This window comes from Microcebus murinus, chromosome 10 (genome assembly GCF_040939455.1).
Source record: "Microcebus murinus isolate Inina chromosome 10, M.murinus_Inina_mat1.0, whole genome shotgun sequence".
In the NCBI taxonomy this organism is placed as follows: domain Eukaryota; kingdom Metazoa; phylum Chordata; class Mammalia; order Primates; family Cheirogaleidae; genus Microcebus; species Microcebus murinus.
This window is the reverse complement of record NC_134113.1, coordinates 22,212,627-22,500,984: the sequence shown is the minus strand read 5'-3', so window position 1 is coordinate 22,500,984 and position 288,358 is coordinate 22,212,627. Positions and strand designations below refer to the sequence as shown.

At 39.2% G+C, this 288,358-nt stretch overlaps 1 long non-coding RNA gene and 1 pseudogene across 2 annotated transcripts; one reads left to right on the top strand and one right to left on the bottom strand.

The window, feature by feature from the left end:
- Window positions 1-100,862: 100,862 nt before the first annotated feature.
- Window positions 100,863-233,728, bottom strand: LOC105883968 (uncharacterized). Of its 2 annotated transcripts, none has more exons than XR_012921402.1 (5): window positions 232,808-233,728; window positions 188,698-188,773; window positions 187,047-187,146; window positions 101,868-101,927; window positions 100,863-101,530 (listed from the first exon to the last, which is right to left on the bottom strand). It is a non-coding gene; the product is annotated as an uncharacterized LOC105883968 (long non-coding RNA). The 2 variants fall into 2 exon arrangements; XR_012921401.1 differs by lacking the exon at window positions 232,808-233,728 and adding an exon at window positions 192,566-192,910.
- A 13,897-nt stretch (window positions 233,729-247,625) lies between these two features.
- On the top strand, window positions 247,626-248,460 carry LOC105883966 (putative elongation factor 1-alpha-like 3; annotated as a pseudogene).
- The last annotated feature ends 39,898 nt before the right edge of the window (window positions 248,461-288,358 follow it).

Here is a 288,358-nt window from a genome sequence, read left to right as displayed (position 1 = left end):
ATAAACTTCGAGTCAGAAATCTTTTTTTTTTTTTGAGACAGAGTCTTGCTTTGTTGTCCAGGCTAGAGTGAGTGCCGTGGCATCAGCCTAGCTCACAGCAACCTCAAACTCCTGGGCTCAAGCGATCCTTCTGCCTCAGCCTCCCGAGTAGCTGGGACTACAGGCATGCGCCACCATGCCTGGCTAATTGTTTATATATATATCAGTTGGCCAATTAATTTCTTTCTATTCATAGTAGAGACAGGGTCTCGCTCTTGCTCAGGCTGGTTTTGAACTTCTGACCTTGAGCAATCCGCCCGCCTTGGCCTCCCAGAGAGCTAGGATTACAGGCGTGAGCCACTGCGCCCGGCCAAGTCAGAAATCTTTATAAGAGACAAAGAAGGTCATAATATAATAATAAAGAGGTCACTTTATCAAAAGGATATAACAATTGTAAATACATATGCACCCAATATTGGGCACCTAAACATATAAAACAAATACTAACAGACCTGAAGGGAGAAATAATGATACAATAATAGTAGGAGACTTCACTATTCCACTTTCAGCAATGAATAAATTATCTAGACAGAAAATCAATAAGGAAACAGTGGACTTGAACAATACTGTGCATCAAATGTCTTGCAACAGGATTGGCTTGTCTCTATTGACCAATTTCTGCTGCTTAATCACAAGCATCCTCATCATTTCATCCACTTGGTTGTAGTAGACATCTGCTGTAATCAACTGACCAGGTTTCATGAAGCTGTAGTAGATAATACCAGCCCTGGACCACCAAACAGATAACCATTAGCTTTTTTTGATGAACATTCAGTTTTGAAATATGTTTCAGCACTTCATCTTTATCCAACCACCAGATGGTTTGCCTTTATGTCCTGACAGTGAAGAAAGTCAAACATTGAGACAATTTCTCTTCTGATGCTTATTTAATACATGTGGTACCCATCTATCCAGCTTCTTTACCTCGCCAATTTGTTTCAAATATTCCAATATTGCTGGAATAGTAATGTCAAACCTTGCTGCTACTTCACATGTAGGTTGAGATAGATTTGCTTCCACTGCAGCTTTAAGCTCATCATTATCTACCTTGGTCTCAGGCCACACACATGGCTCATTTTCAAGATTAAAATCACCAGAATGGAACTTCTCAAACCATGGACGCACTGTGTGTTCATTAGCCACATCCTTTCCAAGCACTTTATTGCTATTTTGAGCTGTCTGCACTGCATTGGCTCCACAATGGAACTCATATTCAAAAATATAATAAAACGGCCATACCACCCAGAGAAATCTACAGATTCAATGCAATTGCTATTGAAATACCAATGGTATTCTTCAGAGAAATTGAAAAAGCAATTCTAAAATTTATAAGGAACTACAAAAGAACTGGATGAAATAGCCAAAAAGCAATCTTCAGCAAAAAGTACAAAGTTGGAGGCATCACGCTGTCTGATTTCAAAATATATTAATACTACAAAGCTATAGTAATCAAAACATCATATTACTGGCATAAAAATAGACACATAACAATGGAACAGAAGAGAGAGCTCAGAAATAATTCATACATTTATAATCAATGTGTGAAAATATATATGTATGTGTGTGTATATATGTATATGTATTTATATATTATAGGTAATATTATTCATCCTTAAAAAATGAGGGAGTCTTGCATTTGCAACAACATAGATGAACCTGGAGGACATTAATGCTAAATAAAATATGCCAAGCACAGAAAGACAAATACTGTATGATCTCACTTATATGTGGAATCTAAAAATGTTGAACTCATATAAGCAGAGAGTAGAATAGTGGTTTCCAGGGGCCTGGGAGTGTGGGGGAAATAGGAAGATATTGGTCAAAGTGCACAATTTTTAAATTTTACAGAGTGAATAAGTTCTGGAGGTCTAATGTACAACATGATGACTATATTTAGTAATACTGTATTGTATAACTTGAAATTTGCAGAGAGAGTAGATCTTAAATGTTCTTATCACACGCACTTCAAAAAAATGATGAGTATGTGAGATATTGGATATGTTAATTAGTTTGATAGTGATTATCATTACATGCATTAAAACATCATGTTGTACACTTTAAATATATATAATTTTTGTTCACAAATTATACCTCAATAAAGCTGGGAAATAAATTAATAAATAAGTAATTAAAAAAAAAAACTTATGGCTGATTTTATTCACTGGGGGCCAAAGATCAAAGGTAAGAGTGCCAGGCAGGAACAAGAGTGCTATGGTGTGTATCTTACTGGACTCACCTGATACTTTAAGATGCAAGCTAACTACTCAAGGCTTCCATTATAGGAATGTGGCAAGCAAGTGAAAATGGGAACCCATCACTAGCCAAATCCTGATTCAAAAAGAGTTATTGTATCACATCCAGTGCCATCTACTTTCTTCCTGAGAAAGAATCTCCAGGTTGTAAGAATGGGTGGTTATAGGCCAGAAATAAAAGAAAGGGATGAGCTAATGAGTGCCACATCTACATTTTCCTTTTGGTCCATCAGTAGGCTTCTTTTCCTTTTGTTAAAATTTCTTTGTTTACAAATGCTGAACTGAAACAGATAGTTGGACTATATTCCAAGCAGCCTAAAAACCATTTGCAAAAATAGAATTTTTTAGCAGTGTATAGGCTCATTTGCCTGGCTAGTGGGCCCTCATGTTTGGATATTATAAGAGTGCCTTATTGTATTAGTTTCCTATTGCTACTATAACAAATTACCATATTCTTAATGGTTTAAAACAGAAGAAGCTTATTCTTTCACAGTTTGGGAGGTCAGAAGTCCAAAGTCAGTATCATTGGACCAAAATCAAAGTGTCATATAGGCCATACTTCCTCCAGAAGCTCTAGGGGAGAATTCATTCCTTGCCTCTTGTAACTTCTGATAGCTGCCAACATTCCTTGGCTTATGGACACATCACTATAATCTTCAAAGCCACTCTAATCTTGAAATCTTTCTCTGTTCCATCTTTATATCACCATCTTCATTGTGTGTGTCAAATTTCCCACTGCTTTCCTGTTAGAAAGATATATGCAATCATAGGTATTCTTAAAAGGATCCTTAGGGAATAACTAGATAATCTGAGATAATTTCCCATCAGACACATCTTAACTAAATCACATTCACAAAGACTCTTTTTGCTATATAAGTTAACGTTCACAGGTTTTAGAGATTAGGACATGAAGATCTTTGAAGGACCATTTTTTAGACTACCATACCAATATCCTACCTATTATTTACCACATACAAATTCACATAGACAGAAGTAGAGATAAAACCCAAAACCAACTGGCAAATTGTTGGTCTATTCTACTTCAAACTTTGCCATACAAGTAGTAATATTGAGTTATCTGGAAAATTCACCTGAGAGTAATTCATTATTCATACAGTATAGGATGTATAAGATGCTTTAAAAATAAAATAAAATAAACTCTTCAGTAGTTTGATTTCAAAATACAGCATTTAGTTGAGTTCTCTATTTTGTATCAGCTTTAGAAAGAATTTAGAGGAAGGAAATAGCAGAAGATGTAAACAGGTAAAAGATAATACCATGCTCGTGGGTCAGCAGAATCAACATTGTTAAAATGTCTATAATACCCAAAGTAATCTACAGAGTCAATGCAATCCCTATTAAAATACCATCATCATTTTTCACAGATATAGGAAAAATAATTTTATGCTTCATATGGAACCAGAGAAGACCCTGTATACCAAAAGCAATCCTAGACAATAAAAACAAAATGGGAAGTATCATTTTACCAGACTTCAAACTATACTACAAGGCTATAGTAATTAAAACTTCTTTGTACTGGCAGAAGAACAGGGTCATTGACCAGTGGAATAGAACAGAGAACCCAGATACAAAGCCATCCTCATTGGCCATCTAATCTTTGACAAAACAGAAAAAAAGCATACACTGGAGAAAAGAATCCTTATTCAGTAAATGGTGCTGTGAAAACTGAATAGCCACATGTAGAAGACTGAAACAGGATCCCCATTTTTCACCTCTCACAAAAATCAACCCACACTGGGTAACAGACTTAAACCTAAGGTGTGAAACTATTAGAATTCTAGAGGAAAGCATTGGAAATACTCTTCTAGACATTGGCCTAGGCAAAGAATTTATGAAGAAGACCCCAAAGGCAATCACAGCATCAACAAAAATAAATTAATGGGATCTGATCAAATTAAAAAGCTTCTGCACAGCCAAAGAAACTGTCACAAGAGCAAACAGACCACCTATAGAATGGGAGAAAATTTTCGCAAGCTACACATCTGATAAAGGGCTGACAACTAGAATCTATTTAGAACTCAGGAAAATCAGCAAGGAAAAATCAAACAACCCTATCAAAAAGTAGGCAAAAGTTTCTTTTGCCTACTTGAACAGAAACTTTCCAAAAGAAGACAGAATGATGGCCAACAAACATATGAAAAAATGCTCAACATCTCTAATCATTAGGGAAATGCAAATCAAAACCACAATGAGATATCACTTATCTCCAGTGAGAATGGCTTTTATCAAAAAGTCCCAAAACAATAAATGTTGGTGTGGATGAGGAGAGATAGGAACACTCCAACACTCCTGGTGGGATTGCAAACTAGTGTAACCTTTGTGGAAAGCAATATGGAGATTCTTTAAAGCGATACAAGTAGATCTACCATTTGATCCAGCAATCCCATTCCTGGGCATCTACCCAAAAGAACAAATGACACTCTATGAAAAAGAACCCTGCACTCGAATGTTTATAGCAGCACAATTCACAATTGCAAAGATGTGGAAACAACCCAGATGCCCATCAATCCATGAGTGCATTAATAAAATGTGGTATATGTATACCATGGAGTACTATTCAGCTATAAGAAACAATGCTGAGATAGCACCTGTCGTATTTCCCTGGATAGAGCTGGAACTCATTCTACCAAGTGAAGTATCCCAAGAATGGAAAAATAAGTACCACATGTACTCACCAGCAAATTGGTATTAACTGATCAACACCTAAGTGAATATATAGGAATAACAATTATCGGGCATTGGGCAGATGGGAGGGGAGAGAAGGGGATGGGTATATTCATGCAGAATGAGTGAGATGCATACCAACTGGGGGATGGACCCGCTTGAAGCTCTGACTCCGGCGGGGGGGGGGGGGAGGAAAGGCAACACATGTAACCTAAACATTTGTACCCCTATAATATGCTGAAATTAAAAAAAGAAAGAATTTAATAAAGAAATAAGGGTGAAAACAGAGAACTAGAATCATGCTCCAGCCTCTAATTATGATACATTTACTTTCCCAATCTGTCAATTTAGGAAGGTATGTGAGGAGAGGAGAAATAGTGGAGTTGTCCACACTTGGCCTTCAGTGTATCCTTAAATTCCCTGTAGAAACTGTGTGACAAAGTGAACACCATTTGCTTCTGTATTGGAAGAGGACATGAATCCCTGGGGTAATAAAACTCAACTCAATTCAATTCACAGCCCAAGAGAGTATATAGAATTAGATTCAGAAATAAACCCTTGAGAATTTAAATACATTTTAATATCCTAAAATGTCACGTTGATGAGTGATCCATGCAAGATCGTGCAGTGGACAAGATTAAAGGGTGGAGATAGATTGGAAGCAAACATATGACCTTAAGAGTCTGCAACTCCAGAGGAAGCCAAAATGATCCTGAACCTCAAAGAAAGTGAGTAGGAGAATTGTTGCCCATAAAGCCTTCAAAAGGAAATCTTTGCTTTTTGTTTTCACCTTTTATTAATATTTCCACTGTTTTTTCTCTCCTATTAAATATTTTCTAGTCCTGTAATAAATTACATGTTCTGAGTGGGTATGGGTAAGAGGAGGGTGGGTAAGAGACATTCTGAGATTTAAACCAAAAAGTTACTCAACAGAGCACACACACACACACACTCTCTCTCTTTCTCTCTCACACACACACACTCCCACATAGCTCAGGAAAACTGCATTAGGACATCCATGTACTACACCTAGGGTAAAGTGACTCACAAAGCTAAATCGTGCCAACGATTTCTAATCCCAGCTCGCCAGGGATTTAAATTGTACAATGAGGAAATGACTTGTTGGATAACTTCCAGAGTTCTTCTTAAAATTTAATTGCAGCATACCTAACACTTTTATAAAATATATACATTTCACTTATGTTTCTTAGTCAAAATATTCTTCTAACCTATTTTTTTTAGTAAGTGACAAAAGTGTTCTTGTTGTAATTAATGAAGTACAAAAATATTGGGGAAACATGCCTAAAGGCTTTAACTATAATTCTATTACTAATATATTCCCTTGGCTTGCCTTTTGAACTCTGCTGCCTCTTGCCTTGCAGCTGTGTTTAATGAGTAGAGAGATTATTCAAATGAGTCCACGGCAGAGCATTATTTCTGAGGCTCTAGCTTTCCTGAGCAGGCATCTTCTCTTACAATCAAGCAATAAGAGCAGACCATCACTCTTTAGTTACCAGGTCATGTATGTGGTAAAATAATTCCATAGACGCCAGATCACATCCCTAGATTGGGAGAGAAGCTGCTAATGATCCCATGACCAGACAAAAGGACAGCAGAAACAGCCTTCAAGGTGAAAAATGAAAAGGCACCTACACTAGCCTCTACTGTGCATCAGCTTTCAATTTGTCACTACCTATCAGTGATGGAGACTGTTAGGGTCTAATAATGAAAACATGCAAGCTTACAAAATAGTCTCTTTAAAAATCACTGTTTGTGGGCACATGGCCTTGGCTCCAACTCACATTTAGGAGACCCACTACAAATAGGCCAATGTTTAATTATTTTTAGGATGTTAAAGTGACTTTCTACTCATGTAAGATTTAAAAGTAAGAATAACTCTCCAGGGGAGAAACCCCTGAGACGATTACAAAGTTGCCAAGAAAATTTAATAAGAACTAATTTTGAACTGATAAGTATTCAATCCAATATGGTTGGATTAAGCAATAAGAATTCTTCCTGGGAATTTACAGAGAGATAAGCATCTCATGAATAAGTAAATTCTGAAACAGGAGGCTATGGGGTGTTTATTGATTCTGAAATCATTTGTTTGAGAAATTGCCCTTGAGGAAAAACTATTATGGCTGATAATATAATAGTTATATTCAGAGACAACCCACATCTTTGACTGATGGCAGAATAGAATAGAATAGAATAGAATAGGAAGATTGCCCACACAATGCAAAATTTATAAGCAAAAGTTTGATCTTCAAAATCCAATCATTATAATCTTTCATTTCCTAATTCCTATAAGTTAATTTTCAGATGTAATTTTAAAAAGTCAAAAATAATAAGTAAAAGCTAAATAACCAGGGTCCTCAATTTACTAAGTACTTTTGCCACAACTGGACTTGAAATATTTTTGCAAAAAGGCTGACTCTGGGGACATTTGAAGGTCCATACCCATTCACATCTACCCTTTACATCATCTGCATCTCCTTCTGCAACTCAGGATAATTAGTATTATTAATAAAATTTAAAGCTATTTTTTATTTTCAAAAATTTTATCATTTTCAAAACAAATTCTTTTTTAGTTTACCATTCTTATTAGAGTAAAAAACAGGAAAAATGTAGTCACTTTTAATAATAGGAGAAACACAGGTTTTTTGGTAGATTCTAAGCTAGCCAAAATATTCCATAATAGTACGCTGTGCTTTCTAATTGGGTGGGTTTTTTTTCCTAAACATTCCTCTTAAAGGACACCTCCTGGTTGCCACCTTTAAAAACTGCTATCTAACATAAAGTGAGGTAACAGAATTCAATTTAGTTTCCAATAAAAACTCAGTTGCTATAACAAGACTGTCTTCTATGACAGTATTCTTGACAAATCAGCACCTGCACTGGGTTCCACATGAGGGGTGAACTGCCCATCCTCTCCTGCCTACTTCTAGTCTCTGAGGAAAAGTGAGTTCTCTTCAGAGCAAACTCTCCCTTTCTCTGTCCTCTGAAACTCATCCTTCCTATGTCTTCCAGGACCACATTGCATCAATTATTCCCTCTTCTAGGTTTATTCTTGCCTCTTCCACTTGCTTGTTCTCCTTAGCCTACTAACAAGTGACCTGACTTCATTGAATATTAAGACCATCTCATCTCAGGTTGCCAGCTCATCTCCATCTGCCCACAATTTGACAGATTCTTCAGTAACTATGTGCTGGTGGCTACACTGTCACTCAACAGACTGTGTCATCCTTTGATCCATTTTCCACCAGCATCAACATATGGAAATATCTCCTAAACTTCAATTATGGTCATCTGCCTCAGGTTCTCATCAACATGTGATGCTGTTGGTCATCAACCCTGCTCTCTGCCTTCCATGATCTGCATACTCCTGGTTCTCCTACTCCTGTCAGATCCTCTTGCTGGGCTCTAAGCCTGAAATGCCTTCCCATCTCCTCCTTCTAAAGAAACACTGTACATACTTTGGAGTCACTCTAAAATGCCACATTATTTGGAAATTTTCCTGACTCTATCCAAGAAAGGAGTTATCCGCAACTTGCAAACACTTCTGTGATAGCTCTTCATACATCAAACGTAATTTCCATTTGTTAATTCACCAAATATTACTGAGCACCTTTTTGGTGCCAGGTACTGGTCTAGGCACATGAGACATTTTTTCAGAAAATGATACCACTACTTAAAATGCCCTTTTCCTCCATCTTATCAGGTATTCTCCTCCAGGTTATGATTCAAAGCCACCTTTTCTATGGACATCCAATGCTCAACCAAAGCAACATTTTACATTCCAAATGCTTGGAACCATTAATTTGCATCTCCAACTCTAACTTGCTTTCTTCTATTTGTCAGTATTACCTGAATGCAGAAGTTTTACTCCCTGTCTATCTCTCTGACCTCATCTCTGACCTTCTACTTCCTCAAAGGATTTTGACTTCTTTCTGCTCCTTGAAGTTGCTTGCTCCTTCTTCTGCCCCGGACTTGCTCCCTCCAGATCTTCACTTGACTGTTCCCTTTGCATCATTTAGATCTGGGGCTCATAGAAGCATCCCAGAACACCTTTCCTGTCTTAGCCACTCTCTGCCACATTACTTCTCTCTTTATTTCTTTATGGCACTCAGCATCAGTACCACCTATTTTATAAATGTGTTTACTTGAGTGAAAGCTCGGTGGAGGAAGGGACCTGGTCTGTCTTGCTCACTGCTGACTCCCCAATGCTCACAACACATAGTAGGACTCAATAAATACATATGGAATGAAAGAAAACCCCATGGCCTCTATAAACTTTCCAGCTACTTGGAGAAATTCCTTTATAAATCCTAGAATCCCCCACAGTACATGGTCCCTTTCTTGATAGTAGTCATTCAAATATTTATTGAGTGAATAAATGAATAAATGAAAAAAGGATTCTTTGGATATATTCTGATGATAAAAGACTTTAAAAACCACTGGCTTATAACCCTCACTGCCCATTAGAATTATCTGAGGAGTTTTTTAAAAATGCCAGTGCCCTGTTCCCACCCCCCAGAGACACTGATTTAATTAATCAGGGAAGAGGCTTGGGCATCAGTACTATTTAAAGTTCCCCAGATTGTTCTAATAGGAAGCCAAGGTTGAGAACTACTGGTGTAAACCCTGCAGAAGAATGTCAAGCCTAAATAAAATGTTGAATTCTGAACAAGCTTTAGGACATAGCCATTGATTTGATTCTTGAATTGCTCTTCATGAGGAATTGTGAGCAAGTGCCCTCTTTTGCAAAGGCCTACTGAAAGAGAACACTTTGAAGAAAAAAAAAAAACTACTTTGGTGCCATACACTGAAGGAGGTGGCCTTTCAATGCAAACACTACTGAGACCATCTACTGTTCACGATTTCTTTGGGAAAAATTGTTGCAGGCCGCCACAAGTCAGAGCAGAAAAATGCATACTATGTCATAAAAGCATTTAGTATTACTTTGGAGACTTACATCCTATATGCAAAGGGGTAGTTTATACCTTTCTATCATGGTATTAATATAAATGTTGCAAGCCTATTGTGTTCAGGATTCAATAGACCTGCAATGATTTAGGCAGACAGGGTATTTGCAAAGCAGAAGAAAGCCTGCCTAATTTGAAAACACGGAACAGGAAAATAAATAAAGGGGTTGAACAAAGTCAGCTCTGGCTCTAATTTGCCTGGAGACATCCTAACACTCACTGCAAAATAAATCGAATTTTTGCTATATATATTCAATATTTGTTAATAAGCTGACAGTTAGCGATTTTCTGAATTTCCTGCGCAGGCAAGGAGTGGTGTGTGTATTGCCAGGCTAGCACATGCAATGAGCCACATGGAGGCAACTTTCAGTCTGAGGAGGCACAGCCTGTGCTGCAAGTTCCCCCAACTTGCACACCAGAGAGGAAAAATACTACACAGGTGAGATCCATGGGCTTCACATACTGTCTTGGGAAGGAAAATAATAATTTTTAGAAGCCATTTGACAAGAAATTTCTACCCTGCTAGTCTGGGTTAGCATTTCTGAATGTGATAAATAACAGGGCTCTTGGACAGCCCATTTTTTCTGTATTTTGATACACTTACAGCAGTAATCATGCCCCTTGTCAGGTGTTATAAAGATAAAGACAAATGTTCCCTATTGCTATTCTGTCAATGCAGCTCAACCCAAGCCAAAGAAAGACACCCCTGCCAGATGTGGGGAAAGTACCATTTGTCTTGTCTCTATCACAAATGGAAGCACATCCTGTCCCAACAGGATCCTCAGGTCAGAAAAATAGAAATCTGCTGCCAACACTGCTAGAAACTAGCACCCCTTATGCGTTCCCTCTGCACCAACACTAAGATTTATTTTCTTGTGCTGGGACTATTGATTAGACTGTGCAACATATCTGTAAGGTCAAATAGGAAAACAATTCCTTTATCAAATAAGACAGGCCTTGGCATTAGTGATTTTTTTTTTAATCAGAAAGACTACACACCATCATTTATTGATGGTAGCAATATTTGAATAACATGAAATGATTTCCAAAGATGTGGTTCAGGAACCCATCTGAAACATTGTTTATGCCAAAACAGATGGAGTTTGGCTTAATTGTTGAAATAAATTGCCATATGGAACAAAACACAGCTGATTATTGCATTAACACTAATGTTAATATGTTTCATCATTCTGTTGTCATTGTAGGCTACAGTTGTCACCGCATTTTAATCAATATGCTTACAAGTGAACACAAATTGTGAAATTTGGGACCCAAAGGAAACTTAAGAGATGTCCTAGTCATTTTAGAGATGAGCAAACTGAGGCCCACAGAAGATGAGTGGTTTGTATTTAATATAAAGGTATATTCCCTATAACCCAGAAATGACAGAGAGTTTGAGAACATATGGGCATATAAGCAAGGCATTCAGAAAGGGCAAGACCATTGTAACTCAAGGTGAAAATTATCACTACTGCAAATTAACAATGAGATGAAATAGACCCAATTCCACAAGATTCTTTCTCATGCTAAGCATCTCTTAGTTAATACCCACAGTACTCTATATGTTATTTTCTTGAACTTTTGCAATGGTTTCTCACTTATTATCTTCTTTCTGAGAATATTCTCCATATGAAATAAAAGCCATTATGGATGAGAGCAGGAAAACACAAATAAGTCACAAAAGATGGTGGGAGAAATAAAACTGGACCCAAGAACAAAGAGTTCCATTCCATTTCCAGGTGTGGTGAGTGGGAGTTTTTTCCTCTTCGTTTCTCTCATAACTGTTGATCCTTCCATGGTCCTCTCTTCTCTGTAAAGTGGGAATTGAATGAGAATTGATCTGAAAAGCTATTTCAAAAGTTATTACAGGATTGTCAGTAATCCTTCTAAACCTAACCTCCATCTCGACTGCCACCCCTAAACCCGACACACAAAACCCTTTGAAAAGCTAGTGTTGGAAGTCTGAAGTGAGAAAACAGTAAGCCAGTGGCCACCCCCTACCCCTGCCCCAGCTCAAGGTCACTGACCCAGAAACAAGTGAGAGGAGGCCTCCAAATTCTGTGAAAGTAATTGTACAGGTGCACTGAATGGAGGCTTCGTTTCATGATTTGTGTTTCATCCCACTGCAGCAAACTTTTAAGAGATGTCCAAATCCTTTCATTTTCTCTGGCTACCACCCCTGACAGAGTTCTCTGTTACAGTACTCTTCACCTTTAATTTCCCTTTTTTATTATTTTTTTAATCTCTTTCCCAGCTAGTTTGTCAGCTCTTGGCCGAAAGAGAGGAAAAAAAAATGGAATTATCTATGCAACTCTGTGACTAACGCACAGTAGGCAGTAAGTGATACTGAATAAGTCATGAATATAGCATTTATTGAGCTCCTGAGATCTAAGTGCTGTAATAGGCATTGTGTGTTTCTGTCCTTTTGTCTGCTGTGTATTTGCAAAGTATGTGTTAGAGTAAAAGTCAAGCTGCTATAACACAGAGACCTGAAAATATAGTGGCATATATAAGAAATTTATTTTTCTCTCAAATAACAGGCCAGTGGTAGGTGAGTAGCCTTAGGTGGGCAAATGGTTCCAGTCTGCAAAGTCATTCTGGGACCTGAGCGGGTGGATTATATCTGTCACTGCCAACATATGGTTTCTGTCTCTGAGTCTAAGGTGTCTCCATTTCCCAGCCTGAGGAAATGGGAAGGGAAAAACAAGACAGGAAAAGAGAGTGGAGAGCAAGTAGCTCTTTCACAACACATTTCTTCTACTCATATTCTATTGGCCAAAATTTTGTCACATGACCACACCTTAGCTGCAAGAGAAGCTGGGAAATTTAGTCTCCAGCTGGACAGCCATGTGTCCAGATAAAACTCAAATGTGGGGTGTGGGGAAATTTATTGTTAGGTCTCTGCAAGACCTAGCTGTTTCTCTGATTCTGTCTCCTATCATCTCCTTCTCCCTCTCTGCTCCCACTACCCTGGCTTAGTGCTGTTCCTCAAAGACACCAAGACATCCCTCCTTAGAACTGTGCACCTCCTGCCCCTCTAGTTGGGCCATTTTTCCTTTCCAGGCCTTCCTTCAAGTCTTAGCTCAAATATCACCTTAGGAAGGCCTTTCCTAAACATACTATATGAAACCCAACCCTCCCTCTCTGCCTTTCATTCTCTGTCTCCTTAACATGCTCTTTTTATTTCAAGCACTTATCATCACTTCATTTGATATATATGTATTGCCTGTCTCTCCTATTGGAATATAAGCTCTTCAAGACTTGGTCTATTTTGTTCACTATTTTATCGCCAGCACCTAGGACAGTGTCCAGCACATAGTAAGTATTTAATAACATTTGTTGAATGAAATATTCTTCACTGACATATATGCATATATTATTAATATATTATGGAAATACATGTATACATATATGTATAAATGTATATATACATACATAGTTATTTGCACCAATGAAGAACAACTGCTACAGTGTGGTCCTAGTTAATGATCTATTCTCATCAGAGCAAGACCATCTTTCTAAAAATTGCTAACTTTATGTTCTGATCTCCTTTTGTTAATCTGTAGCATCAGTGTTCCCTGATTGGTTTCTGATTTATATTTCACACAAACACATGAACTCAACCTTTTTTGTCAGACCAGGCAGAATTTATTAAAGAGAATCCTCACGACCTACAATTGCTTAAAATGCATTCTATCAAGTAAAGAGAATTTCTTCCTTGGAATACATAGATGTTGACTATAATAGTTATTTCTATTGATCTATATGATCCTTTTTCTATTTGCTATTACCCAAACCCAGACAATAATGAAAGACAATACTCTCCATACCACAGATGGTGCATTATAAAATGCCCACCCTCAAATCACTGCTACACAATATTTCTATTATAAGGGTCTAAATTGGAGAAGTGGTTGCCCAGGTGGCAGAGAGAAGGGCTTAGAATTGAGAGCTGGAAGGTATAACAGATGCTGTCTTATAAATTTTCCTAGTGTCCATTGTGCCTTTTCTCCTTGCTATCGCCTCTTCTGTTGACCTTCCTACGTTCCACAGAGTTCCTTCTGTGGTAATATCTATTGCATATATATAATGAAGAGGTTTAACACATTTCCTAATCTTTTTGTTTCCTGTAAGAAAAATAAGTCTTTCAGATTAATTACTGCTTGGAAGCTTCTCACACATTGAACAAAAGCTATTTGTTGTGTGACTATTTTCTGCCTTTAAAATATCCCTCACCTAGGCAACAAGTGGGATTAAAAGCTGTTGGCTTCCTAGATGACTGATGGTTGACATTTAATTGTGCCATGCTTAGATACATGTAGGTTGCTGAGTACAAGTGAATTACCACAGAGGAAACTCCCTGGAACCTTCGAAGGTCAATAGAAAGGCTATCGTAAAGAAAAAAAGCCACAACAGGCAGGTAGGAAAATTTATAAGACAGTATTTATTATACCTTCTAGCTCTCAATTCTGAGCCCTTGTCTCCACCACTTGGACAAACACTCCTCCAATTTAGACCCTTATAATATCTCACCTAGACCAGGGGTCTCCAACCTATGGTGAGTTGTATAATTATTTCAATATATATTACAATGTAATAATAGTAAAAATAAAATGCACAATAAATGTAATGTACTTGAATCACCCCGAAGCCATCTCCCCCCTCCCCAGTCCATGGAAAAATTTTCTCCCATGAAAATTATCCCCAGCGCCAAAAGGTTAGAGACCGCTGGCCTAAACTATTCCAAAACCCTATAACTGTTCTTCCTGACTTCAGTTTCTCCTCTAATTTTTCCTTGACAGAATCACCAGTGTCTTCTTCCTAACTCACACAAGGGATCAAATCACTTCAATACCCTTCAATGCTTCCTCCACCCCTTAGCAAAGCACTGAACCTTCTTCTGATTTAATCCCAGGCTACTGTCCCAACTTCATCCCCCACTTACACACCATCATTTCATGTCAACATTCCAGCTCAAGGGAGCTACACATTAGCAACTTCCTGTGATTTCCCATGCTGGCTCCTTTTGTTTCTTCCATTAGGAATCCCTTCCCTTGACACCAGCTCACTTCTCAATGTCCAGACCACAGTCAATCTAATGCATGAGACTGTCCCTAGTCCTTTCAGCTGGAATTAGTTGCTCCATCTTCTGTGCTCCAGCAGGTTCTGCAAATGCTCCTCTATTGTATACGTATCAGACTCTGCTTTATCAGTGCAGTATCTGTTTTTATCTCTCTAAATTGTCAGCTCTTTAAAAATATATTCATTTATGTATCCTTTATGGGGATTTTACTATATATTAGGCCTGATTTCAAATGCTCTAGGTGTGTTAGTACATTTTTAATCCTCACCACAATACTAGGGAAGTAGGTACTTTTATCCCCACTTTACAAATCAGTAGACCAAGGTACAGGCAAGTTAGGCAATTTGTGTCTACACTCACAGAGCTGGTAAGTGTTGCAGCCCATCAGTCTGACTCCAGAATCCATATACTTTAACAATACGCTAAGTATATATTTAAAGTTATCCAATCAAAGGCATTTACATAGTTTTAAAGACTGTTAGAAAATGCCATGAAATCAGGGGATAGAAATACTAATGAGGAACCCAGATAAAAGCACAAAGGAGAAAGCTGCTTGCTCTAAGTTGACACAGTAAGTTACTAGCAGAGACAAAATGATATCTGGGTCTCCAGAGGCTGGTCCAGTCCCCCCTGAACCAGATACATGATGGCTCTTCTGTGGTTCCTGTGGAGTGAATGGGCAAGAAAAAAAGATAAGAAATGTAGTCAAATTTAGCGTAACTGAAAGAAGTAGGGAGGAATCCAGGCAAGGACAGGTCTCAAGACACTGTACATTCACTCCCTAATAAACACATCTCTGCAGATGAATTTCTTAAACTATAAAATGCAAAAACCTAAATCTATGGATCTAAGTAACAAAAACCAACGGCAAACCATTTCTTCAGGACTTAACCATATGCTGGGAGCTGTGTTAGCACTTGATCCAATTTAATCCTCACAACCAAACCTTCTTTATTACTATTATCCTTGTTTTACACAGAAGCAAACAGTCTCAGAGAAATTGAGTAACTTTTCCAAGGTCAACAAGTGGGTAAGAAGTAGCTCTGCATTGCATAGTCCAAATAACTGAATTTTTCAGATAATAGAAGCTTATTCCTAAAAGCCCTAAAACCATTTTGGATTTCAGCACTCTCCTATGTAGGACATACTTCCCTACCTCCTCAAATAAGGGACTGGAATATATTTTAATCTTTTGCTTGGTCCCCAAAGTCGTCCTTATGCATGTCCCCGTGCACCAGCTCCTTTCAAAATTGTTGTAAAGACAATGCCTTACTGAGGCAGGTATGTCTAGTGTCTGATGATAAATCATCTCTTAAATACTGTCTTCTTAGTCCCTTTGCCTGCCTTTATAGTTTTCCTATCCTTTCTCTCATCAAAGTACAGCATGTGTTACTTCTTGCAGTTGTATGTCTTCATCATCTCCACCTCTTTCTGCCATGGCCTGGGCATTGCCAGGATTTGGTCAGAATTTAGAGTTATCAGCATGTGAGTGAAGGTCTGAGATACTGCACCCAGAAGAAAGTACCTGAGCAGAAGTGCAGCCATGCCTTTTCTTTTGCCTGGTCAGAAGCCCTTTCTTTAGCTGTGTTTAAAAATTAAATAAATGGTGAAGGGGATGATGCTGGAGGGCTATGGGCAATGAGGGGACAAAATTACTTTGTAATGATAAATTTTTTAGGGCAAATAAAAAAGAAACCATTTTAAAGCAAAAGAATAGAATATTTTAATAGAATCAGATTATAAAAATTCAAATGTTGCTTTTAATTTTCATTAAATATTTAAGGAGGTGCTATGATGAGATATAAGAGCCTGGACTTTAGACCTAGAAATACCTAAGCTATAATATCTCTCCACTGCTTTCTGATAATTGACTTTGGACAAGTTACTTAATTTCTCTGAGCCTCCTTTTCTTATTTGCATATCTTAAACTGTGGATAATGATAAAATCTATCTCATAAAGTATGGAAAGTACCTGACACATAACAGCTTTAAAATCCCACATGATGGAGTTAAGATCATATTTTCATTACTTGAACTTAACATATACTTAGCCTCAAAGTTACACTCATGGTCTAGAATTTATAATTCATAATTTTATAGCAAAAAGATAAAGAATTCATGTTGTCTTCTTAGGAAGTCTGAATTTGGCAGAATTTTATGTTCAGAGTATTTGTATGACTTGAATTTACCAATCATAATTTAAGCCCGAAGGCTTAAATTTAGAAGTTTCTTGTTAAATATCTATTGAGTGGATGGATGGATGAATGGATGGATGGACAGAGGGATGGATAGATGGATGGAAAAAAACACTTGCACATAAAGTTAATGTTTAAAATGGTGGGATTTTCAATTTCCACATGCATGTATGGAAATCCATCTTTGCTAAATATTCTAACTGGATTAGAAGCCTTCGTTGATAAAAGAAGATCAATTTGGCAATACACAAATACTCACCTGGAGTTGAGCTTGAAGTGTGAGGGACTTCAGCAACATGGAGCTTGAAACAAGACAACAGAAGCCAGGAGGGTTAGGAATGGAAGCAGGAGTTGTACAGAATCTGCCCCAGCTACAGACGTTGGTCCAGGGAAAGGCAGCTAGTCTAAGGCTTAAAATTTAAGGAGTATAGCAAATTTTGCACAGTTCAAGAAAATTATTACTCCCAGGTAAGCTAATCTGACAAAGCTCACAGCAATGGAAAATTCAAAAAAGCGGAGAGCAAGTAACTTCGCGAAATGAGAGGACAGTAATGGCGGTTCTGGGAGATGTATTCATTTCCTATAGATCCAGGGCCTGCAGCCTGAGATTCCAGGTTGATGCTTCAGCCCTCAGTGGAAGGGATTGGAAGGAACCAAACAGGCTGATGCTTGAGGCCAGAGGGCTAAAGGAAATGGGCAGAGAGATATGGCTAACAAGAGTGGGGACCACAGTAAAAGCCCAAAGGAAGGAAGGTGCCAGGAAAGTGCCACATAAGAAAGACAGAGTAGCAAATACCATAACTCTAGCCATGTGACAAAACAATGCTCATCCAAAGTTTAACTGTTAGGAGAAGATTCAAAAAAAGCAATGCAGCCCAGCACCTATAGCTGGGCTGTGGGGTATATGCATCTGAGGCCCAAGAGTGGGACACATTTTCAAGTGCCCCTGAATAGTGAAAGTGAAGCTGAGGCTGTATATGTGTGCCTCACTCAGGATTAGCTTTAGAAACAGGACATACCTGATGCCAGGTAGAGAGAATCAACAGTCCTAGTAATGTGAAATAGGTAAGGCAGGAGCAAGGGAAACAGTGCTGATACTGATGTAAAGATATTTTGAAAAGCTCCTTGAGGGCAGGAATCGAGTCTTCTTTATCCATTCATCCCTTATAAGGCATTTCACGTAGGTGGGCCCTGTAGTTAATCCTTAGCAAAGGTTAAAAGGAATCTGTACTCATGAGTACAAGTTAAATACTCCAGTCACTACTTAACTGTTACAAGCCTCACTTACCTTTTTTCCCCTCTATACCTATAAACAAGAATATTCTGCTGTGTCTCCTTTGCTACTCAAATATATTTTCATAGCTTCCAACCTTATCTCTGTGCCTTTACTGCAGCTCAAAGAAAAGTGCTCATTATTTCCATAGTATTTATCTGTTTTAATCTTAAATCCTCTTATCAAAAATATTTTAACCCATAGAGCTTAGAGCCCTGAGCTTCTGCATAATTTTCTCTTCATAGTAGTGTTAAATTTAATTGAACAAATATTTTCTTAGCAACTACTATCAGTATTAAGTACAAAGTCAAAAGAATAGCAGGTAGCAGGTATTTGGAGCAAATACGACTATGACAAGGTCCCTGTCCTCAAGAAGCTTAAAAAGTAGTCAGATAAGCAAATGCAAATAATGAGAGATGAACCAGCTAAAAAATGAATGAAACAAATAATATAATGAAGATGCAAAGAACATGGAAGCAGAAGTGATTAATGCCTACTCAAAGTATATGTATTATCAATTTCAATATCACCTCCCTTATGCATTTCCTGGTAACTCAAACAAATTGTATTTATTCTCTAATCTGACACTTATTCCAACTTTTCTGAAGGGACTTTCTTAGACTTTCTCCCATCTTAGTCACATGTCACCCACCCTCCAAGTAGACTGAAAGCTGTTGGAGGACTTTGTGTCTCTGGCACAGGTTCTTAAACATAGGGAGCACTTAATCTGCATTTCTTGAGCCGAATAAAAACACACATACACACACAATGAATATCTATTGTTTGGGGAAATAATAATTATTCTTAATACTTTGATTCTGAAATATTCCCCCCAAGCATCCGTGATTAACATGTTGAATTAGAGATGGTTCATCTCCCACCAGTTTCAAAACAACTGCTTCAGCTATTTTTAATAAAGAAAATTACAAAATCATTATTCAATTTCCTGATGCAGCAGCACAAATAATTTGGGGAAAAGATATAAACAAATCACTACTTTAAGATATACAATGTATAATATCTATAAAATGAAATTTTATCTGTAGGCAATAAAGTTATGAACAGATAACAAAAACCTACTCTTCACAAAAAATAATGACTACAGTCACTTGGTTACTGGTTTAGACCAATATTTAAATTTGTTAAAAGGTAATAATGTATATCATCTGTATTAATTTAAAAGAATTAAAATCTTGGGGCCAAATCCATAATGTGGAACACTGAAACCAATAAATGCATAATTTCCGCTAAGATATATTCCTCTAAGGCACAGAACCCAGAAGATTATATAAGACCAGACTGACACTATAAACCAACTCGACCTACCAGACATTTATAGAACATTCTACCCAGCAAAGCACAATATACATTCTTCTCAAGAACATATGGATCACTCTTGAGGATAGACTATTAAAAAAGCCTCAATAAAAATAAAAGAATTGAAAATGTACAAAGAATGTTTTCCAGCCACAATGATGAAGTTAAAAACCAATAATAGAAAGAAATTTTGGAAAATCATACATATGTGGAAATTAATAACACATTTCTAAATTACCAATAGTTCAAAATTAGAAAATACTTGGAAATGATGAAAATCAAAAATAGGACACAGCAAAATGTATGGAATGCAGGCAGTATTTGAAAGGAAATTATAATAAATGCCCATTTTTTTAAACATCTCAAATTAACAATCTAAACTTTCACCTCAGAAAACTGGACAAAGAAAAGTAAACTAAACCTAAAGCAGAAAGGACCTTCCTCACCCTGATAAAGAACATCTACAAAACACCCACAGCTAATACTATACTTAATGTGAAAGACTGAATGCCTTACTCCTAAGATCGAGAACAAGAAAAGGATGTCAGTTCTCACCATGTCTATTCAATATTGTACTAGAAGTTCTAACTAGGGCAATTGGGCAAGAAAAAAAAATAAAAAGCATCAATATTTTCAAGGTAGAAGTAAAAGTATCTCTATTTGCAGATGACATAATCTTTTATGTAGAAAATCTTAATAAATCCACTAAAAAACTATTAGAACTAATAAATAAGTTCAGTAAGGTTTCAAAACACAAGGTCAATATGCAAAAATCAATTATATTTTGATAAACAAGCAATGAACAATCTGAAAGTAAAATGTAGAAGACCATTCCATTTAAAATAGCATTGAAAAGAATAAAACACCTAGAAATATATTTAACAAAAGAAGTACCAAAATTTATAGTCTGAAAACTATAACACATAAAAGACAGACTCAAATAAATGGAAAGACTTTCTATATTCATGAATTGGAAAACTTAAGATGGTCACACTCCTCAAACTAATCTACAGATTCAATGCAATCTCTATAAAAATCTGAGCTGGACTTTATGAAGAAATTGACAAGCTTATCCTAAAATTCATATGAAAATACAAGGGTCATAGAACAGTCAAAGCAATCTTTAAAAAGAACTAAGTTTGCAGACTCACACTTCCTGATTTTAATACGTACCGCAGCAATCAAGACAGTGTGGTGGGCCGGGCGTGGTGGCTCACGCTTGTAATCCTAGCACTCTGGGAGGCCGAGGCCGGCGGATTGCTCAAGGTCAGGAGTTCAAAACCAGCCTGAGCAAGACCCTGTCTCTACTATAAAAATAGAAAGAAATTAATTGGCCAACTAATATATATATATATAAAATTAGCCGGGCATGGTGGCGCGTGCCTGTAGTCCCAGCTACTTGGGAGGCTGAGGCAGAGGATTGCTTGAGCCCAGGAGTTTGAGGTTGCTGTGAGCTAGGCTGACGCCACGGCACTCACTCTAGCCTGGGCAACAAAGCGAGACTCTGTCTCAAAAAAAAAAAAAAAAGACAGTGTGGTAACTATGTAAGGATAGACATATAGGTCATGGAATAGAATTAAGGGTACATAAATAAACCTTTAATTTATAATTAACTGATTTCTGACAAGGAAACAAAGACAACTCAATGGGAAAGCAGAAGTCTTCTCAAGAAATGGTGCCAAAACAACTGGATACCCATATGCAAGAGAATAAAATTGGACCACTTCTTACACTACACAAGAATTCCTAAAAATGGATGATAAACCCAAATGTAAGAGCTGAAATTATAAAACTCTTAGAAGAAATTATAAGAGTAAATCATCATGACCTTGCGTTAGACAAAAGCTGTTTAGATAAAACACCAAAAGCACAAGTAACAAAATAAAAAATAAATAAGTTGGTCTTCATCAAAATTTAAAAATTTCGTGCTTCAAAAAATAACATCAAGAAAGTGAAAAGACAACTTATAGAAGACAATATTTGCAAGTCAATTGGTTCACAAGAAATGATAAAGGTAATTTTAAAAATTGCAAATCATGTACCCGGTAAGGGACTTGTATTCAGAATATATAAAGAATACTTACAACTCAAAATAGAAAGAAATTAATTGCCCAACTGATATATATAAAAAATTAGACGGGCGTGGTGGCGCATGCCTGTAGTCCCAGCTACTAGGGAGGCTGAGGCAGAAGGATCGCTCGAGCCCAGGAGTTTGAGGTTGCTGTGAGCTAGGCTGACGCCACGGCACTCACTCTAGCCTGGACAACAAAGCGTCTCTGTCTCAAAAAAAAAAGAATACTTACAACTCAATAATCAAAACACAAATAATTTTAAAATGGGCAAAGGACCTAAAAAATATCTTCAAAATAACCAACAACATAATGAAAAAATGTTTGGCATCATGGAAATGCAAATAAAAACCACAATGACATACTACTTCCCGCCTACTAGGATGGCTATAATCAAGAAGACAGATAACCACAAGCATTCGCAAGAATGCAGAGAAATCAGAACCTTCTTATTCTGCCAGTAGGAATACAAAATGGTGCATCCACTTTGAAATACAGTTTGGCAGTTTTTCAACAATTTAAACATATTATTAATAATAGCATTACCCTTTAACCTAGCAATTCTACTTTTAAGTTTACACCCAAGAAAAATAAAAACATACATCTGCACAAAAACTTGTCTATGAATGTGAGGTAGCAGCATTATTCATAAATAGCCAAAAAGTAAAAACACCTCGAATGTCCATCAACTAAAGAATGAAAAGATACAATGTAGTATATCAATGCAATAGGTTTTTATTTGATAATGAGAAGGAATGAAGTACTGATGCACGCTACAACCTGGATGAACCTTGGAAATACTATGTTTAGTGAAAGAAGCTACAAAAAAGCACATATTTCATTATTCTATTTGTATGAAATGTCCAGAATAGTCAAATCTATAAAGACAGAAAGTAGACTGATTAGTGGTAGTTTACAGCTAGGGGAGAATACGGACTGACTGTAAATGGGTATGGAGTTTCTCTGGGCGATGAGGAAAGTTTTAGAATTAGATGGTGAGCATGGTGACGCAATCCTATGAAGCTACTAAAAAACACTGAAGTGTATATTTTCAATAGATGAATTGTATGGTATATGGATTATGTCTCTGTAAATCTGTTAAAAAAATCTTTAGATGAAGTTTTAAACCAAACTATGCTTTCAACAACTGAAGATGCCCCGAAGGTGACAGACTATCTCCAGACATCGCTACAGCAATAAAAGAACTGTAACAGCGTTCCCTGGGTGCACGCCACGGTTTCTCCCCTCACTGGCTTAGAAACTCTTTTTTGTCTTAGTCTCTTTCTCTGTCAGTGAGGTTGATAAGAATATATATGTCAAAGATTTGGTGATTATCAAAGATAATAATAGGAAAAGATAACTAGAATAGCTCAATAAATATTAATTTTTAAGGAAATAGAAAACAAGTTCCAAAATAGCACAGTTGAGGTTGCAATTGGGAAAAAATAAAAACTGTTTTATGTTTATACCCTACGTAGGTGAGGCTCTTCAATAATCTGGTTGCAAATATAAAAGTCATCACACACAAAATTAAACATTAAGGTAGAGAAACAGGAGACACAAAAGACAATCAGCAGACAAGGAAAATATTAGAAAAATTGAATGTGGACCATGTTGAGATAGAGACAGATGTAGCTGAGGATTACCTAAATTCTTCACATGGAGCCCAACAGGATTTTAACATCAGAGACTCACTCAGAATTAATTAAAGTTTCCTTTACAGTCATGCAACTAGTTATAGTAATTGTTTTAATAATCTGCATATAGTAATTCCACCCCTCCCTGACATGTGAACTGATTTATTACCAAAGAATGTATTTTGCATATTTGTAAGTATAAATTATTTTTATACTCCCATCTTCCTAAAAGGAAAATAGCATTTTCTTGCAAGACTACATGAATAACCACAATAAGTTTTGGGAAGTGGGTATAAAAAATTAAAAAAGAAAAAAAAAAAAGAAATGTAAATGTAAAGACATAAACCAGAGCCAAAGAAATAAGAAGGATTCAAAATGTTAAACCATGACATCCTATGTACTTGTTCCAGGTAGAACAAAATTTGATTCTTTTTTTTTTTTTTTTATTTCAGCATATTATGGGGGTACAGATTTTAAGGTTTCAATAAATGCCCATTTCCTCCCCTCCCCCCAAAAGTCTGAGTCTCCATCATGACCATCCCCTAGATGGTGCACATCTCACTCATTATGTATGTATATACCCGCCCCCCTCCCCCCTCCCACCTGCCCAATACCCTATTACTGTAGCACCTATGTGTCCACTTAGGTGCTACTCAGTTAATACCAGTTTGCTGGAGAATATATCTGGTGCTTGTTTTTCCATTCTTGGGATACTTCACTTAGTAGTATGGGTTCCAGCTCTAACCAGGAAAATATAAGATGTGCTATATCACCATTGTTTCTTAGAGCTGAATAGTACTCCATGGTATACATATACCACATTTTATTAATCCATTCTTGGATTGATGGGCACTTGGGCTGTTTCCACAGCCTTGCAATTATGAATTGTGCTGCTATAAACATTCGAGTGCAGGTGTCTTTTTTGTAGAGTGTCATTGGATCATTTGGGTAGATGCCCAGCAATGGGATTGCTGGATCAAATGGTAGATTCACTTGTATCGCTTTAAGGTATCTCCATATTGCTTTCCACAGAGGTTGAACTAGTTTGCAGTCCCACCAGCAGTGTAGGAGTGTTCCTCTCTCTCCGCAACCACGCCAGCATTTATTGTTTGGAGATTTTTTGATAAAGGCCATTCTCACAGGGGTTAAGTGATATCTCATTATGGTTTTGATTTGCATTTCCCTGATGATTAGAGATGTTGAGCATTTTTTTCATATGTTTGTTGGCCATTCTTCTGTCTTCTTTAGAAAAGTTTCTGTTCAAGTCCTTTGCCCACTTTTTAATGGGGTTATTTGATTTTTTCTTCCTGATTTTTGTGAGTTCTAAGTATATTCTAGTTATCAGTCCCTTATCAGATGCATAGGATGCAAAAATTTTCTCCCATTCTGTAGGTTGTCTGTTTACTTTCATGACTATTTCTTTGGCTGTGCAGAAGCTTTGTAGTTTGATCATGTCCCATTTATTTATTTTTGTTGCTGCTGTGATTGCCTTTGGGGACTTCTTCATAAACTCTTTGCCCAGGCCAATGTCTAGGAGAGTGTTTCCAACTTTTTCCTCTAGAGTTCTAATACTTTCATACATTAGGTTTAAGTCTGTTATCCAGCGTGAGTTGGTTTTTGTGAGAGGTGAAAGGTGTGGGTCCTGTTTTAGCCTTCTACAGGTAGCTATCCAGTTTCCCCAGCACCATTTATTGAAGAGGGATTCTTATCCCCAGCGTATGTTTTTGTCTGCTTTGTCAAAGATTAGATGGCTATATGAGGATGGTTTTATAACAGGATTCTCACATCTGTTCCACTGGTCAATATTCCTATTTTTGTGCCAATACCATATTGTTTTAATTACTACAGCTTTGTAGTATAGTTTGATATCTGGCATATTAATGCCTCCCATTTTGTTTTTGTTGCCTAAAATTGCTCTTGATATTCAAGATCTTCTTTGGTTCCATACGACGCGTAAAATTATTTTTTCTATATCTGTGAAGAATGCTGATGGGATTTTAATAGGTATTGCATTGAATCTGTAGATCAGTTTGGGTAGTATAGACATTTTGATGATATTGAGTCTGCCGATCCACGAGCATGGTATGGATTTCCATCTGTTTACATCCTCTGCTATTTCCTTCCTCAGTGTTTCATAGTTCTCCCTGTAGAGGTCTTTTACCTCCTTAGTTAAGTATATTCCTAGGTACTTTAATTTCTTTGTTGCTATTGTGAAGGGAATTGAGTCTTTGATTTGGTTCTCAATTAGATTGTTGTTGGCATATATGAATGCCTCTGATTTCTGTGTATTGATTTTGTATCCTGAGACTTTACTAAATTCATTGATCAGTTCCAGGAGTTTCTTGGTTGAATCCTTGGGGTTTTCTAGATACAATATCATATCATCAGCAAACAGTGAAATTTTGATCACTTCTGCCCCTATTTGGATACTTTTGATTCCATTTTCCTGTCTCATTGCTGTAGCCAAGACTTCCAGCACTATGTTGAACAGAAGTGGAGATAGTGGGCAGCCTTGTCTGGTTCCAGTTCTAAGTGGGAATGATTTCAATTTTTCCCCATTCAGTATGATGTTGGCTATGGGTCTGTCATAGATGGCTTGTATCATTTTTAGGTATGTCCCTTCTATGCCTATTTTCTTGAGTGTTCGTATCATGAAAGGGTGTTGAATTTTGTCAAAAGCTTTTTCTGCATCTATTGAAAGAATCATGTGGTCTTTGTTTTTGCTTCTGTTTATGTGGTGAATTGCATTTATAGATTTACCTATGTTGAACCATCCCTGCATCCCTGGGATGAAGCCCACTTGGTCGTGGTGGATTATTTGTTTGATAAGTGTCTGGATTCGGTTAGCTAAGATTTTGTTGAAAATTTTTGCATCTATATTCATTAGGGATATTGGTCTGTAGTTTTCTTTTTTTGTTGCATCCTTTCCTGGTTTTGGTATCAGAGTAATATTCGCTTCATAAAAGGTGTCGGGGAGGTTTCCAGTCTTCTCGATGTTGTGGAATAGTTTCTGCAAGATAGGTACTAGTTCTTCTTTGTAAGTGTGGTAAAATTCGGGTATGAAGCCATCTGGACCGGGACTTTTCTTTTTAGGGAGATTTTTAATTGCTGTTTCTATTTCAGCTGTTGAGATTGGTCTGTTCAGGGAATCTATTTCTTCCTGGTTGAGCCTAGGGAGGCTGTGTGTTTCTAGAAATTTGTCCATTTCCTCCACATTTTCCAGTTTGTGTGCATAAAGATTTTTGTAGTATTCATAAATTATATATTTTATCTCTTTGGGATCAGTTGTGATATCTCCTCTTTTATTCCTGATGGAGCTTATTAGAGATTTCTCTTTTCTGCTTTTCATTAGCTTAGCCAATGGTGTGTCAATTTTGTTTATTTTTTCAAAGAACCAATTTTTTGTTTTATTAATCTCCTGAATAGCTTCCCTGTTTTGAATTTCATTTAGTTCTGATTTGATCTTGTTGATTTCACTTCTTCTGCTGTATTTCAGGTTGGTCTGTTCTTCTTTTTCCAGCTCTTTGAGTCGTTTCATTAGATTGTCTATTTGTGATCTTCTTGCCTTTTGGTTATAGGCATTTATGGAGATAAACTTTCCTCTCAGAACTGCTTTAGCTGTGTCCCAGAGGAGTTGATAACTTGTCTCTCCATTGTCGTTTTCTTCATAGAACTTTTTTATTTCCATCTTGATTTCTTCATTTACGAAGTAATCATTTAGTAGGAGGTTGTTTAATTTCCACGTTTTTGTGTAGAAATGTGAGTTTCTGTTAGGGTTGATTTCTGCTTTTATTCCACTGTGATCTGAGAAGGTACATGGTATAATTTCTATTTTTCTAAATTTCCTGAGATTTTCTTTGTGTCCTAGGATATGGTCAATCTTAGAGAATGTCCCGTGAGCTGATGAGAAAAATGTATATTCAGTGGATTTTGGGTAGAATGTTCTGTAGATGTCTGTCAGACTCAATTGTTCTAGAGTTTTGTTTAAGTCCATTATTTCTTTATTAATTTTCTGTTTGGAGGATCTGTCTGGTGCCGTCAGTGGAGTGTTGAAATCTCCGGCAATTATGGAGTTGCTATTAATCCATTTTCTTAGCTCCAGTAAGGTTTGCTTTATGAATCTGGGTGCACCTAAGTTGGGTGCATATATATTTAAAATAGTTATCTCTTCTTGTTGGACTATGCCCTTCACCATTATATAATGACCCTCTTTGTCTTTTACTGCTTTTGTTGGTTTAAAAACTAAATCATCTGAAATTAGAACTGCCACACCAGCCTTCTTTTGGCTTCTATTTGCTTGGAATATTGATCTCCACCCTTTTATTTTTAGTCTATATGCATCCTTGCAGGTTAGATGTGTTTCCTGAAGACAGCATAGACTTGGCCTGTATTTTCTTATCCATTCAGCCAGCCTATGTCTCTTGAGTGGAGAGTTTAAGCCATTCACATTTATTCAGAGAACTGATAGGTAAGGTAGATTACTGATCATTCTGTTGGGTTGGATGTTGTTGCTATGATTTCTGTCTTGAGCCATTGTAATATCTGGCCTTTAATATCTTTGGGTTTTGGTTGTTTTTATATTCGTGGGTTATTATTATGAAGTTCCGTGCGTAACGCTGTTTTAAGTACTTCTTGTAGGGCTGGTCTTGTCTTGGTAAATTCTCTGAGCCTTTGCTTGTCTGAGAATGTTTTTATTTCTCCTTCATGTACGAAGCTTAGTTTTGCAGGGAATAATATTCTAGGCTGGGCATTGTTTTGTTTCAAAAGAGTGAGAATGGGGCCCCAGTCTCTCCTTGCTTGTAAAGTCTCATTAGAGAAGTCTGGTATTATTCGAATTGGCTTTCCCTTGTATGTTACTTGCTTCTTTTGTCTTACAGCTCTTAGAAGGGCCTCTTTAGTTGATACTTTGGCCAGTCTGATGACTGCATGTCGTGACGTCTTCCTGTTTGCATTGAATCTCCCAGGGGTCCTCTGAGCTTCTTGAACTTGTATATCAAGATTTTGAGCAAGGCCTGGGAAATTTTCCTCTATTATATCTTCAAACAGCTTGTCCAACCCTTGAGTGTTGTCTTCTTCCCCTTCTTGTAAGCCTATGACCCTCACATTATGTTTCTTCACATAATCCCACAGCTCTTGTAGGCTTTGCTCTTTTCTCTTGTTTCTCTGCTCTATTTCTGTGATTGATTTATTTAATTGGAGGGTGTTATCTTCAAGCTCTGAGAGTCTTTCTTCTGTTTGATCTACCCTGTTCTTGAGACTTTCCACTGTATTTTGTAGTTCCTTGAATTGATTCTTCATTTCCAGGAGTTCAGTTACACTTTTCTTCATTGTGTCTATTTCTTTTCCCATATCCTGGAGGCTTTTTGTGGTTTCTTTGTGTTGGTTATTGAGTTGTTGTTGCAGCTGGGTGAGTGTTCTTATGATCCACATACGAAATTCCTCTTCTGTCATATTGGTTGCCTGATTTTGGTTGGTGTCCGTTTCTAGGGGGCTGGTGCTCCTCTTTGGGGGTGTGTTTTCCGTTTGGTTCTTCATATTTCCTGAGTTCTTTCGCTGATTTCCTCCCATGTCGATCAGTTGTTGTTTCTTTCCTTAAGTTATTGTTTGGGTATTCACACACCTTGTTTAGTTTCTGAGGCGTTAGGTGGTGTCTGTGGGTGAAATTGGACCACTCCCTGTATACTGAGTCAGTGGGTGCCGTGGAAAGGCTGTGCAAGATGCTGTCCCTGTCAGTAGGTGGCGTTTGCTGGAGGAACAGGCTATACTGTTGATTTTGTGTCCTGTTAACAGCTCTTGTTCTGGGTGGAGCTGGGATGGGTAAGCCTGCCCTCAGGCCATTAGCAGGGGTCAAAGTTCTGTTCTCTGCTTCCAGGGAAAGCTGTCAGGGCGGGGCTGGAATGGTCCCGCTCAGCCAGAAAGTCTGTGTGTGGGGGTGGGGCTGTCTGAGACCCGCAGTCTGTAGCAGGCCTCGCTTCTTTCCACCCTCCCCAACTCCGCAGCTACTCCTGGGCCTCTGCCAACAGGCCAGACCACAAGCAACCAGGCCTCCCCGGACTGTGATGCCGGTGGGGAGGTTCCCTGCACAAGAACGCCACCTGGGTTGGGCGCACAGCCTCCTCCTGGGAGGAGGGTTGCCCTCTAGGACGCTGATCTGCCCCTGGAGGCACACACACCTCAGTAGGCTGTTCTCGTATAACCCTTCTGTGCCCCGGGCAATGCTAGCCCTCGGTGTAGGGGATCTGGTCTGCAGGTCCGACCTCTGGGTCCCAGAGTTCAAACTGTATCCCCACCAGGGAGAGGATTTCCGGTCCCAATTCACCCACAGGGAGCCCAAGCTGGGTCTATGTCTATCAGCCTCTGAGTCGGCACCGTTCTCCTGGGAACACGGTGCCAACAGCACCTGGGAGGGCAGGCGGGTAGGGAGCTCACAGTCTGAGTTCCCCTGAGTCAGGTGTAGGGTCCCAAACGGGAAGGTCCCGTTCCCTGGAGGTGCCTCCGGCTGGTGGCTGTATTGTTTCTCTGGGCAGCCACGGGTAGGGTCAGCGGAGGGGAAGGGGAGGCAATATGGCGCCTGCTGCGTGGCTCGGGTCTGTGCACACGGAGGTGCCCGGAGGAAGTTGGGAACCTGGTGCCACGTCTGCTACAGGCTCACTGTTGGCAGCCGTCGGCGGTCTCTGGGCTGGTGTCCGCAGGTCTCTCCACCCACTGGGGAGCCCAGCAGCAGTCTCAAATGCAGGGGAGGGGAAACAGCAAATCCACCTACGCTTGCCGCTGGTCTCCAGGCTGCTCCGGTGGTCTCAGCCTCCAGTTCTCCCCCGCAGCCTCCTCCCGTGGAGTCTCCCGGGGTCTCAGGTACCCCTCCTTCTGGCCCTTGTCCGCTGTATGCTCGTCTTCTTGCTTCTTTCTTCTAATTTCTGCTAGACTCTGTCTTTTCTGCAGAGACACTCTGTCTGGCGGTGTTATTCGTCCGCCATCTTGCTCCGACCCCCCAAAATTTGATTCTGATCTAAGCCTTTCAGTAGCTACTGGGAAAGGCAAAACCTGATTTTTCACACAAGTTTGTTTCCCAGCCTTTCCATGTATCACTTAGACCAAACCCTTCTTTAAGCCATAGTATATTGGCAAGATCATGGGCCCTGAAAACATGTTCCTCAGTATGATCACTCTTCTAGTAATATACTAGCTATATCACTTTGGGCAAGCAACTTAACTTCTCTGAACCTATCTCTCTACCTGTACGGTATAAATAATGCATCTCTCTCAACGTTTTTGCACAGAGTGGCTGAGATAATGTACATTGCAGCTCCCATGGCTTCCCAGCCCAAAACGGCGACTCAATACTTGCTACAACCCATCTTCCTCATTCCTTTCTTCATTCCCTTCCTTATCTCTCCTGGTTCAGTTTGGATGAAATATAAATAGATTCACAAATAATGTTGTCCCTTGGTATCCATGGGAGATTGGTTCCAGGAACCCCATGGATACCAAAATCACAGATGCTCACATCCCTGCTATGAAATGGTGTTGTATTTGCATATAACTTTTCACATCCTCCTATAAACTTTAAATCATCCCTAGATTACTTATAATACAATGCAAATGCTATGTAAATAGCAGTTACACTATATTGGTTTTTTATTATTGTATTGTCATTTTTATTATTTTTTTGGATAATTTTCTATCCATAGTTGGTTGTATCCCTGGCTGCAGAACTCACAGATACAGAGAACTAACTGTATTTCCATTCATTGGATGTTATTGTTGTTGTTTTTAAGAGCAGAATAACAGACAGTTGGTCAACTTACTTTTTTTTTTTACTTGTCAAACTAAAAGGATGGCAAGGCAGCAGGCATAATCAATGGATTTCCATTCTTAAATCAATTCTGAGTGGTGAATTTTGTCTTCCTGAAACACTGAGAAGGCACACACAAGCCCATCAAGAAAAAAAGTACTTTATGCCTTGGTTGCCCCATCTATAAAATGGGAATAGTTATAATTAATCTATCTGCCAAATAATATTTATATAATAATCAAATGAGTTGGAAAATATTTAGAAAAATATAAAGACATTATACTAAAGCTCCTCTTGCACCTACTCACATGCTCCACTCAATGAAAAACTGAATTTAAAACAAGAAATGCACCTACTCCCTCACATCCTCCACTCACACCTTTCCTAACCCAAGCCAAAATGTTATCAACCATTCTTGAATTGAATGAGGATTTCATTTACTCATTAGAGGAGTATGCTATGTTAGAGCAAGAGTAATAATTCATTCATATCTCACTATTAGCATGTCCAAAATTTTCAAAGTTAGAACTACGGGATTTATAGCAGCTTTAGGCAATGCTGAAGGTGCCCCCACAACAATAATTGATGCCTCTGAAAGCACACACAGAGAAAAAAATAATCTGAACTATTTCAAGCTGTTTCTCTTCAAATTCATGAAATATTGATAGAAAAAAAATAAGCAGGTATTAATGTTTTAGTAAAGATTTGGACTGGTGGGGAGAGAGCATAATTTATCTTCAGCCTAAAGGATTAATACTAGAGTTGCCACTGATTCTGCATTAATAGCCAAAGGCAAGTTTCATAAACATCTGTGCTCCAGGTTCCTAAGGCAGGAAACGAGCACCGAATACCCTAAGGTATGTCTGGGCTATACCTGCCATACTCAGTGTCTCCAGTGCCACAACTGGTAGCCATGCACAGTTTCAGAGTGACTGCACGTGATGTTTAACTTACCTGACAAATTGGATGGGCCATGGGATGCCCAGATATCTGATTAAATGTTATTTCTGGGTGTGTTTATGAGGGTGTTTCCAGAAAAAATTGTTATTTGAATTAGTGGATTGAGTAAAGCAGATGGCCCTCCCCAATGTGGCTGGGCATCATCCAATCCATTGATGGCTTGAATAGTACAAAAAGGCAGAGGGAAGTTGGGTCCTCTTGCTCTGTCTCTCATTCTGGCTCTCACTCTCTGCCTGACTGTTGAGCTGACATGGATCTTTTCCTGCCCTGAGTGCTCCTGGTCCTCAGGACTTCAGGCTCAAGACTAAATCAGCCCTTCAGCTCTCAGGCTTTCAAATGACACCACCGGCTTTCACGGGTCTCCAGCCTGCAGATGGTAAATGGCAGATCATGGAACTTCTCAGCCTCTGGAACTACATGAGCCCATCCTTGTAATAAATAAATAAATATATATATGTACATATGTATGTATCTCCTACTGGTTCTGTTTCTCTGAACCCTGACTAATACATTTCACATGTCTGATGCCTGCAATGAATATCAAACATGGCCCTGGTTCAGTCATAAGAAATTGCACCAGAGCCTGGGTATTATATTTGGATGACATGCAGGTGGTACAAGAGGCTTGGTAAGTTCCCTTTCAGGACTTTCTGATACCCAGTGGTCTCCACCCTCAACAGGTACCTAGAGTCATAAATGCCACACCATTAAATCACTCACAAGGGAGGTGGGGGACTCCAGAACCTCTGCTCACCTACACCCCCCAAGCTTGAAGCCATCTGGTGTTCTTTGTCAAAAATCCTGCCATTTGTAAAATCCTGAGCTTAGGAAGTCATAACTTGTAGAAGGAAATGTGTCAGAGGTAGGACACCTTCAAGGCCAGGGGCCATGCCTGTCTTTTCCTGAAGCAGAACCAGCTCTGAGCCAGCTCTGGTGGACATGGAGTGAGCACAGTTGCCGTGAGGAAGTCATAAATGTTTTTTTTTTCTGCCTCTGCCCCTTTAGCTGGGACCTTGTCCGTTTCTCAAGAAGACAAAAATCTAGGGGTACACAGAGTTTGCTTTCCTTCTTTGTTTCCTACATTTCTTCTTCTTCCCTCCTTTCTTTCTTTCTTTCTTTCAAATTTATGTTTGATTTCCCATAAGAATTTTCTATAAATTAGGCCTGATCTAAGGCCTAAAATACAGGAAACTCTGATCTAAAGAAATAAGAAAACCCCCTAGCAGTCAAAATATACAAAGCAGTTAAATACTTGTCTTTATAAAATAATTAAAACATATACTACTTTTTTACTGTAAAATAAATCCCAGTGGGTTAGAAATTTGAAGCAGTTATTCAAGAATCTCCTCAGTAAGATAAGCCTCCTCTTGTTTGCAAAATGTATTAATAACTGATTGCTGTAAGAACTCCAGTCAAAAACATAAAGTCAGCAAGGTCCTCAGATAAGAGGACATTAGTTATGTTATAAAGGTAGCAGTGACAGGAAGTGCATAACAGGCATATTACATACATCTTCAAGCACCAGTCAAGGAAACGGTTCCCATATGGCTGGATTTGAAAGAATATGTATATATATGATCTGCTTAAATTTATCTTTCCTTTTGTGCTCTGAAAATTCACCATTGGACATTCAGTCCTTTGCCATACATATTGCCCACTCCCTGTATTTAACATGTAGCTATTTCTGAAAGAATTAACATATTCAACGTCTAAGAAAGCATGAGTATATAAGAGTGAGATTGAAATGAGAAGCAAGATGCAACAAAGACTCAACCCCAATGTTTACTCTGGAGTGTTTTTAATTACACTTTTTTTTTTTTTGCAAATTAAAAGTAATTAAAATAGAAATTGAGTAAAGGCTTCCATCAAACATTTTTAAAAATGGAAAGAACAATGAACATTCACAAAGATATTTGATTAGCATTTTCATTACCAAGTTGCCTTTATCCTTGTCTACAAATGTCAACATCTAAACTGGGCCTGTTTGGTTTTGCTTTTCCTTCATAGCTTCATGTTTTAAGCCCAGAAAATCTGGCCATTAGAAATTTATTTTTAAATGGATTAAGCGCTCTCCCAGGAGTAATCTTTAAACTTTTCCATCTATATTTTGATAAAACTTCACATGAAGTCAATAACAAATTAGAACATAAATATTTAAATAGCTCAAAGATAAAATGAGAGCTTCTCTCTTTCTCTCTTTTTTATGTTGTTAGTAATGTGCCAAATATAGAGGAATTAAGGGTCTTGGGGAATATGTCAAAAGCCTTTGCTTGTGCAAACAAAAAAAACCAAGCAAAAGGTCATGAATCCAAGAGAGGTTGGTGTCACCTTCAAGTTCATTTCATTCACTTGAGGAATCCCTAATACTCTCAACACCTTCCTCCTATCTTCTTCCTAGGTGTTTTGAATGCAATAGGAAGAGCAATAATAATTTTCTGTGGGCCTCTTGCCCTTAATGAAGGCATACTATTAGAACTCTATTTTTTTTTTAACTTACAGGAAATTCTATTTATTTTCAAAGGAAGTCTAAAGAAGAAAAGGGCTCTCCGTTTCAAAAGCAAACAGATGAAACGAGGCGCAGACAGAGCATCCCCCATCAAAAGAAGCAAAGAATCAGTGAAATGAAACTAAACCAATATGCTAATATAGGCGAATATGATTTCAGAAAGTGATGAACTTAACAGATAAACCCCAGCATAAGCCACCCATTTGTTAAGAGTCACTCCAAAAAGACTGTTTACTGAGATCACCTATGCACGGAGATTGTCTATCAAGGAATGAATCTTATCTGTTCTGTATGCCTGCCGAGATAAGATCTCATGCCAGGAAGGATTTTTCTCAGGCTTTCATGGTAATTTTAAATATTTGATTGTAAATCAGAATGTTTGTTCTACCTAATGAACAAAAGCACTGGATTAGTCATAGCTGGTATTAAAAGTTATTTTTGTTTACAGCATGGTTTAGACTTTAATGTTCTCTGAGTACTCAAAGAACATTCTCAAATGTCATATCTGTATGACATGCAAATAGTGAGCTGGAAACCAAAAAATTAAGTCTCTGACTGCTTTTGACTCAGTGGAGCATCTCCATACTGTGCTCTGTTTAATAGGCAAGTATTGGGGGACAGTCCTGGAGGCAGTGCTTTGTTCTGATTCACCTCCATTTCATTACAGACGGGAAAAGGCATTTGGTGTCATATTACTGAAGATGTACTTTTTCAGAAGTAACTTAACAATGTTTTAATCTAGCCTAAAAATAAAAGCACAAGGGATACTGAATGGGAAGCCCAGCCAATCTCTTTAATCTATGTCCACGGAAGACAGAATGACTAGAATTCATTCATTCATTCACTCATTCATTCAACAAATATTATTTAAAGCACATACCAGGCACTGGACTTGATGTTGCAGGTGTAACAATGAGCAGGAGAAACACATTCCCTGACCACTTCTTTGCCACGCACATCTGAGCTTACATTATCCAGTTGTATGAAATTTGAACAAAAATGAACATAAAGGCAACAGTTTTTATATACAACCATCAGTTATTAGCAAAGTAGGGAGTTAGTATCTACCTTACAGAAATAAGAATGTTAGCACTACTTTAGATGATGAAATAGGATCAGAAAGGTGAAAGATCTCATGTGGCTGTCAAGACTAGACCTCAGACTTTCTACTCTTCATCATGGTTTCTACACCATCCCATGGGGCCTCCCTCTCCCTGCCACCATCAAATTTGCTTCAGAAAGAAAGAGAAGGTCTAATTTTTTAATGATGGCTGCACAGCTTACATCATGATGTAGTTAATGATAAAAGCAAGACTTCAGCACATGCATACTTTAAATAACGCATTAGGCTTATCACTGATGCTATCTTTAATTATGCCAAGGCAGAGCTCGAGACGGTCTAATGGGAAATACAGATTACTTGTTAAAATTATTAACAGAGTTAATGTGCTTACATTTGTTTATGTGTACTGGAATCTGCTCAAATATTTGACTGCAATGACAATATGTATAAAAATCAATTAAAAGTCATAGAGATGAGATATTGGATTTCCAGACCTTAATAGGATTTCATCTGCACTTGCTATATTATGTTATACAATTATAATTGAGCTTCCATCAAATCACAGAATCTGTCACCTCACCAATTTATTTTCCAAACACTAATGAAACTTATTTCCTGTTGAGAATGCTTTTAAAAGCATAACCCTGAAGAAGGGAGGTGGCTCACAGGGCAATAGGCTTCTATTTACTTAGCAAACCTAAGTAAAAACTTGGACATAAGTAAAATGAATTTGACAGCTCTAGGAGGGTCCTTAGTAACCATTTGTTCTTATTATAAAGAGCACGTAAGTGCTCTCTAAAGGAATTGTAAACAACACGTATAACTCATGCTCACTTTGAGCCCTAACATCGGATTGATTCTCTGCCTCTGTTAGGTAGTCAAGCTAGAGGCAAAATTGATATAATATTTTCCTCTGGAATTTTCTCTCTTTTTTCCCCAAATGGAAATCATGCATTGAATTATAAAATAAACTTCTCTGAGAGAGAACCAAGTGAGGTAGCTTTCTCTTGAAAAGATGTGAATTCTCATTCCAGTTTTGTTTAGACAAAGATAATATCTAGAGACCATAGTGTAATACAGCTATAAGATGGCAAATTCTGGAATGACAGAACCGATGATACTCTTTGGAAAGATTATTATCACTCCTGTGATAATAATCTCATGCTCCTCACACTGGCTTGAGACAGTACAGACATGAGTGAGAGGGACTCTTCTCCTGGGAAGTAAGGAATGGAATTCCTTAGAACTATTTATGGACTGTTGTAGGACAGTCCTGAACTGTTGAAGACAGTCATAAGAGGCCCTAGAGATCACAGGCTGGGAGCTTTCAACAGGAAGCCCCTGCATGACAGATGTGTGGCCAGATCTGCTTCAACATATCCAGGGGTGAGGAGCTCACCTCATTGAAACAACTGCCAGACAACTGTCAGAAAGTTCTTCAGGTCTTATGCCATCTGTCTCCTGTAACTTTAACCCTACCCTCTGCAGCCACTTCTGTTCAGTTCCAGAAGCACATCCTCTGCACCTCTCTGTGCCCAGCAGAGGCATCAGATGGCTGGAGCTCAGCTGCTCTTTCCTTTAGTGGCCTCAACTCATCCTCCTCACCCTGTGGCTATCATGGAGAACAACTGGGCCTCTCCCAACTCCATAATGCAAGGCATGTATTTATAGAACATCTTTACAAGGCCCACATTGTTGTGTCAACATGATATTTTAATAGGTGCACTCTTAGCTGGCCACCCTTTCAGAGGCAGAAATAAAATTAATCAAAACATTGTAAAAGCTATACTGTACTAAATATTTAAAAATCCCTCTCATGCTTTCTCTTCACTCTACCTCTCTAGACTAAAGATACTCGATCCCCTTAATGTTTCCTTCTAAAGAGAGTTTCCTAAGGCATCCTGGTCACCCCTCACATGCAGTCAGTTGCTGAGTTCTACTGATTGCAACTCGGAAATATCTCATCTAGTAGATATCCCATAGCCCCACCCTGGTCCACGCCTCTGCTACATGTGTCATCTGATGGCCACAAAATCTCCCTCATGCCTTTCTCTCTCTGCCTCTATCCTTGTTCCCTTCCAATTACCATGATATACTGTCACCAGAGTGATCTTTCTAAAATGTAAACCTCACCGTGCCACACCCCTGCTGAGATCCCTCAATACCTCCCTCTATGGCTCTAGGCATGAAGTTCAAACCCTTTTTCATCTCTACCATTAACTCTTTATAATCTGATCTCACCTTAATTTCTCCCTTCTCCTCTCTCTCCAATTTCCCCTTTGGAAATGCTAATCCTAGGCATAGAAAATGTCTTTCAATTTCTACAGCAAGCCACCCTCTATCTTGCCTGTAGGCCTTTGTCCATGCTTATGCCTATACCTGAAACAGTGTCTCCTAAGGCTTCACCCACAAGTCCACCAGTGCTCCAAGTCTTGGCATAGATGGCAATTCCTTAAGGATATCTTCCTTGAACCTTAGGATGCCCATTCCTGCACTCCCATGGCGCTCTCTCTATTTCCCCAGGCTCACTGCATATATTTGATGATTATTTATCATATTGCCTCTTTTTCTCACTAGAACATTAGCTCTCTGAGGGCAAAGCCCAATGTCATCTCGTTTACTGCTGAACTCTCAGAGCTTAGCATGTTGCTTGACACATAGCATGGATTTAATAAATACTTTTGAATGGAAAAGGAGGGAGAGGATAATAAAAGAAGGAGGAAGAAAGGCAGGCTAGGAAATGAAGAGGGTGGGGAGGGAAGAAGAAATGTCATATGCCATTTGAAACATCACCCAGAGCTAAGGATAGTGTGGACAGTGTTCTAAACAGGATCTGCTAAGAAAAGTAAGAAAGGGATATCAGGCAATTCTCTCTCTAGGTCTGATGATGCTATCCCCAGAAGACACAAAGATTTAGAGATTTATGTGACAAATATTTATGAAGCATATTATTAAAAATTTTCATATTCATAAATACAGTTTAGAATGGTGGTTTAGAATGGATTCCAGAGCCAGAATGTGTAGGTTCCAACAACAGTTCCAGCACGTACTGTGTGACATTGAGCATGTTACTTAACCTTTCTGGGCCTCATTTTTCTCATGTGTAAAATGTCAGTAACAGCAAGGACTTTTTAGTAGTTGTGATGACTAAAGCAATTCACATATGCAAAGCCCTTGGAACTGTGCCTGCCTCATAGTAAGTGCTTTACAAGTGTTTGTTTTTAGTGTTAGAGAACACCTCACATGGTGCCCAGCCAATAAGAGCCCTCAACAAACAGTAGAGGTTTTCTCTTGAGAAGCAGTATCATGAACTAAAAATATCAAATACAGTGCCTTTTATATGATCTGTGCTCAATAAATTACATCTACCATTATTATTTTATTTATATATTATATTTATATATTGTTTTCTACATATATCATAATTTATATTATAAAAATTAACATTGTTATATTATATTATTTTGTTATAATTATATATTTACTTATTTAATATGTCCAAAATAAAATCAGATCAAGTTAAAATTTTTAAAACTATTGTGCATACAAATGAACAGATCAAGAATGCAGAGATGTCAAACCAAAAATGACAAGAAGCTCAGCTCACAATAGTTACAGCACACCCTATAAATCATAACAGAGAAAGTATTTTGACCTTTTTGTGATGAGCTGTTATACTTCCATGTTCTTTTTAAGGTAAACAGAACTATTTAAGTTGATTCATCTATAGGTGATTGGCTTAATTTCACTGAAGTATGCTGACACAGATGAAAAGCTTAGGTTTTGTGTTTTGCTTAAAATTAAAGCCATTACTTTAGGGATATCAAGATGACTTAAGTTTTGGCTAACTGGCTATGGCAGTGGGCCTTTGGATATCAAAACTGCAGCCTTCCCTTTTATTTCATTGATTTTTAACAAAAATAAAGTGTAATTTGAATCACTGGTACTGTCTCATACACTTCTTGCAACAATTTTCTGAGACAGAATCAGCAGGTATCATCATTCTCATTTTATAAATGAAGAAAACTAGTCTAAAACTTGAACCACCAGGACTCTGTCACCTATAGATGCTCCAGGTTTAATTCCATGTTCCTTCCTCTCGAAGTCATGACACAGCTGACATGCTGGGCTCAACTGGCTGTGTAAATACCTCACTGAATTCTCACAACCATCTTGAGAGACTGGCACTGCTAGTACCATTTCACAGATACAGAAACTGAGGCAGAGAAGTTAACTACTGTCTTAGCTCAGAATGCCATAACAAACTACCAAAAATTGGGTGGCTTAAATAACAGACATTTATTTCTCACCATTCTGGAGGCCGGGAAGTCCAAGTGCAAGGTGCCTACAGATTCAGTGCCCGATGAGGGCTCATGTCCTGCCTTGTATGCAGCCACCTTCTCCCTGTGAGCTCACATGGCCTTTCCTGGTGCCTTCACATGGAAAGAGAGAGGGTTGTCATGACTCTTCTTCTTATAAGTACACATGAGGGCCACATGAGGGCCCCATCGTCATGATCTAATCTAAACTTAATTACTTCCTAAAGGCCTCACCTTCTATTGTCATTACATTAGGGGTTAGTGCTTCAATATATGAATTTTTGGGGGACACAAACATGTAGCCCATAAACAATGACTTTGCCCATGTTGCCTTGTGGGCCAGCTGCAGAGCTTGTGCTCTCAACTGCCTCACTTCACCCATGGTTTCCAGAGCCAGCTGGGTGTCAGAATTCCTTGGGAAGCACAGGGAGCTCCTCAACTCTCAAGACTCCAATTCGGGTCTAGACTGAGATCCAGGAATGCAATTTTACAAAGCCCTTTAGTGATCCTGAGGCAGTGATTAGGAACCACTGAGCATCCACTTCAGTGTAATGGGCCTGCTGCTGTAAGATCTCAAGTGTCCAAAGGATAGAGGACAGGGACAAGGGCAAAGCTGAAGTCAAACTCTCCCACACCATCTTGCCCAGAGCTGACACAGCTACTTCCTATATCTTATTGAACTACAAATCTTTAAAGTTGAATTGTCAGCAAGAATTCAAGTGTTATCTATTGAATTTCAGCAGAGCTCAATTCCCCTGACATGCACTGTTTATTTAGGTTTAGTTTACCTTTCTCTCTCTTTTAATCTATTAGCCAAAGCATTGTAAGAAAAAAAAAAAAAAAGGAACATCGCTGATAACTGTGGGTGCTATTTGTCTTTCAATTTTACCTCAAAGCCACGGATATGTGTATGTGTTGGTGTTGTTGAAAACATCCTTATGTGCACGATTCATGGGTGGGGAAAGAATACTGGTTACCGTGTTTCTATGGTTCACTTGAAATTCTGCAATGGTATTGGATACACTGTCACAGAAATTTCTCTCTGGCCTCCAATGACTTGGATGGAATCAGGATGAGGACTGTGAGATTTAATAACATCATGGTTACAACTGTAGTTTAAACTCATAAACCACAAATGCATGTCTGACCGGAAATAAAAAGGATCTGAGCATTACATCCTCCTAAGTGGATTCTTCCATAGAATAATGTTGGAGAAGAGTCTAGCCCCAAGTGCTTAACTTTGCAATTCAAAAGAGTTGTGACTTAGCTTCCCTTATATAACATGGGCAGCTTTTCATTATGTTTATTTGATGCAGTGTTATTGAGGCAATATTTCATATGAATAATTCATTTCTACTCCAACTTTATCTAGCAAAGTCAAAAGCAGAATCCTAAATTTCAACAGAGATCAAACAGTTTTTTAAATAAAATGGAAATGCCTTGAGTTGCCTGCTCTCTGAATCTCCCTGTCTTGTCTATGCATTAAGCAAGCACTTACTATGAGCGGTTGGATACTGAAGTTATTAAATGTTCACAGTTCTTCCTGAATTTTCTTGAGCAAAGATGACTTTTAGTGTGCCCCAGTTTTGCAGTTTCCTCTTGTTCTTATCCAGAAATTGGGTACTATGAAAGCAAATCAAATTCAAGTATTTTTTTTTTTTTACATATTTTTAACTTTGGTTGTGCGTGCCTGAATTTCTGAGATGGTTGCGGCCCTGATTACCTTCTGTTCCACTGGGCAGTCTGATGAACACAGCAGGCAGGCTGCGGTGAATAAAATAGAGCAATTACATTTGGGTGCTCAAGACTGCCAGCTGCCTGGGGATGCCTCACCATTGTGGTTATCCTCCTTTCAGATCTTACCAAGTCATGCAAGAAAGTCGCCCTTCAAAATGATTGACATCCAAAGAATTGCCCTGGCTTTATCCAGCCACAGGAGCTGCAAACAAGAGTGAAGCAGTCAGAGAGAAAAATTAAACATGGAAGGAAATAAAAGTATTCAGAACCACTGAATCATATGTAAGCACACTTCTTTATAAAAATGGTTTTAGACCAATGGGATAAAAAAAATAACTAGAAGATCTTTAAAGCCATTAAAGAAAGCTCACGTCATACATAACTGTTGGAAAGGACCTCAGAGGCAGTAATTTTGCCATCTTACTGCCTCTGAGAGGAATATCATCTTTCCTGGCTGGGGCAGGTGGACAGTTGGGAAAGAACGGGAAGGGGGTAACAGTATAAACACAGAAGTCAGAAAAATCTAGCTTCAATTCCAAGATGGGTCACTTACTAGCTAGGAGACTGCTATGGTTTAGATATGGCTTGTCCCCACCAAAATTCATGTTAAAATTTGATCCACACTGTGGCAGTGTTGGGAGGTGGGTCCTACTAGTGGGAGGTGTTTGGGTCATGGGTGTGTATCCCTTGTGAATAGCTTAGTTACATTATCAAGGTAGTGAGAGTTCTCACTCTGGGGAGACTGGATTAGTTCCCCTGGGAATAAATTAGTTCCCAAGAGAGTGGGTTGTTATAAAGCCGGGATGCCCCTTGTATTTTGCCTCTTCACAAATGTCCTTCTCTGCCATGTTATGACAAGCACGAAAGCCCATGCCCTTGAACTCCCCAGCCTGTAGAACTGTGACCTAAATAAACCTCTTTTCTTTATCCAGTCTCAGATATTCTGTTGTAGCAACACAAAATAAACTAAAGCAAGGACCTTTGGCAACTTCCTATGCATTTCTAAATCTCTGTAATGAGAGAATAATGCTGTCTTCTTTATGAGATGTTGTTGGACAAATGTAAATATGTTTGTGAAGTGTCTAGTATATAGTAGGAAATGGTAACTCTTACTCAGTAACCTGGATGAAAAGTTTACTCTTCAGAATTACATAATGATTTTCTAGTGTTGTCTACTATGCCTTGTCAACACTACATGTTGAAGATGAATGAAAATATCCTAACAAAGCATTCCTTTAGTCGCTTGATCTCTGAGGTAAATATTATTTAGCTGTCTTATCATCAGCCAGTTCTATCCTTTGCTTTCTACAGGTGGAGTCTGCTCCTGTGATGGAGGCATGAAATGACATATACTAATTTCCCACAACCCCTTGGAGCTAAGCACAGGCTAACGCTGCGAGAGACTTCTGGGAAGGAATTTCTTCCTTGATGAAACAAAGAGGAATGTGAGGAGAAAACCCTTTTCCAATCTCCATCCTCTCTATCATATAAGGATAGATTGTTCAAGCTGCTGCAGCCATCTTAAATCTTGAGGAAAAGAACCAAAACAGACTCTGACCTTGCTCACTAACATCGTTGAGCTACTGAACTAACCCTGAAATGACCTAGTGCCAGACTTGTCGAGATAATGAAGTGCTTTTGTTATTTAAACCCCTCATTATTTATAACTGAACAAGTACAGCCTTGTTTCCTTGTCCGTCCCCCCCACCGCACATTAAGAGACTCTTTTTATTTTGTGTCGGAGTCATTGAGCAAGCACATGCAGATGTTATTCAACAGAGGTTCATCTTTATGAATAGCACTAATTCACTTTCAGAGAGGTGGAGCAACTCATCCAATACCACACAGCCAAGAAGCAGCAGAAAAGAACCAGAACCCAGGCCAGTCTGTCTCAAAGGTCAATCTCTCAGCACATCACTAGCCAGTTTACTGGGAAATATTTTAAGCAAGTCAGTTTTCTATTTTTTCTCTTCAAATTATATTCTCAGCTGCATAATTCCACATCTCCCAAATTTTGACCTCCTTAAATAACCTCATGTTCTGAACCTTTCCCTTCTTTTTCCTCCTTCCCACCAAAATCTGCCTGTTCTGGGCTCTACTTTCTCAAGAGGCCAATATGCCTTATAAGATTAAAGCTAGATAATAAGTAAAAGAAATTTCTTTTACTTGGATTCTAGTTTGGAAGATTCCTTCCATGGAAGTTCTCAATACTCTAGTGGACCGGAAGGTAAGATGGTCCTTTAACTTCACAGGATCAAATATTTCCTCATACACAAAGGGCTGGTCCTGCCAATAAGAGCTAGCTGGGATCAGGAGCATGATTAGAATTTATTTATTACTTAAGCAGATACTTATTAAGTACCTCACTTACTATACCAGCAGTACTCTAGGTGTTGGGAATATAGCACTAAAAAATACACACACACGAATTCTCTCCCTTCATGAAATTTAAATTCTAGTTGGGGGGAGGTAATTAAGGAATAAATGTTTTCACCACTTGAAAATGTTATAATGAAAAATAAAGCAGGGTAAAGAGGATAGACTGGTGGGTGTAGACTGTCTCATTGAGAGTCATAAGGACACACTATATATAGAAGGGAAGTAAATGTTAATAACATGAAAATATAAAAATCATGGGAGAAGAAAAGTAGAATCATAAAGGAGAGATTAAAGAAACTATAAGAAAGCTAATACTCTCTTCTTATAAAGTGGGAAATCAAGAAATACTGCTAAAACTTGATCGAACAAAAAAAAGGGAATTTAATCATATTATTTAAAGTTTCAAAGATAATCAGCAGAAAAACAAAGATTTGAGAGAAGAGTAGGAGAAGGAATAGGGTAAGTGAGCTATATCCTCATTTTTCATTTCTAGGAGTCAATAAAAACTGCTAGATTGGCAAAATAGATTTTAGCTCAGATGCTCACTTTCACTGATCATTGGTGGCTGCCCTGGCACTCCCGAGCAGAATTCCACATAGAAGACCCAGCTCATTGAGGTGTGCTGTGATCAGTTAGTGCTGTCTGCATGGGTGCAGAAAGGATCGATTACACCTTGTATGTCATCTCCACTTGGAAAAATACTGGGCCATCTGGAAAGAGAATAGCCAAGAGCAAGGTGAAAGTATTAGCAGCAGTAAGAATGAGTTATATCAGAATATAGAAAGAGAAACACAATGGTGAGCTATGATAAATTCTTTTGTCATGCTTTTTGTTTGGCCTGACAACATTCTGCAATGTACACAGGAGATAAGCTGCAGAGAACCGACAAAAAAAGAGTTATCTTTATATGTCTAATGTAAGAGTTGGATATCCTAGGTTGCAAATTCTGTCATTCTTCAAGCCTTACAGAAGAATTGAAGCAACAGAGTTTTCAAGATATGCGCCTTCCTTGGCTGGATTATATCCAGCGACTCATTTAAAGTCAGTGAAATGTATTTTGAGTATTGGAAACCTTCAGTGAAGAAAATGTACGGTTGGTCCAATAAAGCCCTCCCTGCTGTACCAATTACCTAAACAGAGGAAGCCGAGATTCCACAGTCCCAGCTGTACCATCATGCCAAATCCTGGGAACACAAACAAAGCTTGAAATCTTGTCTCTAATTAAATCATGTGGAGCCTGGTGACTTTACTGGCCTCCTGCACAGCAGCAAACCATGTGAAACCCTGAGCAGGCTCCCTTGGTGGCTAATGTCTCTAATAAAGACACAACCCCCAGCCTGTGTCTATGCTCCCAAAGACTGGCACCAAATGAAGAGGACAGGAACACTTGCAGTTATCAGAAAGGAACAGTTAGAGAGCTGTCTGCTCACTAAATGAAGCAAGAGTGAAACTTCATATTCCTCCATCTTCCCCACCTTATTGCAAAGAAGCACCCAGAGAGGTGGATATTGCAAAGAGCTCTGCACTAGAGTTCTCATTCACATCTCCAGCTCTGATGCCTTTACTGATGCATTCAACCAGTACTCTGTCCAAACCTGTGATGAATGATGGAGGACCCAGTCACCTCCACCCCAGTACTCCAGGCTCCACCGGTAGCCAGGGCACTGCACTCTCCAGTATTAATTCCAACAGGCATGGATTGTTTCCAGAGGGCTAGACGGGCTGCACCCATGCTGAGAATCTGACTGCCCGTGTGGAATGATCAGAGGATTCCTGACCACATACACTTTTCCCACTTGGTCCAGAAATTCTAAAATTCTAAAATTAGAGACTCATTCCTTTAGGTTCCTTATTAAATGTCCCTTTAGAAATGTCTTGGCACACTTAGCAGTCATTAACACCTTAGCATGACATGTTTCCAGATGAGATCCTACTGTGTGCCAAGAGCTGTGCTTGGATGCCTTAGATTCTATAATCCTCAAAACATTCTAGCAAGGTCTAACCATTCAATATTCATACATACACATGCAAATACATACACACAATACACACACATATTTTTGAGGACCTACTATATATTGGACATCGTGTTCAACTGCTGAGCAGGTAAAGGATGGTTTGGTGTGCAATAGATAACGGCAAATCACATACAGCCCTGAGCACCATCTAGTAAGAGAGAGAAAATGTATACATTAAGTAAATATAATGTATGGTGAATTATTGCCATGAAAAGGGTACAAAGACATAAGAAGGAGCAGGAAGAGTATTCTGGGCTAGAACCTAGCCATTCATTTACCACATATTTATTGAACATGAACAGATTCATTCATGCTAGAAATGATGCTGGATCAAAGATTTTGAGGTGAGAAAGAACAGGATATGTGTGGCATACATATGCAGGTGAGAGGTAAAGAAGGAGTGTATGTAGAGATTCATAAGCAATTCACAGTCAAGATAGGAAGCATGAAAGAGAGAAATGAGATATAAAACTAGAAAGATAGAGTGGAACCAGATCATGAAAGTTTTGTATGTCACACTAGAGAGTTTAGACCTTATTCTACAATCAATAGGGAGCCAGAGATTTAGAGCTAGAAATTGATGTCATCAGGACTCTGCTTTACAAAGACTAACTTGGCAACAATATATGGAAGAAATTAAACTAAAGATAGACATGGTAGCAGGCCATCAAGGAAATTACTGAGTGTTGTAGGAGGGATAAGGGCATGATCTGGAACACTAAATTATGGAAACAGGGAGAGGAGGATAAATGCTAGCACTACTGGTTTCTGAAATTGGCAACATGATGTCATTAAGGCCAAGTCCTGGGTCATATTCCTACCAAGTATATTGTACAGTGCCCGGCACAGAGTAAGCATAGTATAAATGTCAGCATGTGGATAAATGGATGAATGGGGGACAGGGAAGAATTAAAAAATGACTGATGTTTGGAGCTACATGTCTGTGAACATTTTTGGAACAGGTTAGAGAAACCGGACCATCGTGAATCAATGCTGTTGACTAAGGGAGATAGATGGGAGGTAAGAAAACATCTGGATCACTGGTCTTGGCAACAGCAACAGGGCCTGGGTGTTGAATAAAAGGAGAGAAGGCAGGAAAGAAAAAACAGCAAGGAACTGCTGCTGGGCTGCCTCCCAGGACAGGGTGTGCAGACTGACAGCCTGTGGTTTGGGGGCATGGCTGACCCTATCAGGTATCCTGAAGAAGATCAGGACAAGTGCTAGCATGAGGCCCTGGTTACAAACATGAGATCTGCAGTCAAAAAGAGTTCATATAGGCCTGTGCAGGAATTCTGATTATGCCACTTACTAATCAGGTCACATCATCAGAATGTTCTGAGTCTTGATTTGCTCTTCAATAGATAGAGATACTCTTACCAAATAGAGTCACTTAGGAGATGGGACAAGACAGCAAATGTCCACCAAAAACTCACGCTCCCCCAAAACTTGCAAAATATGAATTGTTACTGGGAGGAAACTGCCCAGCCAGGCACTGCATTCCCCAGCTCCCCCTGTGCTCAGGTATGGCCACATTTGGGACAATAAAATGTGAGCAGAAATGATCCATGCTGCTTCTGGCTGGGATTTTTGAGGAGCAGGTAAACCTCCTCTACTTGCTTTTCCCCAACCAACAGGATGCATGCAGAGAAGTCTGGGGTCATCTGGGTTTCTAGGGGATGGTGGAGCAGCGCCAGGGACAAAGCCTGGGTGGCAGACCATCCAGGGAGAGAAAGCCACTCTGAGATCAGGGCTTGGCACCAGAGGGTCATGTGAACAAGAAATAAGCCTCTATGGGGTCGAACCACTGAAATGTTGTGATTTGTTTCAGCAGGAGGCCTTGTGCTAACAAATACAGCAAGGATTATAAGATAAATAACAGATAAAGCATGCAGCACTCTATCTCATCATGGCAAATATTCAATAAAAGTTAGCCAGAACAAAAGGAAAGAAACAAGAAACACCTAGAACTTGTGATAATGAACAAAGACCCTGGCTCACAGCTTTTTGGGGGGCTCTGAGATCTAGGGGGCCCAGCTGCTCTTTCTTTTCTTTGGTACCTGAGGCATAGGTTTTCACCTAGTAGAAATAGAGCAATGTTTTCTAATTTAAAGAAAGGAGCATTGTTATAGGAATGAATGAATGAATGAATGAACGAATAAATAAATAAATAAATAAATAAATAAATAAATAAATAAATAAATAAATAAATAAATGGGGGGCAGTTCATGGGCCTCCTGAATCCTATCTTTGTACAACCTGTGAACACATGCATAAGAGCACACATGCACACACACACACACACACACATACAGACACATATATGCCCACCCATCTCATCTCCCCACCTCCAAGCCAGGTTAAGAACCCTTGGATTAGAATTTGAGCTGTTGACTACCTGCTGTATCCTGGCCCTAGAGACCACCAGCCTTCTCTCCTGTGATGGGTAGAATAATGGCTCCTCGAAATACGTCATATCCCAGTCCCCAGGACCTGTGACTGTGTTACCTTACATAGCAAAAGGGACTTCACAGGTGTGATTAAGTCAAGAATTTTGCCATGACATTATCCAAGTGGGCCCAATGTCATCACATGGTCCTTATAAGTAAAAGTGGGAAGCAGGAGAATCAAAGTGAGAGAGAAGATGTAAGGATTGAAGCAAAGGTCAGAGAATCAGAAAGAGGAAGACGCTATGCTGCTGGATTTGACGATGGAAGAAGGGGCCACTAGCCCAGGAATGCAGGTGGCCCACAGAAGCTAGAAAAAGCAAGGAAACAGATTTCTTCCCTAGAACCTCCAAAAGGAACTAGCCCTTCTGACAATTTGACTTTAGCCCCACGGGACTGATTTAAGACTTCAGATTGCTAGAAATGTAAGATAACAAATATTTCAAGCCACCAAGTGTGTGGTCATTTGTTACAGCAGCAAGTGGAAACTCACACACCTCCCCAGAAACAGCCCCCATGGCACAGCTGCTGGGTTCCTCCTTGCCTTGGCTTGCTATGCTGGCCACACAGAGATAAGAGGCCACTCTGGGCTCCCAAGCCTTAGTCCCTAGAGCTGAAAAGCAAGTCCCAATACTGATGTACAGAGCCCGTTCCCAGCACAGCTATCCAACCCTAAGATCCAGCCATTATCCATCACGGGCCAAACCAACCATGACAGTGCACTAGATAACTACCAGCTCTATTAAGCTGGGAAATGACTTCTCAGCAACCTAAAGGATTTCACAGTCATCAGACTACTAATCCATTACTGGGAAGGCTTGACATTTTTTCTTTAATTCTTCACTGGGTAGCCAATTAGGCAGAGGACATTGTCAGATAATAATATTTTTATTGCAATTTCTTTGTTCTCTAGAATTATTTCATGTGTTCGGCAATATAATGGGTGGGTTTCCAAATTCACTTCATCTTTTAAAAGATTATAATGAGCACACAGCAGCTCCTTGAGTGGAATCAGGCTCTTCTTATCCCTCTCTGTTGCTGAAACAAGGGTGTCAGGTAGGGAGGTGTTATAGGCTTGCTTGTGTCTCCCCAAAATTCATCATTGAAGTCCTAACCCCCAGTACCTTAGAATGTGACTGTATTTGGAGACAGGGTCTCTAAAGAGGTAATTAAAGTTAAATGCAGTCATTAGGATGGGCTATGACCCAATATGCTGATGCCCTTATAAGAAGAGATTAGGACATCAACACACACAGAGGGAGAAGACAGTCACCTAAAGCCAAGGAGAGAGATCTCGGAAGAAACAACCTTGCTGACACCTTGATCTCAGACTTCTAGTCTCCAGAACTGTAAAAAAATAAATTTCTGTTGTTTAAGCCACCCAGTCTGTGATACTTTGTTATGGTAGCCTTAGCAAACTAACACAGGGAGATATCTCCATCAGCACTCTACAATTGCACTAAAGATTTCTCTACTAGGCGAAGAGCCAGAATTAATGTGCTAAGACCTTGTTTCTATCATAGTCAACTCTTTTATAAAAGTAGCAAATCAATATCTTATATTTTATTCCTGCATAATCTAATTAGGTGAAGGGAATTAACATTTTTCAAGTCCCTGCTATCCACTGGTCACTGTAATAAGCTTTTCTAATCTGCTATCTCATTTAATCCTCACAAGAGGCATTGTTGTTCCTTAAACAGACAAATGAAAACACAGAGGAGGAAACTAAGGCTCAAAGCAGTTAAATAACCCACCCAAGGTTACATGGATACTTGGTGGTACTTATATCCAGGTCTCCATGGGTCTCAAGTTTATACCATTCCCCAACATTTTGCAGTTGTTTCCAGACAGCTGCATGTTATCTTTGTACTGAAAGGGGTAAGAGCTCCAAAAGAGATATGGAGATTCAAAGAAGCCCTATTCAGTGTCCTTTGAGGTAGCCAGCTATTTCTGGGAAGGGGGTACAAAGTGGTCTGAGGACAAGAAAGAAAAAAGCACCACGCTTCTTTGTAATGTAGACAACAGGAAACAAAAATCTGGCTGCCTACTGAGAGGGTATGCGCATCATTTCCCCTCCCTTGGTAACGCTGTTGATGCTGCTGCTGCTGCTTCGGAGTGTGATAAACAAGTTGTAATATATTAGCACGAGCAGTTGCAGCAGCATGCTTCCATAGCCAGCAGAATTCCTGAGAAATGGCTTTTATGGCACCAATCTCCTTGGAGACCTTAAATAACAGCCTAAAATGTATGGTACAGAGATCACAGGGCTTATTACTTTAGTTTCAGTCTGGTGTTCTGCAATTTATAGTTTTCCTGATAAATTGGGATCCATTCGGCTGGTACACATTATGTAGGATGGTGAGATTGTCTCTTCTGCATTGAAGATTTAGAAATGGGCAGATGCCTGGAGTGGGTAATAACAGTGCCAGCCCAAGCTGTCTGTGTCAGACAAGGCTTGGCTGAGGGCTTGGATTCATTTTACAAAGGAACAGGCTCCCACAGTAGGGCTGTACCACTTCCTCCACCTCCTAATGCCTTCCAGTCTCAGAGGACCTAGGCACTGACATTCGTTATCTCATGCTTCCATCAGAACCTGGCTGAGGGCAAGCAAATGCCACATATCATTGTCCCTTTTGGGGGAGGTGTGGAGGGATCCTGTACTAAAATATGCAAATTAAAATTTCACTTCAGAACCCAGCAATAAAGGGAAGACTTTTTATACAGAACCTAGGAATATATCGCTTCCTATTTTCCATGGATTAAGTAAAAATAAAATCCACTTTTAGTGGCTGTTTTACATATACTTAATTAATCTGATGTTATTCGAAATCAGATTTTACAGGCCATGAACAAAGAACATTTGAGAGAAAGCTATGAGTTTTGTGTTCCTGATTTTCATCCAATTAATCAGAATCTGTTAGTTTCAAAAAAAATTTTAAGAAAAGGGACAGAAATTGAATTTTGTTATTGTTGTTATTGTTGTTCCAGTTTTTTGTTTTTTTTTAAATCAAGCTAGTATGCAGGAACAGTAACTTTCTTTCAGCTAAAAATCTGGTATAGATTTTAGCATTTGAACTTTGGAGCCCTTCCAGATCCTATCTGGCTGTTAATCTGCAAAGGATGAAGGATTTACACAAAGGGCCTCAACTCTGAAGTGTCATTAAGTTCTATTGGGTCAATAACTCCTGAAAATGAATTAAAACAACAAAAGTTCAATAATTTTATAGGCATTGTTAGCCTGTTTCTTTGGAGGAAAAGAAAAGAAATGGTCTTGGGCATGAGAAATTGGAAAAATGGTTAGGAGAAAAGAGCCTCATCCCCAATAAATTCCGGATATGCCTTTGAGCTCAGAAGCTACCCAGTTTCCTGTAGTGAGAATTGCTTTTCAGTGTATGAATGCATATTACAGCTCCCTCCTGGGTAGCCAACTTTTTCAATAATGGGTCTTTCTAAGGAAAGTAAACCACCACCTCCCCTTGAAGTTATTGGGCTCCTGATAAAGGAGATGGGGCAGGTGATTAAATAGACGTCACTGTTGAGAGTTGCTGCATCCTATGCCTCAGTAACAGCAACTGCTGCTACAGAACCAGAGCTGGGTCTATGGAAGGCTCATGCCAAGCCAGGTACAAGGTCATGAGCATCCTCACAGGAGTTTCTATCAAACATCAAGCTAACGATTCTTGATAAATGGAAAGACAACCCAGGTTGCTTGCAGTTTTAAAACTTATCACAAGATTCTCAGTGGTCTTGTCTCTTGGGAAAGATGCATTCTGGAAATGCAAGGTCCCGTGTACAGTAGCCACCCAGATAGAAAGGGAGTCAGGGGGAAGTTAACAAGGCTGGGGCAGATGGGGGCAGTGACTGGCCTGGACAGACTGTCCTAAGTGCCAGGCAGGAAGCACTTCTCCTGGGTCCCCGAGTTTCCACAACAACCCTGCAAGGTAAGAATTGCTACTATTATTCCCATTTCACCCACGAAGAAACTGACACTTTGACAAAATGACTTTCTCCAAGATCCACAAGCATTAAGTGATAGAAGCAGGGTTTGAAATCCAGGAATCTTCCTCCAGGGTGCATGTTTTAAGCACTACAGTATAGCCCTTGCTGGAGAAACCTGGGTTGATTAAGCTCACCAACCAACCTGAGACTGAATTTGGGGAGCATAGTTCATTTGCCATTAGGGACTACCTATACAGTCCTTGTAATTTAAGACAAATTCAGAATCAAAACCTATTGATGTAGCCACACACAAGAAAAGACCCACTGGAAGCTCAAGCATCTTATGGTCAACAGCCAGATGATTTACAGTGGTCATTTAAGCTTTGCTGTGGGACCATCAAAAGTGAAGCTGATTCTTTAAAAACATCCTCCTCTGTGATATTTTCAGTAACCTTCCCACATCTTCCTGTCCCCAACTCCCAGTTATCCCTCAATGGCTAATCCCTTCCTCTTGTCACTGGTTCCTTGCACTCTGAACACTTCCAATTACTAGGCTGTTAACTGGAATAAAACCACTTCACAGGCCCTTTGGGGTAAACCCGGAGAAATGGCAATCATTGCTGCAAGCAAGAAATGGCTTCACCTTAAAAGAGAACAAATCAAAACCACGCAGACCTCATACCCTGATTACCTCTCAGAGGAGAGCCAGTCTTCCGTTGGAGCAAGTCTATTCTTTTTTTCTTCTTTCTTTCTTTCAAGTAAAACTTGTAGCAGCCGTGCTCATAGAGATAGATAAGCACAGCTGGGAAAACCATTAAAATCGCAACCAACTGCTTGCAGAACTGAGGATCCTTCCAGCTCTCAAGACAATGTAAAATAGCCACTTCCTGAAGAAGACACAGTTAGAGGCCTTCTGTGACCAGAGGGTGAGAAGATGCAACCCATGTACATTAGTGGTCATGCCTGGCCTTCCATTCCATCCATGGGGAAACTTGGAGGGAAAAGGTTATACATCAAGGTCTTTGTCATTGACAGCTTACCCACACTCAAAATTTGGGTGAGGGTTGGGGGGAAGAAGCCTGTTATTGTTTCCTCAATGTTGGAACAGGAGAGAGCACCAGACACTCACCCCAAGAAGGCCCCCCAGCCTGACACTCTTCTATCAAATGCTCCCACATTTTCTTGGGGTTTCTTTGAAGGGATCATGTAGAATGACCCTCCTAGCCTCTGGAGACAACTCTGATATGCATTCAGATTATTTACAAATTTCTACAGCAAAGATCTAAATGGAGCACCCATGACATACCAAGCAGTAAGAGTGGGGATCAAAACACCAAAGACTTGGTCCCCGCCATGGCAAGGAGCTCACAGACTGACTGGGGAGAGAGATAAACGAACAGAGTAGTATAGTAAATATAATAAAGGTCATGACAAAGTCAGGCATGGATTTCATGGGCACAAATGATGGGGCGGGGGGGTTAGAAAATCAGTCTAGTGTTAAGAACTAAGAACAGGCACCTGGAGGTGAAGACTAAACTGAATCTTAAAAGGCAAACAGAGAGTTTGGAAAGAAGGAGGTGCCATAAACAGATGGCTCAATTACTATACCTAACTTAGATGTAACATCACCCTCTAAGAGAGAAACTAATGAAAGTCAGTATATCACAAGAATGTCTCCATAAGAGCGGTGATCTTGTCTCCCTTGTTAACAATTCTACTCTAGCACTTTAGAATTGGTACAGGGCAAGTGCCCCATAAATATCTATTCCCTAAACATGCCAAGCACACCTGGCCTCAGGACATTTGCATGTGGTGTTATTTCTGCTACCCTGAATGTTTCCACCTCCATCTGCACTGCTTACTCTCTCTCTTCCTTCCAATCCTTCTAAATGTCTTTTCCCTACTTGAGCTTTTCTCAGAGCACCTACCAACTGACATAGCACATGGTTGTTTGTTTATTGTCTGTCCCTCCTGCTGGAATATGAGCTCCATAAAAGTAGAAACTTTATCTTTCTTGTTCAGTTGTTATCTTCAGCAACTAAACAGTACCTGGCATGTAGTAAACACTCAATAAATACTTGTTGAACAAAGGAATTCACATGACTACTCCCTGAAAGCCATCCTAATTTCTGTTCATCAAACTACTCTGTAGTTCCTAATTCAGTTATCTTAACATCAGGAGGATAACACTCTGAAGGATGTCTTTGTTTTTTTTAAATGTTCATGCAAAGGCCCAGTTTTATAGATGGGTGCTAACAAACATGAAATGGTTGCCATTGTCCACAAGGTCAAGTCCAGACCTTTTGGCATACCATACTAATGGCTCTCCGTGATTGGGTTCCTGCTTTCTCCTCTGGCCTCCCTCCCTCCATTCTCCATTCTCCATTCTCCATTTCTACATTAGACTTTAGTGCCGCAGTGAATGGCTCCATTCAATCACCAAACACTGGGAAGAACCTACAGGCCCAACACAGTAGTTCCCTGTACCTTTGCACGAGTTGTTTCTTCTTCCTTACTAACCTCCCTCTCACTTTGCCAAGTTAATACACATGTATTCTTTAATGGGAAGATTATTGCAGCCAGACAGAGAGGACCATGCAGAGGAAGATCAGAGAAGACCACCAAGCAGGTTTATCTCTGGGTAACAGGGGAGCTTTCAGATCATAAAACCTATCCACAAATAAGGCAGAAGAGACCAAAGAGAGCTGGTTTATTTCATATGGTCACTTGATGTCAAGTTTTTGCCTGTGCTGTCCTTTATATCTGTCCCCATCAATGTTTGAGGTGGTAAATTTATAAAAATGACCAGGATCACATAGAGCTGGTACGTGAAGGTCTGGTCCTAGCATCACATGCTGGAGGGAATGGTGCCATCCTGAATCACAAATCTTATGATCCAAGTCATTTATCATGGTGCATGAGACTAAAAGTCCATGTATTTTCAGTTCAAGAAGAAGTTAGAAAATGAGTTTCCCAGACGCCCAGACATCTGTGGCAAGGGGATTCTCCAGGCCACTGGGTTCTTTGAAGTGATGGTAGTGTTTATGGTCATTGCTTCACTATGAGAAAAGGGGCAATGGCTCCATGGACAGGGAGAGCAACTTTCTGAAGCTGATGGCTGCTATCAAAGCCACCTTCAGAGCTAAGTTCCCCAAGGGCAGAGTCCAGAGACCTTGGCCCAGCCTTTTTGACAAATGCTTCACGACAGGAAGGACTGAAATTTCTCCTGGATGCCTGGTCTTTCCCTGATGTTCTCATAGCCATGGGGGCAAAGGCACAGACGAACACTCCTGGGTTTTGCCTCTGTGTGTGTATATGTGTGTGTGTGTCTCAGGAATCAAGCTTTGCACACTGGCCCTGCTACCCTCGTATTCCCCCCACTTCATCATCTCATCAAGCGTCCCCCATGTCTCCCTGTTATCCACTGGAATTTTGGAGGGGTCCTGCCTCAAGCTTTCTTCTCAAGGAAGAGCCAAGAAATGGAGCAGGATGTGGGGGTGAGTGAGTGTCTCAGACTGCCACATCATGGGCAATAGCTCACAATTCAATAAATACCAGATAGATTGAACAAATAATAATAATAATGTTAATAATAACAATGGGTTATAGCCATTTAACTCTATGCATTTCACCCAAAATAGTGAATAAATAAGCATTTTATAAAAACTTGATTGGCATTAAATAACTGCAAGATACCATCTTTCATTCATGAGATGGGCAAAATGCATAAAATTCAGATGATATCAAGCCTCGGGAAGGAGGTACAGAAGTGAGTACTCTTGTACCTGCTCCTGAAGAACTGGAACATTCTTGGAGGGGAATTGGTTCGGCAGTCTCGCCTCTTAGCATATATCCTAGAGAAATACACACATGTGCCCAAGAAGGCACATATGAGGGTGCTCATGGTAATATTGTTTATCATAGCAGAACACTGGAAAAGACCTAAATGTCCATCAATACAGGAATAGCTAATACATTTTGACATACCTATACTATGGGATGCTACGCAGTCATTGAAAAGCAGGGGATATATGTATTTGTACTATGGGAATAGATTGCTTATATAAACTCTATGAACTCAGGGGTTTTGATTTTTTTTCTGTTAGTTATCCAGTGCATTCCCAATAATTTGGAACAGTGCCTGGCACCTAGTAGCCACCCAATAAATATTTGTTGAATACATGCAAGGTAAGTAAAAAGCATGTTACAGAATATATATAGAATACTTTTATAGTGATAATTTTTATTAAAAACAGTAAAACAATAGTTTGCATTTTCTATGAATGCATATATATGTGTTAAGGCTTAGAAAAGGATCTGGAAGGGTACAAATAAACACAATTCCCTGGGAGCAAGTAGAGAGGGTTCATAGGGACTTTAGCTTTAATGATAATGTTTTAATTTTTATGAGGAAAATATTCACATATTAATTGGCTAATAAAAAATTAATTTAACATTTTTTAAAATACATGATTAAAACTGTGGTGCTTGTTTTTGAGGGGAAGTAAAACAATTAGTCCAGTGCTTCTTAATTTTCCCTTGTATGAAAATGAGATGAGTTCCAAGACTTGAAGATAGAACCTAGTCTGTACTGCAGAAATTTGGGGTCTAGGAGGGTAGGAATTAGGTAGGCCATTGCTGGGCTAGAATGATGTTCATGGAAATTGGGATGAATAAATAGGTCTCAGAAATTTTACCCAGGAAAAAATTAATGGCCGAACTTACAAAGGGATAAAGAAGAGAGAAGGATGACAAAGGACCCAACACAAAGATGACTAGCATTGTCAAGTTACCAGCAGATGAACTGTTTGGGAGAAAGAGCTTACTTTGAAGGGAGATAATTAGCTTGATTTTGGAAAATCTGGGCTTGGAGCAATTGTGAGATGTCCATTTGAAATCTCTGGTGGGCAGGAGATATTTGTAGAAAGAAAGCATGGGTGATGACTATTTGGAAGTTGTTTGCATAGAGGAGATAATGGAGCAATGGAAATTTCAATCAGTTCTCCATTTGGGAGAGTATGAGGACTAAATAGGAGGGGGCAGGTATCTAATCTTCCTCCACCCCAGTTAGAGGAATGCCCAGGTAGTGTGCTTGTCTGTCAGTACTTCTGCCATGTCACTCAAAAGTAATCTCAATGACTGAACTTGGACCAATGTGAGTCAACAGGAAGCATCTAGTAACAAATCCATTAACAAGAGTCCTGTTTATATCACTGCTGTCAATTGCAATCAATTGACTGGACAAAGATGTCCTTAATTGGTAAGTCATCCCTGACTGTAAGAGTTACAGTTTGTGTGAAATACATCAATCTTGTATTTCCTGGAAGTGACCTTTTCCCCTTTATGTAATATTAAGACTAGGTATTGTACTGTACCACCAGGAAGGATTATCCACTGAGGAATACAAAATTGCTGCTTCTATTCCATAATTTCAGGATGAGGAGTCCTCAAAAATAGCATCAGCTTGATGCCCAGAACTCTACTGAAAGGCTAGGTCCCTTCTGCTTAAGACCCTGCTCTCGGTTAAAATGCACATAACGCCCATAGTGATGGCACTTTGGAAAGTACACTAACTTAATAGTCAATTCAACTGAGAGTCAAATCCCAATTTAACCACTTCAGCTCTTTGAACTTGCCTAAGTCTCTTTTTGCATATCTGTAAATTGGCATGATAATGTCTCACAGAATTGTTAGAAATTTTTTAAATGTTGTATATAGATCACATGACCCATGATAGCCCCAGAATAAATATCAGTACTACTTTCCCCTGCCACTCTCTGAGGGAACGAAAGCAGATAATTCCTGAGAGATAGGGATGAAAGACACACACCTCATCTACCACATGAATTTGCTTCCCCATAGAACTCCACACTACTCTAAAGATGGGTTTGCTGATAACTAAACTTTGATAAGGTAGGTGTATGCTCATTTGCATCTTGTATAAAACCAAAATTTATTCTGTATTAAAAAAAAATCAACCTACCTGACACTAAGAAAGGAATACATAAACTGAGTGGCATCGTAAATCTTGTTCCCAGAATCCTAGGTATGAGAAGAGAACAAAAGAAAAGTGGAAGAGTTCCTTCCTGGAAGAGGACGGTCCCACAGCATCCACCATTTCACATTTGAACACTAACCCACTCAGCTTCTCCTCTTGCTCTCTGTGATGGGGCCACTCAGGGCATGTGCTGGAAGCAGAGAGGATTTAGGAAGACAAGAGGAGTGGCAAGAATGGTGATTCGAGTGGAGCCAGGAACTCTGAGCCTGCTGCCTCACTGCACCTGCACGGTGCCAGAGCACCTGGCTACATGGTAGAATAGTTCAACCGTCAGTATGCTGCATCCACATGAGGCCAGAGGCTTGGGTAGCTGCCTGAACTTTTCATGCTGTGTTTGCGTGCTTGGCTGTCAGATGGACCCAGTCATTCCAGAGGGTTGGAAATAAATTAAAGGTGGTGGGAAAAAAGGATGTCCTCCTCATGTACCTTTCCCAATATCTCCTGGCCAGAAAGTGAAACACACATCCTACTCACCCACACACTTTTTTCAGAACCATTGCAAGCAATCCTCCCAGCCTTCCTTAAATTATATGTAGCCGAACACATGGTCATATTTAAGTAAATTTTGATCATTACATGAAGGTTAAAAGAATGAGTTCTGGAGCAACCTAAATTCCACAGTCCAATCCTCACTGAGCCCTTTATTAGCTGTGTAACATTAGGCATATTATGAACACTTAGTTTCTCCGCTCAGTTTCTTCATCTGTAAAATGGTAAATGGATAATATTAGTATTTACTTTATTATTAGTATCTATGTCATAGGTTTATTTTGAGGACTAAATAAGTGAATAGACATATAGCTCTTAGAACAGTAGATTGTACTAATACAAAACATATCATTCATTTAGTTAGAGCCCAGTAACATTTGTTATTATTATTGTTGTTATTAACACAAGTTTACTATCATGAGATTGTGAGGCATCATAAGAGACCATCTAATCCCTGCACTCTGAGTATTTTTCAACTCTATTTCTCATCAATTACTCCACGATCTCACTTAATTCCAAGATTTAATCCTCATTTTTAGGATATTCTTGAGAGTGCGTGTGTGTGTGTGTATTATTTAAAGATGGCTTTTAGTAACACTAATAAAGCATAGCACAGTGACTATGTGTCTCAGATTTTCTTAGATAACCAATTTTATTCTTTTTTTTTTCATGAAAGGACTTGATTGGCTAAATGCATAGCTAAGTTGGATTTAATTCTGTATCATTGCAAGATTTCTAAATATATAATTTTACAAATCAAGCACAAATCTTTTGCTCCTGACTTTTCATCTGAAATGATTATAATGAGCATATATAATTCTAAAAGAATAGGTTCTAATGATCCTCATGTTGGTAACAACACATCTAAGAATTACAAAAATTGTGGTGAGGACTTTTGACCTAGCAATTCACTTTGTCGCTAAGGAAAATGGTTTGCACCTTGGTCAACAGAGTGCTTTACACAGGGAGTAAGCAATTAGAGTGCAACCTTTCTGATTCACCCTAATGACCACAGGACCCAAGGAACACATGATCTACTGACTTGCTTATTAGTGAGAATGTGAAAAGATGAGATGAAAAACAAATAGGCTATTTTTATATATATACTTTTAAATTGACAAATAACATTTTGTGTTTTTATAGTATACAACATGAGATGTTTTGGAGTGTGTGTGTGTGTGTGTGTGTGTGTGTGTGTGTGTGTATAGTAGAAAGATTAAATCTAGCTAATTAACAAATGCATTATCTCACATGGTTATGGTTTTTGTGATGATAGCATATAACATCCACTCTCTTTACATTTTCAAGAATACAATATATCATCAGCTATGGTCACCCTGCTATACAACAGATCTCTCAAAATTTATTCATCCTAATTACTTAATCTTTGACCAACACTTCCTCATCCCCCGCAACCACCCCAGCTTCTAATAACGACCATCATACTTTCTACTTTTATGCAATCAATATTTTTTTAAATTTCAGCATATTATGGAGGTACAAATGTTTAGGTTACGTGTGTTGCCTGTCTCCCCCTTCCCCCCCTGGAGTCAGCTTCAAGCGTGTGCATCCCTCAGATGGTGCACATCTCATTCATTATGTATGTATATACCCATTCCCTACTCCCCCATCCCATCTGCCCGATGCCCGATAAATGTTATTCCTATGTGTCCACTTAGGTGTTGATCAATTAATATCAATTTTCTGGTGAGTACATGTGGTGCTTATTTTTCCATTCTTGGGACACTTCACTTAGTAGAATGGGTTCCAGCTCTATCCAGGAAAATATAAGTGGTGCTATATCACTGTTGTTTTTCATAGCTGAATGGTGCTCCATGGTATACATATACCACATTTAATTAATCCACTCATGGATTGATGGGCACTTGGGTTGTTTCCACATCTTTGCAATTGTGAATTGTGCTGCTATAAACATTTGCGTGCAGGTATCTTTTTTATAGAGTGTCTTTTGTTCTTTTGGGTAAATGCCCAGTAATAGAATTGCTGGATTAAATGGTAGATCTACTTATATCACTTTAAAGAATCTCCATATTGCTTTCCACAAAGGTTACACTAGTTTGCAGTCCCACCAGCAGTGTAGGAGTGTTCCTATCTCTCCTCATCCACGCCAACATTTATTGTTTTGGGACTTTTTGATAAAGGCCATTCTCACTGGAGATAAGTGATATCTCATTGGGGTTTTGATTTGCATTTCCCTAATGATTAGAGATGTTGAGCATTTTTTCATATGTTTATTGGCCATTATTCTGTCTTCTTTTGGAAAGTTTCTGTTCATTTTCACATATGAGTGAAATCATATAGTACTTATCTTTTTGTGCCTGGTTTATTTCACTTAACATAATGTCCTCTAGGCACATCCACATTGTTGCAAATGGCAGGATTTCATTCTTTTCATGGCTGAATAGTATTCCATTGTGTATATATACCATATTTTTTCTTTATCCATTTATCCACTGATGGATACTTAAGTTGGTTTCATGTCTTAAGCTATCAAGAATAGTGCTATAATAAACATCACAGACAAAATATATAAGGAACTCAAATAACTCAATAGCAAAAAAAAAAAAAACTTGATTTTAAAAATAAGCAAAAGACCTGAATAGACATTTCTCAAAAGAAGACATACATATGGCCAACCAGTATATGAAAAAACTGTTTGAGATCATTAATCATCAGGAAAATGCAAATCAAAACCACAATGAGATATCACCTTATCACACTTAGAATGACTACTATCAAAAAAGATTAAAAAAAAAAAAACATGAGTTGGCAAGGATGTGGAGAAAAGGAAACCTGTTTACACTGGTGGTAGGAATGTGAACTAGTTCAGCCATTATGGAAAACAGTATGGAGGTTCTTCAAAAAATTAAAAGTAGAACTAACTACCACATGACCCAGCAATCCCACTACTGGGTATATATCCAAAGGAAATGAAATCAGTATGTCAAAGAGATATCTGCAAACAGGCTATTTTATATATTAAAAATGTGAGAAGTACATCTCAGTGTTATTTGTACCTGTTTATTTTCCAATTTAGTATATTCATGCTAAAGGCATTCAGGAATCTTTAAAACAACATAGATTTTTTTCATCCTTGCTATTAGAGTGTGGAAGGATTTACAGAAGGAGATTTAATTGGCTATATCTCAACAGAAAAATACTAGAAGAAACTGCTCTTTAGATTTTGAATGAGAAGACATAGAATCTTCATTCCTGGCTCTGCAATGGACCAGCTGTATAGCTTTGGGCAAAGTGCACACTCATCATTATGATTGGACTGAAATACACACTGAGCTCTTTTAGTGCCTAGAAGTCTCTGATTTTAAGAGTGTTCCACTTTGTTAAAAAAAAAAAAAAAAAAAAAAAAAGCCTGGTACTGGGTGCAGGTGTTTCCAAAGAATTATTCTTTTGACATTTTACCTTTGTCTTCAAGATTTAATGGAGATTGCTTAATTGCTTTACCTTGTTTAAACTGCACTTTTCTCCCAAAAGCTCCCACCTGAGTAGAGCAAAAGAGATCATCGCCCCCACCAGCACCAGCACATAGAGATTCCCACTATCCATCCAGGGACCTGGAATTGCCCATGGTAAACCTATGCCTTTATAGTCCATCCAATTCAGCTAATGCATAAATAACTCCAACTTGGAAGTCTCCAGTAGGGGATACAAACGTAGTCTTATTCTCAAAAACCAAAAGTCTCATGGAGAAGAAAGATAGTTTTATAAATATTTCTCTCTCAAGGCACATTATGTTAAATTCTATTAGAGAGATACAAGGCATTCTGGAAGTTTGAAAAAGACAGGAATTCTAGGGCACTCTGGGGAAACCCTGTGGAAAAACTGTGATTTGGTCTAGGTTCCAAAACTGGGTTGGATTTAGACAAGCTAGAACATGAGGGAGAGCATTCCATGGGAAGGGTCATTATTATACTATAAAGAAGCAGATTCAGAAAATGGAGTTAGGTGTACTGGGTGGAATTATGACCCCCAGGAAAATATGTCCTAGTCCTAACCTCTGGTACCAGTGAATGTGACCTTCAGAAATAGAGTCTGTACAGATGCAATTAAGTTAAGGATCTCAAGATGAGATCATTCTGGGTTTATAGTGGAGCCTAAATCCAAAGACAGGTATCCTTCGACAGAAAAGGAGAAGGCACACAGGGACACAGAGAAGGTGGCTATGTGCAGACAAAGGCAGAGATGGGAATGATGCTGCCATAAGCCAAGGGACGGGGGGAGCTGCCCAAAGCTGGAAGAAGCAAGAAAGGACTCTCCTCCACAGCCCTCAGAAAGAATGTAGCCCTGCCAGCAACTTGACTTTGGACTGATGGTCTCAGAATTGTGAGAGAATAAATTTCTGTTGTCTTATGCCATGCATGTGGTGATTTGTTGTGATCACCTCAGAGAACTCATGCATGAGGTGTTTTCAGAAATATAACAGGAGGGGCCCATCTGGCTCTCTCTGAAATGGTGTTTATTAGAGGTGTAGAGACTGAAGGCAGAAGGGCAAGAGAATAGTAAAAGGATAGGATTTCAAAGACAATTGGTGTCGCAGGCTCTTTGACTAGAAATGGAGAAATACAAAGACATCTGAGGCATAATAGGAACAGCATCAAGACTGGCTCACTCAAATTGTGTGTGAGGTAGACGTGCAGGGGAAGAGACTAGAGACAGGAAACCTTGCAAACGTTCAAGGAAAAGTAGCAAGAGATGAAATCAAAGCCATGGAGATGCGGTGAGACTTGGTAGATGTTGGACTGAGTAATTTTTTATTAGCTGGATGGGTTAGGGAACAGAAGAGAAATGTCCAAGTGAGTCTTGTGGAAACTCCAGTCATAAGGATTCAGACAAAGGAAGACTGTTAATGAGAGCAAGAATTCATCAAAGAAGGAGAAAGAGAACCAGTGGCATACCAAAGGAGGTTGGGGATTTGAGTAGAAGGCAGTGTCTAATAATACAAATAGCTCAAATGGGCTCAACAAAGGGAGCATGGTGATTAGGTTGTTTCTGATGCTTCATTCTTTCTTTTTTGTTTGTTTGGGTTTTTTTTGAGAGAGTCTTGCTCTGTTGCCCAGGCTAGAGTGCCATGGCATCAGCCTAGCTCACAACACTCTCAAATTCCTGGGCTGGAATGATTCTCCTGCCTCAGCCTCCTGAATAGCTGGGAATACAGGCATGCATCATCATGCCCAGCTAATTTTTCTATTTTTAGTAGAGACAGAGTTTCATTCTTATTCAGGCTAGTCTCTAATTCCTAAGCTCAAGCAATCCTTCCTCCTCAGCCTTCCAGAGTGCTAAGATTATAGGTATGAGCCACCACGTCTGGCTAGTTTCTGATGATTTTTGAGAGTCCACTAACCATGGAATACCAGAAAGGTAATATAAATTATAAGGGTACAAAAAAGGAAATGAATGTATCAAGTACAATGTACCCCTTCAAGATTATTTTAGATAAAAGTGATAAACTGTAAGATATAGTGTCATATATAGTGATAAAATGTAAGATATAACTTGAAGTGAAGCAGTGTGAAGAAAAGGTTCTTTAGATTTCGACCAGGCTTCAGCATGTTAACCTACTGTCTCCAGAGAGCCCCTGGTAACCTGCAAATGATATGGGAACCACTAATTCAACAGTGACGATACATTTGCCAAATGAGCTTAAAAAGGTACTATCATTCAGGAAGGCTGCCTGAGGAATTGGAATATTGCATGACTCTGTGTTTACTCTATGCTTTAGTCAGGCGTACAGCTGATGATCCTACAGAGCTGGGGGACGGGAAGGAGGTAGCTGGAACCCACAGGAAAACTAGAGGAGGGAAGCAGAGATGGGCTAGGGCAAAACAAATGCACCAAATGACAACTTTGCCTGTTTTGCTATTCTGTCTAGGGACAGACTTTGGCTTGCGGGCCCTCCAGTCACTTGGTGATTTGTTCTGGTAATTATCTAGCAAGTATCCTCCAAAGAGAATTCAAGGAATGGGTAATAATCCGAAAGTACACATTGCCTCTGATTTCTGGGCCTTTTCATATACTCAAGAGTATTTTTCAAGAGTTTTCGAGAAGGGGCCAGACAATTGCTGCCAGTCCAAGATGTTGTGCAAAGATCTTCACAGAGCATCAGAGACAGGATTTCTAAGTGGAAGAGATCAGAGGTCACCCAGCCTGTGCTCTGCACGATGCAGGTCATTAGCCCACATGTATTCCACAGCACAAGTCCTCAGCCCCTCATTCTCTCCTGATTTTTATCACCCTAAATATCAGGGCCTATAATGTACAATTTTCCTGATAGCAGAGAGTCTTCAGAAATATCATTTGTACTTACAGAGAAACATAAGGTTAGAAAATTCGGGATGCCTGAAAGACACCTCAGCCTTTCCTCCTCCCATCCCAGCGACTCTACCTAAACCCTCAAAGACTTGGAAGAACTTACTATAGCTTTAAAATCTTTTCTTCAAAATTACATAGCCATATTTACTAGCTGAGGATTACATGGAGAATGGAGGTATGAAAAAAATAGATGGTTTCCATTTTGTAGAAGATCAGGTAATTCACAATAATGGTTGGCTTGGTTATTGTACAGTTTGAATTGACAGCATAATTTGAATGACCTATGAACTCTGGGCTTTCATAGGATACAGGAGATGCCTCAATTTCCTGAGAGCCTCAGTGAAAAAGACATCAGGGTCGACAGTAAAGGTCTTGTGACAATAAGGTTAAGATCTGAACAAAGAAGGGAAATAAATATTTACCCCAACTTCAGAAGTCATTGACTCAACAAATATTTACTGACTTCTAACAGACACTTAGCTAGAAAGGCAAGGAATTTATTATAGGTTAAGAATGAGCCAAAATATTCAGCTCTTATTACACCTATGAATTGTTTTCAATGCAACACTATGCTTCCCAAACGTGGAAAGAATTTTCCTCAAGTTTCATAAATGGTGAAGTGTGAGGGCAGTGACAGAGGCTATGGAGCAGATAGTGGCAATGGCCCAACTATGCCATAATTATGAATTGCCTGGAGTGCCTGGAGATGAGGGAGAGTTCTGCATTCCCCAGCAGTAGGAGCCTCCATTGGAAGAGCAGGGCCTGGGACTTACAGAGGAGTACACCTTGAGTCCTTGTCAATGAGAACTCTGGTTGTTTGGTTGCCCAAAGCCCAGGTCCTGCATGGATGGTACAATGGATAGCTTTCACTTTTCCTACACAATATTTCTTCTCCTTTCTTTTGCTAACAGAACCTCCATCTCCTCTAGGAAAGCCATTCCACGTGACTCAAATGAGGCTACCAGAGGCTTAAACTTGCCATCTCCCTGGTTCCCATGACCAGACCTGGCCCCTGTGATCAGAGTCCTTAAATGGACTTTTCTATCAGAGCCCTCTTTATACTGGACTAAAGAAAGAGCTTGTCCTCAAGGTAAAGAGAAATATGGAGCCATTAAGACATTGTTGGAGCACTTGGATCCAGCCTTACCTGAAGCTGGCCAGATCTATCCTTGGACTTTTTCATTACTTGAGGTTTGGCTGCTTTGAATTGGATTTCTGTTATTTGAAACTGCACAAAGCCTATTTATTAATAATACAAAAGAGAGCATGCTCCAGGTATACTCCTAAACCAGTCTTGATGAAAAATAATTAAGAAGTAGTAGGAAACTGAAGTTGTAGAGTCCCATCTCCAAGCCAGCAAACTCGTAAGCCTTTTGAAAGAAGTTCTGCTTGATGCATAGCTGAAACTGATCCACTACTAGCAACTCTGCTCAGTATCAAGCTCTTCTATTTATTTTTATGATTTTAATGACATGTATTAGAATTTGTTCCACTAAAAAAGTTACATATTTTTATCACAGAAAATTTTGAAAAACATACATTCCCACCACCCAGAGACAAACAGCACTAAGCACTCTAACTTGCTTTTAGCCTTTTTAATATAAAGTTTTTCAATTACTCTTCCCCTGACCTTTTAATTATATATAACATGAACATTTTCTCAGGTCAACTAATATTTTTATGCAACATAATTTTAATGAATGATCATATTCAATGAAACAGATGTTCTCTAATTCATTTATCCAGAACCCTATTGCCAAAACTTTAGATTATTTCCAATTTTGTGCTAGTATACATAACATTATAAGCATTACAATCTTTTACATAAATCTTCATTCTTAAGATAGATTCCTAGAAGCATAATTGCTTGTCAAGGGGTATGATGTTTCCAAGGTTTTTGATAAATGGCAGTGAGATTTTTAAAAGACTCCCAAAGAAGTTCTCTCTTTGCCCTCTTTGTACCAGTGTGAAAAAAGATTCACTACCAAGCTGCATTTCTGACAGAGGAGTTCTGGAGTATGTATCAGTTTCCTATTACCATAATACCAAGTTGCTACCAACGTGGTGGTTTACAGCACCCAGTTATTATCACAGTTCTCTAGGTCAGAAGTCTAGCAGGCTTGGCTGTGTACTCTGCTTAGGATCTCATGAGGCCAAAATCAAGGTGTCAGTTGACCTGGTCTCTTATCTGGAAGCTCTAGGGGAGAATTCCAGGCTTATTCCAGGCTCATCAGTGTTGTTAGAACAATTTATTTCCTTCTCATGGTTTCCATATGATCCCCCCCATCAGCAAACCAACAATGTGGGTTGAGTTGTTCTCACACTTGGAACGTCTCTGACGTCTCCCTGTGCCACACGTCTCTGACTCCAGCCCAGAAAGTTCTCTGTCTTTAAGGGCTCATGAGATTAAATTGGGCCCATGCAGATTATCCAGTATAATCTCCCTATTTTAAGGTCCACAACCTCAATTACATCCAAAAAGTCCCTTTAGCCATGTAACGCAATGTATTCACAGGTTCCAGGGATTAGTGTGGACACTTTTAGGGTGGTCATCCTGTCTACCAAAGGATAGACTTACAAAACTGCATTAAATAACTCTATCATATACAGTCACCTGACTAACCATCTTTCATCCCAAGGCAATATTTGGAGAGAGTAGTCCAGTCTTTTCAAGCATGGTGTCAGGAATTGTTCTCTTCACACCTATTGCTCACTACCCTGCATATTCCCAATTAGTCAAAAGGATTGTCTTGCTAGGAAACTGTTTCCTGTTTTCTTGAGGGGCAGACTTCCCTTCAGATTTATATCAATGCTGTACCATTGTAACAAACTACGTTGTGTCATGTGCTCAGGCTGTTTCCAGTCAAAACAGAAAGCAAAAATTCAAGTGAGTTTATATACAAATATAGGCCCATGCATGGTACCTGTGCCCCAACACATGTATAGGTGTCTATATATATTTAAATGTTTCTGAAACCTACTAAGTTGATTTTATTTTCTGCTTAATTGTAACTCATTTATTCCTTATTAGTTTTCTGCAAAGATTTTCTTCTCTATGGCTAATTTCGAAGAAAATAGTGTGAGAGTTTTCAGCAAAAGCAGTTTCCATGGTTACACTGAAGTCTTACTAAAAATAGTCCATGATGTAATCAGCAAAACTTTTGCTACTAAAGTAACTAGACAAAATGGATCTGCATTACTGTATGAAGTTTGTTCTGTCGTTCAAGCTGTGTCTATGACACATAAAGAGAATAGTCTGTGAATTATTTTTATTGCCCCGAGATTCCAGCTCCTCAAACACTACTGTGGGCAGCTCACAAGCTGTTCCAGTTCTGGAATTATTTCTAATGTTGTGTGAGGGAGAGAGACAGAGATGAGGAGGAAAGGAGAGAAGGGAAAGAAAGGAGATAAGTACTTACTTCATCTTGAGGTAAATACTATACTCACTTTGTGCTTCCCTTTTCCCCATGGGATAGCTCCCTTTTCCCAAACAGACCCTTTAAATTCACTATCATGCTGCCCGATAGAAGGAAAAGGTATTACTCTGATTTGATTAGTCTACACCCTCTAAGTTCTGCAGCTAGCTACCCACTCCATCATTCTCACTTGGTCTTGTGGGCTTTCTTCTCAAGTGATTGATTCAAGGCTTTGTACCAGAAGGAACTACAAGGGGGGAACCCGCTCATTTTATTATTTCTCTTCCATTATTTCTGCTCGCTCTCTTGTATATAATGATAGAAGAGTGCAGGCACCTGAGATTAAAACAGCTTCCCTTTTGCGTTCAGAGTTCTTTGTCCTCATCGTGTTTGAACTGTCACTGGGCACAGCTGGGTCTCTATTTCCAATATCCTTTTTCCACACTTCATATAATTAGAAAAGAGAATCAAGGATGGCAGTTCCACCTGCTTCCAAGGCCATTTCCCTTCTGAATGATTGAAGCTGGAAGTCAATGGAGCGGCCACAGGGGTCCTCGTTCCCCTGTTGGGGACCACACTCACCGTAGTCTTCTATCAGACCACAGAGCCAACTCCAACCCTGAGAATACCTGTTTGTTATTTCTGCCACGTTGTCATCCTCTATGCCATTTCTTCTCTTCTGCTCCTATAGTTGTTCAAGGCGGGGTACTCATCAAAACAAAATTCAATCCCAAAACCAAGTTCTTTTTACTTTGCCTTCATCTAGAAAAGCCCTAGAAATATTCTTGGTTGCCTTTGAAGCCAAAATAGCAGTGCTTATTTCTTGTCAGTGTGGGGACTCAGAGGGTCCCTCTCAAAGAACACCATCACTTTATTTAGAGTCACAGTACTGGAGAAAGAAGGCTGGAAATGTTTTTTAAAACACCATGGCTATCACATATGTTGGCAATTTCTTAAATGTGTTTCTATATTAGGAACATTATTCACCACTGTAGGGCCAGAGCAATTTAAAAATCTATAGATTATTGGTGACCTGAACTAACTTGACAGTGTTCCTTTAAAAATGCTGTCTTCTTGAGCATCTGGCTTTAGAAGAGCACTTGGAGCTGACGTTTTTAAATGGCTTTTTATGATATAGCTTTAAGATTCATTTGTTTCTCATTACCTTCTATGGAACACTAACTCCCAAATATAGTCTCAGAGATGGTACCGTACCTGGTGCAGGAACTCTCAAAGTGATACGCACAAGCAGTGTAATTCAAACATAAAGCACATCCGGTAAGGACGAGATGTGGTGAGTTGAATGTATTAAGTTCCTACAGTTTTATTTATTTATTTAGCTACTTGGATAGAGACATTCAGTAAAGCGTTCTCATCTGAAGCCTAATTATAGAAATCCATTTAAAAGAAAGATGGAGGCGAGAGGAGAAAAGATAAATGAGGGCTGAAGGCCAATGTTACACAGTGGTAGTAGTCCAGGTGTTCCAGGTGGGTGGATCAGAAGATAGAAAGGGCCGCTTCCTACAGGAGATGTTTGTATTGAGAGCAGGTGTTCAGTAGAGAAGTCCCAAAACAGGTATTGTGTCAGATATTTTTACCAAGTTACTGAATCCCTCCAAATATACTCTGCATCCTCCCCTATCCTGCTCCCTGCCTGGGAGGGTGCCATCCCTGGATGGTGTTGACCATATCAGCAGGCTCCTGCATCCTCTGGCTTCTGGCTGGGTTAGACAACAGGGCTCCCGAACAGGAGATGTGGGGTGTGGGACTAGGAGGAGAGTGAGGCTAAGATAATTATTTCCCTCATTCCTTAACTGTGTGGTTTTCTTGGGCTACAATCAATCATCAATTGCTTTTTCCCTTCATCTCTTCATACCTGGGGGTCTTAGCAGAGTCATGGCTGATAGCCCTGGGTTATTTCACTATCTTTTGTGGTCCCCACCCCTTCATGAATGAAAACAATAAAAGAAAAACAGGAAAAATAAAAAACTTCCTCAAATTATTTTGTGTGTCATCTGTTTCTTTTTTGTACTCTAATGCCAGTAACATTAGCAAATAAACGAACCCTTGATTATCTAAGTTTTAGCGGATGTCTTTTATTAAAGTGGGATATTAAAAAATCAACCTGCTTCAGAGAAAGAAGTTACATGGGAGGATCTAAAAGTGATCTTGAACTTGAAAGAGGGATGCTGTCAGTAACTAAGAGCAGCTGGAAATAAGCAGACAGGAAGAGGAGAGGGTAAAAATCAGTAGGATTCATTGGCACTGGGTGTGAAATATATAGAATTGATTAAAGTACAAAGAAAGAAGAGTAAGGATGTGTGGATGTCTAAAAATATTATTTCATGAGGGATTTATTATTGTCACTATTAAGCCCAATTACTTACATTACAGTCTTTTTTGGAGACAGATATTCCCAACATGTTATTCTTTAAAAATAAGTTCAATACTTTGGGACACTATGATGCACTGTTGTTTGTCCTGATGTTGATGATGGTAATAAATGCCATAACTGTAATCCCAGCTGCCAGCCACTGAGTTCTTATTCTGCTCAAGATGCTGGGCTTAGCTGTATGCACTCCTTTTTCCTCACAACAGTCCTTAGAAATGGGCACTGCTGTTGTCTACATGGTCAAGGAAGTGAAGTTGAGAAAGGCTGCAGGCTCTAGCATGGAAGTAGGGAGCCAGAGGAAGATACACACTGTGCTAACCTGTATTACCTTAACGACCACAAAGCTTAGAGGGTGTGCAGTACCAATGCCCAGCAGGCAGTTCACTTTCCCTCTTTCCAGTGTTGACTCCTGGCCTCCATGGATAAACTTCCATAAGCTGATCATTTCCAAAGTTTTATATCTGGGCCCGACTTCTTCCTAAAATTCCAGTCTCAGATATCCAACTGCCTTCAAAACATCTCCACTTGGATCTCTAATGGATGAATCCAATGTGTCCAAAATTTCTCTTTATTTCACCACTACCCAAAATCTATTCCTTCCCAATATTTACCATCTCTATGTCTGAATGCAGGTTCATTTACCCAGTTGTTCAAGCTGAAAACATAAGACATGTCCTTGGTCCCTCTCTTTCCTCTGTACACCCTACAGCCCCTATCTCCCAGAATAGGATCCCATTAGGCCTTAGAGTACCTGACTGTTGCTGCCTCCCTGTTCTCATCTCTCACCAATTTCTGCCCCATTCACTTCATTCTACGCATGCTGACTATATATTGCTGTTTCTCCAAAATGCCAATCTTTCTTACACCATGGTTTTTGAACTTGCCATTCCTTCTGCCTAGAATGCTTATCTCTGAGATCCCTCACTTCATGTAAGTTTTTGCTCAACAGTTGTCTTCTTAGAGTGGCCACCTAACCACTATCAAAAATCAGCACACATTCCCTGGCCACGTTACTCTCCACCCTCTCTCCTTATTTTCCTGATCTTCAGGATACATTCTACAACCTGACATTCTGTCACAGATACATTTGTTGGTTTATTGTTCATCTCCTCCACTAGAATATAAGCTCCATGTGCATACGGACCCAGTGGGTTAAGAAAGTTCTCTGCTATACCCCCAGAACCTAGAACCATGCTTCAACCATAGAGGCACTCATAAGTATTTGCTCTATAGACAAAAAAAGGAAGGAAGGAAGGAAGGAAGGAAGGAAGGAAGGAAGGAAGGAAGGAAGGAAGGAAGGAAGGAAGGAAGGGAGGGAGGGAGGGAGGGAGGGAGGGAGGGAGGGAGGGAGGGAGGGAGGGAGGGAGGGAGGGAGGGAGGGAGGGAGGGAGGGAGGGAGACTCTGGAGTCTACTGTGGGAGGCAGAGTAACTGCCCCTCAAAGATATCCACATTCTATTCATTGGATCTTGTGACTATGTTACAGTTGGAATCAAGGTTGCAAATAAAATGACCTTAAAATAAGGAGCTTATCCTGGATTATCCAAGAGGGCCCAATGTAATCACAAAAGTACATAACACTGGAAGAGAGAGGCAGAAAAGGAGGTCAAAGTGATGTGTAATGATGAAGGAGAAGGACCAGAACAACTGTTGTTTGAAGATGGAAGAAGAAATGACCCAAGGAATATGGGTGGCCTTTAAATGCTGAAAAAGGTAAGGAACCAGATTCTCCCTAGAGCCTCCAGAAGGAAATACAACTCTTAATTTTAGCCAGTAAAACCCATGTTGGACTTCTAACTTTCAGAACTATAAAGACAAAAATTTGTACTGTTTCCAGCCACTTAGTTTGTAATAACTTGTTACAGCAGCAATAGGAAACTAATACACTTTTTACTCTTATGTTCTAGTCTACACCACCTCTCCTGACTTCCCCCATTACTCTGTCAGTGATTTCGGGCTATTCATTTGTCAATATAATTGTATAATTATATTCTTCTCTTTTCCAGCACACATAAAGCACAACCTCTATCTCCTGCCTTTATATCAGCTAGTAAACATTATAACCATATTTTTCCATCAAAAATAAAACATCAAAATGAAAAATGTATGTATGTTTCTTAGATAAGTGACCTTGGTCAAGTTACTTAACCTCTCTATGCTTCAGTTTCCTCACTTGTGAAATATATAAGAATAGCTAACTGTTTCCCAGACACTTAATAGATAAAAAATACTCAATAAATATTAGATATTATTATCAATGCATCCAATAGGAGAGAATACTGAAGTCAAGCCTGTTCCAACAAAGAAAACAAGAAGCATAGACTCTACACTGTTAAGCCATGTTGCCACAAAATTCTATTCTTTTCAGAAATGGCTATAAGTATTTTTGCAGGTGATAGCTTTCTCATGCTTTCAAAAATGATTTAACTTGTCACCCAATCAAAGATTTAAGTTTGACACTACTCAATATGAGCAAAGGTATATAGGAAAATGGGCACTCTCACACTATTTTAGCCTGAGTGTTAGATTTAAGCCAACTAACCTTTTATCTTACTTTTGCTTTTCTGTATTGCTTAAATTTTGTGTAATAAATATAAATTATTTTTAACATTAAAATTAAAAAGCTGTTTTTATTTTGAATAAAACAAAACCAATTTAGCTTCAATGATAACAATTTGGTAATTATCTCTTAGCCTTCTCTGGACTGTATTTGTTGCAGAAAAAATAAAACCATGACACATTCAATGTTCTTGTCCTTAACCCAGATCAAGGACTAGTACTTTGAATTTCCAAGAAGTGCGAGCACGCACACACACACACACACAAATAAAACCTGATCACCATAGGCTGTGAATATGTATGGAGAAATAATAAAATCTATAGTATTTTTCCCACACATAATAAGGTTGATATAAAACTTAGTAAAGTGGTTCTTTATTGAGTGATGCAAAGAGCCTATGGGCTACATTGTCCCAATTTTTAAAAAAACAGCAATTAAAAACAAACTAGACATTTGTTTCCATTGTTTGAATGAATGAACTCTCCTCTTTTGAGTGAACAAAATTCATTAACATGTATTATGAGGATATGCAGATTCTACAGCTGCTTCCCACATTTCAAATTTGACACTGGATGGTGCTTATGACAGGATTTTGATGAGTTCTTCCAACTTTTGGAAATTAAAAAATCACCTTCCATGGCTATTCTAATATCATTAGGGAGGAGAGAACTCAGGGCATTGAATTGATCAGCAGGAGTTTTTTGATTTTTTTTAAACACTGACCCTTTTCTATTGGAGTTATTATTTTATTCACTCATTTAATCATTCATTCAATAGTTATTCGCAGGCCAAACATTGTGCTAGATGGTGGCAATGTAGCAGTGGGCATTCAGGATTCCTTACCCTTCATGTAAAAATGGAAAGAAAGAATTAAAACCTAAATTTCCCTGAAACCTGTTGAAAAAGACCAGTGAAAATTCACAATCCACATTCTTTGATTCTTCATATTCTATCGACTTTATTAGGAAGAAAGGAGATAAAACCTTTACAAGTCTTCCAAAAATGACATTATAGATATCTGACAAAATGCAGTAAAAAGAGACCAAAGGCAGGCATTTTGTCCATTTATTAATCATTTCTTCTTTCGACAAAATTTCCTTGAGCATCTACTTTGTATTAGGGACTTTTCTAGGTGGTAGGGATATAGGAGTGAACAGATAAAATGCCCATTCTACCAGAGCTTAATATTCCAAGGAATAGCATTAACTACAGTTGGCCCTCTGTATCTATGGGTTATACATCCATAGTTTCAAGCAACCTGAATTGAAAATATGTTTTTTAAACTGGTCTGTACTGACCATATATAGACTTTTTACCTTGTCATTATTTCCTTAAAAATACAGTGTAACAACTCTTTACATGGTACCTACATTGCATTAGGTATGAGTTATCTAGAGATGTGCATACATTAGATTAAAATATTTTATAATTGATATCAGGGACTTGATGGTTCAAGGGTTTTGGTATCTGTGGGGTAGGGGCTTGTCCTGGAACCAATCCCTGGTGGATATTTACAATTAGGAAGATTAAATATTAACTTTTAGTAAGAGAATCAAAAATTTAGGAAAATAGTTCTCTGAGTGCCCTCCCCCTTCCATTTTTGCCTGTTGAAATATTGCCCTTTCATCAATACTCAGCTCAAATGACCATTTTCCCTCCTCTATATATTCTTTGTATCTTGCTAATTACAAGTTATTTATGCTTTATGTGTATTCCTTATGCTTTAAGCCCATTATAGATTACAAATCCCTTGTCATCCTCATCTCCTAACACAGCCCCTCATTCATAGCATGACCTCAATAAATTCTCCTTCAATTAAGCATATGTAAATGAAAGGATAAATAAATATCAAAATGATTAAGCATTTACAAAAGGAAAATTAGAATAACATTCCTCCAGTCCTTAAATAAAATAATTTTTATGATAAAAGTTTCAATCTGCTTTCTATATAGTAATATTGGTGTCAATTATATTTGATGATTCTGCCAAATGCAACAGAGTCAAAACTCAACGTTTTCCTTTGTTTCCAAAACCTGCTTGTCCTTTTGTTTTCCGTGTATCATTTAATGGCACTGATAGCTTCCTGGTTGCTCGAGTCAGAAACTTCAGTCCTTGGTTCATCAAACTCTTTTTTGTTTTTTACCTTTCCAGTTCTCACCAAATCCTTTTTATTCTCCCTCATCAATATTGATCCCATTACTTAGCCCTTTCTCTTCCTCCTGGTCTCCATTGCCACCACCTTAGCAGCCTAAATTATCTCTTGCTTGAACTGTTGAAGTAGCTTCCAATAATCTCTCAACCAACATTCTTTACCATCTTCAATTTCACCTGGAGTTGTCTTTCAAAACACACATTTTAAGTCATTCTCTTATAAAAATCTTCAATGACTCTCAAATCACATTGCAAAAAGGTGTTTCATTGAGAAAGTATCCTATGGCTAAGTATTATAATTGGGTGTAACATTGGCTTAAATACATTTAAACAGGTTTCTTTGCTGCGAGCCTTCTCAGAGACTTTGATACCCTACTCTGCATGATAAGTCTCCAAGATGAAGCAAGCATTTCCCAAAATACTTGATTCAAGACTGAGGAAAACTGAGTTGGATACTGCAGGGTGTAGCAACCCCCTTTTCTACTTTTCTCTAGAATAGAAGTTAGAAAAATAAAAATACCCATTTCCTAGACTCCCTGGCTGCCAGGTGTGTCCAAGTGACAACTCTGGTCAATATGATGCAGACATAAGTCCTGGAGAGCACTTCCCTTTGACCTGTTTCCCATGTTCCTCTTCCTGCCTACAATAAAGTAAGAGGTGTGGCAGCTACCATACACTTCTACTAAGGATGGCCGAGCAGGAAGATGGGAAGAGTCTGTCTCCCTAAAGACATCATTGACTCATGAACCAACCCTGAACTTCCCATAAGAAAAGTAAACTCCTTTATCATCTAAGCTACTACTTGCAGCTGAATGCAATCCTAATGAATACAAACATCTCACAGACACTGAGCACAGCTTAGGAAATAATGAAACACAAAATAAAGTTTAGATTTCTAAGCATAGCGTACAACCTACTGCTTCCCATCCATCTCCCTTGCTTCAGACACTTCAAGGACACTAATATTCCCAAGTCTTTCTATGGCTTTATGTAAATTATATAATGTATATGTCGCTTACCAGGTCTGTCCACTATGGGCACCAGAATCTTGACTGCAGTCATTAGTTGTGTTCTTCTGGTTTAGGGGTCTCTCTGCAATAACACCTGTAAATACTGTTTATTGAACTAACTATAGCCACGTCTGCTGTTGATGGTGACTGCTGATCAGCGCACGTTTGGGAACTTCAGTGAATACATCTTTCCTTTCCTGTTCACTCTGAACACTACACCAGCTACAACAGTAGAGAAATACCTTCTATTCCCTAGTGAGTGAGAAGTTTTGTTGCCCACCCACATTCTGTGCAGATAGACCCTTCTGGTGTTCTGCCATGGTCTGCTATTGTCTGCTCAGACACAATCTCTGTGCTGCACCATCAAACCACCCACAGTCTGTAGAGGCCTAGATTTGGCTTTACAGTCATTTTGTACCCATTAGCTTTCTCCGTCAGTCTGGCCTGCCCTTTTCTTCATCCACTGGGTAAACAACTCCTCATTCTGGGGAAAAATAAAAAATGAGCTGAAATTTCACCTCCCTTGTGAAGCCCTTCCCACAACATCAAGAGTTTTTTTCTCAAGCCTATTTCTTCCTATAGCATGTTGAACATACCTCTGTTGAAGCACTAATCACAAGGTAATGTGATTTTCTATTGATATGACTCTCCATCCTAATAATCTATAAATTCTTTAAGAAAAGCCATCACATCACCTTTATATTGAAACCCCACCATCCTATGCAGTGCTTACTATATGCCAGATATTCAATAAATGTTTAATCAATGAATGAATAAATGATTCAACCAATAAATGATACATAGTTGATAATAATATGGTACTTGCAAAGGCTTCGATTTGGCCAAGGGTGAATTCCCTTGCCAAGATTATGTTAGTGACCAAAAAGTCTACTGAAAGGATAGAACCCAATTCTAACCTGACTACATAGTCATAGCTTTATCATTATATATTAGGCAACACATTAATTTTATGAAATGTCTATAATCCTATGAAATATAGCATAATGTTATAAAGATATAAAAATTTGCACCTACCTGAAAGAACACGTAAGTTATAAGTTGAAATATAATTTATGTTAAATGTCACTGATAAAAAAATGCTCCAAAAGATAACAGTACAAGTAAAATCACATCTCTTTTATGAGTACGAATAATCATTTGAGTTAACCCCGTCATACAAGCAGGAAGGTCAATATTTTTCTATCAAGGTGTCCCTGCCAATTGTCCAAGAATCCCCCAGAGCTTCTCCAGAGGTAACTAACTCATCCTTTTTCAGGTGCACAGAGGACTCTGCAGGTCACCACCACCCCATGTCACTGCTTCTCACCACCACATGGTATTGATGTTCATGCTTATCCTTACACAGTCCCACAGTCCACAGGCTTGTGTCAGTTCTACGTGAGGCCATGGCCAGTTTCTATGGTTCCACCCTCTCAGTGATCTAAGGGTGGAATGCTAGTGGACAGCTTTTTCAGTTCACATAATTCCCACTTCCTAGAGCACAAGTCAACACAAGAGCATCTAAATCCATGTCTTCACCCACCCAACCCAGGGAGATGAAGCCAGCACCATCCCTACATCTAAAACCATCTCTGCATCTCACAAAGGATGAATCCCCTTCCCTGGCACTCAAAGTACAAACATTTTCTTTACACTTTTCTTTCCTGATTGATCATTCAGGCTACCTTTCCTATATAACTCTGCCAAGAGAAGCTGTCAGTGTTTCTAAGATTCCCAAAGCTACCTTTCTGAGAGAGCTAAATTTAGTAAATACAATACGATGTTCAGCCCTTGCATAGTCTGGACCTGTATTGAGAGCTCCCAATTATACCGGGGTTCTAGTACCAGAGCAGCTAGCAGCCCTACCCTAACAGGAAATGAAGGGGAACTGGGTGTGAGTGTTGACAGCATGCCTTTCATGGGCTACTTCTGGCATAATTAGTGGATGGCCTGATGCCTAGTTGTCCTAGCTGTGACCTCACACAGGAAACTTGTTTACACTGTCAGATGCTCTTGTGGCTCCTGCCTGACCTGTGTCCAGTTTATGCCTGCCTGACCATCTCTCTGATGCTGGAGCCCACCCTTGTGTTCTCCCTGGAGTCCTTTGGAAAACCCAGCCTGAGGCAGGTCCTGGTTGGTTCTTCAGATGAAAAGTACAAATTTAATATACCACTACCATAGGGAATACATTCAAAGATTTATTACTTACAGGTCCTAAGCAGGGAGGATGCAGTGAGTCACGAGGGCAGTCCTCCATCCCTGGGTTGCATGAGGCATGAAGGAGGAGGATGGGGTGGGGCAACTAGCTGTATATTTAAGGGAATAAGGCCATTTTAAGTTCACAGGCAAGTAAGTACCTGAATGGTCCTTTAAAAGGAAAAGTGGGGAGCCCGGTCTGCTACGTAGGAAAAATGGCTCTAAGTTCTTATCTCTGGCAACTGGCTTGAGCCATTTGTGTGTAGTGCAGAACTGGAAACTGTATCCAGAGTGACTGAGCCCTGCTTCTGGTATGAGAACATTGAACTTGTATTCAAAATGAATGCTGAGGCAACATAAAATTATAAGAATTCACTACAGGCTCCTAACAGGAAACTTCTATAGCTAAAGAAGAGGTAGGGGAGGTGTAGGGGGTGGTCACATATTTAATCTCAGGCATGACCTGAGAAAGGTAAGGCATCCAGCTACATAAGAAAAACATCAGGCCTTGGAGGAAGCTGAGTTTATTTCCACAGGGGATAGGAGAAAGAAGCATATCAAGAGATGGTATCCAGGCCAAGCAGTGATGGGTCTTTCTTTGCAACAGCACAGTGTACCTAGTGTGCCTACACAAAGCACCATGTTAACTTTGGGCAACATTCCTGGCTAATTGTGCTTTAACAACTATGTATCTTTGGAAAGATGAAGTCAAGCTCATTGTTTAAAAAAAAAACACTGACTAATATTCTCATCAGCATCTAGTTTTCCCTGCTCAAATCTGATTTGAATTGTCTAGAAACAGAGATTGTGCAATGAGATATTGATATGTGTCATTATATGTGATTTACTTGTCAGGCACCTTTGCTTGAAAAATAGAATCTTTTCAGATAGTAAGATACAGAGTGGACTTGGTAATATTTTACCCCCTGATAAACATTGATAATTTCACTATCCATAAATAGAGTCTTCAAGAAAGATGCTCTTGGGTGAATGAAATCTCTCTGTATGAAATTCTATTTATTGGCTGAAGAGTCTTAAAAATGATCCTATTTTTTAAGTCTCTCTTAGGTGAGCCATCACCCAGAAGCTATAGGCTGTGAATGGGGGATCTTTTTCATTCTTTTGATAATGCTCTTTGCAGTTGGCAGGTGTGTTGTGCCTAAGGGAGCCTTTTTCCTACAAATCTTCACAAAATAGTTCCAGAACCAAAAATAAAAATTAAGACACATGTCCATTCTCTTTATCTGTCTCTCTATCTCTATCTTTTTCTTCTTCTCATTCTGTCCTTCATTTATTTTCTTCAATAATCTTATTAAGATCCTTATCCCTTCAAGTCCATGAACTCCCAAAATCCTATAGAAATTTCCTGTGGAAGCAAGAAAGGTAAGGGCAAAGTTTTGATATTGGTACTTATAGAGCTAATTCTAACAAACTGAAAGGCCTCAGCATACACTAGGAAATCTCCAGATGGACTGTATTCTCCTTGAGAGCTATGGCTATATTTGTAGTACACTTTTCTTTGCTGTCCCCAAACCATTTCCCCACTGCTGGTACTGATTTCTTTATCTGGTAAGGTTCTTTGGTTGCAATAAACAAAAGCCAACTCTGCTACCTTTAAGCAAAAAGGATTTTACTTGAAATCTAGGGAGCAACTCCTGGATGGAGGACATGCTTTGAAAAAGTCAGAAACCAGAGTAGTTCTGGAAGCCTAGTTTGAGCACCTAAAAACTAACTCAGCTTTTGGAGCTTTTTGTTATTTTGCTCAGGATTCAAATTCCAAAGAGAGAACATACAATTGCCTGTGCTTTGGCATGTGCCCACTCTTTATAAAAGAAATCAAGAAGCCTTGATTAGTAATCCCTCCACACTATATCCAATAAGTAAACTGTAGTTAATCAAAATAAAAAGGGGTGCTGTTATTACAAAAAAGGAAAACAGATGCTGAGGTGCAAGAAGGGGGGATGGTAAATGACACGTGCTCTGAATGCCTCTCAAAGGGATTTACTGTGTCATATTTCTCTGGCATTCCCCAGAGGACAAGTCACAAAGTGAGTGCCGAACACAGTCGTTTAATACTCAATGTACACTTTGTTGACTGGTCCCTGTCACCAATACCTCCATGAGGTGGGGACTGCATCTTTTATGTATTATGACATCCTCAATGCCTAGCAAAGTATCTAGAACAGTGAGCCTTTAATAAATATTTTGAAAACAAATAAATTTTAAAAGCTATCTCAAGTATTTAGATGATTTCCTTTCCTTCCTCTTAGCCCATTTTTCATCTTTCTCTATCTATTTTTCTCATTTGTTCTTTTTGTTGTTATTGTTGTTCTTCTTCTTAGCTTTAGCCTGGGGCCAGTTGTTAGATCAGAGATATAAACCCCCTTAAATGTCCAAATGTTAGGAAAAGGAAATCCAAAAGACCAAAGAGATTTGCATGATACCACATTGGTAGCAGTATGGATTATTTGATCAATCTGATCATCATCTGATTATTTGATCATCTGAGTGAGAGAGTCTGGCATAATACATTTTTTTTTAAAAAATCAGCTTTTAGGCAAATTAAACGCTCTTAAAAATTTGCTTTTAGCAATTCACCACAGGTGGACCACATTCTCCATATGCTTATAACAATCCCAGGATTCAGAAAAGCTGCTTATTATAGGAGATAGTAACTTGGAAAACCCCTTTTAGTAGAGAAACCCCAAACCAGAAATGCCATATAGATCTGATATCTGAATTTGGCCTTTAATGTAGCCCAACTTGCTACATTAGAGAATGACAGAGAGAGAGAGAAATAATTATGTTCTTCACAGTTCATTTAGTAGTTCAAATTTTAATTATATTTTCTTATTTGGAAAGATATATATTCTTAAGGAATGTTCCTCTGTATAGCTGTTGGCCTTCCAGCCACAATCAGCCTAACCAGCCTTTTGTACAAACCATAGAAGTCTCTGGACCATCGCTACCACTTGGTGTGGCCTCTGTGTTTTGACAATGCAACTTCTATTATGTCTAGACTTACTAATCCATGAGGTGGAATCTTAGGCAAAAAGGTCTAGAGAAAGCTTCATTAGAGAGTCTAAGCTTTTGTCTTTCTTCTTTTAAAGAAAAAAAAAATGTTTTCCAGATAATATAGGCCTTAGGTATCTCTGCAATTTCACTGTGTGGTGGATTTGGTAAATAAGTCATGGAAGGAAAAGATGAAAAATTTAACAACTCCAAAAGACAAAGCACTAGACGACATCAGAACTTCTGAAGTTTTAATGTGAACACAAGACACCTAGAGATTTTGTTAAAAAAAAAATGCAGACTCTGATCTTGTGGAGCTGGCCAATAAGGCTGCATGTCTAACAAGCTCACACGTGGCGCATCTGCTACTGGTCCAAAGACCTCAATTTGAGTAGCAAGAACATGGATAATGAGTTCTGATCCACCCAAAGTATTATAAATTGATATGCTTAGAACCTTTTCCTTTTTTGCTAAAACTTTTGACACATGATACTTGCACACCTCAATTTTCTTTCAGACTTCAGACTGTGAAAATTAGCAGATAAAAAAATTTCTTCTTCAATCCATTATCCCCACACCTTTTTGTTCCCGAGTTTCCACATCCCACCCTCCTTTTGCATGAGCTATGAACCTACCCTTACATAATTCTCATTTGCCTCACACCTCAAATTTAATATGAATTTGCAATTCATCATGGAGTATAGTAATACTTTATTCTTTTCATGATTTCTTTCCTAATAGAATTCTCTTCACTTCTTATAAGGATAAAGGGCACTCTCACATATACATAGGGTATTATTTAAACTATTTCCTCTATTAACAAGAAAAAAATGAATGCAGGAGCAGTCAGTGTGCCCAACAAGAAGAGCCATGATGGTTAGTTTTATTATTTTTAAATTTCAACCTATATCCACTGAGGGCAATAGAATCTATGCTTAACTTTCAGTTCTCCCATCTTTTACAACTTACTATTATGCAGCGGCACTTTTTCATATCTGTTCAGAAATGGAGATGGCATTCTACCCACCAGTGAACTTCTTTCCACAATGCAAAGGAGTCATTTCAAAGAGGCTCATTAGCTCCTGCCAGGTTTTGTGCTAAAGTTGGGCTGAGACAAAAAAAAAAAACTTTTCCTCAAGCTGCTGGCTGATCAGCCTACAAGTCCTGGGAGATTTCCCAGAGTCCTCCTGGGACCAGAATAGTCGAGTTCATGGCTCCTCCTGCCCTCTCTCACAGAGTAGATTGATGGCATGCTGCTTTTTTCCTCTCCAAAGATGATGTTTGTCACCAGACAGGGGATCAGAATTGTAATCCTTCTTAGATTCTGTTGAATTGGAGTTTACTGCTTTGACCTTTACAACGATACATATTTTTTAAATGACTGCATGTTCCCTTTCTTCAGGGGATTTGAAGCAATGGGGCCAAGGAGCTGCTGTGGAGGGGAGGGATGCTGGAGGAGAAATCTAGAGTGACGGTGATGTGGTTTTTACCTTCTAGACCAGAGATTTGTACTCTCGTGACTGAAGATATCCCGTGGCTATACAGATTAACATTGCAGAGGTTAAACAGCAAGCCTGAAGTGCATGTAGCAAAAAACTATGGAATTTTTCAAGTTCAACCAATACTGAATAAAGGCCAATGATGTCATCCATAATGGCTATCCGGCACACCAAGTCTGCCCAGACTATTTTTCTCTGTTTTATCCTCTCTGCCCTAACAATCACACTGGGCTCCTCCAAATGCCAGGATGGGACATTATTTCACCAGCTAAGAAGCCAACTAATGCCAGCAGAGGTTCAGCAGAAAGTAGACACACTAGCCATAGATGCTTTTGTCACTATCACTGGGTAACATAAGCCAAGCTAGAGAACATAAAGCCACAACATGGCACTTCTAATTGCATTCTCTTCTCATACTCCTTGATTTTTCAGGTCTGACCCTGCAGGGGAAAACATCCCAATTCTGAGTCTAGAAGTTTTTGTTAAGTCCATTCTGTGTCTAGCACTTTCCTAGGTCCAGAGAGGTCTAATAGGCTCCAAAGCCAGGTGGCCTGGGGGTTCACAGATCTCCTTAGCACATGATATTGGGCAACTACTAACTGGGTTCAGTAATTCTGTTAATTCTCTCTTTCATTAAAAAGAGAAAATTATTTTCTACCTCACAGGGTGGTGTGAGGATTAAAGGATTTGATAGATAGATAGGCAGGTAGATATAGATCTTAGAATACTAACATGAGCTATTATTATTATGAATGTTACATTTAATTCTTACAACATTAAAGTTAGACTTTGTTGTACCCATTTTACATATGAGGAAACTGAGCCTCAGACAGATTGAAGGGAATTGTATTAACTCTTTCAAGCCATTTGATGTCCCAGAGTTAATAAATCCAAAGGAAGTCCTCCAAAAGGAATAAAGGACTTTGCAACAGTGCCAGAAGTTGCTGAATATTCCAAAATCCTGGACTAGATAGTGTTCTGTAAAACTATCCTGTTGGGTACATGCATCCTTGGCTACTCACTAAGGCTTGGTTAGTTTGAGGGATATAGTAAGATAAAGGGAATTCTTCCGCCCAGACTGTCACCTACCTATCATGATATCTAGTCCCATGTATTCTAGTTGTCAAAATCTCCCAGGGAAAAGTTACTCAGGGAAACACTAAAATGCATAACCTGAATAAGATTCAGTCTAACTGGACTTTGTTTTTTGTGTTTGTTTATTTTCCTTACCCTGCTCAGCACCAACTCAGAGAGTAAATATCGGCTTTACTACGGATTCTCATACTTGCAAAATAAATCCGAAATTGCAAAATAAGTCTTGGGTGGATTGCAATATAACTAAGCCTGTAGGAACCTGAAAAAGTTAGGAAGGAGAGATGCATTATTTATGGCTACAAAGTTCTTGTTGGAATGTTGGCAACAAAGTGAGAAATAAGGTTAGAAATAAGGGATCAGCTTCAAAGCTTGGGGTAATGGAATCGCACTGGGCTAGGAGTCCATAGTCTAGCTCCTTTCTTTACTCAACAGATAATCATTGAGCTCCTGCTCTCTGGAACCCTGTGCTAGGAGCATATTGAGAGTAAAGAAGTAAATAAGACAATTCCCCATTCTCCTCGAGGTGGGGGATATATCAGCCACATAACTGTTAGAAAAGAGGGTCCTACCCTCCCAGTTCATCTCCCAATTCCAGCCCACTATTTCTCAATTCTTCTCTAAGCTTTAACCACACAAAGAGAACCATGTGTTCTACCCTATGATTCAGCTCAGCACATAGCAATGACTGGCATGGCTTTGGCTGGGCTGCTGGTTTTGTCATTCAGTAGCTGTATTACTTTGGGCAACCTGCTTAAACTCACTGAATTTCAGCTTCCTTATCTGAAAAGTGGGGTTTATAACACTTACTTCTTCAGAAGATTCTTAGGAGTATTAAAAATAGTTTGTGTGAAGAACTTAGGATAGTATTTGGTATATACTAAAAGGTCAACACATGTTACAGTTATTAATATGCCCACTGTAGCCAGACTTTTGAGTTACTAACAATAAGCAAACCAGTAGTATGTATTGCAAGAAACACTCAGTCCATCTTAAGGAAATGGAGTTATTTGAAGGATACAAATCTGAAGCTCACACAAGTAGGTTGTTACACAAACAGCAGCATGCAGGGCGGTGACAAGCTCTGAGTCTCAGTCATTCTGCCCAGCTTTGAATCCCTGCTGCTGCACTCACCAGCTGGGAGACCTTGAACATATCGCAGACCGTCTCTCTCTCTGAGTTTCCTCCACTGTAAGATAAGATTAATCCTTATGTGCAATGAGGATAGTGACATCATCCAAAGAGCTTATTGCCCAGCACCCAGCACAGAGTATAGGCACTCCAATAAATGTTAACCAGGTCACATTTTACAAAGTTTTGTTGCATGGGATAATACTTGCTTGGAAGTGAAAAGAGTTACGACATGGAAGTATAAACCAAGTGCCTTTCAGAGTCAAAGGTGGCAATGATTTATGTGTGGGTGCAGAAACCAGAAAGGCTCAGTCATTTCTCCTTTCCTGCTTTGGCCCCATCACCTGTGGATTAACAGACCAGCTGGATGAGATGGTCTCTGAAGACCTACAGCATCCCAGGTTTCCTATGATTTTAAGACATGCCCAGGAGGAGCATGAACTTTTCAGACTCAATTGCAGGGAGATTCTGGTTGGGATGGGTGAGAAGGAGGGTTGTTGTGGGGCTCAGAAAAAGGGGCCATATGAATGACCACTGCCTTTGACAGTTCAACCCCCACCCCTGGCCAACACAGCTCACATCGTCAGCATCCTCATTGCATGTGTGCTCATTACTTCAAAGAAATAACTTGAAACACCTTTTAGCCAAAATGCAGAGTTTTGTGACATTATAGAAAAGCAAGACAATATACCACCTGTAAATTGAATAGTGAGACCAAATTCTGGCCTGGTTTTAGTTATGATGCAAAACACACACACACACACATACACACACACACAAACACAGGCCAAGAAATCAGCAGATTATAAGCCAACCCCTAGTCAACACAATAAGATGGTGCTTAGAGCAGAGACTCTGGCCTGCTCCTGAAGAACAAAGTCTTCACAGACAGAAAAAGGAGCACAGGCCCTTCTACATGGCCTCCCCTGAGCCACAATGCCAGCGCACAACTCATATCTCTGCTTCCATTACCCTTTCAGGGATTTGGGGGTGGTTTCGTTTTTATTGTGATTTGAAATGATTCCGTGGCTCAATTCTATTGTTGTTTTGTGGATGGTGAGTAATGAAACATTTTTTAACAGCATCTTTTGGGCACCTTTTCCTTTGATTTTCCCAGCTTAATGACATTATCGGGCGGGCTTCTGGGACTGTTATGCAGATGTACTTCCTGGCGAAGTTGCTGCTTCAGGAGAAGTCATTACTTTTTGTGGGCCCCACAGGCACTCAAGAGGCTGCTCCTACCAAAGGCTTCTTGCGACAGTTACCTCATGAAAAATATGTTGTGTGTCAAATTAACTTCACAGTGTAGACCTCAGCTAAGCAGACCCAGGAAATCTCCCTAACGGAACTTGAAAGGTACCCAGAGTTTTAATTAAAATCAAGAACATAATTGTGCTTGGTTTACTCCTCAGAGACTATCCACGAAATCATATGACGCTTTCTCCTTCAGTTTCTGACAGAATAAATGAAACTTGATTTGTTACTCCCTGTAATGTTTATTACCAGGGAAACTACATTTTAATTGTTGTTGACAAATATTCTGATTTATGGGGTGCGTAAAGTGGAACACAGTCTACATAGCATGTGTCTACTTAACTTTTTCTTTGCAAAATTTTGCTTCAGGATGCTGTGCTAGCTGTCTGTCATGGGTTTTCTTTAGGCCAAAGCAAATTAAAGTAAATCACCAGATTGGATCTTGACTAGTAAAAAGAACCATCTGTTAGGGAAAGATGTGAGCAGTAGGCAACAGAGTTGGTACTTGCCAACAAAGAGAGGGCAAAAAGATCAACTGGAAGAATGGCAGTGTCCAGGGTATTCTATCCAGAAACTGGTTAGCTTTCCAGCATCCAAATCATGCATTTTTAATTCATTGCATGGCAAAAAGACAAGTCAGACACTAATTGGCACCATAAAAGCAAATTCGCACCATACCAAGAACAGTCAAAAGGACTTTGCATCCCTTTCCACATAGACCATTTTGTATTCTTTTTAAAGTTTACAACTGAAACCTGAGGACATAGAGGTGGTTAAAGAATCCATTTAAATTGCAGAGTCCATTCATTCATAATGCACGTTTCACTAGAAAAATATCTGTAGGTAAATATACACAGGACCTTTCTCCAAACAAAGAATATAGTAAGTAACTGGTATATGTGGAGTCTCAATTCACACACACATATAATATTTCTTTAGCTATGTGTATAATTTTTCAGGCATTAATGACAGAAAATATTTGCTACCATATAAAAAATATGTCGGTTCTGATAGTGAACATTATTTTATGTGTGATTTTAAGGAAACTAGAATAACTATTAACTTTAACAGTATATGTTAAAATATACATGAATATATTTGAGAATTATTAAGTGAAAGAATCTTAAGACCCAAATGGTTTCTTTCCACTGGGGATTGTTAAGCCTTAATAATACACAAAATTACTTTTCTTTTCTTCCAGCTCCTTGTCCTAGAAAAAGCAAAATGGATGTTAATGGAAGGTCTTCATTGCCTTCAGTATGGAGATGGGTGATTACAGACTTTGCATACTTTCGTTTCAAGAGTTGTCTTATGGCTGCTTTCTCAAACTTTCATCTGGGCACACTTGGCTTTTGTTGCATTTTTAGCTCAAAAAGCTCTTTCAGGCATAATTAAATCATTTAATGTTCCTGAATGTTATTTCCCTTTTTAAGAAATGCAATTTCAAGTCATTTCTTTAATTTGAACTTCTATTAGTGTTTCTGCCTTAAAACATACCTGTCTTTATGAAGTTCCTGCAGGTATATTTCCAATGCTTGGGATTTTAAGAAGTTAACTCATGACTGCCCCAATGCAGATGGACAGGAAGGGACCACTAAATCCCTCTAGTGTATTTTCTTTGGTACATTCTGAGATTTGAACATCATTGTGGGGACTCAGCCTTACATCTCAGCCCAATTCTTTATCCCTGTCTCCTGGGGAGGGACCAATGAGACAATCAAGCCTTTTCGTCCACTTGTAAGGTCCAAACAGAAAAATGTATTTTCTCTTTTTTTTCTTGGCCTTGAAACTTTTCAAATCTTATGGCAAGTCTGGAAAAAAAGTTAAAGAATTTTGGTCAAAGAGGCATGAAGGAATGGTCAGGGGCCAGGAGGTGTCATTGAAGAATCTGGAGAATTTGGGGATAATTGCTCAATGTGGCAACTTTACCCAAAGTGAAGCAGTATCATAAACAGCTGCCATATTAGCCTTTTTGGGGCTGCTATAACAAAATACCACAGATTGGGTGGCTTAAATGACAGAAATTTATTTTCTAGCAGTCCTGGAGGCTGTAAGTCCAAAATCAAGGAGTTAGTGGGTTTGGTTTCTCCTGAAGCTTCTCTCTTTGGCTTGCAGATGACTCTCTTCTTGCTGTGTGCTCACATGGCCTTGCCTCTATCCATGTGCATCCCGGTGTCTCTTTCTCTTCTTATAAGGACACCAGTAATATTGAATTAGGAACCACTCATAGACCTCATTTACCCTTAATTACCCTTTTAAACACTCTACTTCCAAACACAATTGTATTCTAAGGTACTAGGGGTTAAGACTTCAACATATGAATTTCAGGGAGACACAATTCAGTCTTTAGCAGCAGCAAATGTTCTTAAGTATAGAGGGAGGAGCCAGTGGGGGGGAGGTATTAATTAAATATGCCCAAGATACAAAGTACCCCACTGGGCAATGTGAATAAAGGAAAGCCCATCCTTTGGACTTGAAGTATTTGTTCTGAGCCTGAATGAGCTACATATGGAATTCACAGCCCAAGACAATATTTTCAAGAAAGGCAAAGATTCAAGAAATAGGTAATCAAAGCTAAGTAACTGTTCCCAGGATGTTCCTGATTAATTTAGCTTCAAATTCATTCTAAGCCCAGAATTAAGGCATCAGATAAATCCTCTCCAGGTGGCTCTAGACTGTGAGCTCCTCCAAGACGGACTTTGTGTCAAACATGCCCTGGAGTTCCTTGTGCCCAGCAAAGGACTGGACACATTCTGGGGGAATATGAGTGTTTTCTAAACGGAAGTAAAGCCTTTGTTAGCAGAGCAAATGAGGAGATCGTGGAGAGCCTCAAGTCCTGCTGATTTCATTATAATAGGTGGAACTATCTGGTGTTTCTTGCAAATTAGAGCTTTTTCTGCCAGAGTGGTATTTGAAATAAAATGCGTGACAACTGTGAATAAAATAAAGAATTCACTTTAAAATTCAATTTATTCATTTCTGGTGTTTACTCAGAAAGTATCTGCAGAACATATTAAGGCATTAAAAGTTTCAGAGGGATTAACAGCCCCTTGGAACATCAGGGGCCCCATGGAAATGATCTAAATATCTCCCAAAAACTGTCATCAAATTTCAGCACACTACTCCTTTTAAATGTATATCCTTTCTTAAAGAAACATATGATAAGCTTTTCACTGCCCTGTTTCTATATCTCTTTTCAATTGTGCCAAATGGAAATTACCCAATTTTGTCCATTATTAGTTTTATATACCAGCCATCCAACCAACTCACCCTCAGAAAAATAATTGTTTTTTATAATGAACTCTGATTTCACATATTCACATAATGAGAAAGGGAATCCTAGATGTTCTAGGCCTATCGAATCAACTTTTTAGTTGAAGACTTAGCATGATACAGATGAGCATGATACAGAACTCTGAAAGAAACAGCCCTACCCTGGCACTCCCGGTATTCTCTTAAAGGAATAGCTACTATAAACCTTGGCTCTGATATCCAAAGTTTCTTTCACTTTTTCTAGAAGCTCAAAGAAATTTCACATGTTCTCTTTCATCTTTACAATATCTCTTTCAGAAAAACCAGTCATGGTGCTTCTGTTTTACAAACGGGAACACTCACACGAGAAGATGTTAAGTGTTTTCCTACAAGCTATCATGTCCACAGAGCTGGGCTCACACTCCAGGTCTTCGCTGGCTCCAGTGGCAGAGCTGACTTTAACAGCTTGGAATGGGACCATCTTGAAGGCACCTGTAATCTGCAGAGCTTCTGGCATCTTATGGGCACTCAATACAAAACAACTTGGTATGGTAATAGATTTCAAATCAACTAAGCTTTGATGAAAAATTCTCTACAGTGATTCAGGATCACTTATTTAAAAAAAAAAACTCTCCTGTAAATATTGTTTTCATGTTAGAAAATTACCAGGAAGAGTCACATTTAACAACCTGGAGATAACAGTGAGATAACAGTTGAGCAGTGTTGATAATCCCTGCTCTATAAGGAACAGAATAGTGACAATAATTTGAGAGATGGAAGTGACTTCTCTCACTATAGATAAGTCATGCATGGTCCACCACAGGACTCTGTGTTCAGTGCCTTTGTTGACACTATCTCTAGATGAGGTTTAAGTTAGAACCATGTGATCATAGTCTTAGGGCTATAAGGGGTGTTAAGAGGCATCTTATCCAGCATTCTCCCCAGTGCTTGAATACCCTCCATAATAGTCCCAAATGATGGTCACTCACTCTTGCTTAAACATCTCCAGTGCTGTAAGGGGCCATTTCTCCTTTGCATGCCTCTGACTGATGAGCAACTTCTATACATTCCAGTGTCATACAATAAACAGAAATGTCTTACTGTGACTTCAACCTATTTATTCCATTTTCACCTTATAAGGTCCCAAAGAACTGATCCAATCCTTCTACAAAACAGTTCTTGAAATGATTGGTGATATCCATCCTGTCTCCTTTGCTCCTTGTTAAACAATTCCAGCTTCAACCACCCTTAACTGGGCATGGATTCAGGTCACCATCACTCCTTGTGGTCATTCCACTGAACATATACATGTCAATATTTATTCATGCGACATTATTTATTGAGTGCCTACTGTATGCCAAAAACTTTCCCAGTGTGTCCATGTCCTCTTGTGTGAAACCAAGAATCAAGAATGCTATAGATGTGGTTTATACCTTTGCTATTACTAACAGACTACAAAAACTTAGTCCAGTCACTTAGCTTCTTCCTGGATGACTGTCTTCCAGAATTTCATTTCCCATTGTCTGGACAATATACATCTATTAATATAACTGAGGAATGCATCAGTTTTGTTTTATTTTTAATTTTGATTGTTGTTTCTAGTTAGGAAGGATGATGGTCACCATGGTAACAATCCCCAAACCTCCATGACTTAACCCATTAATGGTTTGTTTCTTGCTTATTTTTCAGGTGACATGAGGTCACAGGTCAAGAGGCAAGGGCAAGGGAGGGGCTCTGCTCCACACAGTCTTTCATGGACCCAGACTTGAGCACCTCCTGGAGCCTCAGAGTCCCCCACTGGATCCAGCCCTAAGTCAAGGGAAAAGTGAAAGTGTGCAGAAAGCTTAATGCTCTTAACCACCTTGGCCCAGAGGTGACCCACATCACTTCTTTTTATATTCCATTGTCAAGAAACAGTCACAAGCGAGATTTGGGAAATGTAGTCTAAAGGGGTAGCCAGAAAGAAGAGAGATACATGGATTATGTTGATTATAACAGTGTTTGCCACAGCTTTTTTGGCAGCTGTCTCCCACCATGGCCTTTAATTGAGTGTATTATCTGATTTAGCCTTAAGTCTCTTATGAAAAGCCACATGAATTGCACTGTCATGAATTTGTGCAGTTGGTTTATTAGACTCAAAAATAGAACACTGTTCCTTATACTTATTAAATTTATCTGATTATATTCAGACCATTTGTTTTTGTTTTCAATCTTTATTCAGTCATGGGTTATATTTACTATTACTTCCAGGTTCATACCATTTTATCATCATATTTTATAAAATTGTTATGGCCTCATCAAAGACATCAATTGCAAAGTTAAACTACCTGGGGCAGAGAACAGAACTTTACAGCACATTATCAGAAACCCCCTCTCAACGTGACAGAATTGAGCATCATTTATAGTTATTCATCCAATTATAAAACCATATATATATATATAATGTGTAGCTATTGACACACACACATATATATGTATATATATAGTTATCCTGCCAAAATCTACATATCTTCATCATTACCTTGCTTGAAATACATCCTTGATTAATTGAATGAATCATTATTTATTAACCTTTACTCTGGGCCAGGTATCTTGCTAAGTTTTTAATATATTTCTCTTTAATCATAACTACCTGGAAGGTAGTTATGCTCATCTTATAAAGAAACTAAAACCAAAGGAGATAAAGAAATCCACTCAAGCTCTGTAATGTGAGTCTGAACTTCAACCCTGGTGTTTGCCTCCAAAGCCTGCTTTTGCATGGACTTTGCTGCTTTCTATATCTCAGTGGATCTTCTCTGTTCTCTTCCCTCTCTGGGATCTAAGGGGACAGGTTTGAGAGAGAAGAACCTCAAAAGTACATATCTAGTTCATTCTCCAGGAATTGTTATGTTCATTATTGTTCATTATTTCTCGAAGGTCCAGTGTCAAATAAACCAAACCATGGATTTCTCCATATCCATAGACTTTTTGCTAGCCTTATCTCTAGGCACACTTTGACACTGTTGGCGATTCATGCTTTCTTGAAATATTTCTTTCCTTGGCTTCAGTGACACCTCACTCTCCTGGTTTCCTTTTTTCTCTCCATCCATTCTTTCTTTGGCTACTCATCTACTTAGTCATGCAATGTTGTTCCTTAAAGTTATATTCTAAGCCCTCAATTTCTCATTATGCCTGTGTCTACCTCACCACATATATGCAGAAAAGTCCAAATGTACATGTACCATTTCAGACTTTCCTCTCATCTCCAGACTCAAATTCCCAGCTACTTTGTTGGCTCATCACATTCCAAAGACCAAAAGCAGACACAAATTTTCCCAACAAACCTGGTTCTCCCCCAGGATTCCCACAGCTCAATGAACAGAACCCCTGTGTACACCAGAATATGAAGATCACCTCTCTGCCCCTTACCAATCACCTCCTACCATTCATTATGTCATTCATTCATTCTCTCCACCTCTACTACTTGTACCCTAATCCAGCCCCTCCACACTATGTCTTCTGACACAGCTTGCTTGCTCGTCTGCTTATATCCATCCTGGTCTGAAAATCTACACCCCACACTGCGAGATGAGAGTGATACTGCCAAAACCTAAATCTATTTGCCTCTTCCCCCACTTCAAACTCCTCAATGGCTCTCCATGGAAGATGATGTGAAGACCACAAGCTATACAGACCTTTTCTTGGCCCCCTCCTTTACATGCCATGCTCACTCCTGCCACAAGGCATTTGCACATGTTATTCCTGTTGCCTGAAATGCCCTTTTCTATCCATCCTACCCCTTATCTGAGTTAAGTCATATTCCCACCTCACCTCAAGCAAGCACTATTTCCCAGGGAAGACTAAGTCAGTTTCCCTACTTCATGTTCATGCTTACATGTCTTATTGCTTTCTTTTTTAAGTTATTACATTGTCATTTTACATTTATTCTTGTGATTCTTTTAATTAATATCTCTCTGCCCCACCATGGGAGGCAAGGCTTACATCTCCTGTTATACCCTGTTGTATTCCCAGTGTTTAACAGAGTGCCTAGCAGATTTTTGTTCCAAAAATGACTGATCCAACAACCCATGCTCTAACTCTAATCATTTGATTTCCAGGAAACAGTCCTGATTTCATTAAAACTAAAATATCCACTGGAAATAGGGTCCACCGAGAAGTCTCTTCCCCCTTCTGGGTCCATTTGCAGTCTTGATGCCCAATACTGTCTGCCAGAATAATTGGTCACTGACTGTCACTCATAGTGAACCATTATTCCTTCCAGTTAGGGTTTTCTCATTCGGTAGATATAGACGACCAATAAAATACAGTGATTTGACTGTATTTTACTGTATTTTACTGAAAATACTATGCAAAAAAAAAAAAACAACTAAAATATCTACTTCATTATTAAATTTGGTCTTAATGAAAATTCACTGGGGATAGGCTAAAGCTAACATTTCACGTAACCAATAGAAGCAAACACATTCTTATACATAAAAATCTACCAGATTAGCTGCACACTGCATAGTGAAACATAAACTTCAATGCTGAGATGTTTTCCAATCATGAGCTATTAATAATTTAACAAAATTAATTCAAAACACTTCACTCAACAGTGAAACAGAGATGAGGGGGAAATTATGCATGTGCCAGTCTTCCAGGGTTGGATTAAATATGGCAAACAAGAAAAAAGGGAAAGAAAACTCCAATATTTGCTTGAGTACAAGTCTCCATTTAGAGTTTAATACAAATTTTATGTCTTTCTAAAGATATTAAAGAACAAACATCAGAGACATAAATAAAAATCTTTGCTTTACACAGGTGAATGATTTAACATGGTAATAGTCATTTGTCAGGCCTCAAAGAAGCAAAGAAAAATTGAAGGGATTTCTTTTTCCTTCAGCATGAAACAGTAGTCAAGTCAAACAAAAGCTTTCAGTAATTATTATCATTAGGAGGATAAAGTGAGGCAGACAATCCAGGGAACACAGAATTAGCCCCTACCTAGAGGATCCTACAATTTTCACTGCAACAGCATGGGGAGGCAGGTCACATGAGAAAAACAGGTGAGCCAGTACTAGAGCTAAGTTTCTCAGCGGAAATTATTCTTTGGCTAGGGAAGCCAGTTGAACTCTCTACCCCAGACACCAAGAGTGAAGGAGAGAACAATGATGGACAAGCTGCTGTGATTGTTATCCAGAAGAAGGAAGATGAAGGGAAAAATAGATGTGTAGTAGTCAAAACATAACTCTTACATAGATAAGAAATACTGGCCTGTAGACTAGTGATTCCCAAGCATTAGAGCATTCCAATCCCCTGAGGGCTTGTTCAGATGCAGAGGACTGGGACCCACCCCCAGAACTTCTGATTTCAGTAAAGACGGGGTGGACCCAGGAATAATGAAGACAACCAGGATGTCATTCACGTTCCCAGGTGCTGCTGCTGTGCTGAGGGTCACTCTTTTAAAACCACACGCAAAATTTCTGATAATGAGTTCTCAATGTGTGCCTGCCACTGTGCTAAGGGTTTTACGTAAGTCATCTCATTTAGTCACTCTAACAACACTGGGAAGGAGGATAAACATTCCCCATCCTACAAGAGGAGATAGAAGCTGAGACATTAGGTGGCCGGTGACCCCAATAGTGGAAAATTCTGTCTAATTCTAAAGCCGTGATCTGCCATGCTACAGTCTTCTCGGCATTCAATCCAGCTTTAAGAACCTACTTTCAAAGTAGGGCACTGTCAACGCCAAACAAAGCATCATTACCCACTCCCTCAAAAAAAATTAAAAATCACTAAATTGACTTCTGAAGTCTCTATCAATGGTAAGCCCACAAACACACCTTAAGATGGTGATGGGTGAACATGCTTCAATAAAGCATTGTAAAAGGGAGAGTTACAGATGTTGCAGACATCAACTAGATGTATGTGCCATGCCTATCAATAAGTTAGAGAAATTTCTTTTTGACAAAATGACTTTTTTTTTCCTTTGGGTAAAAACCCAATAATGGAATAAGAGAATGGAAGGCTCCAGTGGAATTGCATTAGAGACTGAGGGCTGACCACAGCAGTGTGGACTTCACAGATGAGTAATAGTGAAGACATCCCTGGCCCTGAAGAAAAGATGGAGACATTCAAAATAGAAAGAAATTAGGATTGATTATAAGAGTCTAGGACATGAAGACTACAGCCAAAGTAAAACCATGACCCAAGCAGGAGCTGGGGGATAAGCAATAGGGAGGTTGTAGAGGTGCTGATATCTCAAATAAATGAATTCTTCTCACATTACTCTGCACTGCCCTCCAAAGAAGCATATATACTATAGAAAACTGAGTAATTAGGAGAACAGTGTTTTGTGACATTGGTTACAAAATCCCTCTGTACCTCAATTCCTCATCTGTTTAATGGACCTGATAATTCCTACCTCAAAGGGTATTAAATGAGACAATGTATATAAAGCACTTTGTATTAATACCTGGGGCATCGTACTAGCTCGGAATATGCTGGCTCTTTTATTATTATTACCATTGTTGCTTCGTTATTATCATTGTTAATATTATCATTCTCAAAGGAGGAGCAATTATTTCAAAGAAAAAATATAATGGCCTAGATAATCTCCAGCAAAAAGTTCATTTGTACCCCTCCTGTTAATCACAAACTTGGCAGTTTGGGTCATGCAGCATCTAATGACACAGGTGCTCATGACAGAATTAGCAAAAAAGTAAAATAAAATAAATAAAGCAGTATTTGGTGCCCTACTTTTCTCCAATACTGTTTACGTGTTCTCCTAATTAAATTTTTTAGTAAACTCAGTTCCACAGCCGTGCTGGGCTCACTCGGATGCACTATAGAATGATTCACAGCATCGATATAAACTTCTCCGCTCTGAGTGCCAAATTCCTTGCTGTAGGTGTGATATCTGAATTCATTTATTATTTCACTCTCGCTTAATTAATTCCATTGCCAGCTACCTGTTGATGATGGAGTTCTGTTGACAGTGCTGAACAAAGTTTTAAGCTGAATAGTTTTAATAACTTGTTTACTGCCAGTTTGTCTGCCACTTTTGATTAAACTTCATGAGGATTTATAACTATCTTTTCTCCCACATGTCTGTAACCTTTAAGGGATGTCTGATAAAAAGCAAAGGTCGCGGATTTCAAAAGCCCTTGTTCTAATAAATGTGTTAGACAGCTGACCCAGAACATGGCAGCTGTTTCTCATCCTTTCCCTATCCCTCCCTCGCCCCCACTTATTTTTAACAGTGATTCCCAACAAGGATAAAAACTAACATGAATAGAATCAAGGGTTTAATTTCACAATAGAAAGGAGAGAGTTTACGATGTCTCACTGGGGAAAGGGCTTCTGTCTATGCTCATGACCCAAACATGCCTGCCAAGGAGAAATATGGTGTCCAGCCTCCCATTGAACTGCCGCAGGAATGGATTGGCCATGGCAACTGGCTTGACAGGTGCAATACATATTAATTAGTGTGCTTGGCTACAGAGGGAGTAATGATATACACTGCTTCTCTGGAGCGTTAAATTGTAGAGTTAGTCTTGATGATGCCTCATCTTCTCTATCACGGCAGGAAAACATTTTGAGTTACACGCATCCCTGTATCAGCAAAGAATAAAGGTTGTCGGGAATTACAGGTGCAAAAACCAGGGGCTAAGACTGATCATGAGTCAGACACTAAGCACTCCCTGTGTAATTGTTTGGGTTTTTTGTTTTTTTTTTTACCAGCATTTCAGGTAGCACAAACTAATTCTAAAATGTTTGCTTTTCTTAAGGGATAAAGCAGAAATATATTCCTATCGTCAATATATTACCTTGGAGATGGATTTGAAAACTCCTTGTCTACAATAACTCCCAGGAATATGCATTAAATATTAGAGAAAATTTGCTTATTAGATTATGAGTAAGTGGTAGGTTTATGAAGTTGGGTTGAATTATTGGGATGTTCCCCAGTATTTGCAAATAAATACCTATAACAGCTTGAGAACAAGATGGTTGTATGTGGGAAATGAAGATAAATTGCTCTTAAAATTTAGCTCTGATCAGAAACAAACAAACAAAAATTCTCAAGGAAGTCATGATAAGTAAATTAACTTTAGCACTGATTCTAGGCTTGCAACAAAACACATTTTTGAAATGGGTATGTTCAGTTGTTTACACCTGAAGTTACAGCAAAACAACAGCGTTTCACCAAGAAAAGAGGTTCTAATTAAATACTGATATTTTCCAAATCCTTAATTATAATGGCTTACAGTTCTGCCTAAGGGCTTCTCTAGGAGCTAATTTGCTAGAATATTACCATTTACACTTTTTCATTTGTTGAGTATTTTGCTCCCTCGTGAATTGCCTTTTTTAGTTTGTTGTAACTTCATTTGGCATTCTCTTTCTGGGAATGCTTCCTACCCCCTGTATAGAAAAGACTAGCAAGAAACTTGGCACACAAAGTTTCATACAGGGTGGAATTCTTTCCCCTCCTGCATGGCTTAAATGTGTTGATGTCTGTTTCTGTAGTGCAGCTGCAAAGAAATGGTTTTTGGCAATGTGAATACACACACATTTCTTATTCTCTCCTGGAGCCCTGGGTTCTAGCAACATATCCCCAAGCAAATTATTTCTGGAGCTACAGCTAGCACAGGGAAGCAGCACCCAACAGGCACTGAAATGGAAACTAATGATGAGTTTTCCCTGAATCAGCAGGTATCTGGGGACTAGGGATTGACCATTTCTGCAAAGTACTCCAGGCAATCTCCCAGGACACAGGCAGCTCTAGTCAGTGGGGCATGCTGGGCCCCTACACCCTCTTCTCCTTCTGTAATTCCACCTGCTTTCCTAGGGAAAAGCAGAGTACATCTTCCCCCTTAGGCCCTTAGAAAATGTTTGTCTATCCCTGGAAGTGGATTCTACAATTATAGTCCTCTATATCTCCTGCCTGCCAGATACTTCAACACAGGTACCAGTGTGTATAGGTAGCTGGCAGGGAGTAGGAACTACCAGGTGAATAGTTACCTCTTCTCCCCAGAATGGAATTCGATCTCTAGAGCTTTATCCTTGGCAGGGTGGACCAAGAGGTGGATGAGTTGACCAATGAGATAAAAGCAGGTGTTATTCTGTAGCCTCAGGTAAAATTGTGCTCCTCTATAATCACCTGGACTAGAATGTGCTATCTATCTGTTATGAAACAACTCATAGAAGTGACTACATTTCTGCTGTCACACTACAGGTAATCAATGGGATCCTTAAAGAAGCTTCGAATGTGGATGCTATGATCACATTATTAAACACTGTCTTACTGGTATGCACTTCTACATACTTCAAAAAATTTCTAAGTTCAATGCCCTGAACAAAAATCAAGGTATATCCAACGGCAAGCCAGAAGATAGTATTCAGGAACATATTGTTCCCATGAAAATTTAACGTTCACCAACTAAATATTGATAAAAGTATATCAAAAACCAAGCAAGCTTTGATTCTTTCCTGTGAGCTCCAGAGAGTCTTTAAAACTCTATCTCAAATCTGAGGTGCCATATCTGCCCTAGACCTGGGCTATGACCTAAAAAATGGAATTCCAAAGCTTTCCCTAGGCATGGTTAAGGGTCAAACAGAAAAACATTATATACAATCATGCTTTTGCCCATAAGAAGACAAAAGTCCCTGTTGGAACCTCTAGAAATATATATATATCTTGAAGGCATGTCTAAAATAAGGGGGACCTTAAAATAAAAATGCTGATAAAATTTAGAACCAGACAGATCAGGGTTTAAATATGGATTTGCCAGGAAATGTGTGGTCTTGGGTAAGTCACTTGAACTCTAAAGCTTCAATTTCCTCATCTGTAAATTGAGTATAATGGTACTTCTCTAAAAGGGCTCTGAGGAGTATCAAATGAGATGATGTTTATAATGTTGGCAGAGTGTTGAGTGCTACTAAATAGATATTATATTAACACATAGCAGTTATGTGATAATAGTAATTATTATAATTATCACCATTAAACTAAATTCTAAAATCTTTACCATGGCTCATAATGTCCTACATCATCAGAACCCTCTCCACAATCATCCTACCATGTGGTAGGCAGAATTATAGCCATTGAGAAGCTTCCACTCTCCAATCCCTGAGGTTGAATCTAATGAGATCTCACATCCATGCATATGTTACAGTGAATGTGTTTAAGGAGCTAATCAATTGACTTTAAAATAGGTAGATAATCCTATATTATTCAGATGGGCCCAATCTAATCACATGAGCCCTCAAAAGCAGAGGCAGAGAAGGCAGAGAGATATAAAACCTATGTAGGATTTGACTTGCTGTGGCTTGAAGATGGAGAGGGCCCTATGTATACTATGAAAAAGAAACAAATTCTGCCAACAATCACTGAAGACCCCCACCCCCAGATGGAAACTGTAGCCTGACCACTATCTTGATTTTGGCCTTGAGAGACCCTAAGCAGAGAATTTAGTTGTGCCCAGACCTCTGAACCACAGAAACTGTGTGATAATACATGAGTGCTGTTTTAGGCAACTAAGTTTGTGGCAATTTGTTATGGCAGCAATAGAAAACAACTACTGCCATCTACCTGTTTGTTACCAAACACTTTTTGAACATGCTGTGCTCTTCTACCTCAGGTCCTTTGCACAAGCTGCTCCCTCTGTCTATAATCTCTTTCTCCAAGTCTTCATCTGGCTAACACCTGTTCATCCTTTTGGTATCAGATTGAATTTCATCTCTTGACAGCAGTCCTTGGATTTCTTATCTAAAGTGGTTCCTATCCATTTAATCTCTATTTCAAGACCCTGTTGTCAGAGTTTGTAACTATCTGTCTTTTTTCTTGTTTAGTTTTCCCTACTTGGCTATAAGTGCAGCACATCCCATGACTCAATAAATAGTCATTGAATAAACATAAATTAATACCTTACCTCACTCAATCCTTATTAGCATTCCTTAAGGTAGATACTGTTATTATCTCTGCTGTACAGATGAGGAACCTGAAAAGTATAAAGATTAAGTAATATTCCCAAGATCACACAGTCCCTCAGTGATTGAGCCCAAGCCTGATGCCCAAAATTCATATTCTCAATCTTTGAGCTCTCCTACCTCTCTACTGTACGTTCTACAAGTGGGAAAATAGCGACATCAGAGCTAGCCAGCAGACTGCATTCCCCAAATTCAGATGTTTGAAGCACTCTAAGATGTAACGGATCCTTAAATTTGGAATTTTGCCTTATGCCACAGCAGTTGAATCATAATCTCTGTATTAGTGCCCTAGGACTGCTATAACAAAGTACCCAGTTAGCTTAAAACAACAAAAATTTAACGTCTCACAGTTTTAGAGGCTAGAAGTCCAAAATCAAGGTATCAGCCAAGCCATTTTCCTTCTGAAACCTGTAGAGGAAAATCCTTCATTAGATCTTCTTAGCTCCTGACAAGTTGCTGCAGTCTTTGGCATTCCTTGACTTACGCATGCATCACTTTGATCTCTCTGCCTCCATCATCACATGGCCTTCTTCCTGTGTGTCTATGTCTCTTTTCCTCTTTTTATAAGGATACCAGTCATATTGGACTAAGAGCCCATTCTACTCCAGTATGACCTCATCTTGACTTAACTAATCATACCTGCAATATACTTGGACTCAAGCAACCCTCCCACCTCAGTCTCTTGAGCAGCTGGGACTACAGGTGCATGCCACTGTGCCCTGTTAATCTTTAAGTTTTTTGTAGAGGTCTTGCAATATTGTCCAGGCTGGTCTCAAACTCCTGACTTCAAGCGATCCTCCTACCTCAGCCTTCTAAAATACTGGATTATAAGCGTGAGCCAAAGCCCCTGGCCCAATTTATGATTTTGATGTTGATCAGAATGTGTGTTCTCTGTGTTTGCATTGGTCTCATTCTTCTCTCTGCTGGTGTGTGGCTTCTGTTACCCAGTAGACCACAGCGGCTAAGGTCAGAGGCTGCTGCTGCTGCCATGGAAGTTGCGACAGGAGGGAGCAATTAGTGAAAAAGCTTGTTTGTGAAATTCAAGCTCTGAGTCCTCATTACTTTCTCCCTCATTTCCTGCTTCCTCCTTGCTGTCTGCCCAGGCTCTCAGGTGGTCATTTAAAGGAAAGTATGTATGGCAAGTGTAAGTGCAAAGATGTGATCCCTTCCTTGAACATTTGATTTTGCAAAAGACATTTTTCACAAAAGCATCTGTAGAAATCTGGTTGACTCTCTTCTTGATGGTTCTAACTGGAGACAAAAATAGAAACATGTACAGCAACCACCAAAATTAATGTAGCCAGATTATTAAAACACTAAAATACCTGCTCTTGGCTCTGCAGCCAGTCACGACTCATATATGTTTTATTGTACTAGTAAGAGACTACTGCACAGCTTGAAGTGTGACTCTGAGGTCACTAAACATGGGGAATTCTCCAACTGTTTCGCAGCTACCACAGGGTATGTGTGAGGAGCCTGCATATTTGCAGGGGGAAAAAAATCTGTGTTTTAAAATTAGATGGTCAAAATATTCCAATAATAGAAAATGTAAGATGAAACCCATGAAATATGCTGTGGGGTATTGCTATGGTTTGCATATGGTTTGTCCCCACCAAAAATCATGTTGAAATTTGATCTTCAATGTGGCAGTGTTAGAAGGAAAGCCTAGTGGGAGGTCTTTGTGTCCTGAGGGAAGATCCCTCATGAATGGCTTGGCACTGCCCTCAAGGCACTGAGTGAGTTCTCACAGGAGTGGATTAGTTCCCAAGAAGAGTGGATTGTTACAAAGTGAGGTTCCTTCTCCTGTTTGGTCCTCTCTTTGCACATGTCCATTCCTCTTTGGATCTTCCACCATGTTTTGATGTAGCACAAATTCTTCACCAGGGAAGGGAGCAGGGTGGCTAGGGTAACCAAAGGGCACTCTGGGGACACAGGGCCATGGTTATGTACCAACAGATCAATTCTATCAGTATAAACAAAGATAAAGGCAGCACTGTATACCAGGAGTGAGGGACCTGCTGCCTTAAGGCCACATGTGGTCTTCTTGCTCCTTAAGTGTGGCCTTTTGACTGAATCAAACTTTATAGAACAAATCCTTTTATTTTTATTAATACATTTTTATCTTTTATATTTTTTATTTTATTCTTAAAATGAACTTATTTAAAATACCAAAGAATAGCCAGATTGACCAGCACAATTAGAACATTAGTAAGCCATAGGCCTAAATTGATGGCTGCTGCGGTCATGATTCAGTTCTAACTTCCCTTGCCTGACTGGCACCACTACTGCATGAGGCTGGTTGGCAAGAGTTTATGGGGGTCGAGTACACCAGTCTGTTATCAGCTTTTAACAATGATGCACTGTGTTTCTGTTTGAAGTGGAATTTGTGAAGAGTTGCACAGCTCAACAGTATTTTTTAAATTCTGTCTCCTTAACAGCCCATCATGTCAAAGACGACCAAGAGAATAATGAAGGAAGAAAACAGATTTTTTAATAAGGATTGGGAATTGCAATATTATCTAGTTTCTTCTAAAGATAAGATGATTTGCTTTGTGATACTGCAATATCAACATTAAAGAAATTCAGTGATCATCAGCATTATGACAGTTATAAGGACCACAAATATTTTAAATTAGAGGGAGAGGCATGAACGGTTGTATTGCAGAAATTAAAAGTGCACCTTCCATAACAGAAAAACATGAAGGGTTTATTACACAGATTAAAAGAGTATTAACAGATCCAGATGCTCTCATTTCTTTTCATTGTATCTTGCATCAGCAAAATCTCTGTACTAAAACTACTATTTTAAGTGATACTTTGCAACAAGTTATAAGTATTGTTAACTATATTTGGTGCAAATGCAACATGGCAGTGGCAATTTCATAACACACTAAAATTGAATGATGAGCTATTCAGTGTGGATTTGCCATATCAAACGTGCGTTGGCTATCACAGGGTCAGGTGTTATAAAAAGTTTTGTCTCTGCAAGAACAGATAATTAAATTTTATGAAGAACAGGATCAGCAATGTGAATTATTGAAAGAAGATTTCTATAGGAATGTAGCATTTCTATGTGATATCATGTCTAATCAAAATTACTTGAATATTTTTTTGCAAGGTAAAACTAAGAGGAAGAGGCATGAAAGGCTGTACTGCAGAAATTAAAAGATAAAAACCAAAAGCAACAACAATTCCTTCAAGCAGCAATAAGACCTGGAAAAACTATGATAAAACTATGACATATGGCAAAAAATTCAAGCATTTTGAAAAAAAGCAATCTTTTTTCATAACTTTTCTTCAAAAGGAAATTTCCGATGAACATTTTCCACAGTTAGCAAAGGTCAATGATGAGCAGACTGATATATGTGAATCATTTGTAGAATAAGCAGCTGTTATAGACCTATTAATTGGAGAATACAATGAAAGGTTCACTGACTTTGACATTACACTCAAATTAGCATTTCAGCCTCACCTAGTTGATATCACCAAGACACCTAAAGAACTACAGATTTGAAATTGATTGAGCTCTCTGTAGATGACATCTTAAAGTCATTGTTTGATGCTAATAAAGATCCATTTGAAATATGGAAAAATGCAGTAGAATATCCACACCTTTGGCAATATGCCCCAAAAATGCTTTCTTTGTTTTCAATCACTTATTGCTGTGAATCTGCGTTCTCCTACCTAACCCTAATCAAGACACCCTTAAGGTCAGAAATGACTGTTACCCATCTAGAAGATCAACTGATACTGTAGGCCTCCATGCTGCAACCAAATATTCAAATGCTTTCCAACAAAAAGTAGACAGAACAAAGTCATTAAAAAGTTAATTAACTTTAGAATTAACAGTTTTCATTTTCTGAAATTATTAAGTACATGTTAGATTTTTACAAAATAATGTAAATTTATAATGAGTGAGATGTGCAACATTTGGGGGATGGTCACGCTTGAAGCTCTGACTCGAGGGGCGGGCATGGGCAATACACGTAACCTTAACATTTGTACCCCCATAATATGCTGAAATAATAAATAAATAAAATTTTAAAAAGTATGTATACTTGAAGTTTCTTGAATGTAGCCTTATTTGATTATAGCTAAATTAATGTGGTCCTCCAACATGAAAAGGTTCTCCACCCCTGCTGTACACATTTATACTACAAAGCTCACTTTGAATGTAGCACTCTATAGACACATTTTATCATGAAGGATGTAGGTAGACACTTGGAACAAGGTAAGATATGAGTTCTCTCAGCTGCCCCTTACTACAGCTCTCCAAGGTCCATTAGCCACTCCCAGCATTGTTTTATTAATACCTTAGCTGTCCATGTGCAGAGGGTCCTGCTGAGTCAGAGCAGTCCCTAAGTTACTAGATAGTCATGTCCCCACCATCAATAGGAAGTGCTTTCCTAGCCATTTCAAACACAAGTTGCAACATTTTTACAGGAAGCACTACTTTTATAGGAAACAAATATATTCAGAAACATTCATATGACCAGATTTTCTGCTCTATCTCGAGAAGTAATGCTTGCTTAGAGTTTAGCTTCAGATGTCCCCTAGCAAATTTCTCATTATACCCTGTGATGTAGCTGTCATGGATCAAAATGGAATAATGGGGGGATGGATCAAGATGTCGGACGAGAAACACCGCCAGACAGAATGTCTCTGCAGAAAGGACAGATTCTAGCAGAAATTAGAAAAAAGAAGCAAGAAGACGAGCATACAGCACACATGAGGGCCAGAAGGAGGGGTACCTGAGACCCCGGGAGACTCCACGGGAGGAGGCTGCGGAGGAGAACTGGAGGCTGAGACCACCGGAGCAGCCCGGAGACCAGCGGGAAGGGTAGGTGCATTTGCCGTTTCCCCTCCCTTGCATTTGGGACTGGTAGTGGGCTCCCCAGCAGGTGGAAAGACTTTCGGACACCAGCCCAGAGACGGCCGCCGCCAGCCAGCAGTGAGCCTGTAGCGGATGCGGCACCAGGCTCCCAACTCCCTCCCGGCACCTCCGTGTGCACAGACCCTAGCCATGCGGCAGGCACCATATTGCCTCCTCCTTCCCACCGCCGACCATACCTGCGGCTGCCCAGAGAGACAATACAGCCACCAGCCAGAGGCACCTCCAGGGAACGGAACCTCCCCTTTTGGGACCCTACAGCTGACTCAGGGGAACTCAGACTGTGAGCTCCCTACCCCCCAGCTCGCCCAGGTGCTGCTGGCACCGTATTCCCAGGAGAACGGTGCTGACTCAGAGGCTGAGAGACATAGACCCAGCTTGGGCTCCCTGTGGGTGAACTGGGACCAGAACTCCTCTCCCTGGTGGGGATACAGTTTGAACTCTGGGAGCCAGAGGTCGGACCTGCAGACCAGATCCCGTGCACCAAGGTCAAGCATTGCCCGGGGCACAAAAGGGTTATACGTGAACAGCCTACTGAGGTGTGTGTGCCTTCAGGGGCAGATCAGCGTCCTAGAGGGCAACCCTCCTCCCAAAAAGAGGCCATACATCCAGCCCAGGTGGCATTCCTGCGCAAAGAACCTCCCTGCCGGCATCACAGTCCTGGGAGGCCTAGGGGCGTGTGGTCTGGCTTGCTGGCATAGACCCAGGAGTAGCTGTGGAGTTGGGGAGGGTGGAAAGAAGCGAAGCCCGCTCCAGACTTAGGGTCTCAGACAGCCCCACCCCACACCCAAACTTTCTGGCTGAGCGGGACCATTCCAGCCCCGCCCTGACAGCTTTTCCTAGAAGCAGAGAACAGAACTTTGACCCCTGTTAACAGCACTGGTGGTGACTGAGGGCAGGCTTACCCAACCCAGCGCTGCCCAGAACAAGAGATGATAATAGGACACAAAATCAATAGCACAGCCTGTTCCTCCAAGCAAGCGCCACCTACTGACAGGGACGGCATCCTACACAGCCTTTTCACGGCACCCACTGACTCAATATAGACGGAGTGGTCGAATCTCACCCTCACACAACCTAACCGCTCAGAAACTAAACAAGGTGTGTGAATACCCAAACAAAAACCTAAGGAAAGAAACAACAACTGATCGACATGGGAAGAAATCAGCGAAAGAACTCAGGAAATGTGAAGAACCAAACGGAAAACACACCCCCAAAGAGGAGCATCAGCCCCCTAGAAACGGAAACCAACCAAAATCAGGCAACCAATATGACAGAAGAGGAATTTTGTTATGTGGATCATAAGAACACTCACTGACCTGCAACAACAACTCAATAACCAACAGAAAGAAACAACAAAAAGCCTCCAGGACCTAGAGGAAAAGTTCACTAAAGAAATAGACACAATGAAGAAAAGATTAACCGAACTCCTGGAAATGAAGAATCAATTCAGGGAACTAAAAAATGCAGAAGAAAGCCTCAAGAACAGGGTAGATAAAACAGAAGAAAGAATCTCAGAGATTGAAGATAACATCCTCCAACTAAATACAACCATCACAGAGATAGAGCAGAGAAACAAGAGAAAAGAGCAAAGCCTACAAGAGATGTGGGATTAGCCGGGTGCGGTGGCTCACGCCTGTAATCCTAGCACTTTGGGAGGCTGAGGCGGGCGGATCGCTCAAGGTCAGGAGTTCGAAACCAGCCTGAGCGAGACCCCGTCTCTACCAAAAATAGAAAGAAATTAATTGACCAACTAAAATATATATATATATATACAAAACATTAGCCGGGCATGGTGGCGCATGCCTGTAGTCCCAGCTACTCGGGAGGCTGAGGCAGTAGGATCGCTGAGCCCAGGAGATTGAGGTTGCTGTGAGCCAGGCTGACGCCACGGCACTCACTCTAGCCTGGGCAACAAAGTGAGACTCTGTCTCAAAAAAAAATAAAATAAAATAAAATAAAAAAAAAAAAAGAAAGAAAAAAAAAAAAAAAAAAAAAAGAGATGTGGGATTATGTGAAGAAACCTAATGTGAGGGTCACTGGGTTACCAGAAGGGGAAGAAGACAACACTCAAGGGTTGGACAAGCTATTTGAAGATATAATAGAGGAAAATTTCCCAGGCCTTGCTCAAAATCTCAATATACAAGTTCAAGAAGCTCAGAGGACCCTGGGAGATTCAACGCAAAAAGGAAGACGTCACGACATGCATTCATCACATTGACCAAAATATCAACTAAAGAGGCCCTTCTAAGAGCTGTAAGATGAAAGAAGCAAGTGACGTACAAGGGAAAGCCAATTCGAATAATACCAGACTTCTCTAATGAGACTTTACAAGCAAGGAGAGACTGAGGCCCCATTCTCACTCTTCTGAAACAAAACAATGGCTAGCCTAGAATCTTATTCCCTGCAAAACTAAGCTTCATCTATGAAGGAGAAATAAAGACATTCTCAGACAAGCAAAGTCTCAGAGAATTCACCAGGACAAGACCAGCCCTACAAGAAGTACTCAAAACAGTGTTACACACGGAACACCATAATAAAAACTCACGAATATAAAAACAACCAAAACCCAAAGATTAAAGACCAGACAATACAATGGCTCAAGAGAGAAATCAAAGCAACAACATCCAACCCAACAGAATGAACACTAATCTACCTTACCTATCAGTTCTCTCAATAAATGTGAATGGCTTAAACCCTCCACTCAAGAGACATAGGCTGGCTGAATGGATAAGAAAATACAGGCCAAGTCTATGCTGTCTTCAGGAAACACATCTAACCTGCAAGGATGCATATAGACTAAAAGTAAAAGGGTGGAGATCACTATTCCAGAAAAGTGGAAGCCAAAAGAAGGCTGGCGTGGCAGTTCTAATTTCAGACGATTTAGTTTTTAAACTGACAAAAGTAGTGAAAGACAAAGAGGGTCATTAAATAATGGTGAAGGGCACACTTCAACAAGAAGAGATAACAATTTTAAATATATATGCACCCAAGTTAGGTGCACCCAGTTTCATAAAGTAAACCTTACTGGATCTAAGCATATGGATTAATAGCAGCTCCATAATCACTGGAGATTTCAACACCCCACTGACAGCACAAGACAGATCCTCCAAACAGAAAATTAATAAAGAAATAATGGACTTAAAACAAAACCCTGGAACAACTGGGTCTGACTGACATCTACAGGACATTCTACCCCAAATCCACTCAATATACGTTCTTCTCATCAGCTCACGGGACATTCTCTAGGATTGACCCTATCCTAGGACACAAAGAAAATCTCAAGAAATTTAAAAAAATAGAAATCATACCATGTACCTTCTCAGATCACAGTGGAATAAAACTAGAAATCAACCCTAACAGAAACTCACATTTCTACACAAAAACGTGGAAATTAAACAACCTCCTACTAAATGATTACTTCATAAATGAAGAAATCAAGATGGAAATAAAAAAATTCTATAAAGAAAACGACAATGGAGAGACAAGTTATCAACTCCTCTGGGACACAGCTAAAGCAGTTCTGAGAGGAAAGTTTATCTCCATAAATGCCTATAACCAAAAGACAAAAAGATCACAAATAGACAATCTAATGAAACGACTCAAAGAGCTGGAAAAAGAAGAACAGACCAACCCCAAACACAGCAGAAGAAGTGAAATCAACAAGATCAAATCAGAACTAAATGAAATTGAAAACAGGGAAGCTATTCAGGAGATTAATAAAACAAAAAGTTGGTTCTTTGAAAAAATAAACAAAATTGACACACCATTGGCTAAGCTAATGAAAAGCAGAAAAGAGAAATCTCTAATAAGCTCCATCAGGAATAAAAAAGGAGATATCAAAACTGATTCCAAAGAGATAAAATATATAATTTATGGCCGGGCGCTGTGGCTCACGCCTGTAATCCTAGCTCTTGGGAGGCCGAGGCGGGCGGATTGCTCAAGGTCAGGAGTTCAAAACCAGCCTGAGCAAGAGCGAGACCCCGTCTCTACTATAAATAGAAAGAAATTAATTGGCCAACTGATATATATATAAAAAAAAAAAAAATTAGCCGGGCATGGTGGCGCATGCCTGTAGTCCCAGCTACCCGGGAGGCTGAGGCAGAAGGATCACTGGAGCCCAGGAGTTTGAGGTTGCTGTGAGCTAGGCTGACGCCACGGCACTCACTCTAGCCTGGGCAACAAAGCGAGACTCTGTCTGAAAAAAAAAAAAAATATATATATATATATAATTTATGAATACTACAAAAATATTTATGCACAAAAACTGGAAAATGTGGAGGAAATGGACAAATTTCTAGAAACACACAGCCTCCCTAGGCTCAACCAGGAAGAAATAGATTCCCTGAACAGACCAATCTCAACAGCTGAAATAGAAACAGCAATTAAAAATCTCCCTAAAAAGAAAAGTCCCGGTCCTGATGGCTTCACACCTGAATTTTACCATACTTACAAAGAAGAACTAGTACCTATCTTGCAGAAACTATTCCACAACATTGAGAAGACTGGAAACCTCCCCGACACCTTTTATGAAGCGAATATTACTCTGATACCCAAACCAGGAAAGGATGCAACAAAAAAAGAAAACTATAGACCAATATCCCTAATGAATATAGATGCAAAAATTTTCAACAAAATCTTAGCTAACCAAGTCCAGACACTTATCAAACAAATAATCCACCACGACCAAGTGGGCTTCATCCCAGGTATGCAGGGATGGTTCAACATACGTAAATCTATAAATGCAATTCACCACATAAACAGAAGCAAAAACAAAGACCACATGATTCTTTCAATAGATGCAGAAAAAGCTTTTGACAAAATTCAACACCCTTTCATGATATGAACACTCAAGAAAATAGGCATAGAAGGGACATACCTAAAAATGATACAAACCATATACAACAGACCCATAGCCAACATCATACTGAATGGGGAAAGATTGAAATCCTTCCCACTTAGAACTGGAACCAGACAAGGCTGCCCACTATCTCCACTTCTGTTCAACATAGTGCTGGAAGTCTTGGCTACAGCAATCAGACAGGAAAATGGAATCAAAGGTATCCAAATAGGGGCAGAAGAGATCAAACTTTCACTGTTTGCTGATGATATGATATTGTATCTAGAAAACCCCAAAGATTCAACCAAGAAACTCCTGGAACTGATCAATGAATTTAGTAAAGTCTCAGGATACAAAATCAATACACAGAAATCAGAGGCATTCATATATGCCAACAACAATCTAATTGAGAACCAAATCAAAGACTCAATTCCCTTCACAATAGCAACAAAGAAATTAAAGTACCTAGGAATATACTTAACCAAGGAGGTAAAAGACCTCTACAGGGAGAACTATGAAACACTGAGGAAGGAAATAGCAGAGGATGTAAACAGATGGAAATCCATCCCATGCTCATGGATCGGTAGACTCAATATCATCAAAATGTCTATACTACCCAAACTGATCTACAGATTCAATGCAATACTTATTAAAATCCCATCAGCATTCTTCACAGATATAGAAAAAATAATTTTACACTTCGTATGGAACCAAAGAAGATCTCGAATATCAAGAGCAATTCTAGGCAACAAAAACAAAATGGGAGACATTAATATGCCAGATATCAAACTATACTACAAAGCTGTAGTAATTAAATCAATATGGTATTTGCACAAAAATAGGAATATTAACCAGTGGAACAGATGTGAGAATCCTGATATAAAACCATCCTCATATAGCCATCTAATCTTTGACAAAGCAGGCAAAAATATACACTGGGGAAAAGAATCCCTTTTCAATAAATGGTGCTGGGAAAACTGGATAGCCACCTGTAGAAGGCTAAAACAGGACCCACACCTTTCACCTCTCACAAAAACCAACTCACGCTGGATAACAGACTTAAACCTAAGATATGAAAGTATTAGAACTCTAGAGGAAAAAGTTGGAAACACTCTCCTAGACATCGGCCTGGGCAAAGAGTTTATGAAGAAGTCCCCAAAGGCAATCACAGCAGCAACAAAACATGATCAAACTACAAAGCTTCTGCACAGCCAAAGAAATAGTCATGAAAGTAAACAGACAACCTACAGAATGGGAGAAAATTTTTGCATCCTATGCATCTGATAAGGGACTGATAACTAGAATATACTTAGAACTCACGAAAATCAGGAAGAAAAAATCAAATAACCCCATTAAAAAGTGGGCAAAGGACTTGAACAGAAACTTTTCTAAAGAAGACAGAAGAATGGCCAACAAACATATGAAAAAATGCTCAACATCTCTAATCATCAGGGAAATGCAAATCAAAACCACAATGAGATATCACTTAACCCCAGTGAGAATGGCCTTTATCAAAAAATCTCCAAACAATAAATGCTGGCGTGGTTGTGGAGAGAGAGGAACATTCCTACACTGCTGGTGGGACTGCAAACTAGTTCAACCTCTGTGGAAAGCAATATGGAGATATCTTAAAGCGATACAAGTGAATCTACTATTTGATCCAGCAATCCCATTGCTGAGCATCTACCCAAAAGATCCAATGACACTCTACAAAAAAGATACCTGTCATCCCAGGGATGCAGGGATGGTTCAACATACGTAAATCTATAAATGCAATTCACCACATCAACAGAAGCAAAAACAAAGACCACATGATTCTTTCAATAGATGCAGAAAAAGCTTTTGACAAAATTCAACACCCTTTCATGATACGAACACTTAAGAAAATAGGCATAGAAGGGACATACCTAAAAATGATACAAGCCATATATGACAGACCCGTAGCCAACATCATACTGAATGGGGAAAGACTGAAATCATTCCCACTTAGAACTGGAACCAGACAAGGCTGCCCACTATCTCCACTTCTGTTCAACATAGTGCTGGAAGTCTTGGCTACAGCAATCAGACAGGAAAATGGAATCAAAGGTATCCAAATAGGGGCAGAAGAGATCAAACTTTCACTGTTTGCTGATGATATGATATTGTATCTAGAAAACCCCAAGGATTCAACCAAGAAACTCCTGGAACTGATCAATGAATTTAGTAAAGTCTCAGGATACAAAATTAATACACAGAAATCAGAGGCATTCATATACGCCAACAACAATCTAATTGAGAACCAAATCAAAGACTCAATTCCCTTCACAATAGCAACAAAGAAATTAAAGTACCTAGGAATATATTTAACCAAAGAGGTAAAAGACCTCTACAGGGAGAACTATGAAACACTGAGGAAGGAAATAGCAGAGGATGTAAACAGATGGAAATCCATACCATGCTCGTGGATCGGCAGACTCAATATCGTCAAAATGTCTATACTACCCAAACTGATCTACAGATTCAATGCAATACCTATTTAAATCCCATCAGCATTCTTCACAGATATAGAAAAAATAATTTTACGCTTCATATGGAACCAAAGAAGACCCCGAATATCAAGAGCAATTCTAGGCAACAAAAACAAAATGGGAGGCATTAATATGCCAGATATTAAACTATACTACAAAGCTGTAGTAATTAAAACAATATGGTATTGGCACAAAAACAGGAATATTGACCAGTGGAACAGATGTGAGAATCCTGATATAAAACCATCCTCATATAGCCGTCTCATCTTTGACAAAGCAGACAAAAACATACGCTGGGGAAAAGAATCCCTCTTCAATAAATGGTGCTGGGAAAACTGGATAGCCACCTGTAGAAGGCTAAAACAGGACCCACACCTTTCACCTCTCACAAAAACCAACTCACGCTGGATAACAGACTTAAACCTAAGATATGAAAGTATTAGAACTCTAGAGGAAAAAGTTGGAAACACTCTCCTAGACATCGGCCTGGGCAAAGAGTTTATGAAGAAGTCCCCAAAGGCAATCACAGCAGCAACAAAAATAAATAAATGGGACATGATCAAACTACAAAGCTTCTGCACAGCCAAAGAAATAGTCATGAAAGTAAACAGACAACCTACAGAATGGGAGAAAATTTTTGCATCCTATGCATCCGATAAGGGACTGATAACTAGAATATACTTAGAACTCACGAAAATTAGGAAGAAAAAATCAAATAACCCCATTAAAAAGTGGGCAAAGGACTTGAACAGAAATTTTTCTAAAGAAGACAGAAGAATGGCCAACAAACATATGAAGAAATGCTCAACATCTCTAATCATCAGGGAAATGCAAATCAAAACCACAATGAGATATCACTTAACCCCAGTGAGAATGGCCTTTATCAAAAAATCTCCAAACAATAAATGCTGGCGTGGTTGCGGAGAGAGAGGAACACTCCTACACTGCTGGTGGGACTGCAAACTAGTTCAACCTCTGTGGAAAGCAATATGGAGATACCTTAAAGCGATACAAGTGAATCTACCATTTGATCCAGCAATCCCATTGCTGGGCATCTACCCAAATGATCCAGTGACACTCTACAAAAAAGACACCTGCACTCGAATGTTTATAGCAGCACAATTCATAATTGCAAAGCTGTGGAAACAGCCCAAGTGCCCATCAATCAAAGAATGGATTAATAAAATGTGGTATATGTACACCATGGAGTACTATTCAGCTCTAAGAAACAATGGTGATATAGCACACCTTATATTTTCCTGGTTAGAGCTGGAACCCATACTACTAAGTGAAGTATCCCAAGAATGGAAAAACAAGCACCAGATATATTCTCCAGCAAACTGGTATTAACTGAGTAGCACCTAAGTGGACACATAGGTGCTACAGTAATAGGGTATTGGGCAGGTGGGAGGGGGGAGGGGGGCGGGTATATACATACATAGTGAGTGAGATGTGCACCATCTGGGGGATGGTCATGATGGAGACTCAGACTTTTGGGGGGAGGGGGGGAAATGGGCATTTATTGAAACCTTAAAATCTGTACCCCCATAATATGCCAAAATAAAAAAAAATAATTAAAAAAAAAAAAAAAAAAGATACCTGCACTCGAATGTTTATAGCAGCACAATTCATAATTGCAAGGCTGTGGAAACAGCGCAAGTGCCCATCAATCCAAGAATGGATTAATAAAATGTGGTATATGTATACAATGGAGTACTATTCAGCTCTAAGAAACAATGGTGACATAGCACATCTTATATTTTCTTGGTTAGAGCTGGAACCCATACTATTAAGTGAAGTTTCCCAAGAATGGAAAAACAAGCACCACATATACTCACCAGCAAATTGGTATTAACTGAACAGCACCTAAGTGGTCACATAGGTAGTACAGTAATAGGGTATTGGGCAGGTGGGAGGGAGGAGGGGGGCGGGTATATACATATATAATGAGTGAGATGTGCACCATCTGGGGGATGGTCATGCTGGAGACTCAGACTTGTGGGGGGAGTGGGGGCAATGGGCATTTATTGAAACCTTAAAATCTGTGCCCCCATAATATGCCGAAATAAAAATTAAAAAAATGGAATAATGGTTAATTCCTATAGTGAGGAAAGAACACTTGGAAAATCCATAAACTGTTTTTGTTTAGCTTAGAGGAAGAAAACTGATAGCCAGGAGAATAACCCATATTCTTGAATTAGTTTTCAACAATTAAACTCCAATTTCACATTTAAATAAAATCTGAATTTCCAAGTTTTCTTAAAAAATTCAATGATCTGGCCACCCTGGAACCTGCCTTCCCACCTCACAACAGTCAGAGGAAGGAGGGCCAACTCCAGTTCACCACCATCTCCACACCCACCTGACTCATTTCTGTTACACCTGTCTGGCTCCTGTGGGCATCTAAGTTTCTGACCCTTAATTTTGTTTATTGCCAAGGCCAATTTATTCTGAAAGGAAAGGCCTCTGTATTGATCAAAAGTTTTTAGGACATTAACTTGAATTTTCTTTGGCCACTGCATGTGAAATTCAATACTCAAACTATCCCAAAACATCTTCGATTGCTATTCAAGTCAGATCCGTTTACTTAAACAAGCAATTAGCCTTGGCAATAGAAGGCTGAAAAGAAATGAAGTTCATGAACATTCTCGTTCTTCCCTAGATGATGCCATTAGTCAGTGTCCAAGTGTCAATATGTAGCAAATATTGTGCCAATTCTGGTACTAAGGAGATAGAAAGTGGGACTGTCTAATGTTTCAGGAACCTTAAAGGAGCAAAAGGTGGGGTTAGCTGAGAAATGGTAAATGAATTTAGTAAATATCTACTCTGTACACAATGTTCTACCAGGCAGGCTATAAATCAATAACTGGTTCAAGCATACTTCAGAGTATTGCATGTTTGGTTCCAGACCACCACAATAAAGCAAATATCACAATAATGCAAGTCACATGGATTTTTCAGTTTCCCAGTGAACATAAAAGTTATGTATACACTATATTATAGTATATTAATAATAGACTTAGCATTATGTCTTTAAAAACAATGTACATGTGTTAATACTTTATTGCTAAAAATTTTAACAATCATCTGAGCCTTCAGTCATAATCTTTTTGCTGCTGGAGAGTTTTGCTTCAATGTTGATGGTGGTTGCTGAAAATTGGAGAGGATGTGGCAATTTCTTAAAATAAGACACAGTAAAGTTTGTCACATCAACTGACTCTTCCTTTCATGAAAGATTTATCTGTAGCATGTGATGCTCTTTGATTGAACTTTACCCACAATAGGACCTTTAAAAAATTGGAATCAATCCTCTCAAACCCTGCCACTGCTTTATCAACTAAGTTTATGTAATATTCTAAATCTTTTGTTGTCATTTCAACATTTCACAGCATCTTCACCAGGAATAGATTCCATCTCAAGAAACCCACTTTCTTTGTTCATGCATAAGGAGTAACTTCTCCTCCATTCAATTCTATCAAGACAGTACAGCAATTCAGTCACATATTCTGGTTCCTCTTCTAATTCTAGCTCTCGTGCTATTTCCAACATATCTGCAGTTCCTTCCTCCGCTGAAGTCATGAAACCCTCAGTCATCCATAGAGTTGGAATCAACTTCTTCCAAAATTCTGTTAATATTGATATTTTGACCTCCTTTCAAGAATCAAATGTTCTTAATGGCATGTAAAATTGTGAATCCTTTCAGAAGGTTTCAATTTACTTTGCCCAGATCCATCAGGGGAATCACTATGTATAGCACCAATTGCCTTACAAAACATATTTCTTAAATAATAAGACTTGAAATTAAAAACTACACAATGACCCACAGTCTACAGAATGAATGTTGTGTTTACAGGCATGAAAAAATATTAATATCTTTGTACATCTCCATCAGAACTCTTGGGTGACCAGGTGCATTGTTAACGAGCAGTAGTATTTTGAGAAGAATCTTTTTTCTGACCAGTAGTAGGTCTCAATGGTGAGCTTAAAATATTCAGGAAACCATGCCGTAAACAGATATGCTGTCATCCAGGCTTTCTTGTTCCATTTATAGAGCACAGGCAGAGTAGATTTAGCATAATTTAGCATAATTCTTAAGGGCCTAAAGACTGGTAAATGAACATTGGCTTCAATGTAAAGTCACCAGCTTCATTAGCCCCTAACAAGAGAGTCAGCCTGTGCTTTGAAGCTTTAAAACCAGGCATATTGACTTTTCCTGTCAAGGTATGAAAGTCCTAGATGGCATCTTCCTCCAATATAAGGCTGTATTATCTACATTAAAATTCTCTTGTTTAGAGTTGCCACCTTCATCAATGATCTTAGCTATTTCTTCTATGTGTTGTCATTTCTACATCAGAACTTGCTGCTTCACCTTGCACTTTTATGTTATGAAGACAGCTTCTTCACTTAAACCCCATGAACCAACCTCTGCTAGCTTCAAACTTTTCTTCTGCATATTCCTCATCTCTCTCAGCCTTCAAAGAATTGAAATGAGTTAGAGCCCTGCTCTGGATTAAGCTCTGGCTTAAGGGAATGTTGTAGCTGGTTTGATCTTCTACCCAGACCACTAAAACTCTCTCCCTATCACCAATAAGGCTATTTCACTTTCTTATCATTCATGTGTTCACTGGAATAACACTTCTAATTTCATTCAAGAATTTTTCCTTTGCATTCACAACCTGACTGATTGTTTGGCATGAGAGGCCTAGCTTTTGGCCTATCTTGGCTTTTGACATGCCTTCCTCACTAAGCTTAATCATTTCTAGCTTTTGATTTAAAGTGAGAGACATGTGACTCCTTCTTTCACTTGAACATTTAGAGGCTGTTGTAAGGTTTTTAATTGGCCTAACTTTAATATTGTTGTGTCTGAGGGAATAGGGAAGTTCAAGGAGAAGAATAGAAATGGAGGAATGACCATTTGATAGAGCAGTCAGAAAACACACATTTATCAGTTAAGTTTAAGTCGTCTTATACAGTTGTGGACTATAGTGCCCCAAAACAATCACAATAGTAACATCGAAGATCACTGATCACAGACCACCATAACAAATAATAATAATTAAAAAGTTTGAAATATTACAAGAATTACCAACATGTGGCACAGAGATACCAAGTGAGCACATGCTGTTGGGAAAATGGCACCATTCAATACAGGATTGCCACAATCTTCAATTTGTAAAAAACACAATTATCTACAAATTGCAATAAAATGAAGCGCAATAAAGCAAGGTATTCCCTGTATTTAAGCTACCATGGTAACTTAAATATTTTACAGCTTAAATATTTCATAAATAAGAATAATCACTGTGTTAGCTAAAGAGTCTTGTTAGAAAGGATTCATAAACTGTCAAATTTGTGCATGCATAATATGAAAAAAATTTAACAATATTTAGTCATTTACACCTCACTACATGGAAACAGTGTTGCCTGGAACCAGTGTTGCCTGTAGAGTTTTCTCTGAGAAACTTGATTTGGATTTTCCAAGAGGAAAAAGATGGTCAATCAAAAGGCCATACAAATCTTACCATTATCTACGGGGAAGGGAAAGGAAAACTTTGCACAATCACACAACATTCTCTCATCTCCCTCCTTCCTAAATCCCTATAGTGTCCCTAACCTGTAAAGAAGACATCTTGTCCAAACCCAAGATCTGGCACATGTCCTTTCCTTGGGAAGTCACAAGCCAGGAACTGGAGCTGAAGTGAATGGCTGCTGCTTCTCCTGGATAAAGGTACTTAGTCTCTACATATAAGGTTTGAAAGAAAGAAACTTTTAAAAATAAACACTAATTTTTAAAGAGTTACAGAGTAAGCTTTTTCTTTCACAACTAAACACACAGTCTTGACTGAAACAGATATTCTCACAAAACCTGAAAGAATGGCAAATTTAAAAAAAAAAATTGACTCAGTTGCTTTGGAGATAGATTGGACAGGTAGGAGCTGGTATATATTTACATTCCTTAATTTATTAAGTAAACATGTATTGAGCACCTGCTGAGTGCTAGGTTATGTGCTAGATACTGGGGATATAAACATTCAGCCCCTGACTTAAAGGAATTCAGTCCCATAGAAAAGTCAGACAATACATGTTACAATAACAGTATTTAGGAAGTGCTATGGGAATGTTTCAGAAAGAAGCATAGTGGATGTATCAGTTAGCTATTGCTGCATAAGAAGACACACCCAAACTTGGACTCAAAGTACCAACCATGTATGACTTCTTACAAGTCTAAAGAGTCAGATGAGTGACTCTACTGACCTTAGCTTGGCTCATTTATTATCTGTAGTCGGATGTTGGACGGTCAACCCAAGATAGCCGTGGCTAGGTCACCTGGGCTGACTTGGCTGTGTTCCATGTGGCTCATTTTCTAGCAGTATTCCCTGGCTGTGTCCTCCAAGAAAATACAGAAGATGAAGGAAAAAATAAAAAGAAGCAGAAATTGACATGTGCTTTTTTTTTTTTTAGCCCTCTGCTTACATCAAGGTTGTTACTATCAAATTAGCCAAAGCAAGTCAAAGACTAAGCCCAGTGTCAATTTGGGAAGGAGCCATCAAATAACAGCACATAGGGCATTTAGTTGGGGTCACTGATGCAATCACTCAACCACAGTGGGAAAAGAAGGATGTGTTGAGCCGTCTTCATAGGATGAATAAAATTTTACAAAATATAGACAAGAGGAACAAAAATAGTTTATCTCCTATTAAGAATAGATTGGAAGAAAGAGAGAAACTGGAAGCTGGGAGATCAGCTAGGAATTATTACAATGAGAACTTGAGTTAAGGTCACCACAACAGGAAAGCCTAGAAGGGGAGGAACTGAGAGGCATCGTGAGAGCAGAATCCATAGGATGAATGGATGCCATAGTGGGGAATAAAGAAGAATCAAATATGACCCAAAGTAGGTATGTTGAGTGTCTGAGTTGATGACACTGCTAGTAACCAGTTCATAAAAGAGAAGCAAGTTTGGGGGCAAAGAGAGAGAATGAGTTCTGTTTTTGACATGTAGGTTTAGAGGAACCTGTAATAGCAGTGAGGTCTAGTAATCTACCATAGAAAGAAGAAAATGTTCAAAGATTAATGAACACCACTGAGGACAGTTGTGACAAATTGGAGAGAGCCATGAATATGGAGCTAGAACTGCTGGAGTCCCAGCTCTTCCCTGTATCAACTGTGTGAAAATATGAGGATGAGGCAGAGAAGAAAATATGGCAACACAGGGGGCTACCAATTGTTCATTTACTGATAGTTTCAAATTCTTGTCTTTGCTTTTACTTTAATGCTGCCCCTTTCTTCAGCCCACATTACTGTATTCATTTTTAAAAACCAACTGTGCCTACAGAATTCTAGAGGGGAGAAGGGAGACCTACGCATCCAGAGAAACATGCATTTTACCCACAGGTTTCATAAACCATTTGGGATTTTTTATATCAATAAATTCTATTCAGATAAGCTACTGCTATAATTTTTTCTTTAAACCTTTAAGTTACTTTAATTTTAAAAATAACCTTAGCTATTTTGCATTTATATTAAGACTTACTTTTGCATTATTATTTCATCAGGAGAAACTTGACTCAAATAACTTTTAGATATGATTTCTAAAAGGTTACTGAGTTGGTAAACGTGACTTTATTGGATTTGCATGCTAAAACGTTTTCCAGAGAAATACATGTACAATTTTATGTGTATGGAAAAGCAGAGGATCGGTATGCCAAACATTGACTCCACACACCACCTTTAGGAATATAACTACTGCAAAAATTTAGAGTTAGTCTAAATTTTTGAAGTAATGATACTAAAGGGAGTCCAGAATTGCTAAGGCGTCTTTGTAATAACCAAGTCTAGGCAGGACGGTCACATTCCTAGACAGGACTGAAATTGAGTTGGGTTTGAGGGAGCAGAGAGATGTGGATTGAATGAGAGAGAGAAGGCAATGCAAAAGAAGAACTAGCAAGGGAGATGGTCTATTACATGCAGTAATACCAGCAGGTGTTTGCAAATGGAATAAAGATTTGAGTGAAGGCAGACTCCTGAGACCATCGAAAGCTCCTTTAACTGACATATGAAGGCCACACCCATTAGCTTGGCCTTTACAGCATTCCTGGACCTGTATCTTACCTCTCAAAGGTCATCCCCCTACTCCAGCTAGACAAATAAGCCTACCTCATTATCCTACCAGTCCACTACCTCAGAACTTGGATTGGTGCCCATGAAAATGTTGGGGGGGGAAGGCGATGGAGTATTTGCTTCTCAACACTATCTGTGTATTAGTAGCTCCTGTGAAGTTTTGTCAGCCTTGTTTGTTTTTAATATATCTGTCCTCCTGCACCAAAACAAAGAGGACAGATATATTAAATTCCTTGGCATCAGACTTTGAGTCTAATCCAAGTTTGTAAAGACAATAGTGAAGAAAACTGACATTTGTTTTGAGGGTGATTTTAATGAGTCCAATAATGATTGACACCTCCCTACAGAAACACGACACACAGGCCACAGAAAGAGTCACGCATTTCTCCTCCAGGTGTGGTAGATTGATGCCTTTTTGAAAGCTGCCGTCTTCAAAAAGCTGCAAGAAGTATCATAGCCAGACACAACATAAGAATAAAAGTCAATGGGGATTCTCTCCCAATTTCTCAGCATCTTGCAGAGAGGCACGCTTAGGCTATGACTCAGTTGCATTTGCTGTGGAGCTATGCTCTAGAGAAGGGACTTTAGGCTTCTGTTCTCCCTTTTAAATGTGCTAGCATGAGGATGGCCTTGTAATCAGGACAAAACAACAGGCAAAGTTTGGTTGCCAAATAGTCTACATGTAGATAAGAGCCAACTGCTTATAGGAACTGCTGGGAAGATAAGCTGCAGAGGTGAATACAAGGAAAGCTCTTCCCACTAGAAAGAGGGGGTTGCTGAGTATCCCGAAGACCATCCTTAGGTTGAATGATTTGCTAGAATGACTTGCAGGACTCAGAAAAGCTATCATACTCACTGTCATGGTTGATATACAGCAAAAAGATACAGGTTATAAAGAGCAGAGGTAAGAGGCACATAGGGAGGGACTAGTCTCAAGCTTCCAGTTGTGCTCTCCCAGTGTAGTTGTACGGACAGCACTTAATTCTCCCAGAACCAGAGAAGCTCACTAAGCCTTAGTGTCCAGAGCTATGCTGGGGGTCAGTCATGTAGACATGGAGCACCTGTGTGGCTAATGTTTAGTTACTCAGCCTCCAGCATGTCCAGAGGTCAAACTGATACTGCATGGCCCCTGGCCCCCACCACAAACCACATTGTTAGTATCAGCCACCCAGTGTGGTACAGGCCACAGGTAATCACAGACACTAATAACCTAGAGGTAATCTCCGAGGAGCTGGTCAAGGCCAGAGCTTTCTTTGGAATATGGAAGGTTGGACTATTCCAGGCCTGCTGAGTCAAACCTTTACTTACTGTACAGAAGGGAGCAACTTGGAGTGTACACTTAGGGCCATTGACTGGACAATTCTGCTTTTCTTTCCACAAAGGGAAGGGAGCATTTCTGGGGATTCCCACATTCCTTATTCTTATCGTGAAGGCCAAAACTGAAGTCTGATTGTATATATTTTTGGATTCTTCATTTCATGTCTAATAAAGCACAATAGTTGAGAATAATAGAAGAACATAACATATATGCTGAAAAACAAGAAATGAAAACTCAACTCTTTTAATATTTCTACTCTAATTAGCCTTCTGCTAAACATCTTGAAAAGTCAAGAAACAGTCTTTAGCCTTGAATTTATTTCCTTCTTCCATGTACTTGGCTATCAAATACTTGTTTAAAATACACAAAAATGTCATGTTGAACTTTTGTGAGTACTCAGATGTAAGCCAAAACATCTTAGTATAATTCTCCTAAAAAGAGACTGATATAATATACACATGAGGATCCCGTCCCTCAGATTAAACAGTGTCTGCGAAATCTCTCTGTTGTTATTTTTTAACACAAAATTCTAAAAACCTTTATCTGTCTTTTTGCTGTCTACTTTAAAGTTTTTGCAATTTATTAATAGATATGTGCTCTTTGATCCACGTTGATTTCTTGGCATCTGTATTTAATACTTTCACCAAAGGGCAACAGCAGCTTCTAGATATGTTAAGAATGCTTTCTTTTTCATGGGTGGGGAGAAAAACAATCTGCAACACTCAAAGAACTGAACAAGATTGAAAGTTTGCTTTGAACCCAGATTCTCCCACACTGTACCCAAGCCCATGCCAAATTCATACAGGTGTACACCACATGAACAGATGAGCAAGTATGATTAGAAGAGCTCTCAGGATCTGCCTGAGCCCATAATGCATTCCTCCCAAAGTGGACTTGTACATCTGTTATGTACTTGAAGTATTTGCTTACTTGCTAGCAAGAAGCTATCCCCATTGGGCTTATGGGGATTTGGGTTTTTATTTAAATTAAAAAAAAAAAACCAAGAAGAAGAATGAGAAAGGAAAGGACATGAGATGACACCACAGGTGTCACGGTGTCCTCCATGCACAGAAAGTACTGAGCCCACTAGAATAGGCACAAGATTGGAGGTATCCTATCTCTTGGAATATTATGGCAATTATATCACCATCATTTTGTGCTGGGAACGCCTTGATACCTGGGAGAAATGTTATATTGTAAAGGATATTTAGGGTGGCTTTTACAATAAGGTTTTTTGAAACCTAAATAAAAAATGTTTATTTGGAGAATAAATCTGAGAAGGTTGTTCTCTACTCCAGACCCTGGATATTCTTAAAGATACTCTCTTTTTCATAGTACTTATCCCCTTTCTCAGTAATCCTCATGCTCTAGATTCTTGTTCCCCTCCCTTCTTTGCAGGATCCTAAACCTGATTTCTTTTTTCTTCTCCAATTTTCCATTCCTTTGACAAATGGTTTTTTGTGCCCATTCAATCAATCCATCCCTGCCCCCATGGAGCTTAAATTCAAGGGGTAAAACAGATCATTAACATACCATATGCAAATTAAGTATATTAGAATGTGACCAGTGCTATAGGGAAAATAAAACAAGGTGCCAGGGGGGATTGAAACAAAACTCTTTTTTCCTGTGGTCCTTCTATTTTCCTTTGCACTTCCTAGCTATTCTGATGTGCTGATTCAGCTTGATTTGTTACTGGGATAAAGCAAATCCTATTCCTTTCTTCCTTGCCTTCCCACTAGTGTGTATGATGTGCCAATAATAATTAATATTTGAATGGAGCCTTCATACTCATTATTTCTTTTAATCTTCAAAACAACCTATTTGAAGAGAAGTCTCAGAAAACTGAATAATTTGCCCGAGATAAAATAGCTACTAAATAAGAGAACAGGAATCTTGCACCCAGGTTCTCTGAAACCTGCTTACATGGACATTTGCACACATTGTCACTGCCATTGTTTGACACCCAAAAGAAAAACTAAAGGTATGACTATCAGGTCAGGTGGAGGAGAGAAATGGCCTGGGCAAAATGACAAAAGAACCATCCCTGAGGGCAGCAGGTAAATTGTTTTGTTGCATACTATAGGTTCTCAATCAATTATTCTACAAATGCTTTTTGAGTATCTATTATGTGCTACGCACTGTGCTAGGTGCTAAGAGTCATCATCTATTATACTTTGCCTTTGAATAAGACATATTAGAGTCAAATCAATATATAGTGGCAGGCTGACAAATAAGCGCTTTAAGTTGAGAACAGGATAACATATTAATAGTTGTCTCTTGAGTCTATTAACTTTAATAGGGGTCTAGAAAAAAATTACTCATATATGGAGAGGAAGAAGAAATAAAGGACATAGGGAGTGTAAATAAACTAAATTTAGAACCAAGGGCATTGTTAAGTGTTAAATTAGAGAAAGTGCTCACCATTACCTTAATAGTAAGTTCAGTAGGGTAAATTAAGGCAATAGCACTCAGCACTGTAAACTCCTCCAAAAAAAAAAAAAACCTTAGAGAGGCATGTCATAGGAAGGAGCTATGGTACATTGGATCAAGCATAATACTTAATAGTTTCCAATCCTGACTCTGTCACTTAGCAGTTTTGTGACCTTTATCTATAAAATGAAGTTAATAATCCTTACCCAGCGGGGTTGGAATTGCATAAGGTCACACATGTGAATGTGGCACCAAGTGGGTGTTTTTGTCAGGGCTCTTGCAACTGCAGGGAAAAGATATGTAACACAAAAGGTTATTTATTGGCTTGCATGAATAAAAAAATGTAGGGCCAGTGCTTTAGATATGTCTTAGAGGCAAAAACTCAACTGATATCATCAGGAGCCCAGCCCTCTGCCTCTCTTGGCTGTGCTCTCATTTGTGTTAATTTTATCCTCAAGTTGCCACTTCTCTTGAGGGGACAAAATGGCAGCTTATAGTGCCAGACTCAAATCCTAACAGTCACAGAGGTCCTTCACCACAGTTGTCCCCAAAGTCCAAATAGGGCCCTTCCTTGGCCTAGACTGAGTCACAGGGCTACCTCTGAACCAGGCATTGTGGACAAGGAAATTAAGTGCTCAGATTTTCCTGGCTTGGGTCATAAGGTTTGCTTTGGAGCCAACAATAAAATCAGTCTCAACCCATCTACACGCACTGAAGGAGAGAACTGTGATGTCCCAGAGGAAACCCAGAATGCTATTGTGAGAAGGGAGAATAGAAGATAGCAAAAACAAACTAAATTCAACAGTGCAGGGCTACACCTGTATCTATTGGCTTTGGGTATTGTGTCTCTGAAAATCAAAATCAAAAATCAAATACAGAACTTAGCTCCTGTACTAAAGCACGTTTTCCAAATAATGTGTCTTCTGCATGAAAACATAATAATAACTATCCTTCTCTCTCTAAGCACAGAGAGACCACTCAAATAGCCTTGTGCTTCAGAAAAAAAAAAAATTCATTGCTATGAAAAATGCATTTCTTGTGTGGATCTTGAGCTGGGAAGAAGATATTGGAATATTAATATTTAGTGCATGCAGCTAGAGATGGCCCTGTATACATAAATATGCCTTAGCATCTCCATTTATACCCACATCAAGGAAAAAATTAAATTATGATATACTGCTGTGAAGAGATGAAATGAAACACCAGACGTATATTAAACTTAAAGAATAGAAATGAACCTACAACACAAGAAAATTTGGAATCTCACACACTCTGCTTTCCCTAATATGGATCTCTATGCTTTCTGTCCATGTCTATTGACTAGTTGTAAACTTGGTAATATGTAAAATTAATTGCTTTTTGCCTTTTGCTTTGCCCAAAGTACTTGATATAGCAAGTCTCTCCCATCTTAAATACACCAGGACCCTTTTTCTATCACCCAATTCATCTCTTTCATCACTGCCACAATCCTAAAAGGGGCAGTCCACCCCTAGCAGTTTCTACTTTCTCACCACCCCCATCCCTATTCACACGCAAGCCCGTTGCTATGTCCAGTTTGTCCCTGCCAAAATTCATGTTGAAATTTGATTACCAAATGTATCATTTGACAGAAGAAATAAGACCTAGTGTTAGATAGGGTAACTATAGTTTATGAAAATTTATTATATGTTTCAAAATACCTACAAGAAAAGAATTGGGATGGTTCTAGTATAAAGAAATGACAAATATTTAAGGTGGATATCCTTAGCACTCTGATTTGATCTTTACAAATTATATAACTGCATTAAATTATCACATGTACTCCAAAATTATGTGCATCTATTATGCATCATTTTTAAAAAATGAAAGAAATTTGATCCCCAATGTGACAATGTTGGGAGGTGGGGCCTAGTGTGAGGTGTTTGGGGCTTGGGAAGGGATCCCTCATGAATAGATTCATGCCCTCCCACTGGGATGAGCGAGTTCTCACTCTGGTGGTAGCAAGAATGGATTCGCTCCTGAGAGAGCGGGTTGTTAAAAAGAGTCTGGCTTTCTTGGTTTCACTCTCTTGCTCCCTCTCTCACCCTGTGATCTCTATGCACATGTCAGCTCCCATTCCATTTTCCATCATGAGTAGAGGCAGGCTGAGGCCCTCACAAGATGCAGCTGCCCAATTCTGGACGTTCTAGCCACCAGAGTCATAAGCCAAATAAACCTCTTTTCTTACTCAGGTATTTGTTATAACAACACTAAATGGACTAAGATAGCCAGAAACACCTAGTTCCTGTCTCTATCACATGGATACTGCCCTCATTTATGAGCTTTTCCCAAGTTCAGTTCTTTCTTTCTTTATTTTATCTGTAGGAGTCTCTGATTCTGGAAACTCTCCTACCTGGAGTTCCATTTCAACAGTTTTTCCTGGTTTTCCCTTGACTTCCTTGGGTGCCCCATTTCCATCTCCTTCACAGCCTCCTTCCTCCTCCTCACTTTTCAATGTAGTTTCCCTGGGCTGGCTCTCAGCCTGCATATTCTCATGTAACCCTATGCCTCCACTTGCCCCTTATATGTTAACTAGCATTGCAAGCTTCATTGCAAGCTTAGACCCCCATCTCCACTGGACTGTCCCACAGTTGCAAGGACCATAAAGGAAGGAAAAAGGACCAGGAGGAAAGTTCTGGAAAATGGAAATATCTAAAAGATGTGTGGAGGAAAAATACCCCTGAGTGAGATCAGAGATGTGTAACAAAAACCAGGAGTGATTGGTGTCCTGGCAGCCAAAGAAAGAGAGACTTTTTCAAAGAAAAGAGGGCACAAAAGGATTGTATGCTACAGCAAGATCAAGTGACATAAGGACTGAATACTGCCCCTTTAAATTAACAGTTAGAAGCTAATAAGTGACCTTGACAAAAGACATTTCAGTGCTTAGGACAGAAACTAGACTGTGGTAGATTAAGGAGTAAGAAGTAGGAAAATTGATATAGAGAATATGAGCCATTCTTTCAAGAACTTGACTGAGGGTGAAAAATAGGTAAAGGAAAATGAGGGTGATGAAATGTTTGTTGATTTGGTTGGTTGAGTGGGTGGTAGTTTTTAAGCTGGGAGAAGGTTGAGGCTGTTTGTTAAAGGGCTAAGAAAACAACCTAGAATTATAAATTGGAAATCAAGAAATTGGAGAAGAGATATTAATGGTAGATAAACTTCCTACCACTACCACTATGTTCTGTCCAAATTATATTTTTGCATGGGCTTACACACCTCTGCTTCTCATACCTTTGATCATTTTTTATTAGGCACAGGTTAAAATTTCATCCCTCAGCCTTGCTGAAGTCAGTGTTCTCTATAAGGTCAAATTTCATCTCTCCCACATTATATTCTATAAGTTCTACTCAAAAATGATGCTGGGAGCCTTTCCTTACCTCTTTATTTTCTCTCTGCTTGTTTAAACCCTATCCATTTTTTAAGACCTTGTTCAAGTTCCATTTTGTCTTTGTTTTCCCTCATCTACCTTGGTTCTCAGCAATTACTTCCTTTATAGAACTTCCATAGCATTGATATGGTTCTTAGTTTTTTTCTGACTTGTAGAATTATTCTTCCAGTCATGTACACGTTCTTGCTCCCTAAAAATCAGCTTTAAGCCCACAAAGGGCTTTACCCTCCAACATCTGTTAGAATCTCTAGCTTAGACTGAGGGTCTCTTGTATTAATATTAGGGCCAAATGCAATATGGTGGTCTTGCAAGCATTAGAAGAGGCTGAAACTGACTCTGCAAAGGTCACTGGCAACCTTGCCAGAGTACTGACAGGTAAGGTAGGGAGCAGCAGGAGCCAAATCAGATATAAGGCACAGAAAACACAATCCTAAAAGGGTCTGAGTCATTCAATAAACATTTACTGAACAACTACTATCCTCAGTGCACTGCCCTAGACATGAAAAATACAGCAGTGAACAAAGGAGACAAGGTTCCTGCCCTCATGGAGCTTACAGTCCAGAGAAGCAAACAGACACTAAACATGTAAAAGTGAAATGTGAAAAGTGAAAGAAAAAATAAAAAATACTATAAGAGTGTTGTAAGAGTACAACAGTATGTTCCTGGTGGCTTGAACATGCCCCAGTACATAGTAGGTACTGAGATGGGGGAACAGAAATAATTCCTGCTTCAAAAAGTCTATGGGTTAATAGTGGTATTTATTTTCTATTTATCACAGGAAAAATATCTAACTACATAAGATTTTAGATTGTGGTGAAAACAAAAGGAGGCTTTTGAACTAGATAACTTCTAGAATATCTTCTTGCTTCTCTAAAATCCTGGACCTCACGTGTTAGATGTGCATGGAGGTTTGTTGAGTTGAACAGCTTACATTAAAGTGAGTTCTTTCAAAGAATCATAAATGAAGCATATCGATTATAGCCACTCACTAATTTCAGATATTCTGTTTGTGAGGCAAAGGGATATACTTCTCTCTTTTTTTCTAAAAAAGACCAGAATTCAGGATAGTTACTGAATATTCAAATCCTGAGGAAGGAAAGGATGATAAGAGAGAGTAGACACCTCCAATTGAGCAGCTGTTAGTAAACAGTCAGCTACCATATCAACAGAGGAAACTGCATCATGTGTCACACTATTTGTCATTTCAATGCGGTAATATAACCACGAGATTACAAAGTTAAATTTATGTAAATCATGTTCTGGAAATTACTGGAGCAGACTGTGGGGGCTGTTTGTACTCAATCTGCTAATGAAAGGACCCCATCTCACCAACAGGAAATCAAAGGAAGAAAAGATTTTGCTGCATGTCCTTTGGTCTATTTTGAAGAATATAAAGGATTCCACTAAGATTTTCCCCCAAAGGCTTTAATTTGGAGGAGAGAGATGTCTGTGTTCAGCCATTGTTAAAGAGGCTACCGTGGGAGCTGGGCAATGTTGCCTTTGGCTTATTGTCTATTCAGCAAGGCTGGTGGTATTTTTGTTCCCAACTGATTAATCTATCAAACCCCCAATGTTTCATGGAACCACAGACTACTCAGGCAATCCTTACGAGAATGACGTTTCTGCATTATGAATCTAACATTCATTTTCATAGATGGCAGCATGACTAATGATGCTACCTCGCATTTCTATAACAATTTACAGTTTCCAGACCACTTTCACATTCTTCATCTCATTTGATTCTCATCTGACAACCCTATGAGGTCTGGAGTGCAGGAATTATTGTCCTTATATTTCAAATAAGGAAGAGGAACTCAAGGCTCCAAAGGGATGTCACCTCCCCAACCTCATAAATGGTGAACTCACAACTCTAACTCAGACCTTGTGATATTGATTTCAGTGTTCTTTCCATAGACAAGTTCCCAAAATTTGTTCTATCTTGACAGTTATGCCATGAAAACAAAATCATTTCACATTGTTTATTTTTTGTATCAGTGGAGTTTCAGTGCAAAAGACAGAAACTACTCTAAGTGTTTAAGCAGAAGAGGAATTTAATATAGGAAAATTTGGTGATTACAAAATTTTTAGAAGGGCCACAGGAGCAGAAGTCAGGGGCTGCCCCAGGCTATTCAGCTCAAGAACCCATCACCATAGCAGAAATACAGAAGTCTGGAAGCTGCTACTGTCATATGACAAAGTCAAAACTGCCTATAAACAATGACCTCAATTATCAGCATTAGCAATGGCAGAAAAATTGCCTGTATCTCACTGTTCACTTTCCAAATTTCATGCAAATGCATGTGACTGGCAGAAGAGAATTCTCTTTCAGAGCCCCAGTTGCAAGGGAGTATGGGAAACGTAGTTTTTAAGTGGAATGTGGTTGAGCATGCCAATCACAGCCTCTTATCATACCCCTTTTAAAAATGCATGGTGCTCATGTACATTTCAAGGCTGTAAAAAAAAAAAAAATCCTGCAGTAAAGGAAACTATTAAACTTTAACCTTGCTAAGCTAAGCTCAGCTTTTCCCAAAATTATTTGACAGTGGAACTCTTGATCTGGCAGCCCCTCATTAAGCAGAACACACTCGGGGAAAAGTTGCACTGCAGCAAGCTGGAGGCAGCCATAGTGCAGCATACGCACATGTGCACCAATATGTCAATCAGGCAACCAATAAACATAAAATCAGTGAGCATCTGCTGCGGGCCTATGGTAGCGCTGGGACAGCTCCATAAGCCAATTCCATTCCAGGCAACAAACATGTAAGCAAAATCATTTTCCTCGCAGTTATTACGGTACAGCTGAGAAATCCACCTATAGGTGGTGGCCCAGAAATTTAAGATGCCAGAATGAATACTAAGGGGCAAGTGGGTTAACTCTAGTAAATACTGTGGAATAGCAATTATTCCCATCATTGAGGGCCAAATCCAGCCAGCCACCCAAGTTTTGAAAACAGCTGAGTATTATTGCTGGGTAAGTCTAGCACTCCCTGACACAGGGCTCATCACTCACAACTGCCTGTATCTGCCCAAATCCCAAAATCATGTTTCTCTTTGGTGCCTACAGGCATTTTATTTTAACATGCATAGGTGGACACATACAGGCAGAAAAGAATTCGTGAAGAAGGTAGGATTGAACTGAGCCTTGAAGGCTCAGTGGGACAGCACCCTGAGCACCATTTCTCCTGCACTTCAGAGAGAATATTTGTGTCAGGTATGTTAGTAGGCAGGATGCAGCTAAAACCCTAAATCAGCTACCTAGGCCTCACTGAGTGCTCTGGAAACATGCCTCTTAGTAGTGGAGAAATGTCTAATGAGAAAGGAAGCCTATTAAAGAGAATATTTAGTAATTAGGAGAATATATGAGGCAGGTCTCAACTGTGATTTAGGGGAGAGAGTGCATCTTTCCCTCAAGCAATGATAGTGCAGAAGGAGAACTCAACATACCTCTTTTTGTTACCAGAAATAAAAAACACATGATATGTGGATGGATATAAGGATAATAATTTGGTATTTTTTTCTTTCCTTGCACTTTTTTATACTGAGGAAACCCTATGCTTGCAATCTGTATTAAAAAAAAAAAAAAAATGCTTTCAGAGAGAAATGTGTTTTCAGATGGACTTTTAAAAACCCTAAGAAGCATTAAGTAGGAAACATGGAAATGAAGTTTTTGAAAGACAGAAGCATTATTACCCAGGGCTATAAGAAATGGCCTTGGGAAACCAAAGAGAAATTGGGATGAATGAAAAACCCTTCTATATAATATTTTTAAATCATATTTTTAGATTATTTTCAAGGAGATCACCATGAAATAAGAAGCTACTCACTGTAAATGTTATCTAGCTGGTTTTATACCATAAGCTGGTAAAGTGACTGAACTATATGAAAACCAACCATGTCATCCACTGTCTTCAAAATGGATAATTAGCATGTGTTCCAAAAAAACCCCACATATTTCATGCATTGCCTGCTTCCTGAAAGCTGAAACCCTTGTCAATAGCCAAGGTCACCCCTAAGGCACTCAGAAAGCCAAGGGAAGAGTCAGATGCAGGATGTGAGCTCTGGCTTCCTGGGCCTACATGCAATACAGCAAAAACCAACACTCCTCAGAGATCAGCTCTTTGTTCATACAACAAATATTTGTTGAGCACCAGCTATGCACCAGGCAGACCCTGGGAATACAGTGGTGTATAAACCAGATGTTCCCTTGCCACCATGGAGTTCACAGTCTAGTACAGAAGTCAGGCAAGAAGTAAACAAGAAAATGAGGACATTATTTCAAGAGACGGAGAACAATTCCATCCCTTAAAATAATGTATTTAGGAGAAGCAGAATTCTACTAAGAAAGGATTCTCTGAGGAACTAACATTTGAGCTAAGATTAGAGGAACTGAATGTTCTAAGAAGAGACCAGCCCAAAAGCGAAGGGTGCAGTGGGAAAGAGCTCAGAGTGTTTGAGGACCTAACGTGAAGCCAGTGTGAGTGAAATGGAAAGAAAAGGAGGACTGGCTTTGTGCCAGTAAGCTCAGACTGCCATAACAAAATATCATGGACTGGGTGGCTTAAACAGCGGACATTTATTTCTCACAGTTTTGGAGGCTGGGAAGTCCAGGGTCAAAGTTCTGCCAGTTCAGTTCCTGGCGAGGGGCCTTCTCCTGGCTCATAGAAAGCACCTTCTCACCATGTGCTCACATGGCCTTTCCTTGGCGTGTGCACAGGGAGAGAAAGTCTCTGGTGTCTCTTCTTATCAGATAAGGCCCTTCCCTTACGAACTCATTTAACCTTAATTATAACACTTCCAAAAAGACCCTATCTCCAAATCTAGTCACATTTAGGGGTAGGACTATAATGTAGAATTCTGGGAGGGATACAAACATTCATTTCATAACAGGCTTCTGGCAGGGAAATCACTTCATGTGGTCATCTGATTTATTTTCTTTTTTTATTTATTTATTTATTTATGAAATGGAGTCTTGCTCTGTCACCTATGCTAGAATGCAGTGGTATCATCATAGCTCACTGCAGCCTCCAACTCTAGGGGTCAAGTGATCCTTCTGCCTCAGCCTCCTAAGCAGCTGGGAATACAGGTGTGTACAACCAACTCCGGCTAATTTTGTTGTTGTTGTTGTTGTTTAGTTTTTGTAGAGATGGGGTCTTGCTATTATTCAGGTTGGTCTTAAACTCCTGGCCTCAAGCAATCCTCTGGCCTCAGCCTCCCAAAGTGCTAGGATTACAGGTATGAGTCACTGTGCCTGGCCTCTGGTTTCATTTTTTAAAGTTCACTGTGAACACAGTGTGCAGGGTGGCTCATAAGGAAAAAGAGAAGAATGCGAGAGACCAGGAGTTCTGAACAGAGAGAACATGACTTAGAACGAGGAGGCAGAAGTATTACATAGGGGAAAATGTGGGAAAGAATTAGGTAACTGCATTTCAAAAAAAAATGCTTATTTAATATTTGAAGAAAAGGAATGAATAAGGTTTGATTAAGAAGGAAAATTGAAACAATGACTCTTCTAAGTGACTTTTTAAAACAATATCAGTAAGTCACTTGAGAGGGACAACCTGTGTGGGTCCCTATACGGTAATGCTGCAGAATTGTTTTGATCATTAGCCTGCTTTCTTGTGTTGTCATTGTGATTCATAGTCATGAGAAACTCCAGGAAGTTTCCAAGGTTCAGTTAAGATAGGCCATTAAACATACAAATGCTTATTGGAATATGTATTATGTTTCTATGGCTGTGCAACAAATCACCACAAAATTAGCAGCTTAAAACAACACTCGTTTATTATTTTACCCACTATTTCCATAGCTCAGAAGTCCAGGCACAGCTCAGCTCAGTCCTTTGCTGAGAATCTCATAAAGCAGAAAACAAGGTGTCAGCCGGGGTAGGTTCCTTTGTGGAGCTTAGGGTTCTTATTCAAACTCTCATGTTGCTGGCAGAATTCAGTTCCTTGCAACTGTATGCCTGTGGACCCTGTTCTTTTGTTGACTGCCAACTGGGGTCCAGTTTCATCTCCTAGAAGCCACCTGCACTCTGCCTTTTAAGGGCTCACCACATTTGGTCAGGCCTACCCATAATGGCCCTTTTGATTAACTCAGCTAATTAGGGACCTTCATTATATCCGCAAAGCTCTTTTCATCATAGCGCATAAATAATCATGGGAATGATATATTATCATAGTCCCAGGTTCCACCCACACTCAATAGGAGGGAGATATACAAGGGCAAGGGGTGGGCCAGTAGAGGTGGCTCACATCTATAATCCTAGCACTCTCAAAGGCTGCACTGGGAAGATCCTTTAATCTCAGGAGTTCGAGACCAGCCTGAGCAAGAGTGAGACTCCATCTCTACAGAAAACAGAAAAGTTAGTCAGGCATGGTGGTGTGCATCTATACTCCCAGCTACTAGGAAGCTGAGGCAGGAGGATCACTTGAGCCCATGAGTTTGAAGTTGAAGTGAGCTAGGATGATGCCACTATATTTTAGCCATCATGACAGAACAAGTCTCTGTCTCCAAAAAACAAAACAAAAAAATGGCAAGACCTCAGCTCTAGAAATTAGAATGTAAAGGTGGCAGTCTGTGGGTGGAGTGATATTAGCTTGATTCCAATTGCTGACTACTTCGTGACCACTAATGTGCTTCAAGGTACATCCATGGTGTGTAGGAGGTGATCCAGTGGTCATTTGTTTTCCTTAGTCAAGTTAATGCCAGACAAACTTGGCCAGGGATTAATAAATCCTGCTCAGGGTGCCAGGAAACTCTATACAGAGCTTGCAGATCTATCCCATTTCTCCATTGTCTCTACTCAGTTCACACAGAATCCCAGTAACCATTTTAAATCCGTACATTTGCTCTTCCTGCACTGCTATTACCTAGAGTTTGAACTACAGTTGTTGTTCATTATATCAGTCAAAATCCAGGCAGGAAGAGAAAGTACAATCTCTTAGTGGAGAGCATTTAATAGAGAGAACTAGTGACAAAGATCATCAAAAAGACGAAAAGCCAATTGGGGAATGATGATGCAATCCAGAGATTAGGATCCACAGAGAGCCACTGGAAGAACCTCAGAAGGAGGTGGTACTGCTAAAGTTCAAGGACCAGGAAAGCCAGGTAGAAATGGGAACCATGAAGAGTGCCCTGCAGGATCTGGGACCACAGACAATGGAACTGTCCCATGGGTCCATCTGGAAGCAAAGGACACCAAAGAGGACCAGCCAGGATGCTCCACAAAGCAGGGAGAGACAAGGGGAAACATGGCTTCCCCCATTTTCCCATTCTCCAGTCTCTCTCCACTGCCTCCCACTGGTTCAACCCACACAAAAGCAAGTTGGCCAGGGAGTTTGAGAAATGTACCTTGTTCTGCATGAGAAAGGTGGAGAATGGACTTGAGAACAAACAGGCAAATGGCCAGCACATTCACCAAGCCGATGGGTGTTTCCTCCCAATCGGTCTTCTGGTTTTTCTTCCAGCCACCTTCCCATCCTTTCTCTACATTGCCATCTCCTTAAATTGACTCTCATCATTTCCCTGCTTATACCCTTCAATGGTTTTCTATTGCTTCAAGGATAAAATCTAAACTCCTTTCTATGGTCTACAGGCTCCTGTGTGGTCCTGCCTCTGCTGATCTTCCCAGCCTCATTCAATCACTCTCCCCTCAGTTACTGAGCTCCAACCCCACAAGCTGTCCTCCACTCCCCCCAGTGTGTCAAACTGCAGGGCCTTCACACCTGTCCTTCCATCTGTCTGGAAAGATCTATTCCCCGTGCTTTGGCTAACTACTGCCTGTCCTATAGCTTTCGGCTTAAATGTCATTTCTTGGGAGAGGCTTTCTTAAGCCTTCTGCATCTCAATTAGATGCAACTAATCAATCCCCATACGTTTCCTCCGGAACACTTAACACAATTTTTAGGGATACATTTACCTGTGTCTCTATTTTTTAACATCTGCTCTCCACCTGTCCGGAAATACAATGGTAGGGATCTTGTGGAGCCCCGTCCCTGGAGTAGCCACTACATCTAGCACTAGTGCCTGGCACACACAGGTGCCCGTGAAAGGATGGTAGAGGATGAATGCAGAGGAATGATGAGGGGAGGACATTATTTAATTCACATGCTTTTCCAAAGTCCATCCAGCTCCCTTCTGTCCCTTCATGTAGAAACCCCGGAATTAATCAACTTTGAATAAAGTCTCCCCAATGGTAAATAGATTTGCAAACCTGCTACTACTAAATTGAGCTTCAAGGATACATTTTTTGACTTCTGTGTTTGGAAGGACAAAAAGTTCATTGTGTCCTTTGGAGAATAACTCTTGCTGAGAAAACAGGAGAATTCTGAAGCTGCCAGTTACCTTTTCGTGACAACATGTGAAAAAGCTTCTCCCTTTTTATTTCCAGTCAACATTATAGCTTGTCCTTATTTTTTTGTGTGTGACTATGATTCTGTCATGCTTTGTAATGTTCGTTTAATAACACAGGGATATCACAGTACGTTTATATTACTCACAAAAGACCATACCATTCTTTCTGAATGTGAAGCACATTTTTGAAAAAAACAAAACAAAACAAAAAAAGCTCTTTTAAGTAGGTTTTGTTTTTCATACAGGAAAGGCTACTGGTATAATTCAAGTCAAGGACACATCCATGGTTGTAACCATGGCCCCTCCTTGTGGCAAAACACAGGCAATGACTTCAAATGCCATCTCTATTATATCCTCTCTAACCTTTACCAGCAAACCCACAGAGAAACACACTACCCAGGCAATCTTTGTCTGGAGTATCAGCCATGGCTTTGAGACATTTCTCATAGTTTCCTTACCACACTACCCAAGGCATTTTCTTAGTAGGGCAGCCCTCAAGTCTTTAATTCTAGCTCCTTATTTTTCTTCTTACCAAGCTAAGTGTGTTATTAATAACAGCAGCAAAAAAATTAAGTATGGTGTGCACACTAATCTGAAATTTTGAGTTGGCAATTAGTTGGAGCGAAATGCAATTAGATGTTTTCCTTCAAGTCCTAATTTACATGCTGGAAAACATGGGCAGCCTTCTCAAGTAATTGCAAAAATAAGCCCTGCTTTCTGTGTTTGTGTACAAATACAAAGCTCCCTGGCACACCTGCCTTTGCCTAAATAGAATAGAGTCCCAGGGGTCTCCTTGCTTTATGATCAGTAAGATATACAGCAGAAAAGGAACTGATCAGCCTTTAGGTGAAAATTTGTTTGCTCTCCACTGCAGAAGCTTAGTATTAATTGGCATTGACTTTACCCGTGGACAGCTGGGGTGCATAAACTAAGGCTGACAGTATCTCCATGTAACCCCATGAGGTGAACTGAGGCTCTATGGAGTTTCAGCACCCCTTTTTGTGCACTGAGAGTAACAGCTAATACAATTCAATCCATTAAGCACTTCATGAACATCTGCCCTATGCAAGATTGCAAGGAGCCCTGGAGGGAACAAATTGAATGAGATACTGTTGACATCTTCAAGAGGTGATAGTCTAGTGGAGGAGATAAGGCACACACACAAAAACCATCACCAGAGATTGGGTGTAGAGTGGATAGGCACTCATGCCCATGGCAGGTGCACCTCAACATATCCTGAGGAATGAGAAATGGGTATACCTTACCTAATATATCAGCATTCCAAGGAAGAATCTAAGTTTCAGCTTAAAGCCCAATCAAGAAATTATTCTTGTAATCCAAAGACATGGAAGGGGAACTTCCTACCTCTGCAGAAAAAGCAAAGCACAGAAAGGGGAAAGTAGGGTGATTGTGCAAAACATGAGAGCAAAGGAAAAATCAAGGACTATGAATTTTCTGCAAATAGCATTAAGAGCTGATAGAAAAAAGTAACATCTTAGTGCAGACGTGGGATCAAAACAATGAGGTACACACAGAAAGAATCCAAGAGCTAGCAGAACTTGCGTGATACAAAGAGGAAAAAAAACACTGGAACAGAACAGAAACCTTTCTGTTGGCCACACTACTAAGCATTTCATCAATTCCTTAGTGAAAAGAAAATTAGCCAACATCAGAATTCCCCCATATGTAATGTACAATTCCCTATTTATAAATAATTTTCCCTTCCAACTCCACACACAGCATGGGTTCAGTTATTATTTACTTATTTATACCACATTTTGTTTCAAAAATAATTTAAAGCAGCTACCATTTTTATTATCTTCATAAAGTCCCAGGATAAAGAGCCCCTTTAAGATATTATACACAGAAATCTAAATGGGGGAGGGGGGGCATCTGACTCCAGTGATCAAGACAGCTTGTAAAGTGACATAAGTAGCACACCTCACTAAATTCTGCCAAGTGTCAGGACTTCATAGTGCCTGAATGTGCTAGAGATTACAAAAATGCAAAGTGTTGCTAAGTGTTGTAGTCAAGACATAAACAAAGAAAAGCAGTTTTGTAGCTGAAGAGACCAAGGAGAGCCTCGTGAGTGGAGCAGCACTTGAAGGATGGATAGGAGGGTAGGAAGAGTGGCAATCCTGACACAGGGAATGGCATGTGCACAGGTGCGGAGGTAGGAAAGTACCCTGCTGTATACCTTAGAGAAAAGAAGAAAACAGAGAAATGCTTCATCCTTTGTGTTCTATTGTTTAAGTCCTTGCTCTTTTTACACATTAGGAATACTCAGGAGATGAAAAATAGCACAATACCCTTTTTTTCCTATAACAGATACTGAGATGCTAATGGAGCCAGACTCATGCTACGTGGAGAAGATCAACCTACATGGGGGTAAGGTTATGGAGGGATTTCAGAGAGGACATTCTTCTGGAAAACATCCTCACATCCCTATACTCACGTCAGCTTAAATTTCTCTAATGTGAGCAAAATCTTACAATTGGTCATAGTGCTTTAATAGTATTTTAAAGGCAAATGCTTTTAGAAAAGACTCCAGAATGGCTATCGTTGCCATGACATCACTGTCCACCTGTCCTCACCTGGCCAGTGTAGCTAGGGAAGGAAGGAGATACATAAGGAGACTTTGGGCCTGAAACAGGAACAAAGTTAGGTCCATGTTTGAATCAGGAAGCAAACGGGCAGGAAAAGGTCCAGAAGAAGAGTGACGGTCAGAATGACTGGTGTGGCTGACTTCATGCTTATATGGAAAACAGTTCTAAGTGCAGAGATGTCCCCCAAATACCCAGCTGGGTGCAGCAAGGTGAATTCAGACACTGAATTTTGGTACAGCTCTCTACTAATAACAAGCTTTCCTATAAAACTCAGCACAAAGATGCCCAAAGACCTCAACACAGGCTGTATGCTCCTTGCTGCCCTTCCAGGTTTTCATAGGATCTTTTTAGTCTTCACAGAAAACCAAAGCTGTGGACTGCTGAGCAGTTATTTAAAGGAAAATCCATTTTTAAATATGGACTTATTTTCCTTTTAAAAAAATATTCAAAGGTAATAAATGCTGATGTTTGGAGGAGGGAGAGCTGCCATAGAAATAAAGAAATTAAAGGACCCTTGCTTAATGCCATCCCAAGAGAGATTTCTAAACAAGAGTACAATGATCAAGGAGGGGCTTGCTTTTTTGTGAGAGGGAATATAGGTTGGTAAAAATGAGAGCTGTTTTTATAAAGGGAGCATCACTAAATGGAAAGGGGAGTGTGGGAGCTGTCAACTATAGTCCCATACTCTGCAGGAGATGTGAGGAGAGATCACAGGTGATTAGAAATGTTTTGAGCTAACTAACTCTCCCACGTAAGGTTAAGCTTAGCAAGAAGACCCCTGCCAGACTATGGTTCCAGCTTTGATCTGCACTCAGTAAGCAGCTGGCCTCATGACCCTGCATCAAAAGCATGTGTGAGTGGATGAAGCCATAAAGTGGAAGACAGTAGTTAAGAAATATCCAGGTGACCCTGGTTAATTGCATTAAGCCTCACTGGTCCATCTGTGCATTATCCTTTTCTTCCTTGTATAACGTCTCACAGGCACAGCTCAGGCAGCTCCCCACTTCCTCCATCAGTGATCTGGAAATTTACTTATTTCCACACATCAACTATATTGTTACATTGTTGTCATATTCTCTTAAGTTCCTTGCTGGAAATGACTTTTAATAATGATTATCTTAATAGGATGACTTCCTGGTTTGTTTTAAATTAATTCAAGTCAACAAACAGGTAAGAAACTGCAAGAGCCTGAATCAGGGTAATAACAACAACAAAAAAAGATAATTATAAGAAAAAATATGGAAGTTAAAATCCACAAGATTTGGTTGCTCACTGGATTTGGTTATAAGAACTAGGGGGCTATGAGTTGAGCAACTGAACAGAGGATGGTGCCACCAGCTGTGGTGGAAAACAGACTTACATGCAGAGCTCAAGGTGCCTGAGGGACATTGTACTAGTAAAGAAAGGTCAAGCTCTGCTATGGCAACAAATAGCCTCAAAATCTCAGTGAGTTAAACTTTATTCCTTGCTCCTATTACAGCACACTGCAGTTTAAACAGCTCTCCTGGAAAGCTCTTCTTCAAGGAGTGCCTTAGGAATCCAGGCTCCTCCCAGATCATGAATCTGCCAATGTGGACATTCACAGGAACAAGGAGGGGAACATGGAAAGCAGAATAAAGAAATTCTTCCAGGAGTTACGAAATATATTCAGCATTCATTGAAGTGAAACAAGTTAATAGTGAAGTGATCATATTTACAGAGCCAGAAATGTTAGCTCATTCTGACAAAGAATTTTTATTCCTTCTGGGTAATAGAAGAGTTCTGGGATTTGTGGTTTGGATTCTGGGACAATAGAATTTCTAGGACCTCTCAGTGGATTAATAGAAACAGTATTAGGATTGCAAGAAAACACCTCCAGAACAGTTGGCATATATACAAGGGAAGGTGAACTGAGCTAGCAGCCATAAGAAGTGAGTCCTAGTTCTGGTTCTATGTGGCCATGCTAAAGTTACTTGGTCCCTCTGAATGTCAATCTCTTAAGTCTCTAAATGTGGGTATTGCATTTCCAGTAATAGTAATAACAGGTGACATTCATTAAGTACTCACAGTGTGCCAGACTCTACCCTAAATTCTTTTCACAGATTATCTCATTTATTCACTCCCATCCATATCAATCCTATGAAGGAGATATAAAAATCTCCATTGCACAGATGGGGAAACTGGGGCTGGGAGACACTAAGTGAGTTGCTCATGAACACACATCTAGATCACATGTGAAATTCAGGCACAGGCAGATATATATCTAGGCTGAGAAGGGGCAGGATGTTTACCCTGACAACGCACTCAAGCTTTCATTCACGTATTCAGTAAACATATAATGAGTACTTAAGAGACATCGCCCCTGCTCTCAGGGAGCATTTTTCCAAGAAGCAGAATGCCAAGCACACAGCCTTTGCTCTCTAACACCCAGGCTCAGGAGCCTTGCTCTCTTGAACACATACCTCTTCATCTGGGCTCTAAGTGGAAGACATTTCAAGTCCAAAAATGGATGGGCCCTCAATACACTTGAAAAGGTGCTTTTCCATTTTTGAGAAGATGATTCCCTCATCTTTGTTAGCTGAGCAGTTTAGTAATTAGGTTCTCTATCACTTTGTCAAAATGGAGCAAGAAGAGCTAAACAAAGCTAGACTTCAATGACCTGTATTCCATCAATATGAAGAAAATGAATAAGATGACCCAATTTTTCCATCCCTTTCAAGGTAAAGAGCTCAATCTTTTCACATACAAAGAAGAGATGTTTTTCTTTTAAATCTATCTATCAATTTACATAGTATAATATTCTCATTATAATAAACCATAGACATTAATGTATCCTACAAGATTATCAATATGATCATATAATATAAAGTACCAGAGAGAAGCTACAATATCATAATAAACTAAACTGGCTTACTATTTTACTTTTTTAATTTCAATTTAAGTGCATTTGTGGTTCCCCTATAATTGTCAGTAAAATTAAATCCTATTTTCCAATTAGACTAAAATCAAAATGTTTAGCTGTTGAGCCTCTCTGAGCTCTCTATAAATCTCCTTTAACAGGTAAAATAAAAGCCATGTCTGGCACCCTATCAGTCTCCAACAGTGTTATTACACATTACACACAATAAAAAGATAGTGACTTTTTTGTTAATTTTAAAAGCCCAACTCCAAAAAGAGAAGCCTTGCTAATGATTTTTTTTTCATATTACCAAGTCTTTTCACTACTATATCCTCAGGGCCTAGTCCAGTGCTGAGTGACAGTACATATTCAATATGTAGTTGTTGAATGATTTGAATAGATAAGGGTAGATCATTTACTAAGGATACAGCAGTGAATAAGACATAGAAGGTCCCTGATATCAAGAACTTTGTGTTTGTGTAGTAAGGGACAGGAAATGTAAAAAAATGAAGAAAATAATTTATTCTGGCAAAAGATCATAGTTTCTAGTATACTCTTGATAAAAAAAAAAAAAAAAGTCTTTATACCACTGGAGGTCATCCTTTTTAACTGAATGAACAACTTTTAGAAGAACGAACACGGTGTGACAGAAGCGGGCATCCCACCAGCCCATTCTGTCTACTCAAACCTGGTAATCTACTTTGTTCCTTTAATAAACAGATGTCCACATCACCCCAGCTCCAACAAAGCAACTACTAAAACAGCCTGGAAATGTCTGGACGTTGCTAGTCTCTTACACAAGGCTAAGGAATCCTCCAGGACAAAACTTGATTTCAGGTATTTTGCAGGGCAGGGTCTGCAAAATAACTGAAATTAAGACTAATGTTATCTGGGTCTATAGATGTAAGATTGCAATGGTAAGTGTGAGTTCTGGGTTAGCTGTATGCATGCCCATCTCGAATGTTTTACATACATAGCTTTAACTTGTCCCCATCTGGTTGAAAGTAAACGTAGTGGCTCTAGGCAAAATTGAAAATCAGGAAAAGTCTGTCTTAAATGCCTAGCCTCCTCTTTCTGTACCCTGCTATATTGTCTTCACCTAATCACTCTATCAGTCATGGTTTGTGTAGGAAAATGGAAACCATTCTAGGTATTTCAAGTAGATTATATTTTAACTCAGGGAATTAGGTATTTCCAAAATGGTTGGAAGGGCATGTGAATGGCAAGCCATGAGCTCAATTAGAATACAAAAGAAAACTATTTGAAGAAAAACAAAAGGCTTGTGTCTTAAAATTTAGTTTTTAGATATAGCCCAAATACAATAGACTTTGTTTCTCAAAGAACAAAAATTGCCTATCAAAAAGTCTATTCAAAAAACTCTTCACCTTTCTAAGGAATCCTGGCTTCAAAGCAAATTTCTAAAATTGAAGTTTTATTTGGTACTCATGTCTTTACAATTCTGTGGAAAATAAATATTTATCCCCAAAATATCATTTGGAATTTGAAAATAGAAGAAGAAAAATCAAATATCCTTCATTGAAATGGCTGTTTTCAGCAAAAGAAACCATCCAAAGTTCAAAGATAATACAATAATTAATCCCAAACCTTGCCTTTTGTTACCATTTTGTTAAGGCATTTGGGGCCAACCCCCCTCCTCACCCCCATACCTTTTCTAAACCCCAGAAATCTGTAGCTTGCTTAGAGATCACGTAACACTATTACTCATTACAATAACACTGGGTCTACAGTCTACCTTCTCACATTCAAGAATTTGACAAAAATCATTCCATAAAGAAACTTATTCACAATCACTCTATTATTTTAAAAATTAAATTAAATTTTAAGAGAAAAAAATTCTAACTAAAATGCAATCTAAATTGCATTGCACTGCTTCTAGCACCAAAACCTGTTCTATTTCTCTACTTTTATTTGTAATAAGGACTGGTGGTTTCCAATTCTCTTTGAAGCTCTGCCATGCTGGCATTCTCTACCATGACACACACCTCTGTCAATCCTTTGCTTCTAGAGCTGCACAAAAAAATCTGCTCTCTCTTCAGATGGTACTTGGCCCCAGCTGGCTAAGACTGGCCATCGCCACAGCTGCAGAAGCAAAGCCTCCATGGGGGCTTTTATACTTTCCGTTCCTTTTCCTAAGTCAAAATAAAGAAGATGACATCTGTGCAGTTCCTCTTCTTAGAGCCTTGGCTATTTACTGTCCCCAAGAGAATTGGTTACTCATTAAGCAGAAGCTTGGTTTTACACCTGTCACTTGGTTTCTTCTATTGTCCTTTCTTTTTATTTGTATGCAAAAGGCTGCACTCCTTTGCTGCTTAAATATATTCAGGATCCATTTCCAAAGGACAAGAACATAGCAGACCACCCCTCTAGGGTGGTGGTACTCGGACTTTTTGATCCATGTTCTACTTTGGTAGAGGAAAAAACCCTATGACCTTCCTATACTTACCATATCCACAAAATAACAATGAAAACCAAGAAATAGAGCAGAACCAAATGACACTAAAAATGATAATGATACAGTTTTCATTATCACTCAAAGTAAAACCTAATAAGAATCTGCCTACTTCTTTATGTTATGATAGCAACTGAACACCATGACTCATCCAAGATCACACTAGTAAGGCATGACAACAAAGCATTTTGTCCCTAATTTAAGAATTTCACCCAACTGCCTATATATATGGGAGACTAGAGTTTTGCAACAATAGTAAACACCATGTAACTGCTAGAGTATTATTATTGTTTATTATTATCATTTCAAGCAACAGAATTAAATTCTGGATAACTTCAATTAAAATTATCCAGAGGGAGGGAGGGAGGGAATTTATTGAAAGAGCAATAACAAAGAAGCTAACATGTTTTGGAAGGAATAAGAGCTGAGCAACACTGCAGATAAGCAGTGGGAAGGATGGACAGGCTGTTTAGTGGGCCACCATCCAAGAAATAAGATGTAGCCATTTTCATTTGGGCCCATTACACTGAAGAGTGAAATGTCAGGACACCAGTATCTAACTATTTCTGACCTGTTTTTATGATACCCTTTTGGGCACCTTTATGATACCCTTTTTGGCACCAAATGTGTGGGTTTCTCCTCACACCAACCAATCCTCCATTCGCCATATACCAACTGGGTGTCCTTCAATGCAGTTCTGACCCTAACTGCCCAGGGAGAGCATAGATCCTACAGATTAAGGCCTCAGTCCCACAAGTCTGGGCCACTTGTATTTCTGACTGGCCACTGTAACATCAGAGGTTCCCACAATCCCCTCCTTAGATCTGATAATCTCTAGCATGGCTCAAGGAACTTGCTTGCTATTACCAGTTTATTAAAAAGAATAAAACTCAGGAACAGTCAAATGGAAATGAGGCACAGGGCAAAGCATGAGGAGGAAGGGAAGACACAGAGCTCCTATACCCTCTCTGAGCATGCCACCCTCCCAGCACTTGGATGTGGTCATCAACCCAGAAGTTCCCCAAAGCCTGTCATTTGGGGATTTATGGAGGTTCCATTTTGCAGGTGTGATAGACCCAATCAATGGCCATTGATGATTAAGTCAATCTCTAGCCTCCCCCCCACTCCCCAGGGATCAGTGGGTAGGGCTGAAAGTCCTACCTCTAATCATATGGTTGATCTTTCTGGTACCCAACCCCCAACCTGAAGACTCTTAGTAGGGCCCACCAACAGCCACCTCATTAGCATAAACTCAAGTATGGCCGAAAGGGATTCTTTATGAATAACAAAAGATACTCCTTTCACCCCTATCACTCAGGAAATTCCAAGGCTTCTAGAAGCCCTTGTTCCAGGACTCAGGGGCAAAGAAATATATATTTCTTATTATATCACAATATCACGCTAGCCTAGCTCAGGTCACATGCTTATCCCTTGGCCAGTGAAAGACAGGACACTGTGACTGATAGTGTCACCAAAAACAAGGAGCTGATGCTGTGCTGGCAAAAACCCAGATGGCACAGGAACACAGATATACATGCTGCCAGGCTTATAGGCGGCAAACCAGACCATAGGCACTCACATAAAATGATAATCTTTAACAACTCATCCACAGCTTATGTGTAACTCTTAATAATCCTTTGTTATGGCCTGGATTCGTATGTTGAAGGCCTAACCCGTAATGTGACTGTATATGGAGATGGGGCCTTTATGAATGTGGTTAAGGTTAAATGAGGTCATAAGGGTGTTCTTATAAGAAGAGGTGTTCTTATAAGAACTGGTGTTCTTATAAGAAGAGGAAGAGACATCAGGGATGCACAGAGGAAGGCCCAACTAAGGACTCAGAAGGCCGTCTGCAACACAGGAGAGAGGACACAGGAGAAACCCAAACCTGCCAGCACCTTGATCTTAGACTTCCAGCCTCCAGAACTTTGAGAAATTAATTTCTGTTGTTTAAGCCACCCTATCTACAGTATTTTGTTATGGCTGCTCTAGCAGGCTAATATGCCTTTGGAATATTTTTTAAATGAAGTCTAGGGAATTGTGTGCCACTTTCAATAAAAACTAAAGAGAAGACAAGCCTCTTCTGATCACATCATGGCCCCCACAGCCCTACAGATGGTTACATACCATACCTTAGAGAATTTCTCCAAGAGAACATGTCCAGTAAAGCAACTGTTCCAATCTTGCTTCCATTTAAACCTCAGCACATCTCATAAACTGAATAAGATGGACTGTTGAACAATTACCATTAAAGTCATTTTCCTCAAAGATGTCCCCAATCTGAGTGATCCTTTCACAATCCAAGTGGAAGATATATGCTAATTTAAATTCCATTTAGCAAACAAATGCCAAATGCTACTGTTTGCTAGGTACTAAATTAGCCTCTGATAATGCAGAGAAAAATTAGATTTAGTCCCTGACCTCAAGGAACTCAGAGTATGATGGAAGAGACAATTTAAAAACAAATAATTAAAATTCACTGCAATAATATTTATGTAAGATACTACAGCATTCTGTTTTTCAAACTCAAGTATTATTTTTCTACAGGAATATAAGAAGTGATGCCAACAAATACCCAAATTCAGAGGGTAAACACAGTTCATTGCCTGCAACATCAATTGTAGTAGACTACTTGGGGACTAAAAGTATGTTATTTAACAAGTGAAGAATACTATTTTTCTAATTTAGACTATAACGCAAAATTCAAGTTAGGATGACAGACCTCAAGAGCTACTACCACTCGCTTTGTCTTATATTGGAGCTACCGGTACTTGGATAGAAATTTTTGAGAAACAGTGAGCGGGACCCAAAGCCTTCACTCCCTCCTCCCCTTGTTTCTCTCTCTTTACTGCTAATGTAAAGTGGGTATTTTTATTCTTAATAGTTTTATGTTTTTCAGTCTTTGTGGAGTTGATAAGTATAATACTGAGTTGGCTTTTAATGATATTTCCCTCAGTTGGTATTTCTTCTGTGATTAAATGTTCCTTGAAAGAAAAAAAAATTTCCCTTGCCCTGCTACATCAAGGTCTCCAAAAGAATATTAAAAATACATATGCAGATGAACATTCAAATCCCACTGAAAATATGAGAAGCTTCTTTGCAGAGTTTAGTTTTTAATAGAGAAAAATCCTCTCAATATAAGAGATGTCTGTCTTATTTATAAAGATATATATCTAAGAAGCATCTCACCCACCAAGATAAAATGAATTTGGCTAGCATCTAAATGCATTCAGGAATCTTCACAGGCCAAGGACAAGTAGAAAATTATTTAAAAGGAAATGACTGATAGAATTTATTATCTGAAGTCCATACTTTTATCATACTTAGAAAATGTTTTTCCCAGGTACACATTAAACTAGATCAAAGTTAGAAGTTTCTTCTGAAATAAAGAACTTACCAAAAAATAAAAGACAGCAAACCGAATGAGGAAAAACTCTTTCTTTGTTGAGCTTTTTCTCCCATTGGGCATAATCCCTTGTTGAGCTCATGATATTCTACGTTTCTAAGTCTAAAAGTTAGTCAATAGACAGATATTTATTAAGTACCAATTGGTTATAGCAGCTGATTCTGAGACCTGTGGGGAGATAAGAAAACCAATAGAAAACATGGTTTCAGTCCTTTTAGAGGGTCATTTAGAAGGATAAAAACTAGCCTCTGATGCTTAGAGTCTCCAATGGCAATTTTTTTTTTTAAGTTGCTTCAGCAGCAGGTCATATCCTTGACTCTCAATGAAAAGCAGGTTGATTGAGTTTCCAAGAGCCAATCAAATAACTTAAGTGACTTTTCTTAGGTTTACCTAAGTAAATCAACAGGGCTACAGTTGACAAGATCTCAACCTCCAACTTCCTCCCAAAGATTGTTCCATTAATTTAAGGAAAAAGATATATCATACACTTAGGGTTATTTACTAAATTAAAGAGCAAATTGTTCCAAAAAATGCCCTTTGTTTCTGAATATAAAACAACAATAAGAGTAACTTCTATCTTTATATTATTCTTTTGTGTGATTCTTATTTTCATCTTCATTTATGATTTCCTTGGCTTGCTTTTCTGGCATCATCTAACATTGTTCTCTTTCTACCACTGGAATTTAGAAATACCAAAGCACATAAACAATCTGAAAAGCACAAAGCAAAAACACAATATGAAAATATGAGAGACTCCTTAAAAATGAACCCAATATACTTAGGTCCCATTTAGCCGTATAACATGGGCAATGGGAATTTTTTTGCTATGATATGCACCACTGACCATAAATTGGTCCTTTTTTCAGAAAAATACTGGCATAAACCTTCCTAAGTAAATGATTGTTCCAATCTTTTTTTTCTATTTTTTCTTTTTTATTTCGGCATATTATGGGGGTACAGATTATGAGGTTTCAATAAATGCCCATTCCCCCCACCCCCCACAAGTCTGAGTCTCCAGCATGACCATCCCCGAGATGGTGCACATCTCACTCATTCTAAATGTATATACCTGCCTCCCTCCCCTCTCCCACCTGCCCAATACCCTATTACTGTAGTACCTATGTGTCCACTTAGGTGCTGCTCAGTTAATACCAATTTGATGGTGAGTATATGTGGTGCTTGTTTTTCCATTCTTAGGAAACTTCACTTAATAGTATGGGTTCCAGCTCTAACCAGGAAAATGTAAGATGTGCTATATCACTGTAGTTTCTCAGAGATGAATAGTACTCCATGGTATACATATACCACATTTTATTAATCCATTCTTGGATTGATGGGCACTTGCGCTGTTTCCACAGCCTTGCAATTATGAATTGTGCTGCTATAAACATTCGAGTGCAGGTGTCTTTTTTGTAGAGTGTCATTGGATCTTTTGGGTAGATGCCCAGTAATGGGATTGGGGGATCAAATGGTAGATCCACTTGTATCGCTTTAAGGTATCTCCATATTGCTTTCTACAGAGGTTGAACTAGTTTGCAGTCCCACCAGCACTGTAGGAGTGTTCCTCTCTCTCCGCATCCATGCCAGCATTTATTGTTTGGAGACTTTTTGATAAAGGCCATTCTCACTGGGGTTAAGTGATATCTCATTGTGGTTTTGATTTGCATTTCCCTGATAATTAGAGATGTTGAGCATATTTTCATATATTTGTTGGCCATTCTTCTGTCTACATTAGAAAAGTTTCTGTTCAAGTCCTTTGCCCACTTTTTAATAGGGTTATTTGATTTTTTTCTTGATATTTTCATGAATTCTAAGTATATTCTAGTTATCAGTCCCTTATCGGATGCATAACATGCAAAAATTTTCTCCGATTCTGTAGGCTGTCTGTTTACTTTCATGACTATTTCTTCAGCTGTGCAGAAGCTTTGTAGTTTGATCATGTCCCATTTATTTATTTTTGTTGCCACTGTTATTGCCTTTAGGGACTTCTTCATAAACTCTTTGTCTAGGTCAATGTCTAGGAGAGTGTTTCCAAATTTTTCCTCCAGAATTCTAATAGTTTCATACCTTAGGTTTAAGTCTGTTATCCAGTGTGAGTTGATTTTTGTGAGAGGTGAAAGGTGTGGGTCCTGTTTTAGACTTCTACAGGTGGCTATCCAGTTTTCCCAGCACCATTTACTGAAAAGGGATTCTTTTCTCCAGCGTTATGTTTTTTTCTGCTTTGTCAAAGATTAGATGGCTATATGAGAATGGATTTATATCAGGATTTTCACATCTGTACCACTGGTCAGTATTCCTATTTTTGTGCCAATACCATGTTGATTTAATTACTACAGCTTTGTAGTATAGATTGATATCTGGCATATTAATGCCGCCCATTTTGTTTTTGTTGCCTAGAATTGCTTTTGATATTCGGGGACTTCTTTGGTTCCATGCAAAGCGTAAAATTATTTTTTCTATATCTATGAAGAATGCTGATGGGATTTTAATAGGTATTGCATTGAATCTGTAGATCAGTTTGGGTAGTATAGACATTTTGATGATGTTGAGTCTGCCGATCCACGAGCATGGTACGGATTTCCATCTGTTTACATCCTCTGCTATTTCCTTCCTCAGTGTTTTATAGTTCTCCCAGTAGAGGTCTTTTACCTCCTTGGTTAAGTATATTCCTAGGTACTTTAATTTCTTTGTTGCTATTGTGAAGGGAATTGAGTCTTTGATTTGGTTCTCAATTAGATCATTGTTGGCATATATGAATGCCTCTGATTTCTGTGTATTGATTTTGTATCCTGAGACTACTAAATTCATTGATCAGTTCCAGGAGTTTCTTGGTTGAATCTTTGGGGTTTTCTAGATACAATATCATATCATCAGCAAATAGTGAAAGTTTGATCTCTTCTGCCCCTATTTGGATACCTTTAATTCCATTTTCCTGTCTGATTGCTGTAGCCAAGACTTCCAACACTATATTGAACAGAAGTGGAGATAGTGGGCAGCCTTGTCTGGTTCCAGTTCTAAGTGGGAATGATTTCAATTTTTCCCCATTCAGTATGATGTTGGCTATGGGTCTGTCATAGATGGCTTGTATCTTTTTTAGGTATGTCTCTTCCATGCCTATTTTCGTAAGTGTTCGTATCATGAAAGGGTGTAGAATTTTGTCAAAAGCTTTTTCTGCATCTACTGAAAGAATCATGTGGTCTTTGTTTTTACTTCTGTTTGTGTGGTGAATTGCATTTATAGATTTACGTATGTTGAACCATCCCTGCATCCCTGGGATGAAGCCCACTTGGTCGTGATGGATTACTTTTTTGATAAGCGTCTGGATTCCGTTAGCTAAGATTTTGTTGAAAATTTTTACATCTATATTCATTAGGGATATTGGTCTGTAGTTTTCTTTTTTTGTTACATCCTTTCCTGGTTTTGGTATCAGAGTAATATTCATTTCATAAAAGGTGTCGGGGAGGTTTCTGTTCTTCTCGATGTTGTGGAATAGTTTCTGCAAAATAGGTACTAGTTCTTCTTTGTAAGTGTGTTAAAATTCGGGTGTGAAACCATCTGGACCGGGACTTTTCTTTTTAGGGAGATTTTTAATTGCTGTTTCCATTTCAGCTCTTGAGATTGGTCTGTTCAGGAAATCTATTTCTTCCTGGTTGAGCCAGGGAGGCTGTGTGTTTCTAGAAATTTGTCCATTTCCTCCACATTTTCTAGTTTGTGTGCATAAAGGTTTTTGTAGTATTCATAAATTATATCTTGTATCTCTTTGGGATCAGTTGTGATATCTCCTTTTTTGTTCCTGATGGAGCTTATTAGAGATTTCTCTTTTCTGCTTTTCATTAACTAAGCCAATGGTGTGTCAATTTTGTTTATTTTTTCAAAGAACCAACTTTTTGTTTTATTAATCTCCTGAATAGCTTCCCTGTTTTTAATTTCGTTTAGTTCTGATTTGATCTTGTTGATTTCACTTCTTCTGCTGGGTTTGGGGTTGGTCTGTTCTTTTTCCAGCTCTTTGAGTCGTTTCATTAGATTGTCTATTTGTGATCTTTTTATCTTTTGGTTATAGGCATTTATGGAGATAAACTTTCCTCTCAGAACTGCTTTATATATGTCGCAGAGGATTTGATAACTTATCTCTCCATTGTCATTTTCTTCATAGAATTTTTTTATTTCCATCTTGATTTCTTCATTTATGAAGTAATCATTTAGTAGGAGGTTGTTTAATTTCCACGTTTTTGTGTAGAAATGTGAGTTTCTGTTAGGGCTGATTTCTACATTTATTCCACTGTGATCCGAGAAAGTACATGGTATGATTTCTACTTTTTTAACTTTCTTGAGATTTACTTTTTGTCCTAGGGTATGGTCAATTTTAGAGATTGTCCCGTGAACTGATGAGAAGAACGTATATTCAGTGGATTTTGGGTAGAATGTCCTGTAAATGTCAGTCAGACCCAGTTGTTCCAGAGTTTTGTTTAAGTCCATTATTTCTTTATTAATTTTCTGTTTTGAGGATCTGTCTTGTGCTGTCAGTAGGGTGTTGAAATCTCCGGTGATTATGGAGCTGCTATTAATCCATATGCTTAGATCCAGTAAGGTTTGCTTTATGAAACTGGGCGCACCTAAGTTGGGTGCATATATATTTAAAATTGTTATCTCTTCTTGTTGAAGTGTGCCCTTCACCATTATTTAAGGACCCTCTTTGTCTTTCACTACTTTTGTCAGTTTAAAAACTAAATCGTCTGAAATTAGAACTGCCACGCCAGTCTTCTTTTGGCTTCCACTTGCCTGGAATGCTGATCTCCACCCTTTTACTTTTAGTCTATATGCATCCTTGCAGGTTAGATGTGTTTCCTGAAGACAGCATAGACTTGGCCTGTATTTTCTTATCCATTCAGCCAGCCTATGTCTCTTGAGTGGAGAGTTTAAGCCATTCACATTTATTGAGAGAACTGATAGGTAAGGTAGATTATTGTTCTTTCTGTTGGGATGGGTGTTGTTGCTTTGATTTCTCTCTTGAGCCATTGTATTATCTGGCCTTTAATCTTTGGGTTTTGGTTGTTTTTATATTCATGAGTTTTTATTATGGTGTTCCGTGTGTAACACTGTTTTGAGTACTTCTTGTAGGGCTGGTCTTGTCCTGGTGAATTCTCTGAGACTTTGCTTGTCTGAGAATGTCTTTATTTCTCCTTCATAGATGAAGCTTAGTTTTGCAGGGAATAAGATTCTAGGCTAGCCATTGTTTTGTTTCAGAAGAGTGAGAATGAGGCCCCAGTCTCTCCTTGCTTGTAAAGTCTCATTAGAGAAGTCTGGTTTTATTCGAATTGACTTTCCCTTGTATGTCACTTGCTTCTTTTGTCTTACAGCTCTTAGAAGGGTCTCTTTAGTTGATATTTTGGTCAATGTGATGACTGCATGTCGTGACGTCTTCTTGTTTGCATTGAATCTCCCAGGGGTCCTCTGAGCTTCTCGAACTTGTATATCGAGATTTTGAGCAAGGCCTGGGAAATTTTCCTCTATTATATCTTCAAATAGCTTGTCCAACCCTTGGGTGTTGTCTTCTTCCCCTTCTGGTAACCCAGTGACCCTCACATTAGGTTTCTTCACATAATCCCACATCTCTTGTAGGCTTTGCTCTTTTCTCTTGTTTCTCTGCTCTATCTCTGTGACGGTTTTATTTAGTTGGAGGATGTTATCTTCAATCTCTGAGATTCTTTCTTCTGTTTGATCTACCCTGTTCTTGAGGCTTTCCACCGTATTTTGTAGTTCCCTGAATTGATTCTTTATTTCCAGGAGTTCGGTTAAACTTTTCTTCATTGTGTCTATTTCTTTAGTGAACTTTTCTTCTAGGTCCTGGAGGCTTTTTGTGGTTTTTTTGTGTTGGTTATTGAGTTGTTGTTGCAGGTCAGTGAGTGTTCTTATGATCCACATACGAAATTCCTCTTTTGTCATTTTGGTTGCCTGATTTTGGTTGGTGTCCGTTTCTAGGGGGCTGGTGCTCCTCTTTGGGGGTGTGTTTTCCGTTTGGTTCTTCATATTTCCTGAGTTCCTTTGCTGATTTCTTCCCGTGTCAATCAGATGTTGTTTCTTTCCTTTAGGTTTTAGTTTGGGCATTCACACACCTTGTTTAGTTTCTGAGCCAGAGTTGTTGTTTCTTTCCTTTAGGTTTTTGTTTGGGCATTCACACGCCTGGTTTAGTTTCTGAGCCGGTAGGTGGTGTCTGTGGGTGAGATTCGACCACTCCCTGTATAATGAGTCAGTAGGTGTGGTGAAAAGGCTGTGCAGGATGCTGTCCCTGTCAGTAGGTGGCGCTTGCTTGGAGGAACAGGCTACACTGTTGTTTTTGTGTCCTGTTATCAGCTCTTGTTCCTGTTAGAGGCACTCTAGTGCCTCAGGTGGTCAGTGGGGCCCTGGGACTTCCAAGTGTGTCCTTTTCTCCCCCTCAGTGAGGACTGATCTAGGAGAGAGTCTGCGTGGAGCTGGGTTGGGTAAGCCTGCCCTCAGGCACCACCAATGCTGTTAGCAGGCGTCAAAGTTCTGTTCTCTGCTTCCAGGAAAATCTGTCAGGGAGGGGCTGGAATGGCCCTGCTCAGCCAGAAAGTCTGGGTGTGGGGGTGGGGCTGTCTGAGACCCACAGTCTGGAGCGGGCCTTGCTTCTTTCCACCCTCCCCAACTCCACAGCTACTCCTGGGCCTCTGCCAGCAGGCCAGACCACACGCCACCAGGCCTCCCAGGACTGTGATGCCAGCGGGAAGGTTCCCTGCGCAGGAGTGCCACCTAGGCTGGGCGTACAGCCTCCTTTTGGGAGGAGGGTTGCCCTCTAGGATGCTGATCTGCCCCTGAAGGCACACACACCTCAGTAGCCTGTTCACGTATATCCCTTCTGTGTCCCGGGCAATGCAAGACCTCAGTGCACGGGATCTGGTCTGCAGGTCTGACCTCTGGGTCCCAGAGTTCAAACTGTATCCCCACCAGGGAGAGGAGTGCCAGTCCCAATTCACCTACAGGGAGCCCAAGCTGGGTCTATGTCTCTCAGCCTCAGCGTCTGCACCGTTCTCCTGGGATCACTGTGCCAGCAGCACCTGGGAGGGCTGGTGGGTAGGGAGCTCTCAGTCTGAGTTCCCCTTAGTCGGCTGTAGGGTCCCAAAAGGGAAGGTCCTGTTCCCTGGAGGTGCCTCCAGCTGGTGGCTATATTGTCTCTTTGGGCAGCCGCAGGTAGGGTCGGCGGAGGGGAGAAGGAGGCAATATGGCGTCTGCTGCACGGTTCGGGTCTGTGCACACGGAGGTGCCCCGAGGGATTTGGGAGCCTGGTGCTGTGTCCACTACAGGCTCACCGCTAGCTGGCAGCAGCCATCTCTGGGCTGGTGTCCGCAGGTCTCTCCACCCACTGGGGAGCCCACCAGCAGTACCAGATGCAGGGGAGGGGAAACAGCAAATCCACCTACCCTTCCCGCTGGTCTCCGGGCTGCTCCGGTGATCTCAGCTTCCAGTTCTCCTCCGCAACCTCCTCCCGTGGAGTCTCCCAGGATCTCAGGTACCCCTCCTTCTGGCCCTCATCCGCTGTATGCTTGTCTTCTTGCTTCTTTTTTCTAATTTCTGCTAGAATCTGTCTTTTCTGCAGAGACACTCTGTCTGGCAGTGTTTCTCGTTCGCCATCTTGATCCTCCCCTGTTCCAATCTTTATTGACTCATTTGATCGGGAAAAAATAATGTACAACAGGGTTTTTTGGCACATGTGTGTTACATTGTGTTGCTTGTTTATTTGCTTTGCATAGAAGTAAATTATATTATAGATTATAAGATTGAACCGAAATATATGACTATGGAACTAGGGAAGAGAAGAGAAATAAGAAAGGAGCCATGATTTTTAAGAACAAATGTTTATATTTGAGCTAGTGCATTCTTATGACATATTACTTCATGAGAGATGTCCCTGTCAGTAGGTTCTCCTGGGAGGCAAGACATATCAGGAGAGGGGATATTATAACATCAAGCAAACCATAAACCATAATGGGGCAACCTTCTCTTCCTGAACAGGGTTTTCCTCACCTGTACATGATTTTGAGTCATTTTTGTACAACATGAGAATACATTTTAGTAGATTCTGTTGGGGGTTTCCCTACTCACAGACCCACAAATCATAACTTGTCCCAGGGGTAGAAGGAACATCAAGACTTTAGTGTGCAAAACTGTGAAATTTTTTTCGGAATTCACTATCTTCCTCTATAAACATCCACCTCCTCCCTATTACTTGGATCAATTCCAGGTATCATGGAGCCTGAATGTCTAGATTTGATCCTTGGTTTAGCCAAATTACTGCTAGGTGATCTTAGAAAAGTTACTTAATCTCACAGGTTTTTTGTGAAGATTAAATATGATATGATATACAATGTACTTAACATATAGCAATGGCTCAATATATGTTTCAAGGAGAGGCAGGAAGAGAGAGGTAAGTGGTAGGTAGATGGCAGGGGGGAGAGAGAGACTATTCTCCTCTTTCACTATTCAGTGTTTACTTTTTAAATAAAAGTTTATATTACATGGAATTCCAAAGGTTTTGCTACATGTGTGAAGTCATTGTTTAAATTTGGGGAATTTAATTTAAAACCTTAGAGGTGCTTGTTAATTTACTAATTATGCCTGAAAATCCTGTGGAGTAGAAATGCTGTCTGGTGCTCTTCTCTTTGTTCTTAGATGTTCATTCTACAGCAGGCAACCATTACAATTTGAAATCAACACTTCCTCTGAGCATTTATTTTTCAAATCAAAATCACTTTTGAAAAAAAAAATCACTTTTTGGTCAGGCAGGTTCCTAGTAGTGACATTAGACAAAGTCTCAGTATATGAAAAGTGTCAGGAATAAATAATTTGTGTACAATTTAAAGCAAAAGAATCTAGATACACTTCTGCCTCCAGACTTTAAAGTAGAACTAGTGCCATATTTGCCTCCTGCTAAAGATAACTCTAAAACTGGACAAAATATTATATATGAACTGTTTAAGACATTGGACAGCAGACATTACAGGGCTATTTTCTTTGAGAGAAGAAATTACATAAAGTGGAGATGACTGGCAGTCTCACTGAGCTGAGGAGGTGATGAATGGAGTTCCAAGTGGTCAAAGTAATTGGAGCAGGATACTGGAAAGAGAGCATTGCACAGATAAAATGAGACTCAGAAGTAAGAGGGAGATTCATTGTGGGTCTTGGTCAAGGTCTAGGTTGTGTATGGTAAAAGTTCATGAGGTCTAGAAGAGGCTTAGGAGCTGAGCCATGACTTTTTAAGGAGATTTCTAAGGATATTTTTAGATGGAGACGACAGAGATCATGCTGGTCTGGTCCAGCTAGAATGGAATACTTTGCTGAGTACATTGGGCACTCAGTTCAAACCTTAGAAAGGCCACGCACTAGGACTAAGCATCAGACCATAGAATAAGGACCACACTCTAAATTCAAAAACAAAACAGAACAAAACCAAACCTGGCGGGATTAAAAAGATTAAATTAACCAGTAATTTAACTGCTTGACAAAACAAAATTCAAAACCTACTAAAGGAATATATTATAATCCTGACTCCCTAAATGTATCGTCTTTAATGCCTGGGATAAAATCAAATCTTACTAGACTGTGATTAAGTAGGAAAATGTGACTCATAATGAAGAAAAAAATGTAGTCAATGGAAATACAGTCCAAAATGACCCAGATGTTAGAATTAGCAAATACCCTGAAAGCAGATGTTAGAAGTATATTCAAAGACTTAAAAAAAAAGATTGCTGTAATGAGAGAAAAGATGAAGAATCTTAATAGAAAAATGTAAACTATTAAAAAACCCTAAATAGTAAGTATAGAAATAAAAAGTATAGTATCTAAAATGAAAATTTCACTAGATGGGCTTAAGAAGAAATCGGAGTTGGCAGAAGACAGGGTTAGTGAATTTAAGGGCAAATCAATGGGATTTATCTAATATGAAGGACAGTTTGAGAGGAAAATGAAAGAGACCCAGTTTTCTGTGAGGCAACTTCAAGCAGCCCAGCATACATGTAATTTGAGTCCCAGAAAAAGAAGGAGGAGTAAATGGTACAGATAACAAAAAAATTTTGAAGATATAACAGCCCAGAATTTTCCAAATGGATTGAAAACATCTACTTACATACAGAAGATCAAGTTTTACAGCTGAATACATTTTGGACCTCTTTCTATTTCTAGCCCCACTAAGATTCGATTAGTTTTATTTAAACTTTTCTTTACTATCTTAGTGTCTAATATTGTTAAACTATAGGTTGTTATAACAGAATAACTTCAGGATATTTTCAAACTTTCCTTCTTTGTCATTTCTCTGTATGTAAAGATCTAGGTCAAAGCTTCCTTTTGTAAATATAAATTACTATACAAATACAAATGATTAGAGTCTCTGTAGCATCCATCCTATTTTCAGTATGTAGACACCACCCTACTGTCACTGTGAAATGCAAAGTTGTTTGAAAGTTGAAGTGTTATCTTCTTCCAGGTAACTGAGTGAGAAATACAAGCTCTCTTATGCTACATATTTTCAGTCAGATGAAGAAGAACAAACTCTCTAGTCTTCCCACTATGAATTTACTTTGAGAGATCTCTCTCCCCACCTAAAAATAAAATGTTAAAAATTTTTTCTCTTTTCTCCACTCTCCCAAAATAAAACTCATTTATAAATATCTGTAAATTTCATGTATAATTGTAGATATGCAGAACCTAGTGCACCTACAATTGTAAAAATTCTACTTTAATCTTGCAAAAACCCTGAAGCAAATATCCAATTCATTTACTGGTTGATGGCAAAACAGATTCCATCTGACCTGAATGCCTGGCTCTGACCACTACAGACACTGTCTCCCTTTATAAAAGCACTAACAGAGCATACCTCTTCACTCCAATTATAACATTTATTTTATCATTAAATTTCTATGTATTATGCTAAGTTTTGATGACTCTTTTTAAACTATTCCACTTGAGTATTATCATGCTATCGAACCTAAAAGAATTTTCTAAAGCTATTTACGTAAAATAAAAATGCACAAAACCAGTGAGATCTGAAACTTTTATTCTGGACAGAGCACATAAACATTCAAATTTATATTAACCACTCTCAAATTAAATGACAAGAAAGGGCCTGATGTGTCCATAGTAGCCTGAGTTCCTCCCTAACAAAGCACATGGGAGTGTGGGAATATGTTCCAGTAATACAGCATCACCTAAACTCGCCGTCGTGTGTCTTCATAGTACTATATTCCTCCCCTTTGTTATATCTACCACAGTTTATATTCTACATTTATTTTTGGTAATATGACAAAGTCTTTCTCACTTACTAGACTATAAGCTCTGTCACTGATTTTTCTCACCATTGCACCCCCAACATGGAACATGGTGCCTGGTACATGGGAGGTGCTCAGGAAATATTTGTAGAATAAATAAAGGCAGCCCCCGCTCCAGCATGTTCTTCTGAGTTCTCCCCTCATTAAACCCCTCCATAGAGTCCTTGGGCACCCACTATGACTTCCCCTCCTCAGAGACAAAGCTCTTCCAGGTCACTAAACTATCCGGGGACTATATACAAGGCAAAAAATTTAGAAAGCACTTTCACTGAAGTTTTACCTTCTATACTCAGCATTATTGCAACACCCATGCTATGGTTTGAATGATGGTGTCCCCTCCAAAATTCATGTTGAAGCTTAATCCCCATCATGGTGATATTAAGAAATGGAGTCTTTGGGGGAAGTGATTAAGTCACAGGACTCTGCCCTCCTGAATGGATTAGTGCCATATAAAAGGGCTGGAGGGAACTAGCACAGGCCCTTTTTGCCCTTCCTTCCTCCTTTCTGCCAGGTAAGGACACAGCACTCAAGGTAGCATCTTAGAAGCAAAGACCAAGGCCCTCACCAGAAAGTAAACCTGCCTATCCCTTGATCTTGGACTTTCCAGCCTCCAGAACTGTAAGAAATAAATTTCTGTTCTTTGTAAGTTACCCATGCTCAGGTATTTTGTTACAGCAACAGACTAAGACACCTCAAGTTAAGGATGAGAACTGAGACTGAGACTGAGAGAGAGATAAAAGTTTCCTAACACAGTCATAACTAGAACTCCAGTCTCACAGTTCCAATTCTTGTGGTTCTGATTTATGGTTCCAATCATCCTTTCATGACACCATGGCCTTGGGTTGCGGAAAAACAATGAGATTAGTGACTAGGGCTGATAGAAGGCTGGGGAGTCTTTATTGTGGCATATCACAAAAATGCAGCTATGAGTAGTTGTTGGGTTTGCCTACATGAGCTGTGTTGGGGAAGACAGACTTAGTATTTCAGGCATATGAAAGAGACCTAAATCTAGGACGAAAGAGCCACTTTTCTTTCAAAGTTCATTTAAACTTTTCTACTCACTAACAACTTGGCTTTTAAAAGAGGTATATGTGTTCATTCTTTTTTAACTTTCATAAATTCAAGGAAAACCTTATAATATTCTTTCTATTGAACTCTAGGATTATCCCAAACTGGGGCAAAGTACATAAAACTTCATCATGTCTGGCTGAGTTTTAAAGATTTCAAGAGCATGTTCCCTGGGATTTGTTTGACTATGCACTACCGTGCTTCCCTAACATGCTTGTGTAATTACTATACGAATTATTGATTTTGAAAGATTCATATTCTCTTGCAATTTCTCATTGATTAGTCCAACGTTGATTTTATTGAAGGCTAAAATAAGGAGCTCCAGGAATTGAAGAAGCACAAAAATGAATGCAATTCTGAATTTCATTGTAACTACTGAGCCTTGTGTGATAACTTTGCAAGCATTTGTGAGTGGAACTTTGTAAGTACCAGCACAAAGCAGGGAAGCTTCTGGCAATTTTAAGAAAGATTTTTAAGTTCAATAATAAAAGTTTATTGAAAGCACCTCTGATTTTCTTTTCTTGCCCTTTTTTATGGGCTTGGTTGTTTTGTTAAATTAGGTTTGAGGTTCACTCGCTTTGTTATAGCACCACATTAATGAGGCCAAAATGTCAAGCTCCATTTCTGTAGTGACAAACTGCACCCTTAACCTCAGGGAGCTTCCCTGGTTGATGGAAGCAGGCAGTATATTTGAATTTGCACAAATCCATCCCACAATACTGGATAAACAATTTTAGGGCTTGAGCAAATAAGATCAGCAACACCTTCATTTATACAAAACAGCAAACTACTCCCCTCTTTTAAAAAGAAAAACCCCAAAGGAAATTATTAATGCCATGGAGGTTGCAACAAAAAAAAAAATTAGAAGGCCCAAAACTGATTAACAGAGAACACTACCACGGTTTATAAAATGGAAATTTTCAGCCATTTGGATGGCGATGCCCCAGTGATTACTCGCATAGATGTGCTAAACAGTCCAGGTTGCACATGGAGTAATTAAAATCTGATTAATTCTTATCAGGTTAGCAAAGGGTGCCGCTTTTTACCCCCAAACAAATTGGCAATGCACCTGAACATTAAATTTAATTTGTCATTTTGCACATTTCACTGGCTCTATTGTGATATACTTAGAAGCACATTTGCTACTCTGTCCTCTTTTGACATCAACCCTCTCCATACCATGTCCATTAGGTAAATACTAAAATGCACATAGGACAAAGTATTTATAAAATTATCTTACTTAAAAACATCGCAATAAAATAACTGTGACTCTAAATATCAACATAGATTCTTGGCAATTGCCACCAGCAGAAAATAATAAAATGCAAATGAATAAATCACTGTTGAAACAGCAATACTTTTGATAATTAGCAGATATATTGAGGGGAAAATATGGGGAAAAAACTGAAAAGGAAAGGAAGGGATTTAAATTTAAATAGTATTTCTTTTTATGTTCCCCTATTGTGCAAAAGTCCATCTTTAATTCATATTACAGTGAGTAATTTGTAATGCTGTGTCAAAATAGATATGCAAAAAGGATATGCATTTGAATTGTAAATCTGATCCCTAAGTTTGAATTTAATATAGTGCCCTAACTGAGTCCTGTATATGGAATAGGAATTTTGAATCTGTTTTGAATGTCACAAGGATCAGCAATCATGCATAGTGTTATCATTGTTCATTATCTCCCATGACTTGTGAAAGAAACATGAAATGGCATTAATCATTATTTTCTACTACTAATAATACACTTTCGATGCAAATTTCACCATTTTCTAAATATCTAGAAGGAAATTCTTCTACTTCATCACTCCCGCACACCACCCCCCTCCTTTATTACTGATTTGCATCTGGGAGCCTTGGTGACTGATGCTCATGATAAAACGCATTGCCCCAAAGGGAAGATTTAGACCTTTAGACATTGAAGAAAAATTGAACTCTTGACCTCAAGGCCAAATACCTAGATTCATAAAATCCTTGGGCCCCAAGAGACCTCAGGAGTCATTTAATCTCATCCCTCATTTGTCAGAGAAATAAGGGCCCATTTGGTAAATCAACTTGCCTAAGGTCACCCAGACGGTTAGAGGCAGACAGGGAAATGGAACCCAGAGCTCCCAACTTCAGATTGAATGTCCTTGCCAAGGCACAGGATGAGCAGAGCAACAGTGCCCTTACAAGCAGTCTTTGGAATCAAACAAAACTGGATTTGAATCTTGATTCTGCCAATTATTTGCTGTAATTTCTTTATATGAAAAATGTTTAAACTAATGGCACATACCTTTATTGTGTCATTGTGAGGATTATGTGATATAATGCACATGAACTACTTGGCCCTAGCCCTGGCAAAAGTAAATATTCAAAAAAGAGCAACTATGGAGGGAGGGAACCCAATTGCTCCTTAGTTAGACTTTAACACCTGCACCTATTCTGCAAGCTCCTGCATCCAGCCTCAGCCCTGACTTCTAGTCTCCTACTGCAGCAAAACCACATAGACAGAGCCTGGGCAAAGGATGATTTTCCAAAAAAAAGCAAGACATAAATCTGTAAGAAGGGGAATTATGTTGGGCAGGTAAAACCAACAAATATTCACTCATTCCAGGACTTTTGTTTGGCTCATAATAATAAACACTTTTTGTAGGATCCCTGTGTGCCAGGAACCATCTTAATGACTCTATATGGATTATCCCCCTTAAATTTCAAAACAATCCTGTAAGTTAGGTACTATTAATATGTTCATATTAATGATGACATGATTGAGATACATAGTGAAGGGTGGCAGAATATGTCACCCCAAAAATATGCCACATTGGCATAAGGATTATTTTAAGCTAGAGACACTTGAAAAACAGCAGATACATAAGTAATACTGTCCTCAAAGTAGCAGGAGAAGTGAAGCATTCTTGTCACCAGCTATGGGAAGTAGAGGCTGAGAAAAGTCTGCACAAAGAGAACTTTTTAAAATAATTCTCATCTTTCTTTAGCCTCCTCATATGTTTAAGTTACTTGTCCACGATTGCCACTATTTGTTCAACCTACTACATAAGCATTTGGGTTTTATCATTTCTTTGAGTCTTCACTTTCTTATGAAGGCTTCCTATACACATAAAAATCTGTATGCTTTTCTCCTATTAATCTATTTTATAACAACTTAATTCTCAGGCCCAGCCAGAGACCCTAAGAAGATAAAAGTAAAGTTTTGCCTCCCCTACAACAGAAATTAAGTAACTTGCCCAAGGTCACAAGCCAGTGCATGAAAAAGCCAAGATTTAAAACCAGAGAGTAGTATTCCAGAGCCTCTGCTCTTAATTCTAACTCATGATGCCACTCCATGCAGTATGGCGAGCCTTTGGGGGCCAGAGTTATATCTCTTGGGACATTACAGGAAAGGATTACAGCTATTACCAGCGATCCTCAACTTCCGAAGTTCCCACAGCTCTAAATAAATGTTGAACAAATATTTGACATTATGTGTAAATCTATGCCCCCAAATTCTCCTGGCCATTAATAGCCTTCCCAGAACACTCACGTGTCCTGGTCCAACTCTAAGTTAGAAGAAAGAACCTAAGGCCAGTCAAAATAAAGCATCCTCTCTACTCATTTACAGCCCTGAAGTCCTGATAGAAATTATTTTAGCACCTGACAGAGTCTCTAGGCCCTGCAGTTAGCCAACTTCTTGGGATAATGGCAGCTGGAAGTAGCTTTATCTGTCTAACTTCATCTATACCTTGAAAATACCATCAAGGAAATCATTCAACACAACTGGAAGGGCAGACTCCAGTTGGAGAAATTCAAAAAGTCTTCCACAAACAAACAGCAACAAAAATGTAACCTCAGAGAACTGGGTATAAAAAGATGTGGGTGTTATTATAGACTATGTTTTTGCAGCAAAGAATTTCTAATCAAAGTTATACAAAAAGCACTTTAAAGAATCCAGAAATAATTTTGTTGTGTTGATGCAGAGCACTACTTGGCAACTTTTAACGCTAGTGTATTTAAATATATTTGGCCATGTTTACTTGCACATTCCTAAATTAGACCTGAATAACTTGCTGATAGAAACCCTGTATTATACAAAACAGCTTGTTTGTAACAGGAAAATTGTTCAATCTATCTTCCTTTATAACTGAGCCTCAACAGCCTTGATTTATTGGTGTGGTTCAGGAAATTTGTCCCACATAGAGTTATAGGGAATCACTTTCATTTGTATGCTAACTGCTTTTGATTTTTTTTAGCATCGTCAGTGGCCTTGGTGATTGATTTTCAGTCTAGCTAAACCAGTTCGTGTTATACATATTCCCCAGTAGGAGAGAGAGAAGCTTAGCAGACAGTACACTGCATAGCACAAAGAAAGTTCTGGTCACTCTACTGGCATTTGAAAATTTTCAAGGAATATGCCACATGAGCAAGGCTTCCAGGCTTTGGAAGGAAACATTATAACAATGACCAAAAAAAATTATAATTCTTTAATGAAATGATATACATATTCACAATAAAGGTACACATACTAGCTAAACAATTAGTCAAGAATTTGGATTCTGAAGTCAAGACTCAGGGTTCAAAACCTAGCACTACCACCTACCAGTTATGTGACCCTTGCAAGTTATTGTCTAAACCTCCATTTCCACACCCCAAAATCAGAACCACTAATATCAACAACATTGAGTTGTTTATTAAATAAGATGATGTGTGGGTAACACATTTAGCATGGTTTTTGGCTCAACAAATATTAGTTGCTGTTGTTATTATTCTTGTTCTCATTGGAGTTGCAATGGAAATGAATACAAATATACCTCTCTGGCCATCAAATGCCTAGTAATTTAAGAGAAATGGAATACAGACCACCCAAATAAGATCAACAATTTTCATTTAACCCATCATGATTTCTCTACACGTGGACTAGAACTTGTTTTTTTGATGATGTTCAACCTACATTTGTCACAATGTCTCAGTCAGGTATGAGGTTATCAAGTTACATTTAGTTAGTACAACAATTTACAATAGTAAATTTTCTTTCATTTCAGACTTTTCCTTCTAGACCCATATGAATGAGGGCTTTGTCCTACACATTGTCTTCAGGTATCTTTTGCCACCCACAACACCAGAAATTCTCTCCAAAAGACTTACAGTGTTACTAGTTGCAACTTGGAAAATCTGAGGATGAGCTAATATCACTTGAGCCAGGTGTGAGACACAATGCACTCCTGTGGTTCCTGTCCTGTCCACCTTCCAGGCTCTTTTCTTTGTTCACAACCACTGTATTTTCTCTTGAGAAGTCCCTCTGCTCCATTGCATCCCATTATAGTGAGGCTGTCAATTAAGGTGCCCTACCTATTCTAGACCAAAAATGAACACATGACCTCTATTAGTTTCCTAGGGACACTGAAACAAATTACCATGAATACAGTGGCTTAAAATAACAAAAATTTATCTTCTCACAGTGTAGGAAGACATAAGTCCCAAATCAAGCTGTTAGCAAGATTGGTTCTTTCTGAAGGCTCTGAGGAAGAAACTATCCCGTGTCTCCCTTCCAACTTATGGAGGCTGCTGGCAATCCTTGGCATTCTGTGGCCTGTAGACCAATCATGCCAATATCTGCCTCCATTTCACAACTTCTTCTCTGTATCCTTGTGCCTCCTCCTTTTCTGCCTCTAATAAGGAAGGACACTCTCATCAGATGTAAGGCCCTCCCTAATCCAGTATGGTCTCATCTCCATCTTAATTACATCTGCAATGACACTTATTCCAAATAAGGTCTCCTTCTGAGGTCCCAGGTGGACATGAATTATGGTGCGACACTCTTCAACTCATTTCATGACTCAAGACAGGCCAACCCAACTCTCCCCTGAAAACCAAAAGAATTGAAACTATTTGCAATGCATTTATTCCACCAGCAAAATCCTGAAGAGACCGCCCACTAGTTCCTATTACCTACCTCTCAGAAAGTTCTCTGGCCCCCTACTTTGCATGGCTTAGCTATTAAGAGTCTCCTTCAATTCTGTGTCTTACTCAATATCCTGCCAATAAACTCCCACAGAGCTTAACCAGCTGGAATCAAGTGTCACTACTAGGAATCAAGAAGTCTAAATCAGAGACTACAACATCTGAACCACCTAAGTCCTGAAATGCAGAACAACAGGATGTCAAAGCCTATTCTTTTCTACTTTCCACTAACTACATATTCCTTTTGTCACAATTTCTCCACCCATCTAACTTAGCAGATTTTATTTCTGGAAACTTTACTTGCTCTGCATAGTAATTTTTCTAGAAGTACTTAAAAGTTTATGCAAGTGTGTAGGTGATAGTCTCTGGCATCTTTCCCAATCCTGAAAATGCTGACAGACTGACTAAACTAGGAAGTTATCTTATAATCCTAGGGCAGACTAATTAAATCCTACACATTGACATTTTTGGCTAAAAAAATGATAACTACACTAATTAGCCCGTTAGAAAATGTTCATAACTCATTGTGCCAAATGAGAGGGTATTCCTTATAATTGTTCCTACAGGATTGCAAGCGACTGCTGTGGGTATGATTTAATTGCAAGAAACGTCATTACCTCCCAAGTCCCATCATCCACTGAACTACCACAAAGGTCCCACTCAAACAGTGAGAAGGAATCAGAGCTGGATTGGTTTCCCAAAATCATGGCTCATTACCACTGCACTCTAAAGTTTTTAGAAACATAATGAGTTTTTGAAAGTGAAATGAACATGGCCTCTGACTTCCTACTGAATTCCACACTGTCTCGGGACACAAGGAAGCCAAAAGGCTAACAAAATAGAACAAAGAGTGAACAATTAAAATGCTGTGAACTTTTTGAAAACACCGTAGAAACTATGCTGTATGTTTATGAAGAACATTTGGAGCCTTCTGAAAAGCATTTATTTAGATAAAATCCCTACTGATTTACTAAATGTCAGGCAGTGAAATTAAAATGTCAGCATATGGCAGAGAGGTCAAAATAGAATTAATAACACAGAGGCACATTACTCAATTTGATACAACTTAACAAATCTTTGTGGGTACCTACTATGTGCCAGGCACTGTAGTAGGCCTTGCAGGGGATACAAACATGAGCAACAAGAGGTCCTGGCCCCCAAAGAGTTTACCAGGGTAAGATAAGAATGCAAATTTCAGAAATGCAAGGAAAATAATTTAAGTGCTGTAAGAATACAAGAACTAAATCACTAGAGGGAAATTAATTACAACAGCTGCAGGGATCAGAGAAGACTCTCTAGGGTAAGTAAAAGTAGGGATGGTCCTTGCCTGATAGATATATAGAAAAGACCCTAACCAGCTGGAGGATCAACCCAAGCAAAAACAGAGAGATGGGCAAACCCATGGTGTATTCAGAGAATAGAGATTAATTTAGGTTTTCTAACATATAGGGCTCAGTCAAGAGGGAGATATGGCTGGAAAAGTAGGTTGGAGCTACCCCAAAGAGAATAAAGCATAGGTGCAAGGTCTTTTTGACTTCTGGAGTGCACAGGAAGTCACTGAAGGTTTTTGCAACAAAGCTGTCCATTCGGAACAGGCTTTAGGAAGATTCATCTGGAGACAATCTGAATGATAAACAGGAGCCAGAGAGATCAATCAGTTGGGGATCTGACTCAATTTGAAGCAGAAGAGTTTGGGGGAAAAAAAAGCAGGAAGGAGGGCAGAGGGACACACATGCAAGAGGGATGAGGATGTACAAAACCAGAGTAAAAAGTTCTCAATTCTGGCTGCAGTGTTAGAATGTTGTGAGCAACTTCATTAAAATAGTGGATCCCAGGGCCCATCCCAGACCAGTTAAATCAGAACCTCTGCAGTGGGGCCAAGGCATTGGCATGTTTGAAAAGCTCCTCAGGTGATTCCAATATGCAGATTTGAAACTCACTCTTCAAATTGTAGTTCCAGGGACCAGCAAGCTCAGCTCATGTGGGAGTGTGTAAAAATTACAAACTCTCAGACCAGTCCACTCAGAATATGCATATTAACTAGATGCCCAGGTAAAATGTGCAAGCACCTTTAAGTTAGAATAGGATGAGCAAGTGCTTCCGGGGCAGGCCCTGAGATGCTACAGTTGTAACAAGTGCCCAGGTGAGGTCAAATGCAGGTCCACAGACCAAACCTGAGAACAGGTTAGGAATGCTAATCCTGGGGTGCTACTCCAGACCTACTAAATTATCAACTATAGGGGTGGAAACCCAACAATCTGTAGCTTAACAAGTCTTCCAGGTGATGCTGATATAAATTCAAGTTTGAGAACCATTGGCCTAAAGCAGTTACCAGGTATTATTGATGCTGCTGGTAAAAAAAAATCACATTTTAAGAATTAGTGATTTAGAGGAATTGACACTTCTGCGGGTGAATGAGAAAAGGAGAGAAAGTGACCCTAGATTATCTGTTATCTTCTTAAACTTTGTTGCTGGACAATAAAACTAAGTTCTAATTTCCCCTTGCAAGATGCCAGAAAGAGTCCTTGTCTTTCTGAGGCTGCCACCGCTCTGGGGCTGGCCAAGATTTTTGTGGCCCAGTTATTTTTTCACTAAGCAAGGACCCCATCTGAGCATGATAGTAGCTTATCTCTTTGGTCATGTACCTAGAAGATAAGCAGAGCATTCAACACTCTCACACAAAAGTCACTAATGTGGAAAGAAGAGGAAATCAGTGAGAGTAGGTGATGCCACCCACATGGTATGTGGAGATGGGCAGGGGACCTCAGACACAGCAAACACAGACACCACCTGTAGAGCCTCTCATGCCTCACCTCTGGCAGTGCCTGGACGAAGCTGATGCTGGCGTTAGTTCATATTTCTGCTGACTATGATTAACAACGGTGAGAGAACCAAGTGTTTGGTCAATAGTAGGCTCTCCACAAGCTCCCTCCTTCCCCTGCCTTTAGTTAATACCTGAATATAATCCTGGAGATGCAGCCATTGAATGATGATGAGTTTTACTAAGGAAAAAAAAAGACATTCTATAAAAAAGACACCTGCACTCGAATGTTTATAGCAGCACAATTCACAATTGCAAAGATGTGGAAACCACCCACGTGCCCATCAATACATGAGTGGATCAGTAAAATGTGGTAAATATACACCATGGAGTACTATTCAGCCATAAAAAGTGCTGAACTACCTATTGTATTATCCTGGATGGAACTGGAGCCCATTCTTCTAAGTGAAGTATCACAAGAATGGAAAAACAAACACCACATGTACTTACCATTAAATTGGTACTAACTGATCAACACTTATGTGCACATATGGAAAGTAATATTCATAAGGTGTTAAGCAGGTGGAAGGGGATGGAGAGGTTGGGTAAATTCACACCTAACGGATGTGGTGCACACTGAGGAATGGGCACACTTGTAGCTCTGACTTGGACAGTACAAAAGTAATTTATGTAACCAAAGCGTTTGTACTCCTGTAATACTTAAGAAAGAAAGAAGAAAAAGAAAGAAGATGGGTTTTAGAAATAGACATACATGGGTTTTAATCCTAGCACAGCAACTAACTTACTAGTTATTATGACTTTGGACAAGCTGCTTAACTGCCCTGAGCCTCGGTTTCCCCATTTGTAAAGTAGAACAGTATCTGTATCTGTAAAGTAGGTAATGTCTGCTTGTGTGAGAACTGTAGAGTATTAGGCAGTATACATGGAATGCCTGGTAAGTCATAATTATAGGTAATACTCAAGTGTTGCTTCCTATATAAGAAAAACACTAATCCAAGCACTTTATATGTATTAACTCATTTAGTCCACACAAATATTTTATAATGTGGACTGCTATTATTTAATTCACTCTACAGATGAGGAAACACAGTATAAAGAGTCTAATTAACATGCCCCAGGACACACAGATAAAAAGTGGGGGAGCCAGAGTTTGAAACCAGGCACCCAGGCTAATTGTCTGATTCTTACTGCCTTCAACAAAATATATTACTTTTCTTTTATGTGTTTAAGTACATAGCATTTTGACTCCATGTTTAACTAAACAGATGATTTCGCTTTGGCTTTTACTTGGTTTTCTTGGTAAAGGTCTCAACCCCTCTTCTCATTTCCTAAGAAGGAAACTCCACAGCTGGCTCCTGTGTGATTAACTGCAGATTCTACAAGCAGAGAAGTGACGGTCATAGGGAAGCTGATATGGAGCCATTGGGCATATGAGCTCCCACCATCAGTCAATCATCTCTGTGCAGCCAGAAAGCTATTGGAAGGCTAACGACAATGTCTGTGTGGCATTGGAGTTTCTTTTTCTTTCCTTATCACTTGGTCCTTGCAGGCTTCTCTGGTTCAGGTTCCTGGTGACATGGCCCCTGCTAGCCTCAGCTCATTAGTGAGCCAATGCGTTCAGGGCTGAGGGTTTATAAACAGCCCCAAATCTGTTACTGTTTTAAACATCCTTTGTTTGCAAGGGACAAAAATTCACTCAAATTAACTTTAAAATAGGTAAAAATTAGATTGTCAGGAACCAAGCAATATTCTCTATTCTCTCTTCCCCCCCCCCAGTCTTTTCCTATCTACCTCTCCTCCCCATAAGAACTTTTATCTGTTTCTCTGAACATCTATCTCTTTCCTCTCTGCCAGAGGGCTTCCTCCGCTTATGCAAAGCTTCTTTTCTCCAGAAATACAGATTGCCTGTGCCTTCGGCCTGCCTCAGCATGGATTCTACCACTGATGTTATGTGATCTTTAAACACAAATACCCACCATCCACCAACAGCAATCTTCGTGGTTCTTAGTTCAAATTCTTAAGCAGGGATAAAATAATAAGTCACTAACCAGCCAGTGAACTGGTGAGTCCGGTGTACTTTCCCGGTCCAGCCAGCTGTGCACTGGGGATGGTGTAAGAATGTGCATTGGGTTGTCCTTGCCAGGGATGGTGAGAAGAGAAAGTAATGCAACATGCCTATTTCAACTACTGTGGAAATATCCACCTCATGTTTAATACAGGTGCTTGCAGTGACTTTAGCTCACATGTTGGAGTGGACCAGAGAGCCTCCTGGTCCAGCTATCTGGGTCTGCCCCTCAGACCTCTTAAATAGGAACCTGGCTCCAGATGCCCATTCTCTTGGTATTGGAAGCAGGACATAACCTTAAATCATTTGTTACCTTGACATATCTCATCCCCTGGAGCTGTACTCTGCCTCTATACATTACTGGTTTGCTGATCTTTGTCCCATATCTGGGTATCTGGAGTTGCTCCAGGTGCACATAAAATATCATGTTGCACTCTCTTTAATATACTCCCATGGTGCCTGGCCAGGCTGCTTGCTGGAGCTGCTGCTATGTTCCTGAGGTCCAGTTACATCCACTTCACTCCGTTTCCTAGTGTTAATCCTCATCCCCACCTCTGCACACATGCTGCCTGCTTCACAGGTATCAAGAAAAACTCAAGAAGACAACTTGGTTGTTCCTCCAAAAGCAAAATGTAAAATCACCATATGACCCAGCAATTCCACTCCTAAGTATATACCCAAAGGAACTGAAAACAGGGCCTCAAACAGATACTTATACACCGATGTCCACTGCAGCATATTCACAATAGCCAAAAGGTGAAAACAACCCAATATCCATTGACAGATGAGTAGATAAACAAAATGTGGCATATGTATATATGCAATGGAATATTATTCACCCTTAAAAATCAAGGAAATCCTAATAAATGCTATATCATGGATGAACCTTAAAAACATTATACTAAGTGAAATAACCCAGACAGAAAAGGAGAAATATTGCATGATTCTGCTTATATTACATAGCCAAAAGAGATAAACTCATAAAAACAGAAAGTATACTAGAGGTTATCAAGGGCTGAGAAAGGAGGGAAGGAAAAGTTATTATTTCTTAATGGTTACTCAGTTCCTATTTGGAGTGACAATGAAAAAGTTTAGAAATAATGATGATGGTTGCACAACACTATAAATGTAATTAAGTGTACTGAACTGTACACTTAAAATGGTTAAAATGGCAAACATTATGTTATATATATTTTTCCACAATTTTTTAAAAACTCCATCTCTATCATTTAGCTAGGGGTCCTAAGCTCCCAGTTCCCAGCTCTATACCTTACTTCTGGACTCCTCTCAGCACCCCAAATGATACTTCTTGGGCTCCAACCTGAACTCACACTGACATCAAGGAGACCAGAGTTTTTACAGGACCTGGATACCTCAAATCTGAACACTTAGCCTTTAACCCCAGTCCTTGGGGCACTTGAGTTGTCACATTCCCTATTTATTGTGGGACCTCTGATCTATCTGCCAGGAATGCCACATTGTCTAATTCACCCCAAACAATCCCAAATTGGCCTAGGCTCTTTATCCTCACTTTCCCAAAGGGTACTCACAACACTCAGAATCCTCACTTTATGAAATTACCAAAAAGACCCACATTCAACAAGCCAACACTTCCAAGGGCAGGAGCAAAAAGTCTCCTCCAAACAGTATTAGGACATTCTCAATGCCCAGAACCCAAAAGATGTAAAATGATCAATATGCACAAAGTGGAAATATAAGTCCTCCCTTGCTCACGCTCTGTCCCTGAAACCAAGAGGGTCCTGCATGATGTTTGGTACAGCAAATTGTTCTGGAAAGATCTCCCAGAGTAATCCAAGATCCCCAAGTCCCTCTACATAAATTGTCTACTGTGGTGACTTAATTTTATGTTTTTAGTTTTAAAGGAAAGGGATTTGGGTAAATGTTCTAATGCAGTAATTAGCAGTTACATTAATAGCATTGATTTCCCATTATGTTGTCCCATTATTCTAATTATATTTCTCTTTAAACAATTTTCAAACTGTAATCTTCTACTTAGATGAGCCTAATAACATGAATAACCTTCCCTCTCCATTGTGCACCCTAAATGGGTAATGAGTCATGTGTTATTTAACCTCACATCACACATTTTTAAAAATCACTCCAAAGAGCACTGGGTAAATGTCCTCTCTTGGGCAATTATCTCCAGGACCCAGAACCCACACTGAAGTAATCAAAGTGAGTGGTCATTTGGCAGCTCTCTATACCAATAGCTCCTTGACATCCCATTAAGATGCTTGATATCTCATCCTTGAAAAGCCCTTTGGGGGAATCTTTGGGGGTGTTCACTCTTCAGGAGTTGCTGGAAAGAATAACATCTTAAAGCACACCAAGAAACAACCTGGAGGGAATGCCACTTGTCAAAGCCTATAATATGCACCAGATATTCTGAATTAGAGCTAACACTTATATACTCTATATTTCTGGCACTATTCTAAGTGCCTTAGATATACTAACTCATTGAATCCCACCCAAAAAAACCTCTGTGAGGTAGGCAATATAATGATACTCAATTTTACTAATGAGAAAACTGAAGCTCATCCAAGATCATCTAACAAATGAGGGACACAGCCAGGAATCAAACTCAAGTAGTCTGGCTCCAGGATCTGTGCTCTTAACCTCTACTGTTCTGTTCTCTGATACATTTCTTATTAAGCCATCTCATGAGGCAGGTATTTTATGCCTATTTTGACAGATGAAGAGCTGATGGTCAGAGAGGTTAAATAATGTGTTCAAGGGCACACGGCTGGTAAGTGCCCCTGTTCTGATGTAAACCCAGGTGTGTCCAACTCCAAGAGATTTGCTCCTTCCCTTCCGTTGCCTTCCCAAGAAGAATATATCATGATGTACAACCATGATGGCCACAAAGCAAGAGCTAAACAACTGGGACATGAGAACTAATGTACCAGGCTATGTAGTCTAACAGCTCAGGGAAAGAATGACAGATAGGTATGGCAGAGCCTACCAGCTGATCAACAAACCTATTTCCCCTTCCTTCCAGGCACACAGCATTCCTTGTAGTCAGGTGTGACCAGGTGACTGAGTTTTGGCCAGAAAATCTTGGGCAGAGAATCCTGTAGTACAATCCTCCCTTTTTCTTTCTTCTATTCCCTGGCCACATGGGGAGACTACAAGAACTTAGATGAGAAAGCTGCCCTAGGAGTGAAGGAGCCTGGCTTCCTGTCTGAGCACATGGAAGACTGTCCAGTCAGGAACAGATTCAAAGGGCTGTGTCAGCAAGAAGTAAACTTGCACTGTTCTAAGCCACAGAGATTTTATGTTTATCTTTTATGGCAACTGCAGCATATTCACAATAGCCAAAAGGTGAAAACAACCCAATATCCATTGACAGATGAGTAGATAAATAAAATGTGGCATATGTATATATGCAATGGAATATTATTCACCCTTAAAAATCAAGGAAATCCTAATAAATGCTATATCATGGATGAACCTTGAAAACATTATACTAAGTGAAATAACCCAGACAGAAAAGGAGAAATATTGCAACACTAACAATATAATACAGAAAGTGAGTGCCATTGTATCAAAAATTTTAAATATGTGTCATTGATTTACAGTTGAGTTGTAGGTAAAAGGGAAATGGACAACTCAATGTGGAGAACTGGAGATCAAGTGATCTGTATCCACATCTACATTTGGTAAAACTGTCTTTGTGATAACTTGGAAGGCAGCTTATATGCCTACTGGCTTTTACTCCAAATGAAATCGGCTGCCATTGGAGGTTTTAAGAAGAAGAGTGACATGATCTGACCTCATGAAAAGGATCACTCTGGTTGTTGAGAATAGACCAGGGGTTGGCAGTGGAAGCAGAACCACCAGTTACAAGGCTGCCACTGACCACAAAGAGCGAATTCTCGGGTTGAAGGCTCTCCTGCTGTAGCCCAATGATTCTCAGTTCCCCTAAAGAATGTTTCTGAGCCACCAGGCCAGGCAAACGTATTACCATTGGTTCTGAGAATATGATTGTTTCCAATTAGTGACTGATTTCAAAAACAAACTGAATATGGAGAAATAACACATATCACAATATTCAAATTTTTCTTCTTAGTTAAAACTTTCTTGCACATGCTCTTAACATTATATCTACAATAAAAAGAAATTCAACAGATGTCCAATTTATTTAAAGGATTCTTAAATATCTAGATTTATTGCCTATACAATTGTGATTTCTCTAAATTTTGGATGCATAGAAATATAAATGATCCTTTTGAGTCTTCCAGCTGTAACAGGGGCTGATAATTTACACTTGGGCTCCCTAGGATAGACATACACCCTTCATTTCTACCACTGAAACTCCCCAGGGCATAAGCTTGAAACACATAAAGCCAGGTAGTCATAAACATCACTCTTAATGCTTCTTTAGAAACACATTTAACATCTCTCTGTCCCACCCTTCAAGGAAGCCCAGAAAAGATGTTCCTATGTGGATACACTGCATCTATTTGCCAGTGACGAATGGCTGAATCAAGTTTATTGTATCTCTACCTTTAGTTGTTATCACATACCAGAAAAATCCTAAGAGATTTGCAGGGCCAAGAGTGAGATATTTGGAAGACTATACACAAGTAAGAATTTTAACAAACAGTATTTATGTCCCACTTATACCCAAATCTGATTTAAACAGCAGAGAAACCACAATACTTCAAGCACCTGCTTCCCCCTGAGGAGTAAGTATATTTGTTCACAATTCGTTCTGATCCATGTCATTACTGATGTTTATATCTTAGAAATTCAAGCTTTTATGGTAGGGGTTATTTGAAATTAAAAAAAAAAAAAAAACTGGGTGATCAACCCAGGGGCCACGGTTTTCCTCAGGGAGGGGAAGAAAGTTCTCATCCAAGTCAGTATTCAGATACCACACGCACTTGTCAGTGATAAAATGGTCCCTTGCAGGTGCTGAGAAGGAAAAGCTAAAATGGGACACCCACTGTTTTCCTGTTTGCTGAGCATGACTCAAAGGTAGAGTTAGCTGTTATTGAAATAACTTTCACTGTGGAGAAAATATCAAAATAAGCCTATTACACAAGGACCCAACCATTACAGCCAAGGAAATAATACAATAAATCCTTTGAAATGAAGAAATGTAGCAAGAGGCACTTGAAAACTGAGAGATGTTTTGTCACTAAATTGCAGCATTAATAGTGCTTTGATGCTCCTTGCTAAATTATATATTTCTGACCCTCAAAATGAATATTAGGAAAATCATACTTATTTTATACAACTCATTAGTAGAGAGCAAGAAAATAAGATGGTATTTTAAAACCATAAATCTCCTTTATAACTAACTGTGAATCTGATAATATTGGAAGAGGGGAGCAAAATGAAAAGCAATGAATGATTCTAAACTGCGTTTATAATCCTGGGTATAAATAAACTACTTCTCATCAGTAGAGGACAAGTCCTGTTTGGAGGACTAAATATGACCCTGAAGATGAGCAACATTTCTTCTCTGATGATGATAGGAAATTAGGAGTCACAGCAGAAGTGTTTTTGTTTTTTGTTTTGGGGGTTGTTTCTTTTTCCACTATAAGCAAGACCCTCCTATCATATCTACATACCTGTGGTCTATTTTTTTACTCTACCACTTTTTCTTCCCTAGAGATATACACATTTATCCCAACTAATGAAATACCACTTGAATTGACTCTGTGTAATAATAACAACCACAAATTCAAAGAATCAGAAGGACACTGGATGCTCACAGGTACTTAGCTCGATAGGTAAGTCCTAGCTGATCACTGACATCATTTTCAGACTCTCCTTAATGCCTGCCTGGTATTCGAGATGTGGATTTACCCAATCTCATTTTATTAAATAATATGTTAAAGGAAGTTGAAGTCATGACTCAGCTCTAATGTGGCAGTATTTGAGTGTTAAACAAAAATGCAAATCTAGCAGTATATTCCCTAATGAGATGTAGCTAAACTCATTTTTCTTTAGATCATTTCTAATTCAGTCTCACTGTTTGGGGGGAGCATTTGTGTGGCACGTGGTCATGTTTAACCTTTATTTTACTACTCCTAAGCTACTCCCACATTATCAGTCAACTGGAAAGCCTAATTCCCGAATCTGTTGGTTTAGAGCAGGCGTCCTCAAACTATGGCCCGCGGGCCACATGTGGCCCGCCAGGTGTTTTTGTGGCTGCTGCCTGTCCTGCTTAGCAGCAGACTCGTCCCGGGCCCACAGTGCACATGTGTGGAACGTGCACCTCACACTCCAATGGCCCTCCAATGGTCTGAGGGACAGTGAACTGGCCCCTGTTTAAAAAGTTTAAGGACCCCAGCTTAGAGACACATCTAGATACTTGAGAGAATATTTTTTCCCACACAGCCACTGTACTAAAAGGGAGGAAATGTCTGTACTTCCCTAAAACCCCCAGTCTGTCTCTGCACAAAAGCAACACATGGGCTTCAGAGTTCCCAATGTCTTTCTCATCTGACTTAATTTTTTATTCTAAATACCACATAATTCTGTCATCAACCAGCAGAAGGGAAGGCCTCCCAAGTGGTACGTAGTTGTCTTAGTTTGAGTTTTCCAAAAGCAGAGCCTAATACCAGGTTGTCTTGGTGTGAGTTTTCCAGAAGCAGAGCCTAACACAAGGTCTCCAGTGAAGGTAGTATTTGGGAGGTAACCTCAGGAAACACTAAGAGCAAATGGGGTAGGGAGAGCAAGAGAGGGAAGGAAGGAAGACCAGTAAAGGGTGGGTTATTAAGGGGTGACACTGTGGGCAATTGGGAGTCTATGCCCATGGGAACCCTCTAAGAAGTTATGTAGACAACACCTCAGAATTGCTGAAAGGCAAGGGAATGGGGTGCTAATCTTTCTGTTTCTAAACCTCAGTGGCTAAGGGCTGCTCTTGGAGGCATTAACTTTTTAATGCTTCTGGCCTGCCCTGTGTTCTCACTGAACACAATCATTAGCCAGCAAACACCCTAGAGTTGAGAGACACAAAATGTCATCAGTAAGTAAAGGAACTTCTGTGCCGTTGACCTCAAAGAGGGCCACGGGGATATAGGCAGAGACAGCCAGCAAATGCTACAGCTCTGTGATGAGGTAGGACGGTACCAGACTTGGGTTTGAATTCTGGTCTCCCCCTTACTCACTGTGTGACTTAGGCAAGTTTCTGCAGCAGGATATGCAACTGAGAAATGATTCCATTCTCTCTCTCTCTCTCTCTCTCTCTCTCTCTCTCTCTCCGTCTTCACTCATCAGAATCCCTTGTTACATTCGAAGGAAAAATGTCATGTGACGAAGTCAGTGTGCTGCTAACATTGATGTTACTTAAGGGACATGCTGACACTGATTTCTATTAACCTTAAAGTCAAGACCCTCTCGCCTCTACCCTTCTGGCAAAGCTCCAATCCTCTTGGGCTAATGGCACCAACAGCCCTAATCACATCAGTCACCTTTGTCCCAAACCTTAGGCCATTGTCTCTATAAGGTGAAAAACATACAGCAGAAGCTGTCATCAGGTAGTCCTGTTTGTTAAACAAAAGGAATAATGCTTCTAATTTCTATGAATGTTTGTTGATTTTTTTAATATTGCCTAGCTTTTCATATTCTGGTCTGACTTTGCTTCTCCTCAATTTTTTGCTAAACAAAAACCAAAAAATGGTAGAAAAAGCCAACAAACTCACATCCCCATAATTACTCTTTAGCAAAACAATGTCTCCTTGTATCTGGGTTCTGTTACCATGTGCAAAGGGTCACATGGTACCACATAGACCACAGGGAGATATGACTCTCACTCCTATTTGTATTTGTGGCTAAACATCCCTAACATATTCCTCCCAACTCTGTACTTACAAATAAATGCAACTCTGTACTTACAAATAAATGAAAAGAATTGGAAATGAGAGCAATATGCTGTGTGAGCTGTACTCCTGACATTTCAGAGGGATCGTAAGATTGGAGGAAGGAGAGAAAAGGGGGCAGGGAATGAAAAATTATATCATCTACTTGCATTGGAGTCAACCATCTTTCTATCATATTGGATACCTGACTGGTATACTTACTCATACTTATTATTTTACATAGGAAGAACAAGGTGAAAGAATTGTTTGTATGGCTGTCAACTTTACAAAGGAAATGAATGGTTAATGAAAATCTACCCACTTGATGAATTTTCATATTTCATTCTGATGTGGCCTCGTGTCTGAATGGAAGGCTGAATTATAAATAGTTGATGCTCTGGTCTGATGCCGCAGTGTCTAATGAATTGTTGCCTCCATAAACTTTTTATGTGTTGCACTGTAGAAGTGAACCAATTAAAAAGTTTTGCCAATTTGAGTCTTCTGCATAAAGTATCTTCTGCAAGAAGATAAATGTCTTTGATGCCTTTGAATGCTTGGTGAACTAAAACTTTATTCAAATTGGCTTTGTAATATCTTTAAATATATATTCCTGTGATGTGTTGCTCTCACATTTGTACTAAATGAGTATCAGGAAATCATTAAACAATAATAACTTACTGAACTCTTTTGCTCCCCCCTTTTATAAAATAAAATTCCAGGACAGACTTTTTAATTTGTTTTGAGTCTCTCTATTATTAAATTTGTTTGTATCTCCAACTGGTCCATTCTGACCTCCCTGGCATCATTGCGAAGAAATGCTTTGAGAAATAGCTGATAGTTATGTTTCATGGAAGCCAAAGTTCTTCTTGCAAATTAAAATTACATTCCACTTTGCTGAACACTAAGAAAATCGGCTTTAGAAAATTACTTCAGCTCTAAAGATTGGGCTGCCACTTACCAGTCAAACCCTGTTCCTCTAATGCGCATCTGTGAGCAAACATGCTTGATTCTGACTCATACTGGACCAAACAAAATCTCATTAATAGACTTGGCCTAAAGAAGCACTTGAAAAGACAGCTAATCATGTTCTACATGATGGGAAGTGTCACACAAAATGAGAACCGGAGGTGAATTTTTGGACAAGCTCTTCCATCACAGGACTGCACCATCTTCAAAAAAATAGCGTAGGATGTGTCAAAGCTTGTCTTCCAACTCTTCCCAGCACTCGACTCAAATTATTAACAAGCCATTTTTAAGATAAAGACAAGAAGGAAAAAGAAGGAAGGGAAGGTGGCAGCATGCACACAAAAGAGAGAGAAAAGGAGTGGCAACAGTGGCCCAGGCATTTCAGTGGGCACTGGAGTTCCAGATGTGATGGGAATCCAACCCTGTTTTGCAGGGCCTTGCAGTTGAGAGAGGAGATAGACCACAACATGACCCAAAACACAAAAGCAATTAAAAAACAGTAAAGGCATTGTTGGAATGGAAACCTATCCAAACAAAGCAGCTTTATGGTCAATGTGGTGAAGTCAAAATCTTAAACAGAAAATTAACATTCAAGATGAGGCTTCAAGAATGCAGAAAAGCCACTGTAGGTGTGTGCACACACGTGTATATCTGTGTGTGTGTGTGTGTATTTAGTATTGCAAGGGCACAGGTTCAGGAGGGAAATGGGAAGAGGTGAGGCTAGGCAGGTAACATCAGGCTGCTTCAAGAAGGACCTTGAGTGCCTTGAAAAGAAACTTGGATCTGTTTTGCAGTTAATCTAGAGCCAGTTAAAATCATTGTGTAGGGGAATAGCATCATTATACCTAATTATTAGAAAATTCTCTCTGTTCTTAATACGGAGGGAAGATTTGAGAGTTGTGAAAATACTGACAGGCAGACCTCTGGGAAGGACAGGGACTCTACCACAAATATAACAATGCATGTCATAAGACCAAGTCTTTTAGCATTCCTTAGTAAAAGTTGATAGCAAAAAAGTTAAAGTAGATTACTAAAAGCAAACTCCATGAGCAGGCTAATTGGTCTACATTAAGGCTTTCTAAATGGTGCAGCTTAAATTAGAGAATAAACTTTAGAATTTAGACTCTCAGTCAAATAACACAAACATTATTTTCTAAGTCAAGTTTTTGGTACATTTTTACAGCTGTCAGTCAAAGATTATACTCCCTGACATTTTCCTGGCACACACAGATTTCTTATAGTCAATGGGACATCCACATGCTTAACTTCAGTGCCATGCTATCTCTGAGAGATCTAACCTATTCACTCATTTAGATTGTAATTCAGCACTCTTCAATATGCTTAAAATAGGGAACTCAGACATCTATCCCTGTAAATCCTGATTATCCAGGTGCTATGTTGCCTTTATCCAGCCTCAACTTCTCAATAATCCTATCAGTCCAACTTGCTTTCTTTGAGCACCTTTGGCAAGAAAAGCAAGAAAAACTTGAGGATATAAAGCTCAAACTACTACATGCCCCTGTTTATCTGTGTTTAAAGAATATTAGGTAAGGAAAAGTTTAGAATCTCCATGGCAGTTAGACACGTATGGTACATCTACTAGGTCTTTATTACTCAGATTATACTGTTGATCTATCTAGGACATCAGGTGGCTTATATGCAGTAGCTGAGTAGAAAGGGAAGCTCACATAGGTTAATTAGCACCTTGGAAGCAGCAGAATTAGAATTCTAGCCCAGGTCTTCCTGAAGTGAAAGCCTTACCCTATGTCATTCTACCATCTGGGAAGTAATGCACCTTCCTAATTTAGTTTTGGCTTTCATTCAGAAATATAAATAAATTTCATCAGAAATATAATGTTAGCAAAGACTGAGGTAAAACTTACCAGATGTGTTCCTGCACCCAAGTTCCTGAAGTTTAAGAACATACCAAGTTTTTGGTGTTCATATTTTTCATGCTTTTTCCCCTAAAGTCTTTTTCTGTTTTTCTAGGTAACAAGTCAATTTCAATACCACTTTCTTATTTAAAGAGTTGGGCTTTGTGTGTGTTATGCCAATTAAATATTCCATCTTCTTATAACTAAATATAAAAACCAATAAATGGAGGTATGAATTTTCACAATTTTCCATGAGAATGCATCTGCCTTTGGTTTCATCAATTTATATGTGGTTATTTCTTATCATAAATAGGTTTTCAGCTGTCAGGATGATCCTTTTCTTCACACATTTCCCAGACAAAAATTTTGTGCAGAGCTATCTATACCCCCAAGAAGCACTGAAAAATATAGGTTTCCTGACAAGAAAGAAAGCATGGTAATTGATGACTGAGATAGGCTGCCCTTCTCTAGAGGTTTTTAATTACCACCTTTCATTTACATAACACTTGAAGCTCTTCCAAGAGCTTTCAGGTACATTATCACATTTGTTCTTCAGCACAACACTGCAAGGAGAGAGAGAGCGTATATTACAATCATCACTTTCAAAAATAAGTCACTAAGACTGAGAGAGGTGAAGTGATTTGATGAGATCACACAACTTGTTAGGGACGGAGCTGGGCCTAGAACCCAGGACAGCTAACTCCTAACCTGATATTCTTTCTACCACAGCTCCCATAGAAGTAACTAGAAAGATCAGAGTGTGGCTCCATTTAGAGGCAGAAGGAGTGTAAGATGATGGCAAAATATTCTAATTTATTTTATAAGCATTTCTCATCTTTCCATTGCACACATCAAAAAAACTATGGTTTTGTTAGAAGGAGAAAAGGGGTGGGGTTGTGGGCCTCCATTCCAGAAAAGCCTGTTGGCTTTGAAGTCAGTCTTGGAGTCAGTCAACTCAATCACCTGCTAGCTATGAGACTTCAAGCCTCATTTTTCTTAGCTATGTAATGAAGATGATACCAGTACCTATCTCATGCAGTTATTATGAGGACTAGAATGGATGATGCATGCAAAGTACTTAGCACCATGCCTGGCACATAGTAGGTGTTCAATAAATGATTGCTGCTATGTGTAGGATTATTGCTGTCATCATCATCGTCATTATGATTATTATGGATCATGCTGAGAGTAATTCTAAGCTCTGTGGGTAACAAGCTCCACATATTGCTAACATGTCATTTGGGGGTCCTATTGGCCTATACTTTCCTGGCCCTGACTCAAATAATGAGGTTTGCAATTTCATTGACTGGGTGTGCTAATTAGAAGCTTTTTAAAGATTTCTCCTGTCCATTGAGGCCACTAAATAATCTCCACATGGGTCAAGCTCTGTAATCACCCTGTTGCCTCATTGATTGTATAAGTCAGCAGTTGGAGCCATGATGGAAGATCTATGGTGAAGAGAACAAAAAGAGTCCAAAGACCCGAAATCGAACTTGTCTGTGGGCCGGTGCATTCTTTCATTACACCTGAAACTCAACTTTTATCTTCATGATAATTAAATAATAGAACATTTTCTTAACCAGCATCCTGCCCATTTTTAAATACATCTTTTATTAGATGGTAGAGCTTATAAAATATTCATCAACACAAGCTACTGCAGTTTTTTTTTTCTGCTGACCTAACCTCAGAGCTGCTCAAGTGGAAATTAGATTTTTTTTGTTAACTCGCTGAAACTGTCTGCATTTGCTAGATTTCCTAAGGAGCAGGAAAAAAGTAATTCCGCAGGATTAATAAGGGCAATGCACATTCTTATTCCAAAAAGGCACACAAAAAGAGGGCAGAAATGGTATTCAGTGAAGATAATTGATATTGTAGGATGGCGTTCTGCCTAAGCTCATTGTGTTTTGAATGAGTGCACAGGTTCTTTGAATCCCTATCAAGAATAACTTGTGTGTCTCTCATATCTTACCTTGAATTAAGGAAGACTTTCAGGGACCTTGTGAAATGTAAGATACTTGTGATGTTAATCAGCAAAAACAGACATCTTGATTGCACTTTCAAAAAGAACAAGAAAGAGATTTTGCAATTTTAGAGATTTTTCTCCTAACTTAAAGGCAGGAAAACCCAATAATTGTCCTTTATCTGTACTCAACTTTTGTGTATATTCTCTATTCTCCCCAATCTCTCTTCTTTCCTCTGTCCCTTTTGGTCCTTTATTGCTTGCTCTTAATTAAAAAGTTCAAGGTTCCAGAAGGTTATTGGATTGTTATTGAAAGTCTCACTTGTTCTTTTGTAGCCGTGACAATGCCAAGACCTCAAAGAGCCTTCTCCAAAATCCTATGGCTTACCTCGGCATCCTGGTTTTAAGCTGAACTTTGCTGCAGATACTCAGAGTCCCTTTTGATGAGAATGTTCACAAAAACACTAAAAATAGACAAGAATGCTCAACTTCATCAAATAAGTCTCTGGCTCCCCTACATTAAAAAAGTGAGCAGGCACCCCTCACACACGTCCAGTGTCTCAACCATGACATGAACCCAAGTTTAGTTTCCCTATATTAATAAGGCCTCATAAGGAAACCAACTCAGCATTTGCATCTCTGAAAGGAAGGCAATTTTGAGCCACACAGAAGAGCCTGAAACCTTCGTTTTTGTTAATAAGCATTACACCAACATTTTCTTGCAAAAAGATGTGTTTCCTGCCCACTCAAACACTAATTTAAGATAATTAAAATTTATGCTATTGATTATTAAGAAAATTAAACTGTGTAAAATGAAAATGTAACACGGTATTATCCTAACAGTTAAATTCTCTGTTTGTAGTGTACAGTCCTCAGGGGGCACATACCAAAAATCTGTTTGAAACTTTCCTATCTCTGAAGTAACCTTAGCAACAGGGTAGTGTCAAAGGGTGATATTTCCACTGACACACTTTCCATTTGATTAGAATGTTTCTCTCAGGTTCAAGATAAAGTGGAAGTGGTAGTAACAGCCATGTCCTCTTGGGAAAGCTTTACTTTCTCATTTCAGCCTCCTATTCTCATATCTCTTTCTCCCCCTTTCCCCTTTGGAACCTTCAGAAATAGAGAATTTACATCAGTGATTTCTACCCAGTAAGCTACAAGCTTCTTGAAAGAGCCTCAGACTTATTACAGTGGGTTGCAAATCCAGATGCCCTCCAAGCATTAGCCCAGTTTTGTCACCACAAGCAACCTAGAGCAACAGAGCCTGCAGTGACTAAGCCCTCTAGTTTTCTGCATGGGACTAAGAAGATAATCCCACTTCTGAATAAAGCTCAGAATTGGGAGGCTGGGAGAGTGTTTGTCCTTCTCTGCAAGACCTCTGAGTTTGACACAACCATGTGGTTCAGATGACATTTTAAGACCCAACCCAAGACCCAAAGCAGTGAATCTCGCTACTCAAGAGGAAATTCTACCACCCCATCCATCAGACGTGTGTTCCATGAAGAAGAATATCTTAACTAGAGACAGAAGCGGAACAATGAAAGGGGTGAATTGGTACCATCTGCTTATTTTTTCCACTATATTCAATAAATGACCTTCTCCTCATCCCACTTTGTTTAAGTTCTAATCCAAACCATTCATTACGGAGTTGGGATAGGGTTCTATTTACCATATTTCCAAACCCAATGTGTACATTGATTATAGTGTTTCTTTTCTTTCTTTCTGTTTTTTGTTTTGTTTTGTTTTGTTTTTGTTTTTGTTTTTTTTTGCTAAAATGCTGCTATTAAATCAAGGAGTGCCTTATAATATATATCATCTTAAAATCACTGAAATCAGATCTTCTTCTGGCCAACTTAGGAGCTATGTGGACCAACACCCAAAGGTTCACCTATCTCCTAGAATGTTTAATGCCTTCCATAATCCTATGAGGAAGCCATTCAACCACTGTGTAAATTCAATCTCACGACTAGACTCCGTGGCCAACCCACCTCCTTACATCCCCCCAAATCTTAGCAAATATGGACCATCCTTACACGCTGTTATGGTAACTGAGCTCTTATCTTGTGTTGTTTCCTTTGGCAACATTCCCTTTCCACCACCTGCTTGTCCTGTGGCTCCTGTAAGTCAGTAAATGCTCCTCACCTCTGCTGAGTATCCCTCAGGTGTTAGATGTTCTGATAGGTGCTTTCAGGCATGGAAAAAAGAATATCAAAAAACTTTTTTACACTTATTTTTTATGTTTTCTCATTTTTATTTTAAATCAATATGACCAGGCTATTATAATCTCTTTGGCACTTATGACCTCTTAAGAACATGAGTCTCAACCCCTATCAATTGCCTGATACCAGATCTTCACAATGTTCCCAGCTACTGGTCTCTTGGGGCGCTCACTGTTGTCTACATCTTGGCCACATAACCCTTGCTGACCTCCTCCTTGGGCTTTCTCCTACTTCCCGCTGACAACCACTGACCCATTGTGTTCTTTGCCCTCTTGTAGTCCCAGGATCCACACTGGCCAGCTGACCTGGGGAATCCTTGTTCATGAGGGTTACTCACTGATTCCTGAATAGGCTGAGAGAAGAAGTTTAGTATACGGGTCAAAAGCACAGATGTAATGTCACAGAGATGGGGTCACTCTTGGGAAGGCTACTTAATTTTTCTGAACTTTAATTTCCTCTGCAAAATGAGGATAACAGTAGTAATTATCATTAGCATTATGGGAGAATTAAATTTAAAATGTAAATAGCTGAACACATTTTCTATCATGCCAAATATTCTATAATCAGTAGCAATGATTAACTGTTATTATTAGGTGACTTGCCCAAATACAGAGAACAAGCAGGTGTCAAAATTTAAGCCATCAATTTGCCCTGATTTGTTTTCAGAGCTGGCCTGGTGTGTTGATCTGTTGCCCAAAGTAGGAAGCTCTCAGTCTTAGAGCTCTCTGATCTCTGTGATACAACATGGATTTTAGAGGGGCAAGCTCTGGGTCTGCTTCCCCTTTCTCATCAGAAAAACTGTCATGTGAGAAAGTAATTAAACTTACCTTATATTGGTCATGCATAGGAAAACTGGGATAATTTGTAGGAAAATAGAAAGTGGCTCAAGAAAATAAGAAAGTTCCAATCATCTGAGCCAAAAGACAAAGGAATAGATTTTTGTGGAAGATAACAAGTGCCCCGTCACTCAAGGTACTCCAGCTAGACCAGATGCTGTAGAGCTGTGGTCCCCAACTCCTGTTCATGGCCTGTTAGGAGCCAGACCACACAGCAGGAGGTGAGCAAAGCTACATCTGTATTTACAGCCAATCCCCATCGCTTGCATCACCACCTGAGCTCCACCTCCTATCAGATCAGCGATGGCATTAGATTCTGCTTTATGATAAGTTGTGTAATTATTTCATTATGTTTTACAATGTAATAATAATAAAGTGTACAATAAATGTAATGTACTTGAATCATCCCAAACCATCTCCACACCTCCCCTTCCATGGAAAAATTGTCTTCCATGAAACCAGTCCCTGATGCCAAAAAGGTTGGGGACTGCTGCTATAGAGGGACTAAGAACTGACTGCCTAATTGTTAAGCTTCTTTCCAACCCTGAGCTTCTAATGCGTAGAAAACAGGCAGCCTTTCAGGGTTCATTCACTCATTCAACATTAACCATCAAAGAATACATGACTCCAAGTGGTGGTTCAGTTTGGAGATGTCAGAAGCACTTTTTTTTTAAACCACTGCAGATGGTTTCTATATTAAACACCAGCAATTAAACTATGATTTATATAGTGTTAAAGAATCAAGGGGATTTTCTCTGGATGCCCAAAGAAAACCCAGTAAGTTCATTGTTCATTTATTTATCTCTGGTGTGATTGACAATAAGTTCAATTTATGAACTACAACTATTTTCTGCATTAGCCTTGTTTTATGACTTTCCATCATTATCAAAGTCAGACATGCTTCACAAAACTTAATGTCTACACAAATTCTGTAGGTGGGTAAAGACAGACTCTGTAGTAAAACAGCTTACCAAGGGAATTCACATATTTTTACACTGCAGAGCAGGAAATATAAAAGCAAATTGTCACTTATGATCGAGGAGAGAAATAGTTAAACTTAATCCTACCTGGGTCTTTCTCCTTAGCTGATTGGGCAGCTTGACAGGGCTTTTTGTTTAGTTCATTGGATCATAAACAGCTTTCCTAACAGAACAAGAAAAGATTTTCAGCACAATTTCCCAAAAATAAAGTACTTTTATGGCTAAAAGGTTTGCATTGTAGTTTTTCTTTCATTGAAAGCTGATTCCATTATGAAAGGGATAATCAGATTTCTAATTTCATGTTTTTCTTTTTCAAAGAATGGGTTTGTTGGCAAAGGCTGTTACTATTCTCCAAGATCCCTCTCCCTTTGTTTCATAAATATTAGAATCTCTGACATTTATTTGCATTCTTGGTGCCCAACAATATACTGTGCACCCTCCTTGCACTAGGTATAGCCATGTGGCTAATTCCATCTAATGGGATGTAAAAGGAAATGAGGTCAGTTTCCAGCTTGTACCTTGAAGGCCAGGGTCATGCCCAACCCTATCTCTTCTCCTTTTGTTGCTGGATAGAATGCCAGGAGTTAGGGCAGCTGTCTTAGACTACAAGATGCAAGTCATGAGTAAGAAGAGGAAAGCAACAAGCCAAAATCCCCATAATGACATCTGAGGCCCTACATGACTTGGCCTTACATAACCTCTCTCTCTTCAGCACCTACTACTCTCCCATTAATCACTTTGCGACAGCCACTTTGTCTTCCTTGCTGTTACCAGACAAACCAGACATGCTTTCGCCACAGGGCCTTTGTACTTGCTAAATGCTCCTCTCCCATAAGGCTCCCTGCTTACACCATCACTGTCCCCAGGTCTTTGCTCAAATACCAGCATCCCAGTGAGATATTCCCTGGCCACCTAATCTAAAATTTCAACAGCATCCACTCCCCCAACTCTTCCTACCCCCACCCTTGTTTTATTTTTTCTCATAGCACTTATCACCATATAACATGCAATACATTACTTTTATCATGTCCAATTGCCTGTCTATCCTACTAGCATATTCGCTCCATAATGGTAGGGATTTTTTCTGTTTCAATCACTGCTGTGTCCTCGAGGCCAGGAAGGGTGCCCAGAATATAGTAGGTGCTTAATAAATATGTATTAAATGAAGGAAAGGATAGAGGAGCCCAGATCCTTGACACTGTGGAGCCACTTTAGAGAGACGCAAACTACTGCTTTAAGGTCACTATCACATTTTCCTGTGTTACAGCAGCCAAAGCAGTAATTAACTAATAAAGAGATAGTCATTTCTGCTCTCTGCAGAGGTGGGACGATGCCTCACTATGGCATCATGCTCAACTTCAGGATATGCTCTACAGAAAAGCGGTAAACTGTAGTGCTAAGACAGACAAGACCTCTGCCCCAAGAGCTTATGAAAGAATGAAGAGGAAGATGTTAGTCACACAATGCCACCAACACACATCAAGTTGCAAGTGAGACAAAGGAGAGGTGGCAATGAGAACCAATAAGGGAAGATTCGGCCTGGTGGGGGAGACTTGAGGAAGAGACCAGGAGGGCTGATATGTGAAGGTTGAAGATGACTTACCTAGGGAAGGAGGAAAGGGAACAGTCTTCCAGGCCGAGGGAATGGCACATACCAACTCCCTGTGGTAGAAGAAGTATGACAAATACAAGAAGCCAAGAGAGGTCCACGGGCTGGAGCAGGCAATGGAAGAACATTGTCTGAAGGAGCCGAGGCAAGAGCTAAGGAGTTTTGACTTTGTCTCACAGACAATGTAAGCCTAATAAGTGTTTTGCAGGAGGATGATGTGAATAATAGCTATCTCCTGGCTTCCAGAAATGTCTCTGGAACCTTAGCATCTCTCTTCGGCAGAGGTGCCCCCCCTCAGGTTCCCCTGAGATGAGGAAAGACTGGAAGCCTTCAGAACAGGAGCCTGGCTCCATTAGGACTCTTTTATTCATTCTCTCACAAATTAGTTGTAAGAACTTGCCCTGGAGACAACAGGATGCAAATGCAAATAACATGGAATTGTAATAACATAAACATTATGAAACAATGCAAACCAGTTGGGCCCCCTGTGGAGAAATAATTCCCCCCTACTCCTTTCTGAATTGTCTTCATGGAAATTTCATAAAATCTGCCATTATTAAAACTGAGTAGCAATTATTTCTTTCTTTGGTTCATCAGTTTTGGGAAAAAAATTAATTGTGTTCTCCTTCTCGTCAGACAGCAATAAGACAACCAAAATTGACAGGACTGGGGCTCTTGTTGATGGAAGGAAAGCAGGAGAACTCGAGGGGGCGTTATCACAGATGTGGCAGAGAGGCAGGAGCGGGTGTGAGAGTGGCCGTGGCAGATGCGGCCACGGCTAACAAGTGTGCTTAGGAAGCCCAAGTCATTATGGTATGTTGACATAACATTTGCCAGCTTCACAGGGGCCATCATTGTAAATTAGATTTAATATTGATCAGGCCCTTCACAATCAGGGCCAGGAGAAAATTGGACACAGAGTTCTTAGTCAAAATTGGCTCTTAAGATTCTGCTTTCTAATTAACATAGAAGAATAGAAAGCCAGGGCCTGTCTAGCTGACCCAGCATGGCATAACCGCTTTCCTGGTCCCTGGGGGAAGTGAAGAGGTGACAGCAATTCCCACCATCTTCCTATTTTCTCTCCCAGGTTGGTTCTGCTGTGCAGCAGTGGAGAAGAGAGAAAGGGCAAGAGGTGGGCTGTGGTGAAGTGGAAGGGAGGTTTCAGAGTGTAGATGGCTATGTCTCTTTCCAGTCTTCATCTCGGAAAGCTGAGAAACTCTTTAAAGAAATTTGTTTGCCTGTAGGTTGTTTTGTTTTGTTTAAAAAAAAAAAAAGCAATTTTTTTAAAAGTTCGTTCAGGGGTAGGAGTTAGGAGAAGTTACCAGTAAAACTCCCACCACTACTGGCTTCAATTGACCGCTCGAAGCAGTGCAGTCATGGGTTTGAATCCTGGTTTTGGCACATGTGACTATTTGATCTTGGTGTCTCTGAACTTCAATTTCATCTTCCATAAAATGGAAATAATAATATTACCTACCTCAAAGGGTTACTGCGAAGACTAAATAGAATAATGTATTTATTATACATTGAGCAAATACCAGCAATATTTATCAGTATACACTTATTCTTAGCATTATTACTATATGCTTTGTCCTATTAAATAATAATGTTAATTATACTAATAACAATAGAAGTATGGCATCTAATTTTTTTATTCTAAAAATAATAACTGGCAAGGAAAATTCCAGTTGAAGTATGAGAATGTGGCCCCCAGGCCATTTTAGACACCTGTGTTTCTCCCAATCTGGAGGCCTTGAACTTCAAATTTGTTTACATCCCTTCCTTGTGAGCTTCAGGTTGACCTAACACTTTCCAACATTTACTCTGACACTTTGTGGACTTCCCCAGCAGGGAACTTACTAGAATGAGAGATCTTGTCTCATTTATCTTTGCCTCTGACACTGTACATAGAACTTGGCCCATAAGAGCAGGCCCCAAACTAGGGTAAGACAGGTGAGCCTCCTTGGGCACAAAACCTAGGAAGGCAATAATCCTCAGGCACCAACTTCACACTTTCATGACACTAAGAATAAACATCTCCTTAAATCTTGTGCCCCAGGAGACTCCCTTGCCTCTCACTTGGTCCTGACTCTGCTTCAGATAGGTTCTCCACAGAGATGACATGAATAAATGAATAAAGGAAGAATAGGATCTCCCAACTGTACTCTTACCCAAACCCCAAGCCTGGACCCCCAGACCCTGCAATGCAACCTTTGCCAGCCTGGATGCACATGGGAAGGGAAGATTCTGAGACCAGAAAGATTTGAGAAATCTGCTTTACCAACAATCAGTAGGGGGGGGAAGCCATTTTTAAAAATCTAAACAGTAGTCCCAGTTTTATCTCACCTGCAAAGAGTTCTTCCTCGGCCGGGCACGGTGGCTCACGCCTGTAATCCTAGCACTCTGGGAGGCCGAGGCGGGCGGATTGCTCAAGGTCAGGAGTTCAAAACCAACCTGAGCGAGACCCCGTCTCTACCATAAAAATAGAAAGAAATTAATTGGCCAACTAATATATATAATATAAAAATCAGCCGGGCATGGTGGCTCGTGCCTGTAGTCCCAGCTACTCGGGAGGCTGAGGCAGCAGGATCGCTTGAGCCCAGGAGTTTGAGGTTGCTGTGAGCTAGGCTGACGCCACGGCACTCACTCTAGCCTAGGCAAGAAAGCGAGACTCTGTCTCAAAAAAAAAAAAAAAAAGAGTTCTTCCTCTAAGCTTCATGGGGTTATTGGTCTTCAAAATTAATTGCAAAACTTAAATCCGACCAGAAACATCTGCTGCCTTTAAGTATAAGGCTAACCAGGGAACTGAAAGAAACAGGTCCCAGGGCTCAGCTTCACATTTATTAATTTACAAACCCTGCTTCCTCCTACTCCCTCAAATGATTTCCAGGAAGACTCAATCAAGCCAGTGCTCCTGTGGGATTTTATTTTTGGTCCCCCAGGACCATTTCTTGCACAACAGACCTTTCTGTAGGGAAAAAAAAATTGTATTTCCCTTTCATTGTAACCCCTCATTCACTTCCAGCCTCCTCCTCCAACTCCACTAGCTTTCTTCCCTTGGAGCTATAAGGCTTCTAATCCATCTCCCCCTACCCCATTTCCCATTTTAGTGGAATTATCCACCCTTGGACACCAAACTGCAACTATGAAATTTGTTTCTGGAGTAAGATCATGCATTAAAATTTTTCAAAATTTTATCATAAGTGCAATACATGTGATGAAATATGCATATATGAAAAAGCATCTAGACAATGAAAAACCACAAAAATATCCCAGCCATTTATTGTGCATTTACTATGTGCCAAACTTTATTTCCTTTTATCCAGCTACTAATGGACTCAGTTATCTCACCTATAAAATGTGCTGTGTACACTGGATAAACTTTGAAATTGGGAGGCATACATTGCAGTGCTACTCTGGTTACTGACATTCTGTGGAGCCTGGAACCTGACATAGTAACACACCATATTAATGAAAAATAAAATCCTAAACCCTCTGCTAACTGAATGGTGCTAATTAACTAACTAATGGTACTAATGCTAACTAACCCTTCTTGGCCTAGAGGACCCCACAAACACCTTAAAACTGAGTTCCCAGCCATGACAGGATGGGAGCAATAAAACCCAATTACATGCATATGATTTTTCCTTCATAAATATTCATGACTCCTCCTATAGTTTGCTAAATATGTATATTTGACCACCCTGCTCAGTATAAAATCCTGTTGCCTTTTGTCTCTTCTTTGAAGCATGTACGCCTGGTGTCTGGATGGGGTTCTGCTTCCCAACCCATTGGAATGGCCGCCCAGCAGGTGGCTACCTTTTATGAGGAAATAAAGCTCTCCTTTTTCCAAAGTAATAAACCTCATTAATATTTTTTTAGTTAACAACTAGAATGGATATCTATTATTTTTTCCCACCCAGCATCCATCCTCCTCCTTTCTAGAAACAACACCCCAATTTTCTTTCAGAAACCACCTCTCTCATGCCATGTGCACTGGTGAGAGGTGGGTACAGGTTCTAGATCTGGCCAACAGAACCAGATGGTGCCACATTTTCCCAGCCCCTGTGATTGCCCAAGTGCAGGCAAGCAATTGTAGCCAGAAGGATGGCATGCAGTCCCACACCATTAACTGGAATTACTGGAGAAGAGATTCTTTTCCTGCACAAGATGGCTACAAGATGGAAGTTGCTGTGTGGCCACTTTGCCATCATGCAGGAAGACTCTGTCTACAGAAAGCAGACTTGGAGCTGGGGGAGAAAGATTCCTAAACACCTCACATGCACTTCTGGAGCCATCTGTGCCAGAAGTTAGACTTTTCAATTATATAAACCAATTTATTTTTCCTTAAACCAATATATTAAATATGAAATACTCATCCACAATAGTCACTGAAACAATGATTTCAATCAACTAGAGAATGGTGACTTCTATAATAAGCCAACACCTTGGCCTAGACCAGTTACTGCCACTGTCTTCACCATCAGATCTGTCAGGCATACACCAATCAGTCCAAATTGACTCCCAAATTGGCAGCTGCCTATTTCTTCATTAATTATCCCTAAATGTGTGGAGGTGGCTTTGAGTAGATCCCATCCTCTTCCACAGGGACAAACTTCAGCACAGAGGACATCAAGTGTTTGATTATTCCCTCCTGATGGGATTGACCTGCATACAGAAACCAAGTTTTTCAGCCTCCAAGAGCAGGGGCTCCAATACAGGGATGTTTTATTGTGCACTCCAGAATGGCAGAGATTAGGTGAGCTGCATCTTCACATCCAGGAGCTGCAGAGGCTAATGAAAGTTGAAATGAGCCAAGAGCCAGCATGCTGGGCAAGGGAAAACGGATGGACTTCGGAGAGAGGCTGCTGCAGGGAGTCCCTCCTAGGCAGCCATCCCTAATTGTAAGAGCAATAGCTGACACCACGGGGGGGGGGGGGGGGGGGACAGCTGGAGGCTTGGCAGAAGTTGAATGTTGCCTAAATGAGACCACACCGAGTTTTTAAACTTCTCACTTGCTCAATAAGACCTGACTGGCCCAAGGACAGGGGCAATGCTAAAACCACATTTACCTATATCTTCAGCCCATAAAGCAGATTCCATTAGAAAGTTCCAGAAGCCCATGGTAGCTAAGGGCACAAGGGCATGTCTAAAAAACCTGTAGGCAGAGTTAGCTCAGCCTTCTGTGATATATTTATCAGATTTCTAGTTCTATGTAAGTCTTCCTCCAAAAGTATGTCTTTTCTCTTTGCTTCTTCAAACAGAGGCATCAGGAGATGCTGAACAGTGTTAGTAAGAAGCAATGCTGGACGGAGTAACACGTTTTTAATGATGTGAAACAAAGCTTTAATCACCATATTTACAAAATAGTGTCTTCATTGCATTTGGTTTAATAGCATTTTGTCCACAGCTTTCATCAAAACAACCACCCATGTGACTTATTGGGAGATTGTATTAAATGTCAGAAGATCTCCCCAGACTCATAAAGTGTTTCCCCACCAATCAGGATTTTAACTTTGGATGGAGAAATAATAAATACAATAATTACTGAACACTGTGACATTAACTGATAAAGATACCCACTTTCCCTGAATTATCAATTTCACATTGGCATAAAAAATAGGTTAGTGACAATTTCATCCCACATCTGGTGACCTTTAAGTTAACGCTGTTAACACTCCACAGCTTTGTCACTAGAATGTCATCAGCCTTCTCTCTAAAGGAAATGATACCTAAATATTTCATTTTAGAACTATCTCCAAAGTTTGCTAACACTTAGTGTCTACTAGCAAATCTAGAGGGGTGTAAAAGACCCAACTATGTCAGGCAGTTTTGCCAGTGGCAGTTTTTTAAATAATCCTATGATAATTTACCATGGGAGACAGAAGATTAGGTAAAGTCCACAGGGACATCTGCTCACACCCTCTTAGTGGGCAAGTATACTGGTACCAGCATTAAGGGGTCAGTTGGCCAAATCCATAAAGGTTTTAAATGCCTACCCCTTTCTACTCAAGTTAATTCTACTTCTAAAATCCCATCCTATAGAAATATTTATACATGCACACAAAAGACTTATCATTGTAGCATTGTTTGTAATATCAAACATATCACAAATTATAAACAACCTTAATTTCCACTAAATGACTAAATAAATGGATACTTCTTTATAATGGGGTACTATGCAGCCATGAACAAAGAATGAAGAGTCCAATATACTGATGTAGTAAGTTCTTCACGCTACACTATGAACTGAGCAGTGCTTAGGTTTTCATCTGGAAATGGAGATGATCATAACATTACCTGCCTCACAGAGGTGCTGGGAGGATGGAGTGAGTTCACGGGTGTAGAGCGTTCAGAACCAGGCTGCCCCGGCAAAGCTCTCATGTCATCCAAGTTTCTCTCCCCTCTGGATTATTTTCATCATATGAAAATGTTGCTCTTTGTCCCATTTAATAAAAAGAAAACCAACAAACGTTCTCTTAACCCCCCTTTCCCGCTTTTCTTCATTCTCCACAGAAGCAAACCCCTTTAGCCTTTCGTCTATGCTCGCTGTGTCCAATTCCTCTCTCAAACCCCCTCCAATCCAAATTTGAGCTCATGCTCATCCACATCTGCTCCTCTCAACACCTCCATTGCCCTGTGGGTCAGCTCTTGGTCCTTATCTCTCTTGACCAGTCAAGATCTGACCCCAGTGATCACTGCCTTTACCTGGCATCTAGAACTCCGCACCTTCTGGACTCCTCCTACCTCACTGCTTGCTCCTCCCAGTCCCTTTCCTTGCTCCTCCTCTTCTCCCTAACTGTCCAGTTTTGGAGTTCCCTGGAGCTCAGTCCTCAGTCCTCTTTGGTAATTCCAGCCAGTCTCAAAGTCTTGAAATGCCATATCTAAGCCCTCAACTCTCGAATGAATGCCCCCAGCCCAGGCCTCTCTCCTGAAATTCTGACTCAAATTCTCAACTTCCTTGGATGTCCATCCAATAGACATGTCAGTCTCAACATGTCCAAAAACATGCCCAGAGAGTCTCCCCAGATGCTCTGCATCCCAGCTTGTTTCTTCTTGGTTGATGGCGATTCCAGACTCCAGGTCTTCGAACCAAAACCTTGGTTTAGAGTTGTCATGATGTCTCTCCTTTAACATCCCACATCTTACCCATCAGGAAACCTTGGGCTGTCTTCAAAATATGATCAGAATCTAACTACTTCTCACCAATCCCCATGCTACTACTGTGATTCAAGCCACCACCATCCCCACCTAAATGACAATAATCACCCCCTAACAGATCTCCAGCTTCTGCATTTTCTCCTCTAGGTCTATTCTCCATACAGAAGCTGAAGTGATCTTTCTAAATATAATTCAGAACAAGTCTCTTCTTGATATCAAAACCTCATAATGACTGCTCATTTAACTCAGCAAAAAAACCAAAGTCCTCACAATAGCATACAAAAGCCCTACATCATCCACTCATTTTCCCCATACCAACAATTACCCCCTCTGACTTCATATTCCTCTACCTGCCCCACCCTGACCCTCGCTCACTCTGTTTTAGCCCAGCTGGCTTTTCCGCTATTCCTTCATCATGCAGAGTCTTCAGGGTCTTTGCACTGACTGTTCCCTCTGCCTGGAACACTCTTCCCCAGCTACCCACAGACCATTCCCTCACCTCCCTCATATCTCTGTTCAAATACTTCCTGCTCAGCAAGGCCCAACTTGACCACCACATGTAAAATTATAAAGTGTTATCCTCCTGGCACTCCTCATCCCATTTTCCTTGCTGCCCCTTTTTCTTCTCCCATAGCACTTATTCTCTTTAATCTATTGCATAATTTACTTTTTTGCTGTATCCATTGCTTATTGTCTATATCCTGTCTTCCCACTAGATTATAAACACCCTAAGAGCAGGAATCTCTGTTTTGCTCATTGATATACCCCAAGAACACTGGGACACAAAATAGATGCTCAGTAAATACTTGTTGAATAAATAAATGAAGGGACATAATAAAATTTGCTATGATTTATTAAGTGCAGTTCTCCTTATAAGCACTAAGCTAAGCACTTTGCATGTTATCTCATTTAAGCCTTGCATCAATGGGATGCAAGGAAGAGCAGTAAGGGCAGGTGCCAGGGGTAGGGAGTGAGATATTATTATTCCTATTCTCCCAGTATAGAAAACTGACATCCAGAAGATTAATAACTCACCAAGGTCACACTCTAGCATGTAGCAGAATGAATGAGGGGAGAGGAAGGGGGTTAAATGCAAATCTGTCTACCAGCTAAATGGGAGATTTTAACCACTTTGCCATTCTCTTCCTCCTAATGCAACCAAACCAGTTAAAGGCTACATATCCACTCAACCTCTTGCCCCATCCTTTTTTGCTTTTCCATGATACCAACTATTCAGATGAAGGTTGCTAAACTGAGCAGTGCTTTAATTTTATATACATAAAAATTAAGTGAAGTCCTAGGCAAAATGATGGCCTTTAAGATTCCCTCAAGCTTTGTGACTTTATTATTAAGTTCCAAAAAACCTTTTGCCTCTGGGAGTGGTGTTTTGGTTTGTTTATTTTTGTTGTGAAAATCTGTATTTCTCCCTTTGGCCCAACTTATTAGCTTTAGTCATAAACAGCAATCAGTGAAACATGAGGTTTTTTATGAGATAGTTAATTCCAGTTCAGAACTCTTTGGTAGTTTGGAAAATTTTTTTAATGTCAGCACATTTGCTTTTGGATCTATGAATACTGTTTTGTTCTTGAGGGTCCTATTTTATGTGTGATATTAATATTAGTTAGGGTATTGCTAAAAGAATAAGACTATCTTAAATTTAGTATAATAGGTAAATAAATAATTTCTCCTCCATAAACTAAACAAGCTCTGACTTTTTTTTTGTTAGCTGGTAAAGTATCTAGGATCTATATGATAAAATTAAATTGGAATGTTTTAAAAAGGAAATTCCCTCACAGATTTTTTTTGGAACTTTTCTAGGATCCATGATGTTAATTAATGTTAAACCCACAGTCACAATACTAATTTGGAGACCTCACTGCATTACAATGTTGAGTGAGAAGGTGGATTCTGTGGATGTTCTACCCATATCCCTCTGAGCCATGCCCCTTCTTTAAATGCCAGCTTCATATCTAAGGGCCACCAACTGCATGCCTTGCCTGAGAATTTTCTTTGGCTTTCTGAACCTCTTCTGTCCAAACATATAGGCCAGAAGTATCTAGAAATGTATACCCCTGGGAGCAGCCCTAACATAAGGATTGATGGAAATTGGTATATAAATACCCCAGCTCCCTCATGCCACAGGATGATGACTCTTGAGATGCATGTCTCATTCTTGTTCCTACTGTGGCCCACAGAAGCACCAGTTTCCCACAGTGGCAACTTGCCTGACAATACATTCTTTATTATCTGCATCTCAATTCTCTACTCCCTAATCAGTGTTTCCCAGTGATCTACTAGCATTTCTGGGAGGCCAGAAATATACCACCCCAAAATATGCCTCTTTGGGAATAAGGATTATTGAGGTGAAGACAATTAAGCAGCAGCAGATACAGGAAAGCTTTCAGCCCTCTCTTTGCCTAAAAGCAGGACATAGATTTAAAAAGACAAAAGGCATGCTGGCCCTCATTTCTACCATTTAGAACAAAGGTTAACCACTGAAGAACTTTAGACCTTATCAATCCAGAGATGGCACCAGAGGAATCTAGATTAACAAGCTTCACTATCTAGCCTTTATCTGCCAGCTAAGTCGCCTTCCTCTAAGTTGCTGCCCCTAGAGACTCAAAATTCTTTTCCTTTGTCTCATGCCTTCTCTAAAAATGTAGCTTTCTTTGTTGAAGATGCTATATTAGCCAGAATTCAAAGCCATCTCTGTGAGAATTACTCACTTCTTGGGTGGTCTCCCATTTATATATAAAACAATATATTAATAAATTTCTGCTTATTTTTCTCTTATTAATCTTTTTTTGTTACAGGAGTCTGTTCTAAGAAATTATGGGGGTTGAAGAAAAAATTATTTTTCTTCCCCTACACATCTGAATCCTGCTATCAGGATCTGCTTCTGAAGAAACCCAAGATAAGACAGCTTCCTTCATTTGGGGCTTAAATGCAGGTCGGCCAAAACTGTTATTATTCAGCAAATGTTTACTGAGCACCTACTATGTTCCAGGCATTGTCTTATCATTGGAAATCCATCAGTGATCAAATAAACAAAAATCTCTGCCCTCATAGAGTTTATATTCTTGGGAGGCAAGAGGCTAAATTATGGAAAATATATTATAAGACAGATTTTGATAAGTGGAGGAAAATAAAGCCAAGAAGCAAGATAGAGAATGCCAGGGATTGAGGTATGCAACTGTAAACAGGTAGTCAGTGAAGGCCTGAACAAGACGGTAAAATGTGAACAAAGACCTGGAGGGATGGGAGCAAGCCAGAGAGGAAGAGGGTTAGTCTAGGCAGGAGGAAACAAGTGCAAAGGGATCAGGCCCGGAATGTTCCAAAACCAGAAAGCCACTGGAGCTGGAGGGTGAAGACAATACGAGATGAGACATCTCAACTATTGTTATGACTTACTGTTATTATTTTTGTCAATACTACTGTTTAATAAGTTTCCTTTTCAGCATTTTATTATAAAGATTACAGAAAAGTTGAAATATTTTACAGCGAACACCTATATAGTCACCAACTGGATCCCACCATTTTGCTATACTTGCTTTCCCACACATCTATCCCTCTATGTCACTACTCATTTATCAATCCATATTTGTTAATGCATTTCAAAGTAAACTGAAGACATTTAACAAATGCAGCCATTATGGAAATACAGTTTCTAAACCTTTCAACAATGTTGCAAGATGGATATTATATCCCCATTTTGCCGATGAGGAAACAGACTGAGAGAGGCTGAATGACGCAGCTAAGGCAGTAACACAAATACGTGGCTGAGTGGGGATTCCAGTCCAGGCTTGTTCAATGGCAATATTCACATTCTTTCCATTGTTAACAAAACTGCCACTCTTGGCCAACAGAATAATGTGGAAGAACCCACAATGAGTTGCCAAGTAGCTATGCTCTTCTCTGAAGGGAGTTGTTTCCCTTCACTATTTTCTCTGCATCTGAAAGGCAAAGCCCTGGTGATATGCTGGTGAATGCTTACCACCCAGCTCTCAGGATGGTGGTGCTGATAGATCAGAAGCCCTGTTTACAACATTTGCCAGTTCCTATGGTGTAAACAATCCTACCATGGCTGATTTAAAGCTACCAACTTGAGGTGAGGTCAGGTTGCAAGCTCTTGTGAGCTGGTGTAAGCTGTCTCCAGTACATCACAGCTGCAGATTTTTTAGTGTTACACTGTAAATAACATGTACCCTTGGACCCAAGCAGAGTTAGGATCTGTACCCAGTGCCTATACCCAGTGAATGTTCAGTAAATATGGATAGTGATGCTAGTGAGGACAAAATTTGCAGCCTCCCACCCATACCCACCATCAAATATCTGCATATACACACACACTCACACACACATACTCTTTATTCCCAGTGTGGTTAGTAGTATATTTGAAAAATGAATGCAAGACACTAAATATAAAACATTTGTGTAAAGAAAACTTGCCCACAAAAAGAAAATAAACCTCTTTCTCCATGTAATTTCTAGCTTTTGTTCCATTGTTCTTGTTTTTCTTTTTTTCTCACCATTTCTGCACCTTCCTACACTGTTAACAATGCTTCTCTTTGGTAAGAACACTCTGGACGTGTTCTGACACCAGAGAACACCATATTTTTGCATGGGCTGAGGTTATAAATCACTTAAAAGACAGATACCCTGTCTGAGAAGCTTGCCTTTTCTTCTCCTTCTTGAGCTTCCTTCTTTGAAATGTTCTCTCACCTTTGAAGCACTTGCCAGGGCTGCCCCTAGCATGGTGCTGCCTGTTCCTCTTCACTGTGTCACCTGAAAACCACCTGAAAGCTCAATTCTTTTTATCCCTCGCCCTGACTGCTCTCTGCCTGCTTCACCCAAATTTCTCTCCTCCCCCCCATTCCTTTCCAGGGGTCCCACATACCTGAGATACCATCCCTGATCCTGTCACCTAAACCCCCCCCCTCCTCTTCCAGAATTGACTGAGGCCATTTGCATTGACTTTGGTAAGTGGTTCTCAGTTCAATTTTGCAAAGACAGGCTTTTCTGAGTTGAATCTTGGGTCATTTCCTCCTTCTCGACCACACCCCATCTTCACCCTATATTCTTGCCCAATGCCAAGCACATTCCCAGCAGTCTGCAGTGCAAAAATAAAAATCACCTCTAACAGAATCAGCACAAAGTCTGACACTTACAACTTTAAAGCATTTTTTATAGTACAGCAAATCCTGCTACCAAGCAACAAAGAAGAGCTAATTGTTAAGAATTAATAATGAGAAATAAGTATAGATAATGGTTTAGCTGATACTGTCATATTTTAGTACAATATGTTCTGAAATATTTGCTCCTTTAGGTTATGAATGTGCTATTTTTGTCACTAATAGGTCTATAGAAGCTTAGTGGAAATAAGAAGTTTTCTCAAGGAAAGTTAGGCATTCTGAGATTTTTCTGATAAGGGGAAAGGGTCAATGTGCCTGTAGTTTCAGTCCTTCATTAAAATTCTGCTTCCGTACTGTATAATGTGAGTAATATTAATTTTCTAAACATTCGTGCACAGCAGCTGCTAACTAATTTCCATAACAGTGTTCCTATTCTACAGGCATTTTAAAAAGGGGAAAGGAGATGACTACTGACTGTCTGCCAAAAAGAAAGGCTCATCCTAACCCAATTCTGAATCATTCCAGACCAAAAGGAGGAAAACAATAAGAAGGCTGACTCCCCAGGCACAGGGATGTCTGGAATTGAATGAGCTGCCTTAGACCTTAGGGCTGGCATATCCAGAATAAGCTGGGGGCTCATTCACTGGGTAGCATCCTTCCCCTGGATGCTTTCATGATAGCTGAGTTCATGTGCCCTGGACTAGCTAACGTTTGGGGCATTTCCACAGCCCTGTACATACTGGGTACAGCTCTTTCCCCTTCACTCCTGGCACATGCCACTTAAGTCCCAGAGAGGCAGGTGCAGTTAAATATATCCAATGTGTATCAGGGAGGGCAACATACCTGGAAAACTGTGGACCCCTTGTATTTCAGAAGCTTGCTCTCAGAGCATCCTCCACCCACCTCCAGAAAACATTGGGATGTCTAGGCTCATAGTTGGGATATAATTCCTAGTGTTGTACTCATATGCTTACTCAGGTGAGACTTCTCTTTTCTGTCCTCTGCTAAGATAAAGAACAACTATTGTCATGAACTTAAATACTATTAAACCTCCTTTTGACTCTCTCCAGCGGTCCTGTTCTTTGGAGGGTATTTTCCAACTTTGCATTCATTCACCTTTGCAATTCATTGTCTTTCCCTTCATACTCTGGCCCAAACACATCTTGCTAACCTTACCTTCCATTCCTCCTTCCCAAGTGCCCAGCAATCCGACCTCACCAATCTACTGGCCACTCCTCCAAGTAGACCACGTCAAGTCACTCCTCCAAGTCTTTACTGAAGCAGTCATCTCTGCCTAGAAAACCTATGCTTTCAATCTCAGTAAAATTTTACTCTTCATTTCCTCTCTAATCCCATAGACAAAGTTAATCACCTCTATTTTCAAACTCTCTTGGCCTTTGATGCATACCTACCAACTGAACACTTGTCTTATGGCTGGTTGGCTAATTGGTCAGTTAGTTATATGTGAATCTGTTTCCTTTGCTTATTTGTGACTGCTATCGATAGAATGCATGTGCCTGTGTTTTACCTATCTTTATATGCACTGTACTATGAATAGTAACAATGTAGGCACTCGATAAATCCTTGTTGAATAGAATTTACCTTCAAAATACACCTACACAGGTTATGTAAAAATAGGTGACCATAAATTTTGTCAACTCACATACATCCATAATGAGAGTCAGCTTTGGTAAAACTAAGTAACCTTAGCTTCTACTTTATAGGCCTCCTACCAAAAAAAAAAAAAAGGCTATTATTACTCATCAGTTTCCATTTACATAGATTAGCAGATATATTGACATATTGCTTGCCACACTAGAAGAAAAAATGTTTCCCTGGGGCCACAGTGTTTTATTAAAACAAAACGATCCTTTCTAATTTGTTATTTTTTATTGTTTCCTGTGTGTGAGTTATATAGAATGCAATCCACATATTTAGAATTAAATTATCAATATTAATTCTAACAATAAGAACATCAACTAGATTGTCATGAACTAACTGCAGGGTTTTGCTTCACATGGCCCTGAGGACAAAACTAATCTGAGTTAAATATAACTCACATAGCAGTCAATCTGTTAATCAAGGTTCTCCAGCGAAACCAAACATACATATATATATATATACATGTGTGTATACACACATAGAGATTTATTATAAGGAATTGACTCATAAAGGAATTATGGAAGTTAGGAAGTCCCACAATCTGCCATCTATAAACTGGAGACCCAGGAAAGCCAGTGGTGTGCTGAGTCTGAGTATGAAGGCCTGAGAACCAGGAATGCTAACAATGAAAGTCCCAGTCCAAGGTCAAGAGAAGACTGATGTCCCATCTCTAGCAGTCAAGAAGAGAAAGAGCAAATTTTCCCTTTCTCTGCCTTTCTGTTCTCTTAAGCCCATCAACAGATGCCCACCCACACTGGGAAGGGCTGTCTGCTTTATTCAGTCACCTGCTTCAAATGCTAATGCCATCTGGAAACACCCTCACAGACACACCCAGGATATGTTTAACCAAATAGCTGGGCACCCTGTGATTCAATCAAGTCAACACATAAAATTAACCATTATGGCCAATGTTTTATGTAGGTCAATGTTAATCTTCACCCACAATCCTACAAGATGTGTATTATTATCATCTCCATTTTACAGATGGTGAATGGAAGAATCAGGGAGGTGAAACCACTTGGCCTAAGCTGCACACCTGGTGAGTAGCTGGGGTGGGACTCAAGCCTGGGTATGTGCATCTCCCATCCCACCTCCTAGCAGCTGGCACAGAAAGGCTACCCCTGCTATCTCACTTCCCCAAACAGTCCAAAGAAAGACTCAGGAAAGCAATTGAGAGAGGGGCTGCTCCTTTGGAAATCCTTCACCCTCTCCCCATGTGATCTGCTTTTCTGAGGTGTGGGCAGACCTATGTGTAAGCCCAGCCACCATAAATAAATGCTGAAGGAGCATTGTTGCTGTGGAAAAGCCACAACAGAGTTTCATACAAGGCTCGGCAGGGCCCCAGAAAAAGCGGCATGTATTTTCATGCTTGGGATTCTTTCCTGTGCTCCCTTCTCCTCTGCCTGTCTGACTCTTCCCCCACTCTCCCACATTGGCCCCACTACTCTCATTCTGCTCTCTGCCATTGTACAATCCTTCCTCCCTCATCTTCATATTTTAAAACTTACACAGCCAGTCCCTAGAGTCACTGCCTTCTTAGACTATCATAATTATCCAGGATGCAAAATTGAAACAATAAGCCAAAATGAATGCAACCCAAAAGTGAAAATTCCACGTGAAAGTAGTCTAAAATGCAACCTTACTGTTCTCTGGTCTGCTATCATTGAAGATTCAATGACTAATTTTTTCCTGGCTCTACTCTAAATGTAGTGCTGACACACTGGAGGGGGGGGACACTCTGCATACAATCTCCCTTGAAAGCCAACTGAGTGACAGAGGGTGACTTGACATTAACATCAGAGCTTCAAATTCATCAAGAGTCACAACAAGACCAGGTCCTAAGTAATAAAAATAAGAGATGTACTTCATAATTCATTTGGTGAACTGTTCATCTGAGGGGTAATGGATTATCTTATTTTTAATTGACTGCCTTTTTGAATACATAGAATTTAAACACCTATCCAAGGAACACTTGGAATGTGAGTGAGACAGGGTCAGGAGCTGAAGAATGGGAGCTCCGAACAGCTAGATCCAAAGAATCAGGCAATCACTTGACCAAGAAGGGGCTTGAAAGAAAGACAGGCCAACTTCAAGTAGACTGTGAAGAAAATCATCCCAGGGGTCCTCAACACAGAATGTCCTCAACCCAAGAAGTTTCCCCCAGCAACTGGCGCAGAGTAGACACTCCATATATATTTGCTGAATGAACAAATTAATTTTAAGAGTAAAATAATTATAATTATTAAGGGTATAAAATATAACCTGCTACTTCAGTAATACTTTTTACTTTTCAAAACCTTGCAGTAAATTTATGAACATTCATGAATACCTAGACAGAAGCAACATTAGATGACAACTAAATATGTTCTTTAAATTTCATTCAATAAAATGCTTTTGAGAATTTACTGCAGCCTAGTAGCCAAACACAGGACTTTGGGAGATACACCAAGATAAACTGGAGGTGGCCCCTGCCTTCCAGAAGACCATTTGGCAACAGTTCCTTGCACCAGCAAGGCAGCAATCCATCTCAAGTGACCAAAGGAAGAGCCCCTGCCCAACACTGGATCCCCATTACCCCTCACAGGGCCCTAAATTACACCATTAAAGATTAATTTTTTTCGGGTCTTGAAGGTTAATTGGATTTTTCAGCAAAGGTCAAATACTCCTGGAATGGGTACCTTCTTAAGCCATTATCACCTGAGATTAGACCAAAGCATTAAATCACAGCTGGCAGAGAGCATACTAGACAGAAAGGATAGAGGAGCGATGGAGGGAAGGGTTTCAAGACAGAAGGGCAGAAAGGAGGCACCTAACAGCATCTCTGATTAACTGTATTTGCAATTTTCTTCATTTTTCCCATGTCCTAACCTATTGAGACTGCCATAGAAAGTTCATGCCATGCAAGACTGCACCAGCATTCCCCATACACCTTTCTACAATGCCTTTTCCAGTTCCTCACAACTGGGCTCCTAGGCTAGACGTCTGCATTTTCTACCGTGCCTCTGGTTCCTGAGCCAGTTCTAATACTAACAGGCAACACTCATTGGTACTGAGTTCGGGCCAGCCAGTATCCTAAGTGCTTTATAAGAACTGTATCATTTCAGCCTCACAACCATTCTAGTCCTATTATACAGGTGAGAAAACTGAGGGTTCAGAGAAGTTAAGTAACTTGTCCCAATCACCTAGCTTTAAATTCCAGAGCCAAGATTTGAATTAAGTCTAGCTCCAAAGCCCAAACTCTTAACCTCAAGACTATAATGCCCCATAACTCAGGTCAAAATCATCACAATAGCCCTATTAATTAGGCTGATGAAAGCAGCACTGGTCCCATCCCAAGTTGGGTCTAAGGTCCAGTTCAACTGTGGGAACTTGGTCTTTAGTATCTTCATCTCTGAAATAGAGTTAATAAAATCTACTTCATAGGGTCATGTAAAGATCAGATAAGTTAACGAAGAAAGTGTTTGGCACAAAGTAAGCTGTAAACAGTAGCTATAATATTATATAAGCTATAAACCCCTTTGCCCTGTGTTATTTCTGTTCCTGTAATGTCCCTGTTGGCCTCTAGGGGACACTCAAGCCTCTACTTCCTGCCTCTCACAACATCTAGTTGTCAGCACTTCTCCCCTAACTCCGCATTCAAATCTCTAGGGATGAATACATACATGCATGTGTTATATCTATGCATACGTATGTGTATGTGTACACATACATGTCTGGAGAAGGGGCCTGCACATCTCTCTTAAAGCTTCCCAACTGACTTCAGTGTGCAGCAGGGCTAAAAGCCACTATCAGCGAAGAATGGCTAGAAAGGTCCAAGCTCAAGGAATTTTTGGAGATGATGTGCCTAGGAAACAGATGTTTCTGAGGGAGACATAAAGAAGTTAAAAATGCTAATGCCCAAGTGACATTGTCCCAACTTTAGAATCTGCTCTTTGGGGTTCTTCATTTTAGGTTCTCTCTCTTTACAGGCACCCTCACTTAGCTCATTCCTAAAAATCCTAGCCACACCAAGGCTCCTGGACTCTGAGCTTAATTGTGCCCCAGCTGCCCCCTTCCCGCAACCTAGATTCCCTGGTGAAGGACTCAGACTTTCTGTTAGGACGTAGCTCTGTCACTAGTGCCATCTGTTCAGCTAGTCCTGGGTAGAGGCTATGGCCATCCTAAGGAGCCAGGCCTTCATCCCTTGTGTCTGACCTTCCAGTAGCAGGACAGGTGCCCCACTTCTATCCACCTGAGATCATGACAAATATTAAAATGTAAAATAAAGCTACAGTAACTAAATAATATGGCACATACACATAATATGAATATGCAGATAAATAATGAAAACTACCTGGCCTTGAGAAAGACCCAAATGCATGTTGAAATTTATGTACACTAAAGGGGACCAGCAATCCCCTTTAAATCCTGGGATGAGATAAGACTCCTAAAAGCCATTTCTCTTTCCCCCAAAACAATAAATAAAAAACATACATTATATGGTGTTATTGACTACTATAGGCTGATCACACACTCACAGTTGGAAATCCTGTCCCTGGCCAGTCCGAGTTCACCTGACAAGGCCATTAGCCTGCCCCAGATGGGCCTGCTGCCCTCATAATGAGCAGAATTCAAATATTCCCTCCCCACCCCTACTCTCTCTGGGTTCTTCGGCTCCTCATCAATTATTTTCCCAAACTATGAAAAGCCCACAGAGAAAAGCATGCTCACTACCCACCCCCTGCCCTGAATTGGGAATCCAAGCAGTTAATAAATTATCTGGATGCAAATAAGAGCCTTACATTTTTTTTTCTGTAAGAGGTGAAATGTCCCCATTTATTCACACACTTGTCACTCAAAGGGGGCTGAGCATGTAATCACCAACCTTGGCAGCATTTCACTCTGAGACTGAAAACAAACATGATAAATTTCTCCTCCAGAGATAATTTTGGTGATGTGTATAGGCCACTGAAAATGAGAATGTTATGACTTTAGTGCTGTGATAATATATGGGAGTAATTATATTAACAAGGGAAATTACATCTCTCTTCAGCAATTTCAGCTCATACCACCCACATGAATAGTGGGCAGCAGCAAAAATGCTGAAACGGTGCTAGTAAAATAGGAGGAGCAATATTTGCTGAATTTAGAACCTACTTTAATCACTTCTTTAAATGTGTTGAGCCCCTACTATGTGCTCACAGGTCCCCTGTGAGCACAGTGGGGGATATTAGCATAAATCAGACAAGGCCCCCCACCTAAAGATGCTTACCATATGTCAGGGAGAGAAGACACGCACATAAATCATTGTAATGTCAGGTCTGAAGTAAGAGATGGGTAAAGGAGAGGTACAGATAGAGTTCCATGAGGACTGAAAAGAGGAAGCTATTGCTTCTTAGGTGAAGCTATGATGAAATTCTGGTTTGCCCAAAAGGCAATCAGGCACCCTGGGAGTGATGGATAAGCCCCACCACAGTTTTCCAGCATCAAGATAAGCTGCAGACAATTAACATGGGAAATTCTGCCCACTGACCTGGCGCCAGAGAATGTCCACCAGAACGGACCATAGCTGGATGGCCATGAAAGGAAATGTCCTAATCCATAGCTTCAGAAATCCTTCTGAAAAGCCTTTTGCCAAGAGCTTATAAATGTGTGGATTAATGGACTTTAAATAGGGATTAAATGCATGAGCAAAACGCCATAATTCATTTTGAAGTTTTATTGGAACCAAATTTGAGATACTCACTCTGTTCACTTCTAGCAATTTGATCAGCTTTTGTTTTATTCTTCCCATGTGCAAAAAGATACAGGGAATTCCAAGAGAAATAAGACACAGTCCAGATCCTGAAGGGGCTTGGAGTTTCATAGAGGAGAGGGAGACATGAACAAAATAATTGTAAAAATGATCTTCTATTTTATCAACATGATCTGGTGAAAAGAGTGTATGGTTTGGAATCAGACAGACTTGGGCTACATTTTTATTTGGAAGCCTATCAGCTCTGTGACCTTAAAAAAAATTATTGACTCTTCCTAGGTTAATATCCCTTTATCTTTAAGGTGTTCAAATCATAGGGCTGTAATAAGGATTAAACAATATAGCATTATGGAAACATTTTGATGTCTGCAAATGTCTAATGAATCTATTGAATAATGTATCAGAAAAATATGGGATGTTATTTAAAAAACATAAAATTAACCTCAAAGAAAGAGATCATCTTTAAGTCAGAGGGACCAGAAAGGCTTCATGACGGTATCATTTAGACAAAACCTTGGAGGACAGGTAGGGATTTGTCAATATGAGGTCCACTTTGACTTGGGAGATAGGGTGAGCAGGGCTGTGCTGAAATACAAGGTTGGATTTTTAGAAGGCTAAAATTTTGTGTGTCAAAATATTTGGCTGGCTGATTCACTCTACGGAAACCAGTAATTTAACACATATAGACCCCATAGTTCCAAACCATGCAATCTAAAATCCAATGGTGCTCAGAGCAAAGAACACTAAACAAGGCAAAGAAAGGCAATTCTTCCAGAAAATAAAGAGAGCTTCAAAAAGCTAGCATGACATTTATACAATTTTTTTAAAGCCAAACAAAAGACCAATCCTTCCTATAAATATTAATGTAAAAAAGCTATGTCACATTGAGAAACAGAAATCAGAAAACATAATAAAAGAATAAAATATCATAACCAAATGGATTTTACTCCAGAATTGAAAGGAAAGCTAGAGTTAAGTATTAGGAAACCTATTTGTAAAATTCACTTTATTTAAACAGATAAAAAAAATAACATATTACCATCTCCATAGGTGCTAAAAAGTCATTTGATAAAATGTAATCTTTATTCCTAATTTTAAAAGAAAAAACTGATAAAATATTAATAGATAGTTCATTAACATGATACACATACAAACATATATATCAACCCAACAGTTAATAGCATAATTAATGGAGAAATACTAGGAGATTCCTTTCCCATTGAAGTCAGTAATAGGTTCACTTATGCCATATTTCATATTACCTTGGAGTACCTAGCTAACCAATCCAATTAGGTAAATGATATAAAGATAAAAATTATAATATTATCATGATTTGCAAATAAGATGATTGCCTAGAATCCAAGAATATCAACTGAGAAATTACAAACACAAGAAAATTCAACAAGGTAATGCTAAAAAATTAATATATGAAAATCAACAGCCTTCATGTATGTACACAACAATTAGAAGAAATAATGGAAAAGATCCTTATTTACAAAAGCAAAATATATATATATAAAATACCTATGAATAAACTTTATAAGAAATATATAAAAGCTATATAAAATAGTGTTAAAATGTTTTTTTAAAGGCCCACACAAAAGTGATTTAAGCTAACAAAAAGGCATACCACATTCTTAATAGAAAGTCTTACCATCATAAAGATGTTAATTGTCATCCAATTGAAAATTTAAATAACCCTAAAAAACTACCAAGGGGATTTCCTAAAACTAAAATAACTGATTTAAAGTTTATAAGGGAAAAAGAAGAAAGAATAGTAGAAAATTGTGAGAGAAAATAAGAGAGTTATGATGTGAGATTAGCCCTACCAAATATTAAAATATAAAATAAAGCTACAATAACTAAATAATATGGCATATACACATGTGAATATGCAGATAAATAAAAACTAGACGGCCCTGAGAAAGACCCAAATGCATAATGAAATTTATGTACACTAAGGATATTTTAAATCAGTGGGAAAAGATAAAATATACAATAAATATTATTGGGACAATAAAATATCCATCAGAGAAAAACATTATATTGGATACCTACCTCACAATTTCCACAAAAATACATCCCAAATAGATCAAAGATTTAAAGGTGAAAAATAAAATCTTGAAAGAATTGGAAGAAACAATGGGAGGTATTTTCCTTTTTATTTTGTATTATCTTCAAGTGGGGAAGAACTTCCTAATTATTATTAAAAATCCCAGAAGTCATAGAAAATGGTTAATAAATTTAACTATATAAGAATATTTATTTAAAATTTCTATATAGGAAAAAAAGTTAAAAAAAAAAACGACCTGGGAAAAACTTTTGCAACTCATAACAAAAGAATAATTTTCCTAATATATCAAGAGCATGTATAAATAAATAAGCAAAAGATGAATAATCCAATAGAAAAGAACAGGCAAAAGATATTAACAGCAAAAAAATATAAGTAACAATGTAACTACATTAAAAACTGTTCATTTTATGCATGAGAGAAATTTAAATTCAAACTACGAGATGGTATTTCTCTCCTAACAGATAGGTAAAGATCTATAGTGTATGATAAAATAGTCTGTTAACAAGGATGTGGGAAAAAAGTCATTCTCTTACATTTCTGATGAGATTACAAATTGTCACAACCACTAAGGAGAGCAATTTGGAAATATCTATCAAAAACTAAAATGTCTATATCCTTTAATAAAATTGGATTTCTAAGGAATTGATCCTGAAGACACTAAAAATAAAATGCCATATGTTCAGATGTATTCACTACAGTACAATCCTTTTGACATCAACAAAAAGATGTCTTTTGACTATTTGAGAGGGCCCTATTTATCACACATACAATGGATTTATTAAGAAGCACAGGGCACCTTTGTCACACAGGATCTGGCACTCAGCACAGCACAGTGTAAATTGCAACCCTAAACATCTTATTCACATGCCAAACACCATTCAGGCCCCAGGGAAAAACTTCTCATTTTTTGCTCTATATCTTCAAAACAAAAGGCAACTCTGTCCAAATACTGTGGATATTTGTAGGTTGTGCCACTGCAGGGCACAAATGACCACTGCTTTGAAGAGCAGGAAAATCATAAGCTATAGAAGCATTTATGTAAGAGCAAAGACAAATTAATTAACTTGTCAAACCTTCGCTCAGCAGAAATGCAATAGATTCTTGCATTCTTTCTTTACAATAGAGCTGATCATACATTTTCTTGCTTTTGGTTTTCTTTTTTTCATTTTTTGCTCAAATTATAATAGTATCCAGAGCATTTGCTGAGTAACAGTTGAGGAACATTATCCAATATAAACAATATTACTTCTGTATTAGTTCTAATTGTGGCATGGTATAGATTCCTTACAACTTGGCCACTGGATGGACATTGAATACCAGAACTGAAAAGCTTTATATTAAATGAGACTTCATTGAAATTAAAATATTTTATTAACAAAAAATTATTTTATTAATAGCAGTTTTAAGTTAAAATATCAAATGAAATTTAATTAAATTTGAAAAATAAATGTCTAAGAAATTCAGCTAATTTAAATTTGTTTTCTATATCCAACCATTAAAATCTTCCTTTCTAAAATTAAAATTTTACATTTAGATGGTTATTTTAAAAGAAAAACATTTTGAAGACATATAAAAATGAATTTTAATCAATGTTTAAATTTATATTTAACAAAATATATAATGTTTACATTTTGATGAAAATGTATCCAAATTTTATACATTTTTGTGTACAATTACATTTTTAATCCTAAAATCATTACTGTTGGGACACAATTATATGAAAATCTTGACTATAATACCATAATTAGTAATTCTGCTAAAATTAAAGAAAAATTTCTTTAGAAATTATTTACATGTAATTATGAATTATATGCTTCATTTTGTTAGTAATCCAAATATCAGTAGTACACTAACAGAATATCAAGGCATGTACAATAATTATAATAAATTTAGTCTTTCATATTTTGCCAACTTTCAGTTACAGAAAAAACATAGCTTTATGAATATTTTTTCCATTTGTACTTAGATGAACATATTTGTCAAAGTAAAGGGATAGGATATATTTTAGTTAACTGTAAACTTGATTAATAACTTTTAAATAATTAGACACACTGTGTGTAGGCTCCATTTATACTCTTGCCCTGAGTTACACAATTGCTATGGGAGGGTCTGTAAAACTTTTTGTCTTAGTTCTGGCTGCTATAACAAGTTACCAGAAACTGGTGGCTTGAAAAGCAAATATTTACTTCTCACAGTTTTGCAAGCTTAGGCAGTCTAAGATAAGATGCAGGTAAATACAGTGTCTTGTGAGGACCCCATCCTGGTTTACAGATGGCCATCTTCTGGTTGTACACTAACATGGCAGAGAGCAGAGACAGAGAGCAAACTCTCTTGTCTCTTCTTATAAGGGCATTAATTCCATTCATGAGGGCTCCACCCTCATGAACTAATTGCCTCCCAAAGGACTCACCTCCTAATCCCATCACTTTGGAGGTTAGGATTTCAACACAGAATTGTGAGGGGGTCACAAACATTCAATGCACAGCATTTTTTAAAGAACATATGTGTGTTTGTGTGGGGGTGGGTGTATATAATCTCTAGAATGATGCACAAGAAACTGGTATCAACAGTTGCCTCTGAAAAATGAGATCTCCTTGAGAGTAAGGACTGCAATACCCCTAGCACCAGAAGAGTTGCCATGAACATAACAGATGCAATAAATGTGTCAAATGACTCAATCAATCAAAAAAAGAATCAATCATAAAGGAAAAATTAGTTGATGAGTATTTCACTAATTATCCTTTTGTATATGTTGAATTTTAAGCCATATACGTTCCCCACCTTGTGGGGGTGGGAAATTGCAATGACTAATAAATTTCAACATTCTAAGTGGTTCTGATAGCATCATCTGGAGACCAAATTCCACCAGATTTTCCTAACTATAAACTGTACTATTCAGTGCCCTGAAATTGAAATTATCAGTGGAATAAGTACATTGTAATATAGCACTGTCTCATATATGTCTGGTTCTTTATAGTTAATCACATTCTAGCTCATGCACAGAGTGGTTCATTCAAGGTGAGTAGAGAAAATGTTATTATCTCTAAATTATAGATTAAAAACCTGCTGAAGTTCGTATAACTGGTGCTGAGTTCTCTTCACTTTCCATAACCCACAGGATTGTTATAAAAACACAGTTGTGGTTGATCGTTTACATGGCTCTGGGAAGACAACTTTATTCTGTGGAGTAGATCACAGATTCACTTCTTCACTAAGTGCTCAGCCTCCATTAATGTTATGGCATCCACTAAAGTTGAATTTGTGGCCAGTTCCAAATTCACACTTTATGGAGAGAAAGAAGGAATATATTTTACCTTCTCTATTGTTTATTTTATGATGCCTTGTGTTTAGTTATAAACTTTGTTATATGGTTGTAGTAATATATAATAAGTTTGCCTGAAAATTCTTCTTAGGTGATGAGACTTTCTGAAAAAATACAAACCTCCTTTCCCCGTTTTTAATTTATTTTCCCTTTTTAACCCACTTCCTTATGACTTTTTATTTAAAACATTTCTCTTTTAAGACTGCATTATCACATTTTCCTTAATTCCATAATCTTTTCAACTCTCTCATCCTTTATGCACTGTGCTTTTGTATTCTTTTATTTTCAAGTCCTTTTCATATTTTCTCCCTTTTGTTTTATTTCCATGAGAGCTTTTATTGTCATCATAGTCTTTATTTTTCAGCCTGACCTATCAGCAAGGAATTGAAAAGGAAAAGTACCACAGCCATGCTGCAGTGGAGGCGGCAGACAGGCGCAAAAGAGGAACACATTTGAAAGAAAAAAAAAAAAAAAAAACTGGTCTAGGGCCTGATTATTTTTTGGTCTCCAAAGTGTAATACCTTTGAAGATGAAAAATAATGACATGTACACAGGCACCTATATAAAAATGTGCCTTGCTGAACGTGGAAACGCTGAGAAAACAGATTCTTTTAATTAGAATCTTGGCTCAATGTCCGACAGACCGAGTCAAATTTACTTTGAAGGCATGAGTGAGAGTATTGCCCTGTAGGAAGCCAAACTTGACAAATTCACTGTCTCTATCTTGAAACCAACTCACTAGTAAGTGAAATTCAGAATTCCACTTGAAGTTTGTTAATGTTGATTTAGATGAAGCAAGTCCAAACTCCTTAAAGATATCTAAAGCAAGATATCTACTTGATAAATCAGTTAAGAATGGCCACAGTATGAGCCTGAGGCAGAAAGATCAACAATCAATATCAGAAATTTTGACAAATAGTTGTTCCCATCTCTATTTAATAGGCAGTTTTGTGTTTCAGATCCAGCTGTTTACTCACCCTGGAGCTCACCCTTTTCTGATTTATCTTTCACCTGCCTGTCTTCCCACAGGCAGCGCCTAACTCTTTCATCCATCTATAATTCCACCTCGACCATCCCATTACTTCTAGAGCAGCCACAAATCAAAAGTGAACAATTAACAGAAGAAATGGATCTCTCCTGAATGGGAACATGTACATTTCATACAGTTTTTGCTGCCTTTGCAGTGAAATAAACTAAATCTGAACATTTATCTCACAAAAACATGAAGAGGAAACATGAGGCAGTTAGTTGTGTGTGTGCATGTGTGTGTGCGTGCGATAAGTGTGTGTGTCTGTGTGTGAATATATGTCTTTGTGTTTGTATTTGTACATGTGTCACAGGAGGAAAGGGGGGAGGAAAATCAGTAACTCAGTTTTTTATCTACCTGGCACTAAATGTCTAGCTATTTGCAAATGTGTATGATTGAATTTTTATTGAAAAAAATGAAAATCTGTACATTAAGTATAAATATTAATAGTAAATGTGGATGACATTCCCCTTGCGTTAAACACTTTTTTTTTAATCTACCCCTTTTCCTTTCCTTGTCTGCCAACTTTCACTCTCATTTTCCTTTTCCTAGCTGGTATTTCCTGGATGTTCTGTTCTGTTCAGTTTAATTTATCCAAATGTCATACCCAATAACTGGCTGAATTCCCACTCCATTCCGGCTGAATTATTGTATTACTTTTAAATAACTTACATCTGCTCTGAAGTTTCCCATCTGCTTCTCTTCCTCTCTCCTTTCTCATCATGAAGACTGGCTCTAGTTAGAGACAGTGGCCAAGCACTAACTCAAGTGGTTACTTCATCATGCTGGACTTCACTGATTTTTCATGTTTCAGTTACTGACACCAAGCTAGTCATCCTCCCTAAATCTCTCTGAAAAAGCTGGCCCCAGGCAGATTTATAAAGTATGAACGATATGGATATGAGAGTGCTGCCATACACACTCTTAGTGCTTTCTCCTTCACTTTTGTCACCCTCCCACAGGGGTACCCCACACGCTGTCTAGTTTTTTTCCCCTTTACTACCATCCTTCAAAAAGTCCATGTCCTGTGTCCCTTTCCCCATTGCGTCATTTCTAGGAGAAATCTGGTAGGAAAATTCCACCAAAATGTTACTCAGAGACAATAAAAATTTAATATTTCATCCTCTATGGAATGAGTTTCAAGATTTATGTTTCGGTATTCTGTTGTTAATACAGGCATGTGAGGCAGCCGAGAAAAGTAATCAGCTAAACTGTGATTTGAGGTACTTGTAAGAAGAGTTGGCTGCTCTCTTAAATGCTAGAATTTGATGGTATTTTTTAAAAAGAAAGGAGACTACCATTTCTTGAGTTTTTACTATGTGCCACACACAAGCTAAATTTCACCTCATTTTAACCAATAAAAAGCTAGCTTACTTACCCCAAGTGAACAAAATCATGTGGCTTTAAGAAGTAGAGGCCAGACGTGATGGCTCATGCCTATAATCCTAGCACTCTGGGAGGCCAAAGCAGGAGGACTTCTCAAGGTCAGGAGTTCAAGACCAGTCTGAGCAAGAGTGAGACCCCGTCTCTACTAAAAATAGAAATAAATTAGTTGGACAACTAAAAATATATAGAAAAAATTAGCCAGGTATGGTGGTGCATGCCTGTAGTCCCAGCTACTCAGGAGGCTGAGGCAGAAGGATTGCTTGAGCCCAGGAGTTTAAGGTTGCTGTGAGCTAGGCTGACACCATGGCACTCTAGCACAGGCAACAAAGTGAGACTCTGTCTCAGAAAAAAAAAAAAAGAAGAAGTAGAGATGGGATTCAGACCTGGGTTAAACCCAGCAGATAGCCCAATGCTCTGTCCATTACACCATCCTGCTGCTTGGGTCCAGAGCCAGAGAATGCTATCTTTCCTCTATGTGGGGTTTTCAAGCATTCAACACACATTAAGTGAGTACCATTTTATGTTCCAAGACAAAGGAGTAGAAGTGAGAAACATCTTGGAGCGGATGGTGAACCGTTGCTAGAACATAAAGTCTGGGTCAAGGTTATTACAAGGTTACAAACCTGAAGTAGGGTGACCAGTTGGGAAGCTACATTGTTGTTAGCCCGGCAAGAGTTAATAGTGGGCTCAAATAAGGCAATGGATAGAGGGAGAAATTATATTTGGGAGGTAAAATTAGTAGGACTTGGTGATCATTTGGAGATAAAGAGTAGAGCAGAGAAAGAAATCAAAGATGTAGATTTTTCCTTTGTGTTCATTTCCAACATCCTTTTTCCAACTCAAAAAATATATATACTGTAATAAATTAGGATGACTTAGAGCAGATTTCCAAGCTGAATTTAATTTATAAATGTCTGGAGCTGGTAAAATTATGCCTAACTTCACCAGACATGCATTTGGAAAGCATAATTTTTGATGAGAAAAAAATACTGTATCTACTATAATTTAGCCCTAATAAAGGGCTAAATTCCAACTCTTATTTGCAAAATTATCTTTTCTTACTTCAAGAGGTGTTCCTGGCAGAGACAGTCTTTATAATTTTGGGTTACATTTACTGAAATTTGATTTTAGAAATCATTCTAAAGACAGATATTTCCACAGTAAATATTCCCAACTGCCATCTTTGGAAGGGGTAATTTGATTAGTGGTATTGTGAATTGCATTATTATTGGTTTCTTCAAATAATGTCTATTTACCTACATTAAAAAAAAAATCATAAACTAATGTCTAAGTGATCCTCTTTGCACAAAAGTGATAGCAGAATAGGGTTAACAAGTGTTTATGGAGAGATAACAGATAAGCTCTCAAGTTTTAATGTTTATTAAAGAGTTTATTATAATCTCATACAGGAGTAACAAACAATCTAATTAAACAAATAAGATTAAGCAGTTCCAGGAAACAAAATTACAATAAAACTCCAGAAGAGTAGAAGCAAAACATTTTAATTTCTTTAACTCCTGAAAAAATAATATTAATATTTCTAAGTCTTCTAAAGAGTTTGGGAATTAGGAACCTGTGCAAGCATGGGCATAACTGTCCAAATCATGATTCATGTTATTTGTGATTTCATTTAATGGACTATTTAGCCATGTTAGTGAACTTTTTTAAGGAAAATAACTTTCCTGGAATGAAATCAGGAAAAAAAAAAAAAACTACTAAAAACTGAGAGCAAATAAATGGTGCATATTGGCACTGTTTTGTTGGAAAATGAAAACAAAGTAATCAAACCTGAATTAAGGAAAGGATGTGGGGTCAGTTGGGTTAGAAAAAAAACAACTTTCCAAAGGAAGAAAGGCTTGCTGAAGGAAGTTACTAGACCTTAGGAGATGTTAATAATGGCCTCCTTTGCTGATCTTTGTAAAGGCAGTGAACGGCTGCAGAGCAAATACAGGCAGACTGGGCCACGAACAGCTTTCAGGGATTCCCGTATCTAACATAGCCCAGAAGCACAGAAATGACTACTGTGCCCAAAACAAGGTCCTATGTAACAGAGCAACCAGCCTGAAAGAGCCAAATGGACAGAAACAAGGAACATCTCAGTAGCAAAGGTGTGGATACACATCCTTATTCAACAACAGACATATCAGGGGCTCTTCTGTCCATTGATAAAATTAAAGACCAAATACTCCCTAAATACTTGGATTTGGGGTGAAGCACCTCAGAATCTAAGAGGCAACTGACATTGGGTTTCTACTACCCTTGCATAGTAGGGACTTGGCACTACAATTAAATTGAGATGTAGGCAAATAAAGAGTTTTATTTCTTAGAAAGAAATTAGCTGGACAACTAAAAATACACAGAAAAACATAGCCAGGCATGCCTGTAGTCCTAGCTACCCGGGAGGCTGAGGCAGTAGGATTGCTTGAGCCCAGGAGTTTGAGGTTGCTGTGAGCTAGGATGATGACACAACACTCTAGCCTGGGCAACAGAGTGAGACTCTGTCTCAAAAAACAAAAAAAAAAAAGAGTTTTATTTCTTGCCAATCTAAATAGTAGACTGGGATTCATACCTGCCAGGTGTGGGAATTTTTGTGCAAACATATTTGCACCAAGGATTAAGGGCCTCGTTATTTTGAGACAGTCAGCCATATGTGCCAGATGTGGTGGACTCAGAAGCCACTGTTGATTTCAGAACAATTGAGAGACTCTGCTGAGACAGGATTTAAATATCAGTCTGTGGTATTCTGTTATAGTGGCCCAACCTGACTAAGAGAAAGGGCAATTCCAAAGGTGATGCATGAGTCTTGCAGTTGGACCAGATAAATACTTAGACTTACTTAGCTTCCTAACTGCTAATCAGAGATTGAATTTTGAATATTATCTCTGGGCCTCTGGGCACCCCCAAAAAGTGAGAAATTTGAATTATGTGATTTGCTGCTTTAGAAAGAAAAGCAATACATACCAGTTCTTCCAGACACCAATAAAAAAATTAAAGAAATATATTATTTTTGTCCTTATTCTATGGATACTGCTCAACCTAAGACACAATGACAGAAATGAATTCTTTCTCTTGCAGAAAATAAAGATTTCCATGACTTCTTCATGTTTCAACCCTTAATAAAACATTAGGTGTTAATATTGTCATCCATCTTTTCTGTTTGATTATATTTTCTGCTATAATAGGGTCCATGACTTATTACAGAAACCAAGTTCCTAGCACAGCGGTACATACGAGTGCTTCACAAATGTGTGTTTAACCAATAGTAAATGATGCACTGAAATTACTTTTGATGAAACAGAGGTGCTAACCTAAACTAATAAGCTCCAGATGTGTACACTTTAGGGAACTGTCTCAGTCAGTATGAGCTGTTATAACAAAATACCATAGATTGGGTGGCTTAATCAACAGACATTTATTTCTCACAGTTCTGGAGGCTGGAAAGTCTAAAATCAAGGTGCCAACAGATTGAGTTCCTACTGAGGGCCCCCTTTCTGGCTTGTGAACAGCTGCCTTCTTGTACCATCACATGATGGAGTGAGGAGGCTTTGGTTCCCTCCTTCTTATAAAGACACTAACCCCACCATAGGGGCTTCACTCTCATGGCCTCATCTACACTTGATTACCTCCCAAAGTCCTCACTTCCTAATATCATCACTTGGGGTTAGGGCTTCAACATATAAATTTGTGGGGATGACATAAATATGCAGTTCATAACAGGATTTAATTTGGACTATTGATAAAACCTAAAACACGAAGGATCTTCTAAGCAGATAGCTTCCTTAGCACATACTGAAGAGGAGCTTACTATATCTACAATTTCTTCTCTACGTATGTAGGAATGTTTTCTTATTTTGTACTAGGGCTACAAAAGTCTCCCTACGTTCCTAGATATGTTTTTAAATGGTGGATCTTTGGTTTCTTTACAAAATAAAATTTGTTGAATCAAAGCAAAAGCATCTAAGTGTCTTAGCAATAAAACCCAATCAGTAATACAATGATTGAATGTATAAAAGAATCTATTTTGAAATATCTTTTATTAATTATACAACATGAACAATAACTAATTAGAATGGATACCAGCTGTAAACATGTGCTATGTTCATCTGGGTATATGCTAGGAAATATCTATGGCTTACCAATAGGTTTACAACCCAAAGTGCTCAATAGCTGTTTGTTGGATGACACTGAACTGAGTACTCCCTACCACACTATAAGGCAAAATCTAGGTTTTATTCACTGGGTATCACTCCTACTACCTAGTACTATACCTGCTAAATGATAAATGTTGAATAAATAAACTAATAATTAGTTAACTATGATTTTATTCATACAGAGTGTTCTAGAAGTAGCAGCTGTAAGAACATTCCTATGATAATTTAAAATCTTTGCTCAGGTAGAAATTGGTTTTATTTTTAACCATTAAAACTACCTGGACAACAACTTTATATGTATGTGATTTGGACGTCAAAAGGGCACTCAGATTTTCCTAATACAATTAAATGTTGGGTCTAATGAGGCAGTGACAATATTTCCTTTATACAAACAATTTTTCAATTATACAGGACAGTGGCATCTAATGACTGCTACCAACACAAAATCACTGGGCGGCCAGCTTCTATTTTATGCAGTGAGGTTAGCAATTATTCTGTAACACTTAATTTCCTGTTACTAATGCTTTCCCAGAAGCACTTAAGCATGATGGCCTTATGAATATAGTTATTAGTGGAACCTCACTCAGTGTTTGGATTCTTTCGGAAATCTGATAAAGATAATATTCCTCCAAAGGTTACTGTCCAGATAACAAGTCATTTTATCAGCAGGCCTGAGTTTCAGCCAGCTGTCATTAAGAGTGTCTCGTTAGCTGGTGAAGGACTTTGTAGCTGGGTCAGGGCCGTTGAAGTCTGGGGCAAGGTTGCTAAGGTAACGAATCTGTCCAAAGACTCCTCTCAGCATCAACCTTTCATCTTGTTAAATTTATATAAGCAAAGCACTGTGAGAAGAATGCTGATACACCAATGGCAGGAACAATTGCACAAAGATATTTTTAAGCTTGATAGGTGTGTGTTTAAGCTTCTTTCTAAAGATACAACAATATGTGTGGGTTCAGAGACATTCATGAAAATAAGCTAAATTACCCTGGGTCAGTATGTTGTTGTCATTAGCATGTGAAATACATGGCTCTACAAAGCAGAATTTAATTCAACAATACACATTGATTGAGTGCCTGCTTGGTACCTGAATTAATTTTCCAGCATAACATTTGAGCCTAAGAAGAATTAAATTCTTATAAAAGTGAAGCTTAGCATGCCTTCTAAAAAGTCCAGATTCAGTGAGGTAGAGTAACTTCAATTCTTTCATTAGGGAGTGATGGTGAGATGGAGTGTGAGGCTGTTATATTAAAAATATATAGGACATCAAAGACAAATGGGGTCATGTCAAAAGGATACAAGAACCAACTTGAACAGCTCCCTTTGGCCTAAGATAGAACCATTTGAACATCAAAAAATTCATGACAGCAACGATTGAAACACATCAAATATATAAAAATCCATGAGTTCATAATGATGTTAAAAAAAGAATACTCATTGGCCACTATTAGAGGTTGCTAAGGCCACCAACTCATTACCGAAAATTGACAAGTAATCGAAAAGAATGAAGCATATATCTTGCCTTTCCTGCATGAATTATATTTCCATATAACCAAATAATTGATGAGAATAAGTTTTTTAAAATAATTTTATGTAATAACTGCAGAAGAAATAATAGGATTAAAAATCACTGTTTTGTAATGCTTAATGAAATGATGGATCTAGACAACATATATTAAGGAATGCCAGAACAATTAGGTGAAATGACTGTGGAGAACATAATGATGGAGGGATTATGTTGACAACTCCTGAAATCACTAATCAATCACAAAAATATTAAAGATGTTGTGTCTCATAATGCAATGCACCGGGAAGTGCACACATCACCTATAAGATAGTCTTGCCTAAAAATATTAAACCTAAATCAAATCAACCTTCTACTTCTAACTACAAGGAATCAAAGAAGAAATTAAACCTCACAATCCCAAAATTGGGACATTCTAAAGACACATGACCCAGTTTCTCCAACAAATCAATAGTATGAAAAGAAACCAGGGAGGGGAGCTGCTTTAGAATAAAAGCGGTAAAAAACAAAATAGTTAAATACATGGATGGGCCTTTTTTTAAATTCTGAGTTGAAGAAATCAAATGTAAAACAACATCTTTGAGAAAATTAGAAAAAAATTAATATAACTGAGATTTAAATGATATTAAAATTATTATTTGTGTTAAGTATGATAATATTTGCAGCTTATATTTTGAAAGGTTCTTATTAGAGATGCCTACTAAAGTATTTACAGGTGAAATAAAATGGTATCAGAGATTTTCTTTAAAATACCACGGGAAAAAAATATCATGCTTTAGAGATGTTGGCTAAAACAAGGTTGGCAAAATTTTATAATTGTCAAAATTCTGAAAACAAAACACTTGTGGAAAACTAGGTTTACAATGCTGGATTATAGCACTGGACTTATCTAACTAGGATTTTTAAAACCATTAATATTATAGAACCAGCAGGACCTGTCTGTTGCTAATGTAAAACATTTTTACTTCCAGCAAGAGTCTATATTGAATAAAATCAGCCAAACTGCCAAGTTTAAAAATTTATTCTGGCTTTTTATTCTGAAAGAAGACCATATATCAGTTCCTAAGGACAGTCTGAACTCTAAAAGTTGTCCTTATCTGAAAATATGAACAAAGGAAGAATTTGATACATTGAAAAAGCACTGTCTTCAGATACGGTTAAATGATTTGGCAACTCAAAAGGGCATACCATCTAACTACTGTCAGTTTCCTCTGAGGATCCTAAGCTTTATTCTATCTTGGGCTGCTACCAAGCAACCAAGGCTGCTTCCTTACCATGCCAGACATTCAGGTTACTATCAATAACACAAAAAACTGAAGGGTGAAGGACCATAACCACAGTCACTTTTCCTTTAAGATAAACTGAAATTAAATAAATATTATGAGGTATTATTTAAGAGCTTTTAAAGAATCAAATTACTTAGAATGTGACAGTTTTAATATATAAAGAGGTCTTACAAATCAATAAAAAAATGAACATCACAATAGAAAAGTGGGCAAAGAACATAAAATCAATCAACAGGCTGGGCGCTGTGGCTCACGCCTGTAATCCTAGCTCTTGGGAGGCCGAGGCGGGCGGATTGCTCAAGGTCAGGAGTTCGAAACCAGCCTGAGCAAGAGCGAGACCCCGTCTCTACTATAAATAGAAAGAAATTAATTGGCCAACTGATATATATATAAAAAATTAGCCGGGCATGGTGGCGCATGCCTGTAGTCCCAGCTACCCGGGAGGCTGAGGCAGAAGGATCACTCGAGCCCAGGAGTTTGAGGTTGCTGTGAGCTAGGCTGACGCCACGGCACTCACTCTAGCCTGGGCAACAAAGCGAGACTCTGTCTCAAAAAAAAAAAAAAAAAAAAATCAATCAACAGAAATATAAATGACCAATAATAAATACTTTAAAAATTATGTTTAAACACTTAAAAAATCAACCTCAATAATAATCAATGAATGCAAATTAAGACAAGGAAATACCATTTTGTCTATCAAACTGGCAAATGTTTTCAACGATAAACAGTACTGACTTTTTTCTAAGACACAGTTATAAAAATTAGTTCAACATTTCCAAAGATCAACTTGACAATATGTATCCAAAATTTTATCTTTGAATCAATAATTCTGCTTCCTGGAATGAATTCAAAGGAAGTAATTGTGGATATGGACAAAGATTTAGGTAGAAGAAAATCCATTCCAGTGTTGTTTATAATAGTAAAAATTGAAAATAACCTAGACATTCAGTAATAGGCATTGGTTAAATAAATTATGATACATACATAAAATAGAGTACTATGCTGTCATTAACATTATCCAGATGAATATGCAGTGATTCCAAAATATGCTTATATTACACTGTTAAGTTTAAAAATAGGATCATTAAAGTAGTATGATTATGTGTACATAATATATGCAAAATATTTACCAAAAAATTTACCCCAAAATGGAAACTCTAATTAATGTGACTGTACTTATTTTATCTTCCTTTTTTATGTGTCAATATTCTCAAGTTTTTTACAGTGAACATGGTAAGGATAAGAGCTATGTCTTTAAGATTGAAAAGAAAGAACTTTCTCAGCACTAACTTCCACTACTCCAACTGTGCTCAGTTGTTCTTTTACTCAATCTGGGTTTATTGTACCCTGTATCTCCTCACTGATGGAACACAAGAGGGAAGCCACAGCCTGCCATTTCTACCTGCTGGCTCCACCAAGAGCCCTAGGGAGGAGACTTACTGGTAGCTGGCCCCTAAGTGTGAAAAGACTTTATCATTCAAGTTGCTGTACTCAGAGTTTCATTTTGCCTCACAACTGTTCCAGCAGTATCAGCCCCTCTATCTTAACTCCCTGACTGAAACTAAAAGTCAACCAACATGGAGCCCCTATGTCCTTTTCTTCCCTGTTGGTGGTCCCCTATCAGAAATATCCTTCCACAGAACCACTCATCTATCTAGCCTGACTTCCACTCCAATAAATGCTTAATCTACTGGTTACAATTTTTCCATAACCTTAGGCTCCTATTTCCAGGGCAAATCTATATTACCTCTTAGCTGAATCCATTTGGAGCTCTTAAAAGCATAAAAATGTCTTTTTTTTCCTTTGGTAAATTTGTTCAAAATCTTGGAGCTCTATACAGTTTTTAAACATAGAATATAATTGTTTTCTCATTGAAGGTTACCCTATTTCCAAATTAAGACATAGTTTTCAAACCTCTATCCTTATAACAAAACAATCATTAAAATCATAAAAATTAGTTAAGTCGGACATTGTACAAAGCAGATTGATGAAATTTAATCACTTATTTCTGGGATCTTATAATTTCAGGTAAATCACTCACCTTTGTATAGTATGAATGTACAATTCTGTACGTTCATTCAATAAGCATTTGTTGAGTGTCTACTAGTGGCCAGGGACACCCCTTCCACCTAAGTCTTGGAGGTACAAATATGAATAGGCATGAATACTATCTCAAATGAGATATTACTTCAGGTGTTAGTAGGAGATACACAAAAAGTATTTCCTATAAGCCTGTAACAGATTAGGTTAAATATGCTTCTATGCTGCATGACTTATCAGAGCATTTAATACCTGATGCTCACTGTGAACTCCCAAGGATAAATTTCCAAAGATGACATGTACAGCATTTCCCAAGTTCATTTGGCCCCAGAACCCTTTCTTCACAGATCACCCTGATCAAGAGCTTTAGAGTTTACAAAGTACCTTTCTATGATATCTAATTTTATGTGCCCAAGACTGTGAGCTTCTCATGAGGAGGAATCGGAGACATTTGTGAGGTCAGGGAATGGGACTGTCTCTTTCTCATTTTGTATCTCCAGAGTCCAGCACAGTGTTCAACACATAAAAGATGCTTGAGAAATGGTTGGTAAATTTGTGACTGAGTGTACATTCTCATTTGCATCACCACAACCTTGGGCAATAGTTTGATCATGGATTATCCCCATTTTACAAAGGAGAAAATGCAGGCCAGGGACATTAAGTGATTCAATCATGATCATAGAGTGAGCTAGTTATACAATTAGGATGGGAACCAGATACACTCCTAGAGCCCTGCCCCTTTCCTACACCTGTGTGACTGTGCAACCCAGATTTCCTAGCTAGTCACAACTTCAGACATCCTGTTCTACTTTTAAACTATGCCAGGTAACATCCTGATTTTTTGGTTGGGAAAAAGTCTCCATAACTACAACTTTTTATATTTTACAGACATAAAAAGAGATTAGCATCTATCTAATAAATATAGAAACATAAAACATTCTATAAGTGAACACTCATAAGTGAAATTCACATGACAGTGAGTATGAGTGATTATACAGTAATATCCCTGAGCTACAATTTGGTTATTCTGGGAGACAAGGGTGTTAACAACAATGGGAAGATCTATTTTCAGTTAAGATTCTAGGCAGGTAGAGCCACAGCCTGGCAAACAAGCCAAAAGTTTCCTCCCAAATATACACATCTGCCTAAGAGAGCTGGACATAGGTCCTTCAGAGATAACACAAACACTGTCATGCCATTCCTCAGCTAACAAGCCTGGTGGCACCCCAAGACTGCATATCAGGAAAACATATAAACAAAGGTGAGACCAAGATGGAGCAGTGAAGCAAGAAATCCCCCAACCAGCATAGGTTTTAAGGGATAATGACAACATGACCCTCCAAGAAGATGGTCTACGTCGGATCAACGCTAAGGCTATTTGCCTAGCCACATAAATTCAGGGTATCACTGGCTCCTTAGCAGAGAGGACAGAGGTAGCCATCAGAACATCCTCCATTCTGGAGTCAGAGACTCACTGAGTTAGATACCTGCCTCTGCTGTGACACCTTGGCCTCCTGAATTTATCTCATGAAACTTCATCTCTAAAATGGGAATAATTTTAGCTTCCTCACAGGACTTTTGGTGTGTACATGAGATAAAAGAATCAGGCACTTATCAGAAGACCTAGAACACAGTGGGTGCTCAAAATTTTATTATAACAAAATCATTATTTTGATAAATTACTAATTCTATTACCATACCACACACTAGGCTGTGCAGTCATTCTCATTAGTGAAGGTAAGTTGGTCATTCTCAGTAAGTCCTTTTGTCTTCTCCATAAAGTTGCTAATTCCAGGACCTTTTCATGAATCAATAGAAAAATTAAAGTAAGTATATTCTGTCTAAATCGTACAATCATCCCATGGGGACCCTCAATGTGTAGAATCACATAAGTAGCTTCTTTACAGAATGCTATCTCAACAAGGCTTAGCTCTGAGTGGAAATTCCAACTGATAAATAAGTACTGGTCCAAGTGGCTGAACCCTCAAATAGATTAGGGACAACATAGTTGGAATAACGCAAATGACCTCTGTTAATTACCCTTAGCAAAGATCATCTTACTCTTCAAATACAATATAATACAAGGGATTGGACCATTTCTGGGGCTAGGATCACTATTCAGGTTTCTTGAGCCACAGGGTTTTATCTTACTTTGAATACAGTATTTATTTCAGTCTACTTATCTGACATAATATTTTTTAAAGAAATGAAGGTAACAGGTTTATGAGCATTGCCTTTATCAACCAGCATATAATTCCAGCTTAGATTCTCTTAAATCTAAGCCACGTATTACGAATAAGTACTCCCTCCTGTCACATGCAATGGCTTGTGTGCATCAGAGTTATTTGTAAGTTAATATATATTAAAATCACATATGCCCACACACATCACGTCTGTGCATCAGGGGACCTCAAGAGATAATACATCCATCTTCATTTGTGACAGTGTATGCACCCATAGTTCATAAATGGTGATAAATGAATTGTCATATGTCCCAATGGTATAATACACTTATCCCCTATTCTTGCCATATTAATACATGCTCATTTCAGCACCAGTCAAATCATTAAAATGAGTGATCCAACACTAGCCTCCTATTGGTAACCACAGAAGAATGCTAATTTCACCTCTCAACACCCAGCATAATTTGTTTGGTGTGCAAATAGAGAGAATAGAGGAATCAAAAAGTAATAATAATAATTTCAACTCATTAGGCCTCTTGGATATGCTAAGACAAATTAAGATGGAAAACACTTCCTTGGTTTATACTTCAGTAAATCCAGAAAAGAGAGAGCCTTCGTCTGATCCACTCTAACACACGACCAACACAGAGGGAGGACAAAGAAGGCAGAACTGTTTGGGCTGATGAATGTGCCTGTGAACTGTTTTTAAAGCAGTCTCATTGATGTGTTTATCACTTGAGCATCTGCCTTGTATTAAGTGATTATTCATTAATAATTGTCATCCTTGCCTTGCTTTTTATAGCCAATTCTGCATTTTTCAGGGGCTAATGGTAGTTGGGAATTTAACCCTGCCTGTAGCTTTTTCAAGAGTGTGTGATACCTTTGGGCTATTTCACAGCCCTTCAGCACCTGCACCCAGTGATGTGGGAGATAAAACCGGGGGTCACTGAGTCTCAAGGCTGAAAGAGAAGGTAGAGGTCAAGACTGCAGGCATGGGCAGGTGACTGCCCATCACCTCTCCCCCTTCTCTACCATTCTCTCCACTTCCATCTCTAGCCTTCCAGCCTCACCCTCCCTTCTACCCCTCAAAGCTTTTCAGTCTGTTTGGCTGGCAAAATAATATCAATATCTAGGACTAAAATAAATCACACAAATGGCTAAAATGAGGAGTTGCATTCAAGAGTGAATCTTGTTAACTAGTTCTCACAAAGAAGGATTACTCAGCACTAATTAGTTGTTTACAAATTTTTCTGATCATGCACCCTATGAGTAAAAAAAATTGAAAGCACACACCATATACATCAATAAATTATATATATATATATATAGTATTGTCCTAATACATTGTGTGCATTTAAACAGATAAGAGTAGGGACAGAAATTCTATCTTTTTCTTTTCCTAAGCACCCAACTTGGAAACCACAGACCCATATGAGCCCCCTTTCATGAGCAGCTCCCAGATCCTGAGTGGTTCTGCTTGCCACTTCAGCTGGCATCTTCACGGTGGCATCTTGTGAAGGAGCCCCTTGGACATACTCTTCCTTGGTCAAGAGTTCTACAGATTCTGTAATGCATTTTTTAAAAAATCTTTTGCTTACCTGGGGTTTGCATTTCAAGGCAATGTTCTGGTTTTGGTAAGTATAGGAGCAAAACATACTTAGGAACCAAGAGTCAAACCTTCCCAAATTACATACGCATTAAAAATGAACATTTTCTCAATCACTTCTCTATGTGGGACTAACAGGTGGCCCTGGGAGGCAGCCAGAATCAAGTGGAGGCTTCTGTCAAAACCAAACAAAGAACAGGTGAGGCTTCTCAAAGGGGTGGTCTCCAGGGTCGTTGAACGCACAACTCTCAGAGAAAGGAACGCTAGAGGAAAACATTGAACTGACAAAGTCGGTGATTTATAATCTCTCATTCCCATAAAATGACTCTCGTTATTCTTGGGAGCTTAGACTCTGAAGTGAGCTGTAATGGGCCACTGGGCTAAAAATGAAGTGCAGATTTATTTCTATAATCACCACCAGCCAAACCCTTCCCTGGGAAATAACTAACTTGGCTTTTAAAGTGCTGGGATACCTTTAGAATGCTTGAGATTTATCTTTGGGATTGAGTGCTTGTGTTGCTCTGGGAAATTCTAACTATTTGAGAGGTAGATGCTGCGATCAGCGTCCCAGGGAGTGTTGGAGAGACAACAGAAAAGTAGGGTTCTGCTTTCCTTTCACACTCAGTTCTGAGAAAATTCTTGTGCCTAAGAGATGGTAAGTAAACAGCAATTACAAACACATCAAATATTGGGCTGCGAGACTCCTGATCCAGCTGCTGTCCCAGAGACTAAGTTCAGCCTCAATGTAAATTTAAATTCTGAAATTGAATTTGACTCATGCTTGCTCCCTGAACTCACAGTTCTTGGCCCCCGACAGGCTGGGAGGTGGGGTGCTTCCCTGGCTGTGCAAAGAGTCACTGGACCTAGCAAATATTCTGATATCATCGTATAGCCACAAATCTCAAGAGTTAAGGTAAAAGATACTTACAAAAAAAGTAAACCAACTAAATAAATAAGAACCACAGGATCCTGAGCATAATTTGAGTTCACGTCACAGTGTGTGTATGTGTGTGTGTGTGTGTGTGTGTGTGTGCGCGTGTGTGTATAAAAAAAATATTGCCCTTGCTCCAGCACACAGGTGATCAGGCAGCCACTGCCATTCTCACTAATGCCTCTCGGCAGATGTCTTAACACATAAGAAGTTCATTTATTGCCTAAATGCATGCAAATGTCCTTTTCCTGACTTCCTTCTGCTTCATCTTTAATGAATATTCCCAACTCCTAACTTTGTAGAATAGTGAAGGGTACTGAAGGCAGTCTCCGGAACTCAAAACTGCAAATCTCTACTTGTGGAGTTATCATTATATTCAGAGCAGAACCCAAAAATCAAAGAATTTTAGAACTGAAAAGAATATGGAGGAGCACTTACACCCACTTTTTGACAATAAACATTGAAGCCCAGCAGGAAAAAGTCAGTTGCCCAAGGTCATCCAAGCAGTAAGTGGCAGAGTTGGAAGTAAAATCCGGTTCTTCCAGCTCTGCCATGATAACTCCTTAAAATACTTTAAAGCATTAAAGCCCCTGAGGAATGAGAGAAGAAAGATATTTCTTAGCTTTGAATGGGTCAAAGGTCTGAACAGGTCAGAAACTGTTCCCAACATCTAGAGCTTTAGCCCATAACGAGACAGACTGCCAGTATTTGCTCTAAAATGGCCTCTCCTCTCACTGGCCAATTAATTTTTTTAATGATTTATGATGATTCTCAAACAAAATGCTTTTCCTGCAAGAGGAATTAATATGCTGAACTTAAAATATTTGCACTAATTACCAAAGGTCAAAATGGAATTGTGCAGAGACATTAATCAGCGAGCCCAAGAGAATAGGAATACATTGGACAAACAGTGCAAAGCTCGAATCAAAATATTGAGGAAGGTGCACTTTGTTTCCTACGCAACTGCAAACTGGAGCAAGGACATTCTCCCTTAAGTATAGACCATGGAGCCAACGGTGACTAGCAAATAATAAATGTAATACCTAAACCCCTCAATGGCTCTAAGGGCCCTGACAAGAAACTCGGAAGTTAAGGCTCTTCCAGATGGCCCGACCGTCCACGGTTTCTACCACTGTTGTCTTCCTGTCCATCCACCCTGGCCCTCTTCTAATCCCTCGAACCTGCCAGGCCTCTAGAAGTGCCCACTTGCTGCCTCTCCCGCCTTGGAACACTTCTTCCCTGCCTATGCCAGCCACCCGCTTCGTCCCGACAAGGCCTAGTCACCCTCCAGGTCTCATCAGATGCGCGTGCTCCAAGTAGAGAGGCCGCGTCACTCACCTCAATCTGTCATACTCCACTGTATTCACATACCTTTTTTCTGTGAGTGTGTCCTTTCTCTCACAAGCGGCGGTCCCCAACCACTTTGACACCAGGAACGGGTTTTGTGGAAGACAGTTTTTCCACAGAACGGGTCGACTGGGTGACGCCACCTCAGCTCCACCTCAGAGCATCAGGCCGCGTGGGCTCATGGGTGCCCCGCATGCGCAGTTTGCAGTGGGGTTCGCGCTCCTGTGAGGCTCTGATGCCGCTCACCTGACGTGGGCCCAGGGCTCCCGACGGTGAGTAAGCGACGCGGAGCGGCAGTGGGTGCAGGTGGGGCTTCACTCGCTTGCCCGCTGCCTGCTGTGTGACCCAGTTCCTCAGGGACCAATGTGGGTCCGCAGCCCTGGGGGTTGAGGACCGCAGCGTTAGAGACTCTTTCCCCAGCCTTTAAATTCGAGTTCAGCCACGTGACTTTCTTTAGCCGACGGAGTAACGATGTGCAGTTCTGAGCCTAGGCCTTAAGAAGTCTGGTGCATTTATTTCCTCTTGCCGCGTTTGCTTCTGCCACAGCCGTGGGGACATGCTTGCGCTAGCCTGCAGGTCCCAGGAGGAAGATGAGAGGCAGAGAGTTGAGCCACCCAGCCGAGCATCGCCAGCCAAGCCCAGACCAGATCAGCTGTTCTCCAGGTGACCCACGGACACATGAGCGAGTCCAGGAAAGATCTGCAGAGTTGCTTAGCCTAGGTCAGCCAACCTGCAGATACCTGAGAAATTACAAGGGATTCCTGTTTCAAGCCACTGAATATGGAGGCAGTTTATTATATAGCAGTAGTACTTTTTCCCATCATAGAAATTATAAACCTTATTAAAATCCTTGGATTACTTCTCTTTTGAGGATTGTATATTCTGATACAATTTAAACTGTGCCTATCTTGCTGCCTATATTATTTCAAGTTTTAGCACAGTGTGTTGGTACACAATGGATACCTATTAAATAAGTAATTGTTGAATGAATATCTTATCTTTGTATAACATTTTTTCAGTCCCTCTCTCTAGTCCTAATAGCAAACTGCCCATCTACACTTTCAAAGCCCTCCCGCACTAGGTACAGCATTTAAACCTGAAAACAATCTGCAAAGTAGATTATGCTTATTCAATCACATGCTAGACGGAATGTGAATACAAGGCGCTATTTTGCTCATCTATTATTGTTTGATCTCATTGTGGTTTTATAGTCAGTACTAAACAGATGGATGAGGGTTTACAAGTAAAGCTTATTTTTACATTTGGCATCATATTCTCAGTTCCTCTAAATCTCTCCAACCTGTACAAATTAAATTTAAAGCACCTAAGTGGACACATAGGAACTACAGTAATTGGGTATTGGGCAGGTGGGAGGGGGAGAGGGGCAGGTATATACATACATAATGAGTGAGATGTGCACCGTCTGGGGGATGGTCACGCTGGAAACTCAGTCTTGTGGGTCGAGGGGGGAAAGGGCATTATTTGAAACCTTAAAATTTGTACCCCCATAATATGCTGAAATTTAAAAATAAATAAATAAATAAAGTCAGTCTTTGAATACATGCAAACCTGTTAGGAATTAAGATCCTGTCCTGCTGTAAATGGTTATTGGAAATCTGAATACACTAGTGAAAATTGTGCTGAAATAGTCATCAAAGAGCCCATGGCATGCACCTGTTTCCACATGGTGCTTTGGAAAAGAGGGAAATACAGAGAATTCAACAATCCCTTGTTAATTCCTTGTGCCTTCATATCACATCCCAACTCTTCGCTTACACTGAAAGTTCATAATTGTAAGCATTTGGCATTGTTGAGGGCTCAGCTACCATGAACTAAGAAAAAATGGAGATTTGACTCAAGCCCATCTCTTTTTGGTTTTGGCTTTTTTTATTATTCTAGTAACAATGTGAGTGAATACCTTATCTTTGTAAAATATAGATATATGATACATAATGTCACTGCACTGTACAATCATTTAGCCCATTTTTGCTGCTACATGATCACCAAGTCCTTAACCTCTAGGCCATTTAAGATAGAAGAGAAATGATTATTTCTGAGAGGAACACCGCTATTACCTACCAGTGGAGAGCCATACTTTCTTCTTTGCTATAGACTGTACTGCATGGTCTGTCTCCCATGAAAAGTGAACAAAAAGTATCTGTTATGCTAGAGCAGGGGTCCCTAACCTATAGTGAGTTGTATAATTATTTCATTATGTATTACACTGTAATAATAGAAATAAAGTGCACAATAAATGTAATGCACTTGAATCATCCCCAAAACATCCCCTCATCCCTGTTCCATGGAAAAATTGTCTTCCGTGAAAATAGCCCCTGGTACCAAAAAGGTTAGAGACCACTGTGCTAGAGCATTCCAGTCAACCTTGAAGAATAAAACTTTCTTGATATAACCACTAACACCAGACACAGGCTAAAGAGAAAAATCATTACCAGATCATTCCATGAGGCAGCTCTCTATTAAAAGATGAACACATCCTAGGCCGGGCGTGGTGGCTCACGCCTGTAATCCTAGCACTCTGGGAGGCCGAGGCAGGCGGATTGCTGGAGGTCAGGAGTTCAAAACCAGCCTGAGCGAGACCCTGTCTCTACTAAAAATAGAAAGAAATTAATTGACCAACTAAAAATTTATATACAAAAAATTAGCCGGGCATGGTGGCACATGCCTGTGGTCCCAGCTACTTGGGAGGCTGAGGCAGGAGGATCGCTTGAGCCCAGGAGATTGAGGTTGCTGTGAGCTAGGCTGACACCACAGCACTCACTCTAGCCTGGGCAACAAAGTGAGACTCTGTCTCAAAAAAAAAAAAAGAAAGAAAAAAAAAAAAGATGAACACATCCTTAGCATTAGTCAAAAAGGGAGGTCTTGTTTCTAAAAATCTCTATTGCAAAACCTATAATCTTATTTTTTTTTTAAAGAAAAATCTTCTTGAAACATATACATAAGGCTAAAGGGGGGAGAAAAACTTCAAACTTCACCTCCTGGAGGAATATCAGCCCCTCTTGAACTATCTGGTGTGGTTCTTTTAGTAAATGGCCAACGATATCACAAAGTGTATGAATTGGGAACAAACTTGTCCTACATGCTCAATTCTTACCAGCTAGGGAGTTGTAGAAATAATTAAGATTCTATTGTCCTAAGTTTTGCATCTATATTTTAAACAAGCCCCCTCATAGTTCTGATGGAAACGGTCTGTGGACAGTGCTTTAGAAATGTCTTTAGCCCTGTCTTGGAAGCAAAACAAGAAAATGAAGCTTCTCCTCTCCCTAGCCCTCCCATGATAACTTCTGTGGAACCTGGAAGTAATAATAAAATGTATGTCATTGTGTGAGTGTGAGGAATAGACTAGATAACGCATATGACAATTCAGAAATTCACCTCACCTGTCGAAGGCTCTTAATAAATGTTACTATTATTAAGGCTTTTATGCATGGTTGACTCCCAAGGCAGAAGCAAGCCTCCAATTCTTCCTTCCCTGTATGTGAGAAGGTAAAAACAGACTGGAATTGAGATCTGTTTTTCCCTTTCCCTCCTTTGCGTTGCAAACTACTTGTAAATCTTGGTTTTGTTCAAAATTTTTTTCAAATAAAGCCTCTTCCTAGGAGTTCCCTTAGCTTCCTCTGGGCCAGCTTCCCCCTCTCTGAGGTTAGCTGGGCACTCACACTTACTTCCAATGCTGGGCTTGTTGCATGGTACCAGAGTACTCTGCTGACGTGTCTGTCTTCCCACTGGATTGTGCAGTTTCAGAGCAGGGACCATTATTTCTCTAAATAAATACTTCTGGGCATCTACCCACACCTCCCAGTTGCCCAGTGCAGCACCTGGGACCCAAAGGTGCTCAGTAAATGTTCAGGGAAGAGTGGAGGAACAGAAAGGGACACTTAGACTAGAAAGACAGGACATGATGACCGGTCTAGCAATGCCAAAGGAAGCAGGACATTTGAAAAGTTCAAGCAGAAGAGCCAAAGTCTATGTTCAGAACCTGAAGAAAGGCATACATCAATGTAGGTCTCAGCACAGAAGTGAGGCTGTTTAGGAGTGGGGGCTCTGGAGCCAGCCCACCCGAGTGTGGAACTAGACTCCACCCGTACCAGCTATGTGACCTTGGACAACTGAGTCACATCTCTGAGCCTCCATTTCCTCATTTCCAGAATGAGAATAATCCTGCTACTCTCACAGGATTCATGTGGGGGTTAAACAAATTAAATAATAATAGGAATTATGTGCACGTAGTTAAGTGTTCTATAAATGTTAACTGCTGCTGTTGCTGTTGTTGTTACTAGTGGAATAAATTACAGCTTTGCAGTCAGACAGACTTGAGTTTAAATTCATGTTCTACCATTTACTAGTGTGTATGACCTTGGGAACATCAGTTACATTTTGTAAACCTCAGTTCCCTCGTCTATAATGTGGCAATAATCCTGTATCAGGAAAATAATACATTAAAAAAACAGTTAGCCCCATGATGCCTGGCACCTACTAAGTGCTCTATATAGGATCATTATCATTAAGGCAGTCAACACACAAAGCTCAAACCAAGGAAGGGACAAGAGTGGAATCCAGACAATTTAGAACAGTGTCAAACCAAAGTCACCATTTCAGACCAAAGAAATGGTGTCCTAGGTCTATTGAAAGAGGCCTACCCCACATAATGCTTGTGAACAAGAGCCTGTACATGACTGCCACTTCCCAGAGTGAAGCAGGACACTTCAGGGAACTGACATCCTGCCCCATATCCCAGATCAGGCATATTTTGTATTCCCACAGCTCATTGTATTTCCTCTATCTTGTTCTCAACTTAAAGTATCTATTTGGGTGTCATTGTCTTGTCTCATATCCTTGGCACCCCTATACCTGTCATACTTAAGGAACCTAATAATGTTCGTTGAGTTGGCACTGACAGGTAAACAGCTCTAACAGATACCTGGTTGCTCTAAAAAGTCTCAACCCCAACACTTGGGGTCAGTATCCCTCAATTTAATTCTTATGTCTGCATTCACTTGTATCATTTCTTTTGCTTTAAGAATTTTAGAATTATCTCATCCCAATTACAAAGGAAACTGGTTTCACATCCTCAGCTTTATACGGCAGAAAATGTCTGAGGTCCACAAACCTAAGAGAAAGGTCAAGCTGCCTTATCTTCCCTTCTCACCTCCACCTTTTGCCCTCTGAACAAAAGTTTCTACAAAATCTCTCTGGTACCAAATTGACTATTTTAAAGAATGGCTATTTTTAATAAAGTTTTTGAGTTAATCTTCCCAAAGAAGAGGGGGGAAAGACACATGTTTTCATAATCATATATACACACACTCCAAGAAAACTTAGTTCCTGTTAGTGAGGCCGATCTCTGTGTGTTTGCGAAAACTCAATTTGCAGCCGGGGAAAGTGATATTTATTTGAAGGAGCTTATTGCCGAAAGTGAATCATAAATCTGCTGGCTGTTGAGACTTCAAGGCAGGAAGAACAGAGGCAATTATTAGTCTGAATGTTCCACTGACGATATGAAATCTTTGTCTTTCAAAGCATTTGTTTAAGTAAGAAAAAGTTTGCCCAGCCTGGAGAATGTTCTATTGTGGGAAATGAAACTTCTGAAACCTCCAAAGCTTATTTATATATTTGCTAGGCTTCTCTCTGCCAACTTTCTCCTCTCCCAGGGCGTCCGTTAATGCTAAGAAAAGCCTCCGAAAAGCACACATTATAAGCAGAGAAAAATCTTAATGAATGTAATATATTTGGCAAATCTGTTTTATCTACCAAGGAGATTTCCTTTCTCTTTTCATCACTCATCTCTTTTCTTTCTCCTTTTTTTTTTTAAACAGTGTTATTCGTGATCCATCCTTCTTCCTCTGGAGCTTATTTTTCTGTTCCCCCAAAAAATAAAAATAGAAACTCAATCTCTTGTCTTTCATTCTCTTGCTGCTATTTTCTATTTCTTCCTACCAATTCAGTTTTCTTTCTTATGGGAAGAAAGGGACCTTAAGAGCCCTGTGTTAACTTCTGCTAACCTGACCAGAAGAGAAGCATCCAATGCAAAGGTAGCTCCCAACTATGCATAGGTGAGCTGTGCACTGTATATTTACTAGATGGTCCTTAGCCAAGGCACGTGCCAAGCTCCCTTCCCCCACCACTCAGCAGCTCCTCCCCTCAGCTGGTGCTCAGGAATTGCTAAGACATCTTAACATGGGCCAGAACAGCCCAATATCAGGTGTCAGCTGTAGAAAGAAAATTTTAAATCATAAAAGGCATTCCAAACCCAAATTCCAAAAGATTAGGAGTTAGCTGGACAATTTCCTCCTAACACTAGTGAGATTAAGCGAGAGCTGAATGTGTTTGTGTATCTTTGGACATAATTTGAGTCTCCTTCCTATTGAAGCTGTGCTACCTAAGAGTATACCTGTGACCTGAGATTCTCTTAACACTTTGCTAATTAGAGCACAGCACTCAAGCCAGAGGAAGCAGCATCACCTGGGGAGCCCTAGCTCCAGACTTATTGAATCAGAAACTTCATTTTAACAAGATCTCCAGGTGGCTTGCATGCACATCAGGGTTTGAGCTCTGTTAACACCAAGTGCATTAGAGGCACCTGGAGTTTGGTTTCTCAGAACTGAGAAGCTGCCCCTGCTAAGCCTGCTGCTTCTGCTTGGTGTAGCTGCTGCAGGGAGGTTTGTCACTCTGGGGTGTCACCAGGCTTCTCACTCCCTTCCCCAACTCCAATTGTTGTCACTTCTCCATCTGTTGGCTACACTGGACTACTAGTGTCTTGGTCTTGGTAACTGTAGGTGACACTTATGTGTGGGCCAGCTGTGCTCTTCCCTCCCCACTGGGTCTGCCTGTACCTGTGTGAGCTGTTATCATAGAGACTGATGACTTGACATTTACAGTTCCTTTCCCAGGGAGGAACATAAGACATTTTCACGAAAGCTGCACATAATCATCCTCAATCCCCTATAGAATGGGGTAGGAAAATGCATTGTGAAATAATCCCATTTTATTTATACCACCTCAATAGTATTTTTCCCCCTTCTTGAGTAGAAGAAAAACAAACAACTACAGAAGCACTATCCCTGGGAGAAGGGTGTGTGTGCGCATGTGTGCAATAGTTTTGAGTTTAAGAAAAGGCTTCTAGGTTGAAGCAGCTTCTGAAGCAACTTCAGATTCTTTGTAGGGTTTCTTCTGAGCCTTTGACGACAGGCACTTATTTGAGCATTCCATTTTCCCACAGCACTGGCTACCTCCCAGGAGCCTATAACCCCAAGCACCTTATTCCCCAGGTGTGCAAAGGCTAGAGACCATGTATGATGAATGGGTCCCTTGAGCTTTGCCTCGGCTTCATGCTAAAGACAAAAACCCAGACCACATAATTAGCCTTTCAGCCAACAACCTGCCTGCCGAGGTGCTCTAAGCTCTTCTCCAAAGGCTTCCCTATGCATTTTAGTTTCTCTCTTTTTTCTCTATCTCTCATATTCCCAAGCAGCCTTCCCTATTTGGCCATTATATCTTTCTTTTAGACCGACAAGAAGATGGCAGGGCAATGACTGGCTGGTTCAAACAGAGTGAACTTCTCCCAAACAGCAAGGGTTCCAGTCAGTTTGCTGTAATTTTGTTTCCCTGAATAACCTAACATAGTCCTCGGAGGCCACAGCTCATCTGCTGGACACTCAATACCTCAGCTAGCCCAGTGAGGACAGCAGGGTCTGGAAGCTTCCTAAGGGATCACGTCCCCTGTTGGGCCATTGTTGGGCATTCACATCACCTCTTAGTAAGACTTGTAAGTGATATCAGAGTGTATGCTTCCAGAAAGGCATAGGGTTTTTTAAATGCCTCCAAAAACAAAAATAAAGAGATGCATTTCCCTGATGATTACAGACTTTGAGCACTTTTTATATGTTTATTGGCCATTAACCTAAAAGGTTTTGTTCATGTCTTTTGCCCACATTTTTATGGGATTGTTTTATTTCTTTCTTGCTGATTTATTTATAGATTCTGGTTATCAGCCCTTTATCTGATATATAGCATGCAAATATTTTTTCCCATTCTGTAGGTTGTCTGTTCACTCTATTGATTGTTTCCTTGGCCAGGCAGAAGCTTTTTAGTTTAATCAAGTCCCATTTGCTAATTTTTGTTCTTGCTATCTTTGCCTTTGGGGTCTTCTTCATAAATTCTTTGCACCTAAGCCAAGTGAGAATAGCTTTTATCAAAAATTCCCAAAACAAACAAACAAACAAATTCCTAAAACAACAGATGCTGGCATGGATGCAGAGAGAAGGCAACACTTATACCCTGGCTTGGTGGGACTGCAAACTAGTACAAACTCTATGGAAAAATAGTATGGAGCTACCTGAAAGTACTAAAAGTAGACCTACCATTTGATCCAGCAATCCCACTATTGGCTGTTTACCCAAAAGAAAAGAATTCATTTTATCAAAAATATATGCACACTCAAATTTTATTGCAGCACAATTCACAATTGATAAGATGTGGAATCAATCCAAGTGCCCATCAATACACGAGAGGATTAATAAAATGTGACATATGTATACTATGGAGTACTATGCAGCCATAAAAATGTTGAACTAATACCTTTTCTAACAACCTGGGTGGAACTAGAGACCATTCTTCTAAGCAAAGTATTGCACAAATGGAAAAACAAACACAACATGTACTTACTATTAAATTGGAACTAATCGATCAACACCCACATACACATATAGTAGTAAAACTCAGCGGAAACCAAGTAGGCAGGAGGGAGAGAGAGAGGACAGGTAAATTTACACCTAACAGGTACAATGGTGATGGACACACTTACAACTTTGACTCAAACTGCACAAAAGCAAAACATGTAATCAGAACAGTTGTACCCCCATAACATTCTGAAATAATTAAAAAAAGAGATGCACTCTCCTACCTTAACATGGCCACAGATACAGTTGCATATTCACCTCCAATAAGTGCAGGAGCAAGGGAGACAGAAATGGAATCAGTAAGGAATACAACTAGATGACTAGACATCTCACAGACATACCCACTATTTGTAGCTCATTGAATGAGGCATTCAGGTCTCTGAAAGCCCCTGGGGCAGCCTCTTTAAGAACACAGCAGTGCTCCCCTGAACTTACTACTGACCTATCTAACATTTGCAGAATTCTGGGCCCCCTGCCTCTTTCCAGAGCCCCCGTTCTATCACCAGATGATAGACAAGCTTTCTCTCCCTGCCACCAAAATGAAAGTTGCCTCTTTGAAATGAAACCTTTCATCTGAGATTTCACTTAGTTTAAATCCAGCTAATGCAGCTGAAACAGGGATGTTTTATGAGCAAGGAGGAATACCTTTGTTTTACTGAGTTCCAGCAGGGAGGCATAACTTAGACTCTGGCCTAATGTGTGACTTTTCTGTGAGCCTCAGGGGTTTGAAAAAAATTTTGAATTTGAATATTTTAAGATCCTTGGAAGGATCCAGTTAGTAATAGGGAGTGTCTTGCTTCCCACAGATTAACTCAAATGAGCAATAAATTTAGTCTAAATGATCCCTATGCATATGTCTGGAATAGTTCCAAAATGCAATGTCCTTTCTCACACTGCATTTTCTAACACATTATTTGAACAAAATCTAAAATGTACCTCATTTTATTCTTAATTCTCTCCATAGCAGAAGCTATCAGATTTGATGGCATGCAAGCTTAGATTACTGCTATTTCAGCTCTTTGCAAGAAATATTTGCTGTCCCCACTAAGTGTTTGGGGGCATAGCATAGGATACCAAAGTGTGAAATTCAGTTTACTACACACTGTTGTAACCCATGTGAATCCAGGCTGGCCTTTTCTCACCTAGAAGTCAGCCTCTGCCTGGACTCTTGTTCAAAGAAATACAGTCAAAAATAACCAAGAAGCAATTTAAATCTTTATTGAAATCTACTGAAAATTGCCCATAGAGATCCTACTCTTAACACACAGCAAAACTTATTGAAACCAACTTTTTCCTGCCACTTTCTGCCTACATAAATATCTTATCTGTGTGTGTATGTGTATTCATAGGCTTTGCACCTGCACCCAAAGATGCTCCTCCCTCCAAAGCTCCCCAAATCTCTCAAACTCAACTCACACAAGATTTCTTCTCTGTCTCCCTTGCCTGAAACTGTTATCTATTGCTTTTCTCTTATGTGTAGCTCTCTAATATTTCCAGTATAAACCTAAAACCTCTCCCAACTTCTGCAGGTCCCCATCACCCACAATCAGTCATACCTGATTGACTTGGGAGCCCACCTGGCAATGCACAACTCTCTTGAGAGAGGCCAGGGGGTGCAGGCTGCTTCTCCTCAGCGAGCAGAGGAAGGCGAACACTGAGAATATTTAAAAGATAGTCTTTCCCTGTCAGGAGGGAACTGTTTAATAAATATTAATGGGATGCTAATTTTTAAGCACTACTCAAGATGAATGTTATCAATGAAACAGACACAATCCCTGTCATCAAGGAGCTTACTGTCTAGAGGGGAAGGCAATGACCCAATAATTGAATAATTACTATTATGAGTCCTGCATCCACCAGCACAGTATCTAGATGTCCCGTAAGATGTCATTTAAAGTGGTCAAATCCCATATGGTCCTTATCCAGTGCAAAGCCCAGAGCCCTCTTTCAAGTTTTCTGCAAAATTCCTGAGGAGAGGAAGATAAGGGAATGGGGTATATTTTCCTGCCTCTGCTGCATTCTCTCCCATTTCCTGCCACTGCTGAATTCTTGTTCTGTGCTCTGTACCTTGAGGTCAATCCTTTATCTCCCTGTTCCCCCACTCAAGCAACAAGGGAACAAAGCCTATGATGTGTAGCAAAACTTTCACTGAAGTTTTCTAGGTCACTGCCAAAAAGTTACATTTCTGCATGACACAGCAAAGAACTCAAAACTACATATCAGTCATGTCACATCTTGGAAGTCCTTTTTGGTCGCCATCTCAGGAGATTTCTCACTGGTCTCCCTACTTCAGCCCTCAGTCTTTGACCATCTTGCTGTTTTTCTCTCTCTCCCTCTCACTTACACACACACACACACACACACACACACACATTGTCCAAGTCATTCCAAATTCCTCTCACCTTGTTTTGCAAAGAAATTTAGCTCCCTCCAACCATTACACCCAAATTCAGTTCAAGGCCCGAGCCTGAAGCCAAAACCTTTAGGTACTCAGATGAGTAAAAAAAGCTAGCTGTATGTTCAAAAGCAAAAAGAACCACAAACTTACAGTCTTTCTTTTAATAGGATCCATCCTCCTTCATTAAATGACAAAAAATAATTATACCAACAGTGCAAGATATAAAAGTTGTTCCTATCAGTGTAATAAGAAGATTAGACCAAATACTCTCTAAAACTCACTAGACTATAAGTTCCAAAAGAGCAGGAACAGTGTGTCTTGTTCTCTGCTATATCCAGTATCTAGCATATCTATCTTTCTCAAAAAATAAGTGGTTTTTTTAATAATTTATTAACATCCCTTTCAGTGCTGACATTCTATGAATCCTTTAATATTTGCAATTCTTTTATCTAGTTTTATTTTTATTATCATACTTCTCTCAAATTTGAAGAAAGCATAGAAGAAAGAAGTTTTAGTCAAAAGGAAAAGCATTAAATCTGTTTTATTACTATATTGTTTAGGACTATTTCAGTGATGAGTAACCTCAAAATGGGTTAAACAATAAGGAAATTTATTATCCCACACAGCACAAAGTCCAAATATGAGGTTGTTCCAGGGTTAAACAAGTCAGCAGTTTGACAATATTATCAATACCCAGGTTCTTTTCATCTTTCTATTTTTCCATCCTCAGTGAGGTCCTCAAGAACATCCTCTCATGGCTGCAAAATAGTGGTAGCCACTTCAAATATAATACCCACCCACAACAATGCCCTTTTCCAGGTCCTTCATCATGAACAAAGATAACCTTCCCAGAAGCTACTTTGCAGGCTTAAACTCACACTTCACTGACCAAAATAATATTATATGCTCAGGGATTGAACTTGAAGAATCAGAGGACAGGCCCATAGGGCAGCCTGTACCCCTAGGACTTGATCACATTGCTTTGGTAACAGAGGGGAGATCTATGAACTCTTGGGAGGTGAGGGAGCCCACACATATGGAGCTAAAAGGAGAGTTCAGTGTGAGCCCTAGAACACTCATAGAGCATCCCTCTCCCCATGGGAAAGCCATACTTTCAGTCCCAGGCAGGATCCTGGATAGGGAACCTCCCACCTTGCAGCACTACTGCTGGTAAACTCAGCTTATTTGGGCTTCTGCTTGTGTCCAGACACTGGAAAGAGATCTTCAGGACAAGGGAAGAGGGAAAAGAGCAAAACCCACTTCTAGCTGCCAGACTGTGAATCGCAAACTGCCGCCCTCCCACCATGAGCAGACTTTCTGGCTTGGTGGGGCTGCTTCAGCCCCTCCCTGATGGCTTTTCCCAGAGACCTGGGGAGCTGACCCTGACCCTTGCTGAGAGAGCTCTTTTGCCTGCCTTTATGGAACCTGAAGGCAGTCTCACCCGACCCAACCCTGTCCAGCCCTGCTCCTACCCCCACATCTGCTCTCATAGAGAATAAGGAGTCCCCTGGGAGCTACAGGGCCCCATACACCACCTGGTGCATCTGAGTGCCTCTTCTAAGGGGCTAGAGCCCATCACAAATCCCCAAAATCCCCAGGACAGCTGACTCTTTCCTGCAAGTGCCACCTACTGGCAGAGAAGACAATTTGTACAGCCCATTACAGCATTTACTGATTCAATCATAAAAGGTGTGGCTGATTCTTACCCACCAGTGCCACCTATGACTTAAATAGACATAAACCAATAGAATAGAATAGAAGACCCAGATATAAATCCATGCATTTATAGCAAACTCATTTTAAACAAGGTGCCAAAAGCATACAATGAAGAAAGAATAATCTCTTCAATAAATGGCATTGGGAAACTGGCTATCCATATGCAGAAAAATGAAACTATACCCCTATCTCTTCCATACACAAAAATAAAATCAAAATGTATTAAAGACTTAAATTAAGACCTGAAACTATGAAACTAATAGAAGAAAACATTGGGGAAACATTCCAGGACATTGGTCTGGGAAAAGATTTTTATATAAGACCTCAAAAGCACAGGCAACAAAATTAGAAATAGACAAATGGGATCAAATCAAGCTAAAATGTTTCTGCACAGAAAAGGGAACAATCAATAAATAGACAAACTACAGAATGGGAGAAAATATTTGCAAACTATCCATCTGACAAGGGATTAATAACCTGAATATATAAGGAACTCAAACAACACAATACCAAAAAAATAAAAAAATTTAAAAAAATCTTATTTTAAAATAGGCAAAAGATCTGAATAGATATTTCTCCAAACAAGACATAACAAATGACAAACAGGTATATGAAAAAATGCTCGACATCACTAACATCAAAGAAATGCAAATCAAAACCGCAATGAGATATCATCTTATTAGAATGGCTTTTATCAAAAAGACAGGGAAAATCAGATACTGGCAAGGATGTGGAGAAAGGGGAACCTCCAAACCCTTATATGGTGTTGGTGAGAATGCAAATTAGTGTAGCCACTATGGAAAAAAGTATGGAGGTTCCTCAGAAAAACTAAAAATAGAGCTACCATATGATCCAGCAATTACACTTGTGAGTTGACCTGGTTTCAATTATTTGTCCTTTCCAAATCTCATTGTTGAAATTTGAACCGCAATGTTGGAGGTGGGGCCTGGTGAGAGGTGTTTGGGTCATGGGGTGGACCCCTCACGAATGACTTTTTGCCTTCCCATTGGCAACGAGTTCTCCTATTAGTTCATGTGAGAGCTGGCTGTTTAAAAGAGCCTTGCCCCTCCTCCTTCTCTTGCCCCCTCTGTCATCAAGCAACACTCTTGCTCCCCCTTGACTTACTGCCTGGATTGGAAGCTCTCTGAAGCTCTAACCAGAAGCAGATTCTGATGTCATACTTCTTATATCGACTGCAGAACTATAAGCCAAATAAACTTCTCTTCTTTAGAAATTACTCAGTCTCAGATATTCCTTTATAGCAATGCAAAATGGAAAAATACGTGGGTATATATCCAAAAGAAAGGAAATTAATATACTGAAGAGATATCTGCACTCCCATGTTTATTGCAGCACTATTCGCAATAGCTAAAATATGATATCAACCTAAGTGTCCATCAATGAATGAATGGATAAAGAAAATATGGTGTGTGTGTGTATATATATATATATATATATATATATATACACACACAATGGAATATCATTCAGCCATTAAATGATGAAATTCTGTCATTTGCAGCAACACGGTGAAACTGGAGGTCATTATGTTAAGTGAAGCAAACCAAGCAAGCACAGAAAGACAAATACAGCATGTTCTCACTTGTATGTGGGAGCTAAGAGTGGATTTCATGAAGATAGAGAGTAAATTTGTGGTTACCAGAGACCAGGAAGGGTAGTGGGGCAAGGGGGATGAAGAGAGTTTGATTAATGGGTACAAATATACAGTTAGATAGAAGAAATAAGGTCTAGTGTTCAACAGATCAATGGGGTCACTATAGTGAACATTATCCTACATTTCTAAATAGCTAGAAGAGAATAATTTGCATGCTCCTAGCATAAAGTAAAGATAAATATTTAAGGTGAAGGATACCTCAATTTTCCTGACTTGATCATAGGAATGTATCAAATTATTACATATACCACAAAAATACATATATCTACTATGTATCAACATAAATAGATATTCCTTCTTTGCAATGGGTTTGCCACCAGAACACAGGTGGCATGAAAATCACCCATAAAAGCCAAAATGGGGAAGAGAAAGACTCATAGCAACATCATCGTCATTAGACACGTAGATTTGGGTGAGTCCACCACTATTGGGCATCTGATCTACAAATGTGGCAAGATCAACAAGATTACCACTGGAAAATTTGAGAAGGAGGATGCTGAGATGGGAAAGGGCTCCTTCAAGTATGCCTGGGTCTTGAATAAACTGAAAGCTGAGTGCGAGTATGGTATCACCATTGATCTCTCCCTGTGGAAGTTTGAGATCAGCAAATATGACATGACTCTTATTGATGCCCCAGGACACAGAGACTTTATCAAAAACATGATTACAGGCACATCTCAGGCTGACTGTGCTGTCCTGATTGTTGCTGCTGGTGTTGGTGAATTTGAAGCTGGTATCTCAGGAAATGGGCAGACTCATGGGCATGCCCTTCTGGCTTACACACTGGGTGTGAAACAACTAATTGTTGGTGTTAACAAAATGGATTCCACTGAGCCGCCCTAACAGCCAGAAGAGATACTAGGAAATCATTAAGGAAGTCAGCACTTACATTAAGAAAATTGGCTACAACCCCAACACAGTAGCACTTGTGCCAATTTCTGGTTGGAATGGTGACAACGTGTTGGAGCCAAGTGCTAACATGCCTTGGTTCAAGGGATGGAACGTCACCCGTAAAGATGGCAATGCCAGTGGAACCACACTGCTTGAAACTCTGGACTGCATCCTGCCACTAGCTCATCAAACTGACGAGCCCCCACCTCTGCCTCTCCAGGATGTCTACAGAATTGGTGGTATTGGTTCTGTTTCTGTGGGCCAAGTGGTGGAAGAACGATCTCAAAACTATTTGTTTTAATTGGCCATTTAAGTTTTCATAGTAAAAGACTGGTTAATAACAATGCAACCTTTGGAAGGAAAGGAAAATGTTTTGTGGATCATTTTTGTTTCTTTTTGTATGACAGTTTTAAGTTACTAGTTTTTAAAATCAGTACTTTTTAATGGAAACAACTTGACCAAAAATCTGTCACAGAATTTTGAGACCCATTAAAACAAAGTTTCATGAAAATATGTGTGTGTAATATATATATATAAATATATATATACAGAGCAAGTCACTGATTAACCTAACATTATCAAATATTGATACACTAATCTCTTCTTTTAAACAAACCTTTAATAATATTCTGCACCCAGAGTAATTGAGAGTTTTAGAAATAACAATCATCAATGTCTCCCTTACTTTGATTATTTAGGATTCCTATTTTAATGGAAAACTTTTCAGGGGACTCTTTTCCCATCCCCTATACCAACAACACCAAGACAAACAAAAACCACATGCAAGGCATGACATCAAATTCTAACCTATTTTTTTACTTCAAATATTACATAACCCAGCATCTTTAAAACAGTCATTATCTTGTGGAAGTTTCTGTCCTGGCTACCAAAAGAGAACACATAAGAGTTAGTCATTAACAGCAGTGAGTACAACAAGAGTGACAGGCACTAGGGACACAAGTACAAAGCATCAAGCCATGCAGTGGAGCTCCAAAGAGAAAGACAACACACCCCTTCTCTATTTCCACTGCCCCTTATGAATCAAAGACTTTCCTGGATGCAAGGGATAAAAATCCAACCTGAACTAACTTAACCAAAACAGAACTTTTGTTGACTTGTCAGGACATTCTTTGTGATTATCCATAGAAAGCAAACTTCTTTCTGATTTAAATTTTGGCATCACCTTCTTTCTGGATTCTTTCCCCAGAAAGAGCAAAAAGTTTAAAGGCTTCCTACTCGCTTGCCAAATAGCACAGCATGATAAATATGACAGCACCCAAATTACCATTAGCAGAGTCCCAGTAGCTCACATCTGCTTGTGGAGTTCCCTTTACAATCAATCAGGTGTATTGAAAAGGTCTTTGTGATGCAGAAGGGAACAAAAGTCACCTGTGTTTTTCAGTTTACTCTAATTTGTACACAAGATATAATTTGCTACACCGCAGGTCTCTTGCTCAAAGAGATTCAAAACAACAAAAGCAAAAATAATCACTACTATTCTGAGAGTGAGATAAGTGATAAGGAATCTGGCTGTGATCAGCTGGGAATTACATTAAATCTAAACTATACGCAGGAGCAAAGATTTGCAGTGGAGGAAAATGCCTTAAAGTTTATCCACTGTAACCCCTCGTTTCATAGACAAAGAAATGATGCCAGTGGCCTTGTGGTTAGCATGGCCTACTGGAGCCATGAGGTGATTTCTTTCCCTCCTCAAAAGCAACTAGACTATTAGTAAAGGAGTATGGAAGGCACCATAAACCCTCCAAGCAAAAGAAACAGGAGAGGAGACAATAGATGCAAGACCACAGAGCGGGGGACAAGTGTCAGTCACCAATTTAGCAGAGAAAGCTGGAAACTAAGTGCCTCCAGGAGGAAAAACCAATGGCAAGAAAGCCTGTTTATGCCTCTGAATTCCAGAAAGGAATGGTGAGAGGTAGTGATGAAGACCCAGAAGAGCAGTTAAAAATCAATCTAAGGAGCTGGAAAGTCCCCTAGGTCCCCTTTCCACCTCTACTCAGCCGGGGGATGGCTCACCCTCCACTTCTGCAGAAGGTTGGAGGTTTCCATGCTGGAAACACTGAACCAGTAAAACTCCCCACTAGGGCAGAGGAGGGAGGGGTGAGTCACAGCAGGGCAACACTACTGAATTCATGATGATAATGATGACGATAGTAAAGACAGGTAACTTAGTAAGTTATTCAACTCTCATGTTTCACACTGTAAGCACTATGTATATGTATATGTGTATATATATGTAATCCATACATGTATATAAAGCACATCTCCTGCTCTGCCTCGCCCTGCCAAAATCTAACGTTCAGCCTGACTTTCAAGTCAGGAAGAAATTGAGTAAATCCCCAGGGGTCCAGGGACGGGTCACGCAGACTTGGTTAGGGTGGCAGCACCAACCAATCCCGTGATTCCACCATTGCTGCTGTCACCATCCCAAGGAACCCAACGTGGGTGACTTTTCAGTGGCTTCCTCTGTGGGGATTTTTATAGCCTGCTGCAGTCCCAGACTATTCGCACCTTTATGACAGGTTTCCAAAATCTGGTCTTTTGGAGATAGTAAATTAATTTCTGTATCTGTGTTCCATTGCTGCCATAACCAATTACCACAAACTTAGTGACATATAAAAGCACAAATTTATTATCTCGCCTTTCTGTAGGTCAGAAGTCCAGGTAGACCAAACTGGGTTGTTTTTCGCTGTGGGTCTACTAAGGCTGAAATCAAGGTGTCAGCCAACCTGGGGTCTTATCTGAGGGCTCCAGGGAAGAATGTGCTTTCAGGCTCATTCACACTGCTGGTACAATTCAGTGCCAGTGGATGTGGAACCAAGGTTCCTGCTTCTTGCAGGCTGTCAGCTGAACCCCTCTCTCAGCTCCTAGAGGTCCTTCTCTGTCCTTCACACCAGCCCCCTGCACCTCAGGGCCAGCAACAACCCATCAAGTGCTTCTCACACTTTGAACCTCACTGACTTCTCCTGCTGCTGCATCTTTTCTGCTTCCAGCCAGAGAAAGTTCTGTTTTTAAGGGTTTGTGTGATTAGATTGTGCCCACCCAGATAAACCAGAATAATCTTTTTATTTTAAGGTCTGTAACCTTAAATCCATCTGCAAAGTCCCTTTTGTTACATGGCATAGTCACAGGTTTGGTATAAGGGCATGGACATTTGTAGAGAACCATTCTGTCTACCATGATTCTAAAGAAAAAGTCAATTTATTATAGCAATGGATAAATCTAACCAGTCCCTGGCCCCCTCACATTAGAATAGGAGCATTTCCATATTTATGTGTATCTGATAAGAGTAGCCATTATTGATACAACAAAATTTATTGGGTGTCCACCATGTGGCAAACACTGTGCTAGGCCTTGGAAATTCAAAAATGATTATGATCCAAGGTCCATTCTTAAGATGTTCACAATCTCACAGAGGAGGCAGAAAAATAAACCCAAGATATGTGGGAAATGTAATTCAAGATTAACTCAAGGATTTCTAAAAGGAAAAATCCTTAGATTGGTAGCAGGGACCAATCCAGCCTTGAGGATGGGAGAAATTTCTTGAAGCAGGTAACACTGAATTGAATGTTTGAGGATAACTGGGAAGAAGGACTTAAGGGGGCTGGGAAGAGAGAGAAAGAGAGAAAAAAAAAAAAGCAAAAAAATATAAATATTTACATATATACAAATAGATATTTTAGCATATAAAATGAATAACTGAAAGTAATTCTTCTCTTAAAAACAAGTATTATAGGCCGGGCGCGGTGGCTCACGCCTGTAATCCTAGCACTCTGGGAGGCCGAGGCGGGCGGATTGCTCGAGGTCAGGAGTTCGAAACTAGCCTGAGCAAGAGCGAGACCCCGTCTCTACTATAAATAGAAAGAAATTAATTGGCCAACTAATATATATACAAAAAATTAGCCAGGCATGGTGGCGCATGCCTGTAATCCCAGCTACTCAGGAGGCTGAGGCAGTAGGATTGCTTGAGCCCAGGAGATTGAGGTTGCTGTTAGCGAGGCTGATGCCACGGCACTCACTCTAGCCTGGACAACAAAGCGAGACTGTGTCTCAAAAAAAAAAAAAAAAAAGTATTATAGAATTTTCCAGAGTTTCTAGAGAATGCTGTGAATATTAAAAAAAAATTCATGGTATCTCTTCTAATAATCTGATAACATATTATATTCATATATAGTTCTAACATTTTCTAGACACTTGCATACAAGTCATGTTATATTTCATCAGTAGGTTAGAAGAGCAGATATTGTTATTTCCACTTCAGGATGTGAAATACAGAGTTCAAGGGAATTAGGGATTTTTTTCAAAGATGACCCAGCTGTCACCTGGTAGGGCCCAGCTCAGAAAACAGGCCATCCAAACCCATTTAGAAAGTCCAGTACTTGTTTCACCGCAGTGTGCCAACTCGACTTTGCAAGTTCTGTTCAAATTTATTTAGCTTTTTGTTTTATTTTTAAATGCATTGATACAATTATGGATTCATGAAATCCCAGACAAGAGACCAATTGATTCTTACTTTTTGCCTTTGAGCTTACTGCACAAAAAGGGAACAAAACTATATACTCTCACTCAGACATTATTGCTTTGTTGATATTCATGTTTCCCAAAATGAATAATTTTTGTTGTTTTGCCACCATCATTAAAAGAAACGGAAGATCGGATCTGCGGAAGCAGGGTGACTGTCGCAGGGAAGCCTCCTAGAGGACATGCGGGCTATTGATATTCTCCCCTCAAGCCTGAAACTGTCTCTGGAGATCCCTGAGAAACACAGAATCACAACAAAGACTGCAAAACAAATTGATGGAATCAGAGATGGCTGCAGACCCGTGAATAGCTTTTCACGCTGTCACTGTTTCAGTTTGGATTTATACTTTAGTTTTGCAAATTGATGGGCGAAAAAAAAAAATCTAGTTTTATGTCAGCATTTTACTTTTCAGTTAAAGACCAAAGAGTAGGTTTCTACATTCAAAATGGTTTCTTTGCCTTGCTTTGTTAAAAAAAAATCACAAAGTGCCTTGATATTTTTCCCCCCAAAAGAGGCCCATACATTACATTGCAATGTTGGGAGCAAGCTCAAAAAAGAATATGATTTTCTTTGTACAGAGGTTTTAATATTTTCATAAAGATCCTCTCCTCGGCTCCTCAAGCATTTGCCTTTCATTTTGTTTTATTGAATTAGGCTGCAAAGCACTCGAGCGTGAAGCTCTTTGTCATCTCTAACCAGGCTTACATTGATTCCACGTATCCGTACGCCTAGTCTGGGTTTATTAATCTATACATCTATTCCACTGAAAAAGAGAACTCTCTAACTTATTATGTAAAAGGATAAGCCACCTCCACAGCCCATTTGCATGCAGGTGTGCTTAGAAGTAGATTTGTTTCCTCAGACTTACAGCCGGCTTCTTTAGCAGCATTAAACCAAGGGAAAAATGAAATTATATTATGATTTCTCATGGTGGATTAGACTACAACCGTGACAAAAGCAGGCCAATATTTCAGTTTGTATCTCTTTAAATATAAACACATTTTAATATAAAGAACGCTAAAGCAGGATAAACAAGACTCTGCACACACATAGCCCCCAAAATGCAAATCACAGTATTAATTCACCACCTGCTATTCTTGGGAGTCAGATCGCCTACAGCTGAAGCAAGAGGATTTGCTGAGGTGGTGAGGGGCTTTATCCAAATGGCCAAATAACTTATTTTTCTCCTGAATATTACTCCTCCCAAATACTGAGGAGAGAAATGGATAAAATAGGCAACAAAATAATCAAGAATTTCAGAGTCAGAAGACCTTAGCTGTTGTTTATAACATGTTGTCATTTTAACCTTTCTTCAGTGTTCCTATCCTGCTTCATTTGAAGCAGGATGACTAATTAATATGTACTGAGGGCCCTTACCTTAGTCACAGAAAGTTTTTAAATATCTTTTGTAGGTTTCTCTTTCACCTTATTTGATTCAGAGGCATCTTCTTTGCTAAGAAAGACAGGTGTCTGGTTCATCCATTCTACAAATATCTGTTGCATTGTGTCCCCCTAAAATTAATATGTTGATATCCTAACCCCCAAGGTGATGGTATTGGGAGATGGAGCCTTTGGGAGGTAATTAGGCATGAGGGTGGAGCCCTCATGAATGGGATCAGCACCCTTATGAAAGGGCCTCCAGAGAGTTCTTTCACCATCTTTCTACTATGTGAGGATACAACAAGAAGATGGCCATCCTTGAACCAGGAAGTAGGCCCTTGGCAGACACCAAATCTTACAGCACCTTAATCTTGGACTTCCCAGCTTCCAGAACTATGAGAAATAAATGTCTGTTGTTTAAGCCACTAGTCTATGGTAATTTGTCATAGCAGCCTGAACTGATGAGGACATTTATTGAATGCCTCTTCTGTGCCGGGCACTAGTCTGGTGCTGGGGGTATGGCAATGAGCGAGTCAGATAAGATTCCTGTTGTCATGGAAGGTAGACAGCAAATACCTGAATAAATTAGAAAACGTTAAAAGCAGTGAGTGCTATGAAGAAAATTCAATATGGCAACGTAAAGACAATGACTGATGGAGCAACATTAGATGAGGTAGTCAGCAAAGATCTAAGCCAAGACCTGAATCACAAGAACCAATCAAATGAAGCTGAAGAAATAGTAGTTTAGGCAAGACAACCACACAGTCTCCACCATGTCTTCAACTCTTACATATGTTGAGTATATGAACTTTCTTTCTTTTGTGCCTCCTCCCCTGCAGAACACATTCCTCAGATTCTTGTACATTGGGATTCCACCTCCCCATGGCTTCTCCTCTAACTCTTCCTTCACCCCTCCCATGATGGGGAAATGCCTTCCCACAAATACTATTCCAAACCCTTTTCCTATCTTGCTCTCACTCCTTCTCTAGATCCTTTTAATCTAACATTGAAGGAACTGGTTAAATTCAAGAATTTTATTCTTCCTTGAATTTTTCAAAAAGACAAGCTTAAATAACAACCATGTCATCCTATTCTACAGTCAAAAACTGAATAATATCTTTTTATTTTTTCCCCCATTACCCACAGTATGTGTAGATCACGGATTGCTTCAATAGCATGTCAGGCTACCATTTCTCAACCTCAGAAATACAAAACTGTTGGCCTCCAATCACAGATAAACTTGCTTACATTTTAAACATAATTAAAATGTTCCTGCTCTTTGCAATTGAGTTCCATCTCTCAGTTTGATTTCTTTAATTGGTCTCATATCTTAAAGGGGCTCTGTTCAACATTTGGTATTTGATAGATCCCATGGGTCTTCATTGCTCACAGTGATGCTGCCATCTCTAAGGCTGGTTTATAGACAGATGCATTTGTGTTCCTAATTGCTTTTCTTTTTAATGACAATTTGATGGTGAAAGTTCTCATATATTCTAAAACATTCATCATAAGGCCAGGCGCGGTGGCTCTCGCCTGTAATCCAAGCACTCTGGGAGGCCGAGGCAGGAGGATCACTCGAAGTCAGGAGTTTAAAATCAGCCTGAGCAAGAGCAAGGCCCCATCTCTACTAAAAATAGAAACAAATTAATTGGCCAATTAAAAAAACATATAGAAAAAGTAAGCTGGGCATGGTGGCTCATGCCTGTGGTCCCAGCTACTCGGGAGGCTGAGGCAGAAGGATCACTTGAGCCCAGGAGTTTGAGGTTGCTGTGAACTAGGCTGATGCCACAGCACTCTAGCTGGGGCAACAGAGTGAGACTCTGTCTCAAAAAAAAAAAAAAATTCATCATAAAATAAGTCCCTGTCCCTGAACTGTGCTCAAAACCTTAAGTCATTTTAAGACTTAAGGGTTGGCTAGGGTATGAGTTTTGTCCGATGTCATATTTGTTTAATATAAAAATCAATAATGCCACCACTCTGCACATTTATCTAATGTAATAATCAATACCAATACTTTTCCTGATATTTATTTAATATAATAATCAATAACAATATTGTTTGTTCATTTGATGCCATTGACCAGAGTAGAAGACCAAATCTCTGTACTTTATATACCCTACATACATTCAGACTGAGCCATCCACTGCTAATATGTCCCTTCTTTTTCCTACTTCCCACTCTCCAGACCTGAACAGAACATCCTTCCTCTTCTTGCTTCAAAAGGTGATGGCCAGGTAATTTTAGGGGAGGCAGCTGGCATTCATGGAATCTCTCTCTACACTGTTCTAGGTACTGTGGAGGAAATAAAGAAATATAATATGATTTACCTCTATATTTGTTATGGTAACACATCTGCTATAACATAGAAGCTCCAAGATCCTGGTGGCTTAATAATACTGTTAGATGATAAGCAACCAACTTTAAGTTGGTTGCTTATCATCTAACAGTATAATATGGTTATCCCTGGTTGATGGAATATTTTCATATAATACTTCAGTGACCTAAGCTTCTTCCATCTTACAAATCCACCCTTGCCTAGAATCCCACACTTCTCTGCATTCAGCCAGCATACAGGAAAAGAGCATGGAAGGCCATGTGTAGGATATTTTAATAAGTCAGACCCGAAAGTAGTGTTCATCATTTCTGCCTGTATTCTTTTGGCTAGAACTTAGTCTCATGGACAATCTAAATCCAAGGCAAAGAAAGCCGAGAATATGGTCTAGCTATACACCCAAGAAAGGCAATGGATTTGAACAATTAATCAGTCTCTGCTAACATCCTATCCTTGAGTTGCTTATAATTTAAACAGGAAAACAAGATGAAGGATTATACATATAATGAGAAGGGATAGATCAAGCTGTATTAATCAGTGAAGACTTTCTAAGGAGAGATTTTAAAAATGGATAGAATATAGAGTTAAGCATGAAGACCCATCCTAAGAGCTAAAATAAAACAGTATGAGCAAAATTAGAGGTAAAGATAGGCACACATTGGGCAGAAGAATGTAAAGAGACCATTCTGACAGTTGCACAGAGTCTATGTCAGAAAGTAGAGAGCAATATACCCAGATAAGGAAACTAGGATGAACCTACTTTAACTAAGACCACTGACTCTGCCACCCTGAATGTATATTTGCATTGCACTAGAATTCCTCTGGTCCACTTAAAGAGCCCAGTATAGTTTACCACCTTTTTCTAAGTAATCTCTAAATCTCAGCTGACATTTCAAGTTTAAGTGAAAAATGTTGGCATTACCTAGAGGATATCCCTCATTAATTTTGAGTTTCTCAAAGAACAAATGAAAAACAAATAGCAAATTCTAAAAGACCAATATTAAACTAAGTAATCATCTCACTTGTGAGTTAAACCACAAGTCTTTGTGATACAACAAAGCTAAGAAGTCACTGACAACACATGCTCCAGTTGACCATATTATATATATATAATTAATATATATATTATATATAAATATATATTATATAATTAATATATATAATTAATATTAATATATAATTACTATATATTATATATATATAATTAAATGTCTTGACCAAGAACATGGAATTGCAGCAAAATCAAAGTAGAAATAAAAGCCAATAGTTCTCTCTTGGGTTTAATCTCTAAATGCCCACAGAATTAGGGAGATTACAGCTCTAATCAGATCTGCTGGACAAATTAGGAATTTCTTAAAGGTTAATTCAAATGTGATCCCAATGGAAGTCCTTCCACATGTGCGTTTCTGAATCTTTTTGGAAGGACTCTCTGTTTAGCATGGAAACACACCTTCTACCCGCATCTGTACTGATGCTCCAATGTGCTCCAGCAGTCACCTTGTTAAAATGAGAACTGTATCTTCAACTCCAGTGTATTTTGTACTCCTTCATAGAGTACACAAATCAGGACTGCCCTGTCCCCTTGTAGAAATTTTAAGGCAATGGTTATTTACCTTTAGGGGAATTTGAATAATTTCAAAAATCCAAAGGAAACTATGCCTACTGTCCACTCCAAACCTCCCAGGAAAATATAAGCAAAATCCCTATATTTCAGTACCAAGTTCCCTTAGGAACACCATAGATCCTATGAGGCAACACAACACTCTAGTGAAGACTATCTGCTTCCTACACCAACTCAAATGTTCCCATTTTACAGATGAGGAAAATGATGCATAGAGAGTTTAAGCAACTTGTCTTCATTGTCCACATGGAGGAAATGGCAAAGTAGTCCATTCAGTCTACCTCCAAAGACTTTGCATATACATGTAAACATAGCGAGATGCTGCTCTCACTCCCTAGCCCTGTTCTGGTGATATATCCCTCCCTACTGAAAAAAGAAAAAGAAACTTCTTCTATCTTATTTTCATAAACTTACCAAATGCTGTGTCTCTTCCTTACTTAGCTCAAACCAGATTATTTGGTTTTTTTCTTATGCTAATTATTAAACCATCAACAAGGAAGTCCCATCATTTATTAAGCCCCCTGGGTTTCAGGCCTTACATCAAGACAAAGTCCTCCTGGACCTCGTATTATTTTACACCTCCAAATACTATCACAGGCACAGCCGCACTCTCCTCTTAGTTCATTACAGCTCTGCAGTCCCTAAGGTTTGCATCAGACGTCCCACTGGTTGGGGAAAGAAAGACTATAATCAAAGCTCTCTCAGTCAAAGTTAATAAAGATCTTTTTTAGTTTTCAATTTAAATTTCCTCTTCTTATGTGAGGCTAAAGCTCAGGGTCATATCAAACTAAATTGGGAGACAAATATTTTGAATGATTTGCTCATTTTCTGAAATCTTAAGAATCTAATACCTCACACTTGATTAGGTCAATTGTCATGTAATTCATGATAAATCTAAACATTATTTAACACTTTTTAAATCTAACCCAGATGCACAGGTTTTAAATGATATGTCTATCAACAGCTCCTGTCCCCTAACTCTCCAGAGAGGTGTTGTGGCCCACAGGTGTCTTTATATAATTCCAGGCTGTGTATCTAGCTCCAGCCACAAGAGCTAGATGATTTTCACCCCATCATCATCTGTCAGCCTTTCTCAATCTACTTTAAAATAAACACATATTCTAAGTAAAAGTGCTGTTTTTACTGTTAAGTACAATTTAAAGACCATATCAAATTTTCATCAGCCTATCCCCAAGTTATTCCAAATAAACATACAAATCTAGTAAAAGTATTGTGTTTGCTATGCAAATTGCAAATGTAACTTTAAGACAGATTCTTTAACAGTCTCTACCCTCCTTCCAGATAAAACCTCTGAAGCTCCCATTAGTGCCAAACACTCTCAAGAGCAGCTCTATGGTTTACTTCCACATTTGTCTGACTTAAAAGTATTGGATGTGTGACCTGAATTCACATTACTTAAGTGGTATGAGAAGTTTTGTAGCTAAGAAACAAGTCTTAGCATTAAAACAAGTCCAGAACCGCTGAAAAATACAGAGCCCGAGTGAAGACTTAGGCAAAAGTAGCTAATAGAGGTACCTCCTCAACTCAAAGTATAAACAACCTTCCCCCAGAGGATGAAGCCAACTAAAGATGAGCTAATAATCCAAAATTGGAAAGCACAGAGGGAAACCCACAGTCATGGAAAACAAACACAATAAAGGGAGAATTTATAACTTGGAATAATTGTGACAATAGAACAATCTAAAATGAAATCTTCAAAATAAGTATGTTAATAAAGTTCTATAAGGTAAAGGAAGGAAATGTATTAACAAGACAAGACCAAAGTGTAATGGGGAGCGGGGGGAAGAACAGGCAGATTTGAGAAAAGAATAGAACAAAACAAAACAGAATTTCTAGAAGTGAAAACTACTATGGACTATATTTTTGTGTCCCCCCCTCAAAATCCAGTGTTGAAATCCTAAACTACAAGGCAATGGTATTAGGAGGCAGAGCCTCTGGAAGTGAATGGGTAGTGAGGGCAAAGCCCTCATTAATGTGATTAGTGCCCTTATTAAAAAGGGGGGGGTCCCTAAGAAAACTTCGTTGTGAGAACATGTGAGGACACAGCAAAAAGACAGCAGTCCTTGAACCTAGAAGTGAGCCCTCGTCAGTCACCTAATCTGCCGGCACCTGGATTTTGGATTTCCCAGCCTCTAGAACTGTGAGAAATAGATTTACGTTGCTTCTCAACCACCTAATGTATCGTATTTTGTTATAGCAGCTCAAACAAAGACAAAAACAAAGACAAAGACAAACAAAGACAAAAACCATATTCATTGAAATAATCAATTGATGGCTTAAACAATATACTAGACATAACAGAAAAGAAAATTAGTGACCTGGAAGGTAGAGAGCTAAGGTGATCACCCAGAATGTGAGGAAATAAATTAGTTAAGAAACAAAAAAGGACAGAATGAGAAGTTTTAGCACAAATATAATAGGGATTTCAGAAAGAGGGGAAGGTCAGTGGAAAGAGGCAATATTCAAAGAGATAATGGTGAAATGTTTCCAAAAATGAATAAAGGCATGAATCATTACATTTTAAAGGTCACAGTGAGTACTTAGCAGAACTTTTTAAAAAGACATGCATCAGAGTGAAACTGTAGAGAAACAAAAATAAAGACAATTTTTAAAGCTACCTGGGAGAAATGACTGTTTACCTACAAGTAAACTGCAATCAGACCAACAGTAGACTTGTCATCATCAGAAATAGATGTCAGAAGACAAAGGAAAAATATTTTAAATATCCTCAGTAAAGTAACTTTCAACCTAGAATTCTCTGTCCTATGAAACTAATATTCAAAAAATGAGAGTAAAATAAAGACATTTTTAGACATAAGGAAAGGAGTTTGCTTTTCATGGACCACCACCCCCCCTTGGAAAAAAAACACTGAAAACTAAACCTCAGCAAACAGCAAAAAAAAAATAAGGATGGAGTGGGATTCAAGAAGCAATGGTGGAAAAAATCAATTTTTATTTACAAATCTAAATATAGACTCCACAAAATAATAATAACTATAGTAACTAATTTTGAAGGGATAGGTAGTAACACAGCAGAACTAAAATCTGAGAATAACAATACATAGAAGATGGGATGGTATTCAGAAGAAAATTAAAGCATTCAAAGTTTCTTGCTTTTTCAGCAAAATTATAAGGGGAGAACAAACCAAGATGGGTTATGGCTAGGGGAAATGTAGTTATGATTTCTTTTTCTAAAGCTTCTGACAATAAGATTATACTCTTCTCAAACAAGATTAATGTCAATTGCCTTAAAGAAATTTTTCAAATATTTTTTCTCCCCATTGAAACAGATTAGCGTTTTTGAAGAAATTGAAAGAGAATTGCTTATGTCCAGAAATGAGGAAAGTTAACCTGTTTCCTCCTTACCTATTTGTGAGGCAGTTCACACAGAATTAATTGTGCTATTCAGCTTCTAATATTTGTTTTTATCAATGACTCAAACTCTGAAATTCCTCATCAAAATAAATAAATCATCTCAGTAATTCTATGTATATATTTTTTTTGAATTTGTAAATTTGCAAATATATATCTATATTTGCCCTAAGAATTGAAAGAGCTAAAAGCCCTCAAGAATGGCATTGCTCAGATTCACCTAAAAGATTTCTTAAGTATCCCTTTCACATTTCCTGGGGGGAGAAATTTACTAAAATAATAATTATTAATTATCATTTATGAGTTAAATAATTCATCAGGATCAACACTGCCCTATAACCAAGGAAGTCACTTGGAAAGTCACCTGCTGAGTCTACTCTCACCTGAGAAACAATATGCATCTGTAAAATGATATTCTGCAGATTTATTGCACTAACTAGCCACTGCCTCAAAGAATCATTTTTATGTGAATACAAGTTGCTAAAAATTTAATTTTGCTTTTCCTTTTGGTACTTTTGAGAGACAAAATTGCAACTCACAAAGACAGTTATTAAGGTCTGAATAGAAAAGGTTTAGATTAAAAATAACATGTTCACATTCAAGAATCATTGTCATCAGCACATTAAACAGCAGAATTGCAGTGGGGTCCATATTTTTATTTGCTTTGTTACTTAAAACTAGATAGCAGTTATGAGCTATATTACAATGATTAATGATTCCATAGTTTAGATTGTTGATGTTAAAAGTTAGTTTTGTGTGAACTCATTGACAATTTCTTCTATTCATTTAATATTGATGAAGCAGTAATTTGGCTGAATTCTCTGCATTGATATCAAGTTTTTTTAAAAGGAAAGTTGGAAAGAATCCAATAAGGAAGGTGATTGTATTAGTCAAGATAGAATGGGTTATGAGCAATAACAAACAAACCCACCATCTCAATGACAACAAGGGTTTATTTCCTTCTTATATACTGTATCTGTTACTGATTGGCTGTGGATCCTTCCCATGTCAGCTTCACTCTAGGACCTAGAATGATGGAACAACCTCTACCTGGGACAATACCGATCTCCATAACAGGGAAGAAAAACAAATATATGGCAAACCATAAAATGGCTAAATAAGCTTTTGTTGGAAGTGCCATATATCACCTCTGCTCTTATTTTGTTGGCTAAAGCAAGCCACATGGCCAAGCCTGAACTCTACAGGAAAGAAATAACCTTCCCACAGGGAGAGACATCATAAGGAGGGTGCCCAAATATCTGGGGCACCATAGTGAGCATGCCACCATTTTTCATAAACATGAGGGAAGAATCACTTCAATCTACTACTTGCTTTCCAGGGCAAAATTTGTCCTGTTTCTTCATGGAAGAGAAAAATTGACTCTCATTTAAGAAAAAAAAATGTTCAGGTAAGTTAAACGTATTGCTTTGAAATATTAGACAATGTGACTGTGAATGAAAAATGTTATTCTCAAATACAAAGCAAATTTTGGTTCAAGATTACAAATACTCAATTGTTCCCCGACCTCCTACTCAAGAAGGAATGAGAGGAAATAGAATGCCCACTATAACAGAAAACTTCAAAGATAACATCCTTTATGAAAAAGAAATTTTCCAGAGAAATCTACAAGCATTTCAGCCAAAGAACCTTACATTGTAATTTTATTTTGCATAAGGGATGGAGAATATGTACAAGAGGCATATGCTTAAAAAGTAAAGTTTTGAACTAATTTTGACAATGTAACACTACCAAGATCAATCACCATCTAGGAATCCTTAGTATTGGTATTTCAAAGTCTTGGAAGAGTTTAGAGAGCTAAGAGTACTCATTTTAAGTCTCAAAAATGTTTACATATTGTGAACAATAGTAAGAAACCTCTAAATTCTAGAACAAATTATCAGTATTTGAGACTGATCTTTTTTCCTTTTATTTGAGGAAGTAAATTTTATCACAGCAGTTACTTGTGATTATCAGACTAAGTCACAAATTAGAAGCTATATCCTTGGTTTGTTTAAATGTCAATAATGCTTTGCTGTAAGTAGCTTTATAAATTTGGTGACCACTGAGATCTTGCCTATCTTATGACTACATACCAAATTCAAAATTAAATCAACATGAGCTTCCTAATGTTCAGATTCAGAAGACCATAGAGAAACTTTTGGCATTGTAATCACAATAAAGATCAGGGATTAAAGCAAGTTCAAATGAATAGCTCACCCTCATGCTATATATACATTTCAACACAACCTTCAGTTCAACATTGAATGAACCCTTAATGTTCATTCATTCAATAAATATTGTTTGAAACCCATTAATAAGCAATTCTGTTTATTTTTCTAAAAAGTTTAACATCAGCCACATCAGCTTTTCCCAGAATACATTCTATAAATTGGTAGTCCCATATAATTCAATTGATGGTTATATGACAAGTAAATAATCAAATAAGTTTGGTAAACACTAGGTTAAACAAAATAAGTCTATTTATTGCAAAGTTCTCAAAGCTATTAAAAAGATCTGTGTACATCAAGAATCTCCAAGAGAAAGATGCAGCATGCAGTACTTCCAAAACTTATTTGACCAATAAATCCCTCTTCATATTTTGAGAACATTAAGTAGGACTGTTGTCCCATGGAATACACTTTGAAAAGTGCTGAATTAGACTCTCCTGGATAATGTTTACATTAGGCAATTACTATAAATATTATCTAGAGTTGACACTTTAGTTACATCTGCTCAAAATTATTAAATCACTCCGTTTAGACAGAAAATGACTAATTAGACAGTCATGACCATCACACAGCTGATTCAACCATGATACTGCAGATTTCAATATTATGCATCATCTTAACACCAAATTTTTAAAAATGTTAGACAACTTGATCAATTGCCTCATTATCAGGAATTTATGAACAGAAGGGGAAAGAGAGAAAGAGTAATTAATGAACGAATGTTTTCACTACCCATATGGTATCATATGGACCTAGGCAGTGCTACCTCAATCTCAGGGGTCCCTACGATGACACTTAAATAATATATAAAAGTGACAAGAAGTGGCAGTTTTCCCAGAAGACCAATCTAGCTAGAGCAGGAGTTGCTCCCATTTTGTGAGAAGGAGCTGATCTTGATTTCCCTTCAACAGGCAAAGGAGTCAACAGGATTGAGATGCTGCCAGTGAGGGACATAAAGCTGAGCTAAGCAGCAGCAAACCTCCAGCTCAGCGGGAAAGAAGGAAGAGATATGGGCTGACTTACCTTCCTTACCAGTGGGAGGCACAATATAAAAGCAAAGGTCCATAGTTAATGATGCGAAATTACCAAGGCCTATTGGCCACCAAACCAAAATACCTTCTCAGTGAGGCCCACCCTGACCACCCCGTTAATACTTCAACCTGCTCCCGTCCCTGCACCACCCCTACCCTGTCCCGGGAACTCCTATTTACCTTGTCTTAATGTTCTTCTACAACTCATGTTACATCCTAACACAGTGGTCCCCAACCTTTTTGACACCAGGGACCAGCTTCATGGAAGACAATTTTTCCACGGATGGGGGAGGTAGGGGGGATGGGGGGAAGCGGAGCTCAGGCAGGGATGCGAGGCTCACCTTCTGCTCTGCAGCGCCCCCTCTTCCTAAGTTTCATGGTAGACAATGTTTCCATGGATTGGGGGGGAGGGCATCGGAGCCCTGCGGCCCACTCCCTAACAGGCCATGGACCTGGAGTTGGGGACTGCAATCCTAACACATTGTATAATTTGCATATTTATAATGCTTAATGTTTATTATCTGTTTCCCCCACTAAATTTAAGCTACACAGTAGCTGCATAAATATTCATCAAATTAATAAAAAAAAAAAAAAAAGTAAATACTCAAAACTTTGGTCCCAGAAAAGTTTCCTTTATAGGCCTTCTGAACATGCCCACCCCGACAGAGCCTGCCTCTGCCTGCACATTTCCTCCAGAGAGGAAAGAAGGATGAAGAAGACAGCCGAGACTCCCCCATCCTGCTCCCGCCCGCTTGCATGTGTTATCTTCCTGTTCCTTACCCTCTTTAATCCAAAAGGACTAGAAGGACAAGGAGGACAGCAGCCCCTCTTCTGACAGTGTTCTCTAATCACCTGTGATGCAGAAGAACACAGGTGCAGCAGCCCTGTAGACCTCCCTTCCGTCCATTCTCAACACAGCAGCCAGAGTGATCCTTTGAAATCTAAGTCTGATCATGTCACTTCTCAGCTCAAATGGCCCCTATTTCCCTCAAAGTAAAAACCAAAGTCTTCACAATGACCTTCAAGACTCTACATGACCTGGCCTTCCATTTCCTCTCAGTAATCCCTTCTCTGATTGCTGTCTGCCCCTCACTCCACTCCGACCTCCTCACTGCTTCTCAAATATCCCAAGCATACTGCCACCCCAGGACCTTTTTACAAGCTATTCCTTTGGACTCAAATACTCTCCTCTCAGCAGACAGCCCACATGGCTCACACCATCAACTTCTTCAAATTTTTACTCAAGGGCCACCTTGTCAGAGAGGCCTTCCCCAACCACCCTACTGAATACTGCAACTTTGTCCCCCGCTTGTCCCCTCCATGTACCTGCTTTCTCTTACCCTGCTCCATCATCTTCTTACTTATCACACATAACTTACTTATATCACATAACTCACTTACCATGTTAACTGTCTATCTTCCCCACTAGGATTTAAAAAAAAAAAGAAGAAGAAGAAGAAGAAGAAGAGAGAGAGAGAGAGAGAGAGAATCCTCAGCAGGGAAGGGAATTTTTGAAATTTTTCTTCACTCTTTTATCCCCAAGGCCTGAAATAATACCTAGCACATACTTAATGCTTAACAAATATTTGTTGAATGAATGAAAAGTGATTAGAACAAGAGATTGGGGTAGCGCAGACTGGATTTTAATCCGAGGTCTACCATTTATTAGCACCTATGTAATCTTTGATAAATTTTGGAAGCTCCCTGAGCCCTGATTTCTTCATCTGTAAACAAAGGATAACAATATATAACTCATAGAGTATAGTACCTCATATATTGAATAAGTGAAGGCCTTATTATTCTGCAAGGTGGATTTTCTGGAAGCAGATTATGGGAGCAAATGACCAGGCATATATATTGGGGGTGGATGGGTATTCTGTTGGAAGATAATGGAGAGACAATCTACCCAAGTTCCCAAGCATTTCCAACATGCATTAAAGATAAAAATGGATGAAATGTAACCAAAGAGATCTCCTACATGGTTAGTTTGATGAATAATGCAAATAACAGTAATTAAAGCAGCTGACCAATATGATGGTTTGAGGGTGAGAGAGTTGCTTTATGGACTTCATAAAATATTGTCAGTATGTGCTATGAATGGTATCTCAAGGTTATTTGGGTTGTCTCCATTTCACACATTCTAGAATGTCATTATTGACTTTGCACTTGACATTCTTCCCTGTGTCTGTTAGACTGGCCTTGGCAGCAAAGAAAGACCATATGGTGCCCATCCATATGGATGGGCTGGCTGGATTTTAGAATCTTATTCCCTACTGATGTTCCTGTTGTGTGAACAGAATAACTTCTATTTAAGAGTAGACGATGTGGGATTCCAGCCTTGCCTATTGTATTGGTTAGAAAATGTGCTCAACTGTGAGCAGCAGAGACATGGAAATAGGGCTTCAACAAATTAGGTGTGGTACGGTAGCTCCATGACCTCATCATGGGCCCTTTATGTCTCCCTCTTTGCCATCCTGGGGTTGTGGCTTCCTTCTCCAAGGTTGCCTCATATTTACAATGTGACTACTAGAACTCCAGGCATTTCCTCATTCCAGGTAAGGAAAAAGGAAAAGACAGAACAAAGGAACATGTCAGCTGAGTTGTCCCCCATTTTTAAGGAGCTTTCCAGAAGACCCACGCAATAACTTCTGCATGCACCTCATTGACTAGGATTTGGTCATACATACCTCCCATCTTCCAGGCATGCTGAGAAATATAATTTTAGCTAAGCACAATGCTGTTCCAATAAAATCATGGTTCTATGTAAGAAAAAAAGAGTGTATAGTGGATGTTGAGTAAGTACCTAGCAGTCCCTTGTCCAGATAAACACTTAATTTCTGCCAGAGAGGAATCAAAAAAGATGATAGTCATAGCTTGCTAATGACTTTCTAGCTGCCTTTGCACCAACCTAGAAATTAAAATCCTCATGTTACTTTTCCAACTGGCAGTTTAGAGAAATTATCTTTTGAAAAGACAATGTTTATATTGGTGACTACCCTACTAGTACTCTAGCTTTTGCTGGTCAAGACTGCATTTGGCTAACTGCATAGGTGATTCCAATTACTTCTCACTGGGCTCTGTAGGAGCAAACCCTCCTCACAACTCCATCATTAAGACCATCATTGCTGCTGCAATGCTTCAAGATCAGAAGCTCCTGGGTGACCATGAACCCTGCCTGCCTCTTACCCCTACACAACACATGCTTTAGAATTGATATTAGGGGAGTCGTATTTGTTTTGCACTTAGGAAACTCTCTAAGAATACTTGAAACACTCATTAGCTCTTTCAGGTCGCCAGGGTACATTTCACCCTAGCCAACAACTTCTGTGGGTACCATTTTAAAGACTAATTTACTAAATGGTCCCTCAGTTGCCTGAAAGAGTTACACAGCTTCACAAAGTGTCTGACTTACTCCCAAGCAGTGGCGCATCCACTGAGAAGATCTGGCTTCAAAAAACCATTATAGAATTCCTGTTGTTGCTAATTGTTTTCTGATACTACTTGAAGAATGTGAAAGTATGAAAATCAACAACTTGTTCTAAAGAACAAGTGCATAGCTAGCCACTTGGGACAGGGCGCTTGAAAAACACATAGGTATGCACCCCCCCCCCATCTCTCCCCCTCTTCCAAGTCCAATACTTTCCTTTTGTTCTATAAACAAATAGAGTCCACACACACACTGAGGAAGATAAGCCTTCGATTTTTTGGTCTGACTTTTTTTTCCTCCTTCATGGAGATGGCTCTGTGGGGCTTTCAACTTGTCAGATATAATCTGTTCTGGCCACAGGGTCTTGAGAGGACGACAGCCGCAGAATCTGTAGTGTCAGATGAAAATGGTGTAGAATGCAAATGCAAAGCATTGCAGAAGGGATGAACACGAGGTTCTCCCTCCCTGAGAAGGGTAGAACAAGATGCTGGACCTGGAAGGAACAGTTGCAACAAATGACAGGAGTCTCTGTGGACAGAGCATAGTCCTGAGCCTCAGTTGGCCATGTGGACAACTCCCAAAGACGGCAAGTCCTCACAGCTCTCTTGTCACTCCCACTGAGACATTTTGGAAAGAAGGCCAAATCACCCTTCATCAGGATATGCTGATTCAGACAGACAGCTCAGCGAAGGTAGCCTTGGTGAACACACTCTATGGAAAGAAACGAGTTCCCCTGTGGTCTGCTGCCCTGTTGCTGTTGAACTGAAACTAGAGAAGCTCAGAGTTGCAAAGAGATTGTCACATTGCTGAGGGAAGAATTTACACAATTGGCGCCCTCAGGCAAGTAGTGCTGAATCTGTCAGTATTGAAGGCTGTATAATTTTTTCAGCTATTTCTTCATCACAGCCAATGTGGAGCACAGCCTTCTCTCCGCACTCTCAGACTGAGCATTTACAGCACTGCCAGTTCAGAGGAAGGGCAAAGACTGGCTACCAGAGGAAGTGTGGGTTCAAGGGCTGGCCCCGGGGGCAAAACTGGGAAGAAGGCCAACTGTCAGCACTGGAACTATGGACAGCTCCACGAGGAGACAGGAAAAGCATCTGGAAGGTAAGCCCAGGCAACAGTAGAAACCAGGAAATCTCCCTAGACATTGAGGGTCATGGCGGAGCTAGGGTCTGAAACTTGCTGAGCAATCCAACAGCTGAGTGTGCACTAGGAATAAAGATTGAGATTAAATGGCAGGGCAGAACCAAGGTGTCGCATCCACGTTGCTCAATTTGCCCTTGCCCTTCTCTGCTAATCAGAAGATCAATGCCCACTGCCCCAGTTGAGGGAACAGGGGGATCATGTGACCTCACATACCTTTGCCACAGATCATTGGATCAGACACAACCAATTCATTAGCTGACCGATCCACTCTATCTTAAGAATGTAAAATAAAAGGTACATTGATTGCTGCTACTCAGATAGTGCTGGACACTAGATCTCTAGGGCTACAGAGAATAGGGGCAAGTCAATGCCACACAACTCAAAATCACAAGCAATTCAGAGTTATGGAGAAGCAGAAACTAACAGCTTTGAAGAAAGCTAGTGTGGAAAAGAACAAAGATATGCAGACAGTGGCAAGGATGAAACAAAATGGGATCCCAGAGAAAAAAGGAAATGGGGAGAGTAGCTGTATGAATGTTTTCTAGTTCCCAAGAGATCTTGTGACTATTCTTCAAGCCAGTTCTCTGAGATCCCAGCATCATTATAATCTAACCAGGAAGCCCTGATCCTGCATGACCCACATTCAGCATATACCTCATTGTTGAAATTGGCCTAGTCAGACTCTTTGGATTGCAAAGAACAGAGGAAGACTCTCTCAAGCCACCCTAAGAAAAAGGGAATTATCAAAAAGATATCTGTGAACTGGGTCCAAGACCAGACAAAGGTCTGGGCACCAAGACAGGTTAGAGACGAGCTCCTCTCTGTCCTTTTTCCTCGCACAGAGACTTCACTGTCTCTCTCTGACAATGTCTCCATGCCTCTCTCTGCCTCTGCTCCATCCTCCCCTTTCCACCAACTGGTTTATTCTTTCCCTCCATTCTGCATAGCTTTCCTCTACTTCAAAGATTCTGCGCCCTCATAGCTTTTGCTTCTTCATAACTTCAGCCTGCTGTGACCCTTCATAGCCCTACCTTAGCTCATAGCTTCTCGTTATAGATTCCTTCTGTTTCAGATCCCACTGCTAACTATATTTGCTACTTCAGCTTCTAAAGACGGAATATGGTTAGCCCTGATCAGCCTTTTGCACCAGGTCATGGGCTGCTGGCCAGCTTCTGGTTTGACTATTCTTGGATCAAACCCTACCCCTTATACAACACACTCTAGCCAGTAGGGTGGAGTCACATTGTACAAAACAGCAATTTAGGACTGTCCATTTAGAAGGGCCTATGAGCATGGCAAACACTTTGACCAATGAGTTTGATATGCCAACTCCTCTTTATCACAAACATTCTTAAGATACTGTCCTTTGTTTTCCAATAAACAATTCATTATGTGATAAACAATCTATCTTATAATGTTAGCAATTATGTTGTTATTTTTTAATTTTATTATTTTACTTTTAAGAAGTTTCTAAATTTTCCATGAGTAATATATCCTATTTTTACAGATATAATTAGAAATATTACATTAACTATTAATAAAATAGATATAGCATCATTTATACAACAAATGTATATTGGGCATCAACCATGTACCATGCTCTATTCTAGACACTGTAAATATAGCAGTGAACAACAACAACAAAAAAGACCTCTTGGCCAGGCGCGGTGGCTCACGCCTGTAATCCTAGCTCTCTGGGAGGCCGAGGCGGGCAGATTGCTCGAGGTCAGGAGTTCAAAACCAGCCTGAGCAAGAGCGAGACCCCATCTCTACTATAAATAGAAAGAAATTAATTGGCCAACTGATATATATATAAAAAATTAGCTGGGCATGGTGGCACATGCCTGTAGTCCCAGCTACTCGGGAGGCTGAGGCAGTAGGATCGCTTGAGCCCAGAAGTTTGAGGTTGCTGTGAGCTAGGCTGGTGCCACAGCACTCACTCTAGCCTGGGAAACAAAGTGAGACTCTGTCTCAAAAAAAAAGAAAGAAAAAAAAAAAAAGACCTCTTGTCATGGAACACAAGTAATTGCATAATTTATCACCTAAATCAGGACACTTTTTAGAGTAAAAAAGAGGCCGAGTGCAGTGGCTCAAACCTGTAATCCTGGCACTTTGGGAGGCTGAAGCAGAAGGATTGCTTAAGGTCAGGAGTTCAAGACCAGCCTGAGCAAGAATGAGACCCCATTAAAAAATAGAAAAATTAGCCGGGTGTGGTGGCGCATACCTGTAGTTTCAGCTACCAGAGAGGCTAAGGCAGGAGGATCACTTAAGGCTAGGAGTTTGAGGTTGCAGTGAGCTATGATAATGCCACTGCACTCTAGCCCAAGAGACAGAGCAGGACACTATCTCAGAAAAAAAAAAAAGGTGCTATTAATAATCATACCAAGACAAAACTGGGACTGTGCTGAGTAAACCTAGGCATATGGTGATGTCCCCATTTATGTATGCCAGCTAACATTTCACCATTTTGAGCAGAGGACTACCAGATATAAGGCTTTAACTCTTCTTTCAAAAATTAATTTCTAAAATCAAAAAGTTCATAGAATATTCCAGGCAAATATTTAAAGACAAGGAGTCCCTCAAATCTCAGGATGTTCATTCTACACTCTGGAAAACATCCAGTGCCCCAGTTCAACCAAGCAGGGAAAGGGAAGAGAAGAGGGTGTAAGAAGGAGCACTAACATTTATCAATCATATACCATGAGCCAGATACAGGGCTAGGTACTTTCCATATGTAATCGAAATTAATCTCATGGCAACTCTGTGATGTGGGTGTTATGCCCATTCTACTGATGAAGAAACCAAGACTTGGGGTTTAATTAAGTCACCTAAGATAATATGTCTAATATTGGGACTAAAATTTGATCCCAGCTCTAGCTCACTCTACTACAACCACCCCCCCTCAAAAATTAAATTTGAGACCTTGAAACATTGAAACATTATAACCTCTAGTTTTCCCTAAAGTAAATGCAAATAGTTATGAGTCTGTCATAAAAAGTCAAATGATAGTGTTCCTTTCTTCCATATCATCGGCTTCTCAGCTTATCCCAGGCAGAAAGTGGAAAATGAGCTTAAATGGATGCTGCTTCTTGGGGCATTTCCATGGTCCTTATGTAGGTGGTATCTGAATTTGCCATATAGCTTGAAAATGAGATTTTTGAAGGCAATTAAAGCAAAACATCTGAAGAGTGTGGTTATCCCAGGGAAAAACACTCAAAAATACTGAAAAGCATTTATAACTAATTTCCTATCAATTGAGTTAAAAGAGAGTAATTCTATCAATAACAGATTAGTTAAAGAATTATGTCAAATTCTGTTTTGACAAATATCATCACAACTCAAATCTCTGTTTACTTTAATGGGATTTGGCCCACATCAACTTTCTCAAAGCATAAAAGTGGAAAAAAGTGGATTTTGCTGGGAGGGTTTTATTATCTTTTGTTTGGGTTTTTCCAATAATTTATAGCCTTCGTGTACTGCCAAAGGAAAGGTACTTTGGATCAAAAAGTCACGGGGGGTGGGGGTGGGAAGACTCTTGAAACAAAATCACCTGTAAGACATTTTTCACTGCCCTATGTTAGCAAAATTCATTTATAAACTAACATTCAAAGACTGTCAAAAACATAAAAACTGCATGGAAAATCATATTGCCTCTATTGTTTCATCTCTGCTTCAGATCACATTCACACATTTTGGACTAAATGTCAGTATCACATTGAAGATATCACAATTGGAAGACCCTTCTGAAATAGAAGGCTCTCTTTTTATCCTAAAATCTCTCTTGAAACAAAAGAGCTTCTTAACAACATATTTTGGAAATGCTGAAATTAAAGTTCAGGCTGTGTCCTTATGTACTCACAATCTGAGAGATGAGGAGATGGAAGAGTGTGGTGAGGAATGGAACTTTCTTTAAGATGTCAGTGATGTCAATGTTTGGGTTCAGTGTATAAACAGAATAGGTAATTCCATTTAATGTAAAAGAGAACAAAATCCCTTTGTCCCAAATAAGTGAACGATGTATCTATACCAGAACACGCTCTGTTCTTTATCTTTAGATCCCAAGCTGCAATTTGAACCTGTATTTTAAAATATTTAAAGTCTTTATTCTCCTTCAGTTTCTTCCATTAGCAGGGAAATACAATCTTCTTTCGTGTTGTGTAGCTGATAACAAAAACTGGCTAGCACAAGAATGCCCCACTGAATTCACAGCCGGCTTTGCAGAGCTGAATTGTATAGAAATAAATGTAACTACTTACTGTCTCACTGAATTATGGATTTTAGAAAACTGTTTAATAAGGAGGAAAACACAAGACAGCTTCTATTGAATTTTGCCCACACAGAAAACTAACATGAAACTGAAACTGATAACAGATTTTGTTGGGAAAGTTAAATTATAATTTTATGATAGTTTATAAGCCAAGATATCTTCACAAGGACAAATCCCACAATTATCTATATGTTAGTAATCGTGGAAGTGCATGTAAGCGTACTTTTAAGTGGCCAATTCTTTATTTATCTTCAACTTTAGAGTAAAACTTTCTTATATTCCTATGTCTTTTATTTAGCTTCTAGATCTATAGAAAATAACAAACCCTTCAAATGTTTGCGACTTCATCTCCTTCAATAGCTCAACTGTTCAGGAGATTGGATTATCATCAGAATCAGACTGCAAATCCCTCAACTGACAGTGAACCTCTTCAGACTTGTGTATTAAAATGTATTCATCTTCATACCTTCTAAGACACTTAGTAAAGCTACAGGCACAAATCAGGCCCTTAGAAAATGTTTTTTAAATGATTTCAACATATATGATAAACCCCCCAAACTCACAGAAATATTTTATGTTTTTCATTTTTAAATTGTTTAGATTTGCTGGTAGCCTACCAAACATCGGCTACTCTGCTAAACAACTAACATGAACCAGACAGTCTTCATGCCCTAGCAGCTCCCAGTCGAATAGAAGGGAGACAAGTAAGTAAACCAGCAATAACAGCACAGTGTGATGAGCACCAAACATCCTGGAAGCATATGCCAGAGCTTCTACTCATTCAAAGGAGGATTCAGAGCTTCTGGTAAAAGGTGATATCTGAACTGAAACTGTGATCATAATAATGAACAGAAAAGGGGAGGAGATTGTAGATGGAGGGAAAAGCATACTACCAAGGTCAAGACTTAAGAGAAAAGCCGCACGTTGGGGAAATGTTGACAGCTCAGTAGGGCTGGAGCGTACGGTGCTTGGTAGGCAGGGGCAACAACAAGAGCAGCTAAGACCAGGGGCAGAACTTTGGAGAGCTTTGGGCACCATGCTAATTCATTCTTTACAGGCAACCTTCGAATACTAATTTTGGTGCTTCTGTGTTCTTGTCCATTGCCAAGAGTTTGGACTTTTCCAAGTTTCCAATATGGAGCTATTACTAGAGCAAAGAGAAACAAAAGAGAAAATGCTTTTAAAGTAGGGAAAATAATTCTATTCTTTTAGTTCAGTGGTTTTAGCATATGGACACAAAGATGTCATATACTTTTTCCTACTCCCACTCTTTCTTCTTTCCCCTCCCTTAATCTTTGCTAGATTCTGATCCCAAGCATATGAAGTCGTCCTATGAAAATAGGTAGTGGCAGGAGGGTGCATAAAAAGGGATAGGTATAAGAGGATATTAATTTCAAAAAGGTAATTTTGCACAGAAATCTACCCTTATGAGCCCCCAAACTATTAAAAAAATAATTGTCTTTCTGTTCTATTTGCTGAATCTACACAAAACTAGCCTTTCAATAAGCTTTTGCCGGCCGGGCGCTGTGGCTCACACCTGTAATCCTAGCTCTTGGGAGGCCGAGGCGGGCGGATTGCTCAAGGTCAGGAGTTCAAAACCAGCCTGAGCAAGAGCGAGACCCCGTCTCTACTATAAATAGAAAGAAATTAATTGGCCAACTGATATATATATAAAAAAAAAAAAATTAGCTGGGCATAGTGGCGCATGCCTGTAGTCCCAGCTACTCGGGAGGCTGAGGCAGAAGGATCACTCGAGCCCAGGAGTTTGAGGTTGCTGTGAGCTAGGCTGACGCCACGGCACTCACTCTAGCCTGGACAACAAAGTGAGACTCTGTCTCAAAAAAAAAAAAAAAAAAAATAAGCTTTTGCCAAATCATAAAACATAACATGAACAATATTGCTTTCTGATTAAACTGGATATATTCGAAATATTAATAGGACTTTGGGCCGGGCGTGGTGGCTCACGCCTGTAATCCTAGCACTCTGGGAGGCCGAGGCGGGCGGATTGCTCAAGGTCAGGAGTTTGAAACCAGCCTGAGCAAGAGCAAGACCTCGTCTCTACTATAAATAAAAAAGAAATTAATTGGCCAACTAATATACATAGAAAAAATTAGCCGGGCATGGTGGTGCATGCCTGTAGTCCCAGCTACTAGGGAGGCTGAGGCAGGAGGATCACTTGAGCCCAGGAGTTTGAGGTTGCTGTGAGCTAGGCTGATGCCACGGCACTCACTCTAGCCTGGCAACAAAGTGAGACTCAAAAAAAAAAAAAAAAATAGGACTTTGCTGTGGAGCATATAAAAAGACCTAACCTTTCTGGTGAGCAATTTAACAAAACATAGCCAAAACTTTAAAAAAGTTTTCAGACATTTTAGCCCAAATGTTTACTTCCGGGAGGTTACCCTTAAGAAATAAATAAGGACATATACAAAGATTTGGCTAAACATCATCATGTTTTGATTATCATTGTGATAAATATCATGATGGCTAAACATCATCAAAAAATATTCTCAGTATGACCAGTTTCAAGCTACCAACATAAAGTCACTAAATGGAGAGCTGGGAGGAGAGAGACCACTAAAAAGAAAATACATGCTCCTTTGCTTCCTGTTTTCTGTTTTGGAAACAGCACACACACATATGCACACACATACACACGCATGCCACTTCACTCACAATCCATTGGCCAGAATGACTAATTTGGCTTTGCCACCTACAAGGGATCCAGAAGGAGAAGACTGGCTATCGTGAGCACAGTTATGTCCTCCCAAAGCCCAATCCTCGGGCTTTCTCTTTCATGCCTTGTAAATAAATCCATCATAGAATGTTCTTAAACAAACATTACTCTTTCCCTAAAAGAAATTCCACCACTGGATTCAAAATAATTATTTATTTTCATCTACTACATATATAATACATTGATATGAAGAAAAAAATAAAATTATTTCTGGGTGGATGAGTTTAGGAATTTTTTATTTTCTTCTTATTAATTTGTATTTTCTAATTTTTTCCATAATAAACATGCATTGCTTTAATAATGCTAAAATCATTTTTATGTTTAACATGTGGGTTTGTATATGTATATGTGTGTGTGTTTTGCATATATACATAAACAAACATATATGAATATGCTTTCCTTGCATAATTCCTGCAAACTCTTCTTGTTTTGATTCTAAGAGGAACCAGAAAGCAGAATATAGAAACATTTGGTTATCAATTTTCTACTCACCTCCAGAAACCATGGCAATCTGCCTTTATGGTTTCTCTCTTTCATTTTGTCTTCAAAACCTTATTTGGCATTGACTAGCAAAGCTAATTAGAATTCAGATATTCTTACACATTTCCCTTTACTCCACCCAAATACTACAGCCTCCTCTGCATCACTGTGCCCTGGGCAAACCTGATTAGTATCCTCTAAACTCCTCCCAAGCCTACTGGTTAATGTCAAAAAATGGAAATACAGAAATTATTCAAAGAAAATATTTTTTCCTGATTTCCTCCATTAAATTGTCGGAAGAAGAAAGATGCTTTAATGAAAAAAATTTGATACTCAATTCTTTGATTTTGATTTTCTCTCTCATTTCCATGATCTGAAAAGTAATCCTGAGGGTACAAAGGAGGTTTTCTCCATCTATGAAAACCCAACAATTGAGAAGATTGTTCAACTGGAAAAAAATACCCTAAATAAGCAATATGTGGAGTGTACTAATAAAATCTAAGGCTCTAAATAAATACAAGGTATTACTCCTACATTGCAGTATATCCAATATTCGTTTGTATTTAATATTCATGAGTTTTCTAGAGAGAAGTGTTACTTGTGCAAATGCTTCTATTTATTTTTATATCAGCCTTCCACATAATTCCTTTGTTATTATTGCCTTTGGTATTAGAATAATAGGAATAATAAAGATTTACATTTACATCTTTAACCTGTAATAAGTTAATTGCAACCTCTCTTAATTGTTTATTTGTAACACAAATTATTTTTAAGGTGGATGCTAAAATAGCAAATGCATAAAACCAAATTATTCCATTGAAGGTAAAAACAAAGCATGTAGAAATTTTTATAAACATTGTAGAGGATGTTTGACACAACTTTATAACTACTGCAATATTCCCCTACATATCAGGTAACCAACCATATACCAGCACTAGGTGTTTTGTCAGATAATGGAGGAATATTCACCGAATTGAAAACAGCTCGAGTACGACATTAGATTACAACTTTTATATCCAGGAGAAGTACATCATAGCAATGCCTTTTCTTCTTTTTATCTGCTTCCCCTTTCCCTCAGGCAAAAATATAAATGAAAAATACCTTCCTACCTTCAATCAAATACCAAAGATAAAATGCCGATTGCTTGCTTGACTGCTTACAATGGAGGTCTAACAAATGTTAATCTATTTCTGCAGCCAACAGAGAGGGGCAGCTGGAAAGGGGAGAAGAGGATTAGAAGAGCTTTTCCTCAGTGGCATTTTTGAGACTTCAAAATGCTCTTAGAAGCTACTTAACAACAAAATCAGTTGATCCCATTGTTGTGGCTCAGAATTCTGTTTCAGTATATAGCAGCTGAGTGAAGAGGCTAAGGTGCTAGAGTGGTATTAATGCATCGCCCATGGATATTTCCAAAAGCTCTTAATTATAGCACCTTAAAGAAGTCTTACAAAAATCCTCCAGCCTTCCATAATACCTGGGCCAGGCCCACCAGAGGGAACATCAAAGCCTAGATCACCATCTCAGACGGTCTCACCAAGTTGTCTTTCTGGAACTCTGACTCTCCCCTACTTTGGTTTCAACTCCCCCCTCCAGTGGGGAAACTGCGTAGGAGCCCTTCTCCCCTTCCTGGTGGGCTCCATGGGGGGTCCCAGTTGTGCTGCTACAGTTTCTGGTCCCCCCAGTTCCCAGCTCTGAACATCAACACCCACTGAGGCAGCCCTGACCCACCCCTGGCCTCAGAGAGTCCAGATCCTGCTGGGCTACTGGAGAGGAGGAAAAGCAGGAGGAATGTGAGAGGAAGCATCCTTCCTCCTTTCCTTTGGTGGTTAATTTTGTCAACTTTTCTAGGTCATGGTACCCAGTGGTTTGGTCAAACATCAATCTACCTGTTGCTGTGAAGGTGTTATTTAGATGTGATTAACATTTAAGTCAGTCTACTTTGGGCCAGGCGTGCTGGCTCATGCCTGTAATCCTAGCACTCTGGGAGGCCGAGGTGGGCGGATGACTCATGGTCAGGAGTTCAAAACCAGCCTGAGCAAGAATGAGACCCTGTCTTTACTAAAAATGGAAAGAAATTAATTGGCTAACTAAAAATATATAGAAAAAATTAGCCTGGAATGGTGGCACATGCCTGTAGTCCCAGCTACTCAGGAGGCTGAGGCAGGAGGATCACTTGAGCCCAGGTGTTTAAGGTTGCTGTGAGCTAGGCTGACACCACGGCACTCTTGCCCAGGCAACAGAGTGAGATTCTGTCTCAAAATTAAATAAATAAATAAATAAATCTACTTTGAGTAAAGCAGATTACCCTCCATAAAGCAGGTGGTTCTCATTTAATCAGTTGGAGACCTTATGAAAAAAGACTGATATCTCCCAAACAGGAAGGAATTCTGCCTCTATGTGGCTTAAGCACGAACTTAGGACTACAATACACAATATCGACTCTTATCAGAATTCCCAGCCTTCTGGCTTGCCAGATTTTTTGCCAGATTTTGGACTTACCAGCCCCCACAATTGTGTGACCCAATTACTTAAAATCAATCTCTCTCTCTCTCTCTCTCTCTCTCTCTCTCTCTCTCTCTCTCTCTCTCTCTCTCTTTCTCATCTCTTTCTCTTTCTCTCTCCCAATCTCTCTCTCTGTCTCTCAGATATCTACCCAAGGGCTGTCTAGAAAGTATCCCACCATTATTAATATAACGAGAACAGCTGCATGGCTGGATACTTTCCGGACAGCCCTTATATATATTATATAGTTATGTGGTGTTTAGCCACAACGATGCATTCTGAGAAATGTGTTGTTAGGTGATTTTATCATTGTGCAAACATCACAGTGTGTACTTATGCAAACTTAGATGGTATAGCCTACTACATCCTAGGCTACTTGGTCTAGCCTATTGATCCTAAACTACAAACCCATACAGCATATTACTGTACTGAATCCTGTAGGCAATTGTAACACAGTGATAAGTATTTGTGTATCTAACATATTTAAACATAGAAAAATTACAGTAAAACTATAGTATAAAAAATTAAAAATGGTACATCTGTATAGGGCACTTACCATGAATGGAACTTACAGGAGTCAATGAGTGAGTGGTGGGTAAATATGAAGGCCTAGGACATTACCATACACTACTGTAGACTTTTCAAATACTGTACACTTAGGCTCCACTGAGTTTATTAAAAAAATATTTTTCTTTCTTCAATAAATTAAACTTAGCTTACTGTAACTTTATAAACTTTATAATTTTTTTTAACTTTTTGACTTTTGTAATAACATTTACCTTAAAACACAAACACATTGTACAGCTATACAAAAATATTTTTTCTTTATGTCCTTATTCTATGAGCTTTTTTCTATTTTTAAATTTTTCTTTTTACTTTTAAAATATTTTTGTTAAAAACTAAGACACGAGCGCACACATTAGCCTAGGCTTAAACAGAGCTAGGCTGATCAATATCACTGTCTTCTACCACCACATCTTATCCCACTGGAAGGTCTTCAGGGGCAATAACATGCATGGAGCTGTCATCTCCTTTAACAATGCCTTCTTCTGAAATGCCTCCTGAAGGACCTGCCTGAGGCTGTGTTACAGTTAACTTTTATTTTATATGAGTAGAAAGGGTACACTCTCAAATAACAATAAAAAGTATAGTATAATAAGTACATAACATGGTCTTTTTATTATCATTATCAAGTATTATGTATTGTATGTAATCCTTTTACACAGCAGTAGGTAGCCCAGTAGATTTGTGTATACCAGCATCACCACAAACATGTGAGTAACGTGTTGCACTGTGACATTATGACAGCCACGACATCAGTAGGTAATAGGAATTTTTCAGCTTCATTATAATCTTATGAGACTACTGTCGTATATGCTGCCCATTGTTGACCGAAATGTCATTATGTAGCGCATGACTCTGTGTGTGTATATATACATATTCATATTTACATATGTATATTTATATGTGTATGTATTATAGTCCGTCTGGAAAGTATCCAGCCATGTAATATGAAAAATAGAGACATTTATTGAATAACATACAAGAAACATTGTACATAGGACAATAATGCCTCAGTCCCCTTCAAAGTAGGCACCTTGGGACCTCACACAGTTCTCCCAGTGTCTCTTACCCTAACCTGTACACATTCAACATTCTCAGGTGTTCTGCTTGTTGCAGGCCTTCCAGAATGTGGATCCCTTTCAACAGATTCTCGGCCATCTTTGAAGCACTGGTGCCACACGTTTATTTGCGTTGCACTCGTGGCATCATCCTCGAAAGCCTTCTGAATCATCTGAATAGTTTCCGTGGAGGAATGTTCAAGCTTAATGCAAAATCTGATGCAGCGTCGTTGTTCTACTTGCTCAGCCATTTTGGCTTTCTTTGGGTTTTTTGTTTTTTCTTTTTTTTAAAATCCATTTTGAATGTGATGGCCACACAGTACACATGCTCACTCAACAGTTCAGTACCACATTGACTAGTACAATGACATTATTGTTCACGCATGTGCATTCCAGTCTACTTGCCTTGGTTGCCAGGTTATATTGATGTCGCACAACTGTTATTATGTTAACAATGGCTGGATACTTTCTGGACAGAATGTGTGTGTGTATGTACATATATATAGATAAATTCTTTCTGTTCCTCTAGAATGCCCTTACTGGAACACACTTCCCCAGCTGTCAAAACTTTTCTCTCCTCATAGGACAGCCCATAGGGCCTAATAGGGGGACTTGTTCATTCAAGATCCCAACCCCCTCAATGAAAGGATCATCCAGCACCTCAGGAGTGTAGGTTGTGAAGCCCAATCACATGGCTGCACATTGCACACATAGCCTTCAGGGCCTTTTACACTGACCTGAACCCTAAGGTTTGAAATAAAATTAGATTCGAAAAGAAATTAGTAGCAAGACAACCTTCCCTTCTCCCCACACTCTGCCTCAGATGCAGTGACCAGGAGACTTTGGCTTGTCCCACAACCCAAGGGGACACTTTCCTTCTCTCTCTCTTCCCATGATGGCTGCTCAGAGGAAATAGATCTCTGGTCAGTGAGAACGTGTCATCCAGCAGATCATGGAGCCAGTGGGTAGGCCACCAATAGACACACATGTGTCTGTATCCACCCTGCACTTCATGATGATTGAGCCTTGATATAGACAGGGATTTTCCTGAAGATTTCAAAAAGGTGAAAGATCCTCCATGGGTATTGTAAGATCAAAATGTGCATAATTCCATTTCTCTGCTTGCCAGTGAGCAGGAGTTTGGACAAGAGAACAGTCCCAAAAGCCACTATGGGGCTTTCCATTCTTGATGGCTTTTTAGTCTGGAAGCTGAGTTTTTCTCCACATGCATAAACCAAACTTTGGTGTCATCTTCTAAATTCTTCATTAGAAACTCAGAGGCATGACTCTCCAGGCAAGAATAAATCTTCATGACTTTCTATGTGACTTTAATGTGCTTTATCATCCTTCATTTTTTATGGGTCAAAACCATTTTTCATTTCCCTTACCTGTCTCCATTCTCTCTTGACCATTTTCCCTTTCTTTGTTTAGTCTCCATCCAATAAGCAATGGACCTGAATTATTCCAAATGCATTTGACTTCTATTTCAAATTTGCTCTAGAGACCAAACCTCACCATATTTTTTCTCTATTCACAATATTCTGGGTTGTTTTTTTTTTCTCTCTCTTATTCCATGAGTTCATAGATAATCAGAAAAAGCTTGAATTACAAGTAGCCAACTGGCCTATCTACCACATCTATATTTATTATCTTTATTCACATAAACAGGGTACCAAATTTCTCCAGAAATCAGCTCTGCTCCTCCCAAGGTACAAGAAATCATGTAAGATTCCCTGAGAGAGTTAACACTGTCGTCATAGTAACCGAGAAATTACCAACTACAACCACTCCACTGAGGCCCAAGATTAAGTTAATTACCACTGCCTAATTAATCCAAGAGTCTCTCTCACTGAATGCCCAGTTGGGTTCTGAAAAGAATCCCTAAATAACCCACAGGTCTTCTAGAAGCCAGGAGAACACCACTTTGCCCTGCCTATAGAGGCAGAGATTTATTCCTACCTCTGGTTTCCTTCTGATTCATTGGAAACTTGGTTATCCCTAAGGAGAAAGGGAAGGAAAAGGATTTCTGAACAAAATGAGGCTCTCACTAGAAAGTAAATCATACTTCCTGCAGAAAGTACAGCAGCCCATTATCATGACACAGAAAAAAGATCTGCAGGTAATTAGCAAGTATCTTGACCCCCCCCCAAAAAAAGATATCCTGAGTAATTATTCTGGTAAAATGTACAGAGGTACTCCAATAAGGCTAAAGGTTGATTTTTCTCTCCAACAATGTGAGAACATTTTTAATTTTTTTTATTACTTCATATTATGGGAGTACAAATATTGTTAGGGTTACATATCTTGCCCCTGCCTCTCCTCCCCCACCCCACTATGCCAGCGCTTCTACTGTGTCCAGCCTCCAGGTGATACACACCACATCCACTGTGTAAGTACATACCCTTCCCCTCCTGCCCCCTTCCACCTGCCCACTTCCCGATTACAGATTTTTTTTCAGACATTTTGGTTACAATGTATATCTTTATCTCTCCCTAAAAAGGGATAGAGGTAATCCTTTCCCCCCCCCACAATGCTCACCACTTCCTTAAGATGTGGGTCTCCCCCCCAAAATCCCTGTTGAACACTACCATTTTTTGAGCACTGTAGTTTTAGTCAATCAGTACCAATTTGATGGCGAGTAGATGTGTAGCCCCTTTTCCAGATGTCATCTCGCTTTGTATTATGGGCTCAAGCTTAATCAAGGATAGCATAAACAGTGTTAGCTCACTATCGTTTCTTAGGATTGAGTAATATTCCACTGTGAGAATATACCACATTTTAGTTATCCACTCATGAATTGATGGGCACTTGGGTAGTTTCCATGACCGTGCAATAGTGAATTGTGCTGCCAAAAACATTCGGGTGCAGATGTCTTTATAATAGAGAGACTTGTGTTCTTTAGGGTAGATGGCCAACAATGCTATTGCTGGGTCGAATGGTATTTCTATTTTAGCTGTTTGAGGTATCTCCAAATTCTTTTCCACAAAGGTTGCACTAATTTGCAGTCCCACCAGGAGTGTAAGAGTGTTCCTGTCTGTCTGCATCCTCGCCAGCATTTGTTTTGAGATTTCTTGATATAGGCCATTCTCACTGGGATTAGGTGGTATCTCACTGTGGTTTTGATTTGCATTTCTCTAATGATTAGAGATATTGAACATTTTTTATATGTTTGCAGGCCATTATTCTATCTTCTTTGGAGAAGTTTCTGTTCATTTCCATTGCCCATTTCTTGATGGGTTGTTTGATTTTTTTCTTGTTTATTCTTTTAAGTTCTAGGTATATTCTTGTTATTAGACCTTTATTGGAAGTGTAGAGAGCGAATATTTTCTCCCACTCTGTGGGTTGTCTATTTGCTCTAATGATCATTTCCTTGGCAGTGCAGAAACTTTTTAATTTGATCAGATCCCATTTGTTTATTTTTGATGTGGTGGTGATTGCCTTGGGGGTCTTCCTCATGAATTCTTTACCTAGACCAATATCTGATAGGGTTTTCCCAACATCTTCTTCTAGGATTCTTAAAGTTTTATGTCTTAGGTTTAGATCTGTTATCCATCTTGAGTGAATTTTTGTGAGAGGTGAGAGTTTGTGATCCTGATTCGCTCTTCTGCATATTGCTAACCAGTTTTCCCAGCACCATTTATTGAAGAGAGAATCTTTTCCCCATTGTACATTTTTGTCTGCTTTATCAAAGATTAGGTTACCATATACAGATGGTTTCATCTCTGGAATCTCAGTTCTATTCCAGATATCAATGATTCTGTTCTTGTGCCAATACCAGGCAGATTTAACTATTATTGCTTTTAGTAAAGCTTGAAGTCAGGAAGACTGATGCCTCCCAGTTTGTTCTTTTTACTTAAGATTGCTTTGGCTATATGTGGTTTTCTTTGGTTCCATACAAAGTGAAGAATTATTTTTTCTAGATCTGTTAAAAATGATGGTGGTATTTTGATGGGGATTGCATTGATTCTGTAGACCACCTTAGGTAATATCGACATTTTAACAATATTGATTCTACCAATTCATGAACATGGCAGATTTTTCCATCTGTTTAAATCATCTGCAATTTCTTTTTTAGTGCTTCCTAGTTATCCTTGTATAAATCTTTCGTATCTCTCATTAAGTATACTCCTAGGTATTTAATTTTCTTTGGGGCTATAGTAAAAGGTATTGCATTTTTTATTTGAGTTTCTGCTTGATGGTTCTTGGCATATATGAATGCTCCCGATTTGTGTGTATTGATTTTATACCTGGAAACTTTACTGAATTCATTTATGAAATCTAGGAGTCTCTTGGAAGAATCCATGGGGTTTTCAATGTATAATATCATATCATCAGCGAAGAGTGAGAGTTTGATCACATCTGTTCTTACTTGGATGCCCTTAATACCCCTCTCTTGCTTGATTGCTATAGCTAGGACTGCAAGCACTATGTTGAATAGAAGGGGAGAAAGTGGGCATCCTTGCCTGGTTCTGGTTCAAAGAGGGAACGATTTCAATTTTTCCCCATTTAGGATGATATTAGTGGTTGGTTTGTCATAAATGGATTTGATAAATTTAAGGTAAGGGCCATCTATGCCTATTTTGTTAAGTGTTTTTATCATAAAAGTATGTTGGACTTTTTCAAATGCTTTTTCTACATCTATTGACAGAATCCTATGGTCTTTGTTCTTGCTTTTATTTATAAAGTGGCTTGCATTTATAGACTTGCGTATGTTGAACCAGCCTTGCATCCCAGGAATAAATCACACCTGGTCATGGTGAATTATTTCCTTGATGTGCTGCTGAATTCTATTTGCTAAAATTTTATTTAGGATTTTTGCATCTATATTCATGAGGGATATTGGTCTGTAATTTTCTTTTTTGTTGCATCCTTTCCTGGCTTTAGTAGCAATGTAATATTGACTTCATAGAATGAGTTAGGCAGAATACCATCTTTCTCAATGGTGCGGAATAGTTTCTGTAGTATAGGTATGAGTTTGTCTTTGAATGTTTGGTAGAACTCTGAAGTGTAGCCATCTGGCCCAGGGCTTTTCCATTTGGGGAGGTTATTAATTACTGCTTCAATTTCTGAGCATGTGATTGGTCTGTTCAAGAACTCTGTTACTTCCTGGGTGAACTTAGGGTGGTTGTATGAGTCCAGGAATCTGTCCGTTTTGTCTTCATTCTGTGGGTTTTGGGCATATAGATTTCTATAGTAGTCAAACATAATGTTTTGTATTTCTGTGGAGTCTGTTGTGATCTCTTCTTTTTTATTTCTTATTGAGTTTATTAGAGTCTTTCCCTTTGAGTTCTTGTCAGCCTAGCCAGAGGGCCATCAATTTTGTTAATCTTTTCAAAAAACCAGCTTCTGGTTTTGTTGATCTTCCATATAATTCTCTTGTATTTCATTTAGTTGAGCTTTGATCTTAGATATCTCTTTTCTTTTGCTTGGATTGGAATTGGTTTGCTCTTCTTTTTCCAATTCCTTGAGTATATTCATTAGGTTGTCGGTATCTACTCTTTCTGTTTTTTGGATGTGAGCATTTATTGCTATTAGTTTCCTCTCAGATATGCTTTTGCTGTATCCCACAGGATTGGGTAAGATGTGGCTCCATTGTCGTTTTGTTCAAAGAAGTTCTTGATTTCCCTCTGAATTTCTTACTTAACCCAATAGTTATTCAACAGTAGATTGTTTAGTTTCCAAGACTTAATGATGTAGTGTGTATTTCTGTTAGAATTGAACTCTAATTTTATACCACTATGGTCACAAAAGACACATGGTATTATTTCTGTTTTCTTGAATTGTTTGAGATCTGCTTTGCAGCCTAGTATGTGATCAATTTTGAAAAAGGATCCATGGGCTGCTGAAAAGAATGTAAATTCAGCTTTATTTGGGTGGAATGTTCTGTATAGATCTGTCAGACCTTTTTGGTCAATAACTTTGTTTGGGTCCCTTATTTCTTTACTTAATTTCTAAATTTACTAAATTTCTTTACTTAATTTTGGAGGATCTATCTAGTTCATTTAGTGGTGTGTTGAAGTCCCCTGCTATTATGGTAGTGTTGTTTAAAGTGGTATTTAGCTCAGACAAGGTTTGTTTTATGTAATTGGGTGCTCCTGCATTGGGTGCATAAATATTAAGAATTGTTAGATCTTCTTGTTGTATTTTCCCTTTCACCATTATGGAGTCTTTTTCCTTTTTTACTAATTTGAATCTAATGTTGTCTGCGAATAATATAGCTACCCCTGCTTTCTTTTGACTTCCATTTGCCTGAATGATAGTTTTCCATCCCTTGATCTTCAGCCAGGTGGCATCTTTCTCGTTTAGATGTGTTTCCTGTATACAGCAAATATTAGGCTTATGGAATTTTATCCACTCTGCCAGCCTATGTCTCTTTAGAAGACAGTTTAAACCATTTACTTTTATTGAGAGGATTGAAATTGGGGTAAAATTTCCATCCATATTGATGGGTGAAGTCCCATTGCTTTGTCTTAGATCTTGAGCCATCATGAAGTTCAAGGTCTAGACTTTAATCCTTTGAGGGTTTTATTTGGAGGAGTGTCTATTGCCCTGTTCACCATGGAAGGCAGGTCTGAGAATTTCCTGTAGGGCTGGTCTGGTCTTTGCATATTCCTTCAGTGATTGCTTGTCTGAGAAGGATTTTATTTTACCCTCATAGATGAAACTTAATTTTGCCAGATAAAGAATTCTAGTTTGGGCTTTGTTCTGTTTTAAAAGATTAAGGATAGGCACCCATTCCCTCCTGGCTTGTAAGGTTTCAGATGAGAAGTCTGTGGTTAGTCTGATAGGCTTTCCTTTATAGGTTATTTGTTGTTTTGCCTTGCTGTACTGAGGATTGCTTCTTTCACATTTACTTTGGTCAGTTTGATAACCACATGAGGAGGCGATTGCCTATTCACAGTGTGTCTCCCAGGAGTTCTCTGTGCTTCTTGTGTTTAGATATCCATGTTTCTAGCTAGGCCTGGCATATTTTCCTCCACTATGGTGTAAAATAAGTTTTCCAATCCTTGTGAATGTTCCTCTTCCCCTCTGGAATCCCAATCAGCCTAAGATTTGACTTTTTTACATAATCCCACACTTCCTGTAAGCTTTTGTCTTGTCTCTTGTTTCTGTGTACCCTTTCTTCCTCTGATTTGTTTAGCGTGTAGGCATAATCTTCAAGCTCTGAGATTTTTTTCTCAGCATGATCTATCCTATTTTTGAGGCTTTCCACCTCATTATGGAGTTCCTTGAATGTTCCCTTCATTGCCAGAATTTCTGCTTGGATTCTCTGAATAACTTCAATATCTTTGGAGAATTTTTCATTCATTTCCTGGATTGTTCTTATTGTTTCTCTATGTTGGGATTCTATTTTCTCTTCAATACCATTGAGCTTTCTAACAATCCATATCCGGAATTCATCCTCTCTTAGTTTAATCATATCATGTAAGTTGGTGTCAGTTGGTGAGGAATGAGTATTTGCTTTTGGAGGAGACTTTTCTCTCTGATCCTTC